At 39.5% G+C, this 226,019-nt stretch overlaps 6 protein-coding genes across 13 annotated transcripts; 4 read left to right on the plus strand and 2 right to left on the minus strand.

Annotated features, from left to right (window-relative positions):
- Positions 1-6,047: 6,047 nt before the first annotated feature.
- CFAP210 (cilia and flagella associated protein 210) lies at positions 6,048-18,938 on the minus strand. Of its 3 annotated transcripts, none has more exons than XM_083365579.1 (9): positions 18,792-18,938; positions 16,745-16,962; positions 16,138-16,311; positions 15,847-16,040; positions 13,687-13,843; positions 11,366-11,505; positions 9,095-9,287; positions 8,636-8,800; positions 6,048-7,709 (listed from the first exon to the last, which is right to left on the minus strand). In XM_083365579.1, exons 2-9 carry the CDS (start codon positions 16,940-16,942, stop codon positions 7,371-7,373), a joined length of 1,560 nt encoding a protein of 519 aa, XP_083221705.1. In that variant the 5' UTR covers positions 16,943-16,962; positions 18,792-18,938; the 3' UTR covers positions 6,048-7,370. The 3 variants fall into 3 exon arrangements, with proteins under 3 accessions (XP_083221705.1, XP_083221704.1, XP_083221706.1); XM_083365578.1 differs by lacking the exon at positions 18,792-18,938 and adding an exon at positions 18,542-18,671; XM_083365580.1 differs by lacking the exon at positions 16,745-16,962 and having other exon boundaries at positions 18,792-18,902.
- Positions 18,939-19,054: 116 nt separating this feature from the next.
- Positions 19,055-24,025, plus strand: PHOSPHO2 (phosphatase, orphan 2). Of its 2 annotated transcripts, XM_083365701.1 has the most exons (3): positions 19,055-19,280; positions 20,665-20,755; positions 21,688-24,025. In XM_083365701.1, the coding sequence occupies exon 3, from the start codon at positions 21,710-21,712 to the stop codon at positions 22,433-22,435; it is 726 nt and encodes a 241-aa protein (XP_083221827.1). In that variant the 5' UTR covers positions 19,055-19,280; positions 20,665-20,755; positions 21,688-21,709; the 3' UTR covers positions 22,436-24,025. The 2 variants fall into 2 exon arrangements, with proteins under 2 accessions (XP_083221827.1, XP_083221828.1); XM_083365702.1 differs by lacking the exon at positions 19,055-19,280 and having other exon boundaries at positions 20,510-20,755.
- A 4,780-nt stretch (positions 24,026-28,805) lies between these two features.
- KLHL23 (kelch like family member 23) lies at positions 28,806-35,082 on the plus strand (the record flags this gene model as incomplete). The annotated part of the gene is made up of 3 exons (XM_083367766.1): positions 28,806-30,018; positions 32,191-32,343; positions 34,730-35,082. The coding sequence occupies 3 exons, from the start codon at positions 28,806-28,808 to the stop codon at positions 35,080-35,082; spliced, it is 1,719 nt and encodes a 572-aa protein (XP_083223892.1).
- Positions 35,083-40,417: 5,335 nt separating this feature from the next.
- On the plus strand, positions 40,418-68,955 carry SSB (small RNA binding exonuclease protection factor La). The gene is made up of 12 exons (XM_083365680.1): positions 40,418-40,544; positions 46,425-46,499; positions 47,657-47,760; positions 50,018-50,192; positions 52,227-52,334; positions 52,422-52,522; positions 55,769-55,840; positions 55,927-55,969; positions 58,965-59,105; positions 59,896-60,082; positions 67,560-67,688; positions 68,414-68,955. The coding sequence occupies exons 2-12, from the start codon at positions 46,434-46,436 to the stop codon at positions 68,512-68,514; spliced, it is 1,227 nt and encodes a 408-aa protein (XP_083221806.1). The 5' UTR covers positions 40,418-40,544; positions 46,425-46,433; the 3' UTR covers positions 68,515-68,955.
- On the minus strand, positions 68,509-77,945 carry METTL5 (methyltransferase 5, N6-adenosine). Of its 3 annotated transcripts, none has more exons than XM_083365719.1 (8): positions 77,751-77,943; positions 76,292-77,421; positions 75,649-75,763; positions 74,137-74,318; positions 71,413-71,495; positions 71,033-71,084; positions 70,505-70,554; positions 68,509-68,629 (listed from the first exon to the last, which is right to left on the minus strand). In XM_083365719.1, the coding sequence occupies exons 2-8, from the start codon at positions 76,398-76,400 to the stop codon at positions 68,561-68,563; spliced, it is 660 nt and encodes a 219-aa protein (XP_083221845.1). In that variant the 5' UTR covers positions 76,401-77,421; positions 77,751-77,943; the 3' UTR covers positions 68,509-68,560. The 3 variants fall into 3 exon arrangements, 2 of the variants coding, with proteins under 2 accessions (XP_083221845.1, XP_083221846.1); XR_014492846.1 differs by having other exon boundaries at positions 68,531-68,629; positions 70,505-70,581; positions 77,751-77,941; XM_083365720.1 differs by lacking the exon at positions 68,509-68,629 and adding an exon at positions 68,989-69,112 and having other exon boundaries at positions 77,751-77,945.
- A 1,239-nt stretch (positions 77,946-79,184) lies between these two features.
- On the plus strand, positions 79,185-185,814 carry UBR3 (ubiquitin protein ligase E3 component n-recognin 3). 3 transcript variants are annotated; one of them, XM_083352215.1, is made up of 40 exons: positions 79,185-79,758; positions 88,236-88,375; positions 90,226-90,384; positions 92,235-92,378; positions 92,843-92,892; positions 99,256-99,322; positions 101,815-101,945; positions 102,843-103,071; positions 106,637-106,816; positions 107,223-107,356; positions 108,441-108,527; positions 109,824-109,889; positions 109,984-110,073; positions 110,746-110,874; positions 110,969-111,021; positions 111,142-111,275; positions 113,029-113,114; positions 113,876-114,017; positions 114,445-114,541; positions 115,528-115,669; positions 116,075-116,179; positions 121,532-121,705; positions 121,906-121,938; positions 124,338-124,798; positions 131,545-131,633; positions 136,608-136,757; positions 137,321-137,454; positions 140,792-140,902; positions 141,120-141,332; positions 142,290-142,426; positions 145,971-146,056; positions 174,130-174,235; positions 177,146-177,246; positions 179,818-179,942; positions 180,795-180,902; positions 181,050-181,175; positions 181,253-181,429; positions 182,239-182,448; positions 182,886-183,025; positions 183,391-185,814. In XM_083352215.1, exons 1-40 carry the CDS (start codon positions 79,289-79,291, stop codon positions 183,506-183,508), a joined length of 5,634 nt encoding a protein of 1,877 aa, XP_083208341.1. In that variant the 5' UTR covers positions 79,185-79,288; the 3' UTR covers positions 183,509-185,814. The 3 variants fall into 3 exon arrangements, with proteins under 3 accessions (XP_083208341.1, XP_083208342.1, XP_083208343.1); XM_083352216.1 differs by lacking the exon at positions 121,906-121,938; XM_083352217.1 differs by lacking the exon at positions 121,906-121,938 and having other exon boundaries at positions 141,120-141,320.
- The last annotated feature ends 40,205 nt before the right edge of the window (positions 185,815-226,019 follow it).

Consider the following 226,019-nt stretch of genomic DNA (forward strand, 5'->3'; position numbering starts at 1 on the left):
GGTCCTGATAATGAATTTATAGAAAAGTCATGCTGAAATGTGTGAGAGAGTGCATTTTATATGCTGTTTGACTATCTTTTCCTCACTCAATTTGCAGTTTGTTTAAGGAGAAAACTTCTTTCAGAAAGAAACCTGTTTCATAATTTTGTAATCCTTCCTGAGTGTTAGCCTATTTATATAAAGGCACCCCATTTTTCTAGCAACACAAATTCCCTTTGGAGAGCTGCTGTTGCAGATAGAGGGGCTTTCTGGAACAACATAGAAAATTGTGCCGGTTAAGAGAATTGACAAAAATTGAACCTTTACTCCCACCTCCAGTTGCTTGAGTGGAAGCCCTTTTTGACAGGAAAAAGGAACCATCGGGGTGCGTCCCAGGACATTCTAATATAAATTTTAAATACGTGTAATGTATCTCACATTTCTGTTGTTAGATGAGAAATAAGTAAGGTATTGTATATGCTAATTTTGCTTTCTAAAGCTTCCTAACAGATAAGAAAAAAGTGCCACAAAGACTAAAGAAGAAATGACAAAAGTTAGATATATTCATCAGATTTCAACATCTATTAGAAACTTAGATTTTCACAGGAATAAAACACTCTATACCTTTTCCTTGATTGTAATAAATGTACTGCATTCCCACACCAGTGCTGCAGATTTCAGTTTGTTCCTTTACCTTGTAGACTTATTTAGTGACAAGAAGAAAAATGAGAACAACTTCTATGTTAGTTTGGATATACATAAAAAGATAGGATGAAGATAGATAGGGGTGTGTGTGTGTGTGTGTGCCCAAACTCTCCCTTTAATTCTTTGTTAGCAATCCAAAAAATTTACACATATGTGTATGTATGTATGTATATGTATATATATATGTACATGGACAAGAAAAACCCTTTTGCGATACTGTGAACCTGACAACTAAGCAGTCAAGTTCTTTTTCCTGTGACCTTTTCAGGAGGGCAGCCATGAAATTGTCTGGGGACTTAGGATTGTTCTCATTTAGGACCCGCATACAGAGCCATTATAGGAACTGCGGTTCTGATCCAGCATAGGGTGCTTGCTAAACTTGTCTCACGCTCTTGCTGGATTGGAAACGCCTTTCCTGCTATAGATTCAAATATTGTTCACCTCTTTGTTTTAACCAAATGCAACAGCATGTTTCTGCTAGTATTTATTTACTACCCAATATATCTGTATTCTTGTTTTAGATTTTTCTTTGTCAGAAATAGGAATTAGATTTTTTTTCTCCTTCCTAATGGAAAAAACGGATTCTGCAAAACTTTTACACATATCTTCTGTCATCACTCAGGCTTGCATAGGTCTCTTTTTTACGGCCATATTTACACATTGCAGAATATGTAGTATAGTGTTGATCACGGACTGTATTAATATCAAGCACAGTTAGATAATGCAAACTTGGAAAAGAATTTCCATGGTATTTGAAGACTGAATATTTACACTAAGATGATAACCTGTTTTAAAATTTGAGTTTTACTTTACCATACAGGCAGTTGCTATCTAAATTACTACAATAATGTTAAATACAAGACTAGATATTTTACTGTTTCAGTTGAGTTTTCTTATTACAAAAGTTCAAAGAATTAGTTTACTTGCCCAAAAAAGAAGTGGATAAGAGACAATCGTAGAAATTTATTTTGAGATTAAATGCCATGTAATCAATCAAATAAAGGTCCTGTCAGATACATAATGGTAATATCTGTAGAGTAAAAATATTCTTAATCGTTTCAATAATCTTTTAGAGGAAAATACTGATATATTTACCATGTTCTTCCTTGTAGAAACCAAAATATTTAGGTTTTAAAGTGTTGGTGCATGATTAATTTATTTTCTGTGATGAGGTACAAAATTATAGTTGCTAATTTTCATAAAAGGCCAATTAGTTTGAAGTGGTTGTTCCACAACTGAAATTCCTTCATACAGAGGTCAAAATGATACAATCAACATGCTATTAGGGTTAATTTTAATTTTTTTAAAAAAAATTAAACCAAATTTGTAGCTTAAATTTGTCACCAAAATGTTTTGGAAGAATACAATAGCAAACATTTCCGTCTGCTGCCTAGAAATTATGTGGTTATTTGGTCATTATATGCATGAAACTTCTAGATAACATTCCCTGGGTCTTCAACTTATTTTAAATTAATAGTCAAATATGTGTAGTCAAATATGTGTAAAACTTTATGAAGGTGCCCAGTATCTATGATAGAATAAAATTTAGTCTGATTTTATATCTGTATTTCTTTCTTGTATTTGAAAGGCCATAATTTACAATTTAATAGTCACTGCTAAGTATAATGTTTGATCCCAAATTTGGATTGGGACACCCTTATGACATTATTAGCAAGACTGATTGTCCTTTAAATTTGGTGGTTATTTCATAGCTGTATGCAACGTCCATAAATATAACCAATCAATTATTCTTCAAAAAATGTCTATATAATCAATGTTTAATGCATTACATCAAGATCCCAACATTCACCTATATGTACTATAGTGCTTTATAAGAATGATGATGCAGGCCAAAAACAGCAAATAAGATGTAACCGAAGAAATGACATATTTGCTAAGTCTTTGAGATTAAAGAGTCTTTTATCCCATTTCTATATCAATTTGCACATTTTTAAAGTGTACTTGAAAACGTACACATTTTTCCTGATTATATATGTATTTTTGTAGTAGTTTTGCCTATATAAATATTTTTGCAAGCAATTTTACCTAATGTGCATTTTTGGTGTTTTCACAAATGCATATGCATTTTTGTATACTTACTTTATTATAGAACTGCGTTGCAGAATCCAACGAAGTACAGATAGAGAAGCAACTGCATTTTTTTTCATATAATACTTTAGGAAACCTTAATGCTGGTGTGTATTAAAATGTGAACTAAGGAAATTTCTTTGTCATACAATTCTGCAGTGCAACAGGAAAATCCTGACATTGTTTTTATGATAACATAGGGATCTGGAACAGCTTTATTAACTCTAATTGCAGCATCTTCGGCTATGCTTATATTGTGTTCATCAGTTTTACTCTAGCTAAGGGTTTTGGTTGCACCATAGTAACCTCCCCCCCCCAAAAAAAAAACAAATGGCAAGTTTTCTGGAACTGGTGCTGAAATCATGCAACCTAATACAGTGAACTGTTTCAGTGCAGCACTAATTCACAGGCTGAAGCTCAGAAGTAATTTGATGCTATTTCTTTCTGCAAAAAATCACATCATCTTGTAGAATCTTCCCTCAATTACTGAAGCCCTCCATATATGTGAAGTGTTTGTCTTACATTAGTCATGTCATTCACTAGTTGTGTATTTTAAAGTTACGTTGTTATTAAGTGAAATCCTTGTGTACCACAAAGTTCTGACATCATTTATCAACAGATATTTTCTAGATTGCCCCTTCTCTAATAAGAGTTTGAAGTTTCGAGTAGAAAGCTGAGTCACTTGGCAAAGCACAAAAAGAAAAATAAATCTTATTTCCCAAAGCCAGTTTGGTGTTGCTATATAGAGATCAGTCCAGGGATTAAGATACTTAATGGGTTAACAGGGGTCTCACTGGTAGCAACAACTTAGTGTCTTTACACCAGAGTTAAGGTGCTAGAGTTGTGAATGGGTAGCCGCAGATTCATTTCCATTTTTCACCTTAACTACTTACCTAAAGTCTACCCTGGTGTTTTTGGCAATGATCTTAGAGGTGTCAAATTTCTGTTGCCTTCCATATTGTCATTGTCGTTGGATTTGATTGATTTTCATAGATTGATGTGAAAGATGACCCCAGCTGTGATTCATATTCACCCATTCTGACTTTTCATCTGGAGCTGTTGGTTGCTTCCCAAAGATACAGTGAAAATCATTTTTTCATATCTTAAGATGGAATATATTTTCCATTTAAGTCACAGACTTGATGAGAATAGTATTCCTGTACATTAATTTGTAACAGGATGTCTGCATATTGGTAGGAAAGGGATTGAGTGATTTGATTGAAGCCATCCAAACTGATCAGGCTTTACGCTCTGCTAAAATGGGATGAGTTCTGCTTCTGGGTAAGTCTGCTTCCTGTTTTCCCATATGTTGGGATTGCACAGAAACCAGGAAGAATAAAGAGGTTACTTGTAGCTCGCCTAAGTAGCCACGTGATGCCTTCCCATTGCAGATGTCTTCTTGCTCAGTTTGTTAGACTAGAGCCTAGTCCAGGGGTAGGCAACCTCGGCTCTTTTATGACTCATGGACTTCAACTCCCAGAATTCCTGAGCCAGCTGGCTCAAGAATTCTGGGAGTTGAAGTCCATGAGTCATAAAAGAGCCGAGGTTGCCTACCTCTGGCCTAGTCTTTTCAGCATTCCTGATTGGGAGCTTAAAGGAAAGACCTTTCATCTTACACGAAAATCCGAATGTGGTTTTGTGAAGGCACTTAACATAGATTACTTTCTTTTTTTCTTATTCACATTTGCTACATTTTTTTTCTTTGAATGTATTTTTTTATTTATGTAAAATCTTTTAATAAAACTACTCTAACTATAGTTTACTGATGGAACAAATGCATAATGTTCAGTTTTATAAGCAAATAAAGCACAGGCAAAAGGCTAGCATAAGAGTGACAATAAGTGTGCTTAAGTAAATAAATAAATACATAAACAAACAAATATTTAGAATTAAGAAAGCCAGTAACAAGCATTTTAGTTGTATGTCATAAAAAATCAATCTCTGCTTTCAGCAGAAGCAGATAGGTTTTCAAATAATTATTACAAATATTAGTTGGAAAAGCAGGCAATTTATTATATAGGGGACTTGCTTGCCTTCTCCGAGTTATTTCGTCATAGGATAGCAGCAAGACATGTCCACTGGACCTAGCGTCGGCCTAGATTTGCCATTTGTGTGTCTATATCTCAAAGGGATAAAGGTTTGCAGTCAGAGTTCTAAAGATGCAGAACACACGGGGAGGGGGACTTTAAAATGATTGCAATAACATTAAAAAGTTGGTTATAGATTTTGGAACATGCAGTGCATGTTTGTAGCAGAGGTTTTGATTATTTTTAATTATATATAGCCCCTTTTGCATATACTTCTGTAAAATTGCAAAGAAGAAATGTATGTTAATTTTGGTGTGTTCACTTAAATGTATTTTTTACTGTAACTGAACCATGATGAGTTTGTATTTAGTCAACAGTGTACCAAGTGGCAGTCTGCAAGGCTATATGATCATTTTGTTGAAAGGTTCTTTTTCTGGATAACATAACTCTGTTGGTTTTGCCTGCAGAGTAATAAAATCATGCTTTTGGACCGTTTTATAGTTTGTAATTTTCATCTGGGAAAGATGTGAAAATGTGAATGCTTCATATGGAACATGTAACTTGTATATTAAAAGTATTTTGAGAATCTTAAAGCTGTTTTTATACTCTCTTTTATCATCATAGTTGATGTTTTTAAAGGAGAGGTGTGCTTCAGATATTTGCTCGTGAAGCAAGATCTATGTAGCAAAATGCTTGACATATCTATGCTCATTCTGCTTTTTTGTTTTATATTGCTTACAACTATCCATAATGTCAGACTTTTGCAGGTTAATTGTCAGGCTGGGGTTGCAGTCTAATAAGTAAAAAAAACACCTCTGAATTAAATGGGGCTTATTTTATAGGCATTAATAGGACTATACCAACATTCCTTAAACTGATCTTGAATTCACTCATCAGAAGGTCATTCTTACAGATGGACAATATCTTTCTCTTTTTCTGATTGGATTCTGGAGTCTTGTTGGCTGTGAGGAACTGGAATAGGTTAGCAGAAATTTGAAACATTTGAATGTAGTCTTTTTTCCCCCCAAGCTCAACTAGTCTTTAAAAAAGACCATAAATAAAATGGAAGATGGTAAGATTAATGAATACCCCAAGAACTCTTAATGTGAAAAAACAGCTGAAAGCCAACTGAAAGATCAGAGTAAATTTTCTTCTAAATCTGATGTTAGCCAATGTCATCAAGGAGAGTTTATCTTGTAAGCTAGGAATTTCTGTTGCATAAATTATTTTGTTATACTGACAGAAAATGATCAAAGGACAACATACAGCATTAGTGGACATCCAATTTTACTCTCAAGTTTTAAAATCCAGCAGTTTCTCCCAGTACATTGCTTTCAACTTTTTTATTAACAATATTTTAATGGTTCAGATAACTTGGTATCATTGAGGTTGCCTAAGCTAAGAAATGGGTTGAATGAGGGAAAACATGCTAAAATTTGATTGAGGCAAGTTAGCAGTGCTATTGGACTTAGGGATTGAGGTTTAGCCTAGATTGTATTTGCTGCAAAAGAAAACATCATTTCGGACTACTTGATGCTCCACTGAAATGAAATTTACAGACCGTAGCTGTAGTTACTGTGATGCACAAGCTTCTGAGCTGGTCAAAGCTGACACGGTATCACATCCAAACTACTATAGTCCACTCTGCATGGGGCTACCCTTGGAAAACTTGCAAAATATTGCAATTAGCCTAACTATTGTGAGGCTCTGGGACAGGGGTGTCAAACTGCCGGCCCATGAGCCGGTTGCATCATATGGAGGCCGTGCCCAACCCAGCTCCGGCAATGCAAAAAAAATGGTCACGATGCGTCACGTGATATGGCGAGTTTGACACCCATGCTCTAGGATCATATAATTTTACCAAAAGCTCTGCACTGATGACCTACTGCTTGCTCAACACTTTTTAAGGTAATGGTATTAAACATCAAGGCTTTTGGCTGTGCTGTTACAAATAGGTGCAGTTGTATGCAGGAGAGGACCTTTTGAAGCCAAATTTTGTGGCATGAGAGAGACTGGAACACACTTCTGTATACTGTATCTCCCATGCAGTTGAATGCATTCTTTTGGGAGTTACATTAGTCCCACATCATTTAAAAAATATGTAGAGTAATGTCTTTTTGCAGGTTTTTAATGACTGATGTACATTAGCATTTTGTTCCCTGTCCCGAGTGCTTGTTATAGTAGAAAATCAGGTACAAATCACACAGTAATACAAGGGAAGAATCAATGGAAGAACAAAAGATGCTAGTGAGGATCAACTACATTTTATTTCCAACCAAAAGGTTTAAAATAATTAGCAAATAATTTCATAAGTTACAGATAAAATTTTAAGCTAGAATTGTGAATTGGAATTTCACTACAATTATATTCCTTCTTTTCAAACCTTGCAGTTTTCATTCTGCTTGAAATTGTTGCACATTGTTTCACATCAATAGTTTTCCGAGCTTTTTGCAAAGACAGCCATATCAAGCTGCAATGTTTATTATAAACTTGTTTCTTTTTACTCTACTTTTTCACAATTTGGATTGTGATAAAGATATTACACTTCTATTTTATCCTTCCAAATGTTTTTTACCATGTAAATCCTAATCGTGCTTTAGTCTCATCATACTTTTGTTCATTTAACAGCTTCATTTCTTGAGCTGTTTCACCTGTGTAGGGTGGCTGAATAGCCTGCTTCTCACAGCACTGTTGACCTTCACTATAACCTGGGCCACTGAAAGTAGGAATGCCTTCGGGCAGTCTTTTGTGAAGTGGGTAGAGATTCTGCGTGGTCTTAGATTGTTCATCAATTATTTTCTTTGCATATTTCTGGAACTCCTGCTCCCTGCACAACGCAATCAGTTCTTTCTGTCTAACATATTCAGCATCCTGCTGCTTCTCACTTTCTTCTCGTGCTATTTTTTCAGCCTGTATTGGGGAAAAATTAATTTTAAAAGTGTGTGTGCTAATCCTTGTGGAAATCTTGTTTTGCTTTGAACCCAAGCCCAACACATACCGTATAAAAAAAGAAATTAAGCAAAAGAATCAATCTGCATATGAAACACATCAGTGCAATTCATATTCTTACAAATAATTGCTTGTAAGCATTTGAAGATTAGCTTTATAGGCTACAATTAAAAAGTGTTCTTGCACAAATGAATGGAATTCAAGTTTTTTTTCCAAAATGAAAGTATTAAACTGCTAATTCTTCATGTCTTTCAGGATGCAAAATATGAGAAATTAAAGCTTCTGTATTAGGGTCTTAGATCTTGACATTTAAATCGCAAGGTTGTCCAAATTTGACTTCTGATGGATTGCCAGTAAAATTGTAAGCACTGTTAGTTTTAATAATGGGTATGCTTTGTTGTTTGTCTTAATGTCAGCCAAATTAATTCCCTTAAGATGATCAAAATATAATTTCAATATTTTAAAAATCTGTGTAATAACTAAATAATAAAAATGTACTGCTATTTAGAAATGACGTATGAATAATCTGCAAATATTTATAATGCTATAAAGATTACATGAAAAAGAGAACTCTTTATGGTAGATGGTTTGAATTAATTCAATCCTGGGATTCTTTGATGGGGAAGAAAAAATATTTCTGCGATATCTTGCTCTGATATATGGAAGTGGTCTTTTTTACTGCATTGTACTATTGACGATTGTGGTCTTTTATAGCTATAATGTTCTCTGACAGGATGGGATGTTACCTTCTTTAATGTGTTTGCACAACCCAAACTGGAAATAAAACTTTCCTTGCTACAATACCCTGATACAGAAGTATCTTTTCACCCTTCTAGAACTGAACAGAAATTTTATAAGTTGAAATGCTTTCCAATATCTATACTTACTATCTGTGCGACATGAGCTTCTTGCAATTTTAAGCTTGCACAATAATTTCTATGTATTTTATCCTTCTCCAGTTCTTGATAGATCCGGTCTGCTTCCATCAGTTCAGTAAGTGTTTTTTGACCTTCCAATCTCTCCTCTTTTTCTTTTTCCTCTTTCATTTTTATCTGAAATAATAGTTTTATCTGTAAGCCTTAATAATAAAATCTGAAATCTGATGACTGTGTAACTTGCTACAAAATAATTTACAGTTGCCCTGATTCTGTGATACCTTGGGCAACCCATTCTTAAGTACTTCTATTTGAAAGGAAATGCCATTATTTCAATTAAACTTGCTGCATACAAAGTGCTCAGAAGGACATGTCACTATACACTTGTAGAGTGTAATTTTAAAAGCTGATTACTATGAATAGTGGAACATGTCAAAAAGAATACAAGTAACCTGGATTTTTTTTTCTTACCACATTGATTCTGTGTTCTGCAATGGATTTCAGATCGGCCTGGAGCTTTTCTTCTTTAGCTTTGAGCTCTTTAGCTTGCTCCTCTTCTATCTCTGCATTTTCTCTTGCAATACGCTCATCTTCATCACCCATCTTCTTTTTCATTTGTGCTAAAAGGCGGTTAGTAATCCTCTCCCTTTTCTCTTCCATTAATCTGTAACAGATCAGTATTTACTGCCTTGTATGCTAGCAGAGTCTGAAATATGACTTTGATTCTACACTGGATAGAAGGCAGTCGGAGATATACCTTAATTAAATTCCACACATAGAAGGCACTTCCTGTTAGAAGAGGGAAGCCCCATTTGACATAGACAGCTCCTCTCTCTTTCAAGAAATAGGGGTACACAAGGACACCATTCTGGGAATGACAATCCTTAGATACACAGGGATTCTTCACCCGCCAGTATAGATAACTGATGAAGTGCAGCCTATTATCTACAAAGCACAGTCTCTTTTGTGAGTGCTTGCTTATTTTTACAATAATTATATATCAATGCAAATATCTCCAGTTTTAATCCAGAAATAAATTATGCTTCTACTGTACAAATCATGAAATGGCGCCGTAGAGCGTTTTGTATTTGAATCAGAAAATATGCTTTGGAATGTATGAATATTATAGCATCTTGTCTGAAACTCATTAAAGCAGCCATGTCTGTTTTCAGGCCTTCAAAGCTGCAATCCTAGAAATGTTCTTTCTTGTGTGCTCTGAAGCATGCATAGCTCAGATAGAAGAAACTGAATTAACAGTACAATTACTAAGAAGATAATGATTGGAAACTAATGGTTGAGAATATGAGCTTAACTAGTCCATTTTATTTTACTATCCCCACACAATTTTTTTATTATGAAGGTTGATCGTTGAGATACAACTTTACAGTTTACTTCGGGCATTTATTGGGCCAGCAAAGCCTTAGGATGGAAAGGAGTTCGCTTCCCTAATTTGATGTTCTTCAGAGATGTTCCCTGTGTACAGCAACTACCTTTCTTAGCCAATATCCAGGAGGATAAGGGTCATAATATATTGAAAGACCAAGGTTGAAGAAGAATCAGCTTAACAAAACAAATGATTCAGGAACTCCGTATTGATGCCCTAACTGAACAGAGCTTTTGTGCAACTCTCAATATTTATTTACTAGCATATACAATGCTATCCCCCTTCATGGATTACTGCCTTGTCGTGGCGAAGGGGCTTGCGTAATTCAATGAAGCTATGAGCTACGCCGTGCAGGGCCACGCAAGACGGAAAGGTCATAGCAGAGAGTTCTGACAAAACGTGATCCACTGGAGAAGGAAATGGCAACCCACTCCAGTATCTTTGCCATGAAAACCCTATGGACAGTACCAAAAAGGCAAAACGATATGACGCTAGAATTCAATGAAGGAACGTTGTCCATAGGGTCGCGATGGGTCGGACATGACTTCACAGCTAACAACAACAACAATGCTATCCCAATGCAGCTGATTTTGAATGGTATGTTTTTTGACTGCATGAGGTCCTTGCACCAATGAAATAAATTGCAATTCAATTTACATTTCTTCTGCAGTCCCTTATGCTATCACTACCATATTCCTTAGAGTTCTTCTATCATTCATAGACTTCCCAAAGGAGCAATAAGCAGGAGGGGAATCAATAATGCACTTAGTGAATGGAACTCCAAGGCAAAGGAATTTCTCAATGGAATCCAAGTCAATATCTGTATCATATCTTAAAAGGTTCAGAAAATTAATCTTTTATGTTTCATAAAATGAATTGAAAAGTAAAGACAACATTAGCTTCATTCCTGCCATGTTATTTTCTTTGCAACTGTAAAGAAAGAATTGGTCACTGCATTCTGGGACCACTTTTCAACTTCCCAGTCTAGTTTCCTGGTGTTCTCCCATCCCTGCTTAGGTTTTTCAACATTATCAAAGGTTGGCTACATGTGACCACCTTCAGTAAAAGAACCCGGTGTTCGGTATCCTTTGAAAGTCCAGATTTGCAGAAAACTCAACAGGTCCCCAGATAGCTACAAGAAGTATGGTGTGGAAGAAGAACAAAATGTTTTGAAACATCCTAGATGTTTTTTTCTCTAGTACAGAATATTTTATATAATTGTGGTCTTCAGTCTGCTAAAATGTTACATGTTTGTAATATCAAGGAGACTACAATAGAATCTCTATAGGTAGGTAATCTTGGAAAATGTATATTTATTTTTAGTCATGAATTTTAATTTAATCATTATTTTCATGTACCTGTGTAACTCTTCTTCTTTTGCTTTCTTCAACTTATCCATTGCTTGCTTTGCTCTAAAACGTATCTGAATTCTCTCATCCTCTTCTTCTTGTTTTTGTGTTTCTATAGCTTTGAGAGTTACCTGGTCAGCAACGTATGCCTTTAAAATAATCAGACAAAACTGAACATTCACTTCATTGCCAAATTCTCTCTTTCCCAATTCTTAGGTAAAGACTTTCTGAATTGCAGCTTCCAGTGGCATTGCTTTGTTGCTACATGCAGTTAGTTTATTCTTTGCTACTTCTTTAAGTCTTCCAGCACATTTAACCTAATCCTTCACTCTGACGGAGATAGAAAATTTGAATTCTTCTAAAACCAATAAGCAGAACTCAAAGACAAACTTCAGAGAAACGTTGCTGAACCAAAGTTGGAAACATTTTGAACAATCAAAGGAAAAGACGGGGAGGAGCAGAAAGAAGAAAGGATAAAGAATACTTGGGAGGGGAAAAATTGTAATTAAAAGACTTTTGGAGAGACTTAAAAAAATGTTATAATAGCAGAAGCCTAAAGGATAGAGAAGAGCTACAACAAACAGAGGAAAAGATTCTGGTCCTTAAAAATTTGTGCCAGAAAAAAAAGATTTCTGCCCTGGTGAAGGGCAAAAAAGAACTGGAGATTGAGTCTATAAGAGCCATTGTGGTGCAGTAGTTAGAACGCCGTATTGCAAGCTAATTCTGCCAGCTGCCAGCAGTTTGATTCTCATGAGCTCAAGGTTGGCTCAGCCTTCCATCCTTCCGAAGTCGGTAAAATGAGGACCCAGATTGTTGGGGGAAGAGGACTGTGAAGCAGTATCTAAGTCTAAGAGCTATTGCTATGGCCTCCACTATGATAATTGTTTTGATTAGGTGACCTTGCCTTGCTCAGCTAATGGTAATTTTTGTTATTCCAAGATCGAGGATGAGAAAAAAATTACCTTCTCACCCAGAAAATGAAATGGTACTAGGAGAAAAACTTGAATTTAGGAGCTGAAGGCAACAAGCAAATACATTTCTGAGGTATTCAGAACTAAAAGGCAGGACAGCAAACAAACTTAGCCTTTTATATGTGTAACAGGAGCTCTGAATGGGATCAAAAGGAAAAAAGCAGAATGCTTTACAATCTGATTAGCCCCATGCTGTGTCTCCACACTATTCTCACTTCTTAGAGTGTTTCCATGTCTGTACTTTCTTGGCCATAAGACAAGTTATTGGTACAGACCTTCACTAAGCCAGTATCTCTCCCTTTATGTTACATGCCTGCATACTGGTAAGATCAGATAGACAGACCATTTCAGTCTGCCTACCTTTTCTGGTTTCCATCTCACAACATGTTAAGAGATGTCAATTCAAATAAAATTCAGGAACATAAAACTGCTTGAAATAACTCTCCATCCTAGCTTAAGAGTTAGGTAGAGTTCTTTTGGTGTACCAGAACAAAGAACCACGGTGATATAATGATGATACATTTTGTAGTTGGTAAAAACTGCTAACACTCCATGGCATTTGCTGAAGCCCTTCTCAATTGTTCTTTTCGTTATGGAGGAAAAAAACATGAAACATAGTATGCAGTTCAAAACTCAAACAGTTTAGAACTAAAAGCATGTGTGCTGCTTCAACAAAGTCTGCAAGGCATGCTGGCCCTGCAAGAAAGAAGCAAGAAGCAATAAATGTGCCATTTCACATATATATGATTTTTAGGAACTGCATTTGCAGGGCAAATCCCTGCAAAAATATAATTAAATGCTATTTTTCTCACTGGCAGCAAATCTAAAGCACCAGACAGTTCAGTCAGATGAAGAATATTATATTATCTTCTGGTCAAATTCCACATGAAGCAAACAGGTGGCAACATGAAGGTGAAACTACGTTTGCTAGCAGGGGATTGGATATTGTAGTTCAACGGCATTTCACACCACTTCATCTATAGCAGAAATTACTATTACTGTTAAAAGACACTCTGATTTTGAATCAGTGTCTGAAATTTCAAATTTCAAATCTTTCACTTGATCATGCACCATCAGCCCTTTCTCCAGTTCTAGAAACAAATGTCTGAATAACTTGAGAGTATTCAAAATCAGCACCCCTAAAATTCTTGAATATTTTAAAGATTGAGAAGTGTTCTTACACTTAGCACAGGGAGCCTATGACAACCAGATAATTTGGATTATGCTCCCATTATGCTCATCAAAGATTAACGAGGATTATGGGAATTGTCAGCCTAAATATCTGAAGGGCAGCAGCTTCTTATTTCTACTTTGGGTTTAACTTCCAAGTTATTTAGTTACCAGATTCTCAAAACATACCAGATGGGCTTGTCTTCGTTTAACCTTCGCTTCACGTTCTGCTTGCTCTTTTTCCTGCATTTCTGATTGATATAACTTGGTCAACGCCTGAATTTCTTCCCTTTCTTTTTTCTCTTCTAACTTGCTTTTGTTTGCTAAGCGTTCATGTTCCTTTATCCTAAAAACACATAAAGAGAATGAGCATTTATTGACTAAAGCAGGAGTGGAGAGTCTATATGATTCTCTAAATATTGCTGAACTTTCAGTCAAACTGTCACCAAGATTCCTTGTACTTCAAAAGACATCTCCAAAATTACTTAGTGCCAAATCTGTCCGATAGGCCAGAGCTTTTTCACTTCCTAGCAAGTTGTTTTTGGGAGAAAACTAATTTTTGGCAGGGAGAAAAAAGTGTGTGTGTGTGTGTGTATCAAAGTTGGCCAAAGCTATAATGAGCAGTTTATGTCATAATTCACTGACCTATCTGTAGATGTTCTGTAGAAGACTATAATTGGATATGTGAAAGGAATATAGAGTGAAGAGCATGAAGGCAAGGATGCAAGCAATCTGAATGAAGATGGGCTAATCTTTTGGAGTTGAGGAATGCAAGTATGGAGGTCAAAGTGTAGGTTAGTGAATGAAAAAGCTAAAATGTTTTAAACAAAATGAACTGGTATCATCTAGACTACTGTATATAAATATATATATATATATATATATATATATATATATATATATATATATATATATATATATATATATATATATATATATATATATATATATATGAAATAATGAAATTCATAGGCTGCTGATAACTGATTATTATGCTCCAGAGTATCATAATAACAACAGAATCAAAAATGAGTTTGGGGAACAACTATGCAACATTCTAAATGAATGTGATCCTGATGAGTCAGTTGCTGTGCAAGACAACATAATTAGATTGACGGAAACAAGGCCAGAATATAATAGTAATAATTGGGCCATTTGAAGATCCATTAATGAATGATGATTAATGAATATGTACTATTAAAAATAATTGTTCTGAATAAATGGATGAAGCATCAAACATACAAGAACACAGAATGAGTCTCGAAGCATAATTTGTTTATCACGAAAAACTGTTAGACTTAGAAGATGAGGGATCTGAATCTAAGAGTGATTAACCTGCCAGTGGTGAAACACTGAGAAAAAGAAAATTAAGGAGTTCTGAAGGAGAGGATCTTGGTGGAAAAATAAACAATATGTCAAGGGAAACAAAAAAGTAAACTGTGCAGTGAGAATGGGATATGTAGGAAACATGTATGGTAAAAGAAAAGATGATATAGGAAAGAAAATTTAAAGAAAAGACAACATATAGAGCATTGTACAGGCATGGTGAAATTAAGCATGTTTTGCAAAGAGGGAAGACTAGGGATTGTTAATGATCTTAGATTTAATTAGCTAGATGTAATTAGTTTTCCTTTTCTCTCACATCCTGCCTTTAGTTTATTTACTATAGGTAGTCTTCAACTTACAACAGTTCGTTTAGTGACTGTACAGTTACAATGGCACTGAAAGTGACTTATGACCATTTTTCACACTTACGACCCTTGCAGCATCCCCATGGTCATGTGATCAAAATTCAGATGCTTGGCAACTGACCCACATTTAAGACATGTACAGTGTCCCAGGGTCATGTGATCACCTTTTACAGCCTTCTGACAAGCAAAGTCAATGCAAAGAAAAGTCAATGGGAAGCCACATTCACTTAGCAACCGTGTTACTAACTTAACAAGTACAGTGCTTCACTTAATAAGTGAAAGGCAAGAAAGGTCGTAAAATGGGGCAAAATTCATTTAACAACTCTCACTTAGCAACAGAAATTTTGGGCTCAGTTGTGGTTGTAAGTCAAGTACTACCTGTACTTGTTAATTTTCTGCATTTCATCTAGTTACATACCCTGAAAGAGAGTGGTATGTACACAAGAGGAAGTTCCTGCTCACTGCAACAGCTGCTCATTTAGAAGGTGCCCGAATGAAAGTTTGATTTAGTTTTTTTGTCATTAGAATTAGGAAAAAGGACATGCAGTCGTAAGGGGGGGGGGGAACCTAAGTACTAAAACAGCTTACTTTTTATATATTTTTTTGGGGGGAGAGAAATAGTTTTACTTGGCAGATAATATATTTGTATTATATTTACTGTGCCAGTTGATCATTAGCAATCTGCAGTCTCTTCATGTGCTGCATTTTAGCTTTTTCTTCTTCTAACTGTACAGCTTTTAGACGTTCATGTTCTATTGCCTCATTCTTGCTTTTGTACAAATTCTTGTATTGCTTTTTAAATTCAATCTGAGCATCTCTTTCCTTTAAAACTTCAGAATGTAATAAGGCTCTCTGTAAAAAAATAAGTTTAATATTTAATAGTTTACACTTCCTACACTACAATGTGGCCAAAAATTAAAAGGGAGGGGAAAAATGTAATCTATATTACATGAAAATTTTTCACTCTATCATTTTCAAAATACTGTTGCAATTTGGCTTCTTCTATTTTCTCTTTTCTCTTCTGTGCTTGGTATTTTGCTTCTTCAAGGTCAGTCTTTCTTTTTTCTTCCTCCTCTCTCTCTTGCCGTACTTTCTTTGCTTTCAGTTTTTGTTGTGACATACCCTGTGATTAATGTATAAATAATCTTATTAGGCATATTGTTAAAAAAAATAGGATAACTGGTACATTTTAAAGATGTGAACAATATTTATATAGTTTTAAATAAAATAACACCATTTTCCCTTGGAACTCTTTCTGAACTATTCCCTTCTCATGGGATAATTTTACTAGGATGTGGTGGGTTCTCTATTGTTCTGTTTCATAGAATGTTTGTCATCAGTTCTATTCCAACTTAGTATGTTACGTTCTACTTTAGAAAATTCCAACTCCCAAAAGGGCAGAGCTTGCTGTGGGATGCTGCTTTCGTCATTCTGATGAAAGTAGCAACAGCCCTCAGATGCCACTAGAGATAAACAGTAATATCCGTCAAAGCCCTGGTTGAACAGATATGTCTTAAGTGAAGTCGAAAGCATTGGAATTCACACATTATTCTTACTGCAATAGTGTGGGTCCAATTTTTCACAAGTGCTTGAGACTTTAAGTGCAAATCTTTTCGTGCTTTCTTTTCAGCAAGAATGCGCGCTGTTTCTCTTGCACGAGCAGTGAGGCTATCTTGAATTCTCTGCCATTCTGCTTTGGGCAAAATGGTTATATGACGAAGATCTACTCCCACTGGAAGAAATATTCCTTCCATCACATCATCTTCATCATTTGCTGGGCAAGAAAGAAAAATAAATTAAATAATGTGTTAGAATAGTGCCCAAACCTCTTGTAAGATGCTTAAGTTTATTAGGTGTTTATCTTTTTAAGCTAGACATATATTTGTTTTTAATTCTTATTTTATAGACTACTCAGCATTGTGACAGATTAGGTGGTTCATAAATTCCATACATATACATTAGAGCCAATTTGGTGCAGTGGTTAAGATGCTGGCCTAGAAACCAGCAGATTGTGAGTTCTTGTATTGCCTTATGCATGACAGCTGGCTGGGCAGGAGGTGAAAACTGTATTACATATGTTTGTCACCTTGAATTACTTAAAAAGAATCAAGGTGAGATAAAAATCAAGTGAACACATACATGCGTATGTATATAAATCCTTTGTTAACAATGGCTTTAATGAGCCTTCAACTATGCTTAAATTATGTATGTACTGCGTTTTAATTAAATATTAAATATTTTCATTCAGAAGCAACGATTTAATTTTTTGCCCCAAAAGATGTAATGAAAAACAGAATAGGAAAGGCTAGGACAGGTGACTGGGGAAAGAGAAATATGTCACGCTTTTCCACCCCAATGGACAAGGAAAATATAGAATCAACATAAAACAGAAATGGAATTACTTTCAGTGGCCTATTTTCTACACACTACAACAATTCTTCTCACTACTTACAACTGGGAGGCATGGCTGCAATATTATCTATTAGATGGAAAACCAAGCTTAATTCAACTGAGCTTACGCCAAAAAGAAGCTTATTCACTAAATCGTAGCTAAACAAAGTTGACTCACAACAGTGGTTTTCAAACTTGGCAACTTTTAAGATGTGTGGACTTCAATTCCCAGAATTCCAAAGAAGGTAGGTTGAGAATTTCCCAGCCGACATGTAGGCTGGGGAAAGCTGGGAATCGAAGTCCACACGTCTCAAGTGGCCGAATTTTGAAAAACGCAGACTTAATCCCACGAACAGTATTAATTATCCGATATTCTGTGAAACAGTGTGTGAGCCTTTAAGACAGGGGTCTTCAAACCTGGCCCTTTTATGACTTGTGGACTTCAACTCCCATAATTCCTCAGCCAGACATGCTGGCTGAGGAATTATGGGAGTTGAAGTCCACAAGTCATAAAAGGGCCAAGTTTGAAGACCCCTGCAGTTTAAGATCATCTTAGGGAAGTCTGACGGATCGTCGTTCTTTTTCTCACTCTTGACAGAGAGAAGACTGAGGAAATCAATCAATCGGTGGACAGAGATATAACTGCGGCCGTTGAGCTCCGGCTCGCGCGCCCAGCAGTCCTCCCTCCAATAAAGGAGAATATTTGTAGCTCAGGCTTGAAATGAGGAATTCGAGCACTGCTTGAGCATTGATAACGCGACCCTGTTTGGGAAATGAGAGGTTTGCCAAAAAAACAACAACAACCAACCAGGATCAGAGAGCACCAAGGACCCCTCGCTCCTCTCTCTCTCTCTCTCTCTCTCTCTCTCTCTCTCTCTCTCTCTCTCTCTCTCCCTCCCTCCCTCCCTCCCTCCCTCTCTCTCTCTCTCTCTCTCTCTCTGCTTCCCCCGCAAGCAACTCACGCGCAGCCTCTCGCATCTGCCCCTTGCGCCTGCCGAATCGCACCTCGGGCCGAAGCATCGCGCCCATAGCAGACGGGCGCGGGGAGGCCGCCGCGAGACGCCCTGACTAACCGAAGCAGCGCGAGGCGCCAAGGGTGTTCGGCAGTTGCTAGGCAACCAGGGAACCGCTGCGCGGCGAAGTCACGCGAAGCTCCGCTGACGGGTTCGGGGGTGGGGGTGGGGGTGGGGCGAGACTTGTTTGGGCGCTCACGTGATCTGGCTGGCAAAGACGTTGCGGGGCAGTCAGTCGGCTCTCGGGCGTTGAGCTAGGCGCCGGTAGGCCGCCTTCTCGGTTCCTCTCTCGTTTGTGTGTTTTTTCGGGCTGCGGCCGGCTGGATTCTCTCTTCCGCCTACTCGCGTAGGCCGACAGCTTCTGCCCTCGCCGCCTTCTTGCTCTCTCGCCCCGTCCCCAGGCTCGGGCCGAAGCCCGGGAGAGTGCACTGGGAAGACGGGCTGCCTCCGAGGGACGGGCTCGGTGCGGCGTCCCCAGGGCCGGCGGTGGCCCAGGCAAGTCCTCGGGCCGGCTTTGGCCTCCTGTCGGAGCTGTTCAGTTGCCTCGCGATGAGTGACTGCTGTGCACGCGAGGAGCCTTCGCGCGTCTTTCGCGGCTCGTTTTCCCACGGCGTCCCTGGCAGCTTGGCTTCCCTAAGACTCCCTGCGGAGGAGCGATCCGACGGGCTGATGGTTCGCCTTCATAGCGGTTGGTGGCTTTCGTAAAGATCCCGGTCGTACAAATAGAACCGTAAAACGTTTCCAGACTGCCGCGGGCAGTGGAAAAGCTTAGCGAAATGCGGGCTCCTTAATTAGCGTTTGCAAATGCGGCCTGTACTGCACAGATTCTCACCTGGCTGACCCCTTCTGTGCGCTAACGCTTGGCAAAAAGCTTTGAGCTATTTCTGACTTACATTCCGTTCTGGTCCCTAAGAACAAGATGAATTGCTTCTCTGAGAGTTCATACTTGCCAGGCTGTCCGGGGCTTGCAAATAGAACGAGTACTTTTGTTGATCTTGTTAACTAAACGTTTATTTTTAAATGGAAATGGATTTGCTCCGGTGACTGTAAATTATTTTATTTATTTTATTTTTATTTCTATTCCATTTATATCCCGCCCTTCTCCGAAGACTCAGGGCGGCTTACAAGCTTAGCAGTAGCCTTCATTCTATGTATATGCCTGCTTATTAGGGCTTTCACACACACCCCAAGCGGCATTATTACAAAGTCAGCTTAATTGCCCCCAACAATCTGGGTCCTCATTTTACCTACCTCGGAAGGATGGAAGGCTGAGTCAACCTTGAGCCTGGCGGGATGCAAACCTGCACTAATTGCAGGCAGCTGGTGTTACTTAAGGAGGCATTAGCCCGCTGCTCCACCAATTACTTGGGAGAGTACAGATTTTTTATTCCGTTCTTTGCCTATTTCCAAAGAGAGCCGAAAGCAAGTCAGATTCAGTGCTACATTAATTGCCCATATACACTTCTTTTCAGGCATGCTTTGATCTTGTATGTTACAGTATTTAGAAAGTGATTCCATGACAGAATATGGAAGGCACTCAGCCCAGGCATGTTTGGTGAATTTCAAAGACAATTGAAGCTTTTCAGTCAAATCTTCTAGCCAAGATTTTTTTAAAAGTAAAATCCATACGAGATGTTAAATGTCTTCTAGCTCTAATAGTTGACATCCATTGTTATTCCAACTTATTTGGATGAAACCTGGTTGGAAGAAAGTACTAAGCTCTTTCATTTAAAATCCCATGCTACAAATGGATTCAAGGAGTTAATGTTTTAGAAATATCTATCTATGTACTATATTCTTATGATGTGTAGAATCTGGCCTTTGGTAATAAGAGTCCCCTTTGGTTCGTAGAGTTATCTCATTATATTGTATTATTCTAAACTGTGAAATAACATGAGCTTTGTATTTTGTTTTATCCATGAACTTCACAGGCTAAGATTAGCCTAATTTACGTTTAAGCCCAATCTTGTCTCACACAAGATTGTTGGTAAAATGCACAGGGAAAACCTCTGTGTCTGTCTGAGTTCAAGCCAGAACAGAATAAGACCATACATTTTCTTGTCTCTGTACAGTTAAGTGGCTTGCAGTCATTTTCTGGCAGAACTGAGATAAATTCACTCTATTTGATTTACTCCAATGAATTCAAGTTTCAAACATCATCCAGTGAGTATCATTGATGTATTGTTGATTTTTTTAAAAAAAATTGCACATCTGTATAAATCTTATCTTTATCTGTGTCAGTTCTATACTTTTTGATAATGTAATCAAATATCCTGTCTTTGAATGTTTGTTTTGACTAATGATTACTTTATATGCTACATAGTCCTCACTTAATGACAACTGAGCCCAAAATTATGGCCTTAAATTACTGTGATTGTTAAGCAAACCATCTGACTTGTCTTGATTTTATGACCATTTTTACAATGGTCATAAAGTGAGTCACTGTAGTGGTTAAGTGAACCACATGGTCATTAAGTGAATCCATTTTCCAAAATGGGCATTTTTTGCTGGAAACTGCAACTGGTCATAACTGTGAGATGGTTGTCAAGTATCCAAAATGCAATCACATGACCATGGTGTGCGTGTGTTTGGGTGTGTGTTATTCATAACATCACGGATGGGTCATAATTAACTTTTTGGGAGTCATGATAACTTCAAATGGTTATTAAACTACTGGTCATTAAGTGAGACTACCTGTATTTTATAGTTTATTGTATATTCTTTGTTACTTAAGGTAAATCAATATAATATCACATACAGAGGACTAAAATGAAAACTTGAAATGTTTTGGGTAGCCCTAAATTCCTGCATTGTTTATAGTTTATACATTGTATAAAACATATTGTGGACATTATGTCTGAAACCTATGCCAGATTATGCTGCATGTAAATGATGCCCAGTTTAGATGCCACAACAAACTGATTTGGTATAACAGTATATAGCTTTGATTCTTATATTTTGAGAAGCATTCAGATGCATTTTTAGAAGTATCATGAATGATTTTTTCCTTGCTGAAAATTGTCTTTTTAAGACTATCAACATATGATTATATAAATGATTTTGTTCATAATTAAACTATTTTTTCTCATTTTCAGGTTATACTTATATCCAACAACAATGAGATTTCTACTGGTTTTTGATTTTGATCATACAATTGTAGATGAGAACAGTGATACCTGGATTGTTAAATGTGTACCTGGTTCAAAACTTCCTGATGAAATAAAAAACTCCTATCAAAAGGGACACTGGACGGAATATATGGATAGAGTTTTTAAATATCTGGGAGATAATGGAGTAAGGGAAGAAGAGATGAAAAGGACTATGACAACAATCCCATTTACTTCAGGAATGATAGATCTTTTAGATTTTATTGGCAAACACAAAGGCTTTTTTGATTGCATAATTATATCAGATTCCAATACTGTCTTTATTGACTGGATTTTAAAAACAGCAAATGTTTTTCAACTATTTGATGAAGTGTTTACAAACCCTGCAAGTTTTGATAGCTTTGGCTATCTTTCTGTGCAGAATTGTCATATCCATGATTGCACAAAGTGCCCCATAAATTTGTGTAAGAGGAAAGTTTTAGAAGAATTTTTAGAAAGCAATTTAACATCAAGAGTTAAATACTCACAAATTGTATATATAGGTGATGGTGGGAATGATTTGTGTCCTGTAATGTGTTTAAAAAAGAGCGATGTTGTTATGCCACGCCATGGGTATATTTTGGAGAAAATGATTTCTCAATTAGCTCAGGATCTTGCTCCATTGGACGCATCAGTTCTTGTTTGGTCATCTGGTGTTGAGATTCTTGCCTACTTAGAATTGCTTATAAAAGAATAGTTCCCATTTAGCTTAAAAACACAGCAAATTGGTGCTACTGTCTTGACTTTCTCATAGTAGAATCCTTTCTTTATAGATATTAGAAAAATCACATTTTGTTTACATAATTTTAATTGATTGTCTTCCCTTGTACAAAATCAATGTATGGTTAATTGAATAATTTAATGATGCAGATGCCAAAATTATTAAATATAATAGTCATCAATATCATTTCAGATGAGCTATTAAAGCCTGTTCTATGATATATGATAGTAGGTTATGATTAATTATATATTGAGCAGCCATTTGGCCTGTGGCATGATAGCATACACTCAAATTAGCTCTTATCGGTAAAGAGGAAAAAGGCAAATCCCATTATGTGAGTGGAAATCTCACTCAAATAATTGCCAACATTTGCTGCTTTTTAGAAAAATAACATTATTTCTTAAAATTGAAAAATACTTTCATAGTCCTGTAAAAAAGTAGAGATCCAGATTATTCTCTGCTAACCAATTATAATACAACGGTTGCAGTTTAGTGGCATCAAATAAAAATAAGCTCATACCCATTTTTCTCCTATTTAACAAATATATTCTACATCAGTCAATCTGGTTAAAGGTAATGCACCATTACAAATAAATGTGGGCAACACTGAATACTGTTTAATAATATCTGTCCATAAAAGTGTTGGTTTTATCTGCAAAAACTATAAGAATGCAAATGAGATGATGCAATGAAAGATACGTATTTCTTTTCATAAGCAAAATACATTCTGTGCTTGTTTACTGAGAAATAATCCCTAATCTAGGCCAGTGGGATTTATTCCTAAATAAACTACCTAGAATTCAATCCTTTAAACAATTATGTAAAATGAAGAGTATAATGTCAGTGCAACAAATATAAAATTACTGCTTCAATCTATTACTAAGGCATCACATTTATCTTTGCAAATACCTATGAGGTATGATCTTTCTTTTTATGTCATTTTGTTAGAAATATGAAGACACTGGAGGAGGACTGTATTAGTCTATGTGCAAATAATAATTTTCCAACTAGTAAATGTTATTAAGAGGCATAAGCCTTCATAAGCTGAAACTCAGTTCATGACAATTTATGCCTTAAGATTGGTTAGTTAGAAAAGGTGCTGCCTAACTCCTCTTAATGTGAAAATTGTATCTGAAAGTTTTGAAAAAGGGCATAAATTGATAAGCAGTTTTGTGTTGACCTTTTAGCCTTTGCAAAAAGTGAATGTGTGAAAATTGGTTTAATATGTGGAATTGTATATATGGATAATGTATTTTTTTAGTTTAAAATTAGTGAAAGATAAAGATTAGCTCAATATTAGCTTCCTCTCATATTAATTTATGTTGGTCTTAATGAGTAGATTATTTAACTATCTGCTAAAATTCAGATACTGAGTACATTTGATATAGTGAACAATGAATTTGCTTAGAAATCCGTATTTCACTTGTTATTCTTTGAAATACTATGTGCCTACTAGAACTTTTGGAATATGTGTGCTATTTAAAATAACTATTAATTTATCCCATTTGTAGTTTTTATTTAAGATGTATGCTTATAAAGATAACAATTAAATATTTTATTACTGAATCTACCTGTTAAATATTTTGCCTTAACTGTAGAATATAGCGATTATATAAATCAACAGAAACAACATACTGTGCTGGGACCTAACAGTTGTTTAGCTGATTAGTATAAAAAGAACATTGGTTTTCTATTTCTTCCTCTGATGGGGATACACTATATATTAAAGCTTTTTCTAACAAATTCTTCTCCCCTAGTTTTAATGAAGCTTAATTTGCATTCCTTCCCAACATAGATAGACCCTATTACATGGTCTAAAGATTTGCTTATTTGATAAATGTAAATGCTGATTTTAACAGTTATCTTGGCCCATGGATTATTGCTTATGCTTTCAACCATTGTGTCATCCATCTTGGGCTGATTTATAATTGAACTATCAGAGTTCTATGTATTATTTAAATAATTCATATGGCTGCCCTATCTCAGAGCAGTGACTGGATGGTGTAAAAGGTTAAAAACCAACAGTTATAAGTAATATCTAATGACTTGAGGGAAATAATACATTCTAATCTTAAAGTCATATCAGCAACAGTGCTTTCCTAGCCTTCTGGTCCAAATGTCTGAGGAAACAGCTGATCTTGAAAACCTTATGAAAGGCTAATAGGGTTGGGACCAACCATATCTCTGTGAGTATGCTGTTCCACGAGTGAGCACTGGCATTATGTTTTCAACAAGATGACATTGTTCAATAGAGGGGATCTGAAATATGCCCTCTTTGCCAGATCTAGTAGGATCAGCAAAAAAGGGGAAGAGATTGATATAATAGTATTATACAGAACAAAATCCAACTATCATTGTTTCTCTGGATGCTTTATATGATTTCTTGGAGATTCCTGAAACAAGTCTCGATCCAAAGGTGCTTTTTCAAAAGGCACTTTTGGGACAACCATGTCCTGGATGACTGAGAATCTTCATAGACAAGTCTTAAGCTGCCATAGGTTTGTCCCAAATTTAATTCTTAGGTTCTTTTCAGTATTCCTAGTATTTGGAATTTTTCAAGAATTATAGATTCTGATGATGGTGAAGATACGACAAAGAGAAGAAAAAAAGTTTCTTTGTGTTCTGCTCTTTTTATTACTATAATTAAAAAGCAAAAAAAATATGGATTCTGTGGAAAATAATGTTCCTGCAACATATCTATGCCATATTTGCTAAGTGAATTTCTATTATGTATACTATATGTTGCTTGTATTTTTTTTCAATTGTCTTTTCTGAAAAGAATGGCAAGGAACGGCTTTTCAGCAATATACTCAATTTTGTAAAGTACATTCTCCTGCTTATTTTTCACATTTCATCAGAGCTATATATTCTAGGACGTGGGTGAGTGTGGGTCTAGTCTTCCTTGGACAGGAAAACCAGAAAAATAATGAATCGTGCCCTTCATTCTTGGTTGACAGACTCTACTTACCAAGGAAGGAGGCAATTAGGGGTGGTGATGGATCCAAGCCATTGCTTGGACTTTTTCTCAGCAAGATTTTTCAGAAGTGAGTCGCCATTGCCTCCTCTTTAGAGCTGAGAGAGAGTGACTGGCCCAAGGTCATGCACCTGGCTTTGTGGGGAAGGCAAGACGAGAACTCGCAGTCTCCCAGTTTCTAGCCTGATGCCTTAACCGCTACCTACCCAAACTGGCTAAAGACTATTCAGAAATGCTTTATAACCAGCATGTTGCTACCACGGCTTCTGCAGCATCTCTGGAAGCGGTTGGGCAGGGAGAGGAGATGGAGCAATTTTATACCCCACAGTGTTCCCCAGCCCAGGCTGAGCTCTGGATAAGCAAAGCTATTGTTGCCACTTTAGAAACCGCAAGCAAAGCGGCCACCATTCCTAGTCCAACAGACGCTTTTAAGGCAACCCTTCCTTTTGTCCCCCTGAGGCCCAGAAGCAGGAGGCAAAAGGTTTCTCTGGGGAGGAGAGGGAGGGGAGCTGAACTGCAGAAGCTGAGGATGGCCTTGTTGGGAGCAGAGGGGCCTGGCTGGAGGAGGAGGAGGGAGGAGGAGGAGGAGGAGGCGAGCCAGCTGAGGCACCAAAATAGGAACTCGGCTCTCCATCTGTTCCTTCTATAGCCTACAGCCGGTCAGCAGCGAATCTGAATTTCTTCTAAAGATAGTCAGCCGGGACGCCGAGCCCTTCCTCCCCTTTCCCTCCTAGAAAGGCTGGCTGGTGGAAGACTTTTATTCCTCTCACTTCTCTGAATAGTAATAAGCGGGCTGCAGCCGACCTTGCCGGAGCCCGGGCGCGCGGCGAAGCTGCTTCCCTCAAAGTTTGCAACCTGCTCGAAAGGCCGCCCTCGCCCCCCCCCCCGCCCCGCGCTTTCTCTTTTGTTCCAAAGCCCGCATCGATTCGGACCGGGTTGGGCGGGCACGGAGTAGTTGGGCGGAAGGCGGGGAGGGGGGTTTGGGAACAAAACGAACACGAGCTTTGCGCCTCCTGGTCCCCGCTGCCCTGTTTAATAGGTTTTTTCCCCCCGCCCCCTTCATTTCCACGCGCGGGAAATAAATTATTATTATTATTATTATTATTATTATTATTATTATTATTATTATTATTATTAATAATAATAATAATAATAATAATAATAATAATAATAATAATAATAATAATAATAATAAATGTCAAGGGTGCCGAGCGGCTAGGAAGGCGCTCCCACAATGCCCCACGACCAACCCTGGCCCGTGGGGGGCTTCGCTTCGGGCACTCGCCTTTTTATAGTGCCAAGGTCCTCCTCCTCCTCCTCCTCCTCCTCCTCCTCCCTCCTCCCTCCTCCTCCCCTTTGTGTTCAGATTTTTGAAAGCGGCTCCTTTCCTTGCTCGAGCCCAGCTCTGCCTCTGCCTGTCACCCGGTTTGGAGAGCAGGTGGGTGAGTCTTTAGCAAATTCGGGGTGGCCGAACGACCCTTTGGAGAAAAGCATAGAGAGCATTGGTCGACGTAAATGGACAGCCGCTGAAGAATGAGGACCTGCGGCTGACCGGACTCTTTTGGAATTGGCTGGTTGCAATTCCCAGGGCAAGATAACCGTGCTTAGAGCCTTATTAGGGTTAACCCTAGTTTCTGGGCCGGCTCGATACCAGCCACAGAACTGGCTGGCGAACTTGGTGGCTCGCTAGGTCGGGCGACCACAGCTGCATAGAAGGCTTTTTAAAAGACAAGAATCTTTATCGTTTCGGATAACTACGCCGCTGTTGGTTTTTATTATTATTATTATTATTATTATTATTATTATTATTATTATTATTATTATTATTATTATTATTATTATTATTATTCCCAAACGCAACATCGCCTCGCGAAATGACAGACAAATCGGTTGAGGGCATTTATTGTTCCTGCCGCTTTTGGGATACTTAATGTTCCAAATGTTGTTTTTCTGCTCTCAAAAATATCTAATACCTACAAAGAGGTGGCACTGAACTACACTATTGTGTTGCTGTTGCGATAAATCTCCGGTGGGATTAGCGATGTGCCGCATGATCTAGTTTTATACCCCCTTTTTCCTGAAAATAAGGCTATTGAAGTCAGCGGGGCTTAATTTTGAGATGCATGAGAATATATTGTTACTCCTCAGAAGCAACATAATTAGGCGCCTGTTTATCTGAAAGTAAACTGGACTGGACTACATGGTATCTACTCCTAGGTAAATGCATACCAGTAGTTAAATATATACATGGGAGAGAAGGGTTAATTTGTTCTTTTCACAGTCCTGCCTGATTGTTGGTTTTACAAGTCCTTTTATAGTGTATTTTAAATATTAGCACTAGAACCCCTTATATTGCTATATATTACTTTGAGGTTTGTGGAAGAATATTTGAATGAATAATGGTGATTAAAATGAGCAAATAAAATAGGATGACAATGATAAAGATGGAAAATACACTTTTCTTCTGGAACTCAAAATTAAAGTGCTTTTACATTCTTGCCGTTCCTGGATCTGATAATAGTGTGTTTTAACAAAATTACGAACAGTTTTACTAATAAGTCCAACTAAGTGGGATTTATATCTGCTTATTGTTCTGCTCAGAGGGATTTAAATACGATCACTATCTTGGTTTGCAAAATTTAAATTGAATTCTTTTGTACGGTAAGATGTTTGAAAGAAAAATCTTATATTAGAAATTGCTCACATAAATGTGTATTGTTTATAATAAGAAATCTGCACAGATCATGTATATATAAAATATGATATACACATATGTGATCTGTGTAGAATTCTTATTATTAAAAAAAATAAGAGGACTGATCTTTTCTCCAGTCCTGCAGGCTTCATTTAGGAAAGTTATGGAGACCAGTCATTGAAAATGTGAGCCTGACTGGAAGATAATTTGATGCTGGCGTCAAAGTCTGGGGGCAGATGAGGCACTGCTTGGGAGAGCAAGAAAGTTAGAGTTGTTTGAGGCAGTGAAGACCTTCAAAGAGCTGAGACCAGCAATGTTTAATAACTTAAAACAAATTATTTCTAGATGGTTTTATTTTAAGGGAGTATATTGCTGTCAGTGGCTTTGCATTTTCCTTTTTATTTTTATTTATTTATTTTAATTCCATTTATATCCCGCCCTTCTCCAAAGACTCAGGGCGGCTTACAAGCTTAGCAGTAAGTATTTTTTACCTGATGTGCTTCTTGATCTGATGTGCTGCATTTTTAAAATTGTTATCGTTATGTGAGCATTAGAGGTAAATTATTTACAAAAAGATTCTGCCGTGGAAATCAGAAAGCCTTAGATCTGAATGGGTACTGATAGGAATGAGTACATGAACCTCACTGCCATGTTGTTTCTGATATTTTATTCCAGCGATGGCACTGACTGAGCAGGGGGACTATACCTATGGATACAAAGACCTCTGTCATCCTGTAGAGTTTTTGGATGCGTTCAGGATGTTCTATCTTGAAGGGTTATTCACTGATATTACCCTTCAGTGTGCACCCAATGTGCTATTCCGTTGCCATAAAGCTGTACTAGCTGCTTGTAGCAACTATTTCAAAGCCATGTTTACCTCTGACATGAAAGAAAAATCAAAGGATCAGATTTATCTTTCTTTGTTCAGTCCTACAATACTAGAATCCCTGGTGATGTACACGTACACATCAGAGATCCAAATAACAAAACAAAATGTTCAGAGCCTCCTTCAAGCTGCTGATCATCTTCAGTTCACTTCTGTCAAAAAAGCCTGTGAGCAGTTTCTGATCAGACATTTAGACCCTGACAATTGTTTAGGAATGCACTCCTTTGCAGAATTCCATGTCTGCTCAGAGCTGGAGAAGGAATCCAGAAGGATAATATTGTCCAGATTTGAAGAAGTGTGGAGAAGGGAAGAATTTCTAGAGATTAGCAAGAAGAAACTCCAGTTCATTCTCTCCAGAAAGAAGCTTGATATATGGAAAGAAGAAGAAATGACAGAGCCCATTGCCAAATGGATTGCCTATGATGTGGACAGCAGGATCGAATACATTTATGATCTGTTGAGGTGTCTTGAAACTGATTTAGATGAAATGTACTTGAAATCAGCCCTCAGCTTGTACAAGAAATGCCAGTTAAAGGAAAATAAAATTAGATCTCTAATACGTAGAGTACTAAGCCCCAAGCCAAGAGCAGTTACAAAAAGATCTACCACTATTATGTATGTGATTGGCGGTTATTACTGGCACCCTTTGTCTGAAGTGCATATATGGGATTCAGTAAACAATGTTTGGGTCCAGGGAACAGATATGCCAGATCACACACGAGAAAGCTATGCAGTCACAAGCCTGGGACCCAATATTTATGTAACTGGAGGTTACAGAACAGACAATATAGAAGCCCTTGATTTAATGTGGATATACAATTTTGAAACCGATGAATGGACTGAAGGCTGCTCCATGCTTAATGCAAAATACTACCACTGTGCAGTTACCTTAAGTGGCTGTATCTATACTCTGGGAGGTTATCGAAAAGGGGCTCCAGCTGAAGAAGCGGAATTCTATGATCCTTTAAGAAAGAAGTGGTTCCCAATTGCAAACATGATTAAAGGTAATCAGCTTTCTGCATAACTTGTGAATTCAGTTCTGCATGTATCTTTAAATGAAATCGCATTGTTTCCCCGCTTCTATTTGGATAGGTGCTAATAAAATGTTAAGGTCTGGTTAGAATCAATCATTTGGGAGGCATGGTCACATTTGACATTTTGAAAACGATGTGAACAACCTCAGAAAACGGATGTCACATCAAGTATAGTCGGACAGACGGTTCCAATGTCCTAGCATTTTTACAGTAGTTCATTCTCAAGGGATAAAAGCATTTCTTATAAGGAGAACAGGAAGTGAAAGTTCACTGCTTTGTCTTTCTGTATTCTGCCTCTATCTATTATCCATCCATCCATCCATCCGTCTGTCCGTCCATCCATCTGTATCATGATTCTATCTAGGCAATGTGTAATTGTTAGAGAAAGTGTGAACTTTTTGACTTTCAAGTTTTCTCTCCCTTCTCAAAATAACGTTTGTTTGTCTACCAAAGGAGGACACAAGAATAATTCAGGCTCCAAGCATTTTATGATAGGTTTACAAAGCCAGCTTAAGCACACCTGGACATGTTTAGTAACATCCCATGGCAAGACTCTTGACACCAATTCAATAGGTTGCATTTATAATTAAGCAACAAGAAATGCAGGCATCTAAAAATATGATTGGTTACAGAGAAAAACCCAAAGACAAAGATAAGCTCTAACAACTTATATTCTGACTATGCTCAGTAGCTCCATGCTAAAACATTAATTAATTGCTTAAATTCTTCCACAATATATACCAGGAGCCAGGAAGTTATTATCTTCCCCTCCTCAGAAATCTCACCTCTGTCTTGTATCTCCTTTCTAAGGGATGTGAATACAATTACCACATCCAGTTCCACTGCTAATCACATCCAATGGTGAGACTGGCATTTTCTTAAGATTTGCCTGTTTGCCTAAGTTAATATGCTTGCATTTAAACAATATGCTTAATCATATATCAGTTATGTTTAGTGTACCTTTGTGCCTAAATGATCATTGTTTTTATCAATTATATCTCTCCCATAAGAGCCAGTTTGGTGGTGTGGTTAAGGCAGAAAGCGGGAGACTGTGTGATCAAGTTCTCCCCTTAGGTACAAAGCCAGGTGTGTGACCTTGCGCCAGTCAGTCAGTGACAAAGTCAATGAGAAAGCCAATAGGAGGTTGCAAGTCATGGCCACCAATGTCTCACTTAATGACTGTGGGTGATTCTTCTCTTAACAACCCCAATTGGGATTGTTGGAACTGCCATCACTAACGGATTGATGGTCACATGATATGTTACAGAATCGCTTCACTTAGTGATGGAGTTGCTGATCCCAGTTAGAAACATTAAATGAGGATACATATAAAGCACATGTGAGAATAAACAGAATGTTTAGGGAATAGTTCATCATTAATCAGGAAGTAAAACAAGGATATATTGATGCCTCCTTCACTGTTCATTATATTAATGTATTTCATATATGGCTAAAGGTATAAGAAATGCAGGCATTACATATTAGAGATATGAATGTTTGGGTACTTTGTATGCAGATCATGCTGTATTGATGGTTGAGACCTCACATTATTTGCAGCAATTAGTAAATAGATTATGCAATGCAACAAGAAGTATGGATCTGAAAAATAATGTATCCAAAAATGAATAAGGTGTCTTTGACACTAAAATTGCAAATTATATATGGCAAAAAACCCTGAGCAAATAGATAAATTAGTATACCATGATAGAATGTTTACTAAAAATGAAACATCTTAGGATGCACAAATGCTGGAAGATAGGTAATGCTTAGTGGTTGGCTGCAAAGAGTAAATATTGGAAGTGAAAGTAATTGTGTATAAGAACAAATGACAATGTGATAGGATGTAGTGGACATAAGGCTGGTTGGCAAATAGAGAAAGATATGGGAAATTGTGTACATGCAAACTAAAATTAGTTCTTTTTCCTTTTCCTGTGTGTTTAATTTCTTTGGTTTACTATTTTTTACCCTTTCGCTGTGCTTTGCACAATATTGCATATCTTAAAGGGTGGACATGTTGGATGATGGACATGTTTGTGCATGTATTATAATTGTGTGTATGTATCATATTAATGGCCTGTTGATGGAAATTAGGCTGAATATTATTTTTTAAAAGCCTTTTACAAATTTAGTATTACTAAATAGGTGTTGGAAATGCCACTGCTTGTGTCCTGAATGAAGTCATCTATGTCACCGGAGGCCATTATGGTTATCGGGGAAGTTGCACTTATGATAAAATACAACAGTATAAATCAGATATTGATGAGTGGAGTATAATCGCCACAAGTTCGTATCCAGGTAAGTTTTGTTTCTACTAAACAACTTAAATAAATACTGTGCACTTGTTCTCCCTTTGAAAGTATTTACATGTGAGTCATAGAGCTGGAAAAGGCCATTTAAGTAATTACTCCAATTCCTACTCAGTTAATGCATTCCTGGACAGATGGCTGTCTAGTCTCCACATAGAATAGCCAACCCCCCCCCCCAAATCCAAAATTCTGAAGCAAAATTCTTCCCCCTTCTTTGTTGTTGTTAGCTGCGAAGTCGTGTCCGACCCATAGCGACCCTATGGACAATGTTCCTCCAGGCCTTCCTGTCCTCTACCAACTTCTGGAGTCCATTTAAGCTCACACCTACTGCTTCAGAGACTCCATCCAGCCACCTCATTCTCAGTCGTCCCCTTCTTCTCTTGCCCTCAATCTTTCCCAGCATTAGGCTCTTCTCCAGTGAGTCCTTCCTTCTCATTAGGTGGCCAACGTATTTGAGTTTTATACCCCTTCTAGTAAATCAATTTATTTATTTACCCACTTATTATTTATTAACTTTAAAAGACATTCTGACTTCAGAATGTCTCTGGTGGCTTACACTTAAAATAGGAAAACCCATCTTTTTTCTTCCTTATTCTGTAAAAGGAATTATAACCACTCTACATCACTTTGGCACCTGTACAAAAAACTAGCATGCAGTACTGTGGACATGATTGTTGTTAGTTTTGACTCTCATACTTTCTTCTCTTCCAAAAGCCCATGGCTTTAATATTAGTATTATTAATTTGATTAATATTAAAATTAATAATTAAAAACTGGCCTCAAGAATTAACATCTCCTGGCTATTAAGAAAGTCAATAGTTCCTCTGTGGGGGGTCCTCCACTGACCTGAAATTTTCTTCCTTGCTAACATGCACATGATTCTGAAAGAGACATCCTTCTGGTGTTTTACAAGGGGAATCTGCCAAGATTTAGCTGGTATACTGGTTGCAAATCCTGCAGAAAAAGATCCTAATGACAGATACTGGTGTCCTCATTATCTCTTGTCTAGATTTCTGCAATGTGTTCTCCATGGGGCTCTTCTGAAGACTATCTAAACGTTTCCATGGACACAGAATGCAGCCATCCACATATTATTATGTGAAATTTGCTTCTCAAACCATACAGTAATGCTGAAAGGGTTCTGAGTACAGTTCGAAGTGTTAGTTTTGACCAATAAAGCCTTACGTAGCTTTGACCTGGCAACCTACAGAAGTTCCATTCCATCTGAAATCTACTTTTTCAATTCATGAGTTCTGTATGCAGTGGCTCAGTGGGTTAGGACGCTGAGCTTGTCAATCCGAAGGTCGGCAGTTTGGCGGGTCGAATCCCGAGTGCCGTGTAACAGAGTGAGCGCCTGTTACTCGTCCCAGCTTCTGCCAACCTAGCAGTTCGAAAGCACGTAAAAAATGCAAGTAGAAAAATAGGGACCACTACGGTGGGAAGGTAACAGTGTTCCGTGCGCCTTTGGCGTCTAGTCATGCCGGCCACATGACCACGGACACGGCTCTTTGGCTTTGAAACGGAGATGAAACGGAGATGAGCACCGCCCCCTAGAGTCGGAAACGACTAGCACGCATGTGCGGGGGAACCTTTACCTTTACCTTATAGGTATTTTGACAATTCCTCCCCTACATAGTATTCAGGAGTGCTAGAAATGGGTGCTTCCAGCTGTAGCACCAAGAAACACATCACACCCCTTTTTAAAGTATTCAGAAGAGCTGTTTAGAAGAATTTTTAATTTAAGTGAAGATTTAGGTCATTTGGGGGAAGCTGTATAACAACTTTTCTGTGATTTTGAGGTTGATTATTTTAATATTTTAATAATATTGATAATCTGTTATTTTTTTCTTTTCTTTTCTGTTGTTTGGATGTGTTATGATGTTGCAAATCACTACATGTTCTTGGAATGTGGCAGGATAGAAACAGAGTAAACAAACATGCATATTTAAATTATTAGGATTTCTCATTATCACCATAGACGTAGATGTCCAACTTGTTTTTTCTGTTGTTTATTTCCCATTTTACTCTTTAGTTAGTAGTATTTGTACTGATGTTTCATTTTTTGTGCCCTCACTAATTATCATGTTCAACTTCTTTGCAATAACAAGTTATTCATGACTTTCCTGTACGATGCTGAAGAAGCCCTTTTTCTGAAGAATGTATCTGTACATAAGTAAATAGATAAACTTCCTTATCTCAGTTAAGCAAAATGTGGCTACAAATTATAATCTAAATCCAAAATTCTTGAAATCAACAGAGAACTTTATTAGAATGTTTAGATGATGATTCTATTTCTGTCAATTGGTAGGCCTTTCTTTCTTTAAATTCTTCAAAATATAATGGACAATGTTAATAATTCATTTGTTTTTCTGTAGAATATGGATTATGTTCCATTGCAATGGGAAACAAGCTATATCTTGTGGGCGGTCAGACGACAATCACAGATTGTTATGATCCAGACCAAAATGTGTGGACTCAAAAGGCTGATATGATAGAAAGAAGGATGGAAGGCAGTGCAGTCGTCATGAATGGATGTATCTATGTAACAGGAGGCTATTCCTCTTCCAGAGGGTCATACCTGCAGAATATTGAGAAATATGATCCTGAGTGTAATAAATGGGAAATTGTGGGGAATCTTCCTAGTGCTATGCGTTCCCATGGCTGTGTATGTGTATACACTGTGTATGATAAAGAATATGTCACTTCTGTGACTGGAACTACAAAATAAGCCACCACGTACAAAAAATTGCCTTACAGGAAACAAAAATGTCTTTCGGTAGCTTAGCAGTTACAGGTTAGAAGATCACTAACATCACAGTTCAATTTAATTAATATTACTAATTCACTCTGCTTTACATGTGACTCATATATCAGATTCAAAAATTGCCAAATGTTTATTGCCGCCCATCAAGGTGACTGTAGGTGGCTTATAATCAATCAGTAAAACATCAATGTAATACATTAAAACAATAAATAGTAACATTAAATTTGATTTAAAATTGACAAAGATGGGGAGGGAGGGAGGGAGGGAGGAAGATACACACGGGGAAGAGGTGGGGTCTTGTCTTAGTCAATTAACCAACTCCAGAACGATATGCCCCCATTGGGGCCTCAAGCCAGTTGGCAGAGCCAGGTCTTCAGGTCCTTTTGGAAGGCCAAAACTGTGAGCGTGGTGCAGATCTCACCTTGAGGATCAAGATGTTCCAGGGGTTATCCTTTCTGAGAAAAAGCTGCTATTGTTTGTTTCCCCTCCCCCTGCAACGCAGTACCCTTTTGTAGGAACACAATCTTTCTCAGCTTGGTCCTGTCTAGGTGTGATGGACCACAACATCTAAAATCCCTACTCTCTGGCTGTGGGTTCTTAAAGTGCATCACTCCTGGACAGCATCTACTTAGGAATATAGCTAGTCAACTCTATGCAACAATGCTCACTTTCAACTTAGAATGGTAACAATTTTTATATATTTTTTTCTCCAGGAAAACACATATATAATTGTCCCATTCTTGAGTTACATTAAATCCTTTGAAGTTCTGATATTACAAGTTATGTGATGAAGCAGATATGGATTGATTTATGACCTGTGGTTCTATACCAATGCTAAAGAAGCACTAAAGAAGAACAGGAAGAGGGGAGAATCTTGTGTGTGTGTGTTTGTGTGTGTTCTTTCGTTGCTTCAAATATAGATATGAGGAGATACAAGCTATTCCCCTGTGAACATTTTGCCTTATCCTGCCTTTTAAACTTAAAGGAGATAAGTAGTAAATATCTCCTTGCCCTTCCCCCCCACAATTAGTTATCCAGCTAAATCCTAGCCAGTGTAGAGTTTACTGGTTATTTTACTGAGGTTTTCACATGCTTGTGTTATTTAGAAGGCAACTTCAATCATAGCATGGGGCCAAATTGTTCTACCCTTTTTTTATACCAATTTAATTTAGCGAATCCTGAGGAAATAGGAAACGTTCCTTCTGACATGTTATTTTGAGGATACCAAATTCAGTTGGACAGGACTATTATTGGTCTAAATGGTAAGTTTATTTATTTATTTATTTATTTATTAAACAAACATATATATATATATATATAGCTGCCGAACTCACACACACAGGTGACTCCGGGAAGCTTACAACAACACAATCAAATCAAGCACTTGATCTACGCCATCTCCATTGGTGGTGCCTAGGCCCTCTTGACAAAACCATGCTTTCAGGACCTTTCAGAAAAGCAACACAGTGGGGGCCAACTATGCCTTGGGTGGGGAACGATGCTACAGTATATAACTTAGATATGGGAATCCTAAATGGTTCTATAATAAGTGACCCATCTAGATTCTAAAGAACAACCTATTGTTTCAAAAGATGTGGTGAAACTGCCAGCTGAAAGGGAGGAAACCCCCACCACCACTAGGGGGAGTTAAGAGACATTCCCGCTTAGAATCTGTTTGGTGGAGGAAACATTGAGATCAAACCTTTAGGTCTATATTACTGTTTCCCCAAGAAAAGTCAGACTGTCTGGCGAGATTCTTGTCATATAGATGGTCAACAATAAACTATATAATGTGGCCTTCTCACAGGTGGTTTTGATTGCTTGCACCTGACAAGGTGCAGTTCTAATAACTTAAACTATATGATTATATTTAATCAATTTGGCCATTGCACTTTAGGCTTTTGAGGTATGCATTAGGATGGATAGTGACAATTTCCCTATTGTTTTATCTGTAAACGTAGGGCACCTAGAGGTATGCCATAGTGTACAATTGCAGAATGATAGGAAAACTGACTGCATGTCGCAGAAAACTAGTGGAGTAGATGAACTTGATTGGCTATTTACGAGGCGTTTATGAGGCCTGGCAAAGTATGTGATCTTAAATTACTGACAATAATCCCAGCATTTAATGGAAAAGTAATTCCCCAGGTATTATATGGGGCACAACTACAATTTTGGAATTACCGTAATTCAAACTCAGTTCTTGCATGCTGTTTTAGGAGCCCCCAGGAGTATTTGCAATGTTGCCTTAAGATAAGGATTGGGATTGCTAACAATGGATATTCAGGTTTAGTTAGTGAAAATTACACACAGTACTACCTCAGATTGAAATATCAACAGTCTGGCTTTATCCCTCTGATTCTCCGAGTTGGTTATATGAAGTGGGGTAGAAGATGGTTATCATAGGCCTACCCTTATGAACTTTTGCTACTATCAGACTTTCAATGGTACCTATGGGACATTGCTGTCCAGACTGATAGACTTACAAAAGTATCATTAATCACTGACAATTTAGAGATGATGATAATCTGGCAAACTGTATTGAGTTGCTCAGGCCAAACAGAGGAGGGCAAGCACACTAGTGTGGTTTGATGTGATACCTTCAGCATTTTATAGGACTGATACACAAGCCTTCCTTTTTCAGAATGTCTTTCTCCATGTGGTCCGAAGAGATGGGATTAGTTAACCGTGTCCTAATAGGCTGCCTATATTACAGGTAGGCCCATTTAGCATGTGTTATGCAGATTTTTGTATATTATCTGCCTCCTTTGCTACTGACTGATATGAAAGAGGAAATTTTACATGGTTGCAAAATTTTGCTGCCTTACTACACAAGAAGATGTTAGGGGTTTAATTTGTACTGAGGATGTTCATTTATTTATGTTTTAATTTGAATTTTGTACAGAACTGTATTATTTTTGGCTGATCTTTGATTGTAATAAACCAAAACAAACTTTGTATGATTTATGTGTTGCTATTAATCACACAATAAAATATGAATATGGACAGTACACCAAAGCACTCTAGTTTTAGGTTTACATTTTCAGTTCTACCTGGAAAGGAATTCTTACTTAATACAAATAGTCCTTGATTTACGACCAAAATTAAGCCCAAACTTTAGCTTGCTAAGTAAGACATGTATTGAGTTTTGCCCCATTTTATGACCTTCTTACATTTGTTAAGTAAATCATTTCTGTTATTAAGTTAGTAACACAGTTGTTAAGTGAATCTGGCTTCCCCATTGAGTTTGCTTGTCAAAAGGTCGCAAAATGGGATCACATGACCCCAGGACACAGCAACGTTAATAAGTATGAACCAGTTGCCAAACTTCTGAATTTTGTTCATGTGACCTTGTGGATGCTGCAAAGGTCATAAGTGTGAAAATCACAAGCCACTTATCCCAGTGATTTTATAACTTAAGTGAACTGTTGTAAGTTGAGGACAGCCTGTATTTCTCATGGGATCATCCAAGCAGAAGGATGCTCTCATTTTCAGACAATATTTTTGATAAAAAATATTTTCCATTGTTGTAATTATTTTTGCCATGCCAGCAGCCCCGACTAAAGGCCATGCACTCCAGCCTTGCACTACCAAGGAAGGGTGCGGTGGCCGAGGCTACAGCAGATCTGCAGCTTGTCAGCGGCACTCAAAGGCTGCCCAACTTTACTCTGCAATTTCAGGGTTAGAAAGCGGAAGGGCAGTGCCGCGTTTGCAGGCCTGGTGGCACTGCCGCCTGCTTCCCCCCCCCCCCAGCTAGCTCCTTCGGAGCCATCCTGATGCTGACGGGTCTGCAGGCATAGATCCGCCAGCTTCGTCCTGCAAAGCGCAGCTCACTCAGTGCTCTTGCGTGCCACCATGCCGGCAGGACCATTGGAATTAGAACGGCTCTGAAGGAGGTAGCTGCAGATCTGCTGTAGTCTCGGCTGCCATGGGCTGTTAGGCTCTTGAACGGGAAATAATTTTATAAACTTTATGTATGATTGACTTGCGAGGCTGGTGTGTTGTGCAATTAGCTCACATGGTGTAATAAGAAGATAGAGGGTTTGTTGTCACTGTGAGTTGTGGTGGTGGTGGGGCACGAAGGGAGGCTCAGCCAATCTCAGTGTATACACTGTTGTACTTTTGACAGTAAAGGTTCATTCATCTGTGGTGGACCACTAAAGTGGATGGTCTAACTTTTCATCAATCTGTAAACTGTTTAATCCTAGTTTATGATAATGGAAGTAGTCAAAATTAATCCAAGATGCTGAAGCCAGTTGTATAGCCTTATGCCAAGACTTCAAGAGAAATAGAAACTGTTTATTGAAGGCAAAGTGCACACTTTCCCCTTCTAACAGAAAGGTTAAGCCATACTGCCTCACAAACTAGCTTGTACTTTAGAGCGGTGTGTTGGGAGAACTGATCTCAGTTTAGTTTGTAGCTCAGTGCCTAATGTGAGCCCAGATAACTGGGATAAGTAAAATATGCTTCGCTACTTAAGTGCACGAAGCAGCTACTTAAAACTTTCAGTAGTTGAGCTCATACTAAATCACGATTTGTTTGACTATGATACACAGTATTGAATAAATCACAAATATCTGAACGTCTATGGAGATTCTCAAATCATCTGGGTCACGGTTGTGCCGAAGGTGCTTTCCCCAAAGGCAACTGGACTTCTGTCCCTTGGAAACTTTTCACTTTTCATCCAAGAACCTTCTTCAGTTCCACGAATAAGTCCCACAAATATCGGAGTACCTATAACATAGTCAGCCTTACATTGCTGTTTACACTCCGCAATGTAGGATTCACTCAGCACAGGACAGGAAGGCAAACCTAACTAAATCGCATAGCGTCCATTGTCTTGATTCTGCAGCCTCTTTAATCGTGGCGCGATGACGGAATTAACTAATTGTGCGCGCGAGCCGTCCCTTAGAAGAGAAAGCAAAACTAAACATATGTGAATTCCCAGTTCAGAAGCTTCTTGGATGAGAAGCGAAACGTACAGTTGCCTTTTGGGAAAAAAGCACCTTGACCTGGATGACTGAGAATCTCCATAGACATTAAGATATGTGAACTTTCCCCCTCTCTCTCTCTCTCTCTCTCTCTCTCTCTCCATTCCTTCTTCCAAAAGAAGCCGGGCCTTTTCAAAAGTCCCGCGCGTGGCGGGAAGAACGCCGGCAGCGAATCCGGGGAGCGGAAGATTCGAGTGGGCGTGTTCACACGTTCCCCCGAAGGCGCCAACTCCTCCAGGAGGAGTAAAGGCGGAGATGAAACTCTACCCGCGTGGGTCCGGACGGGAAGGAGGTGTGGTTACTGCCGCACTGGCTGCTGGGCTGGCCGGCGAGGAAAGATCGGCGTTTAAAGATAGGAGCCTTAACTGCCGCCGCGGCCTGCCGCTGGAAGACGCGTGTTGGAGGAAGCAATCGCTCCTTCGACTCTGGGAGAAGGTTGGTTTTGGGGGGGGGGACGCTGCAATTTTAGACCGTTTCCCGGCACGAGGCTTTCACCACTACGTTGTCGTGTTGCACACCCTTCTCTTTCGAGGCTGCGGAGTTAACCAGATTTCCGCGTGCATCGTGGCGGTGCCTCTTGGTGTGAACGCGGAGGGGAACGGCTTGGAGGATTTTCGCCCGGGTGGTAGAGAGCAGCTCTCCCCAGTCATCGCGGTGGTAATATATAATTAGGGATATAGTCGTATGAGGTCCACCGGAATGAGATATCATCAGGGTAGCGATGGTAGGGGACGCCGTCGGTCGGTTTTTTGCGGAAAGTCTCCCGGAATGTGGGGTTATGCACAACGGGGAGTTTTCCCTAAGCATCGACCGCGTTCCTACGTTCCAAGGTGTATCTGAACGGATCCGCCAGTTTGCTCCTTTCCTTGGTTGGGGCCTGTACAGGCAGGGGGGCTGAAGGGAGGGTAACTGGAAAGGGAAGTTCATTGGAGTTGGCCGGCTAATAAAGTCAAATAAGTAAATAATAACTTTCGGGGTTCCTGAGATAATGGGATCCTCGGGTTCACAAATGACACTTAAGTCTCCAGGCTCACGGCGTGATCGAGCTGCGCTAATACGGAGAGCCGAAGGAGGCGGTAGAATCCCGGCATAATTTTGGCCTCTACCACTTCAGATGGCAGGAGGCAACGGGATTGTTTTGGACCGTTCTGTGTTATTTGAGAGTATCTTATCTCCAAGTAAGAGAAGGGAGGAATAAGGGCAACATTTTCCTCGGTTTAACTCTTTGTACACTCGGGGCATTCTCCACGGTAGAGAACGAGATCCACCTTGTTTGCATTGTGAGAACCTAGTTCTGTGTCACATAGAGCGCCTAAGTGGCATATTAATCCCTTACTTGAAATGCTCATAGTTGTAGAGAACAGAGTACTAGCTCCTCTAGGTGCTGAGTTTTTTCTCTTTTTCAGTTCTGAGTAGTAATGAAGTGATAGCAAGTGTAGAAGGTTTATTATAAAATGAACAGAAGTTAGTAACAGACTTTCTCTGACAGTAATACTAACAATCGCCCTTTTAAATAATTTTTCTTATGACAGCTGGTGGGTACCAGACTGGAACCTTGAGATAATCTTTGTAGCTAACTGGTAGGGGAATTCTGGGAGCTGTAATCCTACATTGGAGGAGAGTAAGCTGGGGGAAATTTTTTTCCAGACTTTTTCTGTTGGGTATGCAGGATTATTGTAATAGCAAAGAGTATTCAGAAACTTTATTAAAAGCTGTGTGTTGTTTGCAGAATTTTCTCTGCCACCTGCTGCTTTTGTAGATCCAACTTACATTGGAAATAATCAGTAATTTGCCTCAAAAACAGGTTGTACAGCTGACTTCTGTATGTTTTCAATTAAAACAATGATAAGGCCACACAATGAAAATAATAGCAGAATATCAGCAGATATGAGTTATTCCGCTAATGTAATAGAAAATATGAAAAAAATATCTACATGAATATTTGCATGTAAATTCTCTGTAGGGGAACAACCCCCACTTAGACAGGACTGTGAAGAGATCCTCTGAGTAGACTTAAGATGATAGTAGCAAGGTATTGGGCTAGGGTTGGGGAAACTCAGCCTGAAGTCCACTCTTAGCCATGGAAACTTATTGGTGATTTTGCCATGTCATATTCTCTTAGCTCACTTCTTACAGAGTAATTGAGGAAAAATGAGAAGAAGAAAAATGGTTTATGCCATGTTGAGTTCCTGATGAAAGACAAGTTATAAATCTAACAAACAATATAGGATTGGATTAAGTAGGTACTCTTCCACACGAGGAAAAAGAAGAACCTCATATGGAGGGCCCACAGCTTTAAGTGGTTTAATCAAGATCCAAGTTGCTTCCTCTGTGAGAATCAAAGTTCTGATGTTGATATATAGTTCAAAAGAATATGTATAGTGTTATAAATATGGGTAATCATAGTTTTTCAGTATTTTTTATATCTCATAGGTTCCATTATTATTTAAATGGTTGTAGTTCTAACTGATGGTGTTCTATACTGGTCTGACCAAAATAAAGATTTGAATTAATACTATTTTTAAATTTGTAGAAACATAATTTAACAGATGCCAATCTGACATTCTGTTAATGTGGATATGTTTGACATTCCATTTCTTATTCTGTGTCTTCCTATACTCTTGAATGTTAAACAATATAATTTAACACCTGTTTTATAAATAATGACAGGCTTGTTTTTAGAAAGTTACTATATTTTTCATAAATAAGGAAAGTCTGAAGCCAGCTTTGCGGTCCAAGCTTCATTCCTCAAAGAGGATAATACATATATATAATTACAAATTATGCTGGAATGAGTTGGCTTCCCATCTCATGCAGTGTCATAGTTTATTCAGTAAGCCTCCAGGGAGTTTATACAATATAGTCAGACCATAGTTTACAAGCCATAATGCCTGGTTTATACAACATGACATGAAAACTGAACAGATTATACTTGTGTACCAAGAATCCTTTAGGATTGTGGCAGTCCATAAAAAAGATGAATAAATTGCTGTGTGTGATGTGTAAATTGTACAGTTCTTCCTGCTGGGCCTGTTTCATTCATTTTGAGGGCTGTCCATTGAGTGTTACCTCGCTTGCGTGTATCAAGCTTTTATTTAGTTTTTCTGGCCAAAGACCATTTGATCAGACACTGAGCTTTGCTCAAGGGACTTAGGAGAATGGAATAATAAGCATTTGTATTTCTAAAAAATCAATATCCCCTTGATTCCAGCTGAAAGATGTGACTGGGGAAATAGTCTTCTGGAAGGAAAAAAACAGATTTGAGTACTGCTTAATTGGGAATAAAACATAAGCTTTTAGTTTTAAATTTATAAAGCTTGCAAGGTGGGACTTAATGGAATGGCATGATTGCTAATACAAAAAAACCAACAGAAGATGTAGCACAGTGTTCATATCAAAACATGATTAGTGAAAGCAAATAAAGGCATTATAACCCAAGCTTTTTTGTATATTGTTTGAATTCTAAACTGCTTCGAATATTATCTGTTAAAGACTTAATTCATTGTAAATTGAATAGCATTTTGTAAATTAAACTTTTTAATCTAAAAATATTTCATAGGTATCAGTCCGAGAGATCTGGTGATTCATTATGTTTTTGATGTCCTCCAGGGAAAAAAGTTAAATAGGCCGCAAACCTGGTTAGTATTTGGATGGAAGTCACCTAGAAATCCCACAGCTGCAGACTAGACTGGGAAGTTAAAAAAAATCCCAGAAGTTGGCAATGGCAAACTTTTTACTTCTGTCAGAAAACATGGATATATCCATGTAGCAATGAGTTAACTGAGTTAAATTTACTCATTCACATTGCATCTGAATGCTCAATTTGAAGCTATGCTTAGGTTATCTTTACCTATCTTATTCTATGCAGCTGTGACAAACAAACATCATTACAAAACATTAAGATAACTGTGGTTCATGGTACAATAATGAAGTTAAGTAGATAAACTTGGCGCCGTTGGTTAATCCAGAATTCTGCAGCAAATATGTTAATATACAATTTTATCTGAGATTGTATTATTATGCTGGCGTAATACAATCTAATGCAACATATATTGTAACTATTGTGGTATGATGGTTATGGCTTAGATATGTCGTGGTTCAAGTCCCCCCTCAGCCGTGGAAACTGATTGAGAGATTTAGGGCCAGTTGTGTTCTTTCAGCCCAGTTTATCCTGTGGGATTGAGTAGAGAACCGTGGAGGAAGGAGTGCTGTGTAAGCTGCCTTGAACTCTTGGCAGAAAAAAAGGATATACAATGAACAAATAAATGTACATTCACCAATTACAGTTTTTGTTCCAATTACAGTGTAAACTATTGAGAATTGATTCCAGAATATCTTACAGATCATTGCCTCTAAAATTTGCCTGCCTGCATTTCCTATCCCTTGGAGAACCCTGCTAATACCATCCTGTAATCAGGTCTGAGCAAGAATTAGGACTTTCTCTGTCATAACAAATTGTTTGCCCCTGAAATTATTTTGCTCCAGTATCAGACCTGTAGGATACCGTTCCCTCCCCTTCTCCACTCCACTCCTTTTTTATTATGTTATAAATCTTGATAACATTGCATAGTTTTAATACAGTGAGGTTTATAGACTATCGTTAAAGATGATTAACATTCTATTGTTTAGATTGCTTAGAATAATTTCCTCTATTCTAAATGCCATATCAATTATTTGTTATAATTTAGGATGTTAGATGTTATTGCTTGACAAGAGATGAAGTAGCCATTTCGTATGTTAAACTTGTGTATTGCTTTAAGAGATTGAGATTAAGGTTGGGAGGGGGGAAGAGTAGGATTGTACCTTCAAGGCCATCTGAAATTAAAGAAGATAAGACCTCGGAGGGTTTTCTAATGGAAGGGAAACTGATTCTTTAACTTAATTGGAGAATATGATTGACAAAATTAGAAAGGTGGAGAATTGTGTTTTAAAATATTGTGCAAGGGGTGGAGATTTCAGATTCCAGCTTCCTTTGAGCAAGCATTTGCCGGTGTATTAGGCTAATAAAGGACTTTTAAGGTAAACAATGCCTCAGAGTCACTTGAAAAGCCCATACGTCGGAAACTTGACATCAGTATTACAAGCATAAAATTACTTGACTTTTTTATCCAAAGTTGAGTATAGCATTGAAGAAAAAAAAATACTAAAATTCACCTCAAAAGTATTTGTTGTACAGGTAGTTCTCAACTTATGACCAAAATCGAGTCCAATATTTATGTTGGTAAGTGAGACATTAGTTAAGCGACTTTTGCCCCGTTTTACAACTTTTTCTTGCCATAGTTAAGTGAATCACTTAACAATCACTTAAGCTACTAACCTGGTTGTCAAATGAATCTGGCTTCCCCACTTTGCTTGTCAGAAGGTTGCAAAAGGACACAGCAACAGTCATAAATATGAACCATTTGCCAAGCATCTGAATTTTGGTCGCATGACCATGGGGATGCTGCAAAGGTTGTAACTATGAAAAATGGTCATAAGTCACATTTTTCAGTGCCATTGTAACTTTGAACAGTCACTAAATGAAATGTTGTAAATTGAGGACTACATAATAGAGATTTTGATCTTAAATTGATTATTTAATATTAAAGTTGCCATTGTATGGTCTCAGTCTCTAAATATACATGTTAATGAAGAAATATATAAACAAGCAAATTTAACAACAGTTAAAATACTAAAAAGTAGAAAAAAAATTAAAAACCCATTGGGTTTCTGACTCTTCCTTTTAATACATCTAATTTGTAATATTTTAGACATTTAGGCCACCTTAGAAGTCAGATTGCAAATGATTGTATTTGTCATGTAGCACGTTTATTTTTTAACCAATGGTTTCATACTTTCCTGGGTCAGCAAACTGATTATTCTTGTGTGACAGTGTCTTAATTTTATATACCAAGGCTATTCTTATTTTTAGTTTTGCCTTAATATGACTGGTTTGAGCAATGCAGGTATACTGGAAAATATCTTTCTAAAAGATTAAATATATACTAAAAAGAGGGGTCTTAATGGTTTGAATGTGCAGTGTTTCCAGTGGTGGGATTCAGCCAGTTTGCACCAGTTCAGTAGAACTGGTAGCTAAATTTTGTTGAGTTCGGAGAACCAGCTGAACCTATGCTGCTTCCTGAAGTCCGTTCTGAGCCTTGGAGGCCTGGAGGAGGCCTCCCAGGCCTTGAACAGCCCACAGGAAGTGCATGGATGTCACTTCTGGAAGTCTATTCGAGGCCTCGGAGGCCCAGTCCTGCATCCACGCAGAGAACTGGATGTTCAGGTATTTGAATCCCACTACTGAGTGTTTCTAATATATTGCTTTGATTGCAGGAAGTGAAAATGGCTGAAAACGGAGATAGTGAAAATATGTCTGATTTGGAAAAGAAAGTTTGTCAACAAATTGAGGTATGAATACTTCTGGTATGCATATTACGATAATATGCAAATGTAAGGCTTTGGATAATAGGTCATATAATTCAATCTATCTGAAGTACATTAGACTGGGGCAGATTGATTTACACTACAGCTGAAGTGCTATAAAGGCAACTCTGTGGTAAAACTGTTAATATATGCACTATTTGATCAGAGGTGACTGTTGGGCACAATCTCAAAGCAGAATTTTCTATTTTAAAAAAGTGGAATTGATAATATATCTCAATTTGTTATTCTCATACTTTTTATCATGTTTAAGTCTTCTAGTAGTGCTTTATAACAGTGGCCCCCAACCTACATGGCTTGGCAGCCTGGCTTGGGAGGGGAGAAGGGAACTGGCATGTGCAAGTGGGGGCTGGTGCATCCGTGCATGCTGGCCCGTTGCTCGTGCGAGTCGAGCTGCACGTGCATGCACTCGTCCACCACTGACAGCCTACTTCCAAACTGGCTACAGTCCAGTAGTGAGCTATGGCCCAAAGGTTGGAGACCCCTGCTTTATAATATAAAACAATCATTAGGATAACCACTTCATGTCATTGTTTATATTTTAAGAAGAACATGAATTTTTAAACTAGCCCAGAGTATCGGCCATCCAAACTTATTGATTGCAGTTGGGCCTGGCAAATCTGTCGTTAAATGGTAGCATTGTTAAGTGAAGCATTACACGACCGCACCTACATATATAACATCAGTTCTGGCGGTGGTCTTTATTCGAATCAGTGTGGGTTGTTAAGGGTGATGTCCATATGACAGTAACTTGCAGATTCCTGCCGGCTTCCGCATTGATTTTGCCTATTAGAAGCTGGCAGTGACAGGCATAAATGACAATCAAATGACCACAGGACATGGGGGCCATCATAAATGCTCGCCTGTTGCCAAGTGCCTGAATCATGATCCTGGAGATGCTGTGATAGTTGCCCCTTTGTGGACAGGTCATAAAGTCTCCTTTTTCAGTGCTGTTATAACATTAATTGATGCTGAATGAGTTGTTAGTGAGGACTAGCTGGTACAGGCAAAAGATGCAATAAAAGCTTTTTACAGTAAGGGAACTGGAAGTGGATAATTGCTAAATGAAGCAGTAGAGTATCATAATTTGGGTTCTGATGTTTGTATTCTTATTTATTTCACAGTACTATTTTGGTGACCACAATTTACCCCGGGACAAGTTTCTTCAAGAGAAGATCAAATCGGATGATGGCTGGGTGACTTTAGAAACAATAATCAAATTCAATAGGTAATACTAATAGTGGGCTCATAGTTTCATAACAAAAAAGAACAGCTCCTCATATTATAATAAACCTGAGTCCTAGGCTAGATTTGATTTTAAATCTCTGTGAAAAATAGCACTTTTCATTGTGTAGGTTTGATTATTGATTGATTCATGTTTATTGGTTGCTATAATGAAAATAGGCAATTTTTATTTTTGTGTGTGTTCTGCAGCATAATTTGAAATATATGATCATGTATCCCCTGTGTCTTTTCTCCTTAAAAACAGTTATATCCACAGAGGAGAGTACCTGTTAAAGCAGATTTTTGTTCTGGCTTTTTTTTTATTTTTTGCACACACAAGAATAACTCTTTTCCCTCCATGGAATGAGGACATTTATTAAGACTTTATTAAGAATGCTATTCTATTTTATTTCAACACCCTAGGATCTTTCAGGAAGCAAAAATATACTCAGTGGGTTTTTATATGGCATGGAAAAAAGTCTACATTTGATATATTTCTCATATTTCTACAACGATAAATACAGAAGTTTGACTTTGTAAATCTCAAAAGTTGTATGTCTTTCATTCTTTCGTATAAAAGTATAGGTTTTTACTTCTGTGCTTTTGATATTAAAATAAGCCTATTTAAGGAAACCTATGGAGGGAAAATGTGGCTTTCTGGAACAATTTGAAGTAGGCCGTAGAAGGCTGCTGGTGGAAAGGTGAATGGCCTAATTCTGGGAAAGTTGGTAATAGCGGAGAAGAGGCAACAGAATGTCAATCCATGAATGTTTTTAAACAGGATTTTTTTTATCTATCAAGTATTCTGATTTAATTTATGTTTGTGATTAGTTTACAATTTGGACACATAAATTGGAAGCTATAAAGAGACAAAGCCCCCCCCCCCCAGGTTTGTCACCTCTGAGGCTAGCAGAGAAAAATAATTAGGGATTGATAATTTCCCCCAACATTCATGCCTCCTGCAAAAGATTATATCAAATTCAAAATGGAATCCTAAAAATTCTGGGTCTGCTTGTTTTGGAGCCCCCTCAGCTCCAAGAAAAGTGACAGAGAGATCATTAGTAGGATATAGTTGTCAGTTTGCTGACAACCGGTTCTCTTAGAGTTTCTGGATAAGCATTCAGACAAAACAACACTTGGAATGAGTAGATTGTGGACTGAGGAAGAAAATGGAGAGGAGACCTCCTGCTGCCCGTTAAGTGGCCAATATCCTGAATCTGGGGCAGTTCCCATGAGGGACAAGTAATTCCAGACTGGGGATAAGAACACGTTCAGGTCTGCTTTGAAAAGGGGTTCGCTTGTAAGGAGGAAAAACAAGTTGTGGACGGGGCATTCAGTAGATGAATAGAATCAGGGTCCATGCTGAGGCCAGTGTGGCAATAATTTCCCTAGTCTGCTCTTTAAAGTCCATTTGTGAGGAACTTCCACCTGCGGGATGAACATCTGGAGGGTTGTAAAGAGGTTGTGTTCCATCGATCAGCTTGGCGTTCCTTTCATTTGTTGGGATGAATTTTGGGTTTGAGCGCCTTTTTTGTTTTGTGGAAGTTAAGCACTCGGGAAGTGAACTTGTCAGCTTTTTAACAGGAGGACAGCTAGAGCATCGTAAAGTGTTAAGGGGTTCGTTTGCAGTAGTCTGCGTGTGATGGTTTCTTGGTCTGTAGGGAAGGTGCCAAATAACTGGACTAGTTCTTCCTCATCTTCCATAGGGTTGGCTGATGTCTGTATCTTCGCTTCAATTAAATCAAGGGCATTAATGCCTCCTGTGCTTCTCTGGACCTGATCTGGGAATATGGGCCCATTCTGCTGCATGGGTATTTGCCAACGGATGTTATGAGCTCTGGAGCTTATACTATCCTTCCTTGGAGCTTGGCTCTCATCCCAGAATTTAGCAGAGGCTATATACTGCTATTATGAAAGACACATACAGGTCTGGTTAGAAAACCCCTTAAGAAATGTTTACATTTCAAAACCATTGAAGGGAGTGAGAAATGGTTAAAAGACAATGTTATTCTTTCATGACCTTGCCACCTGGGAAGCCAAGAGATTTTTTGGTAAGATTGCTGGAATGTTCTGATGAAGAAGCTGTGTGAGAGGGAATAGAGCACTACTGCTTTATTTTTCTACCTGCCCGAATTGAGAGGATTAACTGCCGAGATTGCACAAATTTCATTTCAGTGTCAGAAGATGTGTGACTATCAGAAGCCACACGTGACTCAGGCAACAAAAATAATAATAAAATCTTTTTACCTTCCATTTTGTAGGCTAAATCGCCTTACCAAAGACTTTGATGTCATTGTGGGGGCTTTAAAAAAATCAAAGACTGAACTTATGGAAGTGAGTGAAGATAGGACTAAAATCCGAAGATCTCCAAACAAACCGTTGCCTGAAGTTACTGAACAATATAAGAATGCAATTAAAAGCCGATCTGTATATATTGTAAGTGGAATGGCGATGTCAGAATATTGTGAATTTCAGGTTTGAAATGACTGAATCTTGCCTTTTCCATCAGGGTTTTCTGTTGAATGGTCCCAAGAACATGCAAAAGATTCTAAATTCTATTTACCTGACGTGTGGTGAAGCCCCTTATAAATTGAGAACATACTCCTTTGCTTTTTCAGTAACTCACATGACTTCTGGTTACTTGTTTGTTACCACAAAGCAATCCTGTCGTTCAGCAAAGAGAATATACTGTTTTTGACCTCAGGTTCTCAGTAATTCTATATACAATTACTACAATCATAATAATCTAAAATCATGCTAAAAAGAAATTTTAAATTTTATTTTTTGGGGGCTTCTCTATTATATATTAGGAAAAGGATCCAAATTGTTTAGCTTTCATGTATGCACACACACATGCATACCTATCATGCTATTCCTTGCAAGGTAAGTATGCAAAGTGCAGAAGGAGTGAGGAATTAAGGCACAACATAAGAAAAGGAAACATGGCTAACAAATTTTCTGACCCTATTCCAGAGGTCTTCAAACTCGGCCCTTTTATGACTCATGGACTTCAACTCCCAGAATTTCTCAGCCAGGCATGCTGGCTGAGGAATTCTAGGAGTTGAAGTCCATGAGTCATAAAAGGGCCGAGTTTGAAGACCCCTGCCCTATTCACTGTATCTCTACCTTTTTTAAACATATCTTTGCATTCACTTTCATACACTGCTTTATATAGACTTTTGTTCTTTAAACCACATCTTGCTTTTTTGGGGGGATTTCATCAACTCTAATCATTCTTAGTCTTCGCCTTCCTCATGACCCCTTCCTCTTTCAACTGCTTGTTTTGTTGGATTTTGATCTTTTATTTTCTGCAGCTGAACAAAACGCCTCAAAACTATTTTTGCATTCATTCTGCACTCATTCATCAACCATTCATTTTTGACCTTAATTTCTTCCTATTTGACCACATAAGGTTTATTAAGCTCCCCATTTGAGCCTTGGTGGAGCAGTGGGCTAATGCCTCCTTAAGTAACACCAGCCGCCTGCATTAGTGCAGGTTCGAGTCCCACCAGGCTCAAGATTGACTCAGCCTTCCATCCTTCCGAGGTAGGTAAAATGAGGACCCAGATTGTTGGGGGCAATAAGCTGACTTTGTAATAATGCCGCTGGGGTGTGTGTGAAAGCCCTAATAAGCAGGCATATACATAGAATGAAGGCTACTGCTAAGCTTGTAAGCCGCCCTGAGTCTTCGGAGAAGGGCGGGATATAAATGGAATTAAAATAGATAAATAAATAAAATAAATTTCTCTCATGTTCAACTTTTATGTTCCCCCTACCATAACCCAACTCTCATCGCCTTCTAAGAAAGTGGCAAGAAGCACGTTATTACAAATAACCATTTTCACTTCTTGAAATAGGTACCCTAGTACCCTTTCACCGTTGTTTGCGTGTCTTAAAAGTTTTCCAGCTTTAATAAAGGTGTACCTTTTAGTACAGCAGCCCCCAAACTTTTGGGCACCAGGGACTGGAGAAAGGTTTTTCCACAGACCGGAGAGGGCCGTGGTTTTGTATGCTGCCTGCCTCCCGTGGATGGGGCTTCGCTTGTTTGCACAGACCGGTTTCTGGCATGCCGTGGACTGGTGTTGGTCCACGGACCAGGAGTTGGGGACCCCTGTTCTAGAAAGATACGTACAATAAGTTTTTGGTCTAACTTGTAGCCCCTCCATTTTCCCTATCAAGCAGACCTATCTTGATCTTCAGTATACAGTATTTACTACCATTGTTGAGGAAGTTTTGTTTTTCTAAGCCGTGAGTTTTATTTAAATCTGAAGCCTTGCTGTAAGTTGCATGGTCTCTGCTCTTGCGTTAATTATTTACACACAAATTCGGTAATTGATTATGGAGGAACAAACCCCATTAAAAGAACTTAATTGCTCCCAAATAATAATAAAGCACTTTATTTCTGCATTGCCAAGATCTGTAAAACACTGAACTTAAAATATGAGAATTATCTAAACTTTCATTTTTCAGAAAGGTTTTCCACTAGATACAACTTTAGATGATATCAAAGAATGGCTGGATTGTAAAGGCAAAGTAGAAAACATTCAGATGAGGAGAACTCTTCAGAAGACATTTAAGGTAATCCCTTTGAACAGAATAGCTCTAAACTTCCTAAGGCTGTATCGCATCCCAAGATAGATTCAATTCTACTTTTTCTTAATCCAGGGATCCATCTTTGCGGTATTTGATAGTGTTGAATCTGCCAAGGAGTTTGTTGGGACACCAAACCAAAGATACAAAGACACAGAGCTGATTGTGCTCTTCAAGTAAGTGTCACTTCAGTTTTGCATTTGAATTTTGACATGAGCTTCATGCAAGGCTTCAGATGGGCAGCCAGCTTTTTGTCTTCCAAGAGTTGTTTTTAAATTCATGCTATTTATTTAAAACAACAGTTTTATTTTACAATGTTACTGTGTGGGTTTCGCGTACTTTCCTTCCCATAATAAGCTAGAGGGTTTTTTCCCCCTTGCATCAGAAGAAGACATGGCGATATTGATTCTATGGTGTCACAGCTCTTTCCGCTTATAAAGAGAACCACCGTAGCCCCCTTCCCCCTTTTAAACAAATAGAAAAGCATGTGGGAGAGAAAAATCAATAGCGTTGTGGGACCCAAGTCCCAAGAATTTACATTTGGGGGTGGGTGGGGGTTAGACAAAGTTTTAAAGAAGGAAATAGATAGCTTAAGGCAGTGATGGCGAACCTTTTAGAGGCCGAGTGCCCAAACTGCAACCCAAAACCCACTTGTGTATCGTCGGGTGCCGGGTGGGCTTGGCCCATTGGCTGGGTGTGGCCATTTGGCTGGGCGTGGCCCATTGGCTGGGTGTGGCTGCAGTAATAACAGCAGACTGGGTGGGGCTAAAAAGTTCCATCAGTCAATTCCAACTTTGCAAGATCTCCCCCCCCCCCCGTGAGAAGTTGAAATTGATTAATTGATTATTATTATTTTTTGCACACGGTGGTGGAGGCCTAAAGCGAAAAGGTTTTATAAAACCCAGCTGAAGGCCCAGGACTGGGGTGACAGCGCACGTGCCCACAGAGAGGTCTCTGCATGCTACCTGTGGCACACGTGCCATAGGTTCTCCACCACAGGCTTAAGCTTTGACCTGAATTTTGTCCCAGAAAATATAAAGAGGAGGATCTTGATTTGGGGGAAGGGATTTAGGGGGTGTAATGGGTGCCCTACATTTCTGCAAACCTTAAAGAACCTCCTTTCTTTCCACCAAGTATACGTACAAATGGGAGACAATTACACGAGAGAGCCCATCATTTTATACAATGGGGTTGGCCACCTTTTCTTCTTTTGAAGATCCTTTTCCCTTGGAAGAATCTGTGGAAGACACGTAATAGACATGGATGGGGATATCTTATTTTTTCCCCCTCAACTTTTCTTTCTTTGGGACCTCCTCATCTCTAACTCGAGTTGTAGTAAAAGGAGAAGATCTAAACGGAGAGGCTTTGAATTAGTTGAGGTCATAAAATCTCTCCGGTTTTCTTTCAGATATTAATTTTTTTTGTTATTTGATCTTCATAGCAGATTCATCGCATGTGGGGGTCTTGAATGAACAAGTTATTCTGGCTCAGAATCATTTACTGAACAAGGGATACATTGAGTACTTTCTTATTTTACTTGCAGGTTAGGGCCAGACTGTCAGTAGCAATTGGCACTAGTTGCCAGTTGAGCTAAGATTGGGTATTAGAGCTCTGGTGGCGCAGTGGCTGGAATGCAGTTGTTGTTGTTGTTAGTTGTGAAGTCGTGTCCGACCCATTGCGACCCCATGGATGATGTTCCTCCAGGCCTTCCTGTCCTCTACCATCTTCTGGAGTCCATTTAAGCTCACGCCTACTGCTTCAGTGACTCCATCTAGCCACCTCATTCTCTGTCGTCCCCTTCTTCTATTGCCTTCAATCTTTCCCAGCATTAGGCTCTTCTCCAGTGAGTCCTTCCTTCTCATTAGGTGGCCAGAGTATTTGAGTTTTAGCTTCAGGATCTGGCCTACTAAAGAGCAGTCAGGGTTGATCTCCTCTAGGACTGACCAGTTTGATCACCTTGCAGTCCAAGGGACTCGCAGGAGTCTTCTCCAGCACCATAGTTGAAAGGCCTCAATTCTCAGCTCAGCCTTTTTTATGGTCCAACTTTCACTGCCATACATTGCAACTGGGAAGACCATAGTCTTGACTATACACACTTTTGTTGACAGGGTGATGTCTCTGCTTTTTAGTGTGCTGTCTAGATTTGCCATGGCTTTCCTCCCCAGGAGCAAGCGTCTTTTAATTTCTTGGCTACAGTCCCCATCTGCAGTGATCTTGGAGCCCAGGAAAATAAAATCTGTCACTACCTCCATTTCTTCCCCATCTATTTGCCAGGAATTGAGAGGACCAGATGCCATGATCATGGTTTTCTTAATGTTAAGTTTCAACCCAACTTTTGCACTCTCCTTCACCCGCAACAAGAGGTTCTTTAGTTCTTCTTCACTTTCTGCCGTTACGAGTGGTATCATCTGCATATCTTGGGTTGTTGATATTTCTTCCGGCAATCTTAATTCCAACTTTTGATTCATCTAGCCCTGCCTTTCTCATGATGTGCTCTGCATATAAGTTAAACAGGCAGGGTGACAGTATACAGCCTTGCCGGACTCCTTTCCCAATTTTGAAGCAATCAGTGGTTCCGTGTCCAGTTCTCACTGTTGCTTCTTGGCCCACATATAGGTTTCTCAAGAGACAAATAAGATGGTCTGTTATGACCATCTCTTTTAAGAACTTGCCACAGTTTGTTATGATCCACACAATCAAAGGCTTTAGCATAGTCAATGAAGCAGAAGTAGATGTTTTTCTGGAACTCTCTAGCTTTTTCCATGATCCAGCGTATGTTGGCAATTTGATCTCTAGTTCCTCTGCCTCTTCGAAATCCTGCCTGTACTTCTGGTAGTTCTCGATCTATATACTGCTGAAGTCTAGCTTGTACAATTTTAAGCATAACTTTACTAGCATGAGAAATGAGTGCAATGGTGCGGTAGTTTGAACATTCTTTGGCACTGCCTTTCTTTGGAATTGGAATGTAAACTGATCTTTTCCAATCCTGTGGCCACTGTTGAGTTTTCCAAATTTGCTGGCGAATTGAGTGTAGCACTTTTACTGCATCATCTTTTAACATTTTGAATAGCTCAGCTGGAATACTGTCACCTCCACTAGCTTTGCAGACTAATTCTGCTGACTGGCAGCTGCCAGCAGTTTGGCAGTTCGATCCTGACCGGCTCAAAGTTGACTCAGCCTTCCATCCTTCTGGGGTCAGTAAAAGGAGGACCCAGATTGTTGGGAGGCAATAGGCTGGCTCTGTAAAACTGCTTGGTGCGGGCTGTAAAGCACTGTGAAGCGGTATATAAGTCTTACCGTAAGTGCTATTGCTATTAATGCTGAGTAACATTTTCAGATCATGACCTGAAGATTTGAATATTACCTTACATTTCAGTAGTAACCCCAAATGCATGTGCTTAACTGAGTTGTATTCTGTGCAGGGAGGATTACTTTGCCAAAAAGAATGATGAGAAGAAAAGGAATAAGCTGGAAGCAAAAGCAAAGGCCAAGCAGTAAGTGGCTGTGTGAACTTTGAAATTAACTTTTGGCTTTTGTGCCCAAGTTTTGTTGTCATGACTTTCCCTCCTTTTTATGACAGGAAGAAGGAAGAGAAACAGAAGCATGCTGAAGAAGCTGAAATGGTACATTTCCTTTGATTTCACTGACCGTATAATCCATTCTGGTGGTGGCTACATTATTCCCTGCTGCAGTGGCTACATTTTAGGCTACGGTGGTAAAATAAAGAGGAAATTGCTTAGATGAACCTGAATCCGATTTCCTGAAAGTAAGGCAAATGAGAAAGCTTCAAGCTGGATACTTCAAATCAACAGCCTTTAATAGTGGTGTTTTTTACTCCTTACTGATACTAGGCACAGTCCTAAAACATATGCCCTGGAGGAAGTGAACCTCCTTGATAGACATGAACCTTGATAGATACTATTTTCTTTTAGAAATAGGGCTTTTTACTGGGCTTAAGATGAATCTAATGACTTATGTGAAAGAAGGACCTTAGAAGCAGCCCTGTGTTTTGTAGCTCACTCATTCTGTGGGAAAGGCTGTCCTGACAAAGGAAACCAAATTGCCTGCAGAGGGCTCATAGAATGTTTATAGGTAAATGAATAAGACCGTCTTCCCCAAATTAGCACCCAGAGACTGTGTTGAGCTACACTTTCCATGATGCATAGCTAATGAAACACTAATGCATAAAACACTAATGAATGTTTTGCTACACTGTAATTTATCTGAGAAGGGACGCGGTGGCTCAGTGGGTTAGGACGCTGAGCTTGTCGATCAGAAGGTCGGCAGTTTGGCGGGTCGAATCCCGAGTGCCGCGTAACAGAGTGAGCGCCTGTTACTCGTCCCAGCTTCTGCCAACCTAGCAGTTCGAAAGCACGTAAAAATGCAAGTAGAAAAATAGGAACCGCTACGGTGGGAAGGTAACAGCGCTCCGTGCGCCTTTGGCGTCTAGTCATGCCGGCCACATGACCACGGAGACGTCCTCGGACAAGCGCTGGCTCTTCGGCTTTGAAACGGAGATGAGCACCGGCCCCTAGAGTTGGAAACGACTAGCACGCATGTGCGGGGGAACCTTTACCTTTACCTTTAATTTATCTGAAAAATGCCAGGTTGGGAAGCCATTTACTTCTTCAAATTTTAAAGACACTTAATGCAGAAAACTCTCTTCCCCAGCAACTACTAAAGTGCAAAATGTGCTCATTTTCATTTCTACCTTGGTATGACTTTGAATAATAGCCGTATCTTCTGCTAAAAAAAAACCCCAAACCTATCAGTTCTGCTCCCACGCTGCCAAAACCTTGGAATATAAGAAGATGGTGTAAAACAATTTTTTTTCCAGTCTTTTAGAGCAATGCTTCCTAAGCTTAGGTCTTCAAATATAAGAGCCTTGGTGGAGCAGTGGGCTAATGCCTCCCTAAGTAACACCAGCTGCCTGCAATTAGTGCAGGTTCGCATCCCACCAGGCTCAAGGTTGACTCAGCCTTCCATCCTTCCGAGGTAGGTAAAATGACCCAGATTGTTGGGGGCAATAAGCTGACTTTGTAATAATGCCGCTTGGGGGGGGCGAAAGCCCTAATAAGCAGGCATATACATAGAATGAAGGCTACTGCTAAGCTTGTAAGCCGCCCTGAGTCTTCGGAGAAGGGCGGGATATAAATGGAATTTAAATAAAATAAATAAATAAATGTTGTGGGTCTTGAACTTATATCGTTAGGTTGGATGATCATCAGGATTCTACCCTAACAGTTGGAGATCCAAGGTTAAGAACTAAACCTTCAGGAAGAGGAATGTTTCATATAAGCCACGGGTCGGCTACCCACGGCTCTGGAGCCGCACGTGGCTCCCTTGCAGAGACAGATAGAGAGAGGCACTTGCGCAGAAGATCGGAGCGAGGGAGAGAGCGGGGCGGGGAGAGAGAGAGAAGGAGAGCGAGGGAGAGCGAGAGAACTCATGCACAGCAGCCTCTTATTTCTTTTTAATTAAACTCTTTAGTCAAGCTTTCCCCCTTTGTGTGTGTGTGGGTGGGTGGGTGGGTACGGGTTTTGCAGCTCCCAGTGTTTTTTTTTTCCCTCTGGGAAAGGAGTCCAAGTGGCTCTTTTGAGTATTTAAGGTTGCCAACCCCTGATATAAGCTATTAAATCATCATACGATGAACACAGAATTACTTCAGTGGATCTTCTGCATACAGTATTTTGTTTTCATTGTAAAGGAAGGATGAAGTGTACCACCTAGAGGAAATAGCCATGTTGAATCACAAACGTATGGGCAATGGAAATATGCAGAAAAGCACTTTAGAACAGACTAGGGTTGTTCCTGCTACCTTCCATGGGATTTGGGGGGGGGGTGAGAGAAACGAACCTACTCTGTGAGAATCTACTTCCACACATCTCCAGGCCACTTTCCCAGGAGGCAGACAGTATGAGAGAGTGTGGTCCCTAGGATTCAGCTCACGTGGGAGGGAGCCCCTGAAGAGGGTATGTCTCGGGAACAAGACTATAAAAGATCTGTAAACGCAACCCTGGAAGCCTGGAACTCTCTTTGGATTTTATTGATGCATCAAATTCAGATACCACCCATCTCGCGATCCGAATGGGCAGTTTACAGATACGATAGGACCATGTAAAAGAAATACAGTTAAAACAAGAATTAAAAGTGGTGAAAAAGTAAAATTAAAAAGAGTTAAAAAAATGGTGAGAGCCCTCGCAAGGCACCAGCCAACCCCAGGGCTGCGGGCCACTCTTCGACCCCTGTGCCATTTGGCAAAGCCAGGTTTTCAAGTCCTTCCCGAAGGCTGAAATAGTTGGAGCCAACTTGACCTCTGAGAGCAAGGTATTCCATAGGGTGGAGAAAACAGCAGAGAAGGCCGTTTTCCTAGATTCCCCTCAATCAAAATTCTTGTAACAAAAGGGGTCTGCAACATAACACTCCCTGCCTGACTGGGTGGGCCAGGTCAATGTAATTAGGACAAGATGGTTCCTCGGGTGTACTTCTTGATTGGATACTTCTTTATTGATTAAGCTCTGGAAAGATCTGAGGGCTTTCCTTTGACTGAAGTCCAGTAAATCATCTGGGATATAAATAAGTACCTTACCCGTTCTTTCCTCTTTTTGTATTCAAAAGAAATATCTGGCAGAGAAACAGGGATGCCTGCTGAAATTCTTTGGTGACTTGGAAGATCATACTTGTCGAGAAGACCTCCACGCTGTTTTTTCAGATCACGGTGAAATCAAGTGGATAGACTTTGTCAGGGGTGCAAAAGAGGTCAGAAGGGTTACTCTGATATTTCTAAATAATGAAATGTTAAGCAGATAGATGGCACGCTTTTCAGGACTAAATAGGCGTTATTTGAAGCAAGGACTGTTGATTCTTTTACTCCTCTTGTTCATCTCCCTTAAATTTACTGGTAGAGTATGCATTAATGGCAAAAATCTTAATGGAAAAACTTGATACATTTTTCAACTCTTCTAGGGAAGTAATTCCTAGTAATACGGCAGAACACAGATGACATTCCTCCTTGTTAGAGTAAACAGTGATGGCCTTGAAAATCCTAGATTCCCCATATGTTACTCCCTGCAACAATTTGTTCCCTGCCAATATATTCCTGGACGCCTAATTTCTTTCTGTAGTCCAAGAGAGGCAAGTGTCTTAAGGACAAGGGAGAAATGTGCAGATCGTGTGTTGCTTTCTTCAGCTTCTGGTTTCAGCTTTTGTCAGAAAATATCCTAAGACAGTTATCTATCCCCCAAATGAATTATACACATATTCAGTTCTGTAGAATAGGATGAAGCTTATAGAAGACTTAATTCGCAGTGACTGTTTCTTCAAGCTGTGAGTCTCTGGGAAGATGCTGTTTCCTGGCTGATGGTTGGAAGCAGCCCAATAGGAGTTCAGAACTCTCCCATTGCCCAGGAAATTGATGATACAAATTTCTCTTCCCTCCAGTTCTTTCCCTGCATCACCCAAGATGAACCCATTTACAAATATCCCATTGCGAGGATGAAAAATGGCTGGATGGTGCCTGCAGTGATTCAAATTATATTTCTGTGTACAGGGTACCATCCTGTTCAAGAGCAATGCCAAAAGTGCGCTGGATAAAGCCAAGGAAGCAAATGACGGGAAATTACAGTTGCGAGAGAAAGACGTCACGTGGGAAGTGCTTGAAGGAGATGTGGCCAAAGAAGCACTGAAGAAAATCATGGAGAGCCAGCAGGAGCTGTTAAACAGAAAAAGAGGAAAAGGTGATTTGTTCCTTTTAACTCATTTACGTATTCATTTAATCTTTCCTGGAAGTTGTACTTAAATTGTTGAAAAGGGCTGCTCTCTTCAGAGAGGAGTTCCGACCTAGCGAGGTGTTACACAGGAGTCATTGAAGGCTCCTTTCGTCTTCAGCGGCTCTGGAAAGGTCCAGATTTAGATGCCTACAGAACAAACCATGAAGCCCGCCCGCCCACAGTGGTGCTGTCCAAGGAAAGGAAGGAGGGTGCTGGAAGACCAACTTTTATCGGGCTGAGGAAAAGGTTTGTGAATGCGATGAACTGAGCTCTGAGCCAAAGGCCTTGCTTTTGAGTAGCCTATGACTTTGTGGCATTGCAGGAGCTAATCCTTGACCAGCAAGCCAATTTTTTATGCTATATCAAGATATTAAAAAGCCTCTGATGGGCTTTTGGTTTTAAATGCCTCTTCCCTTCAGAAACACAGAAACGTCTCAGATACAGCCTTTTGACGATATCGTAGCTTGGCCCTCAGAGTATAATATTTTTTTTCTTAAACATATCCTCGGGCCAAAAAAAATGCCCATCTCTGTATTAAGAGAGTTCAGAAAAGTGAGGGGATGTATGCCAGGGTACATTTGCATACTTAGAATCCTGGAACTGGTTCAGAATTGTGTGGGAACTTCTTGATCTTCTCTCTTTATAACCAAAAAATGGGCAAACTAACCGAAACACTCTTTTAAGTAGGTGCTAAAGTTGAATGATATCTACTCCTTGCTTTGAAGACAGAATTCTGTATTTTACCTTTTTGTATTTTCTCCAGGAAGGCTTCCCTGGTGTTCTTTCCTATCTTTTCTCAGTATGGCTAAAAAAAAAAGTCCTTTTGTCCCTCTAGAATTTTTCTTTTATCAAGCCTCTTTCTCTCCATAAACTATCCTAAAGTCTTTTTCCCCTTCATGGATTACTGCCTTGTAGTGGCTAAGGGGCTTGTGTAATTCGATGAAGCTATGAGCTATGCCGTGCAGGGCCCCCCAAGACAGACAGGTCATACCAGGCAACCCACTCCAGTATCTTTGCCATGAAAACCCCATGGGCAGTACCAAAAAGCAAAACGATATGACGCTGGAAGATGAGCCCCTCAGGTCGGAAGGCATCCAATATGCTACTGGGGAAGAGCAGAGGGCTAGTACTAGTAGCGCCAGAAAGAATGAAGCGACTGGGCCAAAGCCGAAAGGATGCTCAGCTGTGGATGTATCTGGTGGTGAAAGGAAAGTCCGATGCTGTGAAGATTTTTTCTCCATAGGAACCTGGAATGTAAGATCCCTGAATCAAGGAAAGCTGGACGTGGTCAAACAAGAGATGACAAGATTGAACATCGACATCTTAGGTATTAGTGAACTAAAATGGACAGGAATGGGTGAATTTAATTCAGATGACCATCAGGTATACTACTGCGGGCAAGAATCCCTCAGACGAAATGGAGTAGCCTTCATAGTCAATAAAAGAGTAGGAAAAGGAATACTGGGATACAATCCCCAAAATGACAGAATGATCTCAGTTCGAATCCAAGGCAAACATTCAGTATCACAGTAGTCCAAGTCTATGCCCCAACCGCCAGTGCTGAAGAGGATGAAATTGACCGGTTCTATGAAGCCCTACAGCACCTTATAGAACTAATACCAAAAAATGATTTCCTTATCTTCATGGGGGATTGGAATGCTAAAGTAGGAAGCCAAAAGATAACCGGAATAACAGGCAAGTTTGGCCTTGGAGTACAAAATGAAGCAGGGCACAGGCTGACAGAATTTTGTCAAGAGAATACGATGGTCATAGCAAACACTCTTTTCCAACAACCCAAGAGACGGCTCTACACATGGACATCACCAGGCGGTCAACACAGAAATCAGATTGACTATGTGCTCTACAGCCAAAGATGGAGAAGCTCTACAGTCAGTAAAAACAAGACCAGGAGCTGACCGTGGCTCAGACCACGAGCTTCTCGTTGCAAAATTTAGGCTTAAACTGAAGAAAGTATGGAAAAGCACCAGACCTCTCAGGTATGAACTAAATCATATCGCTGACAAATATACAGTAGAAGTGACAAATAGATTTAAGGAATTAGATCTGATAGAGTGCCTGAAGAACTATGGACGGAGGTTTGCAACATTGTACAAGAGGTAACAACTAAAACCATCCCAAAGAAAAAGAAATGCAAGAAAGCAAAATGGCTGTCTGAGGAAGCTTTGCAAATAGCTGAGGAAAGAAGGGAAGCGAAAGGCAAGGGAGAAAAAGAAAGATACACCCAACTGAATGCAGAATTCCAGAGAATAGCTAGAAGAGATAAGAATGCCTTCTTAAATGAACAGTGCAAAGAAATAGAAGAAAACAATAGAATAGGGAGGACCAGAGATCTTTTCAAGAAAATTGGAGAGATGAAGGGAACGTTTAATGCAAAAATGGGCATGATAAAGGACCAAACTGGCAGGGACCTAACAGAGGTAGAAGAGATTAAGAAGAGGTGGCAAAATTACACAGAAGAATGTGCTTGATAACCACGATGAGGTGGTCACTGACCTTGAGCCAGACATCGTAGAATGTGAAGTGAAGTGGGCCTTAGGAAAGCTGAGCAACAACAAAGTTAGTAGAGGTGACAGTATTCCAGCTATTCAAAATCTTAAAAGATGCAGTAAAAGTGCTACACTCATTTTGCCAGCAAATTTGGAAAACTCAGCAGTGGCCACAGGATTGGAAAAGATCAGTTTACATTCCAATTCCAAAGAAAGGCAGTGCCAAAGAATGTTCAAACTATCGCACCATTTCACATGCTAGTAAAGTTATGCTTAAAATCCTACAAGCTAGACTCCAGCAGTATGTGGATCGAGAACTACCAGAAGTGCAGGCAGGATTTCGAAGAGGCAGAGGAACTAGAGATCAAATTGCCAACATACGCTGGATCACGGAGAAAGCTAGGGAGTTCCAGAAAAAGATCTACTTCTGCTTCATTGACTATGCTAAAGCATTTGATTATGTGGATCACCACAAACTCTGGCAAGTTCTTAAAGAGATGGGAGTACCAGACCATCTTATTTGTCTCTTGAGAAACCTATATGCGGGTCAAGAAGCAACAGTAGGAACTGGACACAGAACCACTGATTGGTTCAAAATTGGGAAAGGAGTCCGGCAAGGCTGTATACTGTCGCCCTGCCTATTTAACTTATATGCAGAGCACATCGTGAGAAAGGCAGGGCTAGATGAATCAAAAGTTGGAATTAAGATTGCCGGGAGAAATATCAACAACCTAAGATATGCAGATGATACCACTCGTAACGGCAGAAAGTGAAGAGGAACTAAAGAGCCTCTTGTTGCGGGTGAAGAAAGAGAGTGCAAAACTTGGGTTGAAACTTAACATTAAGAAAACCAAGGTCATGGCATCCGGCCCTCTCAATTCCTGGCAAATATATGGGGAAGAAATGGAGGTAGTGACAGATTTTATTTTCCTGGGCTCCAAGATCACCGCAGACGGGGACTGTAGCCAAGAAATTAAAAGACGCTTGCTCCTGGGGAGGAAAGCCATGGTAAATCTACACAGCACACTAAAAATTAGAGACATCACTGTGCCAACAAAAGTGTGTATAGTCAAGACTATGGTCTTCCCAGTTGCAATGTATGGCTGTGAAAGTTGGACCATAAGAAAGGCTGAGTGCCAAAGAATTGAAGCCTTTGGATTATGGTGCTGGAGAAGACTCCTGCGAGTCCCTTGGACTGCAAGGTGATCAAATCAGTCAGTCCTAGAGGAGATCAACCGTGACTGCTCTTTAGAAGGCCAGATCCTGAAGTTGAAACTCAACTACTTTGGCCACTTAATGAGAAGGAAGGACTCACTGGAGAAGAGCCTAATACTGGGAAAGTTTGAGGGCAAGAGAAGAAGGGGATGACAGAGAATGAGGTGGCTGGATGGAGTCACTGAAGCAGTAGGCGTGTGCCTAAATGGACTCAAGAAGATGGTAGAGGACAGGAAGGCCTGGAGGAACGTTGTCCATGGGGTCGCGATGGGTCAGACACGAGTTTGCAACTAACAAGAACTTTTTAAAAATCGTGTTCAGATCCTTCTTTTGTTTTTGTTTTTTAAAAAAGAGGCTATTGGATTTTTCTTCCTTTGCCTGTACTTCTCATGCTACCAAGAAGAAATTCTGTTAGGCAAATTTGGGAAGATCCAAACATAGCATTCAGAATCAGGGGATACAATGACATTAGTAGTGCATTAATTTTTCCTGCCAGAGAGAGTTCTGTAGAGTAGCTATTTGAAGGAATTAACGTCTGACCTACGCTCACACCTTTCCAGGTTTCACAGCCTTGTGTTGTAAAGATAATAAAGGCAGAATACAAACAAACCAATAAAACATCTCAGGTTTTTACTAAAATGTTCCAGTTATGTGATTTAGCCTATTCTTGGAATTTTTTTTAAGAAAACATTCTTTGTAAAGGACCACCAGCGAACAGAAAAAAATAATCATGGAAACACCTCTTATATTTTCAAAAATCTTTTTCTTTAGGCTGAAGATTATTAGTATCTTGCATTATTTAATTAAATAGTTATTATCACCAAGAATACCACCAAACTGCTGGATACCGAGAACAAGCATTTGCATAAAATGTCTGCTTCAGCTGAGTTTTTCTTTTATTTATTTAAGATGTGACATATCATACACGGACTAGCAATATAAAATAACATTTCAACTAGATTAGTAGAATGCAATAAAGCACAAATGTCAAAAGATCCATGTTCAAATTTCAATGTCTGGATCATCTAACCATTGAAGCGCAGCATTGTTTATATTAAAACAATCAGATACTGGAGTGTTGTATGTCCATGTGATCTATAATTTGATGTGGTGCCCTGAGTCACACTGAGGGGAGGATACTATGCCTTGCTTATACACAAGAGTCCCAGCAGGTGAGATGTGAATCTTACTGGATTATCCATTGCTGACAATGACCTTTTTGTCGGGTTATTTATATGTGTTCCTATAACTGGGTGTTCAGTGACCCATTTGGCTTTCCATTAAGATTTTCGTTTGGTTCAACCCTCTTGAGTACAATAAAACTAATTTGCTACCCATGTAGCTAATAGTTGCTCCTGCTAATTTGAATTGGGATGTGGTAACTATCCTTTGATCTAGTCTGCCCTCCATTCATTGCTAAACCTTTTCTAATAACCTGTGTATTAATAAATACACTAATAAAGGGCCAGAGAGGCTAACCTAACAAAAAAGGCTTAGATAGCAATCTTTTCAGGATGTTACTAAATTGCTTTATAGCTGTTTATAATTAAGGTATTGCAAGATTTAGTGTGTTCTCCATTATCAATGGAGTCTTTCAGTCTTTTCATGGGACAAATTTTAGTGCTATGGAACTTCCAATTGGATTAAGACTTTTTTCATCTGCCAATATAATATAGCATGAATGAAAGCTTCAGTGTAGGACATCCAATTCTTGGTAGTATCCTCATGCAGGAAAGAACTGTAGATTTTCTTTCACAAACTAGATAAGGACAAATGATTCACTTTTTTTTAAAAGAGCAGCCTAGCCCACACCCGATTCTTTGTGGCACTAGTGAGAAAAATGGATTTGTGGCTTGCCACTAATTCTGCACTGGTGACCCATATCTGCATTTTTGTACGGTGTTCTCCAATCATTGAAAATTGGTTGCTTCTTTACCAACAAAAGCTTTTTCATTACAGACACATCCCTTTTGGGTTTGTGAGTCTGGATTTTTTTCCAAGTTCTATATTTTCATCTTTCAAGGTTCCTTCCATTTCAGATACATTGCTGATCCAAGCATGTTCTTCAGTTGACCCAACAAAGATCTTGGAGCAATTGTTATTTACATCTAGGGCTTAGTTTTTTTCATACTAAAATGTGACCGTAACCACTCCTCTCTTTGTGGTTTCTAGAAATCTTTTGTTAGCAGTTCATGATAGCAATCAAATGCATTTGATTGAAATATAATTTGTTTACACACATCACCCAGAAAGTGGGGTTTTCCTATAAAACCTCTTCTATAAATCTCAGAATTGTTTAGTGCTGTGGTTCCCAACCTTTTCTATACCCCGCACCCCTAGAGCCCTTCTGATATATTCTCGTACCCCTTTACAAAAGTTCAAAATAACGGCAACTAATTATGCATATACACTATAATTTTGAAAACCCAAGTTTTTGTGCCCCTTGGAATATTGTCTCACACCCCCAGGGGGTTCACGTACCCCCAGTTAGGAACCCCTAGTTTGGTGGTTTCAAAAGGGAAAAAACATGGCTACACTCACATCAACATGTCCACTAAACTGCCATAGTCCTGCCTCCTGCCAGAACCATTTTGTTGGTAGAATGCCTTGTGTAGGGTGTACATTGGAGTAGACTTGATTCATTCTAAAATTACTTCATTGATAATCCCAGTATCTTGCTAATAGTGCCCTGCATGTCACCAGCTGGAGCAATTAGAAATACACAAACCTTAGAGGAAAAATTCTGTTAACTCTAACCCATGCCAGATAGTGCATGCTTTTCATTGCCATAACATAGGAAAACATGTTTAGTATCTTAATATAAATTTATTCCTGTCAGAACTGCAGCTACCTCTGTAGTTAAATTAATAAATGAACTGGTTATAGGAAGAATCATTATATACACTAGGAGCTACAGTATACACTGGAGAAGAGCTTTCATGCATCTTGGATAATACACAAAATGAACAAATGGGAGTCAACCAAATCACCTAAAGCAGGGCTTTTCAACCAGTGGTACGGGTACCACCTGTGGTACATTGGCACCTGGCAGGTGGTACACGACCATCCTAGAAAAGTGGTAGTGGGGGAGGGGAATGAGCTGAACCGGTGGCAGCACCGCACAAGCCTAAGCGAGAGATGGCTGGAGCTGCAGGGCTGTCAGGGCTCAGCAGAAGCGCCAGGACCAGCACTTCTTTGGGGCTGTCAGGGCTCAGTGGAAGCACCAGGATCAGCGCCAGGCTCCAGCTGGAGGTCTACCTGTACTTCATCACTTCCCCCCCCCCTTTTTTTTTTTTTTTGGTCATCACGTTTTTGACACCTTGCTAGGCAACTGGTGGTATTCGGATGTTGCCATATCCTAAAAGTGGTACAATGGGTGAAAAGGTTGCAAAGCCCTGATCTAAAGTAATAAACTAGTTCACAGAAAGCATCAGTGTTTCTTTATTATTCATGTATAATTGAAAATCACTAAATCCTTTTTTCCATGATGCACTGTGAGCACTTCCTTTTGATATAAAATAGACTAAGGGACTACTCTTTAAATTCAGCTATCATGGATACTGGCCACGTTGGCTGGGGATTGTGGAAACTAGTTCTATCTATGGTCCAAATTGAGAAGGGCTATTTTATGGCTATTTTATATGACTGCCTTCCCTCTTAATGTGAGGAATAAATTTCTAAAAGTGTGATGATCTTAATGATGTACATACCCTTTTTGCCAGGTCGCAAAGGCAAAGGTAAAGGTGGCAAGGGAGCACAAGACACACAAGACAAAAAAGTGAAATTCCAAGGCAAGAAAACAAAATTTGAAAGTGAAGATGAAGAGGAGGGTGAAGATGAAAATACCACAGGTGACTTATCTTTGTGGAGCAAGATACCAAAATATTCATATGGTGTGCTGAAAAATTGCTATTAAGTTAGTGTCAGAGCTTCTGTGTTAAATCTTTGTTAGCTGTTTGGAAATCTGCTCCCCCAAACAGAATTGTGCAGGCTATTGGAAATTTGCCAGCTAAAACTGTTTGTAGTATTCAGACCATTCTCTTTGGAGACCACATTCTGCATAAATGATGAATCAGAATGGAAACCTGAGTTTCACATCCATGGGTAGATTCACCATCCATTGGAGATTGGACTGTCTTATCTACCCTGTTTCCCCGAAAATAAGACCTAACTGGAAAATAAACCCTATCATGGTTTTTCACAATGCCTGCAATATAAGCCCTATCCCCCCCACAAATAAGCCCCAGTTAGGATTGTAAGCCAGACACCCATTTTGTACCATATTTACCGAAAAATAAGACCTAACCGGAAAATAAGCTCTAATGTGTCTTAGGAGCAAAAATTAATATAAAACCCAGTCTTATTTTTGGGGAAACATGGTAATAGTTACATTCCTTACTGGTTTTCTCAAGTTTGTTAATGTAACCAGTTTTGTAATCTGTTCTGAGAAAGAGACCAAATTAAATGAGACTATAATGTCATTTAATATATAATATAAATTAGCTTGATATTACTTGGCTTGTAGGTCAGATTGTGATTGTTGTAGCCCACCATGACTGAAATGTCAATTTTACAGGGTCAGCAAGTCCCAAGAAAAGACCACTTGACGAAGATAAGCAAGAAGAGCCTGCTGCCAAACAACTAAAAACAGAAAATGGTGCTGGAATTCAGTTGTAAAATTGCAAAAACCATTCAATGCTACTTTTATTATTTTAATACAGTTTTAAGTCATTCCTCCATCCATCTTTTTTTTTTCACAAGAGAATCTGATAAAATCTACTTTGATGTCTACCTGTAAGACAAAGAAGAAAATTACATTTTGAGATTCTTTCTTGGAATTGTGGCTGATTTAACATAGTTTTTTAAAAATATCTGATGAATGAGCCTATAATTAGGGTGAAAGAAAAGGCTGAAAAACTGAACTATATCCTAATATCTGTTATGTACAAAACTTTTATTGAGTAGTGTATAACAAATAAGTATCAGTATCTTGTGTATTAAAGGTTTGTGAATCTTTGTGTTCGGTTACAGATGTATCAAATTGTATTGCTACCTTTAGTTTATTGGAAGGAAAAAAATCTATAAATAAAATAAAGCAACTACGTAGAGTTACCATGAGCACCTAGCTCCAATTTTGTACTTGTCTTCAATGCTGCATTAGAACTTTCTCAAAATATATTTTCTTTGTATGGCAAGGACAGAAAGTGTCTTCTCCAATGAACAGATGTTGCTTTAGGTTTTAGTGCAAAGGTGACTGTAGCTTCTACAGAGGCTGCTTTTCATATAGCAAAATCCAATATAGATTATATTACATGGTGAAGGAACAGGGGAATTGATCTAGTAAATAAATATACCCTGCTCATAACTTTTATTTCAGAGAGACTTAAAAAATAGTATTGTAATATATTATCAACAAAAGTTTTCCATCAATTCTGATTCTGTACATGTGGAAAATCTCATTTAATTTTGATTTCTAACATGCACTCCCTGCACTAGTAAATGTGCTACTTTGAGAGTTTGTTATAATTGTGATCCAGCTTCTTAAATTTGTGGGCTGGATTTGTCTTAACCAAATAGCTAGATCCATATTATTCCTGTTTATCTTCTCCCCAACTATTCTACTAGCGGCAGACAAAAATCAAATTAAGACAGAACAGGTATAGAATTAGAAGGATATTTCTACAACAGAAGGTAGTCATCAGTCTGAAATATATTTTGTTTTGCTTGTTGACTGTTTTCAGCTAAAGAGTTAACGGTGACTTGAGAATTGCAGGTAGAATGGAACGTGTGTGTGCTAAACAGAAAGATTGCATGGCCCTTTCAATTTGAAGGCGACATGAATTTGGAGTTTGTACAGATGCTCAGTTTATACCTGTAGGCAGATGCTTAATATGGTTGTTGGCTTTCCTGTGATCACGTAGTTTCTTGGCACAAGATCCCAAGGATATGTGAGTTTGACTTAAGGAGTTTGAGACGCATACTAAATGTGCGTTCCTGTATACTCAGAAACAGTTTTTTTACTTTATGTACTAAAATCCTGCACAGCCCCAAACACAGAATTTTACAGTTTGTTTATGTGAACTGGTTTGATTCAGTCTAGTTGAACCAGTAGTGCCATTCTCTTTCAAGGGTGAATATCTGCCCTAGGCAAATAATACTGCGTTCTAATAATTCTGCTACCCATATGGATTTCACCACAGGTAAATTGCATGATTCTCCTCGTCGTTATTATGCACCTCTGCTTTGTGGTCCTTTTACAATATTCGTATAGTAGGTTTTATCTTTGATAAAACACCGTGATAACTTCAATCTTTTCTGAGTAGGAATTCTCACTTGTAAACCTTCCTTGTCTATCATACAACATATCAACCTGTCACTGAAAGGTTAGGAGCCACATTTGATTGCACCAGCCGGAGAATGGTGAATTGTTGTATGTAATAAAATAGGTCCCATGTTGTTGATTAGGATAAGGGACTCCTCTGGCTCTAGAAATTACATTTCTACGGCCTTTTGTTTAGATCTTCAATTTTGTTTTTAATACCAGATTATACGTAGAGACCCAGCTCAAATGGAAACATTTTTGTCTACGATCATTTGCATACAGCTCAGTTATTCAGCAACACAATTAAATAGGTTTACTCCAAATTAAAAGCGGCCTAATACTTACCGATTTTTTCTTGTGGAATTTATATGATGCTGGTAGATCATATTTCAGTTCTAAAAGTGAATTAAAAAGAATTTAAGCTGTAATAGAAAATCATAAATATATTTGAGAAACGGTATATAACAGCTGGAAACAGTTAATGCACGTATGATCTGAATATCTGATACTGGGTAACTGGATATGCTTATGATTACATAAAAGTATCTTGTGTCTGGTTGAGTAGCAACAGTTCATTAGAGATCAACTTCTACAATGCAAATACTGCCTACATTTTGAGCATATTTAATTTAAGATACCATTATAAAATAATTTTCACAATAGTTTTGGATCTGTGTATTTTAAAAAGCACAAGGGAAACAATTGCTATGAAACAATAGTATAAAATGATTAAAAGTAAAAAAAACCATATTTTATCATGCTATTTAAAGACAGCTTCTATAAAGGTATTTGGTATCCTATATAAAGAGAGACTAATATTTAAACGGGAACTCTGCCTTTAAATTGAATTCAACAATAACAACTTGTCCTTACCTGCTAAAACTTCCATCCCTATATTCCATTCATCTGCTTTTTTCTGAATATGCTGAGCATGGAAGGAATGTAAGATATTAGAGGTTCCCTTAATTTTGATCAATCTATATATATTGCATCTGATGACAATGATTTCCCTGAACAAATTTTCACAAGGTTTTTCTGTTCTAAACACTGAAAACTAAACTACTAGATTTTGCACAAACTGATTGGTATTATAAAAATTTAATTCTGATATATATCTGGAATATGGTGTTAATAAAATGTCTCAGGCTATTCCAGGACACCTGATGTCAGCATCTTATGATTGTAGAACACCCAACATTTCTAATCTTACTGTTCCATACAAGAACGTGTATCAGCACAAACTTTAGACATACTTGTCGAGTTGATGTTTTATGTAAGGAATACACAGCTATTCTTGCCATTTGCACAGCTGTCTTGAGAAAAGCCATATCCATGCCTACAAAAATAAAAGTGTTGAGTTTTAAGCCTTTTTTACTCAGTCACAATTATCATCTGTCCTGCCTTTCTAATATCTCAGCAGCCTTGAGCAATGTCGCCTACAGAAATAAAGCAGTCTTGCTGATGTTAAGAAAAGCTCAATAATGGTTAGCACTGTATATTATCTAGCTTTGAGAATACACCTTTTTCTTTCACTACTAGGTGCCCAACTGATTTGAATACTACAGGTAGTCCTCAACGTACGATCACAACTCAGCCCAAAATTTATGTTGCTAAGCAAGACAGCGGTTAAGTGAGCTTTCCCCATTTTACGACCTTTCTTTCGACAGTTGTTAAGTGAACCACTGCTTAAGTTAGTACATGGCTGTAAGTGAATCTGGTTTCTCCATTGATTTTGCTTGTCAGAAGGTTACAAAAGGTGATAACATGACCCCAGGACACTGCAACCATCATAAATATGAGTCAGTTGCCAAGTGTCAAAATTTTGATCGTGTGACCATGGGGATGCTGTCTGTAATGGTCGTAAGTGGAAAACTGTCGTAAGTCACTTTTTTCAGTGCTATTATAACTGAACAGTCACTAAATGAACTGTTGTAAGTTGAGGACTACCTGTATTAAATACTCATAAGGTAAAGGTAAAGGTTCCCCCGCACATGCGTGCTAGTCGTTTCCGACTCTAGGGGCCGGTGCTCATCTCCGTTTCAAAGCCGAAGAGCCAGCGCTTGTCCAAGGACGTCTCCGTGGTCATGTGGCCGGCATGACTAGACGCCAAAGGCGCACGGAACGCTGTTACCTTCCCACTGGAGTGGTCCCTATTTTTCTACTTGCATTTTTACGTGCTTTCGAACTGCTAGGTTGGCAGAAGCTGGGACGAGTAACAGGCGCTCACTCTGTCACGCGGCACTTGGGATTCGACCCGCCAAACTGCCAACCTTCTGATCGACAAGCTCAGCGTCCTAACCCACTGAGCCACCGCGTCCCTCTTATTAAATACTCAAGTGTTCCCCTATTCTCAAAAGACAGCAAATTGAATTTTATTTTTTAAACATTCCTGATTAGTATAATGTTTTAATGTTTAATCAGTTTAAACAATTCAATCATCTGTATTATGTAACCATCTTTGTTTAGATATATTGCTTCCAACTATTTCTTATATTGAATTAAAGTTGTAACATCAGAGTTTAAGGTTTGATTTCTGTCAGATATTTTTGATTATCTCGCTAATAAATGTACTTATCAATAATAAACACATAATTGGTTAAATATCTGGTATGTGCTAAACTATCAAAAAAAGCTTTTGCCTTAAATATAAAATGGAACGCACAGTCCACATTACACTAATGGTAGAAATGGTAGAAATACATTTATAAAATGAAAGCTATTTCTGGGTTATACTTGTTTCAAGACAGATTTATTTATTATTTATTTATTATTGGGACTTATATGCCGCCCTATCTCCCGAAGGACTCAGGGCGGCTAACAACAATAAAATACAATGATACAAAAGTTAAAAAAGAAATTAAATTAATAGCCCCAATAGAATAAGTTAAAATTAAAGTTAAAAATTAAAAAACATTTTAAAATCCCTATCAGTCCAGGTCAGCCTGATGGAAAAGAAATGTTTTGAGGCCGTGGCGAAAGGACCGGAGGTCCAGGGCCATCCGAAGCTCAAGGGGAAGTTGGTTCCATAGGGCTGGTGCTCCCACAGAGAAGGCCCTCCCCCTGGGGGTCACCAGCCAACATTGTCTAGCCGACGGCACCCTGAGGAGGCCCTCTCTGTGTGAGCGTACTGGGTGATGGGAAATCCTTCCCGGCAGCAGATGGTCCTGCAAGTATCCCGGGCCTAAGCCATGTAGGGCTTTAAAGGTAAGTACCAGCACCTTAAATCTCACCCGGAGGACAACCGGTAACCAATGCAGCTCATGCAGGAGGGGTGTAATATGGGAGTATCGGGATAAAAGTAAGGATATGAAGGAATTGAATTTATGGACGATTGGTGGAATACAGGCTAACAAAAATTTCAGAGATAAGATATAAATTAACCTTGCTTACTACGAACCACAGAATCCAGCACAAAAGTTTTAAGGTAGGGATGAAGAACTTTTAACTTCAAAGGTAATATGGTACTGGAATACATGGCAGAGATACATGGTTACTTGGCAGGAATGGGCAAAACATCTTTTGCATGCAAGAGCTAAGTTTCAAATTGTCCATGAATTTAAACACCTGAATTCTGGTCAGATTGTTTGCAAGGAGACCAGAAAAAGCCAAGAACGTTGGTGGCAATGGCTAAGAAGGTAGGAAATAAAACACTCTGGGGAGATTGGGTGAGGCTGACAGGGATTAGTTGGATATGTAGGATTGAAGTCAAATGATGCTGATGTCAAGAGCACACTAGACCAGTCTGCCCATCTATCTTCCATGACAAAAAGTGCCTACCTTTCCCTTAGCTGGGAAAGATGGGGTGGTGGTGGTCAGGGCAGTTTATATTATGTCTGAGGTGACAGACATCATGGCAGCTAAGAGAAGGTAAGAAAAGGAAGTATGGCTTTACTGGCATTATGGAAATGCTGTAAAATAAATAAAATTAGCAGCTTCTTCAGGAAGTTGATTCCCATTCAAGGAAAAAAATGGCTAACCTTTATTGTGCTTAGTTCCAAAAGGAGGATTCATAATAACTGTATCAAATGTTTTGGACATTTTGTCAAGCAAAGAACATATGTTGCACTGAACCATGTCGACATTTGTGAGGTCAAATTCTTCAGTATTCCTGTTAAATACCTCCAGCGCATTGGCATCTATATCAAATCCTATACATAACCTGGGAAAAATAAAATTAAGAGAATTATAATAGCACATATTACTTTTAAAATGTGTCAACTCCTACCGCTAATTTTAATACTACTGGCAGATCTGTTGTGATTTTTTTTTGCTAAAGGAAAAATGAACACTTAAGATTTCTAAATGACATATAAATTTTGAACGATTAGTCAATGTGATTTCATCTTCGAATGGTTTTTCAAGTGATGCTATTTCAGTAGCAGATGTTATTTATATAAAAGTTTGAAATATGGAGTGCGTATCCTATAATGTAGTCTCTGATGCAGTTTACTCATATGTAAACTACTAATTTATCACAAGCCTAACAATGTGTTTTAGATGCACATTTTGTTTAAAATAATGTGAGTACCTACACTGCATTCTTAAATTAGAAATATGTCTAATAAATCTGTATTTATAATACAGGTAGTCCTTGACTTACATCCAGAATTACAGTCTTAATTTGTTAAACTCATTAAATGTGATGTCAGTGTGAAATCAGGCACAGGAATGTGCCTGTGCCTGAATTCACAGCCTAAGTTGGTAAGCAAATGCCGCAGCCATTAACTGGTTTCTTCAATGGGCATTTTTTGCCAAAATCCAGAAGTAAATATCAGAAAACAGCAAAATCCGCCAAAAATTGCAGTTGTGAGATGGAGGCATGATGCAGATGGCCATCAGGGCAAATCCAATAGTCAAAACACCCAAAATACAATCACTAGATGCAGATGTTTGTATATGGCCATCAGAACTCTGGAACTGGGTTGTAAGTAGCTCAGGGAGATCTGTCATAACTTTGAATAGTCACCAAGCAACCAGTTGTTAAGCAAGGACTACCTGTAGTTGGACTGAATGGCAAAGATCCAATTGGATTGCTGTAACCATATAGCTTTTCTTGGTGGCAATATAGTAGTGGCTTGTCATTACCTTTGTTTTATTTCAGGATGGTTGGTTTTTTTTAACTTCGCCGTTTAGTTTACAGCCCAGGGATTTCCTAGTAATCTGATTCTGACTAGTTTTAACCATGACTAATTAAAAACATGCAACAAACATTTTCTAAAGCTACCAGGACCATTTAGATCAGACATGTCAAACTCACGACGTCATCCAACATATCGGGACGGTTTTGCCATTGCCGGCAATGGGGTGGGTGCGGCTTCCGCATGATGCATCTGGTCCGCGGGCCGGCAGTTTGACACCCCTGATTTAGTTGGATTTATTTTGAGATAATATAGCTCGTTTTGACATTCTTGTTCTGAAGTACCTCTGGTTTTCAGCTTTCCTCATTTAGTTTAATATTAAAAGAGCAATAAGAAAATGAGATTCCTTACCCTGCTCCCAACATGGCACTTCCAATGCTCAGTATGCCACAACCACATCCAAGATCTGCCACAATCTTGTTTTCAATATCATCAAATGTATTATGAATTGTATAAAGCATACATGCTGGAGAATAAAGACATATAGGCAACAGGTTCAGAGCAAATACAAACTATACTAAAACTGGGATGAATAAAGGTCATCCAATCTGTTTCCTCATTCAAGCAACATTTTATTCATCCACAAATTAATACATCAGCAAACTTTATAACAGTAATGAAGTATAACACCTATTAAGATGGCTATACATATGTAAGGCAAATAGAAACTCACATAAGTGAAATACCAAAATTTTCAAGGAAAAGCCCTCCTTAAATAAAAACATCTAGATTGAAAAAAGCACTGATATTTCTAGGTAGAAAAAGTATAGGGGAGAATCTAATCAAGAAACAGGCATTAGTTACACAGGAGTATCAGTTAAACTTAGCGAAATATTAACTTCCCAACTTCTAAGATTCTTGGAATTAAACAACCAGCATTATTATATTAGATAAAGAACATATAATTTAATGAAGATAATCTTTAGAATGAGCTGTTAGAATATGTACAATAGACCAACACTATATACATGACAAAGAGAAGAATAAAATTTACCTGCAATATGTGGCCGTGTCGGATATTGTTCAAGCAGGAGTTTTGGATTCTCAAAGACATCAACTTGTTGCAAACAACTCTCAAGTTCTTTAAGTTTTAACTTTTTCATGCTTAGAATGTAAGATTTATAATCAGTTATATAAAGGGAATGGATACATACAAATATTAATGCTTGTTTATACCGTCCTTTGTATAATCTCAATAAAAATGTTTTTTAAAAAAATCTGAGGCATACAATTTAAAATACAAGAAAACTCAAAATTTATTGACATTTATTTATATTTCATAATTCTTAGCCCCCCATCTCCCTTGAATGAAAAAATGTTATCCAACAAATGAACTGGTTCATATTCCAACAGACTAATCCTCTGGATTTGCATTACATTAAGCCATAAATTATGCTTCACAAACCATAATGGCTGCACTAATACAGCAATCTAAACCAAATTTATACTAACAGATAGCATTTTGAAACGTAAAACCAGACTAGGAAAAAAAACCTGTTAATTTTTATGCTCAAAGTTTAGTGTTGCTTAACTTTAAACATGGCAGAAAAACTGATTACAAATCCAAAATAAATAAAAATGAAAGCATTATACAATGGAATATATAGGAACATTTAAAATGTTCCAAAGTAACGACCTTACTTTTCTTCAGATGAACGTTAATGGAAAAAACTGGGGGAATGAGGTAGATACTTCTGAGCTTATGAACTGAAATCAATCCTGAGAAGCATTGTTGTATCCAAATCTTTTTCCAGTCGAGCTAGACTCCAAGTATTTTAATTATTTTTCTTGCCTGTTTTTTCCCCGAGTTTCCGTTAATTCTGGGATAAATTTGCAGAATATCCTTATACAGGAGGAAACGTGTTAACTATTTTATATGTTAATGCAAGTAGAGAAATTATTTATACAAATAATCGCAACATCTACTCTAACCTACACCTCCTAAAAACATAGAAAACGCTTTTACCTCTCTGCCCTTTCCTCAACGATCACGTATTTCCGCTTTGTGCAGCAACTTAAGCAACCCTCCAAACAAAGGAAACGAAGTTCCGTGCCTTCAGTTCCTATCCAGAAAACAGAACACAAGGAACCTTTTTTCCCCCCATGTCCATTACTCTGGAAATCCTAGAAATAGAAAAGAAGCGAAGCTAATGGGATCTCAATTTGGACACGTCTATCCAAGAGAAAATAGTTTTAAAGTAAAGAAGTCCGGTTTCTGTGGATTGTTATGTAATGCTATTATCTATTTCCCCGGACTTTTAAAAAAAATAAATTCCGCAATGCCAAGCAGGAGCGTTTTACTTGCACATAAACGTAGAGTATACCATAAGGGGGTGAATACCTCACAGGTTTGATTCGATTCGGCTCAGTTCGATCCATCTCAATCCCTCGAAAATTTAAATGTGCTTCATTACGGCTCGTAAACTTATCTAAAAATACTAACAATACTTAACCTGCGTTAACTGCTGTTCCAGAGTTTAACGCCTCCTGTGCCATCAAGTCATTTTCGACTGCCAGCGATCACACAGACGAACGTCTCAGCAACTCTTTAGTTTTAATGGTTGCCTTTTCCACTTGAAGTAAAGATTATGCGTTTTATTTCTGCTCACCTCATCAAGGCTTATGTTGCATTTCCACATTCTTTGGGTTCCCCCCCCTTGTGCATTTATGCACAGTATAGAGTAGAGCTTGTCTTGCTCTGTGGGTATGTAACAGGTGCCTTTCTCCACCTTCGCTAGAAATTGATGACACTTGAGGACCCAGATTGTTGGGGGCAATTAAGCTGACTTTGTAATAATGCCACTTGGGGTGTGTGTGTGTGTGAAAGCCCTAATAAGCAGGCATATACATAGAATGAAGGCTACTGCTAAGCTTGTAAGCCGCCCTGAGTCTTCGGAGAAGGGCGGGATATAAATGGAATTAAAATAAATAAATAAAAAATAAAAAAATAAACCTTGGCTCTTTTATGACTCGTGGACTTCAACTCTCAGAATTCCTCAGCCAGCCATGCTGGCTGAGGAATTCTGGGAGTTGAAGTCCACGAGTCATAAAAGAGCCAAGGTTGCTTACCACTGAGATAACCTTTCAGATCAGAAAGATGCTTATTCTGGGGTGCCTGCTATTTGACTATTTAGCAACAGCTTTCTATGTAAGAAGACCCGGTAAGCGCCCGGCTTCATCCCCGATAGGTTTCTGGTCCTGCTTCCTTAAAGTTTCACCCAGCCATAATCAACGCCTAACCCAGGGGTAGGCAACCTCGGCTCTTTTATGACTCATGGACTTCAACTCCCAGAATTCCTGAGCCAGCCAAGCTGGCTCAGGAATTCTGGGAGTTGAAGTCCATGAGTCATAAAAGAGCCGAGGTTGCCCACCCCTGGCCTAACCGGATTCCGTTCGTTAAAGGAAGGCGGGCAAGAACTTGGTACCACGAGAAGAGTGCCGCTCGCTCCAAGTCCTAACTGCGCGGGGACGGGGCGACCTGAGCGGCCCCTTCCCCGCGGACTAAAGTCTCCTCGGGGGCAGCTTCGGGCCCCCGAGCGAGCACGCGGGGGGGTTGCAGCTCTTGGTTCCCCCCCCCGAGGCCTTTCGCAGAAAGCGCCTTTTCAACCGGCTCTTCCAGCTGACGGAGGGTCCCGTCCCCAGCCTTATATATACGGGCAGCGTTTATCAGCGCGGGCACCACCACCAGCGAGTCTCTTGGCGGAGCGGGGTGGTCGGAGGGGAGACGGCGGGAGGCTCTCGGGAGAGCGCAAAGCAATAAAGGCGGCCTCAGCAGGCAGACCGCCCAGCGCTGGGGCAGAAGGTGGAGGGAGAGTACTGTAGGCGGCCCGGGTGCTGACTTTCCCGGCTATCGCGAGAGGCGCCGCTAGGAGGGAAGGGAGGGGAAAGGCGAGAGAGAGGGAGGCAGGTGAGGGAAGAAGCGCGGCGAGAGTCGGAGGGCTGCGCCGCCCTTAGCGGCTGCCTCGGGGGAGCGACGTCCTCGGCCGCCCTCATGGCCGGTGCGGGTGCTGGAGGGGGCGCCCAGGAGAAGCGGGCTACGGCGGCGCGCCTCAAAGCGGCCCTCGGCGCCGCCGCCTCCGCCTCCGCCGAAGAGAGCGAGGCTGCCGGAGAACTCCAGGCGCTTCTGGAGCGGGTCTTGGGACCCCTGGCGGGCAGCGACGACGACCCCGAGGCGGTGTCCGAAGCGCTGGGCTGGTGCCGCTCTTTGCTGGCGGGCGGCGAGCCGTGGGACGGCTTCGTGCAGGCGGTCAGGGCCTACGACCCGGCCACGCTCTGCGGCCTGGTGTGGACGGCCAACTTCGTGGCCTACCGCTGCCGGACTTGTGGGATCTCGCCTTGCATGAGCCTCTGCGCCGAGTGCTTTCACCAGGGCGAGCACGCCGGACACGACTACAACATGTTCCGCAGCCAGGCGGGGGGGGCCTGCGACTGCGGCGACGGCAACGTAATGCGGGAAGCCGGGTGAGTGGAAACAGCCCCGCTGGCTGGCTAGCGATGGGGAGGATCCCTGGGCCGCTCCAGCAAGTGGAGGGGGGGGGGTTTCAGAAAAGCCACGCTCTGTTCCCTTTCTCCCCAGTGGTTTTGAAGGAAGCACGCGTGCCGAAATAAAAATAAAAATCCTGCTTGACAGGGCTGTGATCCGGAAGGACAGGTGGATGGATGGAAGCTCTGCGTAGAAGTTTGCCACCTAGGCTTGACGCCTCCTGCGATTTTATTGGCACTATAGTAACTCGTCTTCATGGGCGTCTGCTTTATAGGATCCGTACTCGTAGTAGCAAAGACACAGTGCTTTTGTGCCCCGTCTAGTATGTGTTGAATCGGGGATAAGCCCCCTGGAATGCAGCACAACCTCCCGCGTACTCTATAGCAGTGTTTCCCAATCTTAGGAACTTGAAGATGCGTGGACTTCAACTCCCAGAATTCCCCAGCCAGCATAGCTGGCTGGGGAATTCTGGGAGTTGAAGTCCACGCATCTTCAAGTTCCTAAGGTTGGGAAACGCTGCTCTATAGCATCAATATGTCCTGCTCCCTAAATGTATGTAGAATCTGATATGTTGTGGCGTAAATTTTTGTGAAGCAGGTTTTTAGCTTGTAGAAGCCGTAATAAATTTGTCTTTAAAGAAAACTTACTCTTTATTATTTATTTATTTCTTATATTTTTATACCGCCCTTCTCCCGAAGGACTCAGGGCGGTGTACAGGGCAATAAATATAAAAAAGCGGAATACAAAAGTTAAAAAAAACAACGATGAAATATTTAGCCCAGTTTAAAACAGTATTAAAACATATTAAAATCTTAAGCTTACACTTGTTCCACAAGCTGCATTCCTTTGCGAATTACAATCCTTCCTTCAAGAAGTCCTAAATTATTCTTAGAAGAGAAAATATCGGTTCTTGGACATGAAAGTTAAAGGTACCAATAATTCTGCCAGCCAGATTCAAACTCTTGGACATTTTCCTTGGCCCCTGGAGGCCTATAAGATTTCGCTGTTAAAATTCTGATAGTGTTAGTGTATCTATAAAAACAAAAGTACAAACATGGTAGAAGGCAGATTAATGTGGCTGCATATTTCCTGATTCCTACGTATGAGATTGAAAACTATACTATTAATAAAAGATACAGTACTCCTCTGCTCATTACGTGTATTTATTTATTGATGTTTTACATTAAGTTGAAAGGAGTAATGTTGCAGGGCTCTGTATAAGTTAGAACTGTTAAGTTTGCATCTTATATATTCCAGGCAATACAGTACTTCTTTTTATTCTGCGTTTTTCCTGAAGTTAAAAACATTGGCTTGACTCACTACACTATGCCAGTATATTAATTCATGATTCTGTGTAATAAAAACAGAAAATTGTATTGAATTCATTCTAATGTGAATTCATATCTTATGTGAATTCATTCAGTAATATCCCTCTTGCTAGCTACAGGTCAGCAAGTTGTAGAAGATTCCATATAGTTTTCTATGTTTTCATCAAAATGGCCATGACATTATTACCCCATATCCTCTTAACACTGGTAGAGATTAATTATAACTATGTCTTTAGCCCTTCCATATGAATGTTTATATTATTAGGAGGCTTTACAAAGTTGTCAATCGAAGGTTATGCAAGGGCTCATTTTTGACATTTGAGAAATAGAGAAACCCCACATACCACATAGCTTGTCTATAGTAGAAAATATAGGAGAAATGGGGCACAGGCTGTTGCACTGAAGACTTGTTTCTAATTTCGGTCCAGGTTAAATCCTTGGACCAAATAATATCCAAGCAAATTATCAAAATAAATTCCTGTACAACGTGCTTTTATTTTGTGGCAAAACAAAATGTTGACTTCTGAATTTGAATGCTAGTGATGGGAGAACGATCTTTGAAACATGGTTCAACTAATACAGTATAAAGAATAATAGAGGGCCACAGGGGTAAGGAAGTACTTGAAAAAGGTTAGAAAATATAGATTACCTTAAAGAATGGAGTAAATAGTTGGAACAAAAAAGTAGCCTGAGAAGAGCTGACTGAGAAAATGATGCAGAGAACTATAATAAAAGACATGATACATGGGGCATATTTCCTTTTTGAAAGTCAATAATGCACTCAAATGTTGGGTAGAGCTGCTGCCAGTAGTGCCAAGGTAATAGTAGATGTAAAGTTGCTATGAGGCCATACTTTCAGTTCAGTACTTTTTTGACAGGATGAGATGATTGAATGCTGCCAAACTTTCCTGTCACAAAGAAAGCATGTGATAGTCATCCTATCCTCTGCCTCCACGTTAGTAGTTTGATACATGAACTTTGAAGTATGCCAGTATGTAAATAAGTCTCAAGTGTTGATTACTCAGTGTGATAATATGCTGCTCATTGTTATTAGTATGAATTTAGAGAGAGAAAACAAAGATATCTGTGGGCCCTAGTCATGTTTGTTTTCATGTGCGAACAGTTGCACATGGCAGCAGACAAGTTTTTTGTTTAAAATATTACTACATCTTATAATTTAGTGGTGATATAACAGTAGCCTTCAGCCTTTGTGGAAAAGGTTCACACAAGTCATAAAGTGATTGCTTTTAGTTTTGAATATTATATGAACCCAGTCATTGAGATTGTAAGTAATAGTTTATATGTTCCCAGTTAAAGTAACAGTGATGTTTCCTGCATTGTATGTTGTTACCTGAATACAATATCTGAAGAATCCTGGAAGATAAAGCAGCATGATGAATCAGTGAATATTTTCTCCTGTATTTTAGCACTTTGGGGCAAAGGAACCAAGATTTCTATTTGAAGATGGCTTGCGCATTTAGAAAAAGACTTGCCACATTAAAATAAAAATTTGTTTAATGAGTGCCTGTGCGTGCATGTGCACGCACACATGTACACGCGCACGCACGCACACACACACACACCATTTTCTCTCACTGCCCATAGTACAAAATCTTTTTCCAAAGTTTTGGTCAAAAAGTCAGATATGATGTGGAGTGAAGTAGTGATCTGTATATCATTGATGTTGACATATATAGTGATAATTTTTTTTGTTCAGGGAAACTTTTTGAATGAAGGATTATTCAGTCAGGAAAACAAAAATATTAATGAAATTATTTTTCCATGTGTCTTTAAAGAAACAGGTTTATCCCACTCCACAGATATTTATGAGAGTTAATCATTTATTGGACATAATTAATTGGAAATGTGTTCACTCCTATCCAACAAGTTCTTTCTAATGGTTCTTACCAGGGTTTTTTTGTTGTTTATATTTTGGAAATGTAACTGGTTATTCTACTCCACTGACTGGAAGTATTCCTAAGCAAGAATGTAAATAGGGAAGTGATTGTGTGGCAAAGCTGAAGAACCAAGCCTTTTCTTTTTGGAGACATGGGGGATAATGGAAAGGATTATGGAAGATGACATACTTGAATACTTATGTACATGAAAATAAAATTTTATTGCATTCTAAAGATATTGTATACTAGCTTACACCTAAGATATTCTATACCAATGAAGTTTTTCATTTGCTCTTTATATCTGGAAAAAGAACATATAAGTTTTGGTTTAAATTCAAAAAATGTACTGCTTCCAGAACTTCAAATAGAATCTGCCCACCTGTTTTGCTTAGGCTGGGAATGCTTTCTCTCAGGATGTTCTGGGAAAGTGATCAGTCATTCCTGTTTTATACTTTGTAGCTCAGAAATTCACTGTGTCAAACCCCTTATGTTGTTATGTTGTTGTTGTTGTTATGTTGTTGTTAGTTGCGAAGTTGTGTCCGACCCATTGCGACCCCATGGACAACGTTCCTCCAGGCCTTCCTCCAAACCCCTTATGGCAGCTCACAATCAAGGAAGTAGGGGTGAGATTGTAGAATCTTGTAAACTGTATAGCAAGTGTAGTTGAAGGGAAAAGAATTCAGACCCGGGTCGATAGAGATGCTCTGAACCAGCCAGGCAGCCTCGTCTCCAAAAAAACCTCTGGAGCAACTGCCTGCTGAACTTTTATTCACCTCCAACATTACAAAAAACTCCATCAATCTCATACAACATAGGATACATAGATAATTGGATACATAGTGAGAACTTCTCAGGTGCCTATGAGATCATACAAAAACAAAATACTAAAAGATATATGTGAAAGCTTTATCATAGCGTTTCCCAAACCTCCCACATGCCAGCCTGTGAGCCAGGAGAGTATGCTCTTCACTGTAACCCACGTTGGAGGCCAATTAAGGGGTCTGGAAAAGCTGAAGGCTGAGAGGCCAAATTCTTGGGAGGCCAAATTCTGGCCGTTCCCACAGTAGTTACTGAGTATATTATGGCTATGCTTTTATTGCCTTCTAGCAATCTTGATTTAATGGGAAGAATGCTAGTTGCTTATTTGAAATCACAAAATGTCTGTCTGTCCTTGGTTTGCTGTATTTTAGAAGCATAGTTTTTATTTTCGGGTCAGATAATTCCATCACAACTGTCTCTCAAGGTTAAGATGGTTCTCCTGCTAATGTTTTGGAAGGCTGTGAGAATTACTCTTTTCCATTGAGCATTTAGCGGAAATATATTGTGGAAGGAAGGGCTGAAGAAAGGCAGGGGTAGGGCTGTGTGCATATGACCCCATTCTTCAACTTTGAGCTTTATCATCTGTAGTGCTTAATTACTGTGCACTCTTGCAACCTTTGGTGCTTTTTAAGATCAACGGGATAACGTGAAATGGAAAGACACATAGTCCTCAACTTACAACCAGTGATGGGATTCAGCCAGTTCGCACCACTTCAGCAGAAACGGTAGCTAATTTTTTGTTGCCCAGGCCCAGAATGGACTTCCAGAAGCAGCATCCACACAGAGAACCGGTTGTTAACATATTTGAATCACACCACTGCTTACAACTGTTTGCTTTATGACAGCTTGAATTAACGACAGCCTCAGAAAAAGTCAGTTATGACCTAAATTTGAACTTATGATGGACACCCCACTCCCACAGTGACATGATCGCAATTTGGGCACTTGGTAATGGACTCCCATTTATGTTCAGTTGCAGCATCCTGCAGCCACATAATAATCATTTGTGATATTTTTTTGCCAGTTTCCATCAGTAAATGTCACTGGTGAAGCTGGATTGGCATTTACAATAGGGTGACTCTACTTCCAACCATGGTAAAAATCATCAAAAAAGCAGATTCAGTCATGTAATGACCTGACTTATGAGTGCAATGACTTACAATGGAAATTCCGGGCCCAATTGTGATTGTAAATTGAGGGCTACTTGTAGCAGATCTGTGCATTCGTAAAAGAGGACAAACCCTGTCAACGTTAGCACCTAGGCACCTAAAGGAGTATGGTACAGAAAGAAGTATAGAACTAATCTATGCCCTCTCCTTACAAAGGAGAAGCTCACATGGTTTGCTTGCCATCTGTCTGTTATGGAACTTACAGGAACTCAAAAGTCGATTTGGGTAATCCTTAGTTGGTGAGGGACGAATGTGCAGTTGACTGTAATTGGTGTACAGAAGAGATAGGAAGGCTTGTAAGCTTTTTCCAAGTTTATTTGGGAAGTCATTATTGTGACATGAGCAGCTACATAAATGGAATAATATATTCATACAGTACACATCACTTGTTCTTGGTAACTGCTCTTAACTTGCACATTTTGCAGACATGTTACATCCAGCAAACCTGTATCATTCTGCATGATTTCCTCCTACCCAACTGCCTGTAGTTAATACTGTTGTGTCTGTTCCCTCCATAAATCACTGAGTGTACAAACTATTATCCCTGTGAAAATGTCATACAATTCATTGGGATAGTTTGTGGTCGAGCCAAAGGCTGGACTGAGTTCTGCTAAGATTGTTAAAGATACCTTCCAACACTTTTTCACATCCTTAGACCTGCAGGAATTTTAGACTTCTCATTTATTCATTCATCTAAATAAAGTTTCTTTTTGTTTTTCGTGGTGGAAGGGCAAAAATAAAATAAAATCAATTCATTGATAACAGTATTGAGACAGCTTTGGTTGCACTTGTGGATGATCTGTATTAGGCTTGAAATGAAGGCAGTGCATCCACCCTAGGTCTCCTTGGTTTCTAAGTACTCTTTAATACATCAACCTTGGAGTCATTTTGGACCAGAGAAGCAGTTAGGAATTGGAGGCGCACTCACTTTAGTGGTTCTCCTCCTTCCTCTCCTAGACCTTTGTTTTGTGGGGTGCTGCAAGGCTCTCTTCTTTCCTCTTGAGCATACATGAAGTTTCTGGGAGAGGTCATCAGGGTACAGTATCATTAATCCCCAGTTGCATGTCTCTGCTTCTGGCTGCTAAACAAAATTGTCAAAATTCTGCCCCAATGTGGGTGGTATGCATTTTTTTCTGTTAACTTGTTTGATATAAAATATTTTTACCTTGCTTGAGAAAATGGGTTAGTCTTCTTTCAGGAAGTAATTCCTTATTTGAAGCCATGGCATAGAAAAACTCCTGTTCAATGTTTGAATAATACAATTGAATTAGAAAGCGATCGCCAACTTTTATGGGTGTGTTAGTATTATAAAAAGATTTTTGTGTGATTTCATGCAAGTACATAGATTGGCTTATGTGTAGCATTAAGATCCAGTGAACAATCATAGAATTAAAAAGGGCCATTGAAGCCATCCCTTACTCCATGCAGAAAACCAATTTTAAGGATCCTTAATAGTTCTAGCTTCCATCTGAGCACATGAGGTGAAGGAGAGCCACAGATAGTCTTTGGGTTATGTCCACTTGTTCAGTGACCAAAGTGACAACAACAATGAACGAGGGAGACTTATGACATTACAGCAAGGCACGATTTCTTTTTTTTTATTGAAAAGTTTTAAAATACAGTTTTCCTTTAAGAATCCCCCCCTCCCTCCTCCCCCCTCCCTACCTCCCCCCCTCCCCCCCTCCCCCCCCCCGACTTCCCAGAGCTAAATACAAGGTATATATATAAAATGCAATCATAAGCAATCATATACTAACAATTATAAACTCTAAAATCCATCACTCTCTAGCTTATATAGGATAAAACAAATAATAATAATATTGAATATATATAAAAAGAAACTAAGATAAGAAAAGAAAAAAAAACGAAAGAAGACTTATTCAAATGCTACATAGAACTTCTTAACCCTATACTTGTTCTGGATAAAATCAATCCATTTTCTCCATTCCATAATATAGCGTTCTTGCGAATGATCTTTCAAATAGGCCGAAATCTTCGCCATCTCTGCCAGGTCGGAAACCTTTAAAGTCCACAGCAAGGCACGATTTCTGACATTCCCTGCTGACTTCCCACAAGCAAAGTCAACAGGAAAGCTGGCAGGAATAACAATAGCAATAGCGTTTTGACTTATATACCGCTCCATGGTGTTTTCCAGCACTGTCTGGGTAGTCAGGATCGAAGTCCAGACTCTGGGCAGAGTTTGCCTGCAAGACTGCACTGTAACCATTGCACCACCAGGAAGTCAAGTCACTCCGGTTCCTGCTGCTTTTTCACCCACTCTTGCTGTATAATGCCTACCCGTGGTAGCGTGGCACTCTTTTGTTTACCCTCCTGTGCTCTGTAGGGTCTGCCTGCAGCACTCCCCCATGGCTTCCACCACTGGTCCTGTGGTACAGTAGAGACTGTCAAAATGCAGTCACGGGACATTGCATTTTACAACTGCATTGCTTAGTGATGGAAATTCCAGTTCCAATTGCCATTGCAACTCTACTAATACCTGTGACTGGCTGCATTTGATCAATTTGTCATTATGGATAAGATCTTTTCCTAACATTACACTGGAATTTGCTTTCTTACAACTTAACTCCGTTGTGCTACATTTTGCATTCTGTGGCAATAGAGAACAGTTCCTTACTTTCTTCTGTGTGACATCCTTTTTGTTTATGAGTTGTTTTCCAACTACTGTACTGTATGTGCAAGGACCTTTCTTTATTTCATTCAGGAAATTGTTGAAAACTTAGTTGTTCTCCCAGGCCTTGGGGATAGAAGAATTCTGGAGCCCCACTTAGCTTTTATACTTTCCTTTTCTGGCATATATATATATATATAATGCTGGAGAAGACTCCTGTGAGTCCCTTAAACTGCAAGGCGATCAAACTGGTCAGTCCTAGAGGAGATCAACCCTGACTGCTCTTTAGAAGGCCAGATCCTGAAGTTGAAACTCAAATACTTTGGCCTAAATGGACTCCAGAAGATGGTAGAGGCCAGGAAGGCCTGGAGGAACGTTGTCCATGGGGTTGTGATGGGTTGGACACGACTTTGCAGCTAACAACAACAAATATGTGTGTGTGTGTGTGTATACACGTGTGTGTATACACCTACATATACATACATACATAGATACATACAATTGATTTTTAGTTTAATCTGCCTAGAGTCATTTTGGGAGTCAGACAGCCTAAAAATAAAATATATATTTTTGTTAATTGTGATAATTTAATTTTAAATTACTTTATTACAGGTTCTGCAAAAGGCATCGAATAAAATCAAGCTCAGAAGTTCCATCTGTTCCAAAAGATTTGTTGATAATGTCAGAACTAGTTCTTCCACAATTCATCTTCTGTCTTATTCAGTACTTAAGAGAAGGTTATAATGAGCCAGGTAAACCTAATATTAATATTTGTGTTTTATGTCACAAGTCAAGTTCTTAACGCTACTAATAAATTTAGTTTTATTTGTTTTATTTTGATTTGGATGGGTTGAGGTTTATATTCCTTTTTATTTTCAGGATCATTGAAAATATCTATATAGTCATTAAGTGTCAACACCAACCTGATGGCGGTATCAATAATTCCTAGGAAATTTTAGTTTCAAGTAATTTGTGATTTGCAAATGAATGGTGTTTTGCCAAAGCTTGAAGAAAATATTTATATTTTATATTACAAGTGAATTTAATTTTGCAAGATTCTATAGACTCCCTTGAAGCTATTTTTCCTTCTGTCCTATTTAAGCAACTCTTAATGTTTTTTGAAGAGCTGGAAGAAAAAAATGAATTCCATCTATTTCAAGATAGAAGAGAAGATGAGTTTGTATTCTATGTTGGTTTGAAGAGTAATTTTAAAAAAACACATCACAACTAGTACACAGTGCCTTTCTTAATAAAATATGAATAGCAAAAGCCAAGCTTTAAGCACTAGATTACATTCAAGATATTGAATGGAATGATGAGTGAAAGAAGGAAAAATACTTGGCTAATTAAAAATATCAAAAATCAAGAAAATGAGTCTTGGGTGAAAAAGTTATAAGAATAACCACAATTCTATGCCGAACACAGGAGGAAAGAAAATCAAATACTTAGTTAAAATGGTTTATTATTCTGCCACAGTCTGCTTGGAACATCTGTGTGAAAATGTATGTTATCTGCATATCAGTGTTACTTCAACTCAAATTTCTCATGGCTTCTGTAAATGGCTTCAAGTAGATGATGCAAAATACGCGGACCAAACAGAATATTGAGGTATCCCAGAAGTTATAGAATATAGAGGATAAATTCTCCAGTATCATTCTTTTGGCTTTGCCTTTTCAGAAAGGACTGAGAAAAGAAGGATATAAATGGTGAATCGTGGAAAACCACTGAGGTCCAAGGAACTAGTAAGATCATATTGCCTATCCATTCCTTGATATCAGACATCAAGAAGACGAGCAAAATTAGTTCTGTCCCCAAACTAAGTAGGAATCCAAACTGTCCTACCTCCAAATAATCTTTGTTACCCAAAACCACCTTGAGTGAAGTCACCAATTCTAGTCACATAAAGACCTTATGAAGCGTGGTTCAATTTCATCAGGGACATGGTAGTCTTTGCACATTCCCAGGCCAGAGTCCAGTTGCCATTTTATTCCTACCTCCCTATGCCGACCAACAGGCCACTGGCAAGAGCTGATTTACCATTGTGGCTCTGCTTCCCTATACATGCTAAACAGTGGGTGAGAAGCTGCTCGTCACCTCAGCCCTGCCTCCTTTGCCCATTAACTGTCAGCCTTGAAAGTTCACTTGTTGCCTCAGCCGCACATGCCCCAATAGACACTGATTTGCTGAAGCATACAAGTAGTAAAAAAAGGTAGCAACGTCTGTACTAATATTCAGAAAACTGACAGTAGTGACTGTGGTTACCAACCCAGATTGCATACGCTTTGCTAAGAGGAACTGTGATCTTATACTGGTTACCCAAAAAGAAACATTTGAACATTAAATATATGTCTAAAACAATGACATCTCATTAGGCTGGAGACCTACATGCCTTTTTGTATTAAGAGATTTCTACTGAGGAAATTCTTGACCAGCAGGTTTGTGCTTAGAATTGTTATTATGGTATGTGGTGCATGTAAAATCTAAAGTTATGGTTGCAAGAGTGGTGTGTTCTGTTTGGCAAAATAATAACCAGTCAGTAGTTATTAAGCAATTCAAACCATGTATCTAATTTTGTGCAAAATTCTTGCTTGGCTTCTTTCAGTTCTTGATTTGCCATCAGAAAAAGAACTTCACAAAGTACTTCAGATGTTGGAACCCCACATTTCATTTCTGGAAGATCTGACAAAAATGGGAGGAGCAATGCGTTCAGTCCTTACTCAGGTTTTGACTAATCAACAGTACTATAAAAGTCATAGTTCTGGTGAGTTCTTGTTTTATTTTGCTTGAAGGAACGTTCATAATTAAACTTGTTTTTATGCTTTAGGATCAGGGTAGCTGCTAAAAGAGAAGCAGGCTTTACTTTGCTATGAACTTCACATTCTATTGATCTCTTTAAGCCTTACTGATGACAGTTTTTGCTATTAATTGTTGAAAAATATTATATATTTGAGTTGCTTTTAGGATTTGGTTTATGCTGCTAATATAGTTTAGAACAGGGGTAGGCAAACTCGGCTCTCTTATGATTCATGGACTTCAACTCCCAGAATTCATAGCTAAGTCAGGAATTCTGGGAGTTGAAGTCCATAAATCATAAAAGCCGAGGTTGCCTACCCCTGGTTTAGAAGTTTTAGAAACTGGTTCTTAAAAAGTTTTGTAAGCTACCTTCCACAAATGTTTGTACTGAAGAGCATATTTCAAATTCTTAAATAGAGAATATATGCTATATATTGCTTCTGTTCTTTTTCTTAGAGTAAATTGTATCATTGTTTCCCTAGAATGGGGGTGTCAAACTGCCGGCCCATGGGCCGGCCGCATCATCCAGAAGCTGCACCCATCCCATTGCTGGCAGTGGCAAAACCGGCTTGATACCTTGCGCGACGTCATGTGATGTTGCGAGTTTGACATGTCTGCCCTAGAATACTATATTATTCTTCCTTTTGCTCAAATTAACAAGTTCAGGTTTAAAGGTCCGTGAAGATAGAAGTAAAAGTAGTGATCTAGTTTCACACATTGCACTAAGCCATAATGTTCTTTGTTTTGTTTTGGCTTAAGAGTGTTAATGACCCACTGTTAAACCATGGATAATGCCTTAGTATGTAAACTAATCTGTCATAGCTTATTCAGGAAAGGATAAGCAAACCATGCCTTAGTGCAGTGTAAGAATGCAGCCAGCAAGTTAAGAATGTGACAAGTAAATATGAAGGGATGAAAATACAGAATCAACAGTGCCTCCCCTGGGGCAATTCATTATTTACCCAGTTGAGCAGCAAGTGACAAATTGCATGAAAGCAATTTGTTATTTTTACATATATGTCAGCCAAAGGTGACAATTCAGATTATATATATATATATATATATATATATATATATATATATATATATATATATATATATATATATATATATATATATATACTATATATACTATATATACTATATATATATATATATATATAAGGTCTATCCTTAGAGTCCATCACGACAGCAGAACTTCAGTATTTTGCAAGGTTAGTTAGAACTTCCTATATTACTTTTTATATAATTTATATAAAGTCTTTTTCCAGGTTGCAAGAATGTTCTTTAACAGCATTCTAAGGTTGAAAAGGAAATAGCATCCCCAAACCCAAATTAAACATTTAAATAGAATTTGCACTAGTAAAGATATCACCGTGTTGGTATATTGGCGTTAATTTCAAGAGCCAAGTTTATAGTCCCCATTATGGAATGGTATCATGCAGAAATGTTCAACCTTTGATAATTAACCTGAAAAGTCACAATAAAAGGGTGGATGGGCTGCAGTCTGGCTGATTTTTAGTTCTGGTGTATTTATATGTCAGAAAGGTCTGTGGCCCTAGTTCCTTTCTTGACTCACTGTGGATGAATGTGCTATCTACAAAGGAATTAAATTTTCTTTCTAAGTAAGCAGTACACTCTAAATGCTGGAAAATATTTATGAATGGAAAGCATTATTTGAAGGTAAATGCACCAATCCATCCCATAGTTTCTGTAAAGTACTTATTATAATGTTTGTTAGCCAATTATTTTTAAGCCTATACCATTCTGTAAAGATTGGTCCTTGGAGTGAACTTGTATCTTTGAAATATATTTAAGGTGGTGGAGAAAATACATGTTCAAAGAAAAGCCATGAAAAATACCTAATAGCTTTGAAAGGTTCTGGACTGACATTTGCTGAAGATAAGCTTGCATGTGGAATGCAGGATCAAGCAGCTGGAGCTAGTGCTTCAGTAGTTCAAGGTTTGTGTGAAAAGTACTTTCTAATTGTAATTAGAAGAATTCCCATGTTTGATATGTTAACATATAGAACTTCTAAAGTGGCTTATGACACGTTCTTGAAGCAGCACAAATGCAAGGAGAAAAAAGTGTGTCAGAATTCTTATTCAATTTTCAAATTTGGGGAATACCAGTTTAAATTATGGGAAACATTAGGATCCCTTTCCAATACATTTAGAAAATACAGCCTTTTGGATTACAAATAGTAATTGCGCTAAGATGACATTTCAACAGTAGCAACGTTTGTGTTCCATTCTAGAGACAGTAATAAATTACAAGTATCACTTAAAAGATTTAGCATTTTCCAGCTAAACTTTAATTCCAGATTCTAAATAATTAATTTAGGTTTATACTGTAGGTTTGTTTTTAAAGTATTTTTCCAGTTTTGTATGAATTACAAAGGATATTTTAATTTTTAATTTCACAAGGTTTTGCAGGTTCTACACCAGCTTCAGGGCAAGGTGATTCTTCAGATGAGGTGAGACTTTCAGAATAAAATAAAACGTAATCTTGTGTGACAGCAATTAAGATACCATGAGCCTCATCGTGTTTGTTTTTGCTAACAAATTTATTTAATAGGATTATTTATGCTGAAAATGCCTCCAGTAAGAAAATTGTGATTACTACTCTTGAATTAATTTTGTCAACAATCATAATGTAGATCAATTTTGTCAATTTTTTAAATTTGCCTTTGGTTTCATTAAGTGAAGAGGAATTGTCCCGGGCCACATATAAAATATATAATGTAGTTAATAAATAGAAATAACAAACTTCCTTTTTTCTTTATTATCTTATGGAGCCCAAGGGTTGGATACCTCTGGTGTTAATACTGTAGTAACTTCTGAAAATAGGCTAGCTTAATATTATGTACGTTTACTTCTGTAAAACAGGTTTTAATCAGTGTTACTGAGAAGATGATATGCATACTTCTAAATCTTTGTGGTCTATTACATTTTTCCACATTTGACATTTATATTATAAATCAGATTTATCTTAAAATATGTGGTAAAGATAGGAGAGAAAAATGAATCCTGGCGTAAATATACATTCACTTTCTAAACCAGCAATTCTCCAAAAAAGAAAAAGCCTTTAAAAAGAGATTGGACAACCATTCGTCTGAAATGCTATAGGATTTCCTACTTGGACTAGAAGACTTCCAAAGTCCCTTCCAACTCTGTTATTCTGAATAATTACTGGATTGGCTCTTTCCTCTTAATGATCAATCAATGTTGTACAGAAATAAAAGGGAAAATATGGGGAAAGGAACTGTTGAAGCTTCAGTCTTTTGGTAGTTGTGGTCTGGAACTAGGCTTCTGGCTTAGAGTCAAGAAAGATTTAGCTGATGTAGCTTCTATATATGGAAGCAAACAGTGCCTTATGTTGCAACTATGTGCAGAGATCACCTTTTATTTTTTTTATTAAATGTTTTATTGATTTTCTGATTTTACATTTGAGTATTTAAAAAGCAACATGGCGGCTGAGTTAAGCAATAAATCAATGACATATAAGTGTCTTTAGTACAAGTCTCAAACTACTACATAAAATATTACCTTTCTTTTCCCCTTAGTATTTACTGTCTCATGTTTAAACTAATACAATTCTTATTATATCAATTAAATAAAAATAACATTCTTACATTTATGAATAATTTTTAGCTTATACATATCCTAGTTATTTTAACATTCAATCTTTATAGACAATCAATGTCCTAATTAGTTTTTCCCAATTTTTAGTTTCCCATTAATATTTAAATTTAACATTTAATATTTATAATTTCCAAGTTTTAAGTAACCAGTTCCCTTTATCACAATTCATCACAAAGTCTAATGTTCATAATGCATGTCTTATCTGTTTGAATATATTCTATTTCTCACCATCCTACATCATCTAATTAATAATACAGTATAACATTCTTATTTTCTATTAATTTACAAATGTCTTAAATTTAGTAACCAACATTTCTCATTTCAACATCAAATACTTTCTCTTTTTCTGTTAATGTCTACTATCTCATATTTAAGTTAGTACAGTTCTTATATTAGCGAAGTAAAAACATATTTATTACATTTATCAATAGATTTTTAGCTTATACATATCTTAATTACTTTTACATTTCAACCTTTATAAACAAATCAATATTCAAATTTAACTTTTAATATTTATACTTCCAAGTTTTAAATGACCAAAGTTTTCTTTATCTCAGTTCATAACAAAATCTAGTATTCAATGTACACATCTTGTCTATTTGTGTATATTCTATTTTAATCCTCACTAATAAGTCAAACCCCCAATTTTCTTCAGCCTTATTCTAGCTTTTTTTCTTTGCCAACTCACCTTCCGTATCCGTACTTTTAAGTCATCAAATAGATCTCCCTCTGTTATATATATATATATATATATATATATATATATATATATATATATATATATATATATATATATATATATATATATATATATATAATTTGAGATAAAAGAGGCCATCCAGTCACCATTTTTTTTGGAAGGGTTAACAAATCGTCTCTCTCTATTTTTCCATCTAAATGTAGTTGTCCTGAAGTGTTTATCTTCCCTTTGGTCTGTTGTTCTTCTTGATCTTCAGGTTTCTTCTGGTTTATATAGAAAGTCTTTTCCATTTTCAGTGTTGCCAGTCGCTTTTCTGGGTTTTCTGTTAACTATGTTTGTTGATCAGTTGAATCTTCTATCATAATATTTGATTGTTCCACTTCTTTTATTATATTCTGTGTAGTTGATTCTTTAGTTGTAATCAAAGTTTGGGTTCATATATCTAGGCTGACATCTCTTTTTCTGTAGCTTCTTATTTCTTCAGAAGCTGTAAGAATAGTTTCATAAATTGCTTTCAACATAAAGAGAATCTGTTTCTGATCTTCATCCATAAACAATAATTCCAGCTACTATTCAGACCTCTTAGAAACTATATAACCAACAGTATTTTCCAACAATAACACAGGCTCAGCTATCCTATGTACTGCCACTGAGACCGTTCTTCAAGTTCTAGTGTTGGGCCCCATCCATCGTAGGAGCTTCTCAGGCAAGCATAATTTAGGGTGCTATTTTCCAGAATAAGTAAATCTGTTGAAATGTCTATATGGCATGGGGGTGGGGAAAGGGGGCAGTTGACACTTTGTTCTCTCAGTCTTTTCTATCAAACCTTCATTTAGGTTTGGTAGAATAAATAATCAGTGCAGGGAAAGACCAGATGAAAGCCTTAATCTATATGGAGGAAGGGATTAGATTTAATCCTGCATCCATGATACCCTCATTTTTGTTTAAATAAATTACTTGATACCAGGCTCCTAGGATTGCATCTGCTTCATTTAACACCTCTCCTTAAAAAGAAATACTGAAGACTTTGATCTCTTTAGCTAGGGCAATATTGTATTTATCCATGCACGCTTTATGTCTTCCTTCAGGTCTTCCAGTGTCCTGAAGCAAAATAAAATTAATATTTGAGAGCTAGTTGGGTCTAGTGGTTGAGGCAGCAGGTAAGAAATCAGGAAACTGAGTTCTAGTTCTGTCTTAAGCATGAAAGCTGGCTGGGTGATTTCAGGTCAGTTTCTCTTTCTGAGCAATAATTTCAGCCATGTTGAAGCCAGTTTATGCGCATCCCATTGTAGATAAGGCCTTTGCACAAAACTAAGAAAACTGCACCATGTATATTGTAAAGACTCCTCATCATTTTATACTACAGTGGCATTTTGAACCAAACCTGAATGAGTCAGAGGAATATAATGCAGTATTAGTCTGGAACCAGCTGCCGGTGGAGCTGAGGACTGCCCCCGACCTCCGATCATTCCACCGGGGCCTGAAGACCTGGCTCTTTGAGCTCTCGGGCCCAGGCTGAGGAGAAATTTATTTTAATTGGGGTTTTTAATAGTACAGGGTTGGTTTAATCTTTTTTAAATTGGTTTTTAACTTTTGTATGGTTGATTTTTAACTCCCTGTAAACCGCCCTGAGTCCTCAGGGAAAGGGCGGTATATAAATGCAATAAAATAAAATAAATAAATAAAATAATAGTCTTACAATACCTCAGTTTGCTGATATGTTTCTCATCTTCTAAGACCTAGTTGTAGTGGGGAAAAAAGGAGAGGAGAATTGCTTTCAGAGTTAGATTTGCATATTCCTATCAGACCCAAATTAACCATTCCTGCCCCAGTTAAAGCCTCCCTACAATCTCATCTCAACAAATAGAAGCCTCCTTAACACTTCCATTATTCGAAATCTATCTGAACCTTCAGGGTTTGTAGTCCGTCTTCTCTTACTTTTTGCTTTCCTTTTCAAGTCAGTGGATTTTGTCATATTCTTTTTTTTTTTCAAATTTGTTTTTTTTTGCTGTTTTTTTTTAGAAATAGACATGGCAGAAATTCAGCCAACAAAACGTTCCCTTTTGTATTGTTGAGATTGCCACATTTCTGCAGGTCACTTTATTATAAACAGTAAAACTAGTCAAAAACTATCTCTTCTTGAAAAATCACAATTCATATCACTAGCAGTAATTCAAGTTCAGCTTTAGAATATGACTTTCTGACGCTATTTCAGAGTAGTTTTCAGCTATGGTTGAAGAAATAAATGTGATAAATGTTTCTAATCTCAGTAAACGACCATACCAAACTGTAGTTTTAGGAGAAACAGAATGAGGTCTTTAGGCCCACAACAAGGTAGAAAATATTAGTTGAATCACAGGATCTGTTACACCCTAGCACTACAGTATCATTTATATTGGTATAATGTAGTGTACTGTGGCTTACTTTAATCTTTTTAACTCAAATAAAACCACTGAAGTTGAAATCAATTTCCTATATTAATGAAGCAAACCAGAAGGATGCCTCTATTTCCTAAGTCTCTATGCAAAATTAGACACAAAGAAATAAGACTCTGAAAGCCTTGGATGTATCCCCCAGGATTAGTTTGGAAATTGCCACAAAATCGTAATTTTTAATACGACACAAGAGAGAAAAAGTTCCCTAAGGGATAATCTTATTAATTAAAGTTAATTTATATTTGGCTGTTTTGTCCTAGTAATACCTGCTTTTTGAAAATGGCCTCTGCAATTTGGTCTGCAGACTATTGCATACCCCAAATATATAGTAAGGGAATTTAGACGGATATTTGCTACCGGGATCTTTTCAGGTGGGGCTGGACAGAATAGGGCATCCAAAGGTATTGTTTGTTGTGTTGAAAATTGATTTTCTTCTTTCTGAGTAGGTATAAAAGGAAATGAATGTTTAACACCAATATACGTGGGTTATTTAATTTTGCAATTTTAAGATATGTCACTAAATTCTTTATTAATAAATTTTTCTATGATAGAGAATTTTAAAATCCATATTGTTAGGGAATTTTTATATAAATGTAAATCTATACAAATAAGATTTAAAATCTTAAAAATCAATTCTCTCTGATTTTTCTACTCAGATGAAATTAAAGATAGCATATTTACTTCCAAGAAAATAATAAATCTAATGCCTTTTTGAATGATATTGGTATATTTCAACTGTTTTTGCTCCAGTATTTATTCCTATTTTTATATATCAGTTATATAGATATTATATATATATATATAACGTAGATATTATATATAGTATGTCATATGAGAGAATCGGTGGAGATCTCAAACAGTGAAAATGTTATCTCCTTTTCTAAAGTTAATGATTCTGCGTTTGATATTTATTTATGTATTGAATTTAAGTGAACATCATTAGGTTTCTCTGAATAATTAGATTTCCCTGTCTTGAAGGGAAGATAAATACTTAATTGGATTTTAATTCAGCAGAATGCCATTATACTATTTCAGTAGGTTGCCATTATATACAGTGGATATAAAATGTCTACGCACCCCTTTTAAAATGCCAGGTTTTTGAGATATAAAAAAAATCAAACTAAGATAAATCACAACCTGGCATTTTAATAGGAGAGTGTAGACTTTTAATATCCACCCTATATTTACGATTGGTTGATGGAAGAAATGTCTTGCACTATGTAATAATTAGATATTGGGAAATGCTTCAGATGTGAGAAAATACTTCAGATTCTTCTAATAGTACTGAAACTTTGAATGTTTCCAGTCATTTTCTAATAATTGTGATCTTTTGCAAGTGTTTCTAATTGAGTGCATTGTAACCAAACAGTATTTGCTTCTAAACAAATATGCAATTAATGGAAATAAACAATTAATGGAAAAATGCTATATAAAAATACTATATAAGAGTCCTTTATATAGTATTTTTATATAGCATTTTTCCATTAATTGGCAAATTCCTCATTGATTATGTTTTCCAATCTTAGCTTAGAGCAGGGGTTCCAAACCAGGGGTGCTCGCACTCCCTGTGTGTGTGAGATGATATAACAGGGGGTGCAAAAATTCAGCTTTTCAAAATTATAGTGTATATGCATAATTCATTGCGGTTATTTTGAACTTTTGTAAGGAGTGTGAGAATATATCAGAAGTAATCTAGGGGTGCGGGGTATGGAAAAGGTTGGGAGCCGCTGGCTTAGAGTTTTAGTAGTTCTGTAAAGACAGTTTATGTGGGATAAGATCCCCAAGTGATATAACCACAACAGAAGAACATTTAAACAAAAGGACATTTAAAAGAGACTATAAGAAGTTTTTTGATGAAGGATATATTTTAATAACCTATTTGTAATAAATAACATGCTAATATTTACCTTGAAATACTGGACGCATTTCTGAATAACATATGGCGGTAAAATAATGTTCTTAGGGGGAGTCTGTTTTCATATCCCCCCCCCGCCCAGCACAGTATAATAGATCTTATGTTAGATTTTTCTATTTATCCATTTTCAATCTCTTTATTTTAGGAAGATCAGGATGGTAACCAAGGTGTGGGAAAGTGCAAGAGAGTGAAACTAAGCACCACCACCAAAGGTATATAGTAAATAGTTTGTTGGATACTTTCTAATTTATAACTAGTTTTATCCAATTGGTAGTTTTGAGCTTCCATGGATGAAGGTGAATGTGCTTTCAAGATCTGTAATGTGTATGATATTATAGAAGCAAAAGTAAGTGCATATGTGTGTGTGATAGGTAGATGGATGGAGGGATGAATGATAGATAGGTTGGGTTAAATGTAATCTGGTTCAAGACACGAGCTCCATGCAATGGGGTGAGCTCCCGTTACTTGCCCCGACTCCTGCCTACCTAGAAGTTCGAAAGCATGCAAATGAGAGTTGATAAGTAGGTACCACTTTGGTGGGAAGGTAACAACTTTCTGTGCACCTTTGACGTATAGCCATGCTGGCCACATAGCCATGGAAATTGTCTTAGACAATGCTGGCTCCCTTGGCCAAGAAACAGAGATGAGCATCTTTCAATACTGACAGGAAAATCTTTACCTTTATTTATTTATACACACACACTTTTGTTTCTATAGTATTGTATATGTGAGCAATATAAACCGACTACAAGACTTGGTCTTCCTAAATTAAGTAGAGTGCTATGCATTTTTGAATCCTAAGAGGAAAAATGGCTTATGGCATACAGTTGCAAGAAAAAGTATGTGAACTTTTTGGGATTACATGGAGTTTTGCATGAATTGGCCATAAAATGCACTCTAAGCGTCATGTAAGTCACAACAATAGAAAAACACACTACTGGCAAAATATACTGTGGACAGATGAAACCAAAATTGAGTTGTTTGGGAAAAACACACAACACTATGCTAGGGGTTCACATACTTTTTCCACCCTGCACTGTGAATGTTTCCATCTTATGTTCAATTAAAACATGACAACAGCTAATGTTTGTGTAGTATTATTTTAAGCAGACTGTGTTTTTCTATTGTTGTGACTTACATGACGTTTAGAGCGCATTTTATGGCCAATTCATGCAAAACTCCACGTAATCCCAAAGGGTTCACATACTTTTTTCTTGCAACTGTAGCTGGATAAATATTTGCCCATGTAAGGAAGATATTCCATGTACACAGTCTTAAACCACTAAAAAAGTGATGTATATATGCAATCGATACATAAATAATTGGATGTAGGCATTTGCAGAAAAGAGCTCTCCCATCCATTAATTTCCTTCATATAAGACAGGGGTCCCCAACCCCGGGTCCGTGGACCAGCACTGGGCCACTGCATGCCAGAAACTGAGCCGCACAAACAAGCAAAGCCCCATCCACAGGATGCAGGCAGCATGTGAAACCAGGCCCCCTCTGGTCCATGGAAAAACCTCTCTCCAAGGAACCGGTCTGTGGTGCCCAAAAGGTTGGGGGCCACTGATACTGATCTCATTTCACACAACCAGACTTTAACTCCTAATATTCAGCTGGTGAAAAAAAATGTGAACAATGTCTACAAAAGAGGATCCCTTTTATTAGCCTTACTACACATCCTTCTTTAATTTGTATTTCCTTGAATGATGTTCCCAGTATAGGGCTAAGAATGCAGAAAATAGTTCTAATTAAACTTGAATTAAATTAATTAGACATACAGTAAAAGGTAGACTTTATTCAGAATGAACTATGGGTTTTCTCTACAGGGATATAAGGAAGTTGGCTTAAGAGCAGAACGGGAGTAAAGGACTTTGACTTTGATTCAGGACATCATGAATTATTATTCAGGTTTTTAGCTGTAGGTTTAAAAAATGTGGAAGCTTTTGGCTAAAGGAGACTGGGTCACCAAGCAAGCTACTTATTCCTATTTCAGTGGAGAATTGCTGGATTTGTCAGTCATCGTAAGATGGTTTCCAATGAAATCATTTTCCACAAGCACTGATAGATTCAATCTGCTGGATCATGCAAGTACAACAATGACTGAATTCAGATATGTACTTTCTTCCTATGGCCTTGGGCCACCCGAAAACATGGTCCACAGGATTGGGTGACACTGTTAGCAAAGTGAAATGTAGAAAAAAAGGTGGGATTGATAGAAATAGCCTTTCTTAGAATGAAGATGTTTTGCTGAACTTTATACACTTCTATAAACATACCCTTCATTCCCTTCTATAAACCTTTCAATTTATGGAATGGCTTCCCAAACCATTGTGATCTGTAACAACATAGACAATGTGTTGTACACACACTAATTTTTGATTATTTTTTATTTGCACATTCCTGATGACATTAACATCTTAACATGATTTTAAAATTAAAAAAAGAGCTGCACTATCCCATTAAATTAGCTAGTAAAATAGACACAATCATGCACCATTTTGATATTTGTTACTAGAAGTAAATTATTTGCATTTATGATAAGAAAATCACTAACTCTAATCCTGTTAATTAATTTGAGAACATGATTTATGCTTAATATGTTGCTGGAATATATTAAATTGTTAAGATATCAATACTAGTAAAGCCAAAATATGTTTGCCTTGAACCTTTTCATCTAGCTTTTGTTTTCATTTTTGTACAGATCAGTCCATCATGGATGTTTTGAAGCATAAATGTTTTCTAGAAGAATTATTATTTTGGACAATAAAATATGAATTTCCTCAAAAAATGGTAACTTTTTTGCTCAACATGCTTCCAGATCAAGATTATAAGGTATTAGTGTATTTCTTCTTTCTTTTGTTCAGACAGTTCTTACAGCAATTTGTGTGAAATCATTTGTAGTAGTCTAAGGCCATTGTTAAGAGGAAAAAGTCCAACAATTTAACACAATATTCAGTGTACTAATAGAAAGTAATATAGAAAATAATATGAACTAAATTGAGTTGGTGTTGATTCTTAGCAATAATATGGATAGACCTTGGGATTACTAATTCAAAATACATTAAAGTAAAGTTGCTGCTTAGTACCCTCACAAATACTTTTTTGCTTCTTTAAAAAAAAACCTCAATATGTAACATGCATAATGCATTGTAATTTATCACACTGGGAGCTAGATACTGGAAGTTCTGTTAGTCAGTTGAACTCATTCACTTATCTAGTGAACCATTTGACTTCCACTTTTGAGCAGTGATGTTTTTTCATTTGTCCTTTATGTTTTAACAATCAGATTTGATTTATTTTTAAAATTTATTTTTACTCATTAAATTTATATGCTGCTCATCTCGTTATCAAGCAATGTATTGTTTTTTCCCTGACCATGTAACCATGAGAGAATTAGATATCATAGCGTCTTTTCTATGCAACAGGGTGGCCTTTGAGGTGAAGTTGGCCCCTTTTCTTATGACCATTTGAAAAGCTTGTCAAACCTGACTATTTCGAAGATAAGAATTGAAGGGTAGAATGAATTATAATGTGCTCTTCATTGAGAAATTGTGCTATGGATATTGTATTTTGAGTTATTGTTTTTATTATCGACATTTGATTGTACTGTTTGACTTTTGTAAACCTCTCAAAATCAGCCAGATTGAAATAATACACACAGTACATACATATTGTGACATATATGAAAAGAGCAAATTGTAATACTGATATTTGTTTTATACATTACAGATTGCTTTTACTAAAACATTTGTGCAGCATTATGCTTTTATTATGAAAACACTGAAGAAAAGCCATGAATCTGACACAATGTCTAACAGAATCGTACACATTAGCGTCCAGCTATTCAGCAATGAGGAATTAGCACGTCAAGTGACAGAAGAATGCCAGCTGCTTGATATTATGGTTACTGTCCTTCTATATATGATGGAGAGTTGCCTTATTAAAAGTGAGCTACAAGGTAAGTATGCATCTTGCTTTATGATAATTTTTCTCACAATGGTGTTCAAAATTGTTGGATTTTACTTCTAGTAAGTCCACCCTGGATGGAATTAAAGAAATTGAAACCCACCATTTGTTGAGGTCATCATGTTGCTTTCAGGTTATTTAAGAGACTTGGATACTGTTCTGTTGTAACACTTATACTTATAATCAAATGAGTTCTCCCCCGTGTGAAACAATTCATCCAACCTCTCTAGCTAAATCATTTAAGCAGGTAAAAAGGACTCTTCTAGTCCACTGCACAAATACATGAAGGCACAGCATATTAACCCATGTCCTTTGTAAATCTTAAGCACCTGGTAGCTCTGGTTTCTATGAATAGGCCTCCAAGATAGGCTGGCAGCAGCTTTACTTCACCAAATTATGAAGATTTCCTTTGATGGGAAGGGATTTTCTTCTGTCAGAAGTCTGATATGCATAGGATTAAAAATGATTATGGCTAAGTATGGCTATAATCCAACATCATTCTGTTTAATCTTATTTCTCATATCTATAATGCCATGCCTTTTCACCTCTGATGAAGTTGCAATACCAGAAGCAGAACCATGTTTTACTAAAGTATTATCAATAGCAACTTCTGTCTCAGCATTGTCCACTTCACACTCTTTCAGATAGGAACATAGAAGGCCTGTGGACCTTTTCAGATGTTGCTTTTAGCTATCTACCTGTTACTATCACCAATGCTAATATAGCTTTTGAGGACCATTTCAAGCATTTCTCTGACTGCTAGCTTTTATTGGAGATGATGTCTGAATGTTGGCCATCATTGAGCAAGGAGAAATCAGGTATTGCCACAAGCCCCTAAGGACTACTGTGGTTACTCCCTGTTTTCCCATTTGGGGTACTTCCATAATCTTGGAAAAGATGCTGTTAAATCTATCCCATTTGGTGATTGGTGCCAAGGGCATTTACTATTGCTCTTCTATCAATACTGAAGTATGATAACTGCATGTTTTCTGTCCCCCTAGATATCCTTAATAGATGGTTCACTTTTAGATCTTTCTAACATGCACTTCCATATTGCCATTCAGTGCAAACATTGTTAGTTTCTTTTATTCATATGTGAGGACCTTCATTACCAATTTTAGGTGCTTCATTTTGGAATTTTCATAGCAGCACATTTTCACAAAGAATCTAGGCTTCGTTGTTATTTATATGTAGTTTTCAAGGAATTCTGGTGTTCCCATACATCAGTGATTGTCTCCTTTTGTCCTTTTCTGCTCTCCATTTCTGTTTCCATTACATGTTTGGCATCTAATTTCCATCAATGATCTGAAATGAAGAGATCCAGAGAAAATATAAAGTAGGGACCATCTCAGACTAAATAATACCACTTTACAATGCCTTGGTAAGGCCACACTTGGAATACTGCATCCAGTTTTGGTCACCACGATGTAAAAAAGATGTTGAGACTCTGGAAAGAGTACAGAGAAGAGCAACAAAGATGATTGGGGGACTGGAGGCTAAAACATATAGGGAACGGTTGCTGGAATTGGGTATGTGTACTTTAACGAAGAGAAGGGTGAGGGGTGACATGATAGCAGTGATCCAATATCTCAGGGGCTGCCACAAAGAAGAGGGAGTCAAGCTATTCTCCAAAGCACCTGAAAGCAGGACAAGAAGCAACGGATGGAAACTAGTCAAGGAGAGAAGCAACCTAGAACTAAGGAGAAACTTCCTGACAGTTAGAACAATTAACCAGTGGAACAACCTGCCTCCAGAAGTGGTGAATGCTCCAACACTGGAAGTCTTTAAGAAGAGACTGGCCAGCCATTTGTCCAAAATGGTATAGGGCACGGGTAGGCAACCTCGGCTCTTTTATGACTCATGGACTTCAACTCCCAGAATTCCTGAGTCAGCTGACTCAGGAATTCTGGGAGTTGAAGTCCATGAGTCATAAAAGAGCCGAGGTTGCCTACCCCTGGTATAGGGTTTCCTGCCTGAGCAGGGGGTTGGACTAGATGACCTCCAAGGTCCCTTCCAACTTTATTATTATTATTATAAATTAGGCAATGGAAGTGGATCAGCCACACATTGAGAATGTCTGACAACTGACTCCTAAAGCTGGCATTCACCAGCTTCAGTGAACACAACATGAAAGACCTCCATGGTAAGGATTGCATTTCAGTAAAAAAAAGCTCATTTGAAAAGAAGCAGAAGACATTTTACTGAAGGCCCTAAACATTAGCAGTAAAGAGTGTCACTGAAACTGGCAAGTTCAACTAGCAATAAGTGGAAATTAATGGTAAAAGAAATAAGTAGTGAGCTCAAGTGCCACTAGACCAGGGGTAGGCAACCTCGGCTCTTTTATGACTCGTGGACTTCAACTCCCAGAATTCCTGAGCCAGCTATGCTGGCTCAGGAATTCTGGGAGTTGAAGTCCACGAGTCATAAAAGAGCCGAGGTTGCCGACCCCTGCACTAGACCAATGGATGGGGGTACTATCAATGAGCAAGTTAAGCGAGCCCCATCTGAGAAATTCCCATCTTTGGTGCCTGTCATACTTTTCTCTTTTTCAGGCAAATATGGATTCACATTCCTTAAATTTTTGCAGTCTGATATTTTTAAGTCTTTTATTTTATATTTCTGTAGTATATGCTTTGTTATCTTTTACAGTTATAAATAAATTTATATCATGTAGGGATTTTACACAGATAGCTTTCGTTATTTAGAATATGTAGCCTTCTTCTCTGCAGTCTTCCTCCTCGGCAGTTAGTAAATGGACACCAGGCTTCAGTCTACACATAAAAGTATTTCTTATACTCTATTTGGCTATATTTTGGGTGGTTTTCCACACGCACAAAATGGCAGACAGGCTTTTGTACATATATAAATTATATTTTATAAGAATTAGTGTTAGATTACTACCTAGGTATTTCTCTGTGCTCCTCCTTCTCTTCCGTTGGGCATAATGTCTTTCTCTGGGTCCACTCAGTCATGAGACTCCATGTAGCTTACTCGTGACGGTCTGAGGAAGGAGGAGTACTGCTGCTGCTGTGAGGAAGCCATATGGAGTTTCATGACAAGGTTGGTACAGAAACATCCGCTGTGACTGAGTGAGGAGGGAAAACTACAAATACATTATGCAGATAACTCCTATGGGAGAGAGTCTGAGGTAAACAAGCAGCTGACCATAGGCTCTGCAACCTAACCCTCCAGTTCCCACAGACCCAAAGTTCTTTATTCATAGAATCTATGGTTCTTTATCCATTGAATCTATGTATAACAGGTGGTTTCAGAGTTCATTATGTATAGAAAATAAATAAATACCCTTAAGCCTTTCCCATTGAACTGTTCTTTGCATCCTAGAAGCCATAATACTAATCTTGTCTCCTTCTCTTTCGCTGAGGCTTGAAAAATCAAAATCTGCTTCTAATAAGAGAAAGACATTGTTATACAAGGTACTGGCTTGTATATGTAGAAATCCTATAATGCAGAGGTTTATTTCTGTGTTGTTGCTGGAGAAAGTCTTTTATCTAATTTTACATCTTCAACACATTGTTAACATTTGTTTTTACTTTTAGATGAGGAAAACAGTTTACATGTAGTTGTGAACTGTGGGGAAGCACTGTTAAAAAACAATACTTACTGGCCACTTGTCAGTGACTTCATAAATATCCTTTCGCATCAAAGTGTGGCTAAGAAATTTTTAGAAGATCACAGGCTATTAGTAACATGGATGAACTTTGTATCATTTTTTCAAGGTATGTGATGCTTTCATTAATGATACACTTTATTTTTGATTAGAGAAGCAGTTTGACAAAATATTTTAAAGCATATGGAGGGTGTTTATAATGATTATTTTTCAAAAACTCAGTTACAAATATTGAAATCGGTTATAGTTAATAGGATACTACTATTAGAACAGTATTCCATCTGTTGTAAGATTGGTTTGCAGTGAACAAAGGCTGTAAAGGGATTAAGTTTCTAATTTTTATTTTCTGCTTGGCCATTTTCCTTGCTTTTAATGCTTATCCCACACATGTTTGATAACTAACTTTGTTGTTTAAAACAGTTTTTGTAAATAGCTAACAATGGGAGTTATTGAATAGTGAGAAAATGCATTATTATTCATAGGTAAAATGTACACTGTTGTCTCAATCTTTTAAGGCATGAATTTAAATAAAAGAGAACTTAATGAACATGTTGAGTTTGAATCCCAGACGTACTACGCTGCTTTTGCTGCTGAACTTGAGGCTTGTGCTCAACCAATGTGGGGCTTACTGTCACACTGCAAAGTCAGGGTAAGTTGAACTACGTTTTTCTCTCTCTTGTGGATCTTTATGATTGTATATTTAAAAAAGCAGTATGTAGTGGTGTCAAGAGGGACGCGGTGGCTCAGTGGATTAGGAAGCTGAGCTTGTCAATCAGATGGTCGGCAGTTTGGCGGGTCGAATCCCAGTGCCGCGTAACAGAGTGAGCGCCTGTTACTCGTCCCAGCTTCTGCCAACCTAGCAGTTTGAAAGCATGTAAAAATGCAAGTAGAAAAATAGGGACCACCACGGTGGGAAGGTAACAGCGTTCCATGCGCCTTTGGCGTCTAGTCATGCCGGCCACATGACCACGGAGACGTCCTCGGACAAGCGCTGGCTCTTCGGCTATGAAACGGAGATGAGCACCGGCCCCTAGAGTCGGAAACGACTAGCACGCATGTGCGGGGGAACCTTTACCTTTTTTTAGTGGTGTCAAATCAAACATCAATCTGTGTTAACTACTGTGTCTTGTGACCCGTTGGACCAATACAATATTTTATGCCAGTTGGCCTGAATACTTGGTCAGAACGAGGCATTCAGTCATTAGACCCAACCATAAGAAATTGAAGCCAAGAAAAGAGAGAATATAATTCATGGGAATGCTGGCTAATTCCCAACGTGTGAAGAACAAGTCTGCAGTTTTCCTGAAAAATGCATAACTCTTTCTTATTTTTCGTGAATTCTATAATGCTTTCTTGCTTTCTCCCTTAATTCCAATATTAGCATTGGACTTTCCTTCAAATGCAAATCCTCTTTCTGTTCAGGAAGGAATTGAGGGAAGCAGGGAGGGTTTCCCCTTCCCCTTTTTGTGCAAGGCCCCTCTCCCCATCTGCAGTAGTGTAAAGAAGGTCCTTTGGGGGGCAGCCTTTCCAGCCACTGTTAGGTGAGAAGTAATGGCAAAAATCACCCCTCTGTTTAATCTTCCCATGATTGGAGCTCTGCAAATCCAAGGCACTTTAGGGGGAACAGAAAAGAAACACGGAAGCTGCAGCCTTCCCGTTTATCTTACTTCGTCTTTGAAGTGCTGCAAGCCTTTGTTTTTTTCAGTCTGTGCAACATTTGTAATTCACTTCAGGAGACGCAAGAGTACACACGAAATGTTGTTAGATACTGCCTAGAAGCACTTCAGGATTGGTTTGATGCAATCAACTTTGTAGATGAGGTGGGTATATCCTGTATATTTCATTTGATGTTGACTATTGTATCATACCATATAATGCTATCATATAATTTTGGAATTAAATGTACTGATTTTTTTTTCCTTTAGCTTACATTTCTTGGTTTGCCAGTTCACATTTGATATTTCTTCTGCTCAGTTCAGAATTTTCTGCCTTCATAAATATGTAAACATATAAATTCATTGGGATATGTTGAAATTTAGATGATTTTTATCAATATTCAATTAAAAACATAGACAAGCAATATTTCAGTAAACCAGTAATATGCTTGTAATTAGAATTGGTGGGCTGTCTATGCAGGGAGCAGTTACACATTGCAGGCCAAAGATTTTTTTAGAAGATGCTGTGACTCCTATGATTTGTAAAGGATCTTTGTTAATGAAATAACAAAAACACTTGCAAAGCTTTTTCCCCCCCAAATTCTTACATGGCATTTATCCTTACCTGCCCGCTATCAGATTTTCCCTTCAAATTCATTTTTATGTTACTGGGTACTTCAAAGACACATTTACTTTATGAATTGAATATTCCAGAAAATATTGATAAACGGACTCAGTGACCTTGATTTTCAGGGCAAAATTATTATAATACCCAAGCTGAATTTTTTAAGAGTAGAGTAGAGTAGAGTAGAGTAGAATAGAATAGAATAGAATAGAATAGAATAGAATAGAATAGAATAGAATAGAATAGAATAGAATAGAATAGAATAGAATAGAATAGAGCTGGAAGGGACCTTGGAGGTCTTCTAGTCCAGTCCCCCCCCTCAAGCAGAAGAACCTATACCATCTCAGACAAGTGACTGTCAAGTCTCTTCTTAAAAACCTCCAGTGATGGAGCGCCCATCTGAAGGCAAGTTGTCCCACTGGTTAATTGTCCTTACTGTTAGGAACTTTCTCCTTAATTCTCTCTTTGATCAGTTTCCAACCATTGTTTCTTGTCCTGCCCTCTAGTGCTTTGGAGAATAATTTGACCCCATCTTCTTTGTGGCAGCCCGTCAAATACCGGAATACTGCTATCATGTCACCCCTATTTCTTCTTTTTTTTAGTCTAGCCAAACCCAAGTCCTGCAGCTGTTCTTCATATGTTTTTGTCTCCAGACTTTTGATCATCTTAGTTGCTCTTCTCTGAACTTTTTTTTCCAAGATCTCAACATCTTTTTTGTAGTATGATGATCAAAATGGGTTGTGGTATTCCAGGTATGGTCTCACTAGGGTTTATATGTAGTCTAATATAATAGTCTAACAGTTCTTTTATAATAGTCTAATGTCCTTTTGTTGCAGCCTACTCCTAATCAGGTTACGTTTCATCTCCCATTGCATCGCTACTATGCTATGTTTCTGAGTAAGGTAGGTAAATCATTTTTGCAGAGTAAAATTGGGCATTCTACAGATAGATTTGTGGTTTACATCAGGATAAAATATGCACTTACTTTATTTATAGGCTGTTAAATGTCAAGAGCTAGATTTAGATTCACTTCTTCCAGACCAGGAGATGTTGATGAAACTAATGGTTCATCCACTTCAAATTCAGGTAAATCTTTGCTTATCTCAGCATATTATTACATAAACTATTGAGAGGTGTCAAATAGTGATCACTGATGAAATTTCATAGACAGTGTATTCAATTTACCTTGGATTTACTGGAAGCAATTGATTTATAGCTGAAAGTGTGACTCTAGCTGTCCAACTTGAATGTATTTTTCAAACTTGTCATTATGTCAAAGCATTTTATTTTATTATATTTCAATTTATATTTATGTTCATAAGGAACACAGTAAAGAAAGATGAATTGCTAGATAATGTGACTTTACAAAGAACAAAAGCAAGAGAAAATGTTCAAAGGAAGTTAAATACAAGAAAAATAGGCAAGATACTGTCAGGACTACTGCTTTATTTTATTGAATATTTAAATTTATTCTAGGAGCTGAAGATGACAGTCATTGAACCAAAGCATAAAAAGAAACTTAGATATGTTACTACTTTCTTGAGATAGCGTGTATATAATATGTGGTACTAAAAAGAACAAATATTTTGATAGGTTTCAATCCTGATGGAGGTCTGCTGCAAAAACTGTATAACTCAATATAAGAATGTATTTTCAGAAAATAAAAATAATAACGTGTAGTCAATAGATTATATGTTTATCTACAATTATAAAATACAATAATATGAAAATTATTTTCCTTTTTTTCACATTTGGTAGGCAAGCCTTTCTGAAATTCATAGTAATATGTGGGTAAGGAATGGCCTGCAGATTAAAGGACAAGCCATGACATATGTGCAGTCTCACTTCTGTAATTCTATGATTGATCCTGACATTTATCTGTTACAGGTAGGTCAATGCTGTCTTTGACTACATTGTTTCTTGTTAGTAGATAACTGAATGTGATAATTAACGTATGTGTATATGTGCTTTTTCTTTGAAGGTTTGTGCTTCTCGACTTGACCCCGATTATTTTATTTCCTCAGTTTTTGAAAGGTAAAATGGTATTGTATAAAAATAATCTCTTTATTCTGTTTATATGAATTCAAAGGTTTCTTTAAACCCATACACTCTGTGTTTCTGAATTTGATTTTGTTTTCTTTTTTATCCCTATAGGTTCAAAGTGGTCGATCTCTTAACAATGGCTTCCCAACATCAGAATACAGTGCTAGATTCGGAGCATGAGAGGTCAATGTTAGAAGGCGCTTTAACATTTCTTGTCATTCTTTTAAGTCTACGTTTACATTTAGGTGAACTTGCCATCTTTTCTTCTATGCTTTAGTTTTAGCAGTTTATCTATGTAGGTGTGTGTAACACAGACCTTAATGAATTTTGAATTATTGGGGTGAGGGCAGGTAATTAATAGTAACAAGAGGTACAAACTATTTGGTAACAATTTTATTTCTTGCAATCTGGTTAAATATGCACTCTTTCTTTTTTTTCTTTTTTCTTTTACAAATGATTGCTATACTAAAGGCATAGTTAAGGAAGCCAACATGTAATTCTAAATTTGAGTGCCGCATTGGCAGAAGTTCAACAATGTTAGGGATAAAAATAGAAGTATGACTTGACCCTTGCTTGGACATCCTGGAAAAATAATCTGGTTCTCCTTACTTAGTTTGTTTTGTTACTGGTTGAGACTTCTGAAGTCTCTGGGATGCCTGCAACAAAACAGCCAACTTTTTTTTCCCACCTCTGGAAGAGAAGATGTTTATTTTATAGCAAGGTAGATGAATACTCTAGTTACCCCTGCTGTCCACAACAGAATTAGCCAGATCCAATATTTTTTTCTGGTTTGGCAATGGGTGTGTGTGTCTTTTCTCTGCTCTCCAAACTTTAGCTAGATTGTAGGGCTAAAGTTAGCATTAGGATTACTTCTGTTCTATCCCAGCCCCAAACTACAACTGCAAAAAAAGCTTTGGCTTTTCTTATCCTACTTATTTCCACGAAAGGGTGAAATCTAGAGTCAGTTGGAAATGTGATCAATAATGGTTAGCATTTGCTCTTTGCTTGATCTTTTGTCTTTCTTTATTAAGGAAGTAGTTCATTTCTGATGATTTAACTAAATTCAAGCTTGTATTGGGGCAAATGATCAGATGAATTTGCATCACTTTGTTCTTGTGTATGCACTGTATTCATAAAAGCTCTTTTCAGGTTTTCTGACTTATCTGGGGATTTATTGTTAATAGGTAAATTAATTGTTTTGATAGTTTATTATGGTCATGGACCATCATAATGAGGGTGGGATAGAAAGTATTTTTAAAAACTAAAATATATGTAAACAAAAAATTAACACAAAATTTAAAACATTTTAGTTGCTTATGTGATCAGTTTATTTATTCAATTTATATCACTACCCATCTGAAACCTATGAATCTTGGCCACTAACAAAGAATTAAAACAGGTAAAAAGCATCATAACAAAAGGAGCAATAAATATGGCAGCTGAGATCAATCTAATCAGCACAATCAATATACCTACGATACAGAGTCAACTTCAGAGTCACAAAGACAGTCAAAGGCTTGGTAACAGTTGCTTTTTAAGTTTCTATTTTTTTTAAAAAAATAGTGTTTGTGAGGTTTTTAAAAAGTCAATAATTATATAATGTATGAACTAAACAGTACCTTAATAACCTGAAATTAAAATCTGGTGATAATTTCTCACTGGCTTAGTAGCTTCTCCTCTCCCCCCCCCCCCCGCTTTTTTTGGGGGGGCGGGATGTTAGCATCAGATTGAGGATAATGTTAATCTACTATGCATTTTATATATGTATGTTAACCAGAAATAAGCCTAAATGACTCAGTGGGACTCAATATCTAATTAAGGTCTCTTACATAGGATTGGGCTTGTAACATCATACACATGTATTATACTTTGATTTCTTCAATATACTTTAGGCCATTTAAACAGGTTTATCATTTAGTTGGAAAGGTGTATAGTAAACACAAATCTTATTTCTTAAGTTTTTGATTATATTAATTTCCTTATCAATTTTTTTTCTAGGGATGACAGATGATGAGATTTTAAGAGCTGAAATGGTAGCTCAGCTCTGCATGAATGACAGAACTCATAGTTCTCTACTGGACCTTATATCCTTGTGTTATATGAAATTATTTGATTTATGATTTCAGGCATTCTGTTGCATTTTGCTTTCATTTCTTTTACAAATAAAAACTATTTGGAACTTGTGTTAGTTGCATCAGGCTAATCCTTATTTGTGGCTAAGCTTTGCATACAAACATCGCCTTAACCTTGCAGTAAAGTTTAAAATTTGTGATATTACTAAAGGTTGGCAAAAATACTGTCAGCAAGACAAGTCTTTCTAACTTTGATGAAAGAAATCTATCATACTTTATCCTCACTTGTTTCACATTGTGTTTCTAAAGGAGCGACACAAGATTTAAAACCTGTGTGTATTTTGGCATTTAGGTAAAGTGCCTTGTCTTTGTTGGGCCTCGAATTCTGAGTAGGGATAGAGGGAGCCGGGAGAAAGAAGCAGATCTTATGTAATTGATTGTTTAAAACATAAATCTGTTTAAAAGTTATGTAATGTATACAAAGAACCAGAAGAGTGCAGTATACCATTATTCTTCTAGTGATCTAAATTTTGGTGTTTAAAGATGTAGTACAAATTTAATTCCCCTAATCCCCAAAAGACTAAAATGTAAAATTAGAATGGGGTTCAAATTTTAATGATCTAATAGAGACATCTTGTGGTGAAATTCAGCATTTGCACAAGATAAGGGTGATAGGTTTTTCCCTCTAAACAGTTAAATACAATGCTTATAGGCAAATCTTGCTGCTGAAATGAGCTCCTTAATGATTCTTATTGTCTTAACCAAATAATAACATTCCAGAAAATCCTAATCCTAAAAGTGGTATTATTCCTGGAAGTTTAAGTTTTGAATCAATGCTGTCTGCTGTGGCTGATTTTAAAGCCCCTGTATTTGAACCAGGGGGTTCCATGCAGCAAGGAATGTATACACCTAAAGGTAGGATAAAATGTATTAATGTCCTGTACATTTGCAACTTATTTCAAGCACTCTAAAAAGTTCAGAAATACTACTATTTCATTTTTAACACCAGTTACATAGATTTAATTATATGATGTAGGTTTGAATGATAAGTGCTTTTCCTTTCTCAATCACTTGATTTAAAGAAACAGTATGGTGGCTTTTGACGTGTAAAAAAAACAATATAAGGGATAATATTGCTCAGTTTTAATCTTAGAGAAGAAAGACTGTGATAATGGAGATTGTGATGAAAAACAAAGTGCATTCTGTTATTGATCTATCCATACATAGCTGTGTGTGTGTGTTTAAAATTACAAAATTAAATTGTGTACATTATGAATTATAAAATCAAGACAATAAAATATGAATAATTAAATATTAAATATATTCTGACTCTTTCTAACAGCTGAGGTCTGGGATGAGGAATTCGACCCAGTCATGGTAATTCTCCGAACTGTTTATCGTAGAGATGTACAGTCTGCAATGGATAGATATACAGCATTGTAAGTAGATATATTCTGAGTCATAAAAAAGGAAGCCTGTTATATAACAGAAATAGGAAGCTGTTGACTATTTGGAATCTCTTTCTCTCTCCCTCACCCTCTCTTTCTTTGTCTCTGAATTAATTAATTTTCTCTTTAAGTGCCTTACAAAAAAATTAAAGGAAGCAAAAAATAGCTTTCCTTTAATAAAGGCTTATCAATTAAAACTGGCCATCTTCAGCTAAAGGGTGATTTTTTAATTTTAACACTGGTTTGTTGGCAGCAGTATCCTGCTTATTCAGGAAAATAAACACTGCATCAGAAATAGTAATAATTATGATTTTCTATGTTGGGTTTTATGTTAGGCCCAATCTGGGTGAATTGCAAGCTGCTTCTAAATATAATGGGATATTTCTTGTGTTCAAGCCAAGTACTAGAGAAATAATCTGTGAATATGCAGGACTCAGAATTGGATATTGAATCAATTGTGCATGGAATATAGTCAAGAGAAAATCCGTTAGTGTGGATAAGCTCTAAAATCTGATCAATATTTATATATGGTTTCAATTTAGCCAGGGAAAAACTGCTTTATTTACAGATTATGACAAGTTATCTCTTATTAGGATGCTACATAGCAGTTATATGTATATTTTTTGCATACTGCAAAAATTTTATGAAATGCATGGTTCTGAGCTAGATGTGGTCTACGTTTTTATTGCTTTGGTTTTTAAAAATGATATGTCAGAATGATGTATCACCAGCCAAATTTCACAAATATATAACCTTTTCATTTTTTTAGTGAATTGAATAATGTGTTCCTTCAGGCGAAGTAAAATCAGATTGGAAGTCAACCTTTTGAGTTTCTTCTTTCCTCAGACTTCTATTCCATTTTCTCCTCCAACTCTTATATCCTTAGGTTAAAAAGTTATCCAAATTCAAGTATATAGTTAATCTTCATTTTTACAAGTAAAGAATATTCAGTGTAGAATTTCTGTCTGTTTTTACAGTTTAAAACAGAGTGGAAAAGTCCATGGGAATCCTTGGCCACCCTATAAGAAACGAACACATTTGCACCCAAGTTATAAAGGACTCATGAAACTCTTGCACTGCAAAACTTTACACATTGTGCTGTTCACTCTACTCTACAAGGTAATTAGTGGAAAGGCTGGGATCAAGAATTTGAAAATGAATTTAAAGAATTTAAAAATGACTTTTAACGTTTTAAATTTTGTGTGAAAAATAATTGTTTTTATTACACATAATACAATGCAAGACAAGACTTTTTACATGTTGTCCTTTTTCCCATTGTATTTCCAAAGGAGAAACTAAACACAAGTACATATATTAGTATGCAGCTTATTAGTATGCATGTACTTTTTTCAGTTTGGGGTTTTTTTTTTTAAAAAAAGGATAATATTCTTATGGTAAAAGGATTTTTCCAGCTGTAGCTGGCATTTCTTGTAACATTCATTTATATATGGGGGAGTTTTTATTTCCCTGAATTCTAAATTGGAAAAGTTTAGAGAGTAAAAAAATGTGTTTATTTTGTTATAGATATTGATGGATCATCAAAATTTGTCAGAACATGTCCTTTGCATGGTTTTATATTTGATTGAATTGGGAGTAGAGAATTCTTCTGAGCAGGAATCTGATGAAGAAGTAAGTGCTAATTAAAGCATTTTTAGATAGAAAACAAATGGGTTTTGCATTGAAATGATGCGTCGTTGTGCTTTTTTCAGGCTTCTAGCTACTCCAGGTTTTCTCCAGTTTTCCCTTCATCTTATATTCTGCTATATTCCCTCCCTGCCTACTGAGTATGTGTTTCTTTATCCATTTATAGGTTTTCTCTTGCACCTGTACTGAAGACTCAGTTTCAGTACTTGCATGAGATGTAAATTCTCTGTTGAGAAATTAAACCTTCAATTGTGAAGGTATCTTAGAAATATTAAATATGACTGTGAAAGTGTCCTACTCAAATTTTACATTATTTTTTTCATTCATTTATATATACTTTCTCCTGTTCCAGCCATTCCATTCTGTTTTCTTCTGCCACTTTAGTTGATTATCCCCATTCAGGTCAACCTATATTCCATATATGTTCTATATTCTTATTTTTTTATTTTATTTTAATCACATTTATATCCCGCCCTTCTCCGAAGACTCAGGGCGGCTTACAAGCTTAGCAGTAGCCTTCATTCTATGTATATGCCTGCTTATTAGGGCTTTCATACACACCCCAAGCGGCATTATTACAAAGTCAGCTTAATTGCCCCCAACAATCTGGGTCCTCATTTTACCTACCTTGGAAGGATAGAAGGCTGAGTCAACCTTGAGCCTGGTGGGACTCGAAACTGCACTAATTGCAGGCAGCTGGTGTTACTTAAGGAGGCATTAGCCCACTGCTTCACCAAGGCTCTTATGTTACTGAATTACTATGGCAGGGGTGTCAAACTCAATTTCATTGAGGGCCACATCAGCATTGCGGTTGCCCTCGGGGCCGGGTGGGCATGGCCAGGGTGGGTGTGGCCTACTGGGTGGGCGTGGCCTACTGGGTGGGCATGGTTAGAGTGCGTATGGCCTACTGGGTGGGCGTGGCCAGCTCTACATTGTTCGCATCAAGGGTGCCTATGGGGGCCTGGGCAGGAGTGGGACAGATCTGAGGGTCTCTGGCAGGAGGAGGGTCTCTGGGCCAGGGCCAAGGCAGTGGGGGCCGTTCCCTCACTGTTTCCAGGATGGCTTCGCGGGCCGCATGAAACCACTTCGCAGGCCGGATCCGGCCCCCAGGCCTTGTGTTTGACATGTCTGTACTATGGGATAGTTTTTAATCATTCCTACAAAATTGTGCCATTTGCAAAGATTGAGGCTACCCCACATCTGCTAATACCGTATATACTTGAGTATAAGCCGAATTTTTCAGCCCACTTTTTGGGCTGAAAAATTCCACTTCGGCTTATACTCCAGTCAACAAAAAAAACTTACCGAGGACTTGTGCGCGGCCGAGGCTTTGGTGCTTCCGGGATCGCCCGCACCTCTCCCAAGCCACCGCCGTCCGAGACCTGCCGAAGTTTGGGGAGGTTTGGGGAGGTGCGCGCGCACCTCCCCAAACTCCGCGCCTTGCCTGCCTGCTTCTTTCCGCAGCGGAAAGAAGCAGGCAGGCAGGGCGCGGAGGAACGGAGACTTGCCGACGTTTGGGGAGGTTTGGGCGTCTCCCCAAACCTCGGCAGGTCTCCGTTCCTCCTGCCGACCTTTGGGGAGGTTTGGGCGCCTCCCCAAACCTCCCCAAACCTCGGCAGGTCTCCGTTCCTCCTGCCGACCTTTGGGGAGGTTTGGGCGCCTCCCCAAACCTCCCCAAACCTCGGCAGGTCTCCGTTCCTCCTGCCGACCTTTGGGGAGGTTTGGGCGCCTCCCCAAACCTCGGCAGGTCTCCGTTCCTCCGCGCAGACCTGCCGACGTTTGGGAAGGTTTGGGCGCTTCCCCAAACCTCCCCAGGTCTCCGTTCCTGTTTGGGGAGGTTTGGGCGCCTCCCCAAACGTCCCCAAACCTCGGCAGGTCTCCGTTCCTGTTTGGGGAGGTTTGGGCGCCTCCCCAAACGTCCCCAAACCTCGGCAGGTCTCCGTTCCTGTTTGGGGAGGTTTGGGCGCCTCCCCAAACCTCCCCAAACCTCGGCAGGTCTCCGTTCCTCCGTGCAGACCTGCCGACCTTTGGGGAGGTTTGGGCGCCTCCCCAAACGTCCCCAAACCTCGGCAGGTCTCCGTTCCTGTTTGGGGAGGTTTGGGCGCCTCCCCAAACGTCCCCAAACCTCGGCAGGTCTCCGTTCCTCCGCGCAGACCTGCCGACCTTTGGGGAGGTTTGGGCGCCTCCCCAAACGTCCCCAAACCTCGGCAGGTCTCCGTTCCTGTTTGGGGAGGTTTGGGCGCCTCCCCAAACCTCCCCAAACCTCGGCAGGTCTCCGTTCCTCCGCGCAGACCTGCCGACGTTTGGGGAGGTTTGGGCGCCTCCCCAAACCTCCCCAAACCTCGGCAGGTCTCCGTTCCTGTTTGGGGAGGTTTGGGCGCCTCCCCAAACGTCCCCAAACCTCGGCAGGTCTCCGTTCCTCCGCGCAGACCTGCCGACCTTTGGGGAGGTTTGGGCGCCTCCCCAAACCTCCCCAAACCTCGGCAGGTCTCCGTTCTTCCTGCCGACCTTTGGGGAGGTTTGGGCGCCTCCCCAAACCTCCCCAAACCTCGGCAGGTCTGCGCGGAGGAACGGAGACCTGCCGAGGTTTGGGGACGTTTGGGGAGGCGCCCAAACCTCCCCAAACAGGAACGGAGACCTGCCGAGGTTTGGGGACGTTTGGGGAGGCGCCCAAACCTCCCCAAAGGTCGGCAGGTCTGCGCGGAGGAACGGAGACCTGCTGAGGTTTGGGGACGTTTGGGGAGGCGCCCAAACCTCCCCAAACAGGAACGGAGACCTGCCGAGGTTTGGGGACGTTTGGGGAGGCACCCAAACCTCCCCAAAGGTCGGCAGGTCTGCGCGGAGGAACGGAGACCTGCCGAGGTTTGGGGAGGTTTGGGGAGGCGCCCAAACCTCCCCAAACAGGAACGGAGACCTGCCGAGGTTTGGGGAGGTTTGGGGAGGCGCCCAAACCTCCCCAAAGGTCGGCAGGTCTGCGCGGAGGAACGGAGACCTGCCGAGGTTTGGGGAGGTTTGGGGAGGCGCCCAAACCTCCCCAAACAGGAACGGAGACCTGCCGAGGTTTGGGGACGTTTGGGGAGGCGCCCAAACCTCCCCAAAGGTCGGCAGGTCTGCGCGGAGGAACGGAGACCTGCCGAGGTTTGGGGACGTTTGGGGAGGCGCCCAAACCTCCCCAAACGTCGGCAAGTCTGCGCGGAGGAACGGAGACCTGCCGAGGTTTGGGGAGGTTTGGGGAGGCGCCCAAACCTCCCCAAACAGGAACGGAGACCTGCCGAGGTTTGGGGACGTTTGGGGAGGCGCCCAAACCTCCCCAAAGGTCGGCAGGTCTGCGCGGAGGAACGGAGACCTGCCGAGGTTTGGGGACGTTTGGGGAGGCGCCCAAACCTCCCCAAACAGGAACGGAGACCTGCCGAGGTTTGGGGACGTTTGGGGAGGCGCCCAAACCTCCCCAAAGGTCGGCAGGTCTGCGCGGAGGAACGGAGACCTGCCGAGGTTTGGGGAGGTTTGGGGAGGCGCCCAAACCTCCCCAAACAGGAACGGAGACCTGCCGAGGTTTGGGGACGTTTGGGGAGGCGCCCAAACCTCCCCAAAGGTCGGCAGGTCTGCGCGGAGGAACGGAGACCTGCCGAGGTTTGGGGACGTTTGGGGAGGCGCCCAAACCTCCCCAAACAGGAACGGAGACCTGCCGAGGTTTGGGGACGTTTGGGGAGGCGCCCAAACCTCCCCAAAGGTCGGCAGGTCTGCGCGGAGGAACGGAGACCTGCCGAGGTTTGGGGAGGTTTGGGGAGGCGCCCAAATCTCCCCAAACAGGAACGGAGACCTGCCGAGGTTTGGGGAGGTTTGGGGAGGCGCCCAAACCTCCCCAAAGGTCGGCAGGTCTGCGCGGAGGAACGGAGACCTGCAGAGGTTTGGGGAGGTTTGGGGAGGCGCCCAAACCTCCCCAAAGGTCGGCAGGAGGAACGGAGACCTGCCGAGGTTTGGGGAGGCGCCCAAACCTCCCCAAAGGTCGGCAGGTCTGCGCGGAGGAACGGAGACCTGCCGAGGTTTGGGGACGTTTGGGGAGGCGCCCAAACCTCCCCAAAGGTCGGCAGGAGGAACGGAGACCTGCCGAGGTTTGGGGAGGTTTGGGGAGGCGCCCAAACCTCCCCAAAGGTCGGCAGGAGGAACGGAGACCTGCCGACGAGCCGCGGCTACACAGGGTATTCCTGTGTATTCAGGCTTGCAAAATGGCGGATCGAGCCTCTGCTGGCGGCAGAGGCTTGCAGAACGGCGGATCGGCTTATACTCGAGTCAATAACTTTTTCCAGTTTTTGGGGGTGAAATTGGGGGTCTCGGCTTATACTCGAGTCGGCTTATACTCAAGTATATACGGTATCTTTTTGTATGGATGGATGACATGATTTTAGTTCTATTTCCACAACATGAGAAATCTCCAATATATACTAGCATATGCCCTTGTGATGCAGTCTATTTTAGAGATTTATATGTTTCTCCTGGAGTAAAGATAGATGTATTTAAAAGGTGAAGGTAAGCTCGAAGGAAAAATAATATAGCATGTCAGCTAAAAATGAGCATTTTAGCCAAGCTAATCTTGTACAAGTTACCATTTCTTCTCCACTTACCAGGCATCGTATAGGAATAGCAGCAAATCACAAACCTCTTTGAAGGTTACCAAAAAAAAAATGTATTGCTGACCTTGGCATATGGAAGTATGGATTCCATAGGATTGCTATCTTAATTTTGGGGGGGTTGCATTTATGTATGAGGGTAGATTAGGATTTTTTTAAAAAAAAATAGTGTATTGAACATGTCACAATAATCAGGGACTCATAAAATGCTAAAATGTTAAAAAGAAAAATCTATGATAATAATGTGACCCTGGAATGTAGTAAAAGTATTATGTGCCCAAGTTTTCTGAGTAATTTGTAAAGCGAGATAATACATGTTAGGGCTATGCAACCCATTTGGGGACTTCACTTGGTTAGCAATTCCAGGAGACTCACATCCTGGACAATTCTTGAGACTTTTGAAGTTCCCCTGATAAGACCTGAGGTGACACAACCACTCTTAAGAACGTCTCTCCAAATGTTTTTGCACAGCATGAATAAGTATAAATTCTGTTCTATCTTAAACATACTTCCCCCTCCCCCCCCAAAAGGAGATATCCTTAGAATTGGTCTATATTTTTATTGCTGTTAAACTAGTTACATGGCTAAATAGAGAACTAGGCATTTTTTTGTACATGCTGAAGTTGATATTTTTATATATTTATTATTTGTGCTAATTGAATCCTAGAATGTTGATCATTGGTTTCATGTACTATGGTTGATATTCTAGGATTCCATGGGAGGCCATGAACGTTGCCATGATAGCTGGTTTCCAGGGAATAATTTGGTGTCAAACATGCGTCACTTTATTAACTATGTGCGGGTACGAGTACCAGAGACAGCACCAGAAGTGAAAAGAGAACCACCTGCGAGTACAAGCTCTGATGGCTTAGCAACCTGTCAGGTAAAGTTGTAACCTCTTTTTTTTTGTGTGTTACTGTGGTAATGTTAGATGTCTTAAGTTCAGCGTAGATTTTTAATCTTTTTATAGGGAGTTCAAGTAAGCTTTGCTTAAAATATATTTTTCTCTGTGTACATATCTGGTATTTAGCAATATAGTTCTAAAGGATTGTTAACCTCCTCCTTTTTCCTCCAACTTATCAGAATCCAAGGCGTTCTAAAGGACTCCAGAGAGAGGTAGATTTGTGTGTATTTTGTAAGCCTAATGCAACGTTGCTTTAACTACGCTGGCCCTAACATTATTGCACTTCCACAGTCGTTTCAAATTACCGAGGAGCAGTAGTCCTTAAAATATTCGTATGATTGTATTAAAAGATATATGAACATAGCCCTTTAGTTCGGTTCTAAATTCAGTATGCGAGCTGCCATAAATAATAATTAACCTGTCAATGGAATACATGCCAGCTTGCTTTGTTTGAGTATTTGTGATTTTTTTTTGCTGGAAGTATTGTTAATTAATAATTTTGCTGTTTAGTTTCCTCTTTTCTCAGTAAACATAGGCCTTTGGTACTATTAGAAATAATTTGAGTTGAAAAATTATTCAATTTTTAATATTTTATTTTATTTATTAATAATATAAACAAATTATTGTTTACATGCTTCATAACTAATTCACAATTGGGCTGCTACCTCTCAGATGGAAAATTTAAAAGATCCCTAGTCTGTTGTCTTATGTAAAATGAACGTGCATTCTTAGATTTTAATTGGAATTGAGATTATGATGAAAAAAAACTCTACTAAATGGAAAGCAAGTATCCTACTTTAGTTTTTTTTTAAGGGTGGCAATAAGCTCGTGTTATACTATGACCTACAGCTTCTTGTGAAATATATCACATGGTGTGGAGTTTGATTCTTCAGTTCATCACTAGAATTTCTCTTAAGCATTCTATATGTTTTGGAATATTAAATGTACAGTTTTAAGGAAGAAAAAATGTTACATGTACTCCCCTTCTAAAAATGTTAGGCCACAAATCGATAAAAATGCCCACAATAAGAGAAGTTCCAGAATCTTACTTTGGATTTTAAAAAATTGATTAAATGTACATTCTGGTCCTTATATAAGAGTTTATTATTTCCCAAAAGTTCAGTTTGGGATGTGTTCCTATTCCATTGTTAATTTGACTTAACTTTCGCTTTTTATATTGCAACCTGCTGAAGTGTATTAACTTATATTGCCAGCAAACCTTAATTTGAAATCGTGGTTTGAAGTTGTCTTACGAATCTCCTTTTATAGTGTTTGTGGCCTCTTGTTCCATCCAAATTTCATTACTTTACTTAATTTTAGTTGATTTTTTCATTTTGTTCTTTTCTTTGGTATAAAGGAGAAAGACAGCTAGGGGAAAAAACCTTACACAAGCATTTTAAGAACTTCTCACTCACAGTTCACAGACTTCTCTGTCCCTCTTTAGTTTGCCTATCATTCCTTTCCCAGATCCTTTTTGACAAGCATTCCTGTGTCTTCACAACTCTCCTCCATTTTACAAGGAGCGACAATGAACATTTACCTCTGTCTCATAAAAGATACATATTAAAAGTGCACAATTGCTATATGGTAAACTAAAGCTGTTCAACAGTTTGAATACTTTGTTTTAAAACCTACCAAGCCAATACTAAATACTGTTTCTGCTCCAATCCTTACAGTATTTACATTCAGGATCAAATTACTGTAAATAACTGTACTTCTTGTTCCCTACCACTAACATTTTAGTACTGAAAAAAGAAATAGAAATAGAAATAGCAGAAAATATGTGTTGGGGGAGTATTTATTACTTTTTATTATGTACCTCCTCCTCAAAATTCTGAGTGGTTTACAAGTTCTGTCTGTTGGTCTATCTGCCCCACGAAACATTTAAACATAAACCTGTCCATGCTGTCAAATCTAGGTTAAAAAAATAAAAGCGCCTTCAAAAAAGTATAGCTGAGTTTTACTACTCCAATTCAAAGGCTAGATAATTTTGGAATATCTTTCTGGTCCTGTAGTTTTGTAAAACAACCCATACATTGAGTAGGATTTTAGCTTCTTCAATGAACCATGTTTAGCAATGCACACAAATGCAGCTAAAATTTTTAAATAATCAAAGCCTAGCTTATGGATTCAGTCAGTTTAAATGTAGAAGAGGAAGATGGGATAAGGAGCATTTGATCCTTCTGATTGCATTATCTGGTGTAGCAGTTGAGAGACTTATGTACACTTTAGCCTTACAGAGCGTGTTGTTCGTTTAAGATGCATTTGCATATAATGCTTAGCTAGCATTTTTAGAAAAAAAATGTTTAACAAGCTAACATGGCCTGATTTCACACACACTGCTAAACTGTTACAAATAAATTTCCATTCCACGCCAAACTAAGCGCATTATGGTTCAACATTATATATAAAGGTTAAAGGTTAAATACTGTAATATGAAATAAAATTTGTAATATAAAATCTTCCACGTTACAGTATTTTTCATTTGTCAGTTTCATTTTAGATTAAACTAAAAGAACACATAAGAATACTTTTGATGATCTTTTGCTGTTGCTGCTAAAAAGTGGTTGTTGCGGTATCTAATGCAGTGCTCATATTCTTACTTTTTAAGAATTCAGGGACTGCACAAGTGTTCAGTTTGGTTGCAGAGCGTCGAAAGAAATTTCAGGAGATAATTAATCGCAATACTACTGAAGCCAGCCAGGCTGTTCGACCGAAGTCTTCAATGAAATGGTCTGCTCCTGGTGCAACACCTCAATTAACAACAGCTATTTTAGAAATCAAAGAAAGCATACTGTCTTTGCTCATTAAGCTTCATCATAAACTGTCAGGAAAGCAGAACTCCTACTATCCTCCTTGGTTGGACAACATGGATGCTTTAATTCAGCATGAAAACCCAAAATATTTTCATGGCGATGGAATGACTGCTGTAGAAAGGATTTTATTAAAAGCTGCTTTTCAGAGTAGATTAAACAAACACATCATTGAAGAAATATGTAGAAGAGTAACTCCAACTGTGCCACCAAAAAAGATTAGTCCAGCAGAGAAGAAAACTTTGGACAAAGAAGAAAGGTAAGTTTTAAAGTGTGGACAAGAGAAGCATGGTGTTATTATTTTGTTCTTAAACTGTTAATGTTGCCTTATTTTGCATTTGAAAACTTACTGTAAAGAAGTGGGTTGCATGCAAAGACTTCCGTATGGGTAATACAAGCCAGGTTCTAATTTAATCCTTTATTTTATCTTATTTTACAGTTGTACAGTATATTTTCTAGTAATTGGTGGGTTTGACTTGTTTAGATGATAACAAAATCTTAAGTTTCCTTAAAATATTTTAATGCATTTCTATCATTTTCCACAAAATATTAATGGCATATCTAGATTTGGATGGAATACAAATTCTTAAACCTAGCATGAGAGCAGAATACAAATTATCTCACTATGGTATTCTTTCAATGCCCCTGAACTCTGCCCTTCTGAACCTGGTGGTGAATGGTTTCATTAATTAGGAGCAAAATTAAACATTATTTGAAATATTTTTTTGTAGGAGATGAGAAGACTGAGCTGGAGGGCAGGTTTAAATGTGTAATTAGTTTGGAGTCATTTCACATCCACAGGAGATCCAAGTCCAGCCCCGCATGAATTCCATTGACCCCATTCTAGTTCCAAATTAGCTTGGACCACTAGTTCTCAGATTCTTGAGTACAGGTGAAGAAAGTCTTAGTGCTTTGCACACAATTCCTGCTCCAGATTATTTGTGCCTGACAATTTTGTAGTTTTGAATGACAGAATAAGATATAGTGAAGCTATAGTAAAAAAAAAGACAAGAAATTTGCCCCTACATAATGTTTCAGTTAAAGTTAATTCCTGTGTCTGTTCCAATTGCTAGCCACATTGTCAATGGGCATCTAGTAAAATGCAAGCATCTAGAAAAGCATGTGAACATCAGCGGAGACGGGCTGTGGGCTGTCAAGACTTGTGGAGCTGAATGTCTACGAACTGGAACAAAAGTAAATACATGGTGAATGCGAAGTTGGTCAGGGCGCAGTGAAGAATCAGATGAATCAGAAGCAGATATCTGGTTAAAATGGGCAAAGTACAAGAGCTTTTAAGATGGTTGCCTGTATATGAACATATAATACAAAATTGATGTTCTAAGGGATAGCTTTTGTGTATGTTTGTGCCTTTGAGTCAGTCTTGACTCCCACCGATTCCATAGGAAAAGTCCTGCAGTTTTCTTGGGAAGGTTTTTTCAGCGGTGGTTTGCCTTTTTCATACAGCTGTGAGAGAGGTCCTAGCCCAAAGTCACCCAGCTGGCTTCGTTTCAATGGTAGGACTAGAAGTCTCCGAGTTTCCAGCCCAGTGCCTTTAACCACTGTACAAATCTGTCTCTCAAAGGAATAGTTACTGATTAGTTATTTGTTGCCTGTCTTTAGAGAGAAGAACTACAGAACCGAATTGAATCGAATATGCATATCCAGTGACAATATCTAAAGATTTGTTAAAAGAGTTTTCCCTTTCTCAGGAGTGAGGGTCATATGGCTGAGGCAAAAGGTCTTCTTTGTGGGAGCTCTCACGCTTTAGCCTAGAAGTCTGTAAAGCTTCCTTGTGATTTTTAGACAGCTTAATTTTAGTGAGCCTTCAACTTTAAATAAATTTTATTGGTGTCCATCTTAGAGTATTATTATTATTATTATTATTATTATTATTATTATTATTATTATTATTATTATTATTATTATTATTATTTATTAATTATTATTATTATTTCTGTTGTTTTTCATCATTTGGATGTATTTATGCTATAGCTTTTACAATGTTAATGTGTTGTAAGCCTTACAGAATATACTGAGTTCAGTGAGCTATGAAACTGGTAAATATATAAATCTCAATCTCTTGTCTAGCAGCTTTCAGATGTATTAGTTGTTACTGTATCAGCAGCGATCTGAGGAACCTTCCATTTTAATGTAATTGTTTTTAATTTGTCATTACAACAGAGTATTCTCCAAAATTAAAAAAAAACAACAACGAAAATGCCAGAGAGAAGAGCAGAGGAATTTTGTTGTTGTCATTGATTTGTTGAGTAGGTTAGGCCTTCAAACACTTACGCATACTTCTTTTATGTAAATGGTGCTCGGAGTGACAGAACATTTTACAAACATGGCACAACAATCTCGCGTTGCAATTTAAAAATTCTTCCCTACAGCAGGAATACATCTAGCATCTGCAACTCTGACAATATTCCCAGTAAAAATGAGTGCATGTGTAAGAACTTCAACTCTTTATAATGAGCGCAATCTAAATTTGTAAAAAGTATTTTTACAGTAGTATGGTAGAATATATGCCACTGCCATGTATTTTATTTTGGTAAATACTCACCTGATAGGTTTAGTTTAGTTTATTATTAGACTTATATACCGCCCTTCTCCCGTAGGACTCAGGGCAGTTCACAAGGTTTTTTAAAAGAAAACAATACAACAATTACAAAAATTAAAAACAAAATGATTACATTAACCTTGAATATAAAAATCCCAATTAAAATCCAATTAAACCCCCAATTAATACTCTCAGTCCAGGCCAGAAAAGCTCAAAGAGTAAGGTCTTCAGGTCCCAGCAGAATGAGCGGAGGTCAGGGGCAGTCCTAAGCTGTACAGGCAGCTGGTTCCAAAGGGCCGGTGCACCCACAGAGAAGGCCCTCCCCCTGGGTATTGTCCGTCGGCAATCTTTTACCAGCGGTACCCTGAGAAGACCTTCCCTATGGGAGCGCACAGGACGAAGGGAGCTTGATGCCGGCAGCAGGTGCTCCCTCAGATATCCCGGACCCATGCCATTTAGGGCTTTATAGGTCATCACCAGCACCTTGAATCTCACCCGGAGGGCAACCGGAAGCCAATGCAGCTCGTGGAGCAGAGGTGTTACGTGGGAGTATCAGGAAACCCCCATCACAAACTGCGCGGCTGCATTCTGCACCAGCTGAAGCCTCCGGGTGGTCCTCAAGGGCAACCCCATGTATAGAGCGTTGCAGTAGTCCAATCGGGAGGTCACAAGCGCATGAGTAAACATCATACTATTTTGGTATAGATAAATTTGCATAAATTGGAAATTTTACAATGGAAAATTGAGTTTCCAGAACACAGAGCCGTATTTCTGATCTGAGTCATGTTGTACAGACATTCTTAGAAGACCTATGCCAATAGAGAACAGATTGTGGCAATGTTGTGTGCTAGATCTTTTATAGTATGTAAAATCATTGCACAGACATAAATATCCAATATGACTTGCTTTATTTCAACTGAACATGAATCACAATAAAGTTCTATCTGTCAGTGCTTCTTGCAACTGCCATCTCTCAGCCAGGATGTTGAGAAGCTCAGCTATTGCTGTTGGTGCTAGAAGAAAAACCAAGCATAAAGAGGCTGGATGACCTATTTTCTAGCTTATTCATCTTAGGCAAACTTGGCATCGCCGGCAGAATTTGTTGCTATAGGAACTAAGGCATAGAAAAGAATTTTGCTGGGTTGCTTTGTAATACTTTCAGTCTTTCTGCGTGGACCCCCTTGGGGCATTGCGGAAAATTACTGACTTGTACTGATTCTGTCAGTTTGTTTCTGTCTCCTTATTAAGGCTTTCTATTTACAGTTAGCCAGTTTAACAAAGACATAGTGGAGGGAGATATCTTGGGAAAATATGAGTTGCCACATATTCTTGATGTAAGTTTCTTTTGAGTGATTACAATTTACTTACGTGCTGAAAACATGTTTAGCCCCCTTCCAGTTTAATACCTCACGATGGTACTATTCCGTATTTGTGGGCACTGTTTTTTAAAATTTATATACAGCGTGTCCTTGTTTTATTTAATGTTTTGTTTTATTGTATTCTATACTGTTTCGAATTATATAACCTGCAATTACATAGTTGGAAGGGGCCGTTTAGATTTAGATTTTATTAGATTTATATACCGCCCTTTCCCGAAGGACTCAGGGCGGTTTACAGGGTATTTAAAATCAAACAGTACAAAATACAAAAGTTAAAAAACAATTAAAAAAGATTAAATTATCCCTTAACTAAAAACCTCAGTTAAAAATTCTCAGCCTGGGCCGGAAAGCTCGAAGAGACAGGTCTTCAGGTCCCGGCGAAATGAACGAAGGTCGGGGGCAGTCCTAAGCTCCGCAGGCAGCTGGTTCCAGAGGGCAGGCGCCCCCACAGAGAAGGCCCTCCCCCTGGGTGTTATCCGCTGGCAATCTTTTACCGGTGGCACCCTGAGAAGACCCTCCCTGTGGGAGCGCACTGGACGAAGGGAACTTGATGCTGGCAGCAGGTGTTCCCTCAGATATCCCGGACCCAAGCCATTTAGGGCTTTATAGGTCATCACCACCAGATTAGGGGTAGGCAATGTTGGCTCTTCAATTCTGGGAGTTGAAGTCCACGAGTCATAAAAGAGCCAAGGTTGCCTACCCCTGGTTTAGATCAGTAAACCTATCCCTCTCAGTCACAAATTAAACAGTCACAATAGATCCCCATCCAGTCTCTATCTAACACATCCAGAGAAGGAGAATCCACTATATTGTCTCCTTTAGGATGAGACAACTTCAGCAGTCTTTCACATATTTCAAAGATGTAGCTATCAAGCTACCTTGTTCTTTTTTTTTCCTGGTCCTTGTAATGGTATTTGGGAGTGACCTTGGAAGTTAAGGGCAAGAGCTGCAGCAGACTACCAGCATGTAAAAGGTATTTCAGCCCACAGAAGGAGGGAGGGCATTGGAAACATTTCAGAAAGGACACCCCCCCCCCATACCAGTTGCCCAGAGAGTAAAAGGAAAGGAGGAAAGAAATACTTTCTATCTTGCAAGATTAGGTTAATTTTTCCTTACAATAAAGATAGTGCTAGCACACCTAGTTGTGCTTTTTGTCTGGGCTACCTTTATCATTCTCATTTGATTTTTTTTTAAGTTCCCTTGATAATTTTCTAAAGCATATTTTTATGTGGACATAACCGTAAAGTTAGTAAAGGTTTGAGAAAATTTCTGATATCCTTTCAGGCAAAATAACTAATTGGCCTGGATGGTGTTGTGTTTTGATAGCATGCAGTCAGTTGAACAATTGCACCCAAAGGGTACTCATAAATCAGGCATGTCAAACTGCTGGCCCGTGGGCCGGATACGTCACGCCGAAACCGTGCCCACTCCATTGCCAGCAATGGGGGAAAAGTCCCGATACATCACGAGTTTGACATGCCTGTCATAAATGATTTGACATTGCCGTGAGGTAGTCTCAGGTAGAACCCCACAGTTCTCCATCCTTAGCCCAGTACTGTTTGATATTTTTAAAATCATCCAGTGATGAAGCAGAAATTTGCAAGTGGTATTAGGTGTATTGGCTAGAATCCTAAAGAACAAAACCAGCATTTAAAATAGTCAGTGAGATAATGTTTACCTGTGACAAGTATAACATTCTGCACCTGGCTACAGGATGAGGAAACCTGGCTTCACAATGGTGTGTGATAAAATTCTAGGAGTAATATGAGCAAAAAAAGTCCAATGCAATTCTGGCCTGTATTAACAAAAACATCACATCCATTTCACAGGAGGAGGTATTATTTCCAGTTGTATTTTTTACTGGTTAGATTACAATTAGAATATTTTACCTGGTTCTGGACTCTGCACATTAAATAAATATGGAAAGGCTGCAGTTTGGTTCAAGGTGTTAAAAGAGAGAGGTATGTTTAACTTACAAAAGAGAAGACTAAATAGAAATACGATAGTGCTCTATAAGGGTCTAAAGTGACATAAGCAAGAGGGATTGTATTTATTCTTGTTGGAATTGAGAGCAGGAGGAAGATCAACAGATTGAATTGAAAAGAAAAGAAAGATACAGGCTGAGCAGTAGGAAAAATTATTGATGGTAATACTTGTTAATAGAATACCTTGAATAGTAGAGTGGAAAACACGGACACACTACTCGTGGGAACTTTTCCAATGGAGGCTGGATGGCCTCCTTTTCAGAATAATTTAAGGATTCTTGCGCTGGTGAAGATGTTGAATCTGATAACAGATGATGGTGATGATGATATCCCTTTAATTGTGTCTGATTCTCATCGATTCTGTGGACCAGCTTTCTCCACATTTTCCTATCTTGAACCACTTCCTTGTTTTATGATCTGGCTGGTGTTGCAGACCCTTTCAAAACAATATACTAGGATTCTAGGGTATTAGCTATTTTGTGTTGTCTGCAATTTTTATAATCAATGTCATTTACTTTTTCATCCAGTGGTATAAATGTTGAGGAATATAGGTCTCATGACCAGCTCCTGTGGCATTTTACTTGATGGCTGATTCCAGTTTGATAGGATACCATTGATTAGTGTCCTTGAATGCAGTTTTCAATCCACTTATGTATTCGTCTAATTGTATGTCTTTCGGCACGTATGCAAATAGCTTGCTAATCAAAATAGCATGCATTGATGTCTTTTGATCTGTTAGTCCTTGAGCTAGTCTATTATTTGGAGCTAAGAACATTTGTCATCTTTCAGGATTTCTCAGAAGTAATGCACAGGTAACGAGTTATTTCTTAACTGAAACCATGAACCTTTCTTGTAATGATAAAGAAGCTCCCATTTTCTGCTTCTGACCTAGCAGGCTAGAAGAGAAAGCAATAAAAGAAAAGTTGAAACACTTGAAAGTGACTTTGGGGCAAAAATAACCTTTCAGATTTGAGCAGGAAAAAAATAATGCAAATTTCTTCCCATATCAATCTATAAATAGACCTTATAAATAAATGTCAACAATCACTTTATAATTATCCCCCCTTTTTTATTTCATTAGACGACAAAAGGCCAGGGAACGACAGCAGAAGCTTTTGGCTGAATTTGCATCAAGGCAGAAAAGTTTTATGGAAACTACTATGGATGTTGGTAAGATGTGCAGTCTGTTTGCATCAGTCATTGTTCTTGACATTGGGAAATGAAGTTAAAAGTCAAATGAGGAAGACTAGAAACTCTTTTGGACTGAAAGGAACAAAGTAGTATCTCCTCTTTAGATTCCATTTTAGAACAAATAGGAAAGAGTAACTATGGAAATAATTGTTTACATTCAAAATGAAGTTCCAGACAAACAGTGATGATGAATCTCTGCTCTAAATATATAAGCAGTTTTGTTTCCATGTTAAACATACATTGAAAAAAGGAATAGGTCTTTATATTTGTTGTAGTAGTTGCATCTGAAGCAGACAAGGATACTTCAGTTTTAGCATGGGCACATTCATTACTGCTCAGCTATTCCTTAAAGGTCCCACACTTTTCTTGAGATTTACACGGTATTGACATGGACTCAGGTAAATATACTTTTGAATTAAGATAGGTGGCAGGATGTGTGATGATGAGTCATCCCTGAGGTGACATCTCCATAATGTTGCCAAAACTAAAACTTGTATTTTCCCGAGTCTTTCATTGCTCCTATGCATGCCCGGGCACAGTAACTGAGGTTGTTGGCTTTAAAATGTTATTTATTTATGTACAGGTAGTCCTTGAGTTACAACAGCAATTAGGATCAGAATTTCTGCCACTAAGCAGTGTAGTCATAAAGCATTATGTCCCATGACCACATGACTTAGCGATAAACAATCCCTGCAGTTCCCCGTCGTGGCTGTCATTAAGTGAGCACTGAGGGTCATTAGGTGAGCACCTCCTTGCAACTTCCTGCCAGCTTCCAAGATCCAAAGTCAGTAGGGAAGCCAACGGGAAGCTGCAAGTCCCCAGACAGCTTGCAAGCAGGCCAGCACCCAGGTAAGTGGCTACCGCTGGGTGGCAGAGCGGGGGAAGGGGTATGTAGGGCAAAGCAGGGTTGGGGTGGCTGCTGCTGGGTGGGGGAGGGTGTGCAAGAGTGTACAAGTGGCTGAGAGGGTGTGGACAAACGCAGCAAGGCTCAGGACTAGTGTATGGGTGGGGAAGATTTACCCAAGCAACTTGCAACCTTCCTTGCTAGCTTCCCTAGTGACTTTGATTGGGAGCAGTTGGCAGGGAAGGCTGCAAATCACAATCACATGACTGCGGGACGCTGCAACTTTTGTAATGGCAAGCCAGTTGCTAAGTGCACAGATCTCAACCACATAACCACGGGGTGCCGGAGCCATGGGAACTTTTGAGGACCTATCATAATCATTACTCATTCAGCACGGTCAAAACTTCGAATGGTGGTGAATCAGTGGCTGTTAATCAAGGATTACCTAAGTGTAATTTATATCTTTATATCTTTAATTCAAAATTAATTAATTAATTCAAAATATAAATTTATATCTTTAATTCAAAACCCATGATGATATTATGTGCACCATCCTGTTTTTCTCCATCACAGTAAACTTATGAAATTGGCTAGGCTTGACTCTCTACCAACACCTTGAATTTAAGCTAAAAACATACAGGTAACCCATGTACCTGGTCACATGCATTCTGGGCCAGTGGTTTTCAAAGGCAGCTGTGTAGTCTTTTTGGAAAAGGGATTTTTCAATAAATTATGTATATTAGAAACTGAAGCTCTCAGTTATAAAAATGAACCCCTTCTTTCTTACTCCAGGCTATAGGAGAGTCTGGGGAGAAATGTATCACCTGTTTTGGACACTCAGTGTAACTATCCTCCAGACTTCTGAAGCATAAGGTTTCTTCTATTTAAATATCTCCCAATTGTCTGATTCAATCCTGGGTTTGAACAAATTACAATGTGTAGCCCTCAGGATAATCTAAAGTATCTGAATCAATATTTTCCAGTCACTCTGAGGATTGTCTTAAAGGGTAGACAGGTAATCCTCGACTTACAACAATTCATTTAGTGACCATTCGAAATTACAACGGCACTGAAAAAAGTGACATGATATTTGTCACACTTAGTGTTGCAGCATCTCCTTGGTCACATATTCAAAATTCAAATGCTTGGCAACTGACTCATATTTACAACTGTTGTAGTGTCTTGGGGTCATGTGATCACCTTTTGCTACTTTCTGATAAGCAAAGTCAAAGGGGAAGCCAGTAACAGTTGTGTTACTAACTTAACAACTGCGGTGATTCGCTTAACAACAGTCTTAAGAAAGGTCATAAAATGGGGCAAAATTCACTTAACGATTGTCTTAGCAAGAGAAATTTTTGGCTTAATTGTGGTTGTAAGTCAAGACTACCTGTACTGTTGTCTTATTTCAAATTATTTGAAATTAAAGGTTTTCCTTGAATTATATTTCCCTTTATTTTAAATAAATCATTTAAAACTAAGTAAATACTTATATTTTAGCTAATTTAATTTACTTTTTAAATCAGTTTATTTAATAAACTTATTTTAAAGGTTTTTTTTTAGCTAATGCCAAATAGAAGTGGTTAGGAGAATGAAATTGGCATTGAAAGAAGGTGGACATGTCTTTTTCTAGATTTCTTGATAATTGTTTTTTGTTTTTTGTAAATGCTCTGCTAACTGCAAATCATCTTGAACTGATTATATATAGTATTATCTCTGCAGAAGGTCTGTGGGTAATTCCCTTGGTAGAGCAGGAAAATTTTTTGCCTGTAACTTCAAAAACTACTTATGGTCAAAGCCAATAAAACTGGATCAGGAGCCTTATTCAACATACAGCAATTTCCTATGTTCTTTCCTTAATCATGTTTGGTTTAGGTCAGGGGTAGGCAACCTTGGCTCTTTTATGACTCGTGGACTTCAACTCCCAGAATTCCTGAGCCAGCATGAGCTACCCCTGGTTTAGGTCTTTAGACAGGAAATTGATGAATTTCAAGTTGTTATAAGGCAAAACAACATGTACTGGTAATAATAATTCATGGCTGGCCAGTTTTTCATTGCTGCCATAAATGATGTCTTTAGAACAGCTGTTCTAAGGGAAAAATTGCATCATTTTGCATAAAACTGTATGACCTTCAAATCTGACTAATATGATCGTATGTGATATATTCAGAAAACTGTAAAATTAATGTGTGAATTTTAGTTATCTGAGAATTCACAAAGAGTATCCATTTAAACTGTAGTGTAGGTAGAGTTGTTTCCCCCCCCCAATCTCTTATTAATATTGCATCATTTAGCACGCTCAGTTTCTGACGTAACGCTTTTTGAAAAGTTGAAGGTGAGAAAGAGAGAAACCGCACGGCACCGTTTTAGAACATAAATAGCTTGCACTGGTCTTCTGAGAACACACATGCTATGTTAGACCAACCAATCATTATCCTGCTGATTCTGGGAATTATCTTGATGCTGCAGTTTCATAAGGGCAGCGCTGCTTCCAGTTACACATTGTAAACTCTTTAACTTTTTGGAATATTAACTGTTTTTGGGTGTTTACATTTAAAAGATATGAAAACAGAAAACATTTAACTATCAAATTCTGGAGCAGAGGTATCAAACTCACAACATCATGTGACGTGTTGTAACGTATCGTGACTTTTTTTCCATTGCCGGCACAGTTTCGGCATGACGCATCCGGCCCGCAGGCTGGCAGTTTGACACCCCTGTTCTGGAGGATCAGAAAGGTCTGTGTTTGTTCCAATAATCCAGGACTGCCTGTTGTTGTTTCTAAACACACACACAAACACACACACACACACACACACACACACACACACGTTTGCTGAAAGTTCTCTTGATCTCCCAAACTGCAATAACTAGTAACTATTCTGTATATTTATTTTCTATTTATTTGAATACAAGGTAGACATTGGCGATATATTGTCTGGTCTGGTGCTAAAATGCCAAATAAGAGTAACTCTGGATTACTGAAAATGGGAACTTCTCAAAATAAATCAGTTCATAAAAACAATTAAGATTAATGCTGTGAATTTTGTTTTGGAGTTCTTCAGCTAATTAAGTAAATGTACACATGATCTTAAGTTTAGCTGAGCTAAACCTGAAAGATATTGGGCATTCAAAGCGTTAATTTAAATACAGGAGTATTATGGCTTATTTTTTAAAAAATGTATATTGTAAAATGAGAGCCACTTTGGCCCAGTGGTTAAGACACCATGCTAGAAAGCAGGAGACCATGAGTTCATGGTTTCAGTAGTCATCTTATTTCATTTCATTCTTTATCTATTCCGATGCACTGATGGCTCTTGTCGGATATAGTTTACAATAGTTCTCTTTTACTCTGCTGGCCTCAGCCATCTGTCTATCTTGGAAAGTTCTGTTCCACTAGTGCCAATACTTCAGCTCTATGGCTCAGATGGCTTTGTTATTTTGTCTTTGGGAAGGGTCACATAGTGGGCTCCTGCAAACATTGCCAGGCTTTTATTAAGCAGGCCTACTGTAGTTAGTCATTCCATTTGTTAGTCACTCTGTGAGAACAAATCCTAAGGGCAGCAGATCCCTGAAGCCACTAACAATGAGTCAGAGATATTAATTGAACTTTTGAAGATCTTCTCCAAGGTCATACTATCCAGGCTGTATCAAACAGCATGACTGTTACCCAATAAATAAGCAAACAAGATGAAATGAAGTCTATGCCACATTTGAATCTTATTTTTCAGCTTTGACATTAGCATTCAGTTGTCATCTTGGCGATTTGCGTGCTGAAATCTTCACAGTGTCCTGGTTGACCAACTCAGCTATATTTGGTTGACCACTCATGCTGTGTACTACAGTTACATATGAACCTAATAAGTCCATTATGTTGCAAAATCTAATAAATAAATTTTCCAACATTGCAGAACTAAAATACATACCAGGCTCCCAGGCTGTTCTTATAGTCTGTTACAACCAACACTTTTAAAAGCATGGAGATGATGTATTGCATCGGTAAGGTCTGACCGTAAAAAAACATCCTCCAGGGGAAAGCAATAAACTTCACATTATAATAGTTCAAATTGCAATTAATTTTCCCTATTCAGTCTTATTTCTCCATTCTTTAGAATCACCAGATGCTGATATTGCTATGGAGATTGCAACAGCAGAAGAACATGTTTCTGAAGCCATCTATGATTGTGTTATTTGTGGCCAAAGTGGCCCTTCTACTGAAGAGCGACCAACAGGATTAGTTGTTCTCTTACAAGCTTCTTCAGGTATGGCTTCAAAATCAAACTCTAGTGGCACCAACAGATTAGTGAGATGAAGAATATATTTGTCTAAGAATATTTGCTACTGTACTGCAAAGGAACTAATAAGGAGAATGAGAGGCAAGGCACATACCTCTTTATACGCAGATATAAATTATCCAAGTTCTCACTTATTAGAGAATAGAAACATTAGGTTAAATAAAATATAAGAGTACAATTAGGTTAAATAAAAATTAAGAGTACAATTTATGTATGTGTGTGTGTGAATGAAGAGAAAGGCATTAATACAAATAATATTTTAACTGCTTGTTAAAATAAAATGTAACATTTTCTTGATCGTATTGGCTTGATAATATAATATCCATACAACAAATAGTTATTGTTCAGTGCAAGTAATTTAATCAGTTCTGTGACTCTTAACTCACTTACCCTGCATGGATGGGCACTTTAATTCTGTTTTGTGATATGCTGTAAATATCTTCTCTCTTTCTCCCTCTCCTCTTCCTCCTCCTCCCCCCCCTCTCTCTCCCTCTCCCTCTCCCTCTCTCTGTCTCTCTCTCCCTGTCTAGTTTTGGGACAGTGCCGTAATACTACTGAGCCTAAGAAGTTACCAACATCTGAAAAGGAACAAATATATCCTAATGATACTTGTTCGGCAATATTTGAAACACGCCTTGCAACTTTACAGCAGTTCTTTAAAGATGTACGTAGATTTTGTAGCTGCATGGTGGAAGACTACTCCATTTGTTTTCTTGTATTGAACTTATTTAGAACTAGAGTTTATGTTATAAAAGTTTTGCAAGGATGATTTTGTTGAAGGAAATCTCGTCACATTCCTTTCCTGATCTGGAACCATTCTGCTTCATTATGTTCTGCTCACATGCTGAATATATGTTGAGACAAGCCAGTTTGGAAAAAGGTAACTGTGGTTTTAAAGTTAGAGGAACAAACATAAATAACCTGCACTATTCTGGGAACTCTCCTTTAATAGCGGAAAATGCCAAAAACTGCAAATGAGCAGGAAGCTCTAGTAATGAAAGTCAAGGAATATATTGAAAAAGTAGGACTACAACTAAATGACAGCAATACAACAAACAGGCATGGAACTGGTTAGAACAACATTAAAGTTGACATAGAATGGTGGATAATTTTTGCTTTTGGCGCTGTGCTTTCAACAGTAAGGGAATCAGTTGTCAAGAAATATACAACAGATTTGTAACCATAAAGGTCTTGGAAAAGATGCTCAGGAGTCTATATCAAATAGTTAGAACAGTGTAGATAATGGCTTTCTTGTGATGCAGCTATGCATGCAGAAGTTGGAATTTAAAGAAGCAGGATATAAAGTATAAATACTTCTGAATATTAGCGTTGGAGAATGGTCTTCAGAATACAACGGATAGCCAGGAACATAAATAAATGGATCATAAAATAAAGCAATCTAGAATTCTCAAGACACAAATGACAAAGTATTATATTTTGGATATTATGCAAAAGTTCTGTAATATTTAGTCTAAAGCAACAGACCAAAAGTTCAAGTCCCGCCTTGGCCATTAGCAGTGGGCTAATGCCTCCTTAAGTAACACCAGCTGCCTGCAATTAATGCAGGTTCGCATCCCACCAGGCTCAAGGTTGACTCAGCCTTCCATCCTTCCGAGGTAGGTAAAATGAGGACCCAGATTGTTGGGGGCAATTAAGCTGACTTTGTAATAATGCTGCTTGGGGTGTGTGTGAAAGCCCTAATAAGCAGGCATATACATAGAATGAAGGCTATTGCTAAGCTTGTAAGCCGCTCTGAGTCTTCGGAGAAGGGCGGGATATAAATGGAATTAAAAAAAAAAAGTCAGCTGGGAGACCATGGGCCAGTCACTTTCTCTCAACCCAACTCATCTCACTGAGTTTTTGATATGGGGAAAATAAGTGGAGAAAGGTGTGTGGGATATATTCACCACCTTGAATTATTTATAAAAACAAAGGTAGGAAATAAACAAAATCACCAGCAGCAGGGTGGGTGGACTCAATTACAACAGCAGTGAATACACTATTGAGAGATTTAAAAAGCTAGATGCAGGACAGATTATCTTGGAGAAATTTTATGTATGAAGAAACTATACTATGAGTCAACATGTCAGCACTTAAATCAAGCTACATTAATTATCTCTTTAATAGAGTCTTGTGTAATTTCTTCAAAAACTTGAAACTAATCTATACATTAATATTTATGGACTCAAATGATTGTGCTTTCTAGAAAATTAGTTGCTAAAGTAATTATAGCGAGAAAAATAAATAAATTTTGGTTAGAAGAAAAATGTATACCTCTGAAATCCTTTGAATTGTCTGCTGAAATGCTCTGAACAGTAAAAATAAATCCTGTTGCTAATTTCCTTAACAGTATATATAATTATAATAGTATATATAATTAAAATTATTAAGGAAGGTTTCAAGAGATAATTTTAATTAGTTACAAATTTGTTTTTAAAATGTTAAAGCTTTACTCTGTGTTGAAAATTGTATTCCAAATGCAACCGCTATTACTCAGTGTATATAATAATAATGTTTTCTAGGCTAATTTCTGTAGTAATAACAACACTTATAACTGTAACAGTTCTGGGATTTCTGTGAGGGCATTTATGATGAGAATTGTGGCTGGATGCTGGACCCAGGTTGGCGAATCTCTCTAGAGGAAGGCAAGATTGTTGAGATTATTCAAGTGATTCCAGAAGCCACCATTCATGAGCAGATTATTTTGTGATCGGTTTATGAATTGAATGACTAGGAATCTGGATTCCATCAAGCTGGCCCTTGTAATGTAGCCTTTTATGGACATTAAGCTCAACCAAGTCATGTTTGTTAATCACTCTTTGGATTTCTTTTTTTTATTGTACTAGAAAAATTAATACCTTTCAGACTGGCAAAGTTTTACTGTATTTGTCAGCTGAAGGCCCTTCTCCTTAGGGGAAGGGTGTCAAACTTGCCATGTCACGTGACGAGTCACGACATATCACGACTTTTTCCCCAGTGCTGGAGCTGGGATGGGCGCAGTTTTGGCATGATTCATCCGACCCGTGGGCGGGCTGTTTGACACCCCTGCCTTAGAGGAAAGTAGCATAAATGTGATTTTTAAAGTTTTGTAAATATATGGATTTTTTTTAATTATGCAGCAAAAGGGTGCTTAGAATGTGGATTTTGGAAAGTTAACAGATTTGGAATTATAGCTTTGAATTGTTGTTGTTGTTGTTGTGTTGTAATGAAGTTGCCGAACTAGAACAAGTTGCAACGGATAATTTTGAAATTATTTTGAAGGAGGTTTTAAATATGATAAGCAATGAGAAGAAAATGGAGAAAGATATGGGCACACAAATGGAACTGACGGATAATTTACTCCTTATTGAACCAAGAAACTGACTTGGATAACTTTTTCTTACTGGAAAAAAGAGAGCTCTGTTATTTCTTGAAGGATTTTATTAGGTGACAAACAAAAAGAGAAACTTTAATTATTGGATATGCAAAAGAAATCTGTTATAAGTTGTGAAAGATTTCTGGTTTTAAAAAAAACTAGTTCTGGGACTCATTTTGAAGGGGTTAAAATAAGATTCTTAAAACATAGGGAAGGAATATAAGAGTTAAAAGTAAAATAATGTGGTTTGCTGAACTTTTGTTGACAAAGCTTTGGGATTTTTTTTTTACTGAAGAGATGAACTATGGGGCTGAAGACAAATTATATTGTATTTAGAAATTGATAAGCTTTTAAAATTGTCTACTGAGCTAAAGGGGGATGTTACTTTATTTTCTTTTTTTTCTCCTTTTCTTTTTCAAACTTTTTTGTAATACTTTTTTTGTAATTTGTATTTGTTTTTATTCTTTTCACTCATAATACAGTACAATTATTTAGTAACCACAGCAGTCCTTTTTAGATTTAACAGTGTCTATACCATTCTTGCTCATTAATAAAAATATGAATACCTTAATGAATTAGTGTCCTGTATTTTAAAGTAATGATGTATCCACGTGTATTATCTTAAACGTAATGCTTTACTGTTTAGAGTTCTTGTCTGCAATCAGTATCGATTGGCTGGGAAGGAGGTGTATATGTGCAAACATGTGGCCATACATTACACATAGATTGTCATAAATCCTACATGGAATCTCTACGGGTAAGACAAAATGAAAAGTTTCTTTTATAACATTTTTTATTCATTATGAGAAGTTTCCAGTAGATATTGGTGAAACTTCGGTGAACTTTTAATGTATAAGAAATGAAATCCACATTTATAAACATGCTGCAGTACTTCATCCATTTCATAAACAACACAGTTACAATTATAAATGTTTGCCATTTCTGAAATTCACTTATTTTGTTGTTTCTTTTAGAATGATCAGGTTCTCCAGGGTTTTGCTGTGGACAAGGGAGAATTTACCTGTCCTCTGTGTAGGCAGTTTGCCAACAGTGTCCTTCCATGTTATCCTGGCAACAATGTAGAGCGAAACCTTTCTCAGTGTCACAGTACCAAGAATATGCAGGAGCTCATCAAGGAGGTGGAAGAACTTCAAGAGCAGCTGGGAACTTTCCCAGTAAGCATCAGTGTAAGGCAGAAAGATCCTTTGTTAATTTGTCTTTCCATCTTCATTCTGTTTCTCTCCTCATAATTCATCACCTGTTTGGTAAAATTTCAAAAGTTGAACATTCTCTACCATTTCTCCATTAAATGCAAATGTTTCAGGAAAATTAATGTTTCAAATAGATAGATTCAATTATATCACCTTTAAAATAAAGTTACGGTTATCTCAGCATTTTGCTGTTGAATTTTAACATAAGTATTTATTGATTATTAAATCCATGCTTTCCAGCTTCTTTTTATAGAACTAAATCATATTTCAAGCAGTGTTGTAATGGTGTAAAAATAACTGCATTTATGACTGAAAACTATTTAAAATCTTCCAGTTTAGAAGGTTTATCATTATGGATTATTCATTTTATCATAACCTTTTTATATATAGTTTTCTATTTTGAAGCTTTATAATGACATTCACTTTCGTTTATAAACTTTGGGCTCCAATTTACCCAAATCTGCCTGGAAATAAATTACAATTCTATACTTTTGAGCAGATATTACAATACTGATTAATATGTTCCAGTTAATACGTTTTAGTTTTTTCTATTTCTTCTTACTTTGTACTGCTTAGCTTTTAAAAGAATATAGCCTATTTTTTTATTAAAGTGAACTTTATGTTTTGTATTCAATCACATGTGCTGATTTCAGAAACAATAACACAACAAAAATATAAATTATGTCTAATCTTAATGAAAGGCTAGCATGTTGGAAGTGTTTGTTTAAAATATCTCTGTCAGTGAACTCCAGTGAATACTTTATTGAATAGCTAAGAGTTTGTTGAGCATCTCTCTGTTAAGGTTTAATGTAATATTGCAAAATTCTATTTAATGTTTCACCGTCTTATATTTGCAGAACTCTTTGTCTTGTGTTTTTTCTGTTACTGCTGCTGGTTTTGCTAAACATATTCAAGCCCTCTTTTCTTTAACAGTCAGAAACCAATTTAAGTAAAGAAATGGAGTCAGTGATGAAAGATATCAAAAATACTACCCAGAAAAAATATACTGACTACAGCAAGACTCCTGGATCACCAGACAATGATTTTCTTTTCATGTACTCTGTAGCCAGGTGGGTAAAGCACTGTTCTAAAGATTGCTTCTGTTTGTCACTCATTCGGGTTGCATTAATGAACAACCCTCAACTTACAAGTTTATGGTATGAGGAAATGTGGGTGCAACAATGAATAAACGGGGATTGATGAACTTACCAAGCATTTCCCACATAACCTTGGTAATAAAAACCAAAAACAATTCAAAAATTTTGTATCAGACCATGTCTAATTTATTTACTTCAACAGATTTTATCCTCAAACTATCGCTCAAACACTTCTTATATTTTTAATGATTTTATTGTTTTTTTGTGAGTCACCCAGGATTCTGGTAAATATGACGGAACGGCTATATAAGTTTTTAAATAAAATAAACATGTCCCAGAGGATTCTATTAAAGAGCCCTTTGACTTTGGAAAAACCTTCACTGGGTAGATAGAGTTGCAGGGAAAAGAGTATTGCCATCACAATTGTAGCTTGATAATATGCAGTTATTACAGAAGTATTACAAATTCCGATTTCTAGTAATTCTTATAGCCTGCCCCATGTGTTCAGAATGGATGCTTGGTTACTTTTTTGTAGCTTTTCTTGACATTGTGATTATTATTATTTTTTATTTTGACACCATTAGGTACTCTGAAAATCAGTAGAATTATCTCAGGGCATACTTGCACATGATACATCAGTTATTAATGCATGTGAGTATTTCAGGAAGATAGTAACCTTTTCTTGAGCCTTCAAGAAGACAGTAAAGCTATGAAGAATGGTGATTTTTCTAAGCTGATGAATGGTTGTATACTTTGACCTTTGTAAAAGTAATAAGAACTAAATTTAGTTTATGAGTTTTTTGGTTGTTACTTATTCGTACACTGGGATTTTTCTTAAAAGGTTTCAGAAAGTTCTTTTTTCGTGTTATTGGACTTTACATCTTTTAAAGGTCATATACTCCAACCGTTTGCAACAAGAAAAAATGATTTCTGCAAAACATATGTTAACCAAGAATGAGATTATAGTACTATAATATAAATATAAATTATATATATGTATGTATGTATATGTATATGTATGTATAAAATTGTCCGAGGACGTCTCCGTGGTCATGTGGCTGGCATGACTAGACACCAAAGGCGCACGGAACGCTGTTACCTTCCCACCGTAGTGGTCCCTATTTTTTCTACTTGCATTTTTACGTGCTTTCGAACTGCTAGGTTGGCAGAAGATATATATATATATATATATATATATATATATATATATATATATATATATATATATATATATATATATATATATGAAAAATATATATTTTATATTTATAAGAATGCTTCTAGAAATGTAAAAAGCCCAATGGATTGTTTACTTGTTTCTCTTACTAAAAGTGGTGGGCTGATCCCACTCATTCAAAATCATTATATAGATGTCACCCGATACCTGACAGGTAGTTTCACTGTATTGAAATAAATTCTAGAAATGATCACGCAAATATGTTGCTTTGGTTAAGGAAGAAAGCTTTTTATTTGGAAGGTAGAATGACTGAAGAGGACAGAGGGCAAAATCCCAAGAGATTTAAGAAAAACCTTTGGGTTCTTCCCCAGTTAACATCTAATAGCCATTTCACCAGACCACAGCAGAGGGAGTGACAGGAAGCAGGGCCAATCTTACTAGCTCAGTTGAGAGAGCACAGCCCTGTTATTTTTTCTTTGGGGCAGCTTTGTTTTCCTTTCCCCTCCTTACTCATCTCTTTCTGTGCAGTCTTTTTCAAGGACAGGGACCACCTTTTGTTATTTCTCAGGGATCAATAATGTCTTTGTTTTAGGGAACGGTTGCTGGAATTGGGTATGTGTAGTTTAACGAAGAGAAGAGTGAGGGGTGACATGATAGCAGTGTTCCAATATCTCAGGGGCTGCCACAAAGAAGAGGGAGTCAAGCTATTCTCCAAAGCACCTGAAAGCAGGACAAGAAGCAATGGATGGAAACTAGTCAAGGAGAGAAGCAACCTAGAACTAAGGAGAAACTTCCTGACAGTTAGAACAATTAACCAGTGGAACAACCTGCCTCCAGAGGTGGTGAATGCTCCAACACTGGAGGTTTTTAAGAAGAGACTGGACAGCCATTTGCCTGAAATGGTATAGGGTTTCCTGCCTGAGCAGGGGGTTGGACTAGATGACCTCCAAGGTCCCTTCCAACTACTACTTCTTCTTCTTCTTCTTCTTCTTCTTCTTCTTCTTCTTCTTCTTCTTCTTCTTCTTCTTCTTCTTCTTCTTCTTATTATTATTATTATTATTATTATTATTATTATTATTATTATTATTATTATTATTATTATTATTATTATTATTAACAACAGTGGGTTACTACCATTCCTTTAAAGAAAACTGAAGAGATTTCAGGAAATAAGTATTTTAATATTCATCTAGTTATCTAAGGTGTGATTTGCATTTTTTTCCTGTTCACTATTATGAAATCTGTGTCGCAGCTTTGCTGTTAAGTTTTTAGAAATTCAGCAAGTGCTGTAAATTGCCTGAAGAGTGGAAAATTCCCTAGTCATGTGGCTGGCCTTATCAGCAGCAACCAGCCCAAACATTTTCACTGTTAAATTGCTTTTTCTCAATGTAAGGAGGATTAAAGCCTTCCTTCAAAAAATGGTGACATAAGCTGCAAACTCAAATAATATTATTATTTGAAATGCTACTATTTTAGTAATGTGAATATGTTTTAACAAACATTTTGTACAAAAAGAGTTCTTTTCTGACATATGCCATTGGTATTTTTGCAAAATAGTTTATACTCGATGAAATCCTTCCAAGTGCTTTACATTATTTGGATTAGTTATGCTGTATCTCAGGGATGGGCAATCTGGTGCCCTGCAAATATTGCCGATTTCAATTACCATCTGCCGCTCATTTGTACAGCAACTGGAGGAGTTAAAGTTCACCTTTGTAGGGTACCAAATTGCTTTTACCCTGATAGCAATACCATTTAGATTTATATACCGCTCCATGGTACTTTACAGCACTCTCTGGGCAGTTTACAATACCGAAGCATTATTTACATATTTTCTCAAACAATCTGGGTCCTCATTTTACCGACCTCAGAAGAATGGAAGGCCGAGTTAATATTCAGCCTCATCAGGATCAAACTTCAAGCTGTGGACAGAGTCTGCCTGCAATACTGCATTCTGACCAGTTTAACCACTGCGCCACCAGGGTTCCCTTTATCCTGATGCAGGGCAAAGCAGTAGTTTTGTAGTTCCAGACTGCCTTTTTTAACTTTTTGTTTTCAGTCAAGAGCTGTAGGAATCTGGGCAATATTTTAATTATACAACTGGCTGATGGGATGATGACCTTTTTGGCTGCACAAAACAGGGACTGGGAGAATTTACGCAGCTTCAGGACAAAATTAACTTGCCCACTTCAGCGTAATACCACAGTTTAGTACGGCATGCATACTCTGTCATTTTCTTGCTCCCTTTCATTTGGGGGTACAATTTTACAGATAGATTGAACAATTGTTTTAGAGCTTGTAAATAATTGAAATAAGGCTATTCCCTTCCTTTTTATTCAGGACAAACTTGGAACTTGAACTGGTTCACCGGGGAGGCAACCTGTGCCTAGGAGGTGCAAGCACAGCTGGAAAGAGATCCTGTTTACGTATGTATATTTAGATTCTATATAATTTAGCTAGTTTAAGTAATTCATACTGGAGCCAACTTAAAATAATTCGAGCAACCTTTAAAGAGTTTGATTGTATTTTTTATCCATTAGTTTAATTGGTTAGACTTGTGTACAATTTCTTTGTCGTCAAGAATGTGGTCTCTGTACAAGTCAAGAACATTGCTGAATATAAATTGCATATCAAATTTCCACTCCGAAATAATCCTTAACAAAACCACTCCTTGAATTATTGATCAAGAAGATGAGGTGATTTTTGTTTACCAGGCATTATTTGATCTCTTGACTTTGAAATTGCTCACTGTTGGATAAGGAGACGACAGAATGGTAGCTGACTGACTCATCAATAGATGGATAAAAAAAACTTCCTTTAATTACCTACTTTAAAAAAAAATGTGTCACTCTCAATCTCCCTTTTTAGCTTTTTCTTAACTGAACTGCACTTTTTTCGAAAGAGAAAAATCCAGTTTGATGTCTTGTCACATTTATGTGTCTCTTAATATGATAGCTAAGAGAAACAAATTTCTCTTCAGAGAAATTACATACAAACACACACATACTTCTGAAGTTTGCTGGGAAAGGGGATAACAATCTTAATATTGTTTATCTAATATAATTTTATTAAGCATATTAGGAGTATAAAATGAAAATGCAAATAGTGGAGAAAGGGGAAAGAGAGAAGTGAAGGATGAAGGGGGAAAAAGCATTAACTTTTCAGCAGTAGAATGAACAATTACATTACAGCCTCAACTTCTTACTTCTCATATACTAGACATTTTTCTAACAAAAAAACCTTGTCTAATCAATAAATCACAAAGTTAAGCGTCATTTTTTTTTTATCTCAAGCCCAAAATCTAGAAGTGATTTCCAGATAGTTAGATGTATTTTGTACAGAGCCTTGGTGGAGCAGTGGGCTAATGCCTCCTTAAGTAACACCAGCTGCCTGCAATTAGTGCAGGTTCGCATCCCACCAGGCTCAAGGTTGACTCAGCCTTCCATCCTTCCGAGGTAGGTAAAATGAGGACCCAGATTGTTGGGGGCAATAAGCTGACTTTGTAATAATGCCGCTTGGGGTGTGTGTGAAAGCCCTAACAAGCAGGTATATACATAGAATGAAGGCTACTGCTAAGCTTGTAAGCCGCCCTGAGTCTTCGGAGAAGGGCAGGATATAAATGTAATAAAAATAAAAAAATAAATAAAAAATTTAGTTGTTGATTAAAGCAGTTAATATGACCATCTCTCTTCTATTATTCTTCCATTGTGGGAATTAATATATCTTCATTTTTCTGCATAAAGCATTCCCGCTATGATCAGTGGGTATAACAACAGTTCCATTTTTTCAGGTTCTTTGTCCATTAATCCTAGAAGAAAAGTCTCTGGTTTAATTTGTATATTTGTTTTAAGAACCTTCTATATTAAAATATGAATTTTACCCTAATATTTCTTTGCTTTGTCACAAGTCCACCAAAGATAGTAGAAAATTCGTTCTTTATATTTATGTTTCCAACATACATTTGAAGTACCTTTATAAATCTTTGTTAATTTATTAAATACCAACAGTACATTTTATAGAAAAAATATTTTAAATTATAGTTCAATGTAAATTTTAAGCCCTTTGCCCACCTCTGTTCCCATTGTTCCAGCATTATACCCAAAATTCTTTACCCATTAAATCATGCGTTGCTTCACATATTCAGTTTCAATAAGAGATTATAAATCTTGGTAATAACCTGTTCATCATTACCACAAAATACAATTTCAAATTCATTTTTTGCAAGGTCAAACCCATAACATTTTGTCTACTTTAAATCTTTCTTTCAATTGTGTCTATGTGAGCCAATTATAGACACATCCTTCTAACTAACTCCACCTTGATTAAAAATTATTCTCTGACCATAAGTCCATCAGTCTGGGCTTGACATCATTTCTTTTCTGCAAAAAGCCTGAGATGACACCCAAAGAGGTACCTTCATAGGGAATTTTATTTTATATTTATTACCAACCCTTAGGGTGGCATGGCTAACAAAATGATTCTTAAATTCAACATTCATCTTAATTTTGTCATGCCATAAGTAGGTCTACCATCCAAATCTTAATTCATGCCCCTCTAACTCAAGTAATCTTTGTTTTGGAGAGTCACCCACTTTTTCATCCAGATTAAACAGCAAGCATCAAAGTACAATTTCAAATCTTGTAACCTAAATCATATCTCTTTTTTTGGCATCTTGCAGTAATTTGTATCTAATTCTCAGTTTTTCCCTTGCAATATGAATTTAGAAATATCCTTTTGCCATTGCTTAAATGGTATGTCAGTTGTCAATACTGGTAAAATCTGAAATAAAAATACCATTTTTGCTAAAACATCTTAATTACAGAGATTTTACCCAATCTTGATATGTCTGTTTCAATGTCATTCCCTGCAGACACAATGGAGTTAAGACAGTTAATCTTTTTCTCCACTTTAAAACCTGACTTTCTTGTCAATGTTTCATATTACTGAAACATTCATATTCGTATTATTTTCTGCTTATTTTGAAGCCTGATAAAGGTCCAAAGTCATTTAGCTTCATCATCAAGTATTCTATACCAGTTCTGGGTCTTGCAGGAATATAACTACATCGTCAGTGAAAACTCTCCGTTTATAAACTTTTTTTTAACTTTTATGCCTGTTATCTTCTCATCCTAATATCTCTATTCAAAACTTCCAGCACTAATGATCTTGCCATACTATTTTATCTGGATATAAAGAAGCTAAATGCATTCTTATCACTGGCACAAGATTTTTTTTTCCCTTCTGGGTATACAAGCAACATTTTTTTCATAATAAAAATTGGTTAAAGTTAAATGGTTCATCCAGACTGACTTTCACCAGAGGGGGAAAATGGTAATTCAAGAATCAGTTTGTAAGAAACTACTGATGTTATTTGTGATTCTAATGATTTAAGGGCTGGAGAGAGTGAGATTCTTCTTGGGGGTTTCATAAGGGGCCACGAATGCTATGCTTCCAACTCCTGATAAAAATATAGGAGTTAAAAGAGTTTGCTTTATTGCTTTAGTATTTTGATCTTATATGAAAAGAAAAAAAAACATGGTTAGTTAATTTAATAAGCAAGGGTTAGATGAGCAGATTGTAGCCCATATATATTCACAGATTTGAAGTCCATAGTGGACATTTCCCTTAGATTTTTTTTTCCCTTCTGGGTATACAAGCAACATTTTTTTCATAATAAAAATTGGTTAAAGTTAAATGGTTCATCCAGACTGACTTTCACCAGAGGGGGAAAATGGTAATTCAAGAATCATTCATAGTTGCACAATGCCCAGATTACCTACATTTGGAGTTAGTTTGTAAGAAACTACTGATGTTATTTGTGATTCTAATGACTTAAGGGCTGGAGAGAGTGAGATTCTTCTTGGGGGTTTCATAAGGGGCCACGAATGCTATGCTTCCAACTCCTGATAAAAATATAGGAGTTAAAAGAGTTTGCTTTATTGCTTTAGTATTTTGATCTTATATGAAAAGAAAAAAAACCATGGTTAGTTAATTTAATTAGCAAGGGTTAGATGAGCAGATTGTAGCCCATATATATTCACAGATTTGAAGTCCATAGTGGACATTTCCCTTAGATATTTCTGAAGAATACTAAGATTCATGAATGATTCAGTTATTTTAAACAAGTCCTTAATTCCTGTTGTGTTTATACCAGCTGGCATTCTAAAGCCGATCATGGCATCATCTGCCCATTTTAGAGGAGCCGTGTAAAACCCATCTCCCGTATTCTAATAACACCCTATACCAGAACTAACAGAACCAACGCTATACCAGTTTAACATGGTCAGGTATCACCTGGATCAGGTCAACAGTTGTCATGAAATTTTAAGCTGGGCTTCAGTGTTTTAGCAGAATTTGCACTGAGTGGGAAGTTGGAGTGGTTCTTTACAACTCTTTGATTCTATGACTAAATAGCCATTATTGACCTCAGCTAGCTCAGGAAGTGAAGCTATGTGTCCTTCTACACATCCAGGGTTCCTAAGTGCAGCAATATGGAGCCAAAATTGGCCAACTGACTGATAGAATACTTTGTCAGTGAGTATTGTATTCTCTCTATTTGTGGGGACTGTTTTGTTTTTCTTCAGAATCAAAGCAAAATCTTTAATTCTTTAACCTAGGAACATCTATAAAGGATCTGTTGGTTTTACTCTTGTTACCAAATTCTTCCCTTGTTTGAAATTCTGCCGTTTCTTTAAAAATATATGAAGTAAAATGGCTATGTGCATCATGAGGAAAACTACAAATGCAGAAACATTTTCTTAATCTTTAATTGTATTAACTTTGAGACACAACTAGGAGAGATTATTTGTCTTTTGTCTGTACAAGGTTAGAACTTTGATCCAGGATTGTGTCATAGATAATATATTTTGCCAGTTCTTTTGATTGGAAAAACTACCTTCACTGTCATTCTGACTTCCTTGGTTAAATTGCACCCTGGAAGGAAGATTGTATAATCAAAATTTGTGGTTAACTGTATCATCCAGACTTCAGATTTATCCCATTTTGTGTATCTGGCAGTTAGCAATTAGAGACTTACATAGAGCTTAAGTACTGGACCCAGTTTCTAGAAATGCAAAATCTGTTAGTTCTTTTGGGCTCACAAGACATGAGAAAACATAGATTTTAAGTCAAAAGCCACATGTCCTCATTAACTGACATTTTTAACTTAATGTGCTGTATTTCAGAATACAATTCCTGTCATTCCCTTGGCATTAGTTTTGGTGGCTATTGCCACTGGGCATTATAGTCCAAAATATCTGGAAAAGGCCATATCAGGAACTGCTTTGTTGAAATAAGCCTATAATCATGATTAATGAATCTGAGGTATCTTAAACAGTTCTAGTACTTCAGATGTAATAGTACTAAAATTGATAATATCTCATCTTTTTGCAGCTCGATTAAAAGAAGGTGAACACATTGGCAGATACAGCTTGTTGGTTTATCTAAATAACATAATACGTTTGGTTCATCAACAATAAAAACATTGCTAAAACTTTGCATAACAACTACATATATTAATATAGAATCTATTTTGCTCTCTACTTTCTCTATTGTAGCCTGACCTTCCACTGTATTGCTGTCTCCAGAACACTACCCGAAAGACCAAGTATGGCCTTTGGGTCAAATATAGTTATATATTTTGGGGGGGAACTAGGAATTTTTGGCATATTACTATCAACAGCAAATTTAGTTTTGTCCTGTCTCCATCTTTCCTTTGGGGAATACAGCGCTCAGCATACTCCTTAAAATCAATTGTAGCTCTTTGCTTGAGAAATACAGAAGACCCTCATACATGGAATCTTGATAGCTCTTCAGTCACAGGGCTATTCTTTCTAAAGCGTATCACATAATCACTCTATTACTGCTGCATCCAAAATAGGCTAATTTCCTTGCTTTGTTTTCTCCCTTCCTATTTACTCAAGGCACAGCCTACCCAGAGCTTTTCAAAAATAATACAGGATGTCATTGGTATTAAAAAAATCTAGCACTTTGCTAAAATGTCTCTATAGTAGCTGTTTACCTCTCAGTATAGGAATAGAAACTCTAATTTTGATTTGGCAGATTCACCCCATCTTCGTCTAAGACTGAAAAATATTTATAGTGCATTTATGTTTTAGATCAATAAGAAGCACTACATGCAATTTATTGCTATTTGGATTTTGTTGTTCTCCCTCGTGCAATTAAAAGTCTTATACCTTTTTATTCCCCCCACCTCTCTCAGTCTTTCCTTGAATTTTGGTTAATGAAGTGTCTGTCTTGTGACTGAACACAGTGTTGTTCTGTGTTAATCGTACAACTGCAAAATTTGTTGATTAGATAGGAAATAATGACGTTCCAGGTGAAGTTGTATAGCAGCAGGTGTCTTTGAAGATGTAGGAGCAAATAGGTCAAGTGTTGTTTTAGCACAGGGGTCTTCAAACTCGGCCCTTTTATGACTCATGGACTTCAACTCCCAGAATTCCTCAGCCAGGCACACTGGCTGAGGAATTCTGGGAGTTGAAGTCCATGAGTCATAAAAGGGCCGAGTTTGAAGACCTCTGTTTTAGCAGATGCAAGAGGACAGCTGTGTGTGTTGGGAAGTAAAATTAGGAATGATTAATGCAACTACTGTTGCTGAGATGATATGAAAAGGATAGGGAGCTAAATGTCAGTCTGAATGGTTCTATATAAAGCTTAGCCCTTGAGCCATATGTGAGATTTCAAACACAGAGTATTTTCAGTATTATCAGAGAAACAAGAAAAACAGAAGACATTGATTCTGAAGGAGCAGAAGATACTTCTGGAGATATTTCTGGATTCATCTTTCTTTCTGAATGCTTAAATGGTGGCTGTGGCTAGGAGTGTCCTTTACCAATTTCAGCATCTTTTCTTGGATCAGCTGGTTTTGAAGATATTTCAGCTTGGTGGAAATTGCCAGACTTTTAGGTGACATTTAGAGCAGATTCAATCCACCAGTCCTACAGCTGTATAAGCCATTAAATTGTTTCTAACACAAGTTGTATTTTCTTATGTAGTAATCTCTAAAAGGTTTGGGGTCATAGTTACAGTGGTGAATGTATTTGTAATTTATGTAATTGAAGCCCTATTTTACAACAGCAGTGTGGGTGGAATCATAGCACAGGATCGGTAATGTCACTTTTGAGTCTAATGCTGCCCATGAAAAACCAGAAGTAAAGCTTGACCGAAAAATGACTTTTTAAAAAATTTAGTATGGGTTTTACATTGTATTACATTTGTATATTTTAGGGTTTTACCTCTTGGGATTAAAGTAATATTTGAAAATAGCAAATAATTAAACTATGTAGGAATGATTGCAAAAATCAGAGTTGTTTTTGAATTTTGTCTATCTAGCTATTTAATGTTCAAAGAGCTGTTTTTTGTTTCATTTACAAGTATGAAGGAAGCAAATGAAAGAATAAAAGAATAAATTAATTACAATCAAAGGATAAAAATAGTCGACAGAAGCCAAAATATTAAATTTTTAAAAAGCTTCTTTTTTGAAATTCAATACAATGATTGCATATATTCATTAAAGGTTTCTAATTTGTTATCTTCTAATTTTGCTAAGTGGTGCTGCATCCATTTTTAAAAGTTCAAACATTGAAGTATACCTATGATGGTGTGTTTAGGTTGGAGTCAGACAACTTTTTTCGACTTTTAAGCCTCCATAATTCGACTTTTAATCACTTTTTGCAATCACTCAGTAGTTGTTTTTAGAGCTTATATTATTAGGTCAAAGCTGATAATAGGTAAATGGTTTTTTCACAAAGCTGTGCTTGTCTCATGCTAATCTCAACTCCCTTGAAAATCCTTGTAAAGTCTGTAGCCCAAAGCTACAATCCTTCAAGTAAAATAGTGTTATTGAATTAGTTTTACATATGACTAAGTAACATAATTAAGACCACCCTGTAAATACCATGTGCATGAGCCAAAAATTATATCGGCTCATCCTCCTAAGTAACAACCTAATGCTACTATTGTGCTCTTGCTGGTGACTGAAACTCAAAGTCACCAAAATGTTGTTACTTCTGCCCTAGATAAAACTTGACATTAATTAAGAGGCATTGTCTTGTGTTGCATAAAATCTGCATGGATGCCTATTATCTAATCTTAATAGAAAAGGGATGGGAAGAAGAGAATTAAGAGTAAGAAGTGGATTATTTACAAGGATTCTGTTATATGTCACATTTAGAATTAATACTGACCAAAATGCTAGATGGGTATTTGCTCATTTATACCGTATTATGTGGACTTTTTAATTAGATTTATTGATTGGTATATTTTATCACATTTGTTACTGTTTTGTCCCATTTTATAGAATGCTATGGACTTTTTCAGGGTACATCTTAACAGCTTTCAGGATTCTCCTAAAACAATTTGTTCCCGCAACCATTTTAAGTTACTGAATGAACAGACTGTTAATATATTAATATAGGTGAAAGAGTCCCTGTGGATTTTACTCTGCTAGTTGTTGCTGACCAGAGGGAGCAGTATTCATCTCCATTTCAAGGCCATTGAGGCAACACTGTCTGAAGACATTTCACAGTCATGTGCCAGCATAATGTTATGGACAGTGCTTTTTTTCTAAAAAAAAAAAAATGGTGCTGGAACTCTCATCTTGGCGGGTGGGGGGGGTGAGGGTGGCAGTGCTGCTGCAGTCACAGGTGCGAAGGGTGTTGGCGGCGGGCTCCCCTCCCTGGGGCCGGAGCTGGCGCGGCTGGTGCTGTGGGAGCAGCAGAGCCCACTATATGGCGGGGCTGTGCAATGCGGGAAGCGGAGGCGGTGCGGGCCAGGCGATGTTTTAATCTTATGATTTTAAAAATATTTTTTTCTATTGTAAGTTTCCCCAAACCTCGCCATGTGGATTGCATACAAATATTATATAATTGGTAAATAAAGGTAGAACATATGTTAAATATACATCAAATGATAATATGCTTCCCTACAAAGTCAATTCTTGCTCAATGACAGACCAAGGAGTTAACTCGGAAAGGCAAGAGGAAAATCTAGAAGAGGTCTGGGCAGCTCTTCAACATCTTCATCAACTATTTGGATGAGGGGATAGATGGGGAAATCATCAAATTTGCAGACACCAAGCTGGCAGGAATAGCCAATACTCCAGAAGATAGGCTTAAGATATAGGAGGATCTGGACAGACTCGAACACTGGGCACTATCTTAGAAAATGAAATTCAGTGGTGAAAAAAGTAAGGTTCTACATTTAGGCAGGAAAAATCAAATGCACAGGTATAGTATAGGTGGTACCTTGCTCAATAGTAGTAACTGGGAGAGAGATCTCGGAGTCCTAGTGGACAATCACTTAAATATGAGCCAGCAGTGTGCTGCAGCTGCCAAAAAAGCCAACACAGTGTTAGGCTGCATTAACAGAAGGATAGAATCAAGATCACGTGAAGTACTGTCTATGATTGAATCTGTAGCTGAATTTGTGCAACAGCTGGATGTAAAAGTGGAGGATCTCAGTCAAAAGAACTCTATATTAGAAGCAAAGGTATTAGAAAATGAAAATATAAGGGATAAAATGGACGGAGAATTGAGCCTTGTTCAGTATCATCAGATGCAGTATGCTATTAGAATCAAGGGTTTAAAGGAGAATTGTAAAGAAGATTTAAAGCAGCTGATTTCTGAGGCTCTGGAAGGGGTATTGGGCCAGCCAGCATCTGAAATTGAGGGAAATATGGACAAAATTTTTCGTGTAAATTCATGGATTGCAAGACAGAGGAAGTTACCCAGAGATGTGGTGGTCTATTTTACAAAGAGAGTAATTAGAGATGAAGTCATTCAAGCTGCTTATGATACTAAATTGGTAGTGGCTGAGCAAGAAGTCTTGGTTTTAAAAGAGATTCCTCCGAAGATTTTAAGGAGAAGGAAAGATTTTGCATTTCTAGTACAGGAACTTAAGAAATTTTTAATTTTTAATTTTAATTCCATTTATATCCCGCCCTTCTCCGAAGACTCAGGGCGGCTTACAAGCTTAGCAGTAGCCTTCATTCTATGTATATGCCTGCTTATTAGGGCTTTCACACACACCCCAAGCGGCATTATTACAAAGTCAGCTTAATTGCCCCCAACAATCTGGGTCCTCATTTTACCTACCTCGGAAGGATGGAAGGCTGAGTCAACCTTGAGCCTGGTGGGATGCGAACCTGCACTAATTGCAGGCAGCTGGTGTTACTTAAGGAGGCATTAGCCCACTGCTCCACCAAGGCTCCTTGGTGATATTAAGTTTAGATGGGAGATTCCAGTTGGACTGGTGGTGACGCACGAAGGTAAAAGACATCGTCTGGTTACTGTGGCCCAGGCACATGATTTTTATAGCAATGTGTTAAAAGCAACCCCCCTATCATTTTTGGAAGCTGTAAAGGGATACGGCGAGGGAAAGCTTCAAGATGTTGCAGATAGACCGACAGAGGACAATGGTGTTGGAGGGGATCAAGTTACAGTCTCATCGGTTGCTGCAGGAGGCCAGAGGATGACGCGTGCCGCCCTAAGAAGAGCGAGACGAGAGCAAGAGCAAGACCAGCAGAAAGTTATGGAATCTCCAAAGCGTACTTACAGTGAAGCTGTGGGAGGGGCGCGGTCCAAAGAAGTTATGGGGGTCATGACAGACGTGCTCCAAAAGCTTTGGGGCGTCAAGATTGCTGATTAAATTTTTAAATTAGAATGTCAATGGATTAAATTTATCATAGAGGAGAAAGAAAGTTTTTTTAATATTTAACACAATTTAAGATTGATGTTATTCGCTTGCTAGAAAAGTATATTAGGGTTATGGACTAAAAGTATGTGTTGAACTAAGAATGGGTACGTAAGCTCCTAATTAACAACAAGTTGTCTTAGAGACTGCCTAAACCTTTTTTTTACTCTTTTTATTTGAACTCAAGGATGATTTGGAACTGCAAGACATTTGGCGTGATACATGCAAGAACTATTTTTGATCATAGTTTAGTTTGGTTGGAGATTATTAAGGTTAACAGAGATAGGCGCTTTTGGCGCGTAACTGAGAATTTGTTTAGAAATTAGAGAAAGGTGGGAGAATGTAAATAGTAGGTGAAAGTTTTTTTTCCTGTTTTTTTTGAAATTAATATGAATAAGGACTGGGATTAAGAAAATCTATTCTGAGTAAAGCTCTTTTTCTGTTTTCCTCTTTTTCTTTTTTACTTTATTTGTAATATTAATATTGTTTGTATTCATTTTATATGAGCTAGAGGGAGATAGAATTAATAGTTTATTGTTGATAACATAGGGGTGCTTATGTCTGTTTTTCGATTTTATACCCTGTATTTAGCTCTGGGAAGTCGGGGGGGGGGAGGAGGGAATGGGGGAGAGGGATAGGGAGGGTGAGATAGTGGTGGGGGAGGGGGGGGATTAAAGTCAAAATGTATTGTAAAACTTTTTAAATAAAAAAAAAGATCACGTGAAGTACTAATACCACTTTACAATGCCTTGGTAAGGCCACACCTGGAATATTGCATCCAGTTTTGGTCACCACGATGTAAAAAAGATGTCGAGACTCTAGAAAGAGTACAGAGAAGAGCAACAAAGATGATTGGGGGACTGGAGGCTAAAACATATAGGGAACGGTTGCTGGAATTGGGTACGTGTAGTTTAACGAAGAGAAGAGTGAGGGGTGACATGATAGCAGTGTTCCAATATCTCAGGGGCTGCCACAAAGAAGAGGGAGTCAAGCTATTCTCCAAAGCACCTGAAAGCAGGACAAGAAGCAACAGATGGGAACTAGTCAAGGAGAGAAGCCCCAGGTAGGGGTAGAGTTCTCCGGGGCCGCCCGAGCTTGGAGCTTGGGCGGCTGAAGGATTGAACTCCCCCGAAGCCTGGGTTGCTCCCAGCTGGCCAGCGTCTCTGCTCCGAACTTCTTGGAGCAGAGCCAGGCGTCTGCGAACCATCCCTGCCTGAAGAAAGGACTATGATTTAAAGGAGCAGGCAGAGCGGTACAAGAGGGAAAAGGTGAAGAGGATTATTTTACTATACTCTCGAGTTTGATGGACTTTTTAAACTTTAAGTGAAAGTGCGTCATAATTGAGGAGTAAAAGATGGCGGCTAAACCTCCCCCTAAAACTCTTCGGAGTGGTGGATCCTCGCCGGTGCAACAATCATCACTACAGGCATTGCACCCTCCTGAAGTGCTGACATCGAAGGATTTGCGAGAGGCTTTGGAGAAACATGCCCAGGTACTTTTGGAATCAATTAATCAGTCAATTGCTGACAAATTTGCACAGATGGAGGAGAAATTGGAGAAATTGGAGGAGAGAATGGAAGAGAGGATGGAACAGAAGTTCAGCGTGATGAAGGTAGACATTTTGTCTTCAGTGCATAAAGTGGCGGAATGTGTGGAAGATTTAGATGAAAAAATGGATGATCTGGCTCAAAGGAATGCAATATTAGAAGTAAAAGCACGGGAGAATGAGAATGCAAGAGACAAAATGGAAAGGGAGTTAAGCCTTGCCCAATATTACCAGATGCAGTTTGCTGTCAGAATCAGAGGTTTAAAAGAGAATATTAAAGAAGATTTAAAGCAGCTGATCTCTGAGGCTCTCGAAGTGGTATTGAACCAGCCAGCATCTGAAATAAGAGCAGCTATGGATAAAGTGTTCCGGGTGAATTCATGGATTGCCAGACAGAGAAAGTTGCCTAGAGATGTGGTGGTTTATTTTGCAAAAAGAGAAATTAGAGATCAAGTTATACAAGCTGCCTATGATGCTAAAGTTGTGATTGCTGAACAAGAAGTCTTGGTTTTAAAAGAAATTCCTCCAAGGATTTTAAGGGGAAGGAAGGACTATACATTTCTCGTGCATGAGCTCAAGCAAAGAGATATAAGGTTCAGATGGGAGATTCCAGATGGGCTGATGGTGATGCATGAAGGTAAATGTATCGGCTGATTACTGTGAAGCAAGCGCGTGATTTCTACAATAATGTCTTAAAAGCAACCCCATTAACACTTCTGGAAGCTGCAAAGGGACCTGGAGAAGGAGAACATCAAGAGGATGAAACAGAGGAAAATGGTGCTGGAGGAGATCAAGCTACAACTTCTTTGGATGATCCTAGAGAGCAAAGAGTAACGCGTGCTGCTTTAAAACGAGCAAAGAAAATAAAAGAACAAGATCAGCAAAAGTCCTCAGAATCTTCACAACGTACTTATAGCCAAGCTGTGGGAGGAGCACGGCCTAAAGAAGTTAGTCCTATCAAAGCTGTGGTCCAAGAGCTTGTGGAGGATATGCATGGCAACTAAATTTTTAACCTGGAATGTTAATGGATTAAATTCACCACAGAAGAGGAAGAAAGTTTTTCAATATTTAAAACAATTTAAGATAGATGTTATATGTCTGCAAGAAACGCATATTAGAGTTTTGGATCAAAAGTACTTATCGAACTCGTGGCTGGGTACGCAATTTGTTGCTTCTGCAGAGAACAAGAAAAATGGTGTGGTTGTTTATGTTAAAAGTGCCTTAACAGCAGACTTAATTGAAGCAGATAAGCATGGAAGATATGTTATGATTCAGCTGTTGTTAGAAGGTAAAAAGACGCTTTTAGTTGGATTATATGCACCTAACCAACAACAAGCTGACTTTTTTAGCTTACTTCACACAAAGCTTACCCAGTTGGATTATAAATCTTTTATTTTTATGGGGGACTGGAATGGTGTTTTGGATGTACAGTTGGATAAGGCTGGAGCTTTTAAGCGCATTCCAAGTCATGCTAGACTGCCTAAATCTTTTTTTGAAATGAAGGATGACCTGGAATTGCGAGATATTTGGCGTGAGAGACACTTGCAGGAGAAGGATTATACTTTTTTTTCTGACAGACACCAATCTTTTTCAAGGATTGATTTTATTTTGTTGACTAATGATTTTTTTTTGAGAACTAAAAAGGTGAAGATTTGTGCAAGAACTATCTCTGACCACAGTCCAGTTTGGTTGGAGATTGATAAGGAGAAAGGAGATAGGCGCTCGTGGCGCGTAAATGAGAACTTGTTTAGAAATCAGAGAAATGTGGAAGAATGCAAACAGCGGATGAAGGATTTTTTTGAGATTAATATGAATAAGGGTACCTCTATGGATATGGTTTGGGATGCTAGCAAGGCCTATATGAGAGGGGTGTTGATATATATGAATAATAGACATAGACGTGCAGTGGAAACTAGAAGGAAAGAACTGGAGAATGAAATAAAGGAAAAAGAAAAGGTTTTGATTTTGAACCCAGAGGATGTGAAGATCAAGGAGGCTATTAGACTGCTAAGAGGAAAATTTGATAAATTAATGCCTGATCAAGTGGCGACCAATCTGCGGTTTGCTAGGCATAATACTTTTTGCAACGCTAATAAACCAGGCAGATGGTTAGCTTATAGACTGAGGAAAAAACAAAGGGCCTCTAAGATAGATAAGATTGAGTATAAAGGAAGGGTTGTGTTTCAACAGAATCTTATTAAGGATGCTTTTGTGGATTTTTATTCGAAATTATATACTAAAGAGGAAATTAGTGCAAAAGATATTGATATATACTTGGAGAATGCTAGCATCCCGGTTCTTACGCAAGTACAAAAAGAGGGGATTAATCAACTGATTACGGAAGAAGAAATTTTTACAGCAATTAAGGAACTGAAGGTGGATAAAGCACCAGGCACGGATGGCTTGACTGCGGCCTATTATAAAAATTTACAATTAGAGATGATAAAACCGTTAAAGGAACTGTTCCAGACAATCCAGAGGGGGGGAAAGGTGCCACCGTCTTGGAGAACAGCTTTTATTTCTTTGATTCCGAAGGAAGACCAGGATGCTACTCAAATTAAAAATTATAGACCGATATCGCTTTTAAATACAGATTATAAGATATTTGCTAAGGTTTTGGCTAATAGACTGATGAGGGTTCTGCAACAGGTGATTCATGGGGATCAAACGGGGTTTATTAGTGGTAGGCAAATGAAAAATAATGTGAGACATATAGTTGATGTGTTAGAGTTTTTGGAAAGGAACAACCAGATCTCTGCAGCGCTAATCTTTTTAGATGCTGAAAAGGCTTTTGATCAATTGAATTGGCAATTTTTGTTGAAAGTTTTAGATAAAATGGATTTTGGGGAAAAATTTTTACAACCGATTAGGGCATTATATCAAAAACAAACTGCCCGAATTATAGTTAATAATAGCCTGACAGCAGCATGTAATATTGAGAAGGGCACAAGGCAAGGGTGTCCGTTATCGCCCTTGTTATTTGTGTTAACTTTAGAGATATTGGTTAAAATTCGGAATTCGGAAAAAATTAAGGGGATACAAGTTGGAGATCAGGACTATAGATTGAGAGCATTTGCAGATGATCTGGTTGTTACAGTGACCCAGCCAGAGAACTCTGTTGTGGACCTGATGGAGATAATAACACAATATGGGAAGGTTTCTGGATTTAAAGTAAATGTACAGAAAACCAAAATTTTGGCTAGAAATATGACAGTTTCACAGAAGGTTCTTTTAGAAGGATTAACTGGATTTGAGATTGTTAAAAGGGTTAAATATTTGGGGGTGATTTTATCACCCTCTAATACAAAGTTATATAAAAATAATTATGAAAAATTATGGGGGAAAATTCGAAAATAATTGGAGAGTTGGGAAAAATTGCAATTGTCTTTGTTGGGACGGATTGCAGCAGTGAAAATGAATGTCCTGCCCAAATTTTTATTTTTATTTCAAATGATACAGATTTTTAAGAAAGATTCTAACTTGGAGGAATGGCAGCGTGGTATCAACAAATTTGTGTGGGCAGGGAAAAAGCCACGAGTTAAACTTAAGATTATGCAGGATACTCGTGAGAGAGGTGGCCTTAAATTGCCTAATTTTAAATTATATTATGAAGCTGCTGCATTAGTAGGAATAAGTGATTGGATTAATTTGACGCAACCGAGGTTATTAAATCTTGAGGGCCATGATTTGTTGTTTGGCTGGCATGCATATTTGTTGTATGATAAGAAGGTAGATACTGTGTTTAGGATGCATATTTTAAGACAGGCATTGCTGAGAGTTTGGAAGAAGTATAGACATAAGTGAAGCTGCAAGATACCATTGTGGGCAATTCCAAAACACGCAATAGAAAATATACATGCTGGTTTCAAACATGATGTGACTACATACAAGGAAATTTTAAGCTTGGAAAGGAATGTTTGGTGTTTGAAATCATATAGCCTCTTGCGAGAAGAGAAGGTTGTTCAAACTTGGTTTCAATATATTCAGTTACGGGCCAGGTGGAAAGAAGACCAGAAAAATGGATTTGCAATGACTGATGAAAACTTGATAAAGCAAATTAGAAATCAGGGACCAGCACATATTAAACGGATATATCTTGCATTGATAGAGATTGATTCAGAAACAAAGCTTGTTAAGGATTGTATGATAAAATGGGCCCAAAACATCCAGGAAGTTATCACAATGGACACGTGGGAAAAGATTTGGGTGAGGAACGTAAAATTTACTCAAGCTCAAAATCTAAGAGAGAACTTTTACAAAATGTTTTATAGATGGCATTTAGATCCTAAAAAGCTTGCAAGTATGTATCCGAATTATCAGCCTAAATGTTGGAGGTGCGGTGATGAAGATGCAACATATTTTCACATATGGTGGACATGTAAGAAGGTTAAGGCTTTTTGGATAAAAGTCTGGTGGAATATGCAGAAGATTTTTAAACAGAGGATAAAGTTTTGTCCGCAACTTTTTTTGTTGGGAATAATTGTCGACGCTACAGTTGTGGACACCAAGATGATGTTGAACTTAATTACGGCAGCAAGACTTTTGATAGGCCAATATTGGAAGAAAGAGGAACTGCCGACCATAGAAGAGTGGACTTTAAAGGTTTCCGACCTGGCAGAGATGGCGAAGATTTCGGCCTATTTGAAAGATCATTCGCAAGAACGTTATATTATGGAATGGAGAAAATGGATTGAGTTTATCCAGAACAAGTATAGGGTTAAGAAGTTTTATGTAGCATTCGAATAAGTCTTCTTTCGTTTTCTTTTTTCTTTTTCTATTTTAGTTTTTTTTATATATATTTAATATTGCTAAGGTTTGTTTTATCCTATATAAGTTAGAGAGTGATGGATTTTAGAATTTATAGTTGTTAGTATATGGTTGTTTATGATTGCTTTTTTTTAATATATATATACCTTGTATTTAGCTCTGGGAAGTCGGGGGGGGAGGGGGGGAGGGAGGGGGGGGGAGGAGGGAGGGGGGGGAGGGGGAGAGGTAGGGGGGGAGGTGGGAGGGGGAAGGGGGGCTTTTTAAAGGAAAACTGTATTTTAAAACTTTTCAATAAAAAAAAGGAGAGAAGCAACCTAGAACTAAGGAGAAATTTCCTGACAGAACAACTAACCAGTGGAACAACCTGCCTCCAGAAGTGGTGAATGCTCCAACACTGGATGTTTTTAAGAAGAGACTGGCCAGCCATTTGTCTGAAATGGTATAGGGTTTCCTGCCTGTGCAGGGGGTTGGACTAGATGACCTCCAAGGTCCCTTCCAACTACTACTACTACTACTACTACTACTACTACTACTACTTCTTCTTCTTATTGTTATTGTTATTGTTATTGTTATTGTTATTATCATCTTGTAGAAAAAAAGGCCCACACTGATAAATTAAAAATCTTTGTGGTCTGCAAAGGAATGCTGGTGGGCTAATCAATGATTTGGTGACTTGAGGAGCATCTACAGTGTTGGAGCTTGAGGTCATGGTAAGCCATGAAGGCTGTAGGCAACATGACTTTCAGGGCAGTGGTGGTGATTTTGTTACTTAAAAAAAAAAGTCTGTGCTTTGTCCAAGGGTGCTTGGTAGGCTGTATGTACAGGCCTGGTCTATTTTGGAGCGTTCAACTATCTAGAGCAGGCATGTCAAACTCATTTTGTTTGAGGCAACTTTTTATAAAAGAATTGCCATTAATTTGTTTTAATATAATTTAAATCAATTTTTCACTTGATTTCAAATTAAATGAATGAGATTTTTTTGTACAATTGCCAAATGCAATAAACTGGTTTTAGGTATATGTTATTGGAAGGAAAAAGCAATCCTTGTTGCGTTGCTGATCCCAGAGAAACATTTGCATGTATGCGGGTATCCTTAGGGTGCCATAGTTATGGATGAGAAATATTGGTTGCAAAGTTGGCATTTCTGGATGTAATACAGATATTTTGGACTTATTTTTGTTTCTTTGCATGTTTTATATTTTTAAAAAGGCATATGCTACTGACTACACTTATGCACAAATGTAACATGATCACTGCTTGTCCAAAATTTTACTATACAGATAATACCCCCAGAAATAGATTATTTTGTTATCTAATTTTACCTTCCAAAAGACAGAAGCAGATGAAAAATGTGAGGTTCTTTCCTGTTGGCTTTTCTGAATTAGCTGTTTTAGATTCTAAAAGTTTAGTTCCTAAAGAAATAATCCTGTAAATAATTTTAATGTCCTCCTCTAGTGCTGGGTCTTTTATGACTCAAGGACTTCAACTCCCAGAATTCCTGAGCCAGCATGGCTCAGCTTGGAAACCTCTCCCTTTCCCCTCAGCATGGCTGGCTCAGGATTTCTGGGAGTTGAAGTCCACGAGTCATAAAAAAGAGCCAAGATTGCTAGCCCTGCAATAGGCTTAGGAAAACCAATAAGGGAGCTGGGTTGTTTGTTTGTTTGTTTTGCAAAAAAAAAGGTTCCGGAACACCGTTCTGCGCGTTCTATGAGAAAAAAAGCCCTGGTTATGGAGCTCTGTTATCTTCCCACTGAAGTAGTACCTGTTTATCTACTGGCATTTGCATGCTTTCGAACTGCTAGGTTGACAGGAGCTGGGGCACGATGGGAATTCACCCTGTCATGTAGCACTCGGGCCTTGAAAGTAGGCTGCTGGCTTTTCTAGCCAACAAGCCCTTCTCTCCTTCTCTCTCTCTCTCTCTCTCTCTCTCTCTCTCTCTCTGTGTCATGGTGGCTCAGCGGTTACATATTAGTATAGATGTATCTAATTGGGCGATTATGTTGCTATGTTTTTTTAACCTTTTGGCAAACTACTGGCTTGATTATAATTTTAAATGTACAATAAAATCTCTATAGTAAAAGTACAGTTAAAAAAACACTACCATTTAAGCCTGCTTTGAAAAAAGGAGTTGTTGTTAGCTGTGAAGTCGTGTCCGACCCATCGCAACCCTATGGACAAAGTTCCTCCAGGCCTTCCTGTCCTCTACCATCTTCTGGAGTCCATTTAAGCTCACTCCTACTGCTTCAGTGACTCCATCCAGCCACCTCATTCTCTGTCGTCCCCTTCTCTTGCCCTCAACCTTTCCCAGCATTAGGCTCTTCTCCAGTGAGTCCTTCCTTCTCATTAGGTGGCCAAAGTATTTTGAGTTTCAACTTCAGGGTCTGGCCTTCTAAAGAGCAGTCAGGGTTGATCTCCTCTAGGACTGACCAGTTTGATTGCCTTGCAGTCCAAGGGACTCGCAGGAGTCTTCTCCAGCACCATAGTTGAAAGGCCTCAATTCTTTGGCACTCAGCCTTTCTTATGGTCCAACTTTCACAGCCATACATTGCAACTGGGAAGACCATAGTCTTGACTATACACACTTTTGTTGGCAGGGTGATGTGTCTGCTTTTTAGTGTGCTGTCTAAAAGAAGCAAGCATCTTTTAATTTCTTGGCTACAGTCCCCATCTGCAGTGATCTTGGAGCCCAGGAAAATAAAATCTGTCACTACCTCCATTTCTTCCCCATCTATTTGCCAGGAATTGAGAGGGCCGGACGCCATGATCTTGGTTTTCTTAATGTTAAGTTTCAACCCAAGTTTTGCACTCTCCTCCTTCACCCGCAACAAGAGGCTCTTTAGTTCTTCTTCACTTTCTGCCATTAGAGTGGTATCATCTGCATATCTTAGGTTGTTGATATTTCTCCCGGCAATCTTAATTCCAACTTTTGATTCATCTAGCCCTGCTTTTCTCATGATGTGCTCTGCATATAAGTTAAATAGGCAGGGCGACAGTATACAGCCTTGCCGGACTCCTTTCCCAATTTTGAACCAATCAGTGGTTCCGTGTCCAATTCTCACTGTTCCTTCTTGACCCACATGTAGGTTTCTCAAGAGACAAATAAGTTAGTCTGGTACTCCCATCTCTTTAAGAACTTGCCACAGTTTGTTGTGATCCACACAATCAAAAGCTTTAGCATAGTCAATGTAGATGTTTTTCTGGAACTCCCTAGCTTTCTCCGTGATCCAACGTATGTTGGCAATTTGATCTCTAGTTCCTCTGCCTCTTCAAAATCCTGCCTGCACTTCTGGTAGTTCTCGATCCACATACTGCTGGAGTCTAGCTTGTAGGATTTTAAGCATAACTTTACTAGCATGTGAAATGAGTGCGATGGTGCGATAGTTTGAACATTCTTTGGCACTGCCTTTCTTTGGAATTGGAATGTAAACTGATCTTTTCCAATCCTGTGGCAACTGTTGAGTTTTCCAAATTTGCTGGCAAATTGAGTGTAACACTTTTACTGCTTCGAAAAATTAGTATGAGTACCTAAATTTCTATATGTTAGGTCTAGCTGAGTCCACCAAAGACCACATGGCTTTTTGTATCCTGTTTTATATTCATCTAAAAATAGCAGAATCTAGCGATCTGGACACTGTTAAATTCCATCTAGCTGACTAGAAATGCTAGTGCTAACTGTTTAGTAAAAAGTATAGATGCATTTTTAGAATTGCAAATTCAGTACTTATAAAGAAAGAAGACATATTTCTTGCCCTTTTTCTTTAGAACCATCTTCCCATTAGAGGGCAATATTTGCCTCCCCCCAGTTTAGTGGAAGGAAAAAATAAAATTACATAGTGTGTGAATCAATGTTATTAAAATTTTGTTTTAAATTACTATATAAGTTTTTTTCTTTATAATAACATAATTACATGTATGGATTCTAGGTGAAGCTAATTTGGTACTAATAATCTAACCTGAGTAGTACTTGCTATCTTCTAAGTGTCACAAGCAACATTTCTTGGTGTATTATGCTGCTTAGGGGTCACGTACAACTAAATATAGGTTTATTCTGTAGCAGGTGAAGTCCAAAATATGAAATGCCACCCTATGGTTACTGTCTTTATGCATTTGTACTTACAAATAAGTGCCTTTGGATTTTACAAGTTGTTACACCAATAAGTAATTAAGATTTCAACCTTAATATTAATTTGCAGATAATTTTCAGAAAAAGTAAATGCAATTTATGCAGGAAATGAATGAATTTAAGTTTATTTCCATGTTTTCTTTATAACAATTTGGTTTTCTTTGATAGCTGCAGGACATGCTATTGAGGATAGCATATTTTACCTTGAAACAGGACAATATGTTTTTTTTCTTACTATCCAGCAATGGAATGTTTGCTTAGAACAAAAGCATAATTATAATACAGATAGAAGTGATCCTGATCATTTTCCCCCTTTACAATGAAAACAGATAATATCAATCCACAAAAAGAAATATAAATGACTTATACTGTAACTTTTTTGGTACTAGCTATGAATGGTATTGAGTGAACAAACATGTTTTTCCCTGGGTCTCATAAGAAGTTCCCAGCCATATGCCAGAATTTCTGTACTGTTTCTACAAATCATGATATAGCTGTTTGTTAGATAAAAAGCAGACTATACATTGCTGGGAATTTATGTGTATAAAATTGTATTAGCATCAAATACCCAGAGAAAAGATGCGTGAATCTGTGATTATGCCAAACTGTGTTTTGAGGTACTACAATTGAACCAATACCAAGAGGTATATGTAATTGTGCCCCATCCAGTGACAGGTTTCGTGACTGGAAAACTGAAGCAGGCTGTTTTCCAGAGATTTGAAGAACCTTCTAGAACTCCGTTGGAGGTGGCAACAAGGTTCTGTAGAAGAGCATCAACGAAAACAGCAATCCTTCTCTTTGCCTTTCGCAAACAGGATCTTCTAAATCTAAGAGCCTCCCCAATAAAAACACAGTTTTATGTTCCACAGCTACAACCCCACAACTCTTCGTTTCCATAGGAGATTTTTTTTTAGCCTGGGTAGGTGGGGTTATTGCTTATGTAAACGTATACAAGTCAAAGAACAAAGGAATGAATGTTCATTAAACATCTCTTGCCAGTTTGAATGGGAGCTCATTTTGTCCTAATTCACTGCTGCCAATTCAGAAAACAGGTGACAGCACTTAGTTCCAATGTCATCTGTGCCTACAATTATTTGGCAAACCAAGAAGTTAATTACAGCCCTCAAGCTCTACATGAAGCAGCTGACTTCAGCATGAGCCTGTTTTGGCCTCCCAAGTGTCTATGAATAATCGTCTATTTGTAGAAAATAAATTAATTCCTTCTGTGATTTATATTTACACGTGGCATTTTTAGGAGCCCCTACAAGTGCTAGGGACAGTAGGTTAGAAACAGAAGTAATAAATCAAGTAAAGAGAAAATATAAATAAGTTTTTGGGTGGGACAAAAAATTTTTTGGAGCACCTCTATACTGATACCAACTAAAAATTTCATTGTCTGCACTATTTTGAAAGGAACAGTCTAGTAAAATTGAATCAAAATATACATGGGAATATAGGGGGAAAAATTGAAAACAGTTGAAAACATGGGATTCCCAAATACGAAGTAATTCTGATTAGATCTATATTTGAAAGAGAAATTACCTAGTTTAAATAGAAGGGAAATAATATGAAGTATTGTTATTTCCCCGGGTTCATTTTGTGTAATTCTTATAGCAGCCTTGATCTGTAGATCCGAAAAAATTAAACCTCAAGTATCCTGTTTCATTTAGCTCCTCTTCGACCTCTTTATTCTTAACAGGGAAGAGATGTGGGCTTTGGTTGCATAAAAATTAACAGATAATCTAGATGTGCCTGTGGACGCAGCTGGACTATATTCTAGATATAAAAATGAATAACAGGATTTTGGCAGATCTGTTTGTCCATCCATCTGTATGTAGCAAAAGCAGTGATGGTAATAGTTTGGTTTTTTTATGGATGCATAACTAAGTGCAGTAAGAACATAGAATTCAAAAAATGCATATTACAATCAGTTATATCATAATGTAAAATAAACCTGTAAACTGAAATGTCTGGCATATATATTAACTTGGAATATATGAAGTATTAGATAAGAATGCATTGAATGACTGATTTTGAAGCAACTTTGCAGGGACCCATGGGGGGAAAAAGCATTTTTAATGCTTTTGAAACCTTCAGTGATTCAGTTCCAAATGTGGTCTTGAATGAAGCTTATTCCAAAAAAACAAGTCAAGTGAGAAAAAGTTCTTCGTTGGGATGTGACTGTTCCACAATGTGATAGTAGCAAAAGACTGATAAAGGGAGTCAGGTGTGCAGGGATGTGAGCCAACAGCAGGTATTTCAAATGTGTGTGTAATTCATCAACCCCCGTAATTTGTGTTACCATGTTTTCCCCAAAATAAGGCCAGGTCTTATATTTTTTTTGCCTCCAAAAGAGGCACCAAGTCTTATTTGGGGGGGGGGGGGATGTCTTACCTTAGGACCACCACAGCCAGGCCTGCCACGCCCCAACACCTGTCATGCTGCTGCCTGCCTGTCTTCTGCAGCTGCTTGCAGCCACATGCCATGTGGCGCATCATGCCGCCATCGCTAGCAGCAGGAGGCCGCACAGCGCATCACACTGATTGCACTGGTGCCACCACTTGCTGCAGGAGGCCGCAAGGTTTGTTGTGCTGATCGCAAGTGGATGTGATCGGCATGGCAAGCCTTGTGGCCTCCTGCTATGAACGGCGGCACTGGTGCAATTGGCACAACGAGCCATGTGTCCTGCGAGTGGTGGCAGCGGTACAATTGGTGCAACAAGCCTCACGGCCTGCTGCTGCAATTGGCAGTGGTGTGATGCGCCACGTGGCATGAGGCTGCAAGCGGCCACAGAAAAACTCGGGCAGTGGTGCGACAGGTGTCTGGACGTTGGAGGCCTGGCTGCAGTGGTTCTAAGGTAAGCAGGTGTGAGGTGCCTGGGGCAGCTTCACCACCCCCGCCCTAGTTTGATTTTTTTTTATGTGCACCTCGCCCCCAAACTAAGGCTTATTTTTGGGCGCACGTGTAAAAATCAAGCTAGGGCTTATTTTTGGGACAGTCCTTATTTTCGGGGAAACACGGCAGTATCTTACATGAATTTCCAACTAATGCAATGATTAGCAATAAAAAGAGTTGAAGGCAATGTAAGGAAGGTCCAAAATAATATCACTAGCAACATCAAGGGCTGGAGTAAGCTCTTGAGTAACCTAGCTGTAAGCTTGCTACAATAATGCAAGCACAAAAAGTAAAGCATGAACTAAAAGCCTTGGCTAACCTAGTAGTGAGTTTCCGATTCTTAAAGCTTTTACTCCATGGACCTAGCAAAGGTATTTTTCAATTTGGATTGTTAGGTTCCTCACAAATGGGGGGGAATCTGTAACTGGCAACCTTGAACCCCAGAGGAGGGATGAGATGAACAAAGTAAAGTACAATAATTTCTTATTCATTCTTCAGTTAAAGGTGATACAGCACATTCAGTCTCAAATCCTGCCTAGGCAGTTGGAGAGCAATGCCAACATCATGTCATCCAAGGCAGTGACCAGCAAATCTCAAGGGTCTAGGACAGGGGTAGGCCTACCCCTGGTCTAGGAGAATTCGCCATAGGACAACTCACTTCAGGACAAGAGTTAAACTAATATCAAATAAATGGTAGAATAGAATCATTAAAGGAAGGTTTCCATAGGACAGAATCGGACGGTCTTGAGCATGTTATCTGGACTGAGTTTGATCCTGTTTCCCCTGATGATGTGGACAGGATTATGGGGAGGCTGAGCTCCACCACCTGTTTATTGGACCCATGTCCCTCCTTGCTGATTTATGCGGCTCGGGAGGAGACACGAAGCTGGTTCCAGGCAGTAATAACTGCCTCTTTGAGAGAGGGTGTTTTCCCCGCCGCCTTGAAAGAGGCGGTGGTGAGGCCCCTTCTCAAGAAGCCTGCCTTGGACCCAGCGATTTTGAATAACTATCGTCCGGTCTCCAACCTTCGCTTTCTGGCGAAGGTTGTTGAGAGTGTGGTGGCACATCAGCTTCCTCTGTTCCTGGAGAAAACTGATTATCTTGAACCGTATCAATCGGGCTTCAGGCCCAGGCACAGCACGGAGACGGCATTGGTCACGCTGGTGAATGATCTCTGGCGGGTTCAGGACAGGGGTTGCACCTCTGTCCTAGTCCTATTAGATCTCAGCGGCTTTTGATACCATCGACCATGGTATCCTACTGCGGCGTCTCGGGGTTGGGAGTGGGAGGCACTGTTTTACAGTGGTTCTCCTATCTCCTGGGCTGCTTGCAATTGGTGTTGACAGGAGGGCAGAGATCTGCCCCGAGGCCTCTCGTTTGTGGAGTTCTTCAGGGGTCAGTTCTGTCGCCCCTCCTGTTCAACATCTATATGAAGCCGCTGGGCGAGATCATTCGTGGTTTCGGGGTGGGATATCATCAGTATGCTGATGATACCCAACTTTTTTTCTCCACCCCAAACCAACCCAGTGATGCCCTCGCCATGATGTCCCGTTGCCTGGAGGCGGTCCGGGTCTGGATGGGGAGAAACAGGCTTCGTCTCAATCCTGCCAAGACTGAGTGGCTGTGCATACCGGCATCTCGGGTTAACCAATTTATTCCATCGTTAACGATGGGGTGAGGTGTTACCCCCCCATTGATAGGGCTCGCAACTTGGGCGTCCTCCTGCATTCACGGCTCAATTTTGAAGATCACATAGGAGCTGTGACCAGAGGGGCCTTTGCCCAGGTTCGCCTGGTGTGCGAGTTGCAACCCTATCTGGACCGAGTTGCCCTACGCACAGTCACTCATGCGCTCATGACCTCCTAGTTAGACTACTGCAACGCTTTCTACATGGGGCTGCCCTTGAGGACCACTCGGAGGCTTCAGCTGGTGCAGAATGCGGCCGTGCGAGTTGTGATGGGGGTTTCCCGATACTCCCATGTAACACCTCTACTCCGCGAGCTGCATTGGCTTCCGGTTGCCCTCCAGGTGAGATTCAAGGTGCTGGTGATGACCTATAAAGCCCTAAATGGCTTGGGTCAGGGATATTTGAGGGAACACCTGCTGCCGGCATCAAGCTCCCTTCGTCCTGTGCGCTCCCACAGGGAGGGCTTTCTCAGGGTGCTGCCAGTAAAAGATTGCCGACGGACAATACCCAGGGGGAGGGCCTTCTCTGTGGGTGCACCAGCCCTTTGGAACCAGCTGCCCATGGAGCTTAGGACTGCCCCCGACCTTCGTTCATTTCGCCGGGACCTGAAGACCTGGCTCTTTGAGCTTTCCGGCCCAGGCTGAGAGTTTTTAATTGGGGTTTTTATATTTTTTCAGGGATCAAATTTAATTGTTTTTTTAAATTTTTGTATTGTATTGATGTTTTTAAACACCTTGTAAACCTATGGGAAAAGGGCGGTATATAAATCTAATAAACTTAAACTATAAATAAACTTAAATAATTAAATTTAATTATTGAGTTGTCCCGCAGCGAGTTGGCCATGGCAAGTTGTCCCATTCTGAATCTCAAAGATTAGCAAAAAACATAGTAGCAGAATTTGATATGTAAAATCAGAGAAGCTAGAGAAAGATTATACAAAGAGAATAAGAGATACCCGAGGTTGAGTTCTAAGGAGCTCTTGGTATTAATGAGAAAGATTGAAAAATGGAACCATTCCATGAAACTAAGAATATCTTGTACAGCTGTTTTCAGCCTGTCCGGCTTGGCGGACAGGTGGAAGGGGTGATGGCAGCAGGGGGAGGAGAGGCGTTGATTTCACGCACATGCACACACTGCTTTCACAAACGCAGCTTTGTGCACGCTCTTGCACCACTTTCGTGGCTTGGTCCCAAACGGGCTGCAGCCTGTCAGTGGGCTGCGCACCAAGGGTTGGAGACCCCTGATCTTGTACATAGATCAGATTGAAATGTTCACCTGTAGCACCAAAGAAATTTGGTTGTGGCAGTAATATTTTATACTCCTGGCTATGACAAGTGGTCAGTATATCTGTCTAATACAGGGTTGTCAAACTCAATTTCATTGAGGGCCGCATCAGCATTGCGGTTGCCCTCAAGGGGCTGGGTGGGCGTGGCCTACTGGGTGGGCGTGGCTAGAGTGTGTATGGCCTACTGGGTGGGTGTGGCCAGCTCTACATCGTTCACATCAAGGGTGCCTATGGGGGCCTGGGCAGGAGTGGGGCAGAAGGAGGGTCTCTGGGCCAGGGCCACGGCAGTGGGGGCCGTTCCTCACTGTTTCCAGGATGGCTTCGCGGGCCGCATGAAACCACTTTGCGGGCCGGATCCGGCCCCTGGGCCTTGTGTTTGACATGTCTGGTCTAATAGCACTAATTTTGAAGAAAGATGGTTCATCATAGTTATCAACAGGTCATTCAGGTGAACTACAAGAATATCTCACTAGAAAACATGATCGGAATAGGACCAAATGATTTGCAGAACCTCAGGTAAAAAGGGAAGGAGAGACATTGGAACAAACAAGAATCAGTGGAAGACTTTTGAAATAAAGGGCATTCATGAGTATGAGCCTTTGCTTTGCTTTGTGCTGCCTCTCTTGCGCTCTCTGCTTTTGAACTGTCTCTCAATCTCCTCCTACCCCTATATAGAATTCCTCTTCCAACTAACCCTTGATCACCACTTCTCCCATATTTTGTTGCAAAAGCTCCTCACATTTTTAAGTTATCTTTCCCCTCTCCCAATTTTGAGTTTATCTAGATCCATGTAAAGTAAAGGACAGTGTAGGAAAATGGAGATCAGAGCTTAGTTTGAGAATAAATATAAGTTTCAATGCATAGAGCTTTTTTTAAAAAGGAAATCCGGAATAATGTATTGTTCTGAATTATAAATTTGGAAAGCAATTGTAAATTGTAAATTCTAAAGGAAATGCAGAAAGTATAAGCAATTAAGTCTACACAAAAAGCTACTAGCACCTTCACTCTTCTTGTAGCTCCTTACCTGTTTTCAAAAAAACATGGTAAAGCAGAGGTTGTAAAAACAACTGTTGGCAGTTGGATATCCTTTAAAAGTCCAGGAAAAACAATTATATAGCAAAATCCTAATCAGAAAGCACCCTTCAATAAGCCTTTTTTTAAAAAACTGTAATACAAATTCAAAAATCTGTGACTTGGCTGTTCAGTTGTTTCTCAGCATGGTTTATAGGGAAGTATGTCTCATTTTATCTTTGAAACGGTGAATGAGCTCGATTAAATAACAATGAGTAAAGTACTCAAAGTCATCCAGTGCACCTCATTGTTCTGTTTAGGATTGGAATTTGAGTCTAGTTCCAGTGAACTATATCAGGGCTTAAGGAAGTCCTCTCAGACAGATATTTAAAAATGCTGAATAAACCTTTTCAAAGGGATATAAAATCGAGAAGTTTCATCTAAAAACCCCCCTCTTCATTTCTTTTTCTATAGATCAGCTGTTTCACGTGTTGGCTATGCACATGAGACTCTACAGCATTGATTCTGCTTACAATCCATGGAAGAAACTGACACGGTTGATACAGGATGAAGAATTGGAGTAAGTATAAAGATATTTTTAATGTTCACCATGTTTTAATCAATTCTGTTTAGGATAAACAACCACAGCCTCAAGCATTGCATGCAGTTTCTGAACTTTTTTTTTTTCTGATGTCCAAATCCGCTCAACACATAATTATTCCAAAAATTAGTTTTTGCATTTTTTTGGCCTTGGGGGCAGGATGCATAAAACAGAAGTATAATCCCTAAAATAGCTTTCCAGACTTCAAAACACCCTTATATCAGACAATATCAGATCTACCCAGTTAGCAATATTGTTTGTGTTCCTTGGTCAATTGAAGCATATTAAGTACACCTGTAGAAAAGTACATATTAGCCAAATGAGTGATAAACTTTATTTCAAAGAGTGATTGTGGCTTGTTCAGCAGGTCATTGTTTTATTTATATATAAGGTAAAGGTAAAGGTTCCCCCGCACATGCGTGCTAGTCGTTTCTGACTCTAGGGGCTGGTGCTCATCTCCGTTTGAAAGCCGAAGAGCCAGCACTTGTCTGAGGACGTCTCCGTGGTCATGTGGCTGGCATGACTAGACGCCAAAGGCGCACGGAACGCTGTTACCTTCCCACCGTAGTGGTCCCTATTTTTCTACTTGCATTTTTACGTGCTTTCGAACTGCTAGGTGGGCAGAAGCTGGGACAAGTAACACTCTGTTACGCGGCACTCGGGATTCGACCCGCCAAACTGCCGACCTTCTGATCGACAAGCTCAGCGTCCTAACCCACTGAGCCACCGCGTCCCTCTTTATTTATATATATGTGTGTGTGTATATATATATATATATATATATATATATATATATATATATATATATATATATATATATGTATATATATATATATGTATATATATATATATATGTATATATATATGTATATATATATGTGTATATTATACACACACACACACACACACACACACACACATATATATATATATATATGTGTGTGTGTGTGTGTGTGTGTGTGTGTGTAGGTCTTGGTGTATTCGGGTCTTTTCCCGTGTAAGATTTTACACGGGAAAAGACCCGAATACACCAAGACCTACATACCTGTACCCGTGAAAATCTACGAAAACATACATATGGTGTCCCTACCACCCTCTCTTTACCTTTGCCTTTCTTTCCTGAGTAGATGAGCATAGTTCTCAATCATTCCTTAAACTTCAGCCTCTCACTCTTTATGACCAAGAACATCTATGGGAAGCATGTGAGACTTAAGCTCATTAAATGAGGATGCCACTGTAGCCTGGCCCTTTAATTGCACCATACCAGCTTCCCATTATTTTTTTACTTAAAAGAGGTTGCACCATTTCCCTCAGAAAGTCAGAAAAGACATGGAGTCTAGCATGTATGAAACAGACTGGGCACTTGGCTTGATGTTATTTATTATTTCTTTAATATTTATTTCCCACATTTTTATATAAATAACTCAAAGTGGTGAACACACACAATCTCCTTTAATCTTCAAGGACTCGGACTGAGAGAGAGTGAGTGAGTGACTGGCCCAAAGTTATCCAGCCAGCTTTCATGCTTAATTCAGGCTAGAACTCGCAGATTCCTGGCTTCTAGCCTAGTGCCTTAACCACTAAATCAAACTAGTCCTTATTAGCTTAGTGTAGCCATAGTTTATTTGTATAGATTGCATTTGGAAATCTGGGTCAGCAATGAGGAAACCCACCTTTTTTGTTCAGCCATGATTCCCAGCAATGTTGTCGATTTCTCTGAATTTGGAATATGCAAGCTCTTAAACCAACTTGGCAAATTTTTGTTCAACATGCAATAATTGTGGTCTTTTCCCCTGGAAAATATTAGGGCTTTTTCCTCACTAACTGCTTCTGTGGGTGCATTGCAAAGCTATATTTATCAACTTGTCTCATAGGCATTGAAGGCATTAGTAGAGTGGATATTCTATACTGCAAACAGACTTTTAAAGGACAGTTCCATATCATGATGAAGTTGCTTAAGCTTTTAATATATGACAGCGTAGATTTAAGGCTTAATTTACTCTGGTGCTTGACATAAACTAAAGAAGCTTAACTAAAAGGCATTTTCTAGAATTTTACTTTTTCACTTCTAGTGAAGGAACTAAATGCATTATTTGTTTATGCAAAGGTCAAATTCTATTTGATTTCTGAAAGTTTAGCAACCTGTTAAAATATACTTGAAAGAGAAATGAATGTTGCCAATTATTGAGAAGATTGAATACATGTAAAATATAAGTTGGGTTAGTTTTACTTGCAGTACTATAATATTCATTTTAAATGTGCTTATCAATTCCTATTTAGCATAACTATTTTATATCTCTCTGTTCACATTTACATAGCTATCCGCACATTTTTTTTTAAGTTTGGGAAGTTAGAATGCCAATTGGAGTTTCATATAACCATGAATTGAATTTTTTTATTGAATTTTTTTACAGTAAGTTTGGTGAATCAGCAGGGAAGCCATTTATAAGCTAAGCTAAGCTTTGCTTGTACAATTTGCTTCATGTGTTTGCTTTTGCTTCGGTTTGCTTCATGTGTTGGTTTTCCCATTTGTCCAATTTTCATTCTATAATTAAAAAACCCCTCAAAGTACTTACTTTGTGCTTTTGTACTGAATCTGCATTCATCTATTGCCAATTCATCCTTTTGATGAATTATCTTTTCTTGTTTTATCACACAAAAGTTCTTAAATACCGCTTTCCCACTGCATTCAACTTAATTTTGTTTCTTCACGTCACAAATATGAGTAGATGATCAAGGTGAAATAAATCAGTCTCAGTCCAAATATTTCCAATTTTACTTTTAAATTATGTTCCCTTTGCTACTTATAATCAAATAGCAATGGATCAAGAAATGTATTTAAATCTTGAGAAAATTAATATGGATTTTAATGACATGTATTTTTGTCAGGATGTGCAGTGAGGATCAGCCAGAGGTTCCGGTGCTTTATAAGGATGTCACATCTCTTTTGCTCATCCAGATCTTAACCATGCCTCAGCCACTGCGCAAAGGTACATTGCAAAAGTTTCAAAAATAATAGACAGAGGGCAGCAGTTATCTCTCTTGTGATTTTGAGAATTGCAGCAAATCAATCTTATTTTAGGAATGACTTTACCTTATCTTTAGAAGTTGGCAGCGGGCAGAATTTTTGTTGTGACTTTGGCAGCCATATCTGTAAGTTTTGTCTTCTCAGCTTTATCAAATAATAATGGAGGGAGACCAGGAGGCCCAAGAATTTCTTTAAATTCTTTGAGTTGCAGGAGCATGGAAAGTTTTTTCCCCCTCTTTGACCTTCTTTCATTTGTTTGCCGAACAAAAGTATTGAATATTTTACATTGCATTGTGAATGCTGGAGAGCGGAGGGGGATGAATAATTTATTTTTATTATGCAAACTAGCATTTTTGGCACAGAGGACAGTGGTAGCTGCTATAATACAGTTTGTGTAATGGTTGTTGCATGTACATATATTCAAGCATTTTATTGGAGTCTGAAGATCTCTTGGAAGCAGGAATTCTTTATTACTGTATGTTTTGAAATCTTTTAATTTTATCATTTTGAAAAGGCTAACCTAATTTCTTTTGCGCAGCTGTATTACAGGACACATTTTGTTATTTTATTACAGTATAAGCAAACATTTCACTTTTTATAAGGTCAATTGAAATGCTGTTGGCTGGCTGCACTCTAGTGATTTTTTTTATACCTCAGCTGAGTTCCTTTAAAGGCATAAACAGCTGTGTAAGAATTTTTTTCTCTGTGAATAAATGAAGATAAGACTTGTCTAAAGTTAAAAAAATAAAGCCTTAAGGAGGCAGAAGATGGACACTGTAAGAGCTCATCAGAATTCTGAATATATTCTAAATTAACAATTTAAAAAAATCTGTTCATTATAGAGAAGTGGAGCTTTTGTTTTGTTTTTTTAACTTGAAAAGTATTTGTCATTGGTTTGCGGTTCTCATGAATTCTAAAAATACATGAAACGCAGCAGGTAAGCAATTTTTAGGGCTGTCTGGCATAAACAGTTAGGAGTAAGGTTAATGAAAGGTTTTCTCTCAGTGCTATGAGCACCTGCAGAGTAGAGCAACCTGCTTTAGGATTATGGGAGAAACAAAGGGATTTCTCCCTTGTCCTTCCTTCCATGCAGTTCCATTCATAATTGCATCTCCTTGCAATTACTGTAGTTTTTGTGTGTCTCTCTCACACCCACACCCACACACACAAAAACATGCAGAGAGAGTCATACACATACATTTAGCATATATACAGGCTCACACTGCAAGTGTGAGTAGCATCCTATTTAATCTAGTTCTTATTTAGATCTGTTCATGGCAATGAATCTTCTGATACTTGTTAGCTTCTACTATAGTGGCATGGTGTGTTCAGTTACCTGGGAACTAAACAGGTCAGTGAGGTAGTTAACATGATGGGATGAAAACCTCAACTTGGGCAATTTGAGAAATAAGAAATAAGAAAAAGTTAAGGCTATGTGGAAGCTTGTTCCTAAATTCTACATCTTAATAGGAGATGTAGAATTTAGGAAGAACTCTGGAATACAACATTCAAAGCATGGGTGGAGAACCTTTGCTCCTTCTGATGATGCCTAATTACAGCTCCATTTGTTTTGACCAGCATGGGCGAGGACTAATGATACCAGGACTGTAGTTCAGCAAAGTGGAAGCACAAATACTTGTTCTTAAAGCAAGCTAGTTTAGCACAGATCCAGCATTATGCCATGGACTATTTGTGGAAGGAAGGCCAATCCTATTTAATTTAAATTATGACAAACATAGCATAGAATGCTATAGCAATAAGCGTAAAGTGTACTTGTAATGTCATTCAGTATTAGCAAGCACCCTTTCAGTTACGGCTACAGCGTTTCAAGAAACATGTTAAAATTAAAAAGTTGTATAGAAACATTCAAAACAATGTGTGGATTCTGTGAATATCTAGAAGACAAATTTGGAAAGATGTTTAGTTTTCTTGGCTTATCATGTAATTATATTTATAATTATATCTTTCTGCACATTACAAAGCTTAGGTGTTTCTGAGGGATAGACAGCAAAAAAACTACACATTTTTGGTAGATCCAGTATCATTAAAATAACTCTAATTATGCAGTTTATTCATTGTGCTGCCTATTAGGAGAATCTTGGTCTAGTCTACCAATCTTGATTATTAGTGGCAAGAACTCATTATTGTGATAAGATAATGAATATTTTAGATTAGTGTATTTAAAAGGCAGTGATATCTTTTTTTAACATGGCTTTGACAAAAGTTTTGAGATTTGTTAAATTATTCACACAGCACAAGAACTATTGCCTCATTACTCACGTGACTTGCAGAATAAATGAAGAGTAGTACAGATTAGTAAATTTATAACATGAACTAACTAATAAAACATTGATTTAAACCAGGACGCTTAAAATTAGAATGGTTGTCTCAACAGTATAATCATCTTGATGTTTGATTGCTCATCTGGGAAAAATACTTGCAGATTTATAGACTGTACAACTGAGGGACCATATTTTAATATATAAAAATGTGAGGCCCAAGAATGTCTAATGATATTTTTGTATTGTTACAGAACACTTTGTCTGTATCGTAAAAGTACTTTTCACATTGTTGTACATACAAGCTCTAGTCGCACTTTCTGTGAAATGCAGCCCTGAGGACAAGATGACTTGGATGAATTCAGGAGCTCTGAAAAAGGTTGGTTTATTTAATAAAAATCTGAAGCAAGACTGCTAAGGAGGTAGTTGTCTCTTAGTTAAGCACCAGTCGAATGCTTTTGTTGGAATGTAGCTGTAGGAATTTGCAGTGCTTTACACTTTACACTTTTCTGAGATAGGAAAATAGAAGGCTGCCCTACTGTGGTAGTGCTGAGAATCAGTGATATTCAGAGCCAATAAATCATCCCGTGACATGTGGCATGGAAGCTTCATTGCACAACTGTTAGTGCAACTTCACAACATTACTGCCATTTTTATTTTAAAATGTATTCATTATAGGAGTCAGTATTCAAGCAGAAGGTCTTGAAGGTCTGGTTTTATCCCAAGCCTGCTGGTGCTACTCTGTGCAAGGGGTGGTTCTCTAATCTTGACGCTATTTTCCAGGTTGTGATGCTTCTTCCCGCCCAGGAAGTACATGCAAATGTTCTGACCTACAATCAGAATGTTGCTTTCCAATTAAATAAAAATAGGTTCCACATTTGAATTTTGTTTAAGAGCATTGTTCTTTTTTGTATGTTTGAATAAACAAGCCTCTGTTGACTTGTCCGTAAGACAGTTAGGATGTACAGCCCTCCCTCCCTGCCAATTTCTTACCCATTCTAGAGCATTATGAGCGCTTTGATGTATAAACACTTGGGCTTCTCTGGTGGGGCCCATTTTTTACATATGCAGAAGATTTGCATTCCCTACTGAAGGGAATAATAGAACCCTTCTTGGTGGAATTATTTATTAATGCATTGAAATGTTTATCTCCGTTGGAGGATTCTTTGTGGGAATGACTGCGTTTTATTTATTTTTCCTCATTTGGTGATGAATTTCTTCTTAATTACAGAATGCCATCCATGCAGAAAAGCCTTGTCAGGTGTTGCTGAGCCACGTGATCAGGGAACTTCTGAAAGGGAAGGTTTATGAACAAGAACAAGAGGAAACTGAAGACATGGTATATAGTATATGCATATCGTTTGGTCAAGCTTTTTTTTTTTTTAGCGCCAGCTATGTCTCGCTGAGAAATTGCATGCGTGGTTATGAACTCGACAGCTAAATAGTTAGAGTAAAGTCCCTGTTTTCTTTGCTTCTATTAATTTAGGATAGCTCCAGTGCTTGGTGCTTACACTCCATAGAAACCTATTTGCAGCAATTCTGCCTGCCTTTCCTCAGGATAACCAGCCTTCTTCAGCATCACCTCTTTGGAGGGGAGCTACCCAGCTGCCAGGTCTTGTGAAATTTTATTTCTTTTTGAATATACTACATCTAGCTCTTTCCCTTTTGATGGTTTTGTTTGTTTCACAGGAAGATGAAGAATTTACTGTCCTTGCCAATTGCCTGGGTTTGCTACCATCTTCTTTTCAGTCGTCAGAGTTTCCTAGTGCCTCTTGCCTTGACTGGTCTGTGTCAGCCTTTGACATTGTATCCCAGTGGTGTTCGGAATTGGTCTCGTTTGCCGACAAGCATCCAACGCAGATCAAGGTAAGTAAACCATTTTTCAGATATTCATCAGGAGAAGGCCGATAGCACCTTTTCTGACTCCGTCACACTTCAAACTCATGAAAGCTCATGGCTTTTAATCGAATGTGTTAGTCAGGAAAAGGTGCTACTAGACTCCTTCTGATACTTTGCCACCATAGATTGGCAGGGCTCTCCTTTTACAGAGCCCGCAGTGGGAAACATCAAGTTTTAATGTAATACTTATCCAGTGGGCTAACGGTAGTACTCGTTACATGTATAGTGGATGGCCTTTTTTTAACAGATCAATTTTTGCTTTGAATGTGCTGCAGTGTCACACTGTTTTCAACTACAGTTATTCACAATAGATGTGTAAAACAAAAGAGAAAATTAAGTTAACATATCATAAATTACTTTTGCGGGGAGGCGCTTTTTTAAAAAAAAAAAAAAAAACTAGACCTACAAATCACAAAGCGATTTCAGTTGGGTTGAGTGAAAAGACAAAGCAACCAGAATCTTACTTTCCTGGAAGGGAAATGGTTCTGAGAAGAGCCCCATTTTGTTGCATGGGTGTCTCTGGAAAACCAAAGCAGGGACAGAGCTGGAAAAGTGTATTTGGCCTCCAATTTGCTGATCATTCAGATGGTTCATTCCAGTCTGGGTCATTTCTTCCTTTATCTATAGAAAAAAATATTTGAAAGGTGTTTTAACTTGACAAAGTCAAGAGATGCCAACTTACTTTCACAAGGAAACAATTGCATATTCAGAGCACATAAAGATAGTATTTAACTTTTTTTTGTGTTCGTTTTTTTAAAAAAAATCTTCTTTTTCAGGTCTTACTTATACAAAAACCTACCTGGGACTTACCACACCTCCTACAATTGCCTGAAAATTATAATACTGTTTTTCAGTACTATCACAGAAAGACTTGTTTCATCTGTTCCAAAGTTCCCAAAGATCCTGCAGTTTGTTTAGTTTGTGGTGCTTTTGTGTGTTTGAAAGGACTGTGCTGCAAACGGCAGAGCTTCTGTGAATGTGTCTTGGTAAGAGACTCTTAAAAGTAGTTACTGTTCTGTTGCCAAAAAATATGTTAGAAAGGAAAATATTTTTAATAATGCATTAGATGAATTGCTTCTTTCAATTAAGCCATTATTGGAAAGAATGAAAAACAAATATTTTTTGGTAAGCCTGGTTCCCAATTGCTAAAAGTCTAAAAGACGGTTGGTTGGAATCAGTTTCTCTTTTAATGCTAAATCACCTGTATACTGTGCATGCTTGCCTTTGATAATAAGGCAGATTTTGGCTCGTAAATATGTCCATACTTTAAGTCAGAAAAGCTGTTCTGCAGATACAGAAGAGGCAAGGATAAGATTGTTCTAAGATGGTAGTTATTCATTAAAGCAAAACATTTTCCTCTTCATTGTAATTGCACTCACAAAATGTCATCTCTTCTTCCTGCTGCTCTTTAATGAAACTTCAGCATTCGCAAAATTGTGGAGCTGGAACGGGTATTTTCCTTTTGATCAATGCATCTGTAATCATCATAATTCGTGGCCATCGGTTTTGCCTTTGGGGCTCCGTTTACCTGGATGCTCATGGTGAAGAGGACAGAGATCTCAGGTAATTTTTCAAACGTGGTTAATGGGCATTTGTGCCTCTATTGGCCAGCTTTTATTTTTAAACAAGAGTTCTCTTGTAACAGTTTGGGTCTATTGCTAGCTGAAGAAATACTTGTGTGTGTAAATATCGTGGGTTCTGGGTAGCACCTGGGTGGGATTCTGTGGCAGCCGGTGGAAAATGGGGTGTGGGCCAAAGTAAAATGGTGCAAATGAACCAAGTGATAACTTGAGACAAAGATGCCAATGAAAGATAATGGATTTCCTGCAGAGCCCCAGACATACAATGTAGTTGAGGGTGTGTGTGTTTAAAATAGTCGATTACCTTGCATCAGCCTTGCTATTTTTCTGATTTTTTTTTCTTTACAGGCGTGGCAAACCACTCTATATATGTAAGGAAAGATACAAAATGCTGGAACAGCAGTGGGTATCACATACATTTGATCACATCAACAAACGATGGGGGCCACATTACAATGGTTTATAGGTCACTAACTGTTGTGCTGTCACGTCCCCTTCATTACATTTGCTCCTTGATTAGCTTTTGCTTTGAACCCAGTCCTTTTCTTTGCTGGGAAAGCATGAAGCCAGGTCATGAAATCAAGCCCTATATTAATTAGGTGCTGATAATTTTTAAAAAATACAAAGGAATTAGTTCTCCTGATTTGATATGGAATCTAAATTAATTTTATAGTTGTTGCTTTCTAATCCACTAATAAACAAGCACACATTGTACTTTAAAAATGCCACTAAATGGCCATTGAGTCTTTTATTTTTCCCTGATTGGGGTGGTTTGATTGTGCTGATGAACTGTATATCTGTAGACACCTGCTAAATACGTTGCGCCTTTTTTCTTTCTCTTTTCTTTGTGTTTTAAGATTTTGCTCAATATGCATTTGTAAGTATGTAAGAGTTGTAACACTTTCAATTTGTGGAATTGTATAGAAATGTCTAAAAGATTTTTAGAAAATAATTCGCTTATTGCCAGAGAGCTATTGAAATAGTTTCAGGCATTGCTGAAAACCTTATTCATTCTCAGGAATTTCATAGATATACTCCAGAGATTAGTGAAATAGCTGTGTAAAATAAGTAGTTCAGCACTCTGAATATAATACAACATGTATACAATGTTGTGTCTGACATTTCAGTTAATTTAATTACAAAGAAATCCCAAAACATCTATTCAACTGCCTGTGTACCTGCAACAAATGCTCCACGTGGTCAGACAGTGGTCCAACCAAGCATGCCCTTTGTCTCATTCCCATTAGCTGACTTGTTTTGGGTGGGTTGTTGTGCAGGAGAAGGCTTCATTTTGCCAGTGGGTTGTTACTTGGACACTTAATTGAATTTCAAGCAGCTCAGGGTAAGGGATTGAGTTGCAGGATGGCAGTGCTCAAATGGTTCCTCTCTCTCACCCTACCCCCCCCCCCTTTGCAGCTCAAGTGAAGGATGCTTTGATCTAAAAGACAGTGGAGCAGTCAGGGCTTCAGAACAACCCCCCCCTTACACACGCCATTGACTCCCTGATTACATGTATGTATCTGGTTGCATAAATTGATTTACAGACAGGCTGGGAGGATGTGAGCAGGCCTTTGTGCTCTAGAAATTATCAACAGAGCATTTTGGTTTTGAGGAATTTGAAATCAGCCAGGATAGGCATCCTTGCCAAAAATGAAGCACACAGGCAAGCAGTACTTTTCAGTACTAATACATTGCTGCCAAAATGCTTTTCTTCTTTTTTGCAGAGTTGACAATTTCAAACAATGCTTTTGAAGGCTTTTGTGACATTTACATACTTTAAACATAATTTCTTTCCTGGCGGGGAAAAAAAAGCCTTTACCTGGAAACTATTTTTTTAAGAAGTGTTTTAATTATAAAGCCTTGCATTTGATTGAAAGCTGCTTTCTCTTCAGCTATAGAAAAGCACATGGGCCAGGCTGTGGGATTATTTCTGTAAAGATCTTCAAGGCCCTTTCATTTTTTAAAAAAAAAATATATAATACACGGCAATATATTTTATCAAAAATTGTGTAGACAAAGACATGAATGCAAATATTTGGAGTATTCCTATAAGTCTGTATATTGTTCCATCATTATTGGAAACATTATTATTATTTTTTTGGTCTAAAACATGGCTTCATTTGTCAGTACATCAGAAGTTCTCCTGGCCCCCTCCTCTCTTCTTTTTGCATTGCTCACCAATGAGGAGAAGCCATTTTATGAGCATCGGGGATAAGACGAAATATCCTGGGCATCTCATGGCATAACACTATGACAGGGCTTCTCCTTTGTATAGTTTGAAACTTCACAAGAGATAATGTTTTCAGAAAATGACTAAAAAGTGTTATTTAAAATGGAATGTTTTTGATGGGTGTATATGGCTGCGAAGTAAAATTATTAGCCTTAACTTTAAAAACTTTGGTATTTCACAATGTTCATTTTGATACTAGTGCGTTAGTCACTGGTCAGTTTAAAGACAAAAGACGAGACACTTGTTTGGAAATCCTACTTGAAATATGCCTGCATGCTGCTGAAACAGAAGTTGGATTCCTCCTATAACTTCTTGAAAAAATCTGCTTTATTAAACTTACTTGGAGAGCATAACAGGTCCAAGCTAGAACGGCGTGTGTGCTGCTGCTGCTGCTTCTGCTGCTATTATTCCTCCAGCGTCCTGGTGAGATAGCTTGTATGAATGGAAATCTAAGTACAGTACATTACTGTAGAAACAGAATTGACATGTAAAACTAAAACTACATAATCAATATTGTAAAATATGTTAATAAAAGTCTACTGTCATTATCTGTGTGTAAAGGCTCCTCTTTTTATCCTTTTCTTTTTTCGCATGAGTAGATTCAAGTAATTCAGAGGTCGATCAGTTTTAAGATTGTCCCCCCCCCACACACACACACCCATTTCTGGGTTGTTTTTTTTGTGTTTTTGCATTTCAAATTATGAATTGTAGTCAATAAGAGTTGTGTCCATTTGTACCACAGGGACAATCATTCATGTTATATTGTAAGATGAGGTGAATGAAGAAAACACTTTGGTGCCAAATCATATACAGCAGGGATCCCCAACCCGCAGTCCACGGCCTGGTGCTGGGCCGTGGCCTGTTCAGAACTGGGCCACAGAAGTGGTGGGTGAGTGCGTGTGTGCAACTGCATTTGTCAAAGCAGTGTGCATCCGTGAAACTATCCCCTCCCCCCCCACCGTTTCCACTCTCCCCCCCCAAGCCAGAAAGGTTGGGGAATGCTGATATACAGTATCAGATGTTAGGATGTAATAAATAACATGCATGTATTATGTGAAGATACCAGTGCAACCCATCTGTGGCCAGTATTCCTCATCTAACTTCATTCCTTACAGATATTCACACCACTCTAGCAAAGGTAGGATCTTAATGGTGTCTTGCAAACTGACAAACCTGTCTGTTACCCATCACTTGGACGGTCTGTGCAACACCACCAGGATACTATTCCCAGTATTAATCGATCTTATTAGTCATTTTCAGTGTGTTTTCTAGGGTAATGTAAATTGGCAATTCAGTAATACTGAATAATGATGATTTATCCTGGAATGTTTGGATCAGAAATAACTTTTACTTACTTTGAACAGAACAATGATAAGTCCCTTTTACATTTTCCCCTTAGTTACCCAAAGATTCCTGAAGGGAAAATTTTTGAACCAATGAACATAGGAAATGGGGGACATTCTTTAGACAATAGAAAAATTGAATATTTTTGTAATGTATGTTGTTAACAATTTTTTGGGGGGGAATGTCAGGCAGTGTGGCATGAAAATGTCAAGTCAGGTGTGACGGTGTAGCCTGAAAGCTCACTCAATACCCGTATATACTTGAGTATAAGCCGAATTTTTCAGCCCACTTTTTGGGCTGAAAAATTCCACTTCGGCTTATACTCCAGTCAACAAAAAAACTTGCCGAGGACTTGTGCGCGGCCGAGGCTTTGGTGCTTCCGGGATCGCGCGCACCTCTCCCAAGCCACCGCCGTCCGAGACCTGCCGAAGTTTGGGGAGGTTTGGGGAGGTGCGCGCGCACCTCCCCAAACCTCCCCAAACATCGGCAGGTCTCCGTTCCTCCGCGCCCTGCCTGCCTGCTTCTTTCCGCAGCGGAAAGAAGCAGGCAGGCAGGGCGCGGAGGAACGGAGACCTGCCGACGTTTGGGGAGGTTTGGGCGCCTCCCCAAACCTCCCCAGGTCTCCGTTCCTCCGCGCAGACCTGCTGACGTTTGGGGAGGCCATTTAGCTGCCATTCAAAACAACCAACACCCCAAAACTACAAATAACCTCTTTCAAATTTATGACAAATGCAGCACTCCAGTGGTCATTCACACTTACCACAGACCCTGGGGATGTTGCGCTGTCCTCCCCTGCCCGTCTTCCCCTGCAGCACTTAGGCCTGCTCCCCAGGACTCCTGGAAGCAGCTGCGAACAATTCCTTGCTAAAATGGCGGCTACTTTCAGAGCCTTCTCCGCTAATCAGCTGTCTGCCCATCAGCTGTCCATAGGGATGCTGCAAAGCTCTCCTTCTCTAGGCCTTGGACTCCCTCCTGGCTGAAGAGTAGATGAACCAAGCCAGCAAGGAGACAAAATGTTTCTGCAGCTGTTTTTCCTCTGAAGTTTTTTTTTTTAAAGTAATCTCCGAAAGTTATGCCAGAAAATGGAGGACGCTGGGTCTTTGCAAGCTTTAGCTGTCCGCCTGGCTGCCTGAAGGCCGCCCTTTTCAGGCAGTCTGACAGACAGCTAAAACTTGCAAAGACCCAGCGTCCTCCATTTTCTGGCACAACTTTTAGGGATTTATTCTTATTATTCCTACTACTACTATTACTACTACTACTACTTCAGGAGTAAAAAGTTGCAGAAAAAAATTCTCTCCTTACTAGCTTAGTTCCTCTACTCTTCCATCTGGAGCCAAGGTAAGATTTTAAAAAGGGATATTGGTTGGAAGGCAGAGGGAGAGTTTAGTTTTAGCATCTAAAAAAAGGGGGGGGGAAATCAGCGAGTACATCCCAACCAGCTTTTTATGTTTTTGTTATTGAAGAAATATGGGGGAGGGGGAGGGGTTCTGGGGTGGGTTGGAGAGGGGATAATATTGTAACTTCAATAAAAATTTTCAATAAAAAAAAAGAAATATGGCTTTCTGGGGGAAGGTGGGGAGGGCGTTAAGGAAGGAAAGGGTTTTTGGAAGCTCGTCCTGAAGCTGCCTTTTGTGCAAGGGGCCTTTTCTCAAAGCCTAGAGAGGCAGCTTTGTTGCCTCCCCGTAGACAGCTGATGGGCGAACACCAAAAGCTCCAAAAGGCTAGGGAACTAGTCCCAGAACAAAACGGAGACCTGCCGTTTGGTTTGGGAGGCGCCCAAACCTCCCCAAACGTCGGCAGGTCTGCGCGGAGGAACGGGCGTGTTTCCTCGCCTGCTGGGCGCCGCGATTTGCCCGGGGAACGCGCGGGCCCCGAATGGCAGCGTGGAGTGAGGAAGCGGACAGCCAGGGCTTCCCCTGTGTATTCAGGCTTGCAAAATGGCGGATCGAGCCTCTGCTGGCGGCAGAGGCTTGCAGAGCGCGGATCCAGCCTCCGAGGCATGCAGAACGGCGGATCGGCTTATACTCGAGTCAACAACTTTTCCCAGTTTTTGGGGGTGAAATTGGGGGTCTCGGCTTATACTCGAGTCGGCTTATACTCAAGTATATACGGTATTTACAATTCATTTTTGGTCCTAATAAAAGTATATTATTCAACTAAACTAGGTCTTAGCCAAGTGGTTTCTCTTAAGATCATATAAATCTTATCCAACTATTATTTTTTTAAAAAATCCTACGGAGCAAGCCCGTGTCTTCTATTTCTAGATGAAAATGACCTCAGCTTTATTTAAAGCCTTATCTTTTTGCTGAGATGTAATGCAGTTGCTTGGTTCTAATGAAAGATATGAACCCCTCCAAATGAGATTCATTCAATACTTTGTGATATGTACATAAGCCATGCCTTAGTGCAAGATGTGAAACCCGTCTCTTAAGAATAGATCTTGATTTTTCTCCCAATTGTCTTCTCCCTCCCCCTCCTCCCAATTTTATGTCACCTCAGCCCTTCCTTTCAGGTGGAGTAAAGGCTAATGTAATCATTGCAGCCTTCTCTTCCTTCAACATTCTGTGGCTAAGTAGGAGCCCCGTCGGTCCCAGAGCTGATGTTATGACAAATGTCTTCATGTTTAAGGTGAACTATTGACACTTAGTGAGGCTCAACATTTCCTAGGTTGAGATTGCGTGCGTGCATGTATGCGGGTATTTAACTGAATGCATACATTGCCTTACATTGTTGACCAAAAAGAAATCAACATTGTCGGGTAACCTCACTTTGCAAGTCAGATGCAAAATTGAGGAAGTCAGCAGACCTGCACTGCAGCATGCTTAACGGTATTCCAGGCAAGTCCGTGAGCTTCCTCCGGGAGTTTGAATAAGTCTCAGGTTGCAACGAGATGCAGAAAATGACCTGCAGAAAGCATTTTAATAATGTTATTAATAGTGAGGCAGTGAGGGGAGGTCACTGGGATCTATTAGCATTATTTTCTATTGCACCGTGCATTTGGGTGGATTTCTTCCCTCTTCAACCTCTTTGACCTTCAGCTCCACCTCGTACAGTGCAATTTACTGCAGGGCATGCGTACTTTCATTCACAAAGCCCAGCTTGCTTCTGGAATGTTAAAACCTTGAATATGAAAGCCTGGTTGTCATAGCAACTATAAATGAGTGGGAGCTGTCCCAATTTAGATGATTGGCCTTTTTAAGTTTTCTTGGGCAGTGTGTGTAGACTTATGTCACACAAGCCAACAAACCTACCCACATTTTCTATAGCCCCCAATCAGCTGTGGATACCAGGATACTTTAATTTCAATAATTTATTTAATACAATTTCATTTCCATTACTGTCTTGTCAGATTTGGAATTCATTCCTAAATCATTTCAGATGTATGTAATCCATCCCATCCACCCATGGTAGGCTATTAATGTCTTTGTTTTATTGGGGGCTGTATACACTGTGTCACAAGCTATGGAATTTGTTTTGAATAAGTAAAGGAAGAAAACCTGGTTTAGCATTTGAACTACTAAGCAACTATCCCCAAAAGAGGAAACCAATGAAACTTCCAATAAAGCTGTCAGAGGTCCCAACTACAGACCTAAGCCCAACAGAAGACAAGACATTGGGATCAAAGGAAACCAGGTTTATTTGGGTACAGCTCTGGCTTGCACACTAAATAGGCAGATTCCCCCCCACACCTAACCAGCATCCGGAACGATGAACGTGAGCGCCCAGCTCCCAGCAGCCGGCCCCTGCCCTCAATGGTCAGCCTGGCTTGGGCTCTGGTCCACGGCAGCAGCCTCCAGCCTCTCATGGCCTCTGGTCCATGGCAGCAAGGCAGCAAAGCAAGCAAGGGCTGACTTTAAAGTCCCCGCCATTTCTCTGCGCCAATCAGCTGTTCAGTGGAGTGCAGAACAGCTGAGCCGGCAAAACCCAGAAATCCACGACCGCCGGCAAGCCAGCGACAATCACTTCAAATGCCCCCCCCCGGTCAACAAGTAGGTACAGGGGAGAGGGCTGTCACTGCTGCTGCCTCCTTCAGCTGTCGCTGCCGGCCTCCACCATCGCTCCGGATGCACACGTGTCCCTCTCCCCTCCTGGTTAGTGGCAAGCCCGTGGGGCTTGACAAAAGCTGTTTCTCAACCTTCTTTCTTTCCTTGGCCTCTGTTTGGCTCACAAGTTGCAGGAAATAAAATCATTTTATAGCTAAATCACTTTATAGTTTCTATCTCAGTAAGGGCAAAAAGAAGAATTTTTGCACACATGCTATATTCACAAAGAACCATTGTCCATAGCTGGTAGTTGGTGCCTCACATTCATATACTGTGCTTCCCTGAAAACAAGACTGGGTCTTATATTAATTTTTGCTGCAAAGACGCATTAGACCTTATTTTCTGGTTAAGGCTTATATTTGGGGAAATATGATAGTAAATGCATCCATCTGGCTGACGATCTTAACTGGGGCTTATTTTGGGGGTGGGGCTTATATTACAAGCATCCTGAAAAAAATCATGCTAGGGCTTATTTTCCGGTTGGGTCTGATATACGGGGAAACACGGTAGATACTGCATTCATATCCCCCTAATAAAAAGGAAGAGAGCCAGTTAGTGTAGTGTGAAGGCATCAGGCTAGAATCCGGGAGACCAGGAGTTCTAGTCCTACCTTAGGCACAAAGCTAGCTGGGTAACCTTGAGCCAGTCCCTCTCTCACTGCCCTAGGAAGCTGGCAAGGGCAAGCCACTTACAAACCCTGCCCAAAAAATTACAGGGACTAATCCAAACAATCACCAGGAGTCAGAAACTGACTCAAAGACAGAAGCAAAAGAGAAGGAAATAAGCTATTTTTGTTTTGTTTTGTTTGTTTACTGTCAGATCATAATTGGTTAGACTCCATAAAACAGTGATTGTGAACCTTTTAGAGACTGAGTGCCCAAACCGCAACCCAAAACCCACTTATATATCGCAAAGTGCCAGGGCTGCATCAGCACTGTGGTGCCCGCGCAGAGGGGGGGGTGGCCCACCGGGTGGGCGTGGCTGTGGTGGGTGTAGCTGTAGTGGTCACAGCAGACTGGGTATGGCTGGGGTGGGCATGCCCACCTCAATGTTGCTCATGGGGGGATGCCTGTGGGGGCCGGGCAGGGTTGGGGGAGATCCAGAGAGTCTCTGGTGGGTTGGGCCTATTCCCTTCACACACACTTTGCCCCCACATCAGGCCGCTGCCGCCAGCAGCTTGCACAGGTCCATTAGGCTGCCCCCACCGCCCAGAGTGGCAGCCCCACCCAGCAAGCCAAAGGCCACCCCGAGCGGGGAAAGCCGGATCCCCATCGGTGCCATGGACCCCTGGTCCCAGCTAGGATTGCATGCCTCCTCCCATCTCTGCTGGGCCTGGGTGGCCTTTGGCTTGCTGCGCGTGGGCATACACTATCACTTCTACTCGAGCTTGCCTCGCCAGCTGCTTTGCCTCCTTTGTGCTGGATGGGGCTGTCGCTCTTGGCGGCGACGGCCTAATGGACCTGTGCGAGCTGCTGGCAGCGATGCATGTGCCCCCAGAGAGGGCTCTGAGTGCCACCTCTGGCACACGTGCCATAGGTTCGCCACCACTGCCATAAAAGAAGTCTCTCTTGACTTCAGAAAATGTTTTTGGATCCAAAGACTGGCTATCTGTGGTACGTAAAGCAAATGTATTTGTTTTATGCACCTTAGAGCACATTAGCCACATAACAATATTTACATTGCATGCACATCCTCTACTGTTGCACAGAAAATTTTCAGAGAATTGTCACATTATTTTAGTTTCCAAAATTTATTTTTCTACTACTAGTATTTTCAGCTAAAGGTACAAAGAACTGTCATATGTGAAAGTTACTAATTATAGTTTGTTACAATCTTTAAAAGTTATAATCCATCATTCCATTTTTTTCCTTTTTATGACCTGTGAGCCCTTTATTTGGGGTAGGGTCGGGGCAACCGGATGGAGCCGAGCGAATGATAATCCATCATTCCATCAAATCCAGAATTTTTTTTTAAGACTTTCCTTTGACGTGCTATCCATTCTTAAAATGTGTGATGGAGAGGGAAGACACTGTGTCTTTCATTCCATGTCCCATTCAATATTGATTTTGTACTGGTTTGCTACATAAAAGGCAATAAATAGCTTGACAACCAGGAAAAGTGTTTGATCACAATGTACAGTGACAGGAAGAATGGGAATAAAATTGTTACTGAGAAATCTGGCTCAGAGGAAAGTGTTGGCAATTGTCCAAGGCAAAGAACAGCAAGCAGGCAGGGGGAGAAATCAAAGCAAGTAAGAAAATTGTCTTTCACAAAGTCATTGCAAGAAGTTACCATGGCAGCTCTAATCTTCTAAACTACATTCTGTGGACAACTCCCCTTAACGAACTAGATTCATCAACCCCTCCGTCCTTTTAAATTGATTTTAATATATAGGCTAGAAAATGTAGCCCATTTTTTTCTGAAACTTCAAAAAGTATAGGTTTTTAAGTAACAGATCTTGGGCTCATTTCTTAAAAATAAAAATGATCCTGACTCTTCCACCTTTTCCTTAAAGAGGCCTTGCTTCTTTTCGCCCCTGGAGCACGCTGCTGCTGCCACCAACTCCTCCAAAAGCCTCTCTTCCTCTGGGCCTGCCGACAGCCTCATCCAGTTCCTTCGCTCCATAAGCTCCAGGTCCTCTCCTCCTCTGCCTCCTCTGGAAACAGCCCTGATTTGCAATAGAATCCATCACTGGGCCAGCAGTCAGATCTTGCTGCTGGTAGAAAAAATTCAAACAGTGCCAATGACTTAACGGTCTCACCAACAGTTCCAAAACAACTAGAAACTTGCCATGCCAGCAAAGATTGTCGGTCGTATGTCGTATGTTACCTTAGTTCCACCATGTTGCTCAAACACATTAAAATCTTCCTGATCATGTGGCCTATAGCCTTTACTATCCCTCCCAAAACTATTTGCCTTCAAGAGCCAATGCAGCCGCAGCCATTCCAGGCGCCGCCATCTTAGATAGCCCCAAGGTTAGCTGCATAAAATCTAGTTGCATGGTGTCATGGGCCTGTTATGGGTTGCAGTATATCATGAGTAAAATCATTCTATTTACTGCCTCCATTTATCAGATTTTACTAAATTTATTAATATCTATAAATTATCTGTTATCTATAACTTCGTAAGTGAATTACATACTACATGTACTATTATGAAGCCTATGCAAACCAACACCATCTACGGTAACTGTAGAATCCTAGGGTCAGCTGTTAAGTACCTAGATTCCTTCCTCTCCATAAGTGTTCTGAACTTTTTAAAAATGCTTACTCAAAAATAATCTTTTCCTTCTTAAAATGTGCTCAAATGCAAAAATTAAGAATATCTCATATTTTTGTAGTTTTGGCAAAAATGAACTGAAGTAGTTATGGCTCAGTTACAAATTAGATGCGGTGTTCTCAGATATGTTAAAGATGTGCTTTAAAACTTAGACGAAGGTAAGTTCTTCTTTTCAACGTTGAGCATTTTTTTCAGATATAGCGATGGCCTGCTTCTAGAAGCAAGGTCCTATGTTCCATCCCATAATATCCAAATCCCACTATTTTATTCCTCTATGGAGAACTGAGAACGGAGGCCCATAGAATCATATGGAAGAAGCAATGTAGATCAGAGTTTCTCAACTTCAGTAAATTCTGGGAATATCTATATATCTTGAAATGGCAAAGGTTGAGAAACACTGATGTAGAAAAATGAATCAAAGCCCCAGCTCTACTCAGGACTCCAAATTACAGCATCAGTGTGGTATGTTTCTCCTAACCTTCAACAGATCGTATTCAGTAAGGACAATTGGTTCTACTACTAATTTTCTAACACTCAGTCAGAATCTGCCTTCTTTAATGATTTTTCAATGTTTCTCAGCCTTGACAATTTCCATGATTACTGTTGAGAATTATGGGAGTTGAAGTCAATAGCTCTGGAAGTTGCCTAGGCAAGGAAACGGTATGTAACTCTCTTGAGTGACGTACATGGATAACCCTCATGCTATTCCATTTGAGAGTAAGGAAAGTTATAAAGTTAAATAAAAGAAGGAATGAAATAAGAGGGATAGAAAAATTAAACGGAATACTCTGTTTATCATCCTTTTATATTGCTTGAATGTATGGCTAAACATTTCTAATTCCTTCAGACTTTCTTCCCACTTTTCCTTATCGTCAGTGTTGCCTTTTCAAATTCTCTAAATTGAGATGCTGCAAACAGGAGACATCGCTGCATACATAACAGAATTAACAGGGAATAAAATGTATTGATAATCTCCTGGACCTAGGGTTTGGGAATTGTCCTTTAGTTGATGTTATCTCAAATGGTGTTTGCCTTTTTTGCATCCACATCTACTTCTGACTCTTTTTTTTTTTGGCCATGGTATCCTGCTTATCCTTGCTCTTAGTTTATGAAAATCGTAATCTATGAAACTCCTAAGTGATTAGAATCAACTTTTGGTTGATGATAAATAGATAGATATAGATAGATAGATAGATAGATAGATAGATAGATAGATAGATAGATAGATAGATAGATTGCATGCCATAGATACAGTAGATAGATAGATAGATAGATAGATAGATAGATAGCATGCCATAGATACAGTAGATAGATAGATAGATAGATAGATAGATAGATAGATAGATAGATAGATAGATGGATTACATGCCATCAAGTTGCTGTTGAATCTTAATGACCACATAGAGACAATCTGTCCTTTGATCTTTCAGATTTTCCAAGAGTGCACCCATTACTACTGTACAGGTAGTCCTCAATTTATGACCACAACTGAGCCCAAAATTTTTGTTGCTAAGTGAGAAATTTGTTAAGTGAGTCGTGCCCCATTTGTTAAGTGAATGACTACAGTTGTTAAATTAGCAACACGGTTGTTAAGTGAATACGACTTCCCCATTGACTTTGCTCGCCAGAGGGTTGCAAAAGTTGATCACATGACCCTGGGACACCGCAACCGTCATAAATATGAACCACTTGTCAAGCGTCCGAATGTAAATCATGTGACCATGGGGATACTACAAATCATAAGTGTGAAAAATGGTCATAAGTCACTTTTTCCAGTGCCGTTGTAACTTTGAACGGTCACTGAACTGTTCCCTGTAACAGGCTAGGTCCATCTTACTGCTGGTTGTTCTCTCCATCATTAGCGGTTTCTCCAGAGTGCTTTGCATAATAATAGTTATCTTTAGCTTCCTTTAAAAATGAAGAACTCCACGTTATACAGTCACTTTCCCTTAGTGTTCCTGCCACTTTTATCTCCGCAATTAAATTTTCACGATTGGTTATTATCAGCTCAATAATAATTGAACCTTTTGAGCTTTCCTCCACTCTCGTAAAGGAAAAGCAAAAAACTGTCAACAAGACAAGCCAGGGATTTCCTGGAAGGACATGCTCGGCATCGTTATTTCCCAACAGACGTCAGGATAATTAAAGTTCCACCTCACTACTGCTTCATGCTTCTTTGAAAGATCTTCAATTTGCCTTTGGAAAGCACCTTCCTCTTGACTGAGTGGACAACAATAGACACCAACAACAGCATTGCTTTTATTTGCTCCTTTACTTACCTTCATCAGATGCTCTCTATGGCGTCGAAGTATTTTGGGAAAAAGAAAAAAAACTTCCTCTTGTCCATTTTATCCACACAATCGTATCATACATAATTTTGCACACCTCAAATCATTACTCCCTTCATTCGCCTCCTTTCTGACTAAAAAGTCCCATCTGTCACCATCTTTCCTCCTAGAGAAGCTGCTCTAACTCCTTGATCGTTTAGAAACTACTCTTGCTCCACTATATCCTTTTTGAGGTGTAATGACAAGATCTGTCGACAGTATTCCAGATGTAGTCATAGCGTTGATTTATATTTATAATACTGACATCTCTGTTTTCAATAGTTTCCTATATTATCCCTAACATGCTGTTGCCACACTCTGTCGACACCTTCATTGAACTGTTAGCCTTTGTGAAGAATCTCTTTCCATGTCAGTCACTAGTACTAACTCAGATCCCAATAGTTTGTGTGAATAGTTAGGATGTTTGTGTTGTGATTCAGGGTCAGCCTGTGGGTTCGGCAGTTGGGTCGGACGACTCAGAGGAGGAGGAGGGGGGTGTTGAAGACCTTGCTGAGGGGGTTGAAGATCTTGCTGATGAGAGCCCTCAGCCAGGCCCCTCCCACTTGATCACCACGGAGACCCAGCTGTGTGAGCCTGACAGCGTGGATGAAGATGACCCACAGCTGGCCCTGTTCAAGGACGCCCAACGCAGGAGGCAGTCAATTAGGAGTAAACAGAGGAAGGCAATGGGGCTTCTTGGAAGGAGGCAGAGAGAAGCCACGCCCTGAACTCTATATAAGGGGAATGTGTGGGGAGGGCTGGTTTGCTGAAGGCAACCGCTTGGATAGTTCATGTTTCTTAAAGCTCCTGTTTCTTGGTTTGTCTTGTTCCGTTTGTTTTTGTGGTAATAAATTTGGCAGGTGTAATTCCAGCCTCTTGCCTTCTTGTAAAAGGGGTTGTCCCTGCCTTTTCTGCAGGGCCGGTAGCAGGCTGGTACAGAACAGTTTGATAGTAATGTGCACTGCTTTACCCTTGCTGATGTTAAATAATATCTGTCGTTTTGACGCACACTCCCCTAATATTTAGATCCTTTTAGAGTACTTCATGGCCCCTTACATTTTTTACACTCTAAACAATTTAGCATTGTCAGAAAACTAGACTATTCCACTAGTCACATCTGAGACAGTATAAATGTGGGTTGGCTTATGACCATTTATTCAGCCATAGTTCAAAGTTTCAGCATCACTGAATAAGTGGTACTTACACCTGGTCAATGAAGTTCCAGCTATCTTGGTACCCCATGGTGGAGTGATCATGATTTGGGTACTTGGCAATTGGCTCACATTTATGACGGTTGCATTGTCCTTCAGGCACGTGATGGCCATGTGTGAATTTCCCTCTTAGGTTTCCACAAGCAATAGGGAATTAATAGGTAAGCTGGCAGGGAAAGTGGCAAGTCACTCCTGTAAGTTGCTTCCACCAATTTTTCCTGCTAAGGAACCCAGTCTACATAGTATGAGATCTCAGGGATCTCATTTATTTGCTGTCTTCTGAAACTTCTCCCAGGGATCTCATACTCCATAGCAGCCGTCCCTCTTTCCACACTCCATAGTGTCCCCCTTCCCCCAGCATCCCCTGCTCACCCACATTCCATAATCCCTGCCCACCAGCCTTCAGCCACTATTAGCCTGTGGCTTCTGAGGCCTGCCCATGTTTCATAATGCCTACTACAGTCCCTGCCAATCTGCCCACCGCACCCACCCCTCACAACCTTTGCCTGGGACTCCTGCCTCTTCCTACTTGATGTTCGATGTGGTCCTGGGGCTATGATAGCAACTGGGACTGCCAGGATTACAATCACTAATCAATGTGGTGACACAATGTTGCACTTTAGGACTGCATTGCTTAAGAGCAGACATTTCAATCCCCCGTTGTTATTTCTACATGTTAAAAAGTACCGGTCCTAGGATAGAATCCTGAGGAACCTTACTAGTTACATATCCATTGTTACATATCCAAAGAGTCCATTTACTCTTAATCTTTTTTTCTTCTTCTTTAGCCACAAGAAAACCTGTCCTTCTATTCCCTGGCTGTTAAGCTTACTGAGAAGTCTTTGATCAGCTGTTATGTATTCACATATTATTCACATTGTTATGTATTCATTATTCACATTGTTATGTATTCACATATTATTGTAATAGAGATTAACAGGGCTGAGGTAAAAGCCGTGGCAGCTTTTGACAGCTGTCAAAAGCTGCCGGACAGAACTACGCAGGCGCAACCGACTGACAGTTCTGCACGCGCCACCACTGACAGCTCCGAGCTGTCAAAACCAGCTGGCTCCGATTGGGGGAGACGAACGGCGCGGGAACCAGCTCAGCCCTGATTGGCTAACCTGTTGACAGCTGCCAGTATAAATAAGAGTCATGTTCTTCTGTTGTTTGCCTGGTTCGGAATAAAAAGTTAAATCGTTCAACTTGCTGTCTCGCCTGCTTCTTAACTAAAGCACTGGCGACAAGGATGGGATGCCTGCTTGCCTAAGCTGAAGTCACTACCTAAGGGGAGAAGAGATTTTTTCCCTTAGCCCGAGCTAGTCACTCGCTGAAGTCACTCGGAAGCCGAACTTCCATATAACGCAAGCAGCTGCACCCACGGCTCACAGACAGCATGACGAACCATGGCCACATTCGAGAGTTCAACACCCGCCACCCAGAATGCTGGGAATCTCATCTGGGCCAGGTAGAAGGATACCTGGTGGTAAAGAAGATTACGGACGACCGGGCCAAGGCAGCCGCCCTCCTCTGGCTCAGCGGGCCCGCTGTCTATGATGCCGCTGTGGGAATCTTCACTCCTGAACCAATCGCCACTATCTCCTACGCCAATCTCACCGAGGGGCTGAGTAAATACTTCATGCCCATCAAGTCAGAACTCTTCTGGAGGGTAAATTTCGCCCAAAGACTACAGCTTCCTGACGAGCCAGCAAATGACTTCATAACCCGGGTCAGACACGCCGCACGGCGGTGTCGGTTCCCGGACTTAGAAGACCGAATCCGGGACCAAATCGTCATAGGGCTCAAAGATGAGCGGCTGAGGAAGAAGCTGATCACCAAGCCAGAACTGACAATGACTGATGTGGCGAGGGAAGTCATTGCATATGAGGACAGCCACAGTGACAACCGACGTTCACCTGACAGCGGGCCCAGTGGGTCCGTGCACCAGGAGGACGGCGGGTTCAGCGGTCCCGAAGATGACGACGTCTCCATGGACATCGATGCGGTACAGCGGCGGTTCGAAAAGCTCAGGCTGCAACGCAACTACAGAGGGGGGCCTGCCAACAATCAGAGGGGCGCTAACTTCCAGCCAAACAGGGCTAAGTGTGCCAGCTGCGGCGGAAGCCACCCGAGAGCAACGTGCCGGTTCCGCAGTGCCAAATGCCACGGGTGCGGAAAGACAGGTCACCTCAAAGCCGTGTGCCGCAGCCGGAGCCGAGAAAATCTGCATGAACTGGAGGTGACGCCCGCAGGTATGAGCCAACACACACCCAGGGCCAGGCACAGTTCCAAACCCCTAGTGCTTAATGTGAGGGGAAGGGGGGGGGACACACAGTCCACAGCACTCTTAAGCCCAAAGTCAAGGTGGACGTTCTGATTTATGGAATTCCCTGTGAGATGGAAGTGGACTCTGGGTCCTCCGTCTCACTCATTTCGTGGCAAACCTACAGGGACATTTGTAACCAAAGTAGAAAACGGCCCGCCCTTCGACCCACCAAACTCCGCCTAGCTGACTTTCAGAAAACGCCCATTAAACTCCGGGGAAAAGCCTCCATCCCCGTGGAGTTCAAACAATTTAAAGGATCCCTCCCTATACTAGTGACCCAGGAAAACAGAATCAGCCTGCTAGGATTAGACTGGTTTGAGGCGCTAGGGATAGCGTTGACAGGCGTCAACGCCATTCAGCTGTCAAACTTAGAAACCGTCTGCCTTCAATTCGTGGACGTCTTTGACAGCTCGCTAGGGAAGTACACAGGACCGCCTGTATCGCTTAAACTAAACCCTAATGTAATGCCTGTCAGAATCAAGGCAAGAAGAGTTCCCTTCGCCTTGAGAGAAAAAATAGAAACTGAGCTAGACCGATTAACTAACTTAGGAGTCCTAGAACCAGTAGAAGGGGCAGAGTGGGAGACACCCATAGTGACCCCAATTAAGCCAAATGGCCAAATAAGATTATGTGCCGATTATAAAGCGACCCTCAACCGCGCATTAAATGCCCATGCCTACCCGGTCCCGGCTGTCAAAGACATCCTCGCGGCCATTAAGTCAGGCGCCATTTTTGCCAAGTTAGACTTGGCGCAGGCGTATTTACAGCTGCCTGTCACCCCTGACACCGCCTTAGCTCAGACAATCGTCACCCACAAAGGAGCATTTAAAATTAACCACCTTCAATTCGGCATCTCTGCAGCCCCGGGGATCTTCCAAGAAATCATGGGAAAAACACTTAAAGGGATCCCCGGGGTCTGTCCATATTTCGACATCCTAATTGCAGGGGAATCAGAAAAAGACCTAGCTGACAAATTAACTAAGGTGCTCCTTAGATTCAGGGAGGCTGGCCTCAAATTAAAACGAGACAAATGCTCCATCGGGGTGCCTTCAACAGAGTTTTTAGGATTTAAAATTGATGCTAAGGGAATTCACCCCACTGAAACAAAAATTAAAGCCATTAAAACAGCACCAACCCCTAAAAATAAACAAGAACTTCAAGCCTTCCTAGGGTTAGTTAATTTTTATCATACCTTCCTGCCGCATAAAGCCTCCATCGCTGAACCTCTACACAGGCTATTAGATAAAGGCAAACCCTGGAACTGGTCATCTGAGCATGATAAAAGTTTTAATCTACTAAAAAACTTACTCACCAGCAATGCAACAGTAGCCCTGTTTAACGAACAGCTGCCCTTATGTCTGGCTTGTGATGCCTCCCCCTACGGCATCGGAGCGGTCCTAAGCCACTTAACTAAGGAAGGAACGCAGACCCCTGTAGCGTTCTATTCCAGAACGCTGTCAAAACCTGAGCGTAATTACGCTCAGATTGATAAAGAGGCTTTAGCTATAGTGGCTAGCGTAAAAAAGTTTCATGACTACCTATACGGCCGACCCTTTACCATTTTTACGGACCACAAGCCCCTATTAGGACTCTTTACAGTAAACAAACTAACCCCACAAATATTATCTCCCCGCATCCTGAGATGGTCTACCTTTCTGTCAGCCTATTCGTACAACTTAGAATACAAGCCAGGGAAATCCATGGGCCATGCTGATGGGCTTAGCAGACTGCCCCAACCGATAGTCGACCCAGACCCAGCACCAGCTGGAAAGATACTGGCTATCTCTGACCTGCCTGAATGCCCATTATCTGTTAAAGACATCTCTGCAGCCACTGCTGCAGACAAAATATTAGGCAGAGTCTTAGGCAGACAAAATATTAGGCAGAGTCTTAGGCTATGTCACGTCTGGCTGGCATTGCACACCCCCAGACCCAGAATTCCAACCTTATATTTTAAAACAAAAGGAATTATCCACCCATCAGGGGTGTCTATTATGGGGCAGCAGGGTAATCATACCTGACAAACACAGACTCAAGGTGTTAGAGAGCCTCCACGAAGGTCACCCTGGGACCGTCAAAATGAACGCTCTGGCCAGAAGCTATGTCTGGTGGCCAGGATTAGACAAGCAAATTGAAACACATGTAGCCGGCTGCTATTCCTGCCAACTTGTTAGAGCCGCCCAGCCACAGGCTCCCATACACAGATGGGAAACTACAAAGACACCCTGGTCTCGTATCCACATAGACTATGCAGGTCCATTCCAGGGACAATCATTCCTAATAGTCGTAGATAGCTATTCGAGATGGCTAGAGGTGGCACCAGTGACTAGCACAACTTCTGCAGCCACAATACAAGTTCTAAGGGGGTTGTTCGCAACACATGGGCTTCCAGATGTAATAGTCTCCGATAACGGCCCCCAATTTACTTCCTACGAATTCCAGAGTTTCACAACGGCGAACTCTATTAGGCACACCACCACGGCTCCATTTCACCCATCCACGAACGGCTTGGCAGAGGTGATGGTGAAATCAACCAAAGAGGCACTGCGGAAAATCATCTCCGGCAACTGGCACCGCAGACTGGCCCAATTCCTTTTATCGCAACACACCACCCCATGCACAACTACTGGAAAGTCTCCAGCAGAGCTTCGCTGGGGCAAAAGACTAACTACCAGACTGGACCGTCTACATCCTGACAGATCCCCTCCAGACCCAGAACTGCCCCTCCAGCATAGAACTCTCAGCACATCCGCAGACACATCGACCAACTCCGGCAGCGCAGCCCACAAAATATAGGGGAAAGGGGGAACGACGAAATGCAGGCAGAAACCCCACCGCAAACACTTTCACGCCAAAACCCTCCCGATCAGAATGTACCACTTCAAAACCCCACTCCAAACGATGCTGGAACGACGGAACCATGCCCCATGACCCCTGAACCAGTCCTCGAGATGCCTGGGGAAAAGGAACAACCAGCTGAGACAACACCCCGGCGCTCCGAAAGGATAAAAAGACCCCCCGCCTACTTACAAGACTTCGAATGGGGAAACCCAAAAAAGAAACAGTTGGGGAAAAATCAACACAATCAGAGGGAGGGGTAAGGGGTGTTATGTATTCACATATTATTCACATTGTTATGTATTCATTATTCACATTGTTATGTATTCACATATTATTGTAATAGAGATTAACAGGGATGAGGTAAAAGCCACGGCAGCTTTTGACAGCTGTCAAAAGCTGCCGTACAGAACTACGCAGGCGCAACCGACTGACAGTTCTGCACGCGCCACCACTGACAGCTCCGAGCTGTCAAAACCAGCCGGCTCTGATTGGGGGAGACGAACGGCGCGGGAACCAGCTCAGCCCTGATTGGCTAACCTGTTGACAGCTGCCAGTATAAATAAGAGTCATGTTCTTCTGTTGTTTGCCTGGTTCGGAATAAAAAGTTAAATCGTTCAACTTGCTGTCTCGCCTGCTTCTTAACTAAAGCATCAGCGACTTTATCGAGGGCTTTTCTAAAATCTAAGTGGATGATGCCTACTGGCTCACCCTTTTCCACATGTTTATTAATACCCTCAAAAACTCCAGAAGCTGAAATAGGCAGGAGCTTGTTGGGTATCCTTGAGCAAGTCTTCCAAATGTCTTCAAATCTCCAGTAATTCTACCTTTAATAGCCATTTCTTCTATCTTCCTTGGAACAGATGTGTCAGGACCCACCCCAAACCACGTCTTGGGAAGACAAAAACTCTTGGAGTCAGTTCTAGTCCAAAAGGAATCTTTACTAGGACATGCTTGGTTGTGGGAATACAAGACAGGACTTAGTATTGTTTTACAAATTGAAATTTTATAAAGGGTACCCGGTTCAACCCACCTTCCCTCAACCCCATTTGGTCAGCCCCCATCCTTCTACTTCGTGTCATCCCTTGCGTGGGAAAGAAAAAAAAGGAACCTCGAATCTTTATGGTTATTGCCTTCTTCCTCTCCAGAATTAAAAGAAAACACAAGCCAAATACCTTCCTCCCTTTTGATCCCCCCAGTTCAAAAGGTTTCCTTGGTCTTTGAAATAACCTAAGGCAGGCTGAATCCACATATGCTCCTCCTTCCTCGGGAGATGGCAGAATCCATATGGGGGAAAAAATAATGTTTTAAACATACATTTATGAATGTGATATAAATGGATTCTGACAAGATGTTAAGTTGACAGACTTATAATTTTCTGGATCTCCCTGTGAACATTTCTAAAAAAAATTGGAGTTATGTTAGCCTCCTCACCTACAGAGACTGAGCACAGAGGCATTGTTCCTGTAGCCAACTACCGATTTCCAGTATTCTTTGATTTTTCAGTTCGTTTTCATGGACTGAAAACAATGGATGGGAAAATCATATAAAACTCCAGGTTCTTGAGCTTTCTTCCTAGACTAGAGCCTCAAAGTCCAATGGTGGTGCAATTGTAGCAGTTCTTTGCAACATCCATTATCTCTACATTGATTAGATGAAAGAGTGTATTGTCAGTGGATGAAGTTGTATCATATCCTTGTCTTGCGTGCCTTTCCAACAGCAGACTCCATGTCCCCTAGAGTCCGGCCGATATAGGTAATCTTCAACTTACAAACATTTGTTTAATGATAGTTCAAAGTTACAATAACTTTGGAAAAAGTGACATGATTTGTCCTTGGAGCTATGACTGTCATATCTCCCCACAGTCAAGTAATTACAATTCAAGCACTTGACAACTGGCTTGCACTGTAGACACATGAACACAATTTGCAATCTTCCCAGTTTGCTTCTGTCAAAGTCAATTGGGGAAGTCAGATTTGCTGAATGACCACATGGTTTACTTAAGAACCATCTGATTTGCTTCTTGATTAGGATAAAAATGGTCGTAAATTTGGCTCTGGTCACATGATGACTTGCTTAATGACCATATCACTTAGTGACTGAAATTATGATCCCAATTGTGATCATAAATTGAGGACTACCATGTATGCATTTGTATTTATTTATTTTTGTATTGAGTTGCCAGGCACCTAGACTCTTTCTGTTACCATGCTGGACAGAAGGACATCCCAACCTGGTTACCGTTCCACAGTTTCATCCCCTGAAAGCAAAATTCGCCTTTTCCAATGGTTTAAAAGCTATTTCTGAAATAGCTTTCATAGTATTGTTCGTGTCTTTTGTTTTTGACTGTCACTCCCACTCATTTGACTTGTCTCTTGTCTATCTTGTAGAGTATTACAGTATTTCCAAGGTCAACCCCAGTTGTAGCACCTCTTTTATGTAGTCTGACATATTTTTATTTGTTCTTATCAGCTGAAGAATGGCCACTTGCTGCTCAAACGTTTCAACCCTTCTGAACTACTGCTATAAGCTTGCACATACTGAAAATGCCTGTCATACCATTTTTGATATCCCTATCATAAATCTGCCGCAGGTGCTGCAAGAACCAAGTGAACAAACCTGTATATTCATTTGTAATTTTGTTTTTTAAAAATCCGGCAGAAGAGGCATGCTGCGAGCCTCGTCTGTTAGCAAACTGGTGATTGTGAAGAAGTGGGCCTTCTCTGTCATGGTGCCCACTTTATGAAACATTTCCCCCTCTCCCTGATGTCAGGTCAGCTCCATCCCTCTTTATTTTCTGAAAGTCACTCAGGACCAGGTTTTGCCATTAGGCCTTGTGTGTGTGTATGTGTGGGTGGGTGTCTTAGGGGACTAGTGAGATATCCACAATTCCATTCAGCTGTCTTGAAAATGGCAGGGATTGTGCCATGTGGCTCAGCAATGGAGCAGGTTGCTTCGCTTCCCTAATGTGACGTCTGGAGCTCTTGAAATCTTCAAAAGCTAAGTGTGTGATGGCAGATGCAGGATGAGCAGGAGGGATGTGAGGTGTGAGGTGGGAAGCCTGTGGGGACGGGTGGGTGCCTCAGGGGATGGGGGGAGACCTGGGGAGACTGGGGCAAGGCCTGTGCTAAGCCTCCAGAGCCTCCCCAGGGCCCCCTGAGGCACCCTTTGTTCCACTGAATGACTCATACTTTTGTTTAACAACCATATCGGGGAGACCAAGGATTGGGAGGGGTCCTACATAATGGCCACCATGACTTTCAACTGTATGGCTCTGTTACAGTCATGAATTGAGGACTTTCTATACTGTTGTTGTAGAAGAAAGGATTAGAGAGTCTCTCACTAAACCCTCTTTACAAACCCTTGTATGTTGCAGTCAGCTGGCTGGCTTGTTTGTTCATGGACAAACATGATAGTGGCCTGTTTGATTTTCGCCTCAGAATGTTACATGAACTCAATAAGCAAAGCACACTTAACATGATGTGTGTGTCAGAGGTTCTGAATTCCTGGGCCTAAGTTTAACATTCCAATAATCTGACCACAATGAATTACAACTATATGTATGATGAGTTGATTTAAAAAAAAAAAGAAAGAAAAAAAGAGAAAACCAACGAAGAAGAACAATTTACAGAACCAATTCAAAGGAAGACATTTCTCAAGGCAATTTCTTTCTTTCTGATTAACCGCCTGCTTGTAATTTGATGTATTGTGCAAGGTCGTGTCGACCTTCCTTGCAGTGACGGCATTCTGGTGAAAACTGAGTCATGGCTTCCTACTAGGCTGACATGACACTGAGCTTTTCTTTTTGAAGACTTTGCCGTATTTGGGAGGTACCATTGGAGGGTATTACTCAAGCTGCCAATGTGATGACAAAAGCCCAGCATCCTACTTTCCTCCACAGAGATAATCGTGGTAAATGCATCCAGAGTCTTATGCTGTTCAAATGACCTCTCCTTCGTGTGGAAGGCAAGATATCAGATACCCCATTCCTGCCACTTCCATCCTCTCAGCTGGTGTCCACTTACGTTTACCTGCACACAGATAATAACTCTCCCTCCAGGAAACAAAACTCAAGCTGGAAACTGAGGAAGACTGAGGGGGCAGAGTCGACAGGAACAGCCCCATCTTCCTTCTTGCATATCCCAACTTCCAACTCAGGCCCGTGTCTGAGCAAGACTGTTTGGACAGGCTGACCAAACAGCTGCTGACTCAATGATCAATAGAGAGAGATGGGCCAAGGCTTTATTATAACCCTTTCCAGGACGATGCAATTGTGGGATGCCTGCCAAGATGTTACTCCTCAGTACTGGAATGACTATGCAGACTCAGATTTACTATCTTATCTCAGCCATACCTGTTTGCATTCTTTTTTTTTTATGAGCTGGCTCCCTAGTAGTGTAATAGAAAGATTGATCGACATTATCTCATATAGTCAAGGCTTTCCATATCGGGCTGCAGAATTTCCTACAGGTAATGTAATATGCTTTTTTTTTTCCTTTTCCCCTGTTGGCTTCTTTCTCTCTCCTCTTTCTTCCCCTCTCTCCTGTTTTATATATTAAACAAATAAAAGTTTTTTTTTAAAGGTCACTATCAGGCCTAGCCCAAGAACGACACAGAACAATTCAGCTAAAGTTCAGTCTTTTTTTTTTTACACATGCTGTATAGACAGAACTTTGCCAGACTAAATTTATACTATCCTAACCTAACGGGAAAAAGGGACGTGGTGGCTCAGTGGGTTGGGACGCTGAGCTTGTCGATCAGAAGGTCAGCAGTTTGGCGGGTCGAATCCCGAGTGCCGTGTAGCAGAGTGAGTGCCTGTTACTCATCCCAGCTTCTGCCAACCTAGCAGTTCAAAAGCATGTAAAAATGCAAGTAGAAAAATAGGGACCACTACGGTGGGAAGGTAACAGCGTTCCATGTGCCTCTGGCATCCAGTCATGCCAGCCACATGACCACGGAGACGTCCTCGGACAAGCGCTGGCTCTTCGGCTTTGAAACGGAGATGAGCACAGGGCCCTAGAGTCAGAAACGACTAGCACGCATGTGCTGGGGAACCTTTACCTTTACCTTTAACCTAACGGATCTGGGAAATTCTAGGAAGTGGCTATCCTAAATCTCTTCCTCTTCTTACAATCCGGCTCTGGACTGTGCTGTCTTTTGTCTCTGTCCTCTCCTTGGAATGTGCTCCCTCCTTGCTTGGAACCTGCAGCATTAATCTATCACATCACCTCCCCTTTCATAGACAATTCCATCACAGTCACACTATGGGGGAAAAAAAGCGCTTTGGCTACAAGCTCTCACAAACAGGAACAGCAGGAACAACCAAGGAGAACTGGGACATTCCCAGAAATCCCACTTCTCTTTCTTGCATTAGGAGTGGCCCCATATTTTTTATTTTATTTATTTTTTATTTTAATTCCATTTATATCCCGCCCTTCTCCGAAGACTCAGGGCGGCTTACAAGCTTAGCAGTAGCCTTCATTCTATGTATATGCCTGCTTATTAGGGCTTTCACACACACCCCAAGCGGCATTATTACAAAGTCAGCTTAATTGCCCCCAACAATCTGGGTCCTCATTTTACCTACCTCGGAAGGATGGAAGGCTGAGTCAACCTTGAGCCTGATGGGATGCGAACCTGCACTAATTGCAGGCAGCTGGTGTTACCTAAGGAGGCATTAGCCCACTGCTCCACCAATGAGAAACGTCAGACAATTGGAACACAATCAATCAATCAGAATAGAGCTGGAAGGGACCTGGGAGGTCTTCAAGTCCAGCCCACTGCTCAAGCAGGAGACCCTCTATCATTTCAGACAAGTGGCTTTCCAGTCTTTTCTTTAAAAAAGTCTATTGATAAAGAACCCACAATGTCTGAAGGCAAGCTGTTCCCCTGATTAATTGTCCGCATTGTTAGTTTCTTCTTAATTCCAGGTTGCTTCTCTCCTTGATTAGTTTCTGTCCATTGTTTCTTGTCTTGCCTTCTGGTGCTCTGAAAATAAATCGACCCCGTCCTCCTTGTGGCAGCTCCTTAAATACTGGAATACTGCTATCGTGTCTTCCTCCCTCCTCCCTCTTTTCTCTAGAATGGCCATTCCCAAATCCTGCAACCGTTCTTCATGTTTTAGTCTCCAGGCCTTTAATCATCATTGCAAACTTATCAGCCAGACAACGCTATCATTTGCAGGCAACTCTTCTACTGAGTAGATCTGCACAACTCTGCAGGATACAATTAATTTAAATTTGGGGAAACAGTTGGAATCTGGATGGAGAACTTGGTGGAGTCATTCAAAAACTACACTTCTGCCACATGGGATGGCTTCAGCTTGCCTGCTTCCAGGCATCAAACTGAGACGAAAATGTTAGTGGCAGCAGCTGACTCCAGTATAGCAGTAGCATCCTTCCTTCCTCCCTCCCTCCCTCCCTCCCGTGTAACCAGATGTATTGAGGACATATCTTTGCTATTTGTACATACTGACTTTGAATTTAACAAAAGTTACTTGGGACAAAGTTATGTGAAAGTCCACTTTCTCCTACATCAGGGGTGTCAAACTCAATTTCACTGAGGGCCACATCAGCATTATGGTTGCCTTCAGGGGGCCGGGTGGGCGTGGCCAGCTCAATGCTGCTCACTCAGCGCAGCTTACTCGAAATGCCTAGGTCAGGAGAGAACAAGTTGCACCAGCTAATTTGATGTGGGGACATCTCATTGCTCCACAAGCTCTTCACCTCCCCAAACATCTGCAGCCAAGCATGTGCAGAGGATGGAAAGGGCCTTCTTCCCAAGCCCAGGCATGATTGGTAGTTTGTTAGCTCAAATGTAGATAGCCTCCTAGTCTCCAAGCTTGGAGAGAGAGAGTGTGTGTGTGTGTGTGTGTGTGTTCCTTCTTCTGCCTTGACAGATCTCTGGAGAGCAAGAGGAGGCAGGGAGCAGCACTTCCCAGTCCTGCATGAGGGAGGCTGGCCCTTCTTGAAAGGGAAACCCCATTTCCACTCATGCGTGGAAAGGATGCTGGTTGGTTGGAGCAGCCTTCCCTCATGCAGCTTCCCTGCCACCTTATGCTCCTCTCCAGAGATCTTCCCTCAGCAGCGGCTGGCAAAGTAGCTCGCACGCGAAACAAGCCCGGCAGAGGAGCCGGAGCAGCGAGCAAAGAAGCCCGGCCTGGATCCTGCAAGGCCCGGCCGAGACGCGTCCCCAGCAGCGGAGCTGCTCCAGTTCCTCTGCCGGGCTTGTTTTGCATGCGAGCTACTTTGCCTGAGGCTGCTGGGGGCACGTCTCGGCCGGGGCCTTGCAGGATCCGGGCCAGGCACCTCTGCTTGCCCTCAGAAGCACCTGGCCCAGAATTGCATGCGAAAGAAGCCCGGCAGAGGAGCTTCAGCACAGATGCGCCCGCGGGAGCTGAGCCGCTTGTCTCCTCGTTCGGGCGCTGCGGAGGGCGAGCCGAGGCGCCCGGCCTGATCCTGCAGCGCCCCAGCCCAGACACCCCCGCGAGAGCTGAGCCGTTAATCTCCTCGTTCGGGCGCTGCGGAGGGCGAGCCAAGGCACCCGGCCTGATCCTGCAGCGCCCCAACCCAGACGCGCCCGTGGGAGCTGAGCCACTTGTCTCCTCGTTCGGGCGCTGCGGAGGGCGAGCCGAGGCGCCCGGCCCGATCCTGCAGCGCCCCAGCCCAGACACGCCCGCGGGAGCTGAGCCATTAATCTCGTTTGGGCGCTGCGGAGGGCGAGCCGAGGCGCACGGCCCGATCCTGCAGCGCCCCAGCCCAGACGCGCCCGTGGGAGCTGAGCCGTTAATCTCGTTCGGGTGCTGCGGAGGGCGAGCCGAGGCGCCCGGCCTGATTCTGCAGCGCCCCAGCCCAGACGCGCCCGCGGGAGCTGAGCCGTTAATCTCCTCGTTTGGGCGCTGCGGAGGGCGAGCCGAGGTGCCCGGCCTGGATCCTGCAAGGCCTGGCCGAGATGCGCCCCCAGCAGCGGAGCCGCTCCTCACCCTCCGCAGCGCCCGAACGAGATTAACGGCTCAGCTCCCGCGGGCGCGTCTGGGCTAGGGCGCTGCAGGATCGGGCCGGGCGCCTTGGCTCACCCTCTGCAGCGCCCGAACGAGGAGATTAACGGCTCAGCTCCCGCAGGCGCTTTTGGGCTGGGGCACTGCAGGATCAGGCCGGGCGCCTCGGCTCACCCTCCGCAGCGCCCGAACGAGGAGACAAGCGGCTCAGCTCCCGCAGGCGCGTCTGGGCTGGGGCGCTGCAGGATCGGGCCGGGCGCCTCGGCTCGCCCTCCGCAGCGCCCGAACGAGGAGATTAATGGCTCAGCTCCCGCGGGCGCCTCTGGGCTGGGGCGCTGCAGGATCGGGCCGGGCGCCTCGGCTCGCCCTCTGCAGCGCCCGAATGAGGAGATTAATAGCTCAGCTCCCGCGGGCGCCTCTGGGCTGGGGCGCTGCAGGATCGGGCCGGGCGCCTCGGCTCGCCCTCCGCAGCGCCCGAACGAGGAGACAAGCGGCTCAGCTCCCGCAGGCGCGTCTGGGCTGGGGCACTGCAGGATCTGGCCGGGCGCCTCGGCTCACCCTCCGCAGCGCCCGAACGAGGAGATGAAACGCCAAAGCATGCCAGCAGAGGTAACAGAGCGGCTCTTTCTCTGGCCTCCTCAAGTCTGCCCCCACCCGCACAGCAAGTAGAAAAAGGTCCCACTCACCTTTCCACTCCTCCTGTTTCTTCCTTCGTTGACTCCATGTGCAGTCCAAAGAAGCAAAGAAGTTTGTAGGCAGTCCCACAAACCAAAGAAGTTCATTCAATCAATTCGAACTTTGAGAGTTGTTTTTTTTTTGTGAGCAGTTTGAATTGATCGATTGAATTTTTTTAGTCCCACTTTTTTTTTGGAACTGGGAGGAGGCTGCCTGGGCTCTGGCCAATGAGCTGTTGAGGGGCTAATGAGCTGCAAATATTGCTGGGCTCCACCAGCACTTGCCTCCTACTGAGCAGGTGCTCAGCCGGGCCGGCGCCAAGGTGGTGGGGGCCGGACCTTTGTAATTTCTGGGAGAGTTGTGCGGGCCGGATTCAATCATATGGCGGGCCGTTTGTGGCCCGCGGGCCTTGTGTTTGACATGTCTGTCCTACATCTTCTTAATTGACTAATAAGATCATTGTCTAATACTCCATGTCCTCTAATTAAATGGGAGTTAATTATCAGTCTCTTTCTCTTCACCAGCTCTTCTAAAACAATTTAGTTACTTCAAGCCTCTCCATTCTAACTTCTTTGTATTTGTCAGTTTTTACTGTGGTGTTGGAGCACAGAGGTGTATATATAATGGTTTTGTGGGTTCCTTGGTGCTCTCTAAGCTTGGTGGTTTTCTTGCAGATGTTAAACATTATACTTAAATAGATACAGACTAATATAAACTACAAAAGAACAAAAAAATAGGAAGTGCAGGAAAAAAAGAATAATAAAGAAAAATAGAGAAAAAAGAAAAAAATAAGAATTTAGCAAAAAAGAGAGGAAAGAAATATAGAAAGAAGTGACTTTCCCCTTTGTCATAAGTATAAACAATGTTAACAACTTATCATCTTCTACATACAACAACCTCTTCAGTTCATATCTCATGTCTTATCTATAAACAGATCCTAAGTACCTCGTTATTCAATCCTGATCACAGCAAAAGTCCATTAAGAGTTACCATATATAACAACATATCTATTTTTACCTTGGTCAAATAAAATAACTTTATATTCCTTCCTTTTACTTTTAACAATCTTGAAATTTAACTACTTCAAATAAAAATCTATAACTTCTTTTCTTTCCATTTTTTTTCTTTGTCCTTTCTCACAAAATCCTACAGAATTAATATATCTTTTGTAAACCCAATATAAGAAAGTTATCCAAGTTATTCTTTTGGTTTACCATTTCTATATCCCTTTTAATCATTAAAACATTACCCAGTCTCATCTGTATATCCAGTGTAATATCTTTTACTATGTTGGCATATTGCTCCCAACAATTTGGGTCCTCATTTTACTGACCTCGGAAGGATGGAAGGCTGAGTCAACCAGTCAGGATCGAACTCTTGGCTATGGGCAGAGATTGCCTGCAATACTGCTCTTTAACCACTGCACCACCAGGGCTCCTGTAGAGCTCCACCCTAGTCCTAGTCTTGAGGGTAAGGTGCCTAGTGGCAAGGTCCTGGATTGGATGGTGTGTACTTGAATTGTCTCTTTTATTGTTATTATTCATAGTACCATTAATGTAGTATTTATTACATTATTTTCATATAATAAAAGTTTTAGGGGTGATGAATTGTCTGAAACCTCATGAAGGTGTTGATGAGCTGAAGAGTTTGGGAACCCCTCCTTTAAATGACAAGTTTCACTGTCATGGAATCAAAACTAACACTGACCTTTGTGTTACATTTCCTGACAGTATTTGAAGATTGATATCAAGTGCTTTTTCAGCCAGCTTCTCCCAAACTATATTTGCCTGGTTCCTTGTGGAATGTGTTTTCAGTATCATTAATCACCTTTATTGCCCTCCTCTGAACTGACTCCAGATGTGTGAAGAGTCTGGGAAATAACACTGAGGATAAATATGCCCACCACACACACACAGAGAGAGGCATGTGTGCTCCTCAACTGGGAGACTCACTAAATCCATTCAAGCAGTTTTTAAAACTCTTTGGAGAATAGTTATTGGAAAGGCAAGTGCAAATGGAAGCCACACAGCAATATCAGAAAGGGCTGCACCAAATGTTCTTGAATGTTGATCATCACTTTACTGGGCAGGTACTGGAAACAATCAAATCTCAGGTTCACATCTCCAGCCATTTCATTAAATGTATGACTTTGACTCGCTTACAATTGCTCCATTTACATCCCTTCACAAGTTCATTTGCAACTGGAATGAGGCAGAAGCAGAGATATCTGGGATTTGTGTGTGTGTGTGGGGGGTTTACTTGTCCATTTGTGGATTGCAGCTCTAGGACAAGGTGTGGCAAATTTTAGAGAACTTCGGTCATGCCCAGATTAATTTTAGTAAGCACACATATCTGTCTCCCTTTTCTCAGGAGAGGCACAAGAGTTGCATTTCCCCCCTCATATTATTATTTTGAAAGGCTCTTCATTTATATCTGCATACTTGTTTTCAAAAACAGTTTAATGTATTCATTAAAATTTGTTGATATGTATTAAAAGTTTAGAAGTTTTGTAAATTGCTTTGCTTAAAGCAGAATGAATTTTGGGGACTGAGACTTTTAATGCAGTTGAAATCGACCAACCTCTTATTTCAGCAGAGTATAATAAATGACACATTGATCCTAATGCACTATGCAAGATATTTCTCTTGGGAATATTTGTGTGTCTCCAGTATGACTCTGCCAATGTGGTATGAAGTAGGATTAGAATGAGCAGATGTCTTCCATTTGTCAGGAATAACCTTAAAATGTCTTCTGGCTTTTTGAGGATCTTGGGGGTTTTTTGGTTAATTTGGGACTATGGCTTTGTAAATGTTGCTTTCTTTCCCTTGTCCTTCAACAGTCTTGTCAACCTAGATTTACTTACTTACTTGTTTGTTTGTTTCCTGATTCTAGCAAACGGCTTCAATCAGTGGTGGGATTCAGCCAGTTTACACCACTTCAGCAGAACCGGTAGCTAATTTTTTGTTGCCCAGGCCCAGAATGGACTTCCGGAAGCGGCATCCACCCAGAGAACCGGTTGTTCACCTATTTGAATCCCACCACTGGCTTCAGTCCAGCCCCTTCAATCTAAGAACACTCAAGTCTGTAGATTGCACGATTCATCATATATTTCTATGGTGAAATTTGAAAAGTATATCATCATAGTTTCTATATTAGCACTTGCATGTGTTCACGAAAATAAAGATTTGTTGAAAAATACTGTCGTTGAAAAAAACAGTCTTTGTGATGCTGGAAAAAATAATTTCATACACATGTAGGCCTAAGCATTTTTTTTTGGCATTTTTTCACTGCAATGTTTGTTGCAGATGCCAAGAATGTTAAACAGTGAGTGTATCCTTCATTTGTCATTCTTTCCAATTGCCCATGACCTCTCCCTCTTCAGATATCCAATGTACCTTAAGTAGGATAGGTATTCCCTCTGTGGTATCTGTAGACACGTATGTTTGTAGAGAAGTTAGGGAACCCTTTCAGTACTAAACTGACAATAGGTAAATCCAGTACAACTGAAGGGGAATGATTCATTGATGTCATTTCTTTGAAAATAAAATGTTGGATCAATGAGCAAAACCAGTACAAAAAATTAAATAAGATTATAAGCATTCTGATTCCCTTTGCAACTCTGTTGGATTAGGATTTCCCGCAGGTGTTTCTGTAATGCCCAAATTTCAACCAGAAATAAAGATGGAAGAAATTACAGTGGCTGTCACGTGAAAACCCAGATTTCAAGAACTATGGAGTAAGTAAGCAAGTTCATCTTCCCCATTACAAATGGCCATAATTTAATTGCTTATTGCTTTTGTGGTTTGTTACCTACAAATTAACATTATAAATGTGCATGTTTATACCAGTTTGTGTACGTGTGTGTGTATACAATATACACATACCGTATACAGGTGTAAAAATAATATATAAATTGATGTACTTATTTCTTACTCAGCCCTAAATCCAATGAAATGATTTGGGCTTATTCATGGGAGAAGGAGTACAGTATATAAGTCTGGAATACTGCAAGTTTGAAAAAATATGTTCAAGGAAAGGAAGATATAATGGAATTAAATGTGCCTGTTTTATAAAATCACTAGAAATTGGAGGCCATTAATTCAAGAATATGAAACAAAGTTCCTTCAGAATTGAGTTTTGAGTTATCTTAAGCTGGACAATAATTAAAATAAAATAATATTTTTTAAAAAGTCTGGGTTTGTGGCAGGAACCATTATGTCCTGCGTACATTGTTGTGACTGTAACAACAAATCTGAAATAGAAGCAATTTCCAAAAAATAAAATAAAGGCACATCTGATTTGGCAAAACGGCAGCTTCAGAATCAATGTGGATAAATAGCAATAAATGGTTTAGCTCTGGTAACATAAGTTGTAATTGTAGAGGGTCGGTAGCTACTAATCAGTTCAAAGAAGACAACCCAGTGAAATGGAAACCTGTAAAGAAAGAGAGGACCAGTTTGTAAAAGGGGAAGTCTTCAGCATCATTTAAACTATGAAATGTCCTTAATGTTGGCTTGCATCACACCAGCAAAGCGTCAGAACATTTTTCTTGTACTTTGCCCACCAGTGACAGATTTCAAAACAGAATAGAATAGAATTCTTTATTGGCCAGGTTTGATGGAACACACAAGGAATTTGTCTTAGTCAGTGTACATAGAAGCAACAAGTGATAAATCATGACCATAATCATAAAATAAAATCATCATAAATCTTAAGATGCAACATTCAGTGATAGTCATAGAATACTAAATAAGCAATCAACAGAAATCATACTAGGATACCAATAAAAGCAATCGACATAAATCATAATATACAAACAACAGTTATAGTCATAAGAAGAAAGGAAATACTGTAGGTAATAGAAAAAGTGAGAAGAATAGAAGAATAGAATACAGCCCTACTTGGTGGTTTGACATCCCAGGGACATAAGACAGTATTGTAGGAATTAGTTGTTTAGCAGACGGATGGCATGGGGGAAAAACCTGTCCTTGGGTCCAGCTGTTTTGGTGTGCAATGCACTAGAGCAGTGGTGATGAACCTATGGCATGCGTGCCACAGGTGGGAGACAGAGCTCTCTGTTGGCACAGACGTTGGTGTGCAATGCACTAGAGCAGTGGTGATGAACCTATGGCATGCGTGCCACAGGTGGGACACAGAGCTCTCTGTTGGCACAGACGTCGTTGCCCCAATCCTAGGCCTTCAGCTGGGTTTTAGAAAACCTTTTCGCTTTAGACTTCTGCCACTGTACAAAAAAAATAAAAATGACGATGTCCATTGTGCTGTATGAGTTCATGGTGACCTAACCCTAATCCTAAGTGGAATTTTCATCCAATGGGATTGTCCCATGTATTTTACCAGGAGAAATAGATTGGGCAGACTAAAAAGGTAAGTGCCCCCCCTTTTTTATTGAAAAGTTTTAACATACATTTTATCTTTAACAATCCCCCCTCCCCCTCCCCTACCCATCCCTCCCTACCCCTCCCCCCCTTCCCCCCCCGTCCCCCCCCACTTCCCAGAGCTAAGTACAAGGTATAAAAACAAAAAAAACCCAATCATGAACATCCATATGCTAACAACCATAAACTCTAAAATCTATCGCTCTCTAGCTCATATAAGATAACTACAAACACTATTAATATTAAATATAAAAAAGGAGAAAAAAGAAAAAAAGAAAGGAAGACTTATTCAAATGCTACATGAAACTTTTTAGTCCCATATTTGTTCTGGATATACTCAATCCATTTTCTCCACTCCATAATATAACGTTCTTGCGAGTGATCTTTCAAATAAGCCGAGATCTTTGCCATCTCTGCCAGGTCAGAAACCTTTAAAGTCCATTCTTCTATGGTCGGCAGTTCCTCCTTCTTCCAATATTGACCTATTAAGAGTCTTGCTGCTGTAATTAGGTTCAACATCAACTTAGTGTCCACAACCGTAGCATCTATAATTATACCCAACAAAAAAAGTTGCGGACAAAACTTTATCCTTTGCTTGAAAATCTTCTGCATATTCCACCAAATTTTTATCCAAAAGGCCTTAACCTTTTTACAAGTCCACCATATGTGAAAATATGTTGCATCTTCGTCACCACACCTCTAACATTTGGGCTGATAATTCGGATACATACTTGCAAGCTTTTTAGGATCTAAATGCCATCTATAAAACATTTTATAAAAGTTCTCTCTTAAATTTTGAGCTTGTGTAAATTTTACGTTCCTCACCCAGATCTTTTCCCACGTGTCCATTGTAATAACTTCTTGAATGTTTTGGGCCCATTTTATCATACAATCTTTAACAAGTTCTGTTTCTGAGTCAATTTCTATCAATGCAAGATATATCCGTTTGATATGTGCTGGACCCTGATTTCTAATTTGCTTATCAGATTTTCATCAATCATTGTAAAACCAGTTTTCTGATCTTCTTTCCACCTGGCCCGTAGCTGAATATATTGAAACCAAGTTTGAACAATCTTCTCATCTCGCAAGAGGCTGTACGGTTTCAGACACCAGACATTTCTTTCCAGACTTAAAATCTCCTTATACGTAGTCACATCATGTTTAAAACCAACATTTATATTTTCTATTGCGTGTTTTGGGATTGCCCACAATGGTATCTTACAATCTAACTTATGTCTGTACTTCTTCCAAACTCTCAACAATGCCTGTCTTAAAATATGCACTTTAAACACATTATCTACCTTCTTATCATACAACAAATATGCATGCCAGCCAAATAACAAGTCGTAAGTGCCCCCTTAACCATACCCAAGCACTCTGAGTTTGTTGGCGATGTCCATTTTCTTGTACGAGTTCATGGTGACATAACCCTAACCCTAAGTGGAATTTTACTCCAATGGGATTTTCCCATGTATTTTACCACGAAACATAAATAGGCAAGCCTAGAAAGGGAAGTGCCCTCCTAACCATACCAAAGCACTCGGAATTTGTTGACGATGTCCATTTTCCTAGAACAGTTCATGGTGACCTAACCCTAACCCTATCCAGTGGGCTTTTCCGATGAATTTTACAAGGAAACATAGATAGGGTAGCCTAGAAAGGTAAGTGCCCCACTAACCATACCAAAGCACTTGGAGTTTGTTGGCAATGTCCATTTTCCTGTATGAGTTCATGGTGACATAACCCTAACTCTAAGTGGAATTTTACTCCAATGGGATTTTCCCATGTATTTTACCACGAAACATAAATAGGCAAGCCTAGAAAGGGAAGTGCCCTCCTAACCATACCAAAGCACTCGGAATTTGTTGGCGATGTCCATTTTCCTAGAACAGTTCATGGTGACCTAACCCTAACCCTATCCAGTGGGCTTTTCCAATGAATTTTACAAGGAAACATAGATAAGGCAGCCTAGAAAGGTAAGTGCCCCCCTAACCATACCAAAGCACTTGGAGTTTGTTGGCAATGTCCATTTTCCTGTATGAGTTCATGGTGACATAACCCTAACCCTAAGTGGAATTTTACTCCAATGGGATTTTCCCATGTATTTTACCACGAAACATAAATAGGCAAGCCTAGAAAGGGAAGTGCCCTCCTAACCATACCAAAGCACTCGGAATTTGTTGACGATGTCCATTTTCCTAGAACAGTTCATGGTGACCTAACCCTAACCCTATCCAGTGGGCTTTTCCGATGAATTTTACAAGGAAACATAGATAGGGTAGCCTAGAAAGGTAAGTGCCCCACTAACCATACCAAAGCACTTGGAGTTTGTTGGCAATGTCCATTTTCCTGTATGAGTTCATGGTGACATAACCCTAACTCTAAGTGGAATTTTACTCCAATGGGATTTTCCCATGTATTTTACCACGAAACATAAATAGGCAAGCCTAGAAAGGGAAGTGCCCTCCTAACCATACCAAAGCACTCGGAATTTGTTGGCGATGTCCATTTTCCTAGAACAGTTCATGTTGACCTAACCCTAACCCTATCCAGTGGGCTTTTCCAATGAATTTTACAAGGAAACATAGATAGGGCAGCCTAGAAAGGTAAGTGCCCCCCTAACCATACCAAAGCACTTGGAGTTTGTTGGCAATGTCCATTTTCCTGTATGAGTTCATGGTGACATAACCCTAACTCTAAGTGGAATTTTACTTCAATGGGATTTTCTGATGAATTTTCCCAGGAAGCATAGATAGGGCAGCCTAGAAAGGAAAGTGCCCTCCTAACCAAACCAAGCACTCCAGGTTTGTTGGCAATGTCAATTTTCCTGTGTGAGTTCATGGTGACCTAACCCTAACCCTAAGTGGAATTTTCCTCCAGTGGGATTTTCCGATGAATTTTACAAGGAAACATACATAGGGGAGCCTAGAAAGGTAAGTGACCCCCTAACCATACCAAAGCACTCTGAGTTTGTTGGCAATGTCAATTTTCCTGTATGAGTTCATGGTGACCTAACCCTAACCCTAAGGGGAATTTTCCTCCAATGGGATTTTCCGATGAATTTTACCACGAAACATAGATAGGCCAGCCTAGAAAGGGAAGTGCCCTCCTAACCATACCCAAGAACTCCGGGTTTGTTGGCGATGTCCATTTTCCTGTATGAGTTCATGGTGACATAACCCTAACTCTAAGTGGAATTTTACTCCAATTTTCTGGTGAATTTTACCAGAAAGCATAGATAGGGCAGCCTAGAAAGGGAAGTGCCCTCCTAACCATACCCAAGAACTCCAGGTTTGTTGGTGATGTCCATTTTCTTGTATGAGTTCACGGTGACCTAACCCTAACCCTAAGTGGAATTTTCCTCCAATGGGATTTTGCGATGAATTTTACAAGGAAGAATAGATTGGGCAGCCTAGAAAGGTAAGTGCCCCCCTAACCATACCAAAGCACTTGGAGTTTGTTGCCGATGTCCATTTTCTTATATGAGTTCATGGGGACCTAACCCTAATGCTACCCCTAACCCTACACCTACCCCTAATCCTAACCCTAACCCTAACCCTAACCCTAACCCTAATCCTAACCTTAACCCTAATCCTAACCCTAACCCTAACCCTAACCCTAACCCTAACCCTACCCATAACCCATAACCCATAACCCATAACCCATAACCCTAACCCTAAGCCTAACCCTAACCCTAAACCTAATCCTAACCCTAACCCTAACCCTAACCGCTAACCCTAACCCTAACCCCAACCCCTAACCCTAACCCTAACCCTAACCCTTACCCTAATCCTAAACCCTAAACCTTAAACCCTAACCCTAACCCAAACCCTAACCCTAACCTTAACCCTAAGCCTAACCATAATCCTAAACCCTAAACCCTAACCCAAACCCTAAACCCTAACCCTAATCCTAACCCCTAACCCCTACCCTAACCCTAACCCTAACCCTAACCCTAACGCTTACCCTAATCCTAACCCTAACCCTAACCCTAAACCATAAACCCTAACCCTAACCCTAACCCTACCCATAACCCATAACCCATAACCCTAACCCTAAGCCTAACAATAACCCTAACCCTAACCCTTACCCTAATCCTAAACCCTAAACCCTAACCCTAACCCTAAACCCTAACCTTTACCCTTAACTTTACCCCTACCCCTATCCCTACCCCTACCCCTAACCCTAACCAAAACCCTAACCTTAACCCAAACCCTAACCCAAACACTAACCCTAACCCTAATCCTAATCCCTAAACCCTAACACTAACCCTAACCCTAATCCTAAACCCTAAACCCTAAACCCTAATCTTAACCCTAAACCCTAAATCCTAACCTTAACCCTACCCCTACCCCTAACCCTGAGCCTAAGCCTAACCTTAACCCTAATCCTAATCCTAATCTGAATCCTAATCCTAACCCTAATCCTAACCCTAACCCTAATCCTAAACCCTAACCCTAACCCTAACCCTAACCGTAACCCTAACCCTAACCCTAACCTTAACCCTAAGACTAACCCTAATCCTAAACCCTAAACCCTAACACTAACCCAAACCCTAAACCCTAACCCAAACCCTAACCAAACCCTAACCCTAACCCTAACCCTAACCCTAACCTAACCCTAACCCTAAAACCTAAACCCTAAACCCTAACCCTAACCCAAACCCTAACCCAAACCCTAACCCAAACCCTAACCCTAACCCTAACCCTAACCCTAACCCTAACCTTAACCCTAAGCCTAACCATAATCCTAAACCCTAAACACTAGCCCTAACCCTAACTGTAACCCTAACCCAAAGGCTAACCCTAACTCTAGCCCTTAACATTAACCTTAATCCCTAACGCCTAACGCCTAACCCCTAACCCCTAATCCCTAACCCTAAACCCTAAACCCTCAACCCTCAACCCTCAAACCTAACCCTAACCCTCAACCCTAACCCTAACCCTAACCCTAACCCTAACCTTATCCCTAACCCTAACCTTAACCCTAGCCCTAGCCCTAACCCTAACTTTAACCCTAACCCTAACCCTAACTCAAAGCCTAACCCTAACCCTAACCCTAACCCTAGCCCTAACCCTAACCCTAACCCTAACCCTAACCCTAATCCTAACCCTAACACTAACCCTAACCCTAACCCTAAACCCAAACCCTAAACCCTAACCCTAACCCTTCCCATAAACCATAACCCTAACCCTAACCCTAACCCCAACCCTAACCCTAACCCTAACCCTTACCCTTACCCTAATCCTAAACCCTAAACCCTAAACCCTAAACCCTAACGCTAACCCTAAACCCTAAACTTAACCCTACACTTACCCCTACCCCTACCCCTAACCCTAACAATAAAACCCTAACCCTAACTCTAACCATAATCCTAATCCCAAAACCCTAACCCAAACCCTAACCCTAATACTAACCCTAACCCTAACCCTAGCCCCTAATGTTAACCTTAAACCCTAACCCGTAATCCATAATCCCTAATCCCTAATCCCTAACCCTAAACCCTCAACCCTCAACCCTCAACCCTCAACCCTCAACCCACAACCCTCAACCCAAACCCTAACCCTAACCCTATCCTTCAACCCTAAAACTAACCCTAACCCTAACCTTATCCCTAACCCTAACCCTAACCCTAGCCCTAGCCCTAGCCCTAACCCTAACTTTAACCCTAACCCTAACCCAAAGCCTAAACCTAACCCTAACCCTAACCCTAAATGTAACCCTAAACCCTAAACACTTAACCCCAACCTCTAACCCCTAACCGAACCCTAAACCGAACCCAAAAAATCCGAATTTTTTGACGATGTCCATTTTCCTGTGTGAGTTCATTGTGACCTAACCCTAACCTGCTGCCGGCATCAACTCCCCTCCGCCCTGTGCGTTCCCACAGAGAGGGCCTCCTCAGGGTGCCTCCAGTCAGGGAATGCCGACTGGTGGCCCCCAGGGGGAGAGCCTTCTCTGTGGGCGCTCAGGCATTATGGAACCAACTGCCGGTGGAGCTCCGGATGGCATCAGACCTCTGAACTTTCCGTCGTGGCCTGAAGACCCACCTATTTGAATTAGCTGGTCTGGCCTGACGGGGGATTATGGGTTTTAAATTGTTGTTTTAGAATTGTATTATTGTTTTTAACTGGGAATTGGTTTAATCTTTTTTAATTTTTGTATTGTTATTTATATATGCCCTGTGAACCGCCCTGAGTCCCTACCAAGGAGAAGGGCGGTATATAAATTAAATAAAACCTAAACCTAAAACCTAACCCTAACCCTAACCCTAATCCAAAACCCTAAACCATAAACCCTAAGGCTAAGCCTAAGCCTAAGACTAACCAAAACCCTAACCCTAACCCTAACCCTAATCCCTAAACCCTAACCCAAACCCTAACCCTAACCCTAACCCTTACCCTAATCCTAAACCATAACCCTAATCCTAAACCTTAAACCCTAACCCTAACCGTAACCCTAACCCAATGGCTAACCCTAACCCTAACCCTAGCCCTTAACGTTAACCTTAACCCCTAACCCCTAACCCCTAATCCCTAATCCCTATCCCTCAACCCTCAACCCTCAACCCTCAACCCTAACCCTAACCCTAACCCTAACCCTAAACCCTAACCCCTAATCCCTAATCCCTTACCATAAACCATAAACCCTCAACATTCAACGCTCAACCCTAACCCTAACCCCAACCCCAACCCCAACCCCAACCCCTAACCCATAACCCTAACCCCAATCCTAACCCTAACTATAACCCTAACCTCTTACCCTAACCCTAACCTTAACGCTAATCCTAACCCGATTCTGAACCCTAACCCTAACCCTAACCCTAATCCTACCCCTAAACCATACCCCTACCCCTACCCCTAACCCCAATCCTAACCCTAATCATAACCCCTAACCCTAACCCTAAAATTATCCCTAACCCTAACCCTAACCCTAACCCTAGCCCTAGCCCAAACCATAACTTTAACCCTAACCCTAACCCTAACCCTAACCCAAAGCCTAACCCTAACCCTAACCCTAACCCTAACTCTAACCCTAACCCTAACCCAAAACCCTAAACCCTAACCCTAACCCTAAACCCTAACCGTAACCCTAACCCTACCCATAACCCATAACCCATAACCCATAACCCTAACCCTAACCCTAAGCCTAACCATAACCCTAACCCTAACCCTAACACTAACCCTAACCCTAACCCTAAACCCTAACCTTAACCCTAACCTTATCCCTACCCCTACCCCTACCCCTACCCCTAACCAAAACCCTAACCTTTACCCAAACCCTAACCCAAACCCTAACCCTAACACTAACCCTAACCCTAATCCTACTCCTAATCCCTAAACCCTAACCCAAACACAAACCCTAACCCTAACCCTAACCCTAACCCTAACCCTAACCCTAACCCAAAACCCTAAACCCTAACCCTAACCCTAAACCCTAAACCCTAACCGTAACCCTAACCCTACCCATAACCCATAACCCATAACCCATAACCCTAACCCTAACCCTAACCCTAACCCTAAACCCTAACCTTAACCCTAACCTTATCACTACACCTACCCCTACCCCTACCCCTACCCAAAACCCTAACCTTTACCCAAACCCTAACCCAAACCCTAACCCTAACACTAACCCTAACACTAATCAGTTGCGGCCCTATCTTAGCCGGGACGATTTATGCACGGTCACTCATGCGCTCGTGTCCTCTCGTCTGGACTACTGCAACGCTCTCTACATGGGGCTGCCCTTGAGGACTACTTGGAAGCTCCAACTGGTACAGAATGCAGCCGCGAGAGTGGTGTTGGGAGTCTCCCGATACTCCCACGTTACGCCTCTGCTCCGTGAGCTGCATTGGTTGCCAGTTGTCTTCCGGGTGAGATTCAAGGTACTGGTAACGGTATTTAAAGCACTCCATGGCATGGGGCCGGAGTACCTCAGGGAACATCTGCTGCCGGCATCAAGCTCCCTGCGCCCTGTGCGTTCCCACAGAGAGGGCCTCCTCAGGGTGCCACCGATCAGAGAATGTCGATTGGTGGCCCCCAGGGGGAGATCCTTCTCTGTGGGCGCTCCGGAGCTGTGGAATCAGCTACCGGTTGAGCTCCGGATGGCGCCCGATCTTCGCTCCTTTCGTTGCGATCTCAAGACATTTCTGTTTGTACAAGCCGGCCTAGCCTGAGGGGGAGTGTTGGGGTTATTTTATTTTTCGTTTTTTAACTTTTCTGGGGGTTTTTAGTGTTGTATTTATATTGTTTTTAACTAGGGCAATTTGTTTAATCTTTTTTTAATGTTTGTATTCGCTATTTTATTCTGCCCTGTGAACCGCCCTGAGTCCTCAGGGAGAAGGGCGGTATATAAATGTTATTAAATTAAATTAAATTAAATTAATCCTACTCCTAATCCCTAAACCCTAACCCAAACCCAAACCCTAACCCTAACCCTAACCCTAAACCCTAAACCCTAAACCCTAAACCCTAATCCTAACCCTAAACCCTAAACCCTAACCTTAACCCTACCCCTACCCCTACCCCTACCCCTACCCAAACCCCTAAGCCTAAGCCTAACCTTAACCCTAATCCTAATCCTAATCTGAATCCTAATCCTAACCCTAATCCTAAACCCTAACCCTAACCCTAACTCAAACCCTAACCCTAACCTTAACCCTAAGACTAACCCTAATCCTAAACCCTGAACCCTAACACTAACCGAAACCCTAAACCCTAACCCAAACCCTAACCAAACCCTAACCCTAACACTAAACCTAACCCTAACCCTAACCCTAAACCCTAAACCCTAAACCCTAACCCTAACCCTAACCCTAACCCAAACCCTAACCCTAAACCTAACCCAAAACCTAAACCTAAACCTACCCATAACCCTAACCCTAACCCTAATCCTAACCCCTAAACCATACCCTAACCCTAACCCTCACCCTAACTCTAACCTTAACCCTAAGCCTAACCATAATCCTAAACCCTAAACACTAACCCTAACCCTAACTGTAACCCTAAACCAAAGGCTAACCCTAACCCTAACCCTAGTCCTTAACATTAACCTTAACCCATAACCCATAACCCATAACCCATAACCCATAACCCATAACCCATAACCCATAACCCTAAGCCAAACCATAACCCTAACCCTAACCCTAACCCCAACCCTAACCCTAACCCTTACCCTAATCCTAAACCCTAAACCCTAAACCCTAACCCTAACCAAAACCCTAACCTTAACTCAAACCCTAACCCAAACCCTAACCCTAACACAAACCCTAACACTAATCCTAATCCTAATCCTAATCCTAATCCTAATCCT

This window comes from Vipera ursinii, assembly GCF_947247035.1.
Source record: "Vipera ursinii genome assembly, chromosome: 1".
In the NCBI taxonomy this organism is placed as follows: Eukaryota; Metazoa; Chordata; class Lepidosauria; order Squamata; family Viperidae; genus Vipera; species Vipera ursinii.

Coding starts and splice junctions, on each gene's coding strand:
- CFAP210 (XM_083365578.1), bottom strand. CDS start 18,608: ATGGGCGCGATGCTTCGGCCCGAGGTGCGATTCGGCAGGCGCAAGGGG. Junction 9,288..11,365: donor AAAGAAGAAGAGTTACACAG/GTACATGAAAAT, acceptor GATCTGTTACAG/ATTAATGGAAGAGAAAAGGG. Junction 7,710..8,635: donor AAGCTCATGTCGCACAGATA/GTAAGTATAGAT, acceptor TCCCCAATACAG/GCTGAAAAAATAGCACGAGA.
- PHOSPHO2 (XM_083365701.1), top strand. CDS start 21,710: ATGAGATTTCTACTGGTTTTTGATTTTGATCATACAATTGTAGATGAG.
- SSB (XM_083365680.1), top strand. CDS start 46,434: ATGGCTGAAAACGGAGATAGTGAAAATATGTCTGATTTGGAAAAGAAA. Junction 52,523..55,768: donor GAGCTGATTGTGCTCTTCAA/GTAAGTGTCACT, acceptor TATTCTGTGCAG/GGAGGATTACTTTGCCAAAA. Junction 55,970..58,964: donor ATGCTGAAGAAGCTGAAATG/GTACATTTCCTT, acceptor TGTATTCAAAAG/AAATATCTGGCAGAGAAACA.
- METTL5 (XM_083365719.1), bottom strand. CDS start 76,400: ATGAAAAAGTTAAAACTTAAAGAACTTGAGAGTTGTTTGCAACAAGTT. Junction 71,496..74,136: donor TGGAACTAAGCACAATAAAG/GTTAGCCATTTT, acceptor TTATTTTTGTAG/GCATGGATATGGCTTTTCTC. Junction 68,630..70,504: donor AATTCCACAAGAAAAAATCG/GTAAGTATTAGG, acceptor TTTGTCTTACAG/GTAGACATCAAAGTAGATTT.
- UBR3 (XM_083352215.1), top strand. CDS start 79,289: ATGGCCGGTGCGGGTGCTGGAGGGGGCGCCCAGGAGAAGCGGGCTACG. Junction 111,022..111,141: donor ATTTCCTCAGTTTTTGAAAG/GTAAAATGGTAT, acceptor TTATCCCTATAG/GTTCAAAGTGGTCGATCTCT. Junction 180,903..181,049: donor AAGAGGAAACTGAAGACATG/GTATATAGTATA, acceptor CTATTAATTTAG/GATAGCTCCAGTGCTTGGTG.